Source organism: Myotis daubentonii, chromosome 1 (genome assembly GCF_963259705.1).
Source record: "Myotis daubentonii chromosome 1, mMyoDau2.1, whole genome shotgun sequence".
NCBI classification, from domain to species: Eukaryota; Metazoa; Chordata; class Mammalia; order Chiroptera; family Vespertilionidae; genus Myotis; species Myotis daubentonii.
In genome coordinates this window covers 209,727,032-210,015,389 of record NC_081840.1, presented here as the reverse complement: position 1 = coordinate 210,015,389, position 288,358 = coordinate 209,727,032, and the positions used below count along the sequence as shown (strand labels likewise).

Below are 288,358 nucleotides of genomic sequence, written 5' to 3'. Positions count from 1 at the left end.
GGCAAAAATTTAAATACTTAATATATATTATTTCATTTTATTGACTCAGCCATCCATGCGTTGAATAATTTTTTCAGGTCATTAATTAGAATGTGGCAGAGATGGTTGTTTCAATGTCTATAATTTACTTTTAAATACTTCCATATATACAGTGTAGTATATGTATTAGTTTGGTTAAGAAGCAGCTCAGGCGGTCTATTCAATGAAGAAACCACAGTCTGGTGTATGTATACACACACACCACAGTTTCCAATTAGGTTTTTAGTGCTTCACTCTTAAATATAAGATGGTTGCTAGGGATGACCAAACATCTGAAAATACATTTTAATTTTAAAAACTGAGATCAAAACAATACTTTTTTAAAAGTTTGATAAAAAAAAGAGAAATAACTAAGGAGCAGAATAAAACTTCAAAAAGTTATAATGACTATGCTTTGAGGAAAAAATAGAAAAAATTAGGAACTTATATAAAAGCTCATTGAAAGACCAAAAATTGAGCTCTTGGAAATTAAAACTATGACAGCAGATATGCAAAAATACAATAGAAAGGATGGAAAACAGAAGGAATATCAAAGATGAAAAATAGAAAAAAATTTGGAGACCAGACCAAGAATTATAACACTCAAATAAAATAGGAGCTCTAGAAAAAGAGAATAGAGAATATGAATTCCTCAGAACCAAAGGAGATGGGTTTTTATATTGAGGGGCCTCACTGAGTCCCCTGCATAATGGGTTTTAAAGTCTCACACCAAGACACATCATCATAAAATTTTGTCTTTCCAAGGACAAAGAGAAGATTCTAAACACACCCAGAGGGGAAAAAATAAGCCTTTAAATGATAAAATAGCAGACTCCTCAATAGCTGCCCTGGAATTTAGAAGAACAGTGCCTTCAAATTTTTAAGAGAAAAATATTTTTAACTTAGAATTTTATACCTAGCCCAACTATCAATTATGTATGAAAGTGAAATAATATTTTAGACATTTATGATTTAGAAGCTCCTGAAGGATGTGCTCACTCAAAATGGAAATGTAAAGCAAGAAAGAGGATTTTGCAGGAGGAAAGAAATGATCCAATGTAAAAGAGAGCACTAAGGAATTTTGAGGCGGACAGTCAAAGGAAATCCCAGGGTGACAGCTGTGCAGCAAGCAGAACAGCAGTGCAGAGTGCAGCAGGAGAGTTCCAGCAAGGATATCTTCTGGAAAAAGTTTACACTATTACAACATATCAAGAGGAAATTTACATTTCTGGTGGAGGGTTTGTGTATGATTTAAGTAGTTGGGTACACAGAAAGGTAAGTATGATGTTATGATTTATAATAAGTAATATATGCCCAGCCAGCATGACTCAGTGGTTAAGAATCCACCAATGAACCAGGAGGTCAGGGTTTGATTCCTGGCCAGGGCACATGCCCAGGTTGCAGACTTGATCCCCAATAGGGGGTGTGCAGGAATCAGCCGATCAATGATTCTCTCTCATTATTGATGCTTCTATCTCTCTCTCCCTCTCCCTTCCTCTCTAAAATCAATTACCTCTATATATAAAGGCTAAGCCACCATCCGACCATCCGACCAGCAGTTATGATGTGCACTGATCACTAAAGGGCAGATGCTCAACGCAGGAGCTTCTGAGCTGTGGTGACTTGGCAGTGGCAGTTCTCAGGTGATGCACCCTGGAACCAGAGAGGAGGGAGCCCGATTCCGGGGTGTGTCACCAAGAACCACCCTCTCACAATCCAGAACCCCCTCAGGAGATATCAGAGAGCTAGTTTCAGCCTGATCCTTGCAGGCCAGGCCAAGGGACCCCACCTGCCAGAGGGACCCTGCTCACTCCATAGATGCCCTTTGAGCTGTGGCCAGTCAGGGAGGGACCACAGGAGGTTGGCTCCAGGGTGTGTCCAGCCCATCTCACCCAGTCCTGCCCCACTGGCCACCTTCTAATTAATTTCCTTTCAATGTACACAAATCTGTGCATCAGGGCACTAGTCTATAATAATAAAAGCATAATATGCTAATTAGACCAGACAGCCAAACCATCTTCCAGATGTCATTCTGAACATCCTTTCTGATGAAGCTGTGGTGGTGGGGGGCCAAGGCAGAGGCAGTTAGGGGCGATCAGGCAGGCAGGCGAGCAGTTAGGGGTGATCAGGAAGGCAGGCAAGCAGTTAGGGGCTATCAGGCAGGCAGGCGAGCAGTTAGGGGCGATCAGGCAGGCAGGCAAGCAGTTAGGGGTGATCAGGAAGGCAGGCAGGCAGGTGAGCAGTTAGGAGCCAGCGGTCCCAGATTGCAAGTTGAACATTTCCTGAGGGGTCCCGGATTGCGAGAGGGTGCATGTGGGCTGAGGGACCCCATCTCCACCCCCTATCCCCAGGGCACAAATTTTGTGCACTGGGCCTCTAGTATATATATAAAGAAATATATTAGATTTGGTCTTTATCCCCATTCCTTGGAATTTCCTAAGTAATGAGAGTGATAAGCGTGTCTTTTGTTATGTTAATGAGGTAACTTCTGAGAAGCCTCTAATTCACCTAAGGATGGGGGCTGGTTGCCAGGAACCAAAACTTTCAGTCCCATCCCCACCCTCTCCCCTCTATAGCCCCACACCCCCAATTTCTAGGAAGGGGAGAAGGCTAGAGGTTGAATGAATTGTCAATAGTGATTTAATCAGTTGTAACTATATAATGAAGCTTCCATAAAAAATAAAAAAAAAGACAGGGTCTAGCAAACTTCCAGATTGATGGACATGTGGAGTTTGGGGGAGAATGGCCACTCAATAGAGCATGGAAACTACATCCCCACACCTTGCCCCATGCTCTCTTCCATCTGGCTATTCCTGAGTTTTATCCTTTTATAATAAACTGGTAACCTAGTAAGTACAATGTTTCTGAGTTCTGTGAACTGGTCTAGCAAGTTAATTCAACCCAAGGAAGGGATGGTGGGAACCTGATTTATAGTCAGTCATTCAGAAGAACAGGTGACAGGGCTTGCGATGGTATCCAAAGAGGGGTGGGTAGGGGGAAGTCCTGTGGGACTGAGCCCTGTGGAATCTGATGATGCCTCCCGATAGATAGTGTCATAATTGAGTTGAGTTATAGGACACCCAGCTGGTGCCAAAGAATTGCTTAAGATTTAGATGGCACTGCTGGAAATGCTAGTGAAGATGAAAATTTCCAGATAATTGCTTGGTGGTATGAGAGAAAACACTCACAGTGGAATTGGTGTCAAAATCCAACAACAAGGGAGACAAACAAGGGAGAAAATGAGATAATGATGAACTCCAATGAGGAAGAAAATATAATAATAATATTTCATATGGCTCATCCATAGGTTTTCAAGGTTACAATAATGTAAACACTAAATTTTGATCTTAAAAATTTATGATAGAAAAATATTGGCCAGGTGGCAGGAGAGGAAAGTGTGTGTGTGTGTGTGTGTGTGTGTGTGTGTGTGTGTGTGTTAAAGGGGTACTGTAACATAATGTTTTTATAGTAGGAAGACTAGGTCAGCCGTGGGCAAACTATGGCCCGCGGGCCGGATCCGGCCCGTTTGAAATGAATAAAACTAAAAAAAAAGAAAAAGACCGTACCCTTTTATGTAATGATGTTTACTTTGAATTTATATTAGTTCACACAAACACTCCATCCATGCTTTTGATCTGGCCCTCCGGTCCAGTTTAAGAACCCATTGTGGCCCTCGAGTCAGAAAGTTTGCCCACCCCTGCATCTAGATAATAACTAAAGACTACAGATAATAACTAAAACTAAAATATAACAACAACAGTGCTAGACACTGTTAAAAGTACTTTTTTTCTGAAATAATTCCCTTTAATGCTCAGACCAAACTTTGAGGTTTTTAAACTCAGTTTACAGATAAGAATATTTAAAATAGCAATGTAACATATAATTTAGAAATATGGAGATAAACTCTATAAGAAACAGCTTTAAGAAAGAGGAGTAATTGCCCCTCTGGAGAGGAACTCGGGACTGGAAAAGGGGAGTGAGGCTGGTGGTTTTCAATAGAAGCCTTACAAAACCATTTGGCTTGCTAACCTTTGTACCTGCTGAACGTGGGTTGAAACTAAAAAACCAATGAACCAATGCATATCCATCACACATTACCTTCAGTTCATAAAGAGAATCTGCCTGTTACAATCGTTTCCATGTGAAAAGCTCACAGAAAGCAGCTGTCGGGCTTTCCTTTTGCCCGCTAGGCTTTGGGCGACACACTTCCCCGGCCCGCAGATCCCCCGCCCAACAAGCTGCCCTCACATCCCCTTTCATGGGGGCTGGGAGGGTCTGTGGCATAGACTGACGACCACTGTTCTTCCAAGATGTTTAGCAAGTGTGTGTGCACAAACCCACATGCATAGATCTCAGATTAAAGACCGCTTAAACCACAAACATCAGTAATCATCATCACACTTGTTCTCAAAACGACGAAAGCCCTGTGCAATCACTTTCCATCCAAATAATCACTCTGGGAGCTATGTGGTCTCCTGCTGTATTTTCTGAGGAGAAATCTGTTAAACAAATAGACATAACAATAAACCCAATGACAACATCTAGTTTTAATTAAAACACAACATTAAACATCACATTTATCTTGGCCAGCTCTAAGGATGATGATCCTACTGATATTTTTTGTGGAAAACAGTTGCTAATTAATAAATGTTAGAGCAGCGGTTCTCAACCTGTGGGTTGAGACCCCTTTGGGGGTAGAACGACCCTTTCACAGGGGTCGCCTAAGACCATCGGAAAACACATATATTATTACATATTGTTTTTGTGATTAATCACTATGCTTTAATTATGTTCAATTTGTAACAATGAAAATACATCCTGCATATCAGATATTTACATTATGATTCATAACTGTAGCAAAATTACAGTTATGAAGTAGCAACGAAAATAATTTTATGGTTGGGGGGTCACCACAACATGAGGAACTGTATTAAAGGGTCGCGGCATTAGGAAGGCTGAGAACCACTGTGCTAGAGAGAGAAACAAAGAATAATGAATGCTTAATTCATTATTCAAACTGCCCTGGAGTCCTTGTTTTAATCTAGGCCTAAGCCATTCTTTCAGTTTTGGCTGAAGTTTTTTTCACTGTCAATCAAGGCAAAAACAGAAGACTCCTTAAACTGTGTTAGAAACAGATCAGCTCCCAGATAACATGCTTCCACCAAAGGAAGGAAGGAAGGAAGGGAGGAAGGAAGGAAGGAAGGAAGGAAGGAAGGAAGGAAGGAAGGAAGGAAGGAAGGAAGGAAGGAAGGAAGGGAGGAAAGAATTTGTCCTGAGGTAAATTCACCCCTGATGAACATGGTCGAACTTTACCCTCCAGCCCCAGTGCAGAGAAGCAACGACTGAAAATCGCACCCATGACTGCACAGTCAACTAGACAGGAGGCTGGGGAGAGGGAAGGAGGGATCCCTAGGCTCCTAAACCATGAAGACCATATTTAAATGAACCTTTGTTATAGCCTTAAGTTTTTAGAGCAGGTTTAGGTTCAGAGCAAAGTTGAGTTGAAAGAAAAAAATAACAGAATAGAAAGTACAGCGATTTCCCATATACCCCGTGCCCACGCAAGCACAGCGCCCCCCCACCCATTTTTCCCACAGTGGCACATAGGTTACAGCCCATGAACTAAGCCTACGATGTCCATTATCCTTCACTCTCAGCGCTGTACATTCTAGGGCTGTGATGGCGAACCTTTTGAGCTCGGCGTGTCAGCATTTTGAAAAACCCTAACTTAACTCTGGTGCCGTGTCACATATAGAAATTTTTTGATATTTGCAACCATAGTAAAACAAAGATTTGTATTTTTGATATTTATTTTATATATGTAAATGCCATTTAACAAAGAAGAATCAACCAAAAAAATGAGTTCGCGTGTCACCTCTGACACGCGTGTCATAGGTTCGCCATCACTGTTCTATGTATTTGGACAAATGTATGATTCCATGTATCCACCATTATAGCATCATACTGAATAGCCTGTGTCCTAAAAATCCCCATTGCTCTGCCTATTCATCCCCTCTCCCCAGAGCCCTGGCAACATAGGGTATATTTTACTTTTTCTACAGTTTCACCTTTTCCAGAATGTCATCATTAGTCATAATCACACAATCTGTAAGCTTTTCAGATTGGCTCCTTTCATTTAGTAACACACATTTAAGTTTCTTTCATGTCTTGATAGAAACTTGCGTTAAAAAAGAATCAGTATATCGCCCTATCCGGTTTGGCTCAGTGGAAAGAGCATCAGCCTGCGGACTGGAGGGTCCCAAGTTTCGATTTTGGTCAAGGGCACATGCCCGGGTTTCAGGCTCGAACCCCAATAGGGGGCATGCAGGAGGCAGCCGATCAATGATTCTCTCTCATCATTGATGTATCTCCCTCTCCCTTCCTCTCTGAAATCAATAAAAATAAAAATATATTTTTAAAAAAGACTCTGTATATTTACTATAAAAAAGTAGATATTTATACTTTAAAACATTAGTAAGCTCAGTGGGAGTGGCTCAGTGATTGAGCGAGGACCTATGAGCCAGGAGGTCACTGTTCCATTCCTGGTTAGGGCACATGCCCGATTTCCAGTGCCATCTCCAGTGGGGGGCATGCAGGAGGCAGAGAATCAATGATTCTCTCTCATCATTGATGTTTCTCTGTCTCTCCCCCTCTCCCTTCCTCTCTGAAATTATATATATATATATATATATATATATATATATATATATATATATATATATATATATATATATATATATAAACTTTAGAGAAATCAGACCCATTCCCTAGAATAGCTTTTCTCTTTCCCATATTTTAAGGGTCAGGGGCCAACCATTCACTAGTGGGTTTAGTGCCTATGACTGACCAATGTTCCAACTAGGATGTCTGCACAACAAAGAACCCCAATACTTAGTGGTGCAGTGCGAACACTTATTTATCACTCTCAGATTCTGTGGGTAAACATTTTGGGGTACCTTGTCTCTGCCTCCAATGCCCAAGGCCTCAGCTGTTGAGGTGAAGGCTGGAGGAAGGAATTGTCTGCCGGCTCCTTCACTCACCTGGTGGGTGAAGCTGGCTGTCAGCTGGGGGCACCTGGGGGCTGATATGAAGGGTGAATATCCTGTGAAAATCAATAAACGGAGACCTCATTCAAAGTGGGCTCAGGAGGCGAGAAGACAACTCTCACACAGGGCACTCAACACACATGACTGACCCCAACAGGAAGAAAGGTACCTTGCATTCCCACAGGACTCCTACCTTACAAGGAGGAAAAAAGGACTCCTCCTTGCCCAACAACAGCCCAGCCAATGGGAGGCTGCCCGTAGCTCAGCCAATGAAAAGTCATTGCACTGCTTGGAACTTTCAGTTTCCTCCAATGCACTCTTGATTTTCAATAGCCCCTCCCATGCCCATAAAAGACCATTCCCTTCCATGGTTTTTCTGGACAGGCACCATTAAACTGCGTGTCCTGAATTAAAATTCTTGGTTGTTTCTGAATAAACCCATTTTGCTGGGAAAATGTCTGGCTGTCTGTTTGTTTAATGTCAGCAATCCCAGGAGAGAGCATCAGGCAGAAGCCTTGTGACTTTCTAGAGTCTGGCCTTGGAGTGCAGCAGTCTGCGGCATTGGGTTTATTGCGGCAGTCACCAAGTCTGCCCTCCCCCACCCAGGATCTCAGGGGAGGGGAAACAGATTCTGCCTCCTGGTGGGGAGTGGAAAGTTTGTAGAACACTTGAAACTGGAAATACTGCTGTCGCTATTTTTGGAAAACACAATCACCTTCGTGTGGCAGGGACTTTGGTTGGTCCTGGGGATTCCTAGGGACAAGCCTGGTTTCTGACCTCAAAACCAGAGAAAGGGCACATGAAGACTGGGTGATCAGGCAATAGCACCATCATTTTAAGTTCTAGGGTAGTGAACAACAAGGGTGCTTTGGAAAATATAGAGATGGCATCATAACCCAACTTTGGTGCTCAAGAAAGGTTTTCTCAGGGAAATTGTTGCAGAATTGCATGCAAAATCTCATCTGCATATGTGAAAATTAAGATGTAGATCTGAGGGGTCCCACTGCAACACAGGCTGCAGGGCTACCTCCTGAAGTCATTAGCACAGAACCGGTGGGAACTCACCTCCCACATGGGTCGTCACAAGCCTTCCTCAGTCTCCTTGAGAAAGACATGATGGAGCCAGAACCTTTCACATTCTGACAAGATGACAATATGGACCAAACCAGTGCAGAGGCAGTGGCTCTGACCTCTGCAGTCAACTGGAATCGTTGACAGAGTTAGCAAGTTCCAGAAACAGGCTCCTCGGAATTAACTGCTCAACCAGGTTGTGCTGAAAATGGTCTGAGGTCAAAGACAACAGAAGTGGATATGAGCCAAATTGCTCGAGAAATATATCCATTTATTTTTCTTCTCCCTGTTCCAGGCTTCAGAGAGGATTCAGGAGAGCACTATTAGGGAAAAAAATGATCTAGTTTGAAAAAAAAAATGATCATTTTACAGAAAGGAAACAAAAAGCCAGAGAGATTTAAGTGACTCACGCAAGATGACCCAAACCCAAGGTTGGTTTTGTTGTTGCTGTTGTTTTTTTTTGTTTGTTTTGTTTTTATACTATGTAAAGCACTAGAAAATTTTCCTTTGAAATGTATCAACAGATGTCCAATTTGTAGTGAGGTTTTGGAAGATTATCCCTAAATAAATCAGTTCCCTAATTCATTAACATTTGGGATGCCACAGAGAGAAACAGGTGGGTACCCTTACTTCTGAATCATTACCACCTCACAGCTGGGAGACACAGCCTGCCCCCTATCTCCCCACTGCTCTGAGGTATACTCAGCTCTCTCAGGCCTGAGAGAGGAGACTGAGGCTGAATGAATGATATAGCCTTTTAATTTGCTTTTAATTATTGTGGCCTGGTAACCCTTCCAAAGACCCTTCGCCGAAAGCAGTTTTATTTTCCCCTTATTAACATCCTTCACTAGACTGGAAAAAGAATTCCCATCCCTCAAGACCTCTCGCTTTCATTCTTCTAATTCCTTTTTTTCCCAGCACCAGGAAAGTAATGTGTGTAAAATCAGAGCCAAGCATATTGTGGTTTCAAACACAAGCCTGTTTGGAGCAGAAGCGGTGGGATTGTGGCATTTCGGCCTCAGGGGATGGCCCCAGTGGCCTCAGTCTGTGAAAGGGAGGGGCCTGAATGGCCCTTTGATTCAGCCAAGTCTGGGGGTGGAGGGTGGAGAAGGGGCTGGCCTGTCATTTGACACTCTCTGTTGGGCTTGGGCCTGGGCCTCTTTCCCTATTCAGGCCTCCCTGGAGCCTGTGGGCCTCTCTGAGGGCGCCCTGACTTGGCTAGTGCAGCAATGCCCGAAATTCCTTGCTCCTGGGGAAGTATACCAGCAGTCCCAAGGGTTTGTGAATTCCATTTGCTTAGAGAGAGCTGCTCTTCATAAAGTTTCCAACCCACACACACACTTTGCCCTGCTTTAATAGGGCCTTAACTATGTGTTTGCTACTTGGTTTTTAAAGTATTTATTGTTTTTGTTGTTTGCATGGGAAACCTAAGAGCAGAGTCTGGCAAATGAATAGAATTAATGCAAGAGGTTAATAAGGGTTAAGAGCCAAATATAGTGTGGCGGGTATAGCCCTGGGTATTAGACCATGAGTTAGGGTCCTGGCTCCACCACTTACGATCTTGGACAATTTACTTAACCTCTCTGAACTTCTCTGGACTCCAGTTCCCTCATCTATAAATAGTTATAATAACAATACCTCCTTCCTAGAGTCATTGTGAGATTGCATGCATTCCATTGATATAAAAGGCTGGCACATGGTGATGATTACATAAATGTTAGCTATTTATAATACATACAGGCTTCTGGATTGGAGATCAATATGCAAAAATTGACTATATTTTATATACGGCCCAAAATAGTTAAAAGATGTAATATTTTTTTCACTTCTTTACTGGTTTTTAAAATTTATTGTTGAAAGTATTATAGATGTCCCCTCGCCCCACCCCCATTAACCTTCTCCACCCCATCCCTGCCCAAATCCAGGCCCTCACCATACTATTGTCTGTATCCGTGGGTTATGCATATATGCATGTAAGTTCTCTGGTTAATCTCTCCCCACCCACCCACTGCTGTCTTCCCTCTGAGATTCATCAGTCTGTTCCATGCTTCTGTGTTTCTGGATCTATTTTGTTCATCAACTGATCTTGTTCATTAGATCCCACATATGAGTGAGATCATATGATACTTGTCTTTCTCTGACTGGCTTATTTTGCTTAGCATAATACTCTCCAGGTCCCTCCTTGCTGTCTCAAAGGGTAAAAGATCCTTCTTTTTTTATAGCTGCATAGTATTCCATGATGTAAATGTACCAGTCATTTGGCACTCTCTGTTGGGCTTGGGCCTGGGCCTCTTTCCCTATTCAGGCCTTCCTGGAGCCTGTGGGCCTCTCTGAGCTTTTTTTGTCCACTAATCTACTGATGGGTACTTGGGTTGTTGCCATATAAAAGATGTAAATTTTTAAAAGATCACATTTATCCTATATCATAAAAGGCTAATATGCAAATCAACTGAACAGCAGAACAACTGGTAGCTATGACACGCACTGACCACCAGGGAGCAGACACCCAATGCAGGAGCTGCCCCCTGGTGGTCGGTGCGCTCCCACAGCGGGAGCACTGCTCAGCCAGAAGCCCAGAAGCCGGGCTCATGGCTGGTGATCGTAGTGGCGGTGGCGCGAGCCTCTTCCGCCTCCACAGCAGCACTAAGGATATTCGGACATCCCCTGAGGGCTCCCAGACTGTGGGAGGGCACAGGCCAGGCTGAGCCCCCCACCCCCACCCCCCAGTGTACGAATTTCATGCACCAGGCCTCTAGTATAATATATAAAATATCTAGGAATAAATCTAACAGATGATGTGTATAACCTTTAAGAAGAAAATCATAATATTTTTATTGAATGTAAGTAAAGATGACCTAAATAAATGGAGAGATACTCCATGTTCATGGATAGGAAGATTCATTATCTTGCATACCTTTTTCCCCCCATACTAATTTTTAATCTAAAGAAATTCCAAACAAAATATTGATTGATATTTTTAGCGTGTATATGTGGAACTTGACAAGTTGATTCCAAATGAAGATTAAAGAACACATAATTGAGAAGGACAGTACCAGCATGAAGGTTGATGAGCGGAATAATGAAACAGACTAGAGACTCCAGAAGAGTACTTCTGCATTTATGGAAACTTGATATCTGATGAAGGTGGCATTACAGATCAGTGGGAATAGGATGAATTATGAGGAAAAAACAAAAAACAAAAACAAAAACAATGCTGGGGTAATTGGTCAGCCACTAGCAAAACCTCAAAATTGGATCCCTGACTCTCACAGCAATGCCTTTCTATGGTGACTTTAAATGGCTACCGGATCTCCGCACATTTGAGTTTGAGCTTGACCCAGGGACTTGCTTTGTCCCACAGAATGTAGAGGAACATACATGATTCTCCACCAGAGATTTTAAATGTGCTTTTGTGGCTTACTTTGCCCTCTACCATCTATAAGGAGAAGAACATGCTTTGAGCAGTTGCGGCTGTCTTCCAATGAGAGGTACCTGGAGCCGACCTACCCACACCTGAAGTCTGAAACAGAGCCACGCCAGCTGGGCAAGGGTTGTTTGTATACAACATATTCTAGCAATAGCTGGCGAGCATATTAACATAATCAAAAGATATTTTTTAAGGATGTTGGGGGCTCACAGAAATCAATAAGAGAACTTTAAGCAATAAAACAATTAAAAAAATTTAAAAAAAGAAATCACTCTTGCCTCACAAGAAAATGACATACTTTTAGAAAGAGGAGATTGGTAGTGGGCAGGCAGAAACAAAAAATGGCCAAGACTCATTTTGACCGAGCAAGCTTCTGATTCTGTTACTTCTTCCAACGAGGGCTGTGGAAGTTACTGGCCATCAGCATGTGCACTTATTTGGCCAACTCAGTAACTATATTTTTCACAGTAAGCTTGTGTTTGGTCTTGAGAAAAGGCCATTAACTGTTGCTTGCCAGAACTGTTTTCCTGTGTCTGTGTAGGTAGGACCTAACTCTGCATTCCAGGTGATTTAATCAATGGAATGCTTCCCAGAGAGGATCACCTTAGGCACTTACTGGCTTTCTAGATGTCTCCTCGGAGACCATCATTCTCCACTGGCAACACAGGGACGAGAGGAATAGACTAGACAGAGCACAGGGGACATGAAGGGAGTGACAACAAGCAGGTTGGTCAGTGTTGGATTTTGCTTTGAAAACCTAGGTAGTCAGAATAGGCTTTATCTCACATAACCAGCTGGACATAGTTGGAGGTAATTTTGAGCTGGGGAATAACCCAGACAGGACTGTGTTTTAGGAAAATCATTCTTCCTACGGTGTATAGGTTGATTGGCCATGGAATCTGTTTATTTTTATAGCGTAGCTTTTCAAGCTGGAAGTATAACCATGGGCGACTTTTTGGACGTCATTTTCCTACTCCCCAAAGTCTCCTCCCATCCAAGACCAAGACAGGCCTGATCCTGCTAAACATCAGAGACCAGATGAAATCAGGTGTGTTCAGAATTGTACGGTATGGAATCAATAAAGCATTTGGGGTGTGCTTCTACATTGGGGGTTCCCAGACTGTGGGCTATGAATTCTTTGGAGAGTCTAGGAGCGGTTGTAAGAAGCTCCAACTCTGTATATACCCAATCCATAGTCTAAGGCTGAGTAGATAACATTTTATATGTCTGCACTACTCTTCCCTAAGTATATATAGAACTGGTTGGGTTTCATCCAATGCAAATTTATTTTCAAGAGTTACTAGATTCATAATAATAGTTTCTTGTTACTATAAATTGTTCTCAACCAACAAATACTACTGATGAAATTACTCTCAGGTGGGGATCTACAAAACAGAGACAATATAACAACCTATATCATTGAATTGTTGTGAGGTTTTAGTGACTCAATGCACACAGGTGCTTCAAACAAAGTAAATGTTCAAGAAATATTAACCATTATTATAAGACAACCCCCATCCTTGAAAGGTGTGCATCGCTCATCGAGATGATCTCCAAAATCATCTTGGTGCCTCTGAGTTTTAATGATCTTATGAATTTTGTGAAAATCTTGTAAAGGGGAAAGAAATTCTTTGAGATCTCATGATCCTGTTTTTTCTAATGCAGACAACGGCTCAGCCTATTAACTGCCCTAAGCTCAGGTAGAAGGCATCCTTGGAAGAGGACCCATATCTCCTCAATTGACAGCGTGATGGAGAGAAGCTGAATTCCAAGGCCTCGGGGCACTGGTATAAGGCTCATGTGTTTTCTTCAGCAATTAATGAACTAACGGCTGTCAGACTCAGCTTGACCACTGGAAAGCTCAACAGCAACTTCTAAAATAGCCACAAGGTGTCGCTGCGACCCAAAATTTCACACAAGGGCCCGCCCCTGGGGGCTAGACTTGCGTTCATTTTTTTTTTTTTTTTTTTTTTTGGACCTCAGTTCATTTTTATTTATTTTATTTTTGTATTGAATTTATTGAGGTGACATTGGTTAATAAAATTATATGTTTCAAGTGACGTATTCTATAATACGTCATGTGTATATTGTATTATGTATTGTACATGCCACCCCAAATCAAATCTCCTTCTGTCACCATTTATTCCCCCTGTACCCTCTTCTACTTCCCCCGCCCCACTACCCTCTGGTAATCACCACACTGTTGTGTGTGTCTATGAAGGTCTTTTTTTTTTTTTTTTTTTTGCTTTCACCTTTTTCATCCTGCCCTGCAACCACCCTGACAGCTGTCAGTCTGTTCTCTGTATCTATGAGTCTGTTTCTATTTTGTTTGCTAGTTTATTTTGTTCACTGGATTCTATATATAAGTGAAATCATATGGTATTTGCCTTTCTCTGACTGGCTTATTTCACTTAGCATAATGCTCTCCAGGTCTATCACAAAGGAAAAGAGTTCCTTCTTTTTCACTGTTGAGTAGTATTCCATTGCATAAATGTGCCATCGCTTTTTTTATCCTCAGTTTATTTTTAACAGGTTCTTTCCCAGCGCTTCTCAAACCTTCCTGTGCAAACAAATCAGCTGAGGGTCTTGTTAAAATGCAGGTTCTAATTGGGTAGGTCTGGGATGGAGCCTAAATTCTGCATTCCTAACAAACTCTCAGGTGCTACCTATGCTGCAGCAATGTTCTAGCTTTCAGCAATTTCCCCATCATTTCCAAGTGTATTTTCCAAATGTTTCTGATTTAGGGCAGGAGTAAGAATTAAGTAAACCCAAAAGCAGCCTCATTGTATGCCGTTTGGAGTAAATGAAGAGGAAAAAGAAAGGAAGAACAGCTTTAACACTCCATTCCCAGGCGTCGCTGGCAGTTCCGCCCTCTGAAGAATGACTGTGCTGTAGTGCGTGTCCCCGGTCAAGGTGAACTGCGAAGTAGGTCAGACGGTTCTTCCCTGTACATTCTTTCTCTGATATGAGGAGTCATTAAGGAACTTATTGCAGAATTTACAAAACACCAAGTGGCCAAATGCTTCAGCAAACACTCCATAGCTTCCTCCAAAAACCAAGTCAGGGTTTCTGAGAGAGTCCACATACATGGGTGGCAGGGAGCCACTCTGAGAATTGAAGAAGTGGGCTAGCAGGAAGAGACGCTTTGCTGGTGGTGTTAGTCTTGCATGCACAACGGCATCTATTTTAATATTGGGACTTCTGCTTTTCACAGCTAGAAGGGCCGGTGGGGAGCAACCAATGCAGCGAAACTGCTTCCAACCCCTTTGCTGGGCGTTTGGCTTGCTTTAAGGCGGGATGCCTTATGCCGAGTGAGAAGTTTCCTTGCATGTGACTCCGCTGTGCTTCTTTTCTCTTGGTCCTTTATTTTCTGTTTGGTTTGTTGTTTTCCTTTTTAATGGTCTTCATATGTCTTGGGCCTGAAGCTGAGTTTAGGACAGAGAGATTTTAGAGTTAAAAACAAAATTATAACTGCTTAGTTTTTGTCTATTATATCAGTTCATTTTAAGGGTTATCCAGCCTCCTGCTTGTAAAGGCTAAGGAAGATGTTGACCCTAAGTTCTCTAAGATCTGACAGTGGAGTCCACTTCCCACCCCCATCCTCTCCTAGGCCTCCTTAGGGGCAAACCTCTCCATCCAATTTGCATAAAATGCAGAGCTGGGTACCCTAGCTGAACCCAAACCTGGACTGTTTGGATGATGTTCACTCCCCTCCATTTATCTGCATAAGTTGCTATGCATAGGCAGGAGGGGAGGAAAGTATTTTCAGGGTTGCAAAGGAGAGGTGGGAAGGAATAAGGACAAGGAAAGGGAGGGGGAGCTGTTTCCTATCCTCGCCCCCTGGAGCCCCCATGCGGTGGCAATGATTTTGTGACTCAGTGACACTCTGGTTCCCAACATTGCAGCTTTGGAATGCTGAGGTGTGGACACCCAGTTTCTAGGTGAGGGATTGATTTTTTGTTTGTTTGTTTGTTTTAAAGCTTACTTAATATATAGTTCAACTATTTATTTTGATTATATATAAACCATATACTTGGCTTGGGGGAGCTGATTTTCTGAATTTTTTAAAGAATACAATGTTTTTAAATGTATTACATACATTGTAAAGGCTAAAATATATGACATGACTTTATGGTTTTTGCATAATTATGAATCCTGGAATGACAATGTGCAAAATCTGGAAAGGGAAACAGCAAAACACCAAAATTTATTTTTGCCCAGTTGGCTAAATACTCACATTTCATCCTCATACATTGATTATTAAGCATCAAAAGATCTAGTGATTTTCTTCACTTTTACTTTTTGATGCACAACTGAGGTTATTTCCATATCTTGGCTACTACAAATAATGCTGCAATGACATGTGGGTGTGAATATCCTTTCAAATTAGTGTTTTTGTCTTCTTTGGGTAAATACCCAGAAGTGAAATTGCTGGACCATATGGTAGTTCTAGTTTTAATTTTGTTGAGGAATCTCCCTACTGTTTTTCTTAGTGGCTACACCAACTTCCGTTCCACCAACAGTGCACTTGTTGTCTCTCGTTTTTTGCTACTGGCCATTTTAACAGGTGTGAACTGGTGTATCATTTTGGTTTTGATTTGCATTTCCCTGATGATTAGCATGCTGAATCAGTGAGACTTTCAATCCTAGCACTGCCGCTTTGGGATGCTGAGATGTTGACACCCAGTTTTGAGAAGGGAGGTATTGATCCTACCACTTCGTGGAACTTAGCATGACTCCTCATCTCAAGGATAAATGGATTTGGGATTATTGGGAGAAAGCACCTTTAGCATGGACATTAGCATTGTCTAGAAGGCACCTTCATTCCACAATGTCAATAGTGTAAGGCTCCTTCAAGGCCCCAGGTCTAGCCACCTGAGATAACTAACGTGAAACAGACTATGGTGGCACCAAATGGTGAGTGTAGCTGACTGCCGCATGTGAGCCAAGCGAGGCTCCTTTGGATCTTACAGAAATACTCATGGGGACCTTTTTAGGAGGGCCAGAAGTTCTACTTAAGCAAAGATAAGAACTTGGGGTCATTGATGTTGATGTGTCTACTTTGTAGCCACAGGCTGATGAGGACTGGCAGCATTTGGGTTACACGCTGATGAGGATGGCTCTTAACAAGGTACCTTCATCCAAGAGTAGGATTTAGCAGGAACAAGTATTTCCAGGATGACTGTAAATATGAAAGAAGCCAATAGTTAGTTACGAAGCTCTTGGGAGGCAGCATAGCAAAGCAGGTATGCAAGCAGGCTCTATAACCAGACTGCCTTGGATTTCTGTCATTACTAGCCATGAAACCTTAACTTTTTGGTACCTTGGGTATCTTCTCTGTTACCTGAGAAGAAGAATAAAATTTAAGTCACAGCCTGTGAGAATTAACAAGTATAACTCATGACAGCCTTAGAACAAACAGTGACTAGCACTTAGAGACTTCAAGAAGGGTTAGCAATTTGTATTGTAACACACAAGGCTAGGATACTAAAAACAACATTGTGGAGACTAATTCAATTTTTCCCCAGAAGTAAAAGCACCAGGTGGAGGTTGAGGGGCAATGGGTCTCTGGCCTCAGAGCTAGTGAGTCTAGGAATGAAAAGAAGTCGTTCATATATATATATTTTATAAATATATTTTATTGATTTTTTATAGAGAGAAAGGGAGAGGGATAGAGAGCTAGAAACATCAATGAGAGAGAAACATCGATCAGCTGCCTCCCACACACTCCCCACTGGGGATGTGCCCGCAACCAAGGTATATGCCCTGACCGGAATCAAACCCGGGACCCTTGAGTCCGCAGGCTGATGCTCTATCCACTGAGCCAAACCAGTCAGGGCAAGAAGTTGTTCTTAATGGACTAGTAGAGCTAACCTGGTACAGCTTCTTCCAGCATTTTTCTCTGGTCTATTTGTTCCCAGGGCTAAAGGTGCAGCAGCCAGGAAGTCAAACACTTCAGGTCATTAGGTTTAGAAACTTCCTAGGCACAATTAAGAATCTAACTTCCTCCATGTGGAGAACAGAACTTAATAATGTGGTGCTTTAACCCATTGCGTGACATAAAATGAGAAATGCCTTTTCATCTTCCCATTTTATATAAAAACTGTATGAGAAACTTCCAATAACCTTATAATATCATGGTACAAGAATTTGCCTGTTCCAATCTGTCAGACCCATCAATCTTTTTTTTTTAATTTTTCAGCTTTTTGTTTGTTTTTAATATATTTTTATTGATTTCAGAGAGGAAGGAAGAGGGATAGAGAGAGAGAAACATCAATGATGAGAAAGAATCATTGATCGGCTGCCTCCTGTATGCTCCCTGCTAGGGATCGAGCCTGCAACCTGGGCATGTGTCCTGACCAGGAATCGAACCATGACCCCCTGGTTCATAGGTCGATGCTCAACCACTGAGCAGCAATGGCCAAGTTTGAGTACAATTTTTCAAATGACGACTGGCCTAAGGAATTTATAAGGAAATAAAGTAGATGTAGAACCCAATTTTACCCTGCTTTGGAAATTAGTTATATTAGATTGAATGAGATAAAACATGTTTTTGTAGGTCAAAAACAACTAAATATTGACAATTTTACATGATTCAAGCTATACTCAGGAATCCTTCAATTCTGGGTTCTCGGTCTTCTCACCTGGCTTTAGCTTATTGTTGAACTTCCTGTCCAGCTTCTCAGAATTTACCTTCAAATTCCACTATGTGTCCTGAAGCCAGTTGAGTCCTCGCTGAGTTCCTCCAGTTAACCCAACATCCATTTCATACACATTCATTGAATGCCTTCCCTGAACCAGAGATTGAGCAAACTCCTGCTGATAGAAGGGCAGAGGGAAGTCTGTTCTAGCCTTTGAGTCTAGTGAGAAATGAAACTTTAAAAGCATATATTATCAGTTTGGTGACAGAAATACATCCAAAGTGTTATAATCTAGTGTTAGTCAAGGAGCATCAAGCTTGGGAAAAGAAGTAAGAAAGGTTTTAAAAAACAGTTGACATTTGGACTATACCTTGAAGGATATGTAAGATTTGCTGAATGAACCAAGGTGGAAAGGTATTACAGGTGATCACAATACCAAACGCTAGAGCCTGGGGGCCTGAATGAAGACTCTGGGAAAGGACCACTAACTTGATAGGGCTCAATGACAGGATGCAAGGAGTTGAGAGGAGATTGGTGTTAGATCTTAAAGAAGCATGGCATTTTCTTCCTTTATCATGTGGGTGAGCCACAGAAATTTTTCTAATCAGGGAAATAACGTTTTAAAATATAATTTTGCAAAATTTAGGAACGTTTGTTTTCTTTTTTTTTTTATCTTTAATTTCTTTATTGGTTAGGGTATTACAAATGTGTCTTCATCCGCCCATTAACCCCCAACCTCCCCCCACCCCCACTCATGCTCTCATCCCCCTGTTGTCCGTGTCCATTGGTTTGGCTTATATGCATGTGTACAAGTCCTTTAGTTGATCTCTTCCCCTTACCCCCACCCTCCCCTACTTTCCCTCTGGGGATTGATAGTCTGATCGCTGTTTCTCTGTCTTTGGATCTGTCCCTGTTCATCAGTCTATGTTGTTCTCTATATTCCACAAATGAGTGAGATCATGTGGTATTTATCTTTCTCTGACTGGCTTATTTCCCTTAGCATAATGCTCTCCAGTTCCATCCATGACGTTGCAAATGGCAAGAGTTCCTTCTTTTTTACCGCAGCATAGTATTCCATTGTGTAGATGTACCACAGTTTTCTAATCCACTCATCTGCTGATGGGCACTTAGGCTGTTTCCAAATCTTAGCTATGGTGAATTGAGCTGCTATGAACATAGGGGTGCATATATCCTTTCTGACCGGTGTTTCTGGCTTCTTGGGATATATTCCTAGAGGTGGGATCACTGGGTCAAATGGGAGTTCCATTTTTAGTTTTTTGAGGAAACTCCATACTGTTCTCCACAGTGGCTGCACCAGTCTGCATTCCCACCAGCAGTGCAGAAGGGTTCAGAAAGTTTGTTTTCCTTCAATGATCTGTGAGACTAGAAGAGAAGAATCAAGCAAAATTAGTAGGATAGGTAAGCTTTAAAATGATCTTTATTGTTTTTTTTTCTACTGATAAAAGAAATACAGAGTCAGGCTTCAAGTTGTTTGATTAGACACAGAACAGAAGTGGTTGGAGAAGCAGGATTTTCACAGTATTCATTATTCAAGATATTTATTAGGTACCTACTCTGCCAGAAGTTTCCAGGCACTGGGAACATTGCAGTGAATAGAACAGATAGAATTCTATCTGTTCTATTCACTGCTTACATTCTAGAAAGGGGTAAGAAAAGAGAAACTATAAACAAAATAATACACAGCTTACATTCTAGAAAGGGGTAAGAAAAGAGAAACTATAAACAAAATAATAAATTGAAATGGGAGGTGGCGATAACTAGAAAGAAAAATAACTTTAAGATAAGGGGGATAGAGAGTGACTGGGGAGTGGTATTTTGTGTGGGGCAGTCAAAAAAAGTCCCTCTGATATGGTGGCCTTCATGTGGAGACCAAAAAGGAGTGAGGGAGCAGGACACTTGGTGTCTGGGGAAGAGTATCCTGGAGAGAGAGAACAGCAAGTACAAGTCCAAAGACCTGGTGTACAAGCATGCTTAGAAAATGTGAGGAGTGGCTAGTCTGGAGCTGGGGAAGTGGATTGAAGGAGATCTTGTAAGGGCTCTGGATTTTCCTCTGATTGAAGTAAGAAATCAATGGAGGATTTAGGGTAGAGTCCTGCGCCTGTCGGGTGGAAATGACTAAAAGAGTGCAAGTCTGGCAGGAAAGATCCCCTGAGACACTACCGGGTAATTCATGCAAGAAAGAAGGCAGTGGGGGAGGTGGTGAGAAATGGTTAGATTTTAATATTAAATTAGTAAACTCTTCACTTTTATGACCTCCCACACCAGGACTCTGTATCACCAAGGGAAGGTAATTAGGGGTGGAGTGAGTTTTCCTGCTTCAACTTACATCAAATGTCCAATACACCTTAACCCTCCATCCAGCCTCAGACTAGTCACTCCCAGAGACAAGCAGGAAGAACACGGCATAGTGAGACTTCTCTGTACTGTTCGTGCGGAACATTGTTCTGAGAAGCTGTGTGTGTGTGTGTGTGTGTGTGTGTGTGTGTGTGTGTGTGTGAGAGAGAGAGAGAGAGAGACAGAGAGAGAGAGAGAGAGAGAGAGAGAGAGACAGAGAGAGAGAGAGAGAGAGAGACAGAATGTGCGTGTGCTTGCATGCACCCATGCAGATGTAATAAGGGAACAAAACTGGCATAACTAAGACAACAGGACACCTTACTCTCACCTGGATTTTCCTTTCTCTAGAACAGGGGTCCTCAAACTACGGCCCGCGGGCCACATGCAGCCCGCTGAAAACATTTATCCGGCCCGCCGGGTGATTTTGCCGCCGTTGTGTGCATAGGAATTTGTTCATAGTTTTTTTTAAACTATAGTCCGGCCTTCCAACAGTCTGAGGGACAGTGAACTGGCCCCCTGTTTAAAAAGTTTGAGGACCGCTGCTAGAACCTACTCAACTATGGGGGTTTTATAAGTTTGTTGGTTGTTGTTCAAGAAATTCTAGAAAACATATGGATATTTCCCTAAGTAACTGAAAATAGTTTATTAAACTGTTTCATAGAAAATAGGAAACTGGACACAGAAAGGGTTGGCATCTTGTGACATGACTGTAAAGAGAAAATGTTGACGTTGATATTCCTTGTCCACTGTGTGCTCAGTGGAAAGGGGGCATGAAAGGCTCCAGGGATGGGATTAAAGCAATGGTTGCCAGGAACTGGCCTAGGGTTTTCGCCTTTCCACTGAGACATTGCCTCTATTGTTATTTCTTCCAGCCCATCCCAGGTAGTCCTTGGTCATCTCCTTTCATGTAATATTTAATATAGCATCCAATGGTTAATATAAGAACTAGAGGCCCAGTGCACGAAATCTGTGCATGGGTAAGGTCTCTAGGCCTGGCCGGCGATCAGAACCAATCGGGGCCTTCCAGCTGCCAGCCAGGGCCTTCCTTCATTCCGCGCCACCCCCCAGTGGTCAGCACACGTCATAGAGAGCAATCGAACTCCCAGTCTCCCGGTTGAACTCCCGAGGGGACACTTTGCATATTAGCCTTTTATAGATAGATAGATAGATAGATAGATAGATAGATAGATAGATAGATAGATAGATAGATTATGAAATATAAAGAGAGCTTCTATGATACAAATTTATGACTGGTAATTTTCCAGATTTCAGGAATCCAGCAAAATACATTGCTTACCAGTACCATAATTTTAATCCATTATCCACATTTAAGATGACCTGAGTAACTTGTTAGTCTGTTACAAAGTTCAAGGGAGTTTGCCTACATGTATTTAAAAAAAGCTATAAATTCACAAGAATTAAAATAAAACTTAGAAAGTACAAAGAACTCTAATTCATGGCTTAATATAGGTCAGTGATGGCGAACCTATGACACGCGTGTCAGAGGTGACACGCGTGTCAGAGGTGACACGCAAACTCATATTTTTGGTTGATTTTTCTTTGTTAAATGGCATTTAAATATATAAAATAAATATCAAAAATGTAAGTCTTTGTTTTACTATGGTTGCAAATATCAAAAAATTTCTGTATGTGACACGGCACCAGAGTTAAGTTAGGGTTTTTCAAAATGCTGACACGCCGAGCTCAAAAGGTTCGCCATCACTGTTATAGGTGGTCTGTGAGGGAGCTCTTCTGGGAATCAATGCCCAGATGCTACTAATCATTCTCCACAGCAGCCACGTGGCCATCTTTGGTCACCTTGCACATTTGCACAACCTCAGCAAGACCTTCATTGTACAAAATCCATCAGATGTGCCCCTACTTTTAGACATACAATGCAAATGCAAAACTTTCAACTGTAAAGGAGCAACAAATATGCTCTAAATAGCCAAAGAGCAGATGTCATTAACATGCACTACAGGAAAGTTAAAGCTGGAGAAAACTCACCACAGTGCCTGGGACCATCCACTCTAAGTAGAAGGGCCGACCAGGTTTAATCAGCAACCACTGGAAGGAAACTCAAACCCCCAAGCATATTCAAGACAATTCCTCAGGTCAATAGCCCCAACGTCAGTCGTTAACCATTAATCTTCAGATTAACATAGGCAAAATAATAAATACTAAAAATCTGAATAAGGCTGCTTTTCTCCCATGTACATGAGTTCAAATGACCTCTTCTTTAGGAAAGACCCACCTTTTCATGAATGCTACAACAAACAAAGCCAAGAGTGCTTACCTCCAGGCTACAGGTGTGGATGAATCATCGACCGGCCAGAATTGGCTCAAGGGGTGACTGAATCAAGCTTTTCTGTGAAGCTTAAGTTCCTCTACTGCATGCTCCTGGCATTACATGTTGCAGAAATTTGTTAATCTTAGAACACTTTTTTAAAAATGTGCAGTAAAATACAGATATAAAATTTACTATTTTAACCATTTTTAAATATAGTGCCATCAAGTACATTCACATTGTTGTGTAACCATCGCCACCATCCATTTCCAGGTCTTTTTTATCATCCCAAACTGAAACTCTATACCCATTAAACAATAACTCCCCATTTCCCCCACTCTCAGCCCCTGGTAAGCAATATTCTACTTTCTGTCTCTATAAATTTGACATCTCTAGTTACCTCATATAAACATAATCATATAATATTTGTCCTTTTGTCACTGGCTTATTTCATTTAGGATAATATTTTTAAGATTCCTCTATGTCAGCGGTTCTCAACCTGTGGTTCGCCACCCCTTTGTGGGTCGAGTGACCCTTTCACAGGGGTCACCTAAGACCATCAGAAAACACATATATAATTACATATTGTTTTTGTGATTAATCACTATGCTTTAATTATGTTCAATTTGTAACAATGAAATTGGGGGTCATCACAACATGAACTGTAGGAAGGTTGAGAACAACTGCTCTATGTTGAAGCATGAATAAAATCAGATTTTTCATCCTTTTTAAGGCTAAAAAAAATATGCCATTGTCTGTATACACTTCATGTTGTTTATACATTTGCCATCAATGGACATTGGATGGTTTTTACCTTTTGGCTGTTGTGAATAATGCTGCTATGAACATAGCGTATAAATATCTGTTCAAGTCCCTGCTTTCAGTTTTTTGGGTTTATACTTAGAGTGGAATTGCTGGGTCACATAGCAATTCTATGTTCAATTGTTTGCAGACTGTCATATGTTTCCCACAGCATCTTGGAGCACGTTGATGGTGCCTTACTTTAAGGTTCAGATCAGTTATCCCACCCATCAAATGGAGTGGGATGACCAGCTGGTGCTGAGAAAGAATAGGGATGGTGGCTCATAATTTTAGAAGTGTGACTGGAAGGGGTTAGGTAGAGTCCTTATCTCAAAATCAAGTGGTAAAATAAGCATGGAATTATTTATATAGATTGTGAAGTACTGGTCAATTTTTTCAAATCAACATTTCTTGAGGTTTTATTTATACGTGACTTGAGATTTCGGTGACACTGCTGGAAATGCTAGTGAAGATGAAAATTCCCAAATGGATTTGTCCATGGGAGTGATTAATTTTTAAATGAATGATAAAATTTGGTTCATATAAATGTGAAATTGGGGAAGTGGTGCATTGTTAAAGCAAGAATTTTTTACAATAATATTTTTGAGTAAAAATGTAATACGTGTATTTCTACACATATTTTAGGGTGAAAGCATGCCATAAATAACTGTATAAAAATAAGAACAAAAAAACAGTCTACTGCCAACCTAAATATATACAAACATCTCTATGTACACATGAAAACAGACGCCAGATGTACACCCATCGGGAAGGTTGGAGAGGGGAATCCTAGCTTGTTGGATGAACTAAGCTCTAAAATCTCTCTCATCTCAGAAATCCTCAAACGATTATGATCACTCACAGTCAGTATTACCCTTTGGAGGAAAAATAACCACTTGGGGGTTTTGGTATCCAAAACATAATCTTCCTTTTCCCAGAGCCCAGCGTGTTTCAACACTTTACTCTGTCAGTGAACGGAAATGTTTTCTTTGCCTCTTTTAACATTTATTCATCAAAACCAAGTTGAGCCAACTTGGAAAGTAGTGTTCTGTGTTATCACCCTCACACCATAGCTTGCATTCACTTGCTAAGTATGGGGAGTCTTACAAACAAGATATTGGCTACTCCTCACCACAGACTACACAGAAGTTATATTTGATTCCACCTGACAGTTCCGAGAGAACAAGAAACTTGTCTCAGGCCATCATCCAGCAAGAGACGGAGTTAGGATTCGGAACCGAGTCTGTCTTTCTCCAAAGCCCACAATGATTCCACTACTCCAGGTGCCTGAGAGCGTGTTTCTATTCCCTCTGCCTTTAGTTGCAATTTCTAAAATTTTTAAATCCTTGTTTGCAATTAGCAATAAGCATAGCAAGCTCAAAACTGTATGTGTTGATAATTTTGAGATAGACTGTTTTTATTCCCTTCAAAAATCTTTCCTTTCCCCCCTTTTTCTGTTCTTGTTTTTACTTTCTCTCTTCTTACTCTGAGCTTTAGAGATATCTGCCATAATAATCCCCCCCCCCCCGCTCTCTCTTACACACACACACACACACACACACACACACACACACACACACAGACATCCCGCCCCCCGCCTCCCCCTGCCATATCCTGCAATTTCAGAATTCTGCCAGCCACATGTCTTCCTTCATATATAAATTGCAATAAACACAGAGCCTTTGTACTTCCAGTGGGTGAAGACTTATTTGAAAGGTTCTCCGGGAAGTAAGGAAGCAGCACAGCTGCACACTGCCAGTCCTCACAGAGCCCTGGATCAATGTGCACCGCAGTGGCCCTCTGGTATCCCCCAAATGGGCAAAGGCTAGTCTCTGTTCTGGTTATGACTCAACTTCTCTTTGACTCTTCCTCTTTCTCAGCCTGCTTCTCTTCCTACTCTCAGGTTCTCTTTATTGTTGCCTTTGCTTCTACAGCCTTTCCTCAACGTCCAGGCTAATGGGCAGGGCAGAGGCTCACCCTGGGGTATTTTTCCCAAGATAAGAAATCTGATTGGATCCTTGTTCTTGCCATCCAAAATGAAGCCTCTCTATTGGGCACAGGACCCATGGACCGCCTGACAGTGCCGGCCTATTTTATGTCCTACCATGGATAGGGCCAAGTCCCTGATCCCGTCAGGTAGGAGAGCCAGAAGGAAGGGACTGAGGCTGCTTTCTCCCAAAACCGCTGCAGGCTAGTTACGGGTTAATTGAAGCACGTGTTAATTGAGTAACGCTCCTCTAGGTTAATTATAAATATCAGCAAGAGAAAACAGTGGCACAGGTCATTTTTTTCTGAATTATATTTCTGAAAAATAAATAAAAGGTAACAAAACTCTCACATGGTTAGAAAATTCAAATAGTTTATCATTCATTTACTGCACTTGAGTATAAGAAGGAGAAAAAAATTTAGTTTGGGCAAATAAATGAAATCATCCTAAATATGTAGTGAGAACCTAGTGAAAGACTGCAGAGATTTGGTGAATACATCATTGTCAAGGACTAGAGCAGCACTGTCCAATAGGAAACAGAAATAATGCAAACCACGTAGTAACTTTCAGTGATCTAGTATATATTAAAACATACAAAACAAAAACAACAGGCGAAATCAATTTTAATAACGTGCTGTTTTCTTTAATCTGCATAAAATCTTTATTTTACTTATGTGATCTGTATAAACTACATTAAATATTTACATGCATTCAATATACAAAACTATTAAGGTATTTTAAATTCTTCTTTCATACGATGTCTTAGAAATCCTGTATGTGTTACAACACAGTTCAGACTAGCCACAGTTCAAGCACTCAGTAGCCACATAGGGTTAATGGCTCTCATATTGGACAGATAGGGCTAGAGCCTTAAGTGAATAAATGACCATCCTACAATTAGCCAACAACCTGGAACTCTAACTCACTCACAAAACTTCCCACAGTGATGCCAAATATTAATATTTCTAATTTCTTACTTCTCCTGATTCCAGCTCCTGCTCCCTTTGCCAACTGACCCTGCTCCCTTTGTGAATGATCCTATTGTAGAGACATCTATCAGGACCCGTGTCCTCAGAAATTATCCCAAAGGCTTTAGAGACAAGAAATAAAAACAATGTATATATTAGAAATGGATTTTGGGGGAGAGAAGAGGGAGGATAAGCAATTAATAATAAAAAAAAAAGATTAAAGAGGAAGAGAGAAAATGGAATGTTTTGAAAAACAGAAAGGATAGCAGATCAAAAAGAGAAGCCAAAAAATAGGAGAAGAATGAGGAACAAGAAGATGGAGAAAATTAGGATGGAAGGCAAAAGAAAGGAATGAAGACAAAAAGAAGGAAGAAAATAAAATTTATAAACTAAAAGGGGAGTTGCAAAGGGAAAAGAGTAGAGGAGGAAAGGGGAAAGTCTGAATTTCTCATCCAGGTGCCAATATCACTATTATAATTTTATTAATGAAACTTTATTAATGAATTGTTTGGTATTTCTCTTAGACCAAGTTATAGAGAGACTCAAACCTGTAAGACACATTAGCATGAGGAATCTCCCTGGATTTCCTTTTTTTGCCTCCAAACCACATGCTGTTATTTTGACTCAATATGAGGATAATGAAATTAACTAATTTAATTCTAGTGGTTCTTTATATAAAAAAGGAAAAGAGAATTTTATCTGTGATATTTGCTACCAGCTACTTCCCAATTTATTATTTCCCCATTTGCCATTTTGCTATGCAAATCTTTGCTTGTTTTAACATAGAACTGTTTCCAGTTTTTATGTAGTAAAATTTTGTCTTTTCTGATTTTATTTAAACTGAGAAAGCCCAGACTAGACTAAACTAGACTAAACATAATTAGCAGCTTAGCTCCAGTTCCACATTTGGTGGCATAAGATAATGAAGGTAATAATAATAACAGCAGTAATAATAATGACATGATCATCATCATAGCTAGCATTTGTTTTTGCTTTGTGCCAGGCACTGTTCTATGCACATTACATACTAACTCATTTCATTCTCCCAACAACAGTATGAGACTGGGTGTGGGGAGGGTGTGTGTTCTCTCCTCAATCTTAGGAAGAGGGGCTTCAACAGAACCGCTTGGAAAGCTTGCCATGTGAACTCTGCAGTTTGGGGGACATATTATGACTAGGCTTTAATTTATACATGGAAATCTAAAGATCTTGGCTAGCTACTCCAAGGGTGCATTTTGCAAATAATGAAACTTAGGCTTAGAAAGGTTAAGTGACTTATCCAAAGTCACTCACAAAGAAGGGAGCCAGAATTGGAACCCAGATTCAGAATCAGAGACTATTTACCCATTCTGCCATATTTCCTCTAGTTTACCTGTGAAAACATTATTTTCATTACAAAAAATTTGTTCATACTTTGACCTGAATTCTTCATCTCCCAACATGGCAGAAGACTCCACCAATACAATTTCAACTTCCTCCCAGCCTTCTTAAAACCACTTCAGAGATCATATATAATCTAATTTCTCTTCTTAAAATCTTGAATTTGATAGGGAAACTTTAATTGAGTTTATGCCTCCAGTTAAGGATATTTTTCAGATTTGCAAGATGTAATGAGTTGAACTCTGTCCCCAAAATTCATTCGCTGAAGTCCTGAACCCAGAACCTCAGAATGTGACCTTATTTGGAAATAGAATCATTGTGGGTATTATTAGTTAAGATTAGGTAATTAGGGTGGGCCCTAATCCAATGACTAGTGTCTTTATAAAGAAGGGAAATTTGGAGAGAGGCAGGCATAGAGGGAAGATGATGTAGAGATACAGGAAAAGCCCAGGCCAGGTGGCTCAGTTGGTTAGAGCATCATCCTATACACCAAAAGGTTGCAGTTTCAATTTCCAGTCAGGGCACATACCTAGGCTGCGGGTTTGAGCCCCAGTCAGGGTGAGTACAGGAGAAAATCAACCAATGTTCCTTTCTTTCTTTCTTTCTTTCTTTCTTTCTTTCTTTCTTTCTTTCTTTCTTTCTTTCTTTCTTTCTTTCTTTCTTTCTTTCTTTCTTTCTTTCTTTCTTTTCTTTCTTTCTTTCTTTCTTTCTTTCTTTCTTTCTTTCTTTCTTTCTTTCTTTCTTTCTTTCTTTCTTTCTTTCTTTCTTCCTTCCTTCCTTCCTTCCTTCCTTCCTTCCTTCCTTTCTTTCTTTCTTTCTTTCTTTCTTTCTTTCTTTCTTTCTTTCTTTCTTTCTTTCTTTCTTTCTTTCTCTCTCTCTCTCTCTCTCTCTCTCTCTCTCTCTCTCTCTCTCTCTCTCTCCCTCTCTCCCTCACCCTTCCTCTCTCTTTATCTAAAATCAATAAAAATATATCCTCTGGTGAGGATTAAAAAAAGAGTAACACAGGGAAAGATAACTCTCTATAAGTTAAGAAGAAGAGACCTTTAATTGCTCTTCTCTCCCATTCAGAAGCAACCAACCCTGCCATCACCTTGATTCTAGCCTCCAGACTGTCAGCCAACAAATTTCTATTGTTTTGGCCACTTAGGTTGCAGAGCTTCAGCATATCAGCCCTAGCAAACTAAGACACAAGTGGTGCTGAGCAACTGAAACTTGGTTATGCAATACTGAGGTTCAATACAGCACACGCAATCATCCTGGAAAAACAAGAAAATCCAGTTCCGTTTGCAACTTCCATTACACAACAAGAGCTTTTGTGCATTTCTAGCATATATTTCATGGTTTTAATTTGGTTTCCACTATTATTCCTTATAAAAGTTTAAATGATGACTTTCCTTCATCCCTAGGTTCTAACTCCATACCTTGTATTTCAAGAGCCTTGACAAAATGATCTTAATCTAACTTTCCATGCTTACATCTCACTGTCATTTTTCAAAAACTTCATGGTTCAGTCAAATTGACACACCAGTCTCAAAATAGGCCTGGGTATTCCTATCTTTTTTCTTCTTCATCTCTCTACTTAGGATGACCTTTATATTCTTCATCACACATAGAAAAATCCAAAATTAATGTCTTCCATCAAGACCCAGTGAAAAAAACATTATTTCTAAGGTTTTCTTCACTCACTCTAAATGGTCTCTGAACTTCAGTTGTATATTTTTGTTTTGTTGATCTTTATTTTAGTTATCTGGATACATATAACATCCTCTGTTTGACTCTAAGTTTCTTATGACAAGAAGCAACTAGTATATGTATGTGTTATTTAGGTTTCTCTTCCCAGAAGTGGAGACGGAGACAAGAGCTTTGTGTGAAGATAATTTGTTTGACGATTTAATCTCAGGGCTTTAGAGCAAGGGAGCTAAGAAGAATGAAACAAGGAAGAGAAAGCCAATCCAAAAGCGAGTTATTGATCTGGTTAATCCTATGAGTAAGTAAGGCTCAATTCTGTTGGGGACTCTTTGAGAAATGGTGTAGACTATGCCTCATTTATTTTTCTTTTATTATGGTGGACTTTTTAAAATATTGAGGTATAACTGACATATACCATTATATTAGTTTCAGCTGTACAGCGTAATTATTTGATATATGTATATATTGTGAAATGATCACCACAATAAGTCTAGCTAAACTTCCATCACTGGACTATGCCTCATTTTTTTTTACCCAAAAAATAAAAGAGAGGAATATGTAAATGGTTAAGGATCTCCTCAGGGGATATCTATGGCACTGCTAGGTTTGTGCCTATACCAGAATGGTTGAACAAGCTTCTAGAAACATCCTGTACAGTGGTCTTAGTGAAGCCACAGGACAGAAAGCGAGAGGTACAGGGGGCAGTTATGACAAGGGGCTGTCAGGCTACACCTGCCCAGAGTTGGCTGCCAAAGCAAAAGGGTAGGCAGAATATTTGATGAGTAAGACAAATGTCTGGTCAAATAAATCTGGAAGTAAATATCTGATAGAGCCCATTTCTTGCATTGCTCCCATCTTCCCATGCCCTATTTTATTTTATTTTATTTTATTTTATTTTATTTAAATATATTTTATTGATTTTTTACAGAGAGGAAGGGAGAGAGATAGAGAGTTAGAAACATCGATGAGAGAGAAACATCGATCAGCTGCCTCCTGCACATCTCCTACTGGGGATGTGCCCGCAACCCAGGTACATGCCCTTGACCGGAATCGAACCCGGGACCTTTCAGTCCGCAAGCCGACGTTCTATCCACTGAGCCAAACCGGTCTCGGCCCCATGCCCTATTTTAATAGATCCCCAAAGGGAACTAGTATAGAAGCAGAACACACTGACTACATTCCTCCTCTGGCCCAAAGAACAAAGGCTCTCCTACATGCCAGCTCAGACAACCAGAATCCCAACAAGACCTCCCGCCATGGAAAACCAGACTCAGAATTTCCATTTGACCTGAGATGCAACAAACTCTTGGCTTGGGTTCCCCCAGATGCAGACCCTGAGACAAGTATTCAACTACAGGTCGTTTATTTCAGAGCTGATCCCAGGAAACACCCTTGGAGGAATGAGACAAGAATAAAAGGTAACCCAATAAGGAATGCTTTACCAAGTTTTCTCCCATGGAAGATCAGAATTCTATGTCACTGGGGAACTCAGGGAGAGTGTAAAGGACACTCCCAGATTTATCCCCCCAAATGGGCGAGAAAATTGTACTTACCTGCCAATTCTTCCTCTGACATTGATTAAGCATTGATTAAGGGCTGCTTCCAAGGACAACCTCCATCACTTCTGAATTGCCCATTTTGTGGACTAAGTGTGTTCTCATGGCCAGCAAGAAAGCCCATCAGGCAGAGTCTCCAGCATTACTAATATGCAGCTTTCAACACATAGAAGAAAACGCTAAGTGGAAGTGAAAAACGCACCAACAGCTATACCAACCCAGGTACAGGTGTACTGGTAAAAGGCATGGAGTTCTCTAACATTAACCCCAGCACACAGGAACATATATCATTGAAGTTCTTTAAATAGGTGCTTCTTTTAATTACATGATAAATTCAATGAATTCCGTTGTAGAAAAAAAAACAAGTAAATCCCTCATATGTTAGAAATTGACTTTATATCAAAATTATATCATTTCATTCATTTTTATTACCATGAATAAATGGTGAACAGGGGCCTGAAAGTACACATTTTTGTTTATTTTATAAATTCAAAATTATGTTTAGGTTTGTGTTGATGCAAAATAAAGGCATTGTTGGAACTTCCAAAAGCAGCAAGTGAAAGGGGGAACATATTTAGATGTATGTGTGATCTATTTCTTTTGCTTGGTACATCAACTTAATTCGAATGGATGCTCTTAGGTTCGCCCAAAAAAGTCCATGTTTGCTCTTCTCCTTCGGCCATTCCAAGTAAGTTCGCTGTGCCATGAGAGTTTTGAGTTTGTGATAGCTGCTAGGAATAGAATACATTGGAATGGATTCCAGCAAGATCAGGATTAAGTTATTAGATCCTTCATGAAAGAGATTGTGGTGGGCAAAGTAGAGTTCATAATGGCACCACTCGCTCTGAACAAAGTTGGGAGACAAAACAAAGATGGACTTGTAACTTTTCTCAATGCAGTTTATGATATTTTCCACAATGCTCTTGCCAGGAACAAAGTTTCTCTCATGCAGACAAATCCGTATATCTTCTTTTTCTAGGTTTGGTAGTAATTCATTCTTCACCCAGGCAGAATCGTGTCCACTATATGAAATAAAGGCATGGAACTGAAGAGTTCTTTGGAGTTTGTGTAAAGGTGTGTTCCTGGCCCTGTGTCGGGTCTGGGTCCACTGACACACCATCCTGAGATACCAGGGCAGATCGAAATAGACACAGAGGACAGTCACGGCGACAGCCAACACCAGCCCAGTGACCCCAATGGTGGCAATCAGCAGAGCTGTGTTGCAGGATAATGGAGACACATGAAAGTCCTTTAGTAGGGTTCCCTTATAGCTTTCTGGATAGTCACACTTATAAGAGTCAGGCCAACCCTCTACCACTTCACTGGAAACTTGGCCTATACTTCGGATAAATTCTCTGAGCTCACATGTACATTGGAATGGATTGTTTCCTGCATTTATGGACCTAATCTTCTGGCAGCTCTGGAAGAAATGAGCTGATGGGTGGGAAATTGAATTATAGTCAATGATCAGTACAGAGAGGCTGCTGAAGGAATCACATCCAGGAAGGTGGGCTAAAGAATTGGAAGCAACATTGAGTTCTTGTAAAGCTTCCAGATGAATGAGATTTTCAGGGATACTTGTTATTCTATTACTGTGAAGATCAAGAACCCTGAGCCTGGGAGGTAAACATCTGAAAACAGAGTCAGTGAGTATATTTGAAGACATATTTAAACTTAATAAACTTATAGTCCAAGAGCAATATTCTTCATTTTCATCATAGCTTAGAGAATTCTGGCTAATGTCTAATTGTTGTAGAGACTTCATCTCCTTGGTCATATGAACTATATTTGCAAATTTTTTTAATTGATTCATTTGTAAACTAAGTGTCTCCAACCTAGTCAAGGTTCCACAATTGTTAAAAACCATGTCTGTTAAGAGATTATTGGAAAAATCCAAATGCAGAAATGGGCTCATTTGGGATGGGCAAACCATGTGGACCATATGTGTACCAGACACTGTGAAATTCTGGATGTTCATATTTGAAAAGATTTTATAGATGTAACTCTGTGGCAAACTAAACATCTCACTGACAACTTGGTGTATAGACAAGGCCTTCAGTGAGGTGTCAGAATAATCAAAATCTCTGACCTGAAGGCGACCTTGTAGTTTCACATTTGAAATTGAGAAATACTCTATGCTTGTATGCCAAACCAACTGGAACATTGTAATGAAAGAATGCCAGGTTGTTTCAATGTTGTTTAAAGTAAGATTTGATATCCTTGAATTATTTTGAAGTTTTGACAGAACACTTAGGAAATAAGAATGTCCATTATCATCTAGCACACATTTGATATTAGACAGTTCCAGACTTACTGCCGTGCTGACTGACACATCCAAAGCAAAGTGGGATTCCTTTCCTGCGGGGAAAACAATGTGCAGACTCTCTGTGTTAAGGTCTTGAAGGCTCTCGGGGTCTTCTTTTTCCCCATAAAGGTCTCCTAAGACTAGTAAAACCTTATTGATATGCAAATGAGCAATTGGTAGCACACTAGACTTTTGTAGCTGTGTGGCACTCAAACCCAGAAATTCTAGTTGAGACATGTTGCCAAACTCTTTGCAAATGGGCAGGGCATCAAATGCATTAAATGAGAGGTCTAAGTGCTTGAGGTTCACAGTATGGTGGCAAGAAATCTTCTCCAACTCGTTGTGGGACAAATCCAAATACTCCAGTTCCTGGTTAAATTTGAAAACGCTCATGTCAAGATACTGGATTCTATTATGAGAAATTCTCAAGACCCTCAGCTTGGATAGTAATAGGATGTCAGAAGCCTGAAGCTCAGATATATCATTTTGTGATAGATCTAAGATTGTTGTTTTCAAGGATAAGTCTTTAGGAACATGGGTGAGACCTCCCTTTGATCTGTCAACTAAAAATTCACTTTCCTCGGATAACTGGATTTTGATCTCAAGTATTAACATGAAGATGATGACAAAATGGAAGATGGTAGAATTAGTTTTAGTCATTTTGTAGCGCTAGATGTTCCTGAGGATAGTTGCTATTCTTCAGAGCATCTTGATATAGATACAGATCCTAGAAAAAAAAATCCACATTAAATGATTGCATTAAATTGGGCATGGTTGATATTAAACATTTTTTTACTAGAGACTCGTAACATGTAGGCTACCTTTTTTGGAGTCATATAACTTAAAACCAGGGAAATACACATATCAATACATAATTATCCTGCCTCTATGGTGTAATGGCTTGAAAGGTGCCCCCTCCCAATAGATATGTCCACCTCCGAACCATGACATAATCTCCAGAAACTATGAATGTTATCTTATTGGGAGGGGGGGGAGGCGGGGAATGGTCTTTGCAGGGACAATTAAGGATCTTGAGATCATACTAGAATATCCAGAGGGTCCTTAAATCAATGACAAGTGTCCTTATAAGAGAAAGGCAGAGGGGTATTTGACAGGGACAGAAGAGCAAATAACAGAGACACATTGGAGAAGGCCATATGAAGACAGAGGCAGAGATGGAGTGAAACAGCCACAAGTCAATGAATGATGATAGCTATCAGAAGCTGGAAGAGGCCCTAGAGAAAGTACAGTCCTGCTGACACCTTGATTTTGGACTTCTGGTCTCCAGAACCCTGAGAAAATAAATTTTTGTTGTTTGAAGCTACGAAATTTATGGTAATTTGTTACAGCAGCCACAGGAAACTAATACAGATGGTTTTAGATATTCACAAAGTCGTCTGACCCTAACCCTACCAAGATTATTTAGAAGTTGAGCTAGGTGTACACAGCTGGTGTACTTTCTACCTTTGCCATATATTTTCCGATGGATTTCTTAAGCGTTTTCTTCCCATGTGGTTGAATTCAGACCCCTTTTATATTACCTTTTTAAATTTACTCATGGCTTGGTGCCTATCTTTGGTCTTACTCAGAAGGTAATTAGATCATAATAAACAGCCTTTCAGAGAAGCCATTTATTTACTCAATCAGTATTTATTGACAACCTATTGGCCATCTTTTAGGAACTGGAGATAAAGCAGTGAACAAGGAAAAATTCCAATTATCAAGGAGCTTATTATCTAGTGGGGAGACAGAAAATAAACAACTAAATGCTAAATATAATTTCATGTAGTAATAAGTGCTATATAGAAAAATAAAACAGGGTAATTAATCAAGAGTAATGGCAGGCATAAGAAGGAAGAACATTTTACTCTTTGTAGCAGCCATGGATGTCCCTGGAGAACATTATGCAAAGTGAAATACATCAGTTAGAGAAAGACAAGTACTATATGATTTTACTCATATGTGGAATTTAATGAACAAACTTTACTACCAAGCAAAATTCAGACAGACTCAGATAGAGAATAGGCAGACAGCTCTGGTGCATGATGGGGAGGGGTGGAGGAGGGGGGGAGGAGAATGAAGTGAATGAGTAATCTATGGGAAGAGCTGGGTGGAAAGCATTTCTGGAGAAGAAGAAGGCAAGTGGAAGGGTCCTGAGATGGAAGTGAGACTGACTTGTCTGAGGCATGGTGAGGACGTCAATGTTAGCATGGAGTGAGCAGGATGAGAGGACTCAGGGCCAAGGTTGCACAGTGTGTAGATCATTGCCAGGAGTTGGGGTTCTATTATGAGAGTGATGAGGGGGCAGTGAGCGGAGAAAGGTTTTGAGGATGGGAGAAGTTTCCTCCTCTTACATTCATTCATCCAGTGTGTATTTATTCCTATGACGTGTTTTGTTCTAGGTTATGATTATTGCATTAGTTATCAACCCACTATAGCTCAGATTATTTTGTAACCACCATTCCAATGGCACATGAGACAGAGGGAGCTGTGTTGAGATGAACCCGAGAGAGTAATACACCTCTCACCCACATTTTGAGCTGATGCTACATGGCTACACAGATCTTGCAAGGATCTTATTCAAAATCCTTAGACAAGGAAGTCATCAGTATCAACAAAGCACCAAATTCCTCTTTATATATCCTCTCATATCTCCCAGTGGGCACAGTTGACCCCCTGAATCCTTGTATTCTGCATTCATCGATTCAACCAATCACAGACCAAAATTTTCTAAAAAAAAAAAATGTTATATTATTGCTGATATGTACTATGTTCTTGGTCTAAGATGGTTGCATCTCTACTGAACGTGTACAGACTTATTTTCCTGTCATTATTCCCTCAACAATATAACAACTATTTACATAGCATTAACACTGTTTTAGGTATTAAAAGTAATTTAGAGATGATTTAAAGTATATGAAAGGATGTGCTTAGGTTATATGCAAATACTGCACCATCCTATATAATAAAAGGCTAATATGCAAATTGTCCCCTCAACCGAGAGTTTGACCAGGAGTGTGACCATCCACGGCCCCTCTCCCCGGCCAGCTCCACCCCTGATTGGCCCTCCCACCCCGATTGGGGCAGGCCGGCCAGACCCCACCCATGCAGGAATTCATGCACTGGGCCTCTAGTTTTATATAGGAGACTTAAGCATCCAATGGTTTTGGTACCATCCCCCATGAGCACCAAAGTTTGTATCAAGTCCCAGGTATAATCCTGCATTGCAAACGCTCCCCAAGCTAGATGTGCAGATGCATCTGGTTTTGAAACATTGCTTGGACTTACCTTTTTGTAGAGGTGCTCAATGATCCCGTGTTATCCTGATTTCTCCTAATATAGGAGAAGGCATGGTACCATCCCCTCCATCACTACTCACGGAGACTCTGTGCAAGGAAGGGGACACACACATTAAAATGCATGTTAAAAGTAAACATGGAATTTTTATGGTGTTGGTTATATTTGTCTGAAAGTCCCAGAAATTTCCCCATTCTTCCTCCCAGCTTCCTGAAAGAGCTACTCACATGAAAAGAAGTACTTAAATGAGCACCAAAATGATACTTGATATTGCCTGGGCCAGTGCCTGATATTTCAAAACAGAGCCATCTGGTAAAAGTAAGTCGAAGTACAAGTGGTTTGGGTTTAAGGCTCAAGTGGGGTCCTTACTTATTCTCAAGCCTGAATTCAAATCTGGGATCTTTCTACCTTCTGGCCAACTCCACAGCTCAAAGAAGCAGTGATGAATACAGTCGGGCATGATATACAGAAAGTGACCGAGAGATGAGGGTCAGAGGCAGAACCCCATGCATGGACAGGAGGGCTCCGTGCGCAGTGGACCCACCACGAGCAAGACCAGAGGTGTCCTCATTTCATTAACAACAGTCATCACCATAAAGATTTACATTTATATGACTGTCTATCCCCAAGCATTTAATGAGAGCATGGCTTCAGCTTTATATCTAGCAAAATTAATTGACTCCGCTATCTTCTATTTGCCCAACTTCCATTTTGCCTTTCCAATTATAATCACTAATTTGAAGTACTCAGTTGGTGAAACCATCTTTATTCCTGTAATTAAAGAGGCAAAGTATTGTACAGATGAGCAACTGAGTCTTAGGTACTTACAGGATCTTTCTATTTTATATACCAAACTAGCTAAATCAGTGAAAAATCAATATTTTTTAATCAAAGTCCTAATAACCAGCACTGAATCTCCTATATATTAGAACCCCAAAACTAGTTTACTACCAAATAGAATAGTTACTTGCTAAGTTGATTAGTAAAAGGATGCTTCAATTTGAAAGTATAAAAGTAAGATCTATCTATGTCAACTTACGTGATTATGGTAAGTTTAGCCTCCCACTATACGATGATGCAACAGTACATTTGAATTGCCTTTGTTTGGAGACTTTGGGGGCATCAAATCAGGACGTTGACTTGTCTTAACAGATGATACCCCCACCGTTCAGCCCACTGAGTTTAGTTCGCAAATACTGAGTCAGTCTTCTCTGCACCAGGCCAACAAGGCATTAACCACAGGTTAAAAGAGTCAGAGCCAGTTCAAAGGCTCTTCTGCTTTGTTTCCTATGTGGTATTGTGAACTTTGGCTTTTTTCACTTTCACCTCTTTTGATCAAATTGGGTGAAGCCTGGGAAACATTTTTGAAACATACAATTCCACCTGACGAGGAGCACCGCGGAACAGCTTCTGTGGTCGGAGTAACTAGAAAAGAATAGCTTGTGGGAACAGCCCAGAGAACAAACGAAAATACAGTACGGCAGCACTGCCTCCAGGAGCACTTCCTCTCCGTCCCATTTTCCTCAGCATTCTCATTGCAAGAGGTGGGTGGAGAGGGACGGGATAAAGAGCAGGGTCACCTGAAGTCCACAGCTAGCAGCTCCGTAAGAAAATCATGAGAAAATGTGTGTGACCCAAACCCTCATCTTCCAACTCAAATATATCTTTGGCAAGCAAATCATGCTTGAGCTGAGATCTTATTCAAGAAAAAGCAAACATACATACATACATACAAAAACCCTTTCTCTGACTTAGGATAAGGACCTGAATAACAAATGCTCGTTCAAACCACAGTAAGTACATATCAGAAATAACGCACTTAGGTAAACACCCAGGACTTCATCATAGAGCCTGAGATTTTGGTGTTCCATAACTGGTTATGTCATTATTTTATTTTATAGAATTAAAAGAAAATGTATCACTTACCAAAGCAATCTGCCCGTCTATCTTGTTGTCACTCTGAAGGAAATTCAAGTACTTCCTCAAATATTTAGTTCACTGGTCACCGGATTTAATGTTGGAGGCAGAGCTCTGTTGTGCCATCTATTGAATCACATTGAAATTACATTACACAGTAAGTGTAAACGCATTTTCTCCTATTCACACGTGGAATATGGACTGTGGGTTAATTGATAGACCAGTATTAAAATAGAATCACATCTTTGTGGCTCTATTTCACTACAATCAACTCACCATTAAAATGAAGGAGGTGGCGTTAATAATCCACAGATCATTATTGGCTGAATCCAAAATACTTATCTTTGTAGCCAGCAGGTGGGGGTGGGAATGCTAGTCTGGGTGTATTTCGGGTGCTTTGCTTTTCTCCTTGCCTTCTGATTGGTCCACTATTAAAAGAAAGTGGAAAGAGGTAGGAGTCAAGGTCAAAGTTTTGCTTAAACTCATTCATAAAGGGAAAGAACATTCATGGGCTAATATAAAATGAGTGCTAATTGTGTCTTTTTTGACAAATTGGTTTTCAGAGAATCTAGTGATCAAATTCTTTTCCATTGATATGTTCAAACTTTCTTCAAAAGGTGATTTTTAAAAATTTCCATGTGAAAAACATGATATCTAACAATCTCTTTTCTCAAATAATGTTATAAACCCTTGCTTTGGGTTGTTGTCAGCACACTCAAGGATCCAATCTGATAGCTCCATTCTTGTCTTTAAAGTAAAAACAAAATAACAGAGCAAAAATGGTCAACTAAAGCTAAGAAATGTTAGCTGGATTTCTCTGAACTTGCCTTCATCCTAGTATTGCATTATGTCCAGTCACAAACTGGGCACAATTCTTTGCTGTAATCACCTTTTCTACCACAATGAGCAAGGCCAACTTCCCTAAACTAAGAACCTTGGGATTGGTCGATTTCATAGATGAAAGGTGATATCTCCTTATTGTTTAGTTTTCATTTATTATAAACTAGAGGCCCGGTGCACAAAAATTTGTGCACTCGGCGGGGAGGGGGGTCCCTCAGCCCGGCCTGTGCCCTCTAGCAGTCTGGGACCCCTCGGGAGATAACGACCTGCTGGCTTAGGCCTGCTCCCGGGTGGCAGAGGGCAGGCCCAATCCCTAGGTGCAGCCCCTGGTCGGGCTCAGAGCAGGACTGATTGGGGAGTTGGGGCGCCGCCCCCTGTCATGCACAGAGCAGGGCAGATAGGGAGGTTGTGATGCCACCCTCAGTCACGCTCAGGGTAGGGCCGATTGGGGGGTTGGGGGACCGTCCCCTGTCACACTCAAGGCAGGGTCGATGGGGAGGTTGTGGCGCCACCCCCTGTCACGCACAGAGCAGGGCCCATCAGGGGGGTTGGGGCTCTGTACCCTGTCACGCACAGAGCAGGGCCCATCAGGGGGTTGGGGCGCTGCCTTCTATCACCCACAGAGCAGGGCCGATCAGGGGGTTGGGGCGCTGCCACTGTCACACTCAGGGCAGGGCCGATGGGGCGGTTATGGCTCTACCCTGTCACATACAGAGCAGGGCCTGTGACGGGGGGGGGAGGGCGAGGGGTTGGGGGGGGGCGCCGCACCCTGTCACACACACAGCCGCAGGGCGATCAGGGGGTTAAGGAGCTCCCCCCTATCAGGCACAGAGCAGGGCTGATCAGGGGGTTGGGGCGCCTTCCCCTGTCACGAACAGAGCAGGGTGGATAGGGAGGTTGTGGCCCCTCCCCTGTCACACACAGAGCCGCAGGGCCATCAGGGGGTTTGGGCGCTGCCCCCTGTCATGCTGATCCTGGTGCCGGGAGGCCTCGCAGCTCCGCTGATCCCGGTGCTGGGAGGCATATTACCCTTTTACTATATAGGGTAGAGGCCTGGTGCACGGGTGGGTGCCGGCTGGTTTGCCCTGAAGGGTGTCCTGGATCAGGGTGGGGGTCCCCACTGGGGTGCCTGGCCAGCCTGGGTGAGGGGATGATGGCTGTTTGCAGCCGGTCACACACCCTTCACGGTGGGGGTCCCCACTGGGGTGCTGGCCAGTCTGGGTGAGGGGCTGAGGGCTGTTTTCAGGCTGGGGGTCACTGAATCTCCCAACCGCTCCTTTTTTTCTTCTTCTTTTTTTTTTTTATTCTGGGCCAGCTTTAGCTTTGAGGCTTGGCTCCAGCTCTTAGGCCTCCGCTGCTGAAAGTAGGTTTCTGGCCTTTGCTTACAATGTTGCGATCCTGCTGGCTGAAGCCCAGCAGACTAAAGCAGGTTTCTGGGGTTTTGTTTAGCTTCTATATTTGTTACATAGTTGCTTAGAGTTGCGGCTCAGAGGCCTGCAGCAGCAGGCGGGGAACGGTGGAGTCCTCCGTCACTGAAGCAAGCAAGCCTCATGTTAGATTCAAGCTGCCTGGCTGCCGGCCGCCATCTTGGCTGGCAGTTAATTTGCATATCTCGCTGATTAGCCAATGGGAAGGGTAGCGGTAGTATGCCAATTACCATGTTTCTCTTTTATTAGATAGGATTTCTTGGATAGTTTTTCAAGTTTATTGGCAATTTGTATCCTTTAGTGAATTACCTGTTGACATTATTTGCCTATTTCTCTACCAGGGTTATGTTTTTACTGTTCAATCATATGTTCTCTTTTATGTCACTGACATGAACCCTCTGTCAAACTTTGTGCAAATATCTCCCATCATCTTCTTTTTCATTTCATGATCTTTTAAACCAATAAATGCATGCATTTTGATATAAACAAGAAAAAAAAATTGACTTTTTTTTTCTAATACTACTATTTAGTTGTATGCTGGTAAACCAGGTTACAAAAGAGAAAGCCTGATTTGTAGCACATACCGATATCTGCCATGTATATATTTCCACTGAAGCTGATTTCTAGCTACCAACTGGCTTGCTTGCAAAATCCTTGAATATTTGACAACTGACAACTCACAAATCTATACAAACCAGCTCCAGCAGACCACTGCTACATTGCTTTTAAGTTTAGAAAGTTCATAACCATATCAAGGTCAAAGAAACATATGCATGTTTTCTTCCCAGACATACTTTTTAGTTATTTTAATTTTTTATTATCCAAGTAATGTGTTTACTGAGGAAAAATCAGAAAATATAAATAAATTAGAAGTAAAAAGTGTCAAATCAATAATAACCTCACCATATCGAGATATCAATATCATTTTTGTAGCAACCATACAGACTTCTCCATGTAGGCTAGGCTCTTTTCGCTTCCTGCCAAATTGCTGATCAGAGAGTTTGTACCAATTTACACATACACACACACACACACACACACACACACAGCATTATACCATATATACTGTTTTGCAATCTGCTTTTCTTAATCTATAAAACATCATAAATATCCTTTCATGTCAGTAAATATTCATCTACAACTTTTATTACTAGCTGAATAAATATTCCATTTTATCTATAAGGTATTTTTTAAGTATTTTAACAATGAGCAAGGTACAATCTTGTGTTGTTGGGTATTTAGGTTGTTCTCAATTTTTGTTATTATAATCACTGAAAAAAGCAACATGTCCATGTATTTCCTTAGAATGTGTGTGAAAAATTATTTCCTTAGGCTATGTTTCATTAAGTGGACTTTGTGAACCAATAAACATAAATCCATACCATTATTCTCTGCCTTTTCTTCTGTTACTATATATCATATATATAGTTAAATTTTTATTTATTGATTTGAGAAAGAGAAAGAGGAAGAGAGAGAGAGAGAAAAACAGCAATTTATTATTCCACTTATTTATGCATTCATTGGTTGATTCTCATATGTGCCCTGACCAGGAATTGAACCCACAACCTTGGTGTATTGGAGGCTCTAACTAACTAAGCTACCTGACCAGAGCTTATCATATATTTTTAATTTATATTATGTAAATTTAATTCAAATTTAGGATAGATTTTTATGTTGCTCATCAGTCATGTAATTCGATAGCTTACAAACAATTTCCATTTCCCTTTCCATCTGTTGGTTCTGATTACATAATAGGGTATTGACTAGAACTTACCCTATGACTTGGGTCCAAAACCAAGAACCAGGAAGTGTTATATACCTCATATTCTAAGGCAGCTGCCAGCAATTGGGACCAAGCTCTTCCCTTAGGGCATTCTAAAAAGCCATGAAACCAGACAGTGCCATCCCCGCCACCACCCCACCCTCACATTTCCCAGCCACCTAAGAATGCTGGGGAGGGCAGTGGCAGTGTCAGCAGCTTTGGATACCCATGTTTGTGATGTAAGACTGTGCCCTCTTCTGCCAATGGGAGAGGTGGCATCCCTTCCTTCCCAAACCAAGTGATGAGAGAATGCCAATAGAATCACTCACTGCGACTGGACAGGGAGCATAGACATCTCTATCCTTAAATGGATGCTTGTTTTGATGCAGAAATGTGCAGGACACCTACTTCTGCTGAAAGTGGTCCCTCTCTGAGCCATCTTAGAGAACATTACATGTGCCCATGGGAGTTCAGAAGTATAAGTAAGTAGAGAGACTGGTAGAGTAACCCTTGCTCATAAGCATTTAGACAATGTGGTGTCATGTACCTTGGAAAAGTGGTATATCTCCACCTTTGGACCATGTACTCAGAGAAAGTACAAGAGAACTCCATTCATTCTTGCCACTCCATATCAAGGGGAATGGAGATCAGAAGAAAAGACAAGCTATGAGAAACAGAGGCAACTGGTCAACCTGAATCCTTGCATAACTTTGCAGAGTATAGGCAGCTACCTATCTTAGACCTCCTGACTATATTTAACCTATTATTTTAAAAAGAAAGAAATTTATATTTTATTGAAGCCCATGTGCTTTGGGGTTTCCCTGTTCAGCAGCTTATCCTGCACCTTAACCAACAAAATCATCAAAAAGAATATCTGCCTTCCTACCTCTCATTCCTGTTCTCCACATCAGAAAGTTAGATCTGGGAAAGGGAGGAGCAGGGAGTGTGTATCTCAGGTTGACCGCACCCAATCCCACCCATATATACATCAAGATTGAGCTACAAGCCTAGCCTCTGATATGGGGAAAGACAAAGAGCTTTAGGTGGAGTTGGAGATTAAACATACTATACTAGATTGCACGATGAATAACTCAAACCAACTAGAGAGGAATGAAATCTATTCATGATATCATTAAGGTTATGATAAGAACAGGAGAATTTCAGAACCCAGTTGATGGAATGACTGGAGGAAAATAAAAACAACTTCATATTTCAACTTGTCTCTGTTGAGATTCCTCACAGATAACTATAATTAAAAACCCTCAGAAAGTCTTTGTGGCTTTAGAAAGCCCTGCCTGCAATTTATTCTCATTCCTTTCTAATCAAATCGATCTCCAGAAATCTAGACAGAAGTTGACTTCCCCCTTTCTCAGTATTGCTTTTGTCTTCACCTTCTCATTAAAACTCATACTCTCCCCTACTTATATCCCAGTCATCTGGCCACTGCCTCCCATTCTCTCACACCCATCATTCTATTCTCTTTGCCAATTTCTCCCTTTTTTGCTCTTCTGACTCTCCAAGCAACTTTTTTCATATTCTCTCTCCCCAAGTTAGCATTTTTTTCCTGTTGCCACATCCACCTGAGACAGCCATGCCAACCCCAGGGTAGTGGATTGAGTAACACCCGCCTCCCCTAAGTTCATGTCCACTTAGAACTGTAAACTGTGACCTTATTTGAAAACTAGGGGCCCGGTGCATGAAATTCGTGCTCAGGTAGGGTCCCTAGGCCTAGCCAGTGATAGGGCCAATTGGGGCCTTCCAGCTGCTGGCCAGGGCCTTCCTTCGTTCTGCACCACCACCTGGTGGTCAGCGCACATCATAGCGAGCGATTTGGTCTCCCAGTCGAACTCCTGTGGGGACAATTTGCATATTAGGCCTTTATATAGATAGATAGGTTCTTTACAAATATAATGACAACTAGAGGCCCAGTGCATGGCTTGCAAGAGGGTGCAGGCCAGGCCGAGGGACCCCACCAGTGCATGATCGGGGCCGGGGAGGGACTGCAGGAGGGTTCCAGGGTATGTCCAATCTGTCTCACTCAGTCCCGATTGGCCGGACCCCAGCAGCAAGCTAACCTACCAGTCAGAGCATCTGCCTCCTAGTGGTCAGTGCACATCATAGCGACTGGTCAAACAGGTGGACATTTCGTGTATTAGGCTTTTATATATATAGACTAGAGGCATGGTACATGAAATTTGTGCACATGAGGAGGGTGTCCCTCAGCCTGGCCTATGCCCTCTCACAATCCAGGACCCCTCGGGTAGGGTCCCTAGGCCTAGCTGGGGATCAGGGCCTATCAGGGCTTTCTTTCCCCCATCTGCTGGCAGCTGGCCCCATCCCTACTGCTGCCACTGCTTGCCATCTGTGCGGCGCTGCCCCCATCCCCTGCCACCGGTCACCTCCCTCTGTGGGTGACAGGCATGGGGTGCGATCACTAGGCTGGCCTGGGCTTCCCTCTGTGGGGTGATTGCTGGCCGGCCATGCACACCACCACAGCGTTGCTGGCCGGTGGCCTGGGCCTCCCTCTGTGGGGCAATCGCGGAGCTCCCCCCTGCCCCCGATTGATCACCCCGCTGGCCAGTGGCCTGGGCCTCCCTCTGTGGCGTGATTGTGGGGCAATGGTGGGGCCCACCAACCAATCGCATTGCACCCACCTTGGTTGGCCTGGCACCAGTGCATGTCATAGCATGGTCATCTGGAAGGTCATCCAGACAGTTGTTCTGCTGTTCGGTCGTTCGGTTGATTTGCCTATTACGCTTTTATTATTACAGATAAGGATCAAGACAAGATCACACTGGGTTAAAGAGGACCATAAATCCGACGGGAGTGTCCTTAGAAGAGACAGAGGAAAAAGAAGACGCAGGGACCCAGAGGAGAAGGCCACATGAAGACACAGGCAGAGTGGAGTGATGTAGCTACAAGCCAAGCAATGCCAAGGATTGATGGCAACCACCAAAAACTGGGAGAAAGCCTCCATTTCTCGCTCAGAGCCTCCAGAAGGAACCAGGCCTGTGGACCCCTTGATTTGGGGTTTCTGGCCTCCTGTGAGAGAACCAATTGCTGGTGTTTTAAGCCACACAGTTTGTGATAATTTGTTATGGAAGCTGTGAAAAACAAACACAAGCCAGCAAAGCTACTGATTGGATGTTTTCTTTGCTTATAGTGCCCTTTTACTTCCAAGTTTGCACCTGAAAGGTTCGGAGTGGGCCAGGGGATGGTTGGCAAGATCAAAACTGGTGAAGGAGGAGGAGGATTTGAGGTCCTCTGGGGGCTTGGAGTGAAGAGGAAAAATCTGTGAGGGAGAGCTGCTGTTACAGAGAGAAGATTGTGTCCTTGAGTGTAAAAAAGCCTGGATATACGGGGCCTCAGACCACTTGCCCTGCCTGCGGCAGAATTGTCAAGGTCAGTTAGGATTCGGAAACCACAATTGCCATTTTAATTTATACTGAGGCCAGACAGTACTGCAATAAAAATTAAATCACTTAGGACAAGCATGTCCAGCTGGTGTAAGTCCTGCGCGAGGGTGTGGTGCGGGGGAGAGGTGATGGTGAGCTTCCCCGTGGTGACAGGCTAGGGCTTCAGGTCTGTTCCCCATGAAGTTAAGGCTGAGAAAGGCGTCCCTGTCTTCCCCTAATGTTCACAAGAAACGGACGGAGCCCTCCCTCCGTGACAGGCATTCCCGTCAGGAGAGTGGGCGAGGGAACCTGGTTCCCCCAGGAACTTGTCCAGACCGGCGCTGGATTTTCGTGGGGCCGGCTGTACAGTAACAGCCCGGAGCCTGGCTCCAAACCCAAAATTACAGGACAGTCCCGGACATGGGAAAACAGACTAACGCCACTTACCTATGGATCTATGCCTCGTGTTGATAGAGGAGGAGGCAAGGCAAGGAGAGGTCCGCTATCCAGTCACAGGCACAACCCAGACCAGTCTGGAGGAAGGCTAGGGGGGCCCAAGTAAGTGTCACAAGTTCAGCAGAAGCTCAGCTGGGGGCCTTCCCCAGACACAGGGGGAGCTCAGGAGCCGGACAATCACAGCCTCTCTGAATGCCAAGTGTCTGGTTGCTGGAACCCTGCAATGGCTCTTACTGGACCCCTCACTAGACTTCCCTGGGTGAATCAGTGGTTCTCAACCTGTGGGTCGCGACCCCTTTGGGGGTCCAACAACCCTTTCACAGGGATCACCTAAGACCATCGGAAAACACATATATAATTACATATTGTTTTTGTGATTAATCACTATGCTTTAATTATGTTCAATTTGTAACAATGAAATTGGGGGTCACCACAACATGAGGAACTGTATTAAAGGGTCACGGCATTAGGAAGGTTGAGAACCACTGCACTAAATGAAAGATTCAGAGTGGGCCGGGGTCTCACACCTATGACATGAGGCCATAATGTATCAAAAGAGATTTTTATTCCAGGCACCTGGGTGCAGGTGGGCTGAGTCCCACAAAATGGAGTCAGCCAAGACAGAAGGGAGAAACAGGTTTTTATTACCTTTGCTGGCTGCAAGCTGCTCTGTGAACGTAAGGGTCTGGTCTGTTCTTGGTTTCTCCCAGTGTCAGATGGCTAGTGGTTATCTGGGCCATGTGGTGCTCAAGATTGCAAGCGTTCTGCAAGATATCTGCTAAGTGCAGTAAGTTTTCTCTGCCCTGGTTTATTCTCAAGAACCCTTTCAGCACCCACTGTGCCTGCCGTTTGAAGGGCCTTCCCAGCCACAGGCCCAGGACCCTCACGCTGCCCTGGGGTTGTCCAAAGGCCTTTCATCAGGCTTCATCCTAGCAGCCCTCCCTAATCCTCTTTGCCATATCCCATTCCTTCTAAGCTGTCACCTTATTAAGGAACCTATTTTTTATTATCATCGAAGTGTTAATATCTGAAAATGTATTAATGCAAACTTTTTGAACTGTGGCAGGGAATTGGGGGCATGTGAAGGCTCCACACTAACATGAATGATGGGGGGGGGGTGCCCTATTTGTATGGGGCATTTAAAATAAAGATAAAAATGAAAACTTCAAAGGCATTTGATGCTTGTGGCCACTCGGAGCTATTTATTCATCCAACAAGTTTTGTTTTTGTTTTTAATATATTTTATTGATTTTTTTACAGAGAGGAAGGGAGAGAGATAGAGAGTTAGAAACATCGATCAGCTGCCTCCCGCATGCCTCCCACTGGGGATGTGCCTGCAACCAAGGTACATGCCTGCCGGGAGCCGGTCCATCCTTGCTGTTTCAAGGGACCTGGCATATATGGCAGACGGTTCTTAATGTGTTTGCTCACCTTCTTGGCGCTGTGTTTTAACCAAGGTCACCTCTCCGAGAAAGGTTGTTTCCCCAGGTAGGGATTTTTCCCTGAAGTTAGGGAGGGGATGAAACTCCTTAACTAAGTGCCAGGCGGGTAGTTAATCAATTTAACTACAAACAATCATGCTTAAGCTACATAATCTTTACTCCCTGGAATGGAGATAAGAAACGCCCTAACCTTTGTAATAGAGATTGACAGGATTAAAATGAACTGGTATAAATACAGATGTAACAAGACAGCAAGACACAGGGCTTGGAAGACAGGACCAAGAGAGACAGAGCCTAGGCACAGAACCTACACAGAACGTTCTCTAGGGACAGAAGAACTTTGCTGGCGAGAGCATGCCCGAGGATCCTGGACAGGGACTGGCCTCGGAGCCTGGAGGCGGAGCCTGGTGAGAGAGCATGGCAGGGGATCCTGGACTGAACCTGACTGCGGAGATTGGCAGGAGAGCCTGACTAGAACCTGGTGACTGGACCTGCCTGGAGAACCTAGCGAGGGAACATGGCCACAGAACCTGGCTGGAGATCCGTAGCAGAACCTCTCTGGAGATTGAGACCAGAACTTGGCTGGAGATCCTGGCTAGGCTGCTGATCAACTGAATTCTGCCTCCGTGTCCTTCCTTCTTCGCCGACTCCGTCTACGCCTTTGGGAACCCCTGGACCTGCTGGGGTTGGACCCCGGCACATGCCCTTGACCGGAATCGAACCTGGGACCCTTCAGTCGCCAGGTCGATGCTCTATCCACTGAGCCAAACCGGTTAGGGCATCCAACAAGTTTTTACTGAGTATCTACAATACACTGTTGTCAGCACTGGGCATAAGCAGTGGACAAGGTACGGAAGGTTGCTGTTCTCCTGGAGCTTATATTTTAGTGGAGGAAAAACAGAAAACAAGTCAACCAGATAATTTCAGAGAGTGATGTCTGCTGTAAAGAAAACCAAGGGGAGCAACGTGACAGAGAGTGATTGGGAATCACGGGGAGGCCCCTCTGAGGAGGTGACATTTGAGCTGAGACACAAAGGTCAAGAACAAGTTAAGCAAGCCCCCGGGAAAGACTGATCCCAGTGGCAAATACCAGGGGCAGAGAGGCAGAGGTGGGAATCCATGTGGCGCATCCAGGGAACAGCCAAAGGCCATGGTGGCTGACATGTGCTGGGCCAGGGGGAGAGCGCCAGGAGATGCAGAGGGAGGTGCAGAGGGGAAGGAAGGCAGACCCAGACCTTGGCAGCAGGTCATGATGAGGAGCTTGACCTTTGTTCTACCTGCAGGGGGAGATCATTAGCAGGTCGTAAGCAGAGGAATGGCTTAATAGAATTTACACCTTAAAAGCCATCACTCTAATTGCTATTTGGAGAATGTGTGAGGCAGGAGTAAAAGCAAGGAGGCTGGTTGGGAGGTTGTTGCCCTCATACAGGCGAGAGATATTGGTGGCTTTGTCAGGATGGCAGATGCTCTGCTCCAGGTTGCACGTGAAACATGGTCACTTTCCTCTCCTGTACATACTCAGGAAATATTCAAAGGCTGTACCACTGTCTGCGGGTTATAAATGTCTGCACTCATGGGGGTGCTGATGAAGATGCTGTATCGACGGGATCCAAAAGTGGCGTGGTTAAACAAGGTGGAAGTTTACTTTTCTCTCACATGAGAGACGAGCAGTCCAGGACATGTTGAGAGGCTGACTTGAGCCAAACAAAATGGCAGGATGAGAGCATGTTGTCAACATGTGGCTTTCATCTCCAGGTACAAACAGTTCCTCCAATTCTTACCTCTTTTCCAGAGGAAAGACAGGACCTGTCTTTCTTAGAGACATGAGCTCAAGTGGCACTTAGCTTCCGGCTATATCTCATTGCCCAGAATTTAGTCACGTGTCCACGTCAAGCTGCAAGGGAGGCTGGGAAATGTCATCTCTAGCTGGGTTGCCCTGATAAAGCTCACAAATTCTAGTATTAAATAAGGGAGAATACAGCCAAAGTGCCCATCAGTAGATAAATGGATAAAAAAGCTGTGGGACATTTACACCATGGAATACTATGCAGCTGTAAAAAAGAAGGATCTCTTACCCTTTGGCACAGCATGGATGGACCTGGAAAATATTATGCTAAGTGAAATAAGCCAAACTGAGAAAGACAAATATCACATGATCTCACTTATTTGTGGAATCTAATAAACAAAATGAATTGACCAACAAAATAAAACCTGGAGCATGGAGGCATGGAACAGACTGACATACCTCAATGTGGGGTTGGGGAGACGAGAAGAGATTAAACCAAAGAACTTATATACTTACTAGAGGCCTGGTGCATGAAATTCGTGCACAGGGGTGGGGGGGGTCCCTCAGCCCAGCCTGCACCCTCTCCAATCCAGGACCCCTTGGAATAGGGCCTAAATCAGCAGTCAGACATCCCTTTCACAATCTGGGACCGCTGGCTCCTAACCACTTGCCTGCCTGCCTGCCTGCCTGATTTCCCCTAACTACCTCTGCCTGCTGGGCTGATCGCCCCTAACTGCCCTCACCTGCCAGTCTGATCGCCCCTAACCACCTCTGATTTGGCCCCCGCCACTGTGACTTTGTCTGGAAGAATGTCCAGAAGACGTCTGGTCTAATTAGCATATTACCCTTTTATTAGTATAGACTAGGGGCCCGGTGCACGAAATTCGTGCACTGGGTGTGTGTGGGGGAGGGGGGAGTGTCCCTCAGCCCAGCCTGCCCCCTCTCACATACTGGGAGCCCTCAGGCGTTGACCCCCATCACCCTCCAATCGCAGGATTGGCCCCTTGCCCAGACCTGACGCCTCTGGCCTAGGCATCCAGCCCGAGCAGCGGGGACCTGCAGTGGCAGCGGCCCCGCGATCGTGGGCTTCGTTTTAGGCCCAGGAAGGGGCCCCTAGCTCCCGGGACTGCCAGCTTCGACCGTGCCCAGCTCCCATCGCTGGCTCCACCCCTACTTCCTGCTATCACTGGCCAGGGTGGAAAAGGCACCCAAATCTCCGATCATGGCTGGGGGGCAGGGCAAAGGCAGCCCCAGGGCCGCCTTTGCCCTGCCCCCCAGCTCTTAGCTCCCCCCTGGGTTTCCGATCACTGTCAGTGGCAGGGGGCTTCTTCCTGCTTTCCCTTTCGCCTCCCTTCATTGTGCCTACATATGCAAATTAACCGCCATCTTGTTGGCAGTTAACTGCCAATCTTAGTTGGCAGTTAACTGCCAATCTTAGTTGACAGTTAACTGCCAATCTTGGCAGTTAATTTGCATATAGCCCTGATTAGCCAATGAAAAGGGTATCGTTGTATGCCAATTACCATTTTTCTCTTTTATTAGTGTTGATATGCATAGCCCATGGACATGGGCAATAAGGTAGTAAGGGCTGGGAGGAGGGGAGGAAGGGGGGATGGGAGATATCTGTAATACTATCAACAATAAAAATATATTTAATAAATAAAGGGAGAAGGATACTGGTAAAACTAAAAATCACTGTCACCATTTTTCAATTTATCTGCATAGTCATCTGTTATGGACTGAATTGTGTCCTCTCCAAAATTTATATGTTGAAGCCCTAACCCCTTGGTTCCTTAGAATCTATAATAATAAAAGAGTAATATGCTAATTAGACCAAATGTCCTTCCAGGTGTCATTTCAGACATCCTTCTGGATGAAGCCAGGGCCAGAGTGAAGCCCAGGTCCCAGGTGCCAGAGGGAAGCTGGTGCCGGCAGCCGGGGGAAGGAAGGCCTACTTTTGCATGAATTTTTGTGCATCTGGCCTCCAGTATGACTATATTTGGAGATAGAGACTTTAAAGAGGCAATTAAGATTATGTGAGGTCGTAAGGGTAGAGCTGTTTCTGTTTAAAATGTACCTTTTGTAAGCTTTGAAGCATTCTCCAAAATTTTAAAGCACCAAAATGTCCTATGCAATTAACAGTTACAAATAAATTTGGCTCTGAGTTTTTTTGGCAAGCAGGTAAAACCCATGTCTTTAGCCTCAACAGCCTATGACTAAGGCTATAGTTCCCTTTATATACACAAACTACTGCATATCTGTGTAGCTAGGTCAAAAATTTAACAAATGATTATTCAGATGTGATGAAAATGGTGTCTCTATTTTCCATAACCAGCATAATTTTTTTCAAGTTCTAAAGTTGAACAGGAAAACAAAGTTCACCCAGAAGCCAATGAGCATGCACAGGGCACCCCAAGGACCACTGCATACCGCTGTGAGGTTGACTCATTCCATGCTGCCAGGAAGTTCTATAAACTCCTGCTCACACAGAATCCATTTGACAGAGGGAGGAAAGGAAAGATCCTTGAATGACTGAGCATTTACTTAAATGAGACAGTTTTGATTTGTAACACAATGGTAAAACCAGAGGAGACTGAGCTATCTGGCATCATAATCAGCAGGTTTGAGCACCACCTCAGCCCCAGCCTGCTCCCCAACTCAATTGAAACATGGCTGTTGTTAAGTCTTTCTTTTCTTTTTTTAACTATATTTTTATTGATTTCAGAGAGGAAGGGAGAGGGAGAGAGAAACAGCAATGATGAGAGAATCATTGATCAGCTGCCTCCTACATGCCCCCTACTGGGGATCAAGTCTGCAACTCGGGCATGTGCCCTGACTGGGAATCGAACTGTGACCTCCTGGCTCATAGGTCTACGCTCAACCGCTGAGCCATGTCAGCCAGGCGTGAAGTCTTTCTTGAACACATAGAGATGATGCGAGCACCTAATAACTTAATACCAGGGTGTTCATAGGACCCATGTTTATGATGGTTTCCTAAGTTAGGTTTCCTGGCCTTTTTTTTTTTTTTTAAGTTTTCACGTCATTGTTTTCAGTGGTTAGTGTTAATTTCACATTAAAAGCAGCTCTGATGTTAGCCCAAAAAAGTCCATGTTTGCTCTTCTCCTTCGGCCATTCCAAATAAGTTCGTTGTGCCATGAGGGCCTTCAGCTTGTGATACTTGCCGGGAATGCTGTTCTTTGGAATGGGGTCCAGCAAGATCAGGATTAAGTTATTAGATCCTTCATGAAAGAGATTGTGGTGGGCAAAGTAGAGTTCATAATGGCACCACTCGCTCTGAACAAAGTTGGGAGACAAAACGAAGATGGACTTGTAACTTTTCTCAATACAGTTTATGATATTTTCCACAATGCTCTTGCCAGGAACAAAGTTTCTCTCATGCAGACAAATCCGTATATCTTCTTTTTCTAGGTTTGGTAGTAATTCATTCTTCACCCAGGCAGAATCGTGTTCACTGTACGAAATAAAGGCATGGAACTGAAGAGCTCTTTGGAGTTCGTGTAAAGATGTGTTCCTGGCCCTGTGTCGGGTCTGGGTCCACTGACACACCATCCTGAGATACCAGGGCAGATCGAAATAGACACAGAGGACAGTCACGGCGACAGCCAACACCAGCCCAGTGACCCCAATGGTGGCAATCAGCAGAGCTGTGTTGCAGGATAATGGAGACACATGAAAGTCCTTTAGTAGGGTTCCCTTATAGCTTTCTGGATAGTCACACTTATAAGAGTCAGGCCAACCCTCTACCACTTCACTGGAAACTTGGCCTATACTTCGGATAAATTCTCTGAGCTCACATGTACATTGGAATGGATTGTTTCCTGCATTTATGGACCTAATCTTCTGGCAGCTCTGGAAGAAATGAGCTGATGGGTTGGAAACTGAATTATAGTCAATGATCAGTACAGAGAGGCTGCTGAAGGAATCACATCCAGGAAGGTGGGCTAAAGAATTGGAAGCAACATTGAGTTCTTGCAACGCTTCCAGACGGATGACTTTTTCAGGGATACTTGTTATTCTATTACTGTGAAGATCAAGAACCCTGAGCCTGGGAGGTAAACATCTGAAAACAGAGTCAGTGAGTATATTTGAAGATAAATTTAACACCTCTATACTCTCAGCCCAAGTGCAATTTCTGTCACGTCCATCATATTCCAAAGAATTCCAGCTCACATCCAGCATTTCCAAAGATGGCATATCCTTAGTCATGAGACTTACTTTGAAAAGGTCTTTTAATTCATTCTTTTGTAAGATTAGTGTCTCCAATCTAACTAAAGTGGAGCATTCTTGGAAAATACTATCTGTGAAAACATTCTGGGTAAAGTTTAAAAACTTAAATGTGCTTGGTGCTTGAGGACAAAGCATGTGTATAAAAGGTGTGTCTGATATGGTTAACATCATAATGTTCATCTCAGAAAGCACAGTGTATAATACTGTCTGTGAAAAAAGAAAAACTTTGTTTGTAATATGTTCAATTTTCAACGCTTTCAGTGATGTTTCAGAATACGTAAAATCTTCCTTATCAATCTTTTCAACTATTGTTGCATTGTAAATATTGAGATATTCTACAGGTTTGGGCCAAAGGAATTGAAAAACTCTAACCAAACATTTCCAAGTTGTTTCCACATGGTTGAAGGTAATATTTAATAAGTTTGGACCTCTAGTTAGTTCTGATAAAAATGTAATTAAAATGTGACAGTTCTCATCCTTCAGTCTAATATTACTCAGTTGTAAACACCCTACATTACTAACTGATATGTTTGCTTGTACAGAGAAGAAATTATTTGGGTGAAAAATGAAGTGAAGTGTTTTTGTATTCAGAATTTGAAGACTTTCTGTCTCATGTTCTTTCACATAATAATCTTCCAACTCCAGAAGGATGCCACTTAGATGCAAGTGAGCAACTGGTAGCAGATCTGATTGTTGTAAATGTTTAGCACTTAATCCCAAGAAATTCAGATGAGTCAAGTTGCCAAATTCCTCACAGATGGGCAGGGCATCGAAGTCATTGAATGAGAGGTCTAAATGCTTGAGACTGGTGACAGCATGGCAGGATATCTTCTGCAACTGATTGTGCGATAAATCCAAGTATTCCAAATCCTGGTTGAACTTGAAAATACTAATATCAAGGTACTGGAGCCTATTATGGGAAAGCCTCAAAACTCTGAGTCCCGAAAGAAAGCTGATGTCAGAGAGGTGAAGCTCAGATATGTAATTTTGAGACATATCTAAGACTATGGTTTTGGGTGGCAGGCCTTTTGGAACATGAGTAAGGCCTTTGTTTGACTCATTTACTGCAAATTCACTTTCAGCAGAGAACTGGATTATGGTTCCAAATATTAAGGTTATCATGCAAACAAAATGAAAGCTCCTGGCAATGGGTTCTTTGTCCTTGGTCATGATGTTGAAGCGGCTATCCCCCGAAGGGCTGTCACTGTTCTTCAGAGCATCTTGATATGCATCCAAATCCTAGAAATATACTACACATTAAGGTATATAAAGAGTGGGTAATAGCTCTCAAACCTCTACTTACTAAACACAGTCGTAATTATTTCTTTATTCACCATCAGAGTCATAATGCTGCCTGACTCCCACAGGGCATCCTGTGAGCGGCAAGGCAGCTGTGATGGCCAAGGGCAGCCTCCTGTGCTGCACTGGAGTGCCCACAATCATGCCTGCCTGGAACCACCTCCAGGTACAAGTTAGAGGTGCTCTTACCGGCTGGCAAAGGGCATTGAGATAATACATATACTCTGCTCTTTCTGGTCGCAGGAAATGTTTTAGTCACAGGACCTTATTTTTGACACAATTCCCATGAAAATGGATATGTGTTTTCCCAACTCACAGTAGACCAGAAGCAACACATTCAGAGAGGTGGGATTCAGCACTGATAATCTGAAAACATCAAGTACCTACAGTTAACACACTGATAAAACAGGGAAATATAGATAAATATTAATAAGTACTCTGGAGAAGTCAGTGGCATGGCAGGCTGAAGCTACTGTATATATGAGAGAACAATATAGACATTGAAGTTCATGACAATCACCGATGGAGATTACTTGGCAGGTGCACGAGACCACAGACCCCATATTTGTGACCAGAACAAATGGTTGGAATTTTGAGGCTCGCTGGACCTCATTCAGGATCTGATCTGCACACACACACACACACACACACACACACACACACACATCAAGGAGCCCCTAGGGAACAAGAACAGGCAACATTTCTTAAGTAGGGCTTTGTGTAGCTGGAATAATCAGAGCAGATTTTGACTAGTTAGTCGTTCAGTTTCATTAACAAAAAGATCTGCTGTTCATCACCTGAGGATATATTAGAAATAGTAAAATAGTTATGAGATGAGTAGGGTTTCAATTAATCATTTGTTGGAAGAGTAAATACTCTTCTGGGTTGGGGACATATCATTACAAAATGGCTTTTTTTTTCCTTTTAAATTATTTTTATTATAAAATTATTTAAATATGTACAAACATGAAGCAAATGTGTATTGAGTGCTTGGGCACTATTCTAGGCATTGGTGACAGACTATATCCCTGATCTCTGGGAGTCTGTAATGTGGCAGAACTATAATTATAAGTGGGCCAGGCCACTTCATTTCTTTCCTTTTCTATTTTTGGCCAAATTATTTTTTCTTAATCCCTTTACCTTTTTCGCCCAATTCCCCAACCTTCCTCCCCTCTGGCATCCATCAGCCTGTTCTCTGTTTCTATGAGTCTGTTTCAGTTTTGTTTGTTCACTTATTTTGTTCTTTAGATTTCACATGTAAGTAAGATCATATGGTTTTTGTCTTTCTCTGACTGACTTATTTCACTTAGCAAAATACTTTCTAGGTCCATTCATGCTGTTGCAAATGGTTAAGATTTCATTCTTTTTTATGCCCAAGTAGTGTGTGTGTGTGGGGGGGGGGGCAGCTTTTTTATCCACTTGTCTGTTGATGGGCACTTGGCTATTATAAACATAGGAGGGCATATATTCTTTTGAGTTAGTGTTTTGGAGTTCTTTGGACATACACTGGAGGTGGAATTGCTGCATCATAAGGCAGTTCCATTTTTAATTTTTTCAGGAAACTCCATAATGCTTTCCACAGTGACTACACCAGTCTGCATTCCCTCCAACAGTGCACGAGGGTTCCCTTTTCTCCACATCCTCACCAACACTTGTTATTTGTTGATTTATTGATGATAGCCATTCTAACAGGTGTGCTGTGATACCTCATTGTGATTTTAATTTGCATTTTTCTGATGGTTAGTGACATTGAGTATCTTATCATATATCTGTTGGCCCTCTATATGTCCTCTTTGAAGAAATGTCTATTCAGATCCTCTGCCCACAAAATGGCATTTTTTTAAAAAAGCTAATTATACTTTAATTTTTTTTAAATGGTATATGGTTAAAAGTCCCTCACCCCTCCTCCCCTACAGCCTCTCCCAATTGACCACCAAAACACCCATGAAAACACAGAAACACTTGAAAATCCACCTTGCCACCTAAAACTAAGAAAGATGGAAAATTAATGGCAAGATCCAAAAGCGTCTACATTCATGGAAACGTAACTGAGGTGTAGTAAGGAAAATCCAGTGTATTCAAGTTTTGTCTCAGGAAAACGGACTCCACGACAAAAGGTATGAACACATTTTGTCCCTTTGTGTTTGTCTCTCATTCAAATACCAAGAATGAGTAACAACCAGGTAATTACCCAGTGGTGCTGATGTGAGTGCATCACAACACTGAGTTTTCCTTCTGCCAGTCACTATCCTCCACCTCTTCATCACACAATGGCGAACACTCTTAGGTAAAAGCTGGGCAAGAGGTACTCTTACTACTTCTAGTCAACATAATACACTGGAAGTCCTAGCCAAAGTAATTAGGTAATAAAAAGAAACAAAAACATCCAAATTGGGAAGGAAGAAGTCAAATTATCTCTGTTTGCAGATGATATGAACTTATATGTAGAGAATCCTAAAGACTCCACAAAAAAGCAAACTAACTAATGAACAAATTCAGTCAAGTAGCAGGATACAAAACCAACATACAAAATCAACAGTATTTCTATACACTAACAGCAAACCACCTGGAAAAGAAATGAACAAAACAATTCCATTTACAATTTTATCAAAACAACAAAATATCTCAGAATAAATTTCACCAGGAAGGTGAAAGACCTATACACTAAAAAGATAAGACATTGATAAAAGAAATTGAAGACACGAATAAATGAAAAGATATCCTGCATTCATGGTTCAGAAGAAACAATATTGTTAAAATGTCCATTCTACCCAAAGCTATCTATATATTCAATGCAATACTTATCAAAATTTCAATGATATGTTTCACAGAAATCGGGAAAAAATTGAAAAATTCCTATGGGACCACAAAAGATCCTAAATAGCCAAGCAATTCTGAGACAGACAAAACTGAAGGCACCACACTTCCTGGTTTCCAACTATATTACAAAGTTATAGTAATCAACACAGTATAATGTGCACATAAAAACAGACACATAGACCAATGGAACAGAATTGAGGGCCCAGAAAGAAATCCAGGCACAAACTAATATTTGACAAGGGAGTAAAAAATACTCAATGGGGAAATGGCAGTCTCTTCAATAAATGGTGTTGGAAAAACTGTATGTGTACATGCAAAAGAATGAAATTTGACGCCTATCTTATCCCACTCACAAAAATTTACTCCAAATAAATTAAAAACTTAACTTTTAAGAACTAAAACAAAAAAAAAAATTCCTAGAAGAAAACACAATGTCAGGTTCTTCTAGAAGAAAACCTGACTTTGGTCTTGGCAATAATCTTTTGGATCTGGCAACAAAAAGGAAAATTGTTTAAGAAGTGGGGCTCTATAAAATTAAAAGGCTTCTGCACAGCAAAAGAAACAATCAGCAAAATGAAAAGTCAACCTTGTGTAGAAAATGGTTTAATCAATTATGGCACACTCATAACGTGAATAACATGCTGTCTCAAATATTGCACTTTTGGAAAAAACTAATGCCTACAATATAACGTTAGGTGAACATAAGAATACAAAATTGTATCTGTGATAGGACTCTAATTTTGCAAAACAGGAGGAAAACCTGACACATCAGGTATAAGCAAAGCCTAGGGGCAGAAAGAATGGGAAGAAATATATCAAATGCTAACAGTAGTTATACCTGGATTTCCGAATCCTAGATAAAGTTAATTTTCTTCCCTATGCTTTTGTATATTTCCAAAATTTCTGATTTTGAACATCTTTTATAAACCAAAAAAGGTTTGTCTTAAAATACAGCTAACCTAAAAACAGTTTATATTTAAAGAAACATGCTTGTATTATTTGCATAAAGAAAGAACTTCTTCCGCATGATGCTTGATAATTGACAGTTATGAATGAGAACCTACCTAGAGGTCCCTCTCTGGTGTCTGTGGTCAGGGGACTGAAACTTAGCCGCGGTGTGAGCAAGTTGATCAGCTACCCTTAGAGCACCCTGCCCCCCAAAGGTAGTATTCCTCCAGGGGCCTTTATACCCTCAAGCAGTTCCCAGTGTGTACACCTAACAAACCAGCCAGGAGCTCGTATACTTAAGAAAAAATAAAAGAGAGGAAAAGGGGAGATGAGAGTGAGTGACTACAGAGTTCACTACTTTTTTTTCCCCCAGGAAGTAAAAAGAGGTAGGAGGAAAAGTTGTTGTTTTTTTTTTCTTTTTCTTTAATGCGTGGAATGAAAAGAGGGAGGAAAAAGACAGATGGAAGAAGCTCTATTTCAAGAAAAACACCATAGTGGATAGGATCTGTGAAAATTAAGACTAAAAGAAAGGGAGATAAGAAAAACATTGAGGTAAGAGTGATTCCATAATCGAGTCAACAAGTGTGCGAGAGAAATATTGCTTTATTTGTCAAAGTTTAGGTGAGGGACGCAGAGAAAGGCAAGTCCTCGGTCAGTGCCTTCCACTGCCTTCATTTAATAACTGTTTATTCAGAGTGTAGTATGTGCCAGGACTTTGCTAGGCGTTAGGTGCTGGGGAAAGAAATATGAATAGCACTGGCATAATCCCTGCTTTCCAAATGCTTATAAATTAGTGGCAGATACAAACAAGCAATTATAGAATTATATGACAGGGGACATAAAACACTCATGCCTCCTATAAAGATACATAATATGTAAGAGGTGCCGTAGCAGTGGCATAAAGCACTGCAAACGTTACTGAAAACAAGGAACTAGAGAAAGGTGAAAAGAGAAAATGTAGTAGACAATAGCCGAAGAAATAAATCTCATCGGTTAGATTTTCCCTTAACTATGACTACACGTGCTATTTTTGTACTTTTGGGAGACAGTCCGATCTTTACCTTTCTTGTATATTTAAAAGGACATTTGCAACATTTTAAAAAACACACACACACACCTAAAATCATCTTGCAAAAATGTCAAAGAAACATTACCTATTTCCTAGACAATCATTAGCATTTTCTTGCTTGTTTGAAGTAATTGTGCCGTAATTTGAAAAAGCTACAAAAGCCTGCTTACTTACCCAGATTTCTTTCTCAGAAGAAAACAACGTCTAAAGGCGGAAAAATAAGTGCTTGACAAAGTGGAAGTCCTTAGTTTAAGTAAAGCAATACTGTAAGTACAGTATTGTGCCATCTGTAGGACCTTCCTGGAATTACTCCTGCATGTGAATTTCCCTTTCAAGGGTCACTGTGCAAAGCATATGACTCAGCAGGCTTTTATGGGCTACCGACTAAAATAGTCATCAAAATTTAATTCATTTGAGCAAGAAGTTAGGACCCTTTCAGTGTGAAGAAAACTTTTTTAAGGTAATTTTTATCTGTAAACGCTGTAACCTGAATGTGAAATTGTCACCAGAGTGGAAAGTTATTGAACTTGGTCTGTTTTCTATTATCACCATACTTAACTTTTCCAAAGTAATTGCAACTACGGTTATCAAGCAGTTTTGGAGCACTGTCTTTCTGGATAAGATACTTTAAAATAAAATAAGCTTAAGTCCAAGATTTTTTTTTAAATCAATTTTTAAGAAAAGCTTAGTAGTTGATACCTATATAGCCACACCTAGAGGAAATTGCATCCTGTTTCCCACATTCTGACCAACATTTAGTATTATTAGAGGCTTTAATTCTAGATCCTAGAATAATAAATAACACTGAGCCCTAACCGGTTTGGCTCAGTGGATAGACTGCAGGGGTGGGCAAACTTTTTGACTCGAGGGCCACAATGGGTTCTTAAACTGGACCGGAGGGCCGGAACAAAAGCATGGATGGAGTGTTTGTGTGAACTAATATAAATTCAAAGTAAACATCATTACATAAAAGGGTACGGTCTTTTTTTTTTTTTAGTTTTATTCATTTCAAACAGGCCGGATCCGGCCCGCGGGCCGTAGTTTGCCCACGGCTGGATAGAGCATCAGCCTGTGGACTGAAAGTCCCCAGATTCGATTCCGGTCAAGGGCATGTGCCTTGGTTGCGGGCACATCCCCAGTAGGGGGTGTGCAGGAGGCAGCTGGTCGATGTTTCGCTCTCATTGATGTTTCTACTCTCTATCCCTCTCCCTTCCTCTCTGTAAAAAATCAATAAAATATATTTTAAAAAATAAAATAAAATAAATAACACTGAGATCCTGCAGGGCTAATTAAATAATCAATTTTCTAAAGGACATTTAGAATAATACATTTTTTCATGTTTAAATCCTTTTTATTTTTCAATTATAGTTGACATACAATAGTATATTAGTTTCAGGTGTACACTCCAGTGATTAGACATTACCTAACTTACTAAGTGGTCATCCTGATAAATCTCACACCCACCTGACACCATACATAGTTATTATAATATTATCCTATATAATAAAGAGATAATATGCAAATGGTCGTCACGCCCTCACATCGTCACGCAATAATGGCTCAGATACTCAACACTGCCTAATCACCCCTAACCCCTCTGCCTGCCTGCCTGATCGCCCCTAACCATCTCTGCCTGCCTGATTACCCCTAACGGCTCCCCTGCTGGCCTGATTGCCCCTAAGCACCTCTGCCTCGCCCCACACCCGGGACCCAGGATTCCCTCCCTCTGGCCAGCTGCAGGCACCCAGGACCCGGGCCAGCTTCGCCCAAGCTGGCCATAGCTGCAGGGGATCGTGGGCAGGGGAGAGAGGAATCAGGACCAGCCAGGCACAAATGAGCTCACGAGAGAGGAGTGGGGACCAGCCAGGCACAAAAGAGCTCATGAGAGAGGAATGGGGACCAGCCAGGCTGCAGCCCGGGAGAGGGACAAGCCGCTCGCCCCATAGTCCTGGGAGCCAGCCCCTGGAGCTGTGGCTCGGAAGAGAGACAAGCCACCAGCCCCATGTCCTGGTTGCCTGTGGCTATGGCCCAAGCAAAGCCACCTGCCCATGATCCCCTGCAGCTATGGCCAGCCTGGGCGAACCTGGCCCAGGTCCTGGGTGCCTGCAGCTGGCCAGAGGGAGGGAATCCTGGGTCCTGGGTGTGGGGCGAGGCTGAGGTGCTTAGGGGCGATCAGGCCAGCAGGGGAGCCGTTAGGGGTAATCAGGCAGGCAGAGATGGTTAGGGGTGATTAGGCAGGCAGGCAGGCTAGTGGTTAGGAGCCAGCAGTCCCGGATCACGAGAGGCAGTCGGACATCCCTCAAGGGGTCCCAGATTGGAGAGGGTGCAGGCCAGGCTGAGGGCCCCCCCTCCCATGCACGAATTTCATGCACCAGGCCTCTAGTTGATTATATTCCCTATGCTGTGCATTACATCCCCATGGCTATTCTGTAATAACCAATTTGTACTTCTTAATCCCCTCAACTTTTTCACTCACCCATCCAAACCCCTTCCCATCTGGCAACCATTAAAATGTTCTCTATATCTATGAGTCTGTTTCTGTTCAGCTTGCTCATTTAGTTTTTTAGATTCAGTTGTTGATAGATATGTATTTATTCCCATTTTATTGTTCATATTTCTTCTTCTTCTTTTCTTCTTCTTCTTCTTAAAGAATACCCTTAACATTGCATATAATACTGGTTTGGTGGTGATGAACCTTTAGCTTTTTCTTGTCTGGGAAGCTCTTTATCTGTCCTTCAATTCTAAATGATAGCTTTGCTGGGTAGAATAATCTTGGTTGTAGGTCCTTGCTTTTCGTCAGCAGGGGGAGGGAGTTGGTTTGTTCAGTTCGTTTGTTTTTTAATCTTTATTGTTGAGAGTATTACAGATGTCCCTCTTTTATTCCCCCTTTGCTCCCCTCCACCCAGTCCCTGGCCCTCCCCAGGCCTTTGCCACCCTATTGTCTATGTCCATAGGTAATGCATATCCTATACAATAGAAGGATAATATGCAAATCAACCAAACAGCAGAACCACCAGTCACTATGATGCACACTGACCACAACAGGGCAGATGCTCAACACAGGAACTGGCCCCTAGTGGTCAGTGTGCTACCACAGGGGGAACGCTGCTCAGCTACAGGCAGGCTGATGGCTGGCGAGCACACGGCCCTCCTCCGCAGGAGTGCTAAGAATGTCCTACTGCGGCTTAAGCCCACTCTCCATGGAGATCAGACCTAAGCTGTCAGTTGGACATCCCCGAGGGCTCCAACTGAGAGAAGGCACAGGCCAGACTGAGGTACCCCCAACCCCGCCTGAGTGCATGAATGTCATGTGCTGGGCCTCTAGTATGCATATAAGACCTTTGTTTAATCTCCTCCTGCTCCCCCGCCCCCCATTTGTATGCTAAAGTCACTGGAAACAGCTTGGATGGACTCAAAAGTTGGGTGGAGCAGAGTCTCAGGGACTCACCAGGGTGGGCCAAACAGTGTTAGCTAGGTGGATGGAATTTCAGATATGGCACCAGAGTGCAGCTCTGTGAGGGGAGGTTTTATCAAAGAAAAAAAATGGCCTCTGGAAGCACATCTGTATGGGAGAAAACTGACCCCCAGCTCTCATCCTGGTGCTGGAACAATTCAGTTTCCCCCCTATGTCTCTGGTGCTTTTCAAGCTGCTGCTCCAGTGCTGGAGCTCAGAGGGAGTGAGTTCGAGTAAGTTTGTGCATGGGCCCTTTAAGAGGAACTTCCTGGGACTCCAGCAGTCTTCTGTTTCCCTCAGCCTCAACCCCCACTTGTTTTTACAGCCAGAAGTTATGGGGACTTCTCTTCCAGGCACTGGGACCCTGGACTGGGCAGCCTGAAGTAGGACCCCTCACTCCTCAGGGGTGACTTCCGCAGCCAAGATATTTCTCCCAATTTTTGTCCACCACACGTGGGTGTTGGACCAGCCCATTCTACATCTCCACCCCTCCTACCAGTCTCAATGTGGCTTCTTCTTTAATTCCATAGTTGTAGGACTTCCATTCAGCCAGATTTTAGGTGGTTCTGAATGATGGTTCTGTAGTTTAGTTGTAATTTTGATATGGTTGTGGGACAAGGTGAGTGCCTTGTTTACCTCTAGAATAATTTTAGAATGATATTGTTAAGTGAACTAAAAAAGAAGTCTGGGGGCTTTAGCTAGAAATAATTGATAAAATTTATTAAAGGGTCTTAGAATTTAGAAAAACCCAGAAGTGTTCCAAAGAAGAAAGAAAGGTTCAAAGTTCCCAGGCTAGTTAAAACAAGAATAGAATCATTTCCTCATACTTGATTTCAGTAATTTAGCAGCTTGATCATAGTGACTCCATTTTATTCCTTCATTCTATTTTTCAATGTAAATGAGGGTTGATACAAAAAGACAGTGTCTGGTTTATCAGAGACTTCAGGTGGCCAGAATTCTTATTCCTAACACTTTCCACTTACTTGAGGTTCTGTAAAGAACTGAACATATGAGTTAAATAACCATTCTATAATTAATTCTAGTCTTCACTGTTACAAAAAACAAGCACTACTTCATTGTTACAAAAAGCAAGTTAAGACCCTACAGTCTGACCCATGACAAAGTTGAACATCTGGTAAGAACCACTTCTGCTTTCAGGAGGAAGGGAAAGACCAGCTTCTTACCATTCATTCTTACTCATCAAACATAACAGGAAGTTTTCCCAGGCCTGAGGAGGGTCAGTAAGTAGATTTCCAGCAAAAGGAGATAGTGAGAGAGCAGTGGCTGTCTGTGACACGGGGGAGCCAGATTTGGAAACAGTCAGAGGGGAGAGGGACCAACTGTGGCTCTGAGGAAAATTCAAGCAACACTGGACTAATGTCTTTATGAAAATACAAACACATGCACACACACACACACACACACACACACACACACACACACCACTGCAGAGATGGTTACATCTCACAGTGACTAACAAATGCTTATTAGGGTGTTGCATAATAATGCTGGTTTGGGGGAACAAGGAGACTATTTTTGTTGCAGCTGTTGTAATTCTGAGAAATATCTTTAAGAAGATGACAAAAATCAGGTAATGTGGCAGAGAGCATGGCCAACAATCAGACAGTACTGGGCTGACCATGCTCACAATGCCGTGTACTAGCTGTGTGGTCCTGGCTGGGCAAGTTGCTTAACCTCACAGAGAAACCTTTTATTCATCCGCAAAGTGTGAGTACTTGTGATTTGTAGGGGAGATAATGAATATAAAGTGGCTGCAACAGTGACTGATACAGAAGAGAAGTCATTATAGAAATGACTTCTATGCAAGCTTTACCTTTTACACGCTGAGGTGGAAAGACTTCAGGAAATACTATTAAGAAAAACACAGAACAGTATGGAGAGTGTGACAGCATTTATATAAAATCTTGTCTGTAAGACACTTGCATAGGTGATCTTAACTCGACCCTCATAAAGGTGCTATCAGATAAGTACCATCATTATCTCTACTTAAGGTGGAAGTGGGGAAGCAGTTAGTTAACTGTCCAAGGTTGTACCACTGGTCAATGGTGGGTCAGAGGCTTGAACCCAGATGCAATCTATCCCCTGAGTCTGTATGCTTCAGCATTACACCATGGTTCCTGCCGGGAGCCGGTCCATCCTTGCTGTTTCAAGGGACCTGGCATATATAGCATACGGTTCTTAATATGTTTGCTCACCTTCTTGGCGCTGTGTTTTAACCAAGGTCACCTCTCCGAGAAAGGTTGAATCCCCAGGTAGGGATTTTCCCCTGAAGTTAGGGAGGGAATAAAACCCCTCAACTGAGTGCCAGGCGGGTAATTAATCCCTTTAACTACGAACAATCATGCTTAAACTACATAATCTTTTCTCCCTGGAATGGAGATAAGAAACGCCCTAACCTTTGTAATAGAGATTGATAGGATTGAATCAACTGGTATAAATACAGTTGTAACAAGACAGAAACACTCAGAACTTAGAACACAGAACTCATGAGACAGAATTCAGAAGACAGAACCTACATGGAGCCTGGAGACAGAAGAACTTCGCTGGCGAGAGCATGCCGGAGGATCCTGGACCGGGACTGGCCTCGGAGCCTGGAGGTGGAGCCTGGCGAGAGAGCATGGCGGGGGATCCTGGACTGAACCTGACTGCGGAGATTGGCAGGAGAGCCTGACTAGAACCTGGTGACTGAACCTGACTGGAGAACCTGAGCAGAACCTCTCTGGAGATCGAGACCAGAACTTGGCTGGAGATCCTGGCTAGGCTGCTGATCAACTGAACGCTGCCTCTGAGTCTTTCCCTCTTTGCCGACTCCGTCCACACCTTTGGGGACCCCTGGACCTGCTGGGGTTGGACCCCGGCATATGGCGCCCGAACAGGGACCCCTTAGGTAAGCCCCCCCACACTCGGGACGGATAGGACTCCACCATAGGAAAAGGGTGGATAGTCTTCGCCGACTCCGTCCACACCTTTGGGAACCCCTGGAACAGGATTCCCCTAGGTAAGCCCCCTCCATTGAGAACCCCCACACTCGGGACGAATAGGACTCCACCAGGGTGCTACAGACCCCCCTATAGAGGATAAGTAGGGTAAGAATGTGGATAGTACAGAACTTAGATTGAGAAGATGTGCCATACTGAGTCCAAAGAAAGAAGACTCTGTATTGATCTTTAGATTAAGAAGATGTGCCATACTGAGTCTAAAGAAAAAAGACTCTGTATTGATCTTTAGATTAAGAAGATGTGCCATACTGAGTTTAAAGAAAAAAGACTCTGTATTGATCTTTTAACATATATGCTTGCTAACAGAGGAATTAAGGTTACTCCCAGTCAGACAGAACGTTTTATACAAGAAGTATGTCCATGCTTTTCTGAGGAAGGAAAGGTAAATGTAATGGCATGGGAGAAGGTAGGCCCAAGGAGCCTTATCCTTAACCCCACTGCAGCCTTTCTACCCTGGGAAAGTGCAGGATTGGCAAGCTCTCCCTGGGATGATAGATCAGGACTCAGGTAATAGCGGAAAGCGCCAATCCTACTCTTAAAATGGATATAAGAAAGCATTTGAGGTTTTTCTTTTTAATGCTTGCTTTTAAAAAATAAAAAAGGGGGAATTTGCCGGGAGCCGGTCCATCCTTGCTGTTTCAAGGGACCTGGCATATATAGCATACGGTTCTTAATATGTTTGCTCACCTTCTTGGCGCTGTGTTTTAACCAAGGTCACCTCTCCGAGAAAGGTTGAATCCCCAGGTAGGGATTTTCCCCTGAAGTTAGGGAGGGAATAAAACCCCTCAACTAAGTGCCAGGCGGGTAATTAATCCCTTTAACTACGAACAATCATGCTTAAACTACATAATCTTTTCTCCCTGGAATGGAGATAAGAAACGCCCTAACCTTTGTAATAGAGATTGATAGGATTGAATCAACTGGTATAAATACAGTTGTAACAAGACAGAAATACTCAGAACTTAGAACACAGAACTCATGAGACAGAATTCAGAAGACAGAACCTACACGGAGCCTGGAGACAGAAGAACTTCGCTGGAGAGAACATGGCAATAGACCCTGGACTGAACCTGACTATAGAACATGGCAAGAGAACCTGACTAGAACCTGGTGACTGAACTTGGCTGGAGATCTGAAGCAGAACCTCTCTGGAGATCCAGACCAGAACTTGGCTGGAGATCCTGGCTAGAGATCCTGGCTAGGCTGCTGATCAACTGAACACTGTCTCTGTGTCATTCCTTCTTCGCCGACTCCGTCCACACCTTTGGGGAACCCCTGGACCCGCTGGGGCAGGACCCCGGCAGGTTCCTTATAAGACACCACATCTATATATATAAAACCCTAATATGCAAATAGACCAAACAATAGAACAACCGAACTGGTTGCTATGACGTGTGCTGACCACCAGGGGGCATGCACAGAACATGGCAGGCCATGGGCGGGATGGTGGAGCAGGTGAGCAGCACCAGACCAAGGCAGGGCACCAGTTGCTGTCATTGGGGCGAGCTTCTGGTGGTTACTGAAAATTCTTTGCTTTTGCATGCCACAGTCCCGCCAGTTGCTCGCACCCGCTGACAGTGCTGGCCCTGCTTGCACCCGCTGCCAGCACCCGGCATGGGTCCCGATCACTTGGCACCATCAGTGGGTGCAAGGGGCGGCTGCCAGCCCCATTTGCCCCTGAGGGCTTCTCCACCTCCCCCTGCTCCTGAGGGGTGATTAGGGCAGCAGTTGCTGCCGGCAGACAGGGGACCGGAGGCTGCAGCTGGAGGGGCCAGGCAGGGGTTCAGAGGGTGGTCTGAGACCTGCCCCTGTGCCCACTGCAGCCTCATAGTCCACGGTTCCTTTCAAGGTACATGAATCCGTGCACTGGGCCCCTAGTGTTCTTATAAGACTCACTCAGAAGAAAGATACAGAGAGAGAGAGCAGCAGGCCATTCTGAAAACAGATTGGAGTTTTGCAAGCACAAGTAAAGAAATGCCTGGGACCCTCAGAAGCTAGTGGACCTGCCAACACTTTGGTTTGGGACTTCGGGCCTCCAGAACTATAAGACATCAAACAGGACATTGTAGACATCATTCAAAAGACACAAAACAAATTACATGGATCACTTAGATATTAAATGTTGCTATTAAAACCAAAATTTTATGCTGCATTAAAAAAAGACAACTCATGGTTTGAGAAAGATATTTGTAACAGATACAACCACAAAGGATTAATATATAAAATATATAAAGAATTTCTACAAATCAATAAAAAAAATGACTAGCAAGCCAATGGGAGGATTAACAAAGAATATAAACAGATGGGTAACAGAAAAGAAAATGGAAATAGCTCAAACATATGATAAGGAAAACATCCTCATTAGGGTATGGGAAATACAAATTAAGACAACCAGGAAACACCATTGTACATCCCTGAGATGGACAAAATATTAAAACATCTAATAATATTAGATGTTGATCAGAATGTGAGGAAACAGCTGCCAAACATGTCCAGAGATTCCGACTTAAACTGCGTGGGATGGGGCCAGTCATCCGAATTATTTTTAAAGATCTTCAGGTGATTTCATTCCAACACAGTGAGGATCAGGGCACTCTTGAGGCCTAAACTCTGTCCTGAACACACTGCCCTCTAGTGGTCCCTATTTTCTCAACAGCATCCTTCACACCTCATGGCCTGGAGGTGAGACACGTATCCTCAGTTCTCAGCTGCTACTTCCATATAACTGCTCCTTCCTCCAACCTTGAAACCTACCCTTCCTGATTGCAGTCCTCCCCAGAGCCTTATCACTCCCTCAGTCTTATTTTAGCACTGCTCACTGTCTAAGTCCATCACCACCCCAGCCATAATTCTAGTGACTTCAACAGCCATGTAGAAAGTCCTTCATTCCCATGGCTTCATAGTTCTTTGATAGTCTCTTTCCTAATGACTTCCTCCTGCCACATACCTCAGTCATGCTGTCCCCTAACCTAGATGCCATTATTACCAATGGCTGTACCCTCTCTATAATCTCAATTGCATTGCCAGCCCCCCACTTTCCAGCTACCACCTCCAACTCTTTCCCTCTGATGCCAACAAATCCTTAGCCCCACTGCACTGGACTGAAAGATTATGACCCATCCTCTCAACCATCCCTCTGCATTCACTACAGCTACCTTACTCTTCTCTCCTCAACCCAGGTTAAATCCAACTTACCACTGGACTACATTGAGCCTGAGCAGCTAAATGTAGTCAGAGAAAATACACACCCATGATGACTGTCACACTTAAAATTCATGACTTGGTCCCAACCTCAAGAGGGAGCAGCAATATTACTTGTTCTACTCCCCTTCCCTAACCCATTGACTCTCCCAGTCTCCTATTTTACACCTCTTCCTCTCTCTTACACTTTTAACATCTTCTTCCCTTTCTCTTTCTCGGCTGATGATGCTTCAATTTTTACAAATAAAATAGCTGCATCAGAAGGGCATTTCCATATGTGTGTTACATGCCATTCAGTTGGCTCTGACTCCAACTCTATGGCAATACTATGACTGAGTGATGTCCACAGTGTCTTGTCCTCAACAGCCCTGCTCAGCTCCTGGAGACTCAGGCCTATGGCTTCTTTCATGGAGTCATTCCATCTCCTATTTGGCCTTCCTTTTTTCCTGCTGCCTTCTATTTTCCCTACATTATTGTCTGGGAAGTAAGATGTGCCCAAAGTAGGACAGCTTCAGCTTTTTCATTTTTGCCTCCAGTGATGTTTCAGGCTTAATTTTCTGTAGGATCCACTTGTTCATCTCCCTGGCAGTCCAAGGTAGATCTCTCATCTAACACCATATTTCAAACAAACTCGTTTTCTCCCTATCAGCCTTCCTCACTGTCCAACTTTTGCTTCATACATAGTAACTGGGAATGTAAGGGTGTGGGTGATCTTAGCCACATCCTCCCCACAAAACTCTATTAGCCTATCTGAACCTGTTCTACCTGCACTCCTGAATAAAGTCTCTGTGTCAAGAGCCAATTCCTCCCCATTGAGCACGCCTGCTCAGCTACTCAAGCAAATCACCCTTGCTATTAGCCTGTCTACTGCATCACCATCTGTCTCTTCCAATGCATAATTTCAATTAGCCTATAATGCTACAATTTCCCCATATTTAAAAATACATTCCTTCCTTTGAACCTACAACCTCTTCCTCTTTGCTTCTCTTTACACTGGAACTCCTTGAAAGAGTTGTTTTCTCACTGCCTCTAATTCTTTCCCTCCCATTCTCTCAAACACTCTCCAATTAAGTTTCCTTCTCCATCACTCCAAAGAAATGGCTCTTCTCAAGGTCAGTAATGATCTCCACATTGCCAAGTCCAAGAGTCATTTCTCAATTTTTCTCTTAGCTTTACTATCAGCAGCATTTAACACAGTTAAAAGATTATGAAAAGTTTTCTACTTGGCTACTGGTACCCTATACTCTCTTCCCAATTTTCCTGCTAAATCACTGACATTTCTTCCCAGTGTCCTTCTCAGTAAACATCATTACATAAAAGGGTACTGTCTTTTTTTTCAATAGTTTTATTCATTTCAAACGGGCGGATCCGGCCCGAGGGCCGTAGTTTGCCCACGGCTGCCCTAGACTCTATATCCTGCTTTATTCCACCACCAGATAGGGCCTTTCTCCCCTTCAATAGACTGTAAGTTCTTGGAGGGCAGGACTTTGCTTTGCTCCTTATTGTATTCTCAGCACCTAGAGTAGTTCTAGGCACATAATACATGCTCAAAAAAAAGTTTTGCTGGATGACTAGTGGAACCACACTGGAGGACAATTTCACAATATTAGTGAAGGTGACCTGGCTATTCCATGTCCAGTCTGGGATACAAGAAACATAGACAAAGATGGCCGGCCATTACAACACAACATGTAATAGTGAAGCATGAAACACACTAATTGTTCATTGTTTGGGGAATGGATAAATTGCGGCATAGTCATACAATGGAATTCTATAAAGACTTTGAAATAATGGACTAAAGCTACATGTAGGAACATGAACAGTTACCAAAAATATAATAACCTATATAATAAAAGCCTAATATGCTAAGTGTCCAGTCGGCCAGTCAGCTGTTCAACCAATCAAAGCATAATATGCTAATGATATGCTAAGCCTCTCAACCACTCGCTATGACATGCACTAACCACCAGGGGACAGACAGTCGACCAGTTGACCAGTCACTATGACGTGCACTGACCACCAGGGGGAAGACACTCCAACCAGCAGGTGAGCTTGCTGCTGGGGTCTGGCCAATCAGGACTGAGCAAGACAGGCCAGACACTCCCTGGAGCCCTCCCACAGTCCTTCTCTGGCTGGCCAACCTCCTGTGTCCCTCCCTGGCCCTTATTGTGCACCGGTGGGGTCCCTCAGCCTGGTCTGTGACCTCTTGCAATCCAGGACCCCTTGGGCATGAAATTCATGCATGGGTGCGGCCCCTAGGCCTGGCCGGCAATTGAAGCACAAGAATCTGGCATGGAAGGGCACATCCCAGCTGATCTCTGGGCCCTGGGCAGCACCTGGACCCCCAGGCCCCCACGTGCCTCCCTCTGCCTGAGTCATGGTGCCCGAGTCCCCAACGGAGATGCGGTGAGCACAGCTGGATGCGGGCCAGGGTGCAGCATGGGCCTCTGGGCCACCCAGCGGTGCTGCCTGAAAATGTTGGAGAGGCAGTTTCAGCCCAATCCCACAGACCAGGCCAAGGGACCCTACTGGTGCACAAATTTGTGCACTAGGCCTCTAGTCCTATATAATAAAAGCCTAATATGCAAATTGTCCCCACAACCGGGAGTTCGACCAGGAGTTCGACCACTCACTATGACGTGTGCTGACCATCAGTGGGTGGTGTGGAACATGGTGGGTGTTGGCAACGCAGCGCTGGTAGCGGGCGACAGTGGAGGCGCTGCTGGCCTCAATGGGCCCCGACGAGAGCAGGACTACGGCAGGATGATGGAGCAGGTGATCAGGCAGCGCCAGGCTAAGCAGGGTGCAAGCAGGGGCCCAATGGCCCCACTGATGGCCTCGCAGATGGCAACCATTGGCAGCAGCAGGCAGTGGGGCCACCGCCAGGCTCCCAGATGCTAAGGGAGCTGGGCGGGGGCCTGGCTCCAACCAATAGCCCCATAGACAGCAACCAGCAGCCGCTGGCAGGCCCTGATTGCCTGATCCTGGGCTGGGACGGGGAACTGGGGGTAGGTGGAAGAGACCAACTTCCTTCAGCGCCCAGGTGGGGGCTGGGGGGTGAGGGGGGCTGTGACCTCTCCTCACCTACCTGGGGGCTTGGGTGACAGGGACGGTGCGGTGAGAATGCGGAGTGTCTGCGGAGCTTGCTCTCACTCCCCCTGTTACCCTCCCCCAGGACGCTAGGGTTTGCACACTGGGGAAGCCCCTGCACTCAGGTGCCCGCCCCACACCCTTGCAGCTTCTTCTGGGTGAGCCAGGACATAGCCGCCGGGACTGCAGGGGCTGGTCGGGCTCCCTGTCAGTTTGCACAGGAGCTGGTCTGCAAGGCCGGGCGAAAGAGAGTGGCCTGCTCACCCGGCTTTCAGGCAGCACCGCTGGGTGGCCCAGAGGCCCATGCTGCACCCTAACCCGCATCCAGCCGTGCTCACCGCATCTCTGCTGGGGACTCGGGCACCATGACTCAGGCAGAGGGAGGCACGTGGGGGCCTGGGGACCCAGGTGCTGCCCAGGGCCCAGAGGTCAGCTGGGATGTGCCCTTCCATGCCAGATTCTTGCGCTTCAATTGCCGGCCAGGCCTAGGGACCGCACCCATGCATGAATTTCATGCACTGGGCCTCTAGTTAAGTAAATAAATGTATAGAATGTTATGATTTTTTTTAATTAAATCTTTATTGTTCAGATTATTACATTTGTTCCTCTATTTTTCCCCCCCCATAACTCCCCTCCTCCCAGTTCCCGCCCCACCCTCCGCCCTCACTCCCCACCCACTGTCCTCATCCATAGGTGCACGATTTTTGTCCAGTCTCTTCCCACATCTCCCACACCCCTTTCCCCCCCAAGAATAGTCAGTCCATTCCCTTTCTATGTCCCTGATTCTATTATAATCAACAGTTCATTCTGTTCATCAGATTATTTATTCACTTGATTCTTAGATTCACTTGTTGATAGATGCATATTTGTTGTTCATAATTTGTATCTTTACCTTTTTCTTCCTCTTCCTCTTCTTAAAGGGTACCTTTCAGCATTTCATATAATCCTGGTTTGGTGGTGATGAACTCCTTTAGCTTTTCCTTATCTGTGAATCTCTTTATCTGACCTTCAATTCTGAATGATAGCTTTGCTGGATAAAGTAATCTTGGTTGTAGGTTCTTGGTATTCATCACTTTGAATATTTCTTGCCACTCCCTTCTGGCCTGCAAAGTTTCTGTTGAGAAATCAGCTGACAGTCGTATGGGTATTCCCTTGTAGGTAACTGAGTTTCTTTCTCTTGCTGTTTTTAAGATTCTCTCTTTATCTTTTGCTCTTGGCATTTTAATTATGATGTGTCTTGGTGTGGTCCTCTTTGGATTCCTTTTGTTTGGGGTTCTCCGCGCTTCTTGGACCTGTAAGTCCATTTCTTTCACCAGGTGGGGGAAGTTTTCTGTCATTATTTCTTCAAATAGGTTTTCAATATCTTGGTCTCTCTCATCTTCTGGCACCCCTATAATTCTGATGTTGGTACGCTTGAAGCTGTCCCAGAGGCTCCTTACACTATCCTCGCATTTTTGGATTCTTTTTTCATTTTGCTTTTCCGGTTGGATGTTTTTTGCTTCCTCGCATTTCAAATCATTGACTTGATTCTTGCGCTCCTCTGGTCTGCTGTCGGGCGTCTGTATAATATTCGTTATTTCAGTCCGTGTATGCTTAATTTCTAGTTGGTTCCCCAATATAAGATCGAGGGTCTTATTAGTTTTCGTGTAGATCTCATTAAGTTTATCGGCAGCTTCTAAACAGTTCTTGAGAGACCTTAAAAGTGTGGTTCTGAACTCTATATCTTCCATTGACAATTTTGTCCTGTTTCTTTGTCTCCGCATTTTGTTATGCTTCCTTGGTGCACCCCCTAGTGGTCTTTGTTCGCAGTCTTATAGATAAATCTTGATTGTTGTAGCTAATACCAGGGAGGGTTTGACCTCCAGGCCAAGTGGCTATGAGAATCAGCTGTGTCAGCAGTGAGAGAACTTCTGTCCTCTAGGGAGGTGTTAATCTAGCCTTTGCCTGAGGCTATCTGGCAAATGCCTCTGTGCAGGGCTTGGGCAGGGCGGGTCGCACAGGATCAACAGGGTGGGCGGGAGAGAGCAGTTATGGCGGCTCTCAGTCCTGTCCCCAGGGGCTCTGCCTCTCTGAGTCCCAGCACCCGCTGCAAAGCTCGGAGAGAAAGCTGCACTCGCTCTGACCGAAGCCAGACAGTCCCGCTTCTCCCGTTTGAGTCTGGGTCCCTAAAGACTCGCCTGTATCTGGAGCTCAGAGTCTGCGACTCCCTCCCGATTGAAAACGCCAACCGCGCCCTCCGCCGCCAGCCCGCTCTGCGCACTCCGCACCTCAGAACTTGACCTCAGCACCGCGCCTCCTCTGAGTGTCCGTGTGCGTTTCTCTTTCCTCCTAGTTGTAGGACTTCCACTCAGCCAGCGTTCCTGTGGTTCTGGGTGATGTCCCTTCCGTTTTTTGGTTTCACTTTTGAAGTAGTTGTTCAAAGCAGCAAACTCCGGCGTTAACCTATGCCGCCATCTTGGTTCTCTCTAGAATGTTATGATTTTTTAAACATTGAAAAACAATTCTGTCTAGTGTTTATGGGAGAGGACATGTGCAGTAAAATATAGAAATATTGGTGGGAAAGATACCCAACATCCTCAGGACAGTAGTTACCTCCAAAGAAGGTGGAAAATGAAACATATCTGTAACTTTTTTTCTTTTAAAGCAAAAACACTGCTAAATGTAAGCATTATAATATTATAATACTCTCTACTTTTATACACAAATAAGTATTTGTCTCATTATTCTCTACTTTTCTATATGTATTTAAAATACTCCAGAATATTTTAAGTGAATAAAAAATGGTCAAGTTGCAGAAAAATAAAAGTTTTGAAATACAACCTGGTGGGCTTGGAAGCAACGACATTTGCGTAAAAGGGCATAATTTGCAGTCAAAAACTTGTTGCTAGGATTGCTTGGTTAATGTTCTTTTGTTGGAAAGGCGTGGTTTGGGCAAAGGAGAAAAGGAAACCAGCCCTATAAAAGGGAATGTCTGATTGGGCGTTGCCACGGCAGAGAGGGGCAGGTGCGGCAAAGGTGCAGGCTGTCCCACAGGCAAGGGTGTCTGTGTGTATGGGACACCAAAGGACACCTGTCACGCCTGAAACACAATTTGCTAACACTCACAATTGCAGAGCTCAGGAAGAATCACTGTTTTTAAAACTATTATTTCCCTGACATATAAAATATAATACATACATATCAATATACATGCCCTCTTCTGAGCTTCCCCTGCCCTCCACTTAATAGTTGGCTATGGCCTTCTTTTCATGTCAACGAATTGGATGTACAGGCATGATTTTTAATGGCTGCAGTGTTATCCCTGACTGTGTGACATTACTACGGTTTACTTCACCGACCCTTAATTGTGGGGCAGGTTGTTTCCGGTTTCCCGGGGCACCAACCACTACAGTGAACGTAATTGCTGATTTGACTGTTTACTTAGGACACATTCACAGACATGGAACTCCTGGCCCAGAGCTAATTCACTTGAATTTTGATCCGCATTTCCGAATTGACTTTCTAGGAAGTGCTTCTGTTTGTTTAGCCCATTGGTTTTAAATCAGATTACACTCCCACAAACGGGGTAGGAGAAAACTTCAATGCGCCTTGGGCACATGGCAAACTCTTGCTGAAACGGAGCGACCCCTCCCCGGCATAACTACCTGCGGGCTTTTCGGGGCACCTTGGAAAAGACAGGGATCTGGCGCCCCTCCTGCTCTCCCGCGGGGACAGAGCTGGAAAAGCAAAGTTTCCCAAGCCGGTGGGAAGCGCAGAGGGGACCCTCCCAGCCGCGGGAGGGGCGCGCCCGGACGCCCCCTGCGCTCCGGGGCTGGGGCGGGGCCACGGGGCGGGGCCAGCCCTGGGCGGGCCGCGGGGCGGGACGGGGCAGCTCGGCCATGTCCCCCTCCGGTCCGCCCTCCGGTCCGCCCTCCGGCCGCGTCCCCGCCAGCCCTGCCGACGTGGCGGGGCGGGACCGCCGGGCGCTCCCGCGCGCACTCGGCCGCCAGAGCGGTAAGAGCCCCCGGCGCCCTTCCCGGCCCCTTCCCCGGGCGGGCGGGCGGGGACAGCGGGTGGTGGGGAGACCGCGCCGTCGCTCCCGGTCCTGACTCCCGAATCCCGCACGCTGTGTCCCCTTCGGCGGGGACAGGCCACCGGGCGCGGGACCAGGAGGATCCGGGCTGGAGGGTGAAGTCCAGGGAGGCGCGGGTGGCGCGGCCGAGGGCCCTGCGTGGGTGCGGGCGTGTGAGTGTGTGTGTGTGAGTGTGTGTCGCTCGGGTCCACGCTCATGCACACACCCACACGCCCGCACTCCGGCTCTGCACCCTCGGCCGCCGGGGACCTCCGCCGAGCCTGCCGCGAGCTCCGATGCATCCAGTCCCAGCACCAAGCAACTCTGAGAAAGTTTTCCCAGGGTCCCAGGTCAGAGGCCCAGGTGGCCTCCGGGTCTAGGCAGCTGGGGGCGCAGAGGGAGCGGTCCGGGGCAAGGCAGGGGCCTCCTTATTGGGGTTCGCCTGGAACCGAGTGCAGGCCCTGACTTCCACCCGAGCTCATCATTCCTCCCCCTGCAGACCCATGCCCTGCCTTCCACCCCAGCCAACATCCTAAACTGACACCACCTGGACTCACAGCCCTTGGGTTGAGTCCGACTCCCTAGCCCAGCCCCACCCACCCACTCTTACTCCCTTCTCCCTGGAATGTGGTGGGTATTCCTCTCAAATCAGGCACCTGAACTTCATTGCCTTTTCCTAGAGTAGGAAGACATCTCTATAGGCTGTGAGGGCTCTGACTATGCCCTGCTGATCCCATCAGTTACCAACCTAAACATCTTGAGGGATACCAACAGGTGGCTTTTAAAATCCATGTCTCTTGAACTCCAGAACGCCTCAGGCAACCCGCAGACCTGAGGGTGAGAACGGCTTTTCTCCTTGCTGCCCTCTTTTCTTCCAGGGGGCCCCTTTCCCACCTCATTTATATCCATCCTGTACTCTCTCCTTCCTTTCCCCCATCAAATCTGAGCTTAGGAAAGAATGACACACTCTTTACATTGCGAGCTTTAAGCAAAGGCATGAACCTTTCAGGGTGGAATTTGAGGCGCAAGCGAGCCAGTGCAGAAGGAATTTGAGGGTGGGAGGGGGCCTTGCTGAATCTCAGCGATTCAGTCCATATAAGTAGTCATTTATTTATAAGACCAGTTTAAAGCAAGCATTGTTTCTCTTACATCAGTGCCAGACAATATATATAACTTGGGTGAATATTTGAGGGTAATAAACCAAGCTAGGTGCTTGTTGGTCACAGCCCCAGAGGAGACTGTGACATAGAAACAGATACTCCATTAAGTGCAATAGAAGCATCACATAAAAGTATTGCAGAAATATAGAGGAGGCAGCAATTTAATTCTTCAGAAGGAGCAGGGCACATTAAGGAAAATTTCAGAGTGAAAAGTGACATTAGGCATTGAGAAACAAACCGGAGTTGGAGGCAGGGCAGGGGAGCCAGCATAAGCAAAGGCAGCGAGGTGGGACGGTTACGAGCTGTGTGGGCTCCTCTGATGGAAAGTCTGGTGAGGCAGGAGTCAGGGTGTGTTGAGAGCTGCAGGAGGCAGAGAGAGAGAGAGAGAGGGATTGGAGCTGGGTTATGAGGGGCCAGTGATGCTGTGCAAAGGTGCTTCTAAGCAAGAAAACAAATAGCTCCCTTCTATGTTTCAGAAAAATCCCTGGCAGACACATGGGCCCAGGCATGTGTCCTTGTCCATAGGCACTCTTACACACTGATTAGGAACCTCTCTTCTAGAGTTGTTGTTCCTGGTCCTTTACTGGCCTGCACTTTTTTAAAACTGTGTTACCAAATTCTTGTTTTGCCAAATGAAGCCATATGTAAAAAGATATCCATCCACTGCATCGCTGTTTCATCCAAATGAAAGACAGTACAATCCCAAGGAAGGCCAAACTTGGAAAATGAAGGCAGTCCTTTACATTTAATAAATTTAGATTGATGAAAAACTGGCTACCTTGTCCTCATTTTTCCCTGTCATCAGTCTGGTGTTGGAGAACAAAGTCTTCGGATCTTTGTGTCCAGCCCTACTCTACAGAGGAGGAAGTGAGGAAGCCCAACAGGAGTGAGCGAGTGGTGCCCGCCGAGGGGCAGAGGGACAGCATAGCTCGCTCCACCTCAGAATCCCACCCCTCCCACCCTCGCTAGTCCTCCATGTAGCCTCTTAGCCCAGTCACTCCGATGTCCATCCTGATTAGATTCATTTCTGATGCTGGACTTTTGCATGTACTCTTATCCCATCATGCCTAAAACCACATCAAAGACATTTCACAGGTCCTCCCTTGCACGAGGTCAGTCTAGTTCACCTCTCCCTTAATTGAGATGCTGTTTTACATCATCATTTAAGTAGTTCGTGTTAGCTGAATTCATTTCCTGGACCTTCACTGACCAGGAATAAAATATAAATGCATTATTCATTTTCTGAACGATAGTAATCACGTCTTCTCTCTTAAAGTTATTTTTGGAACTATGATGCTGCCCCACTACATAGCATCGTTCTGGGAGCATTTTAGGTAATGATTGCATTTACGCATGAAAAAACTAACTTAGTCCCAGCCCACAAAGGCTTCTTTATATGCCCCTTCCTCTCCTTGGAGTTTACTGAAGAAGCCTCCTTGTTTCTGTGGGTTGAGTCTCCCCGGCATCAAAGCCGCGACGTAGCTGCCGTGATCAATGTTTCTAACCATAAATCAGGAGAGATTCTGAAGCCGGACAGCTTATAGGCACCCGGCAGGGATGAGGCTGTCCCGGGAAACAGTGTGTGCATCGCGGTTGTGGTCCGGGTGGACGCCAACAGTAACTGCTCAGAAACAGCTGTGTATCCAGAATACACAATTTCTGATGATTTCAGACAAAAGGGCAAAGTCTTAAAAAATGATTGCATCTTTCCTGTCATAATGACACCCAGAGTAAAGGTCTACCAAAACAAACAAAAAAGATCTCTCTTGTGTTAGTTTTGGTTTAGGGGGAGATGTAGACCTGTAACAGGTAGAAGTAAAGAGATTAGAGATGTGTACAATTGCAAGTTAAAGTAGGGCTGAATATTATAGTGCCCATTTTTACTATATAAACAGATGTAAAAATATAGTCCTTCTTAAATTGATAAGTTGTCCATAAACATTTTTAATAGTATGAGTTCAAATACTCATCTTCTTGGGTATTTCTGAAGGAATGGTCTTGTGTTGCTGGTTGAATGCAGAGCAGGTGCAGAGAAGAGAGATTTTGTTGCAGCAATTTTTCCAGAATTGAGGTGAGCTGACCTAAGGCAATTTGGCCATTAGAGATGAGTGAGGGCTGTAGGTTTCCTCCTTTGCAAACCTCTCTAAGGAGAGTGAAGTTCTCAGAGTTCTGCTGCCCACTCGCACGGATACTACCCACTGGGTTCAGTTATACAGCTTGTTCCTGGAGCTTGATGTCCTAGCTCTGTCCTTTTGGGCCTCTGGGAGGACTCAGGTAACCTCTTCAGCTTCAGTTGATGTCTTCTCCCAAAATCAGCTAGAAGAACTAGAAAAATTCTACTCCACAGGGCAGTAAGCTGCTGGGCTCAGTGCAATTGTGTGCCCTGGTAATGGAAGGGCAGAAAGAACCTGTACGTTACTTCTTGCCAGTCACCTATCTTAAGCCCATTGCCATTTCATCAGTGAAAATGATTTCTAATATCCCTTATGCTAATTAGCACACCCTGGAGTACCTACCCGAGAGGATAAAAGTTGAACCCTCTGAAGAGGTGAACTCAGTTGCAGATACTGAAATGCTAACTAAAGACCCCTGGCGAGCATATTCCTGAATACGGGGCTTCGGATGTTAACCCACCACTGCCAGGGCGTAAATGACAAATAACCCGCACACATGGCCTCTGGTATGTGCTGAAGTATTTTAACATGATGGATGGTATCATAACACATGTAGGGCAGAGCACACACGACAAAGTGTTCATAATGCTTTTTATTTGCCCACGAATGTTTATCACAGCCAGGTTTATGTTCCTGCTTATAGGAAAGTGAAATAGTTTGGAGCTTCTTAATAATCCAGGTTAATGATAAGGATTCTCAAATTATCTTACAGAGAAAATAGACAGTGTCTGTGACCAGCTATTGATGAACCAAAAGTAGGAATAAAAGTGATGTCTCAACATCATTTACTCATAGACCCATTCTCCTTATGGTCCTGCCCCTAGGACCAGATGAGGATAGGATAAATTAGGACAGAGAACTCTTTAGGCCATGCAGTTAAGCAGTGTCCTAGGCCATAAGTCAGCAAACACTTTCTGTAAAGGGCCAGATAATAAATATTTTAGGCTTTGCGACTTTGTGGGCCATATGGTCTCTGCTGCAGCCATTCAACTCTGAGAAGCCGTAGGCAGTACATAAACATATGAGCATGTCTGTGTCCCAATAAAACTTTATTTACCAAAACAGATGGAGGGTGAGATTTAGCCAGCAGGCTCTAGTTTGCCAACTGCCATCCTAAGCCAATCCTGACAATGTTTTCCCAAAGATCTTATAAGTTTCCAACTGACAGTGGCTTTTCAAGTAGCCTCCCTCAATCTCCTCCCCACCCCCACCCGCCCCCATGAACCGCAGTAACTACCCTTCTCTGTACAGCGGCCTTGTATCATTCTTTACTGTTTCAACTAGACATTGGTCATACTTATTGACAGACCATCTCCAACCTTGATTATCCTGGGTAATTGGGGACATCTGGGTGGCATTAAATGAAACACAAAAGTTAAGAGGAAGATCTAGTGTTAATGATAAGACAACAAGTTTCCTTTTGTCCAGGAAGAGATGTCCAACTGGCCATTAGAGCTACTTATCCAGGGGTAGACTCTCTTTATAACAGCATATTAATATATAACACTATATATTACATATTACTATGACCACCCCATCAGTACTTCATTGACACTTCCAAAAATACTGAATATTGAAAACTTCCTAAGTAAATACTCTCAAGGTTTTATTATTATTATTTGCATAACTAATTCACTTCATTGTACTATGGGGTGGTCATAATAATCTGGCCTGTCATAATAACCTGGCCACTCAGTGTATATTCTTAGTAATTAAGGTGTAATTTGTATATCATAAAATTCACATACTATAAAATTCAATATAGTAAGGCAGAGGGAGATAGAAACATCAATTGATCGGCTGCCTCCTGCACGCCCCCTCCTGGGGATCGAGCCCACAACCCAGGCATGTCCCCTTGACTAAAATTGAACCTGGAACCCTTTAGTCCACAGGCTGATATTCTATCCACTGAGCCAGACTGACTAGGGCACAGAATTCACTCGTTTAAAGTGTATACAGTTCAGTGGTTTTTAGGATATTCACACAATTGTACAGCCATTACCACTATCTAATTTTAAAACATGTTCATCACCCAAGAAAGAAATCTGTACGCATTAGCAGTCACTCCTCATTCCCTTTCCCTTCAGCCTCTGGAAACCACTAATTTACTTTCTGTCTCCATGGACTGGAGGTAGACATTTGAGATTCATGACATGCAAGTGGTGTGATAAACAGAAAGGCATGTGCTTCACCAAGGGGGAGAATGTAGCAGGAAAAGGAATTAGCCAGACTACTGCTCTTTGAGGGGATATGAGGGTTGGGGATATGAGTTCTTTCTAAGTCTACATCACCAGGTGGCCAGTATGTTAACTAGCTTCTCACATCCCATGCTTTTAGCAGCAACCTGAGATTTGACCAATTGGTAAACACCATGGTCAACAAAAATACCCATTGATTTGCCTGAGACTTGGCTTCTTGTGTAATGAGAACACTGTCTTCGTTTTATCCAAAAAAAAAAATTATCATTTAACCTACTTTCTAGATCTGTGCTATCCAATAAGGTAGCCACTAGCCATATAGGCCTATGTAAAATTAAAATTTTAATTATTTAAAATGAAATAAAATTTAAAATGTATTAAATAAAATGAATTAAATAAAATTAACATTTTTAATATGGCAGTACCCAGATTTCACATGCTCAGTAGCCACATGTGGCTATTAGCTACCACACTGGATGGTGCAGATATAAAACAGTTTCATCATCAGAGAAAGTTGTATTGAACAGCGAGGTTCTACATGATATCTACATGAGAATGAGTTTTCTGCTTCTCGGGTTGTTTTGTAATGGCTACATTTCTCTTTGGCTTAATACACCACTTCTTTGCTTCCCATTTTATCCTCATGCATCCCTGTTTAAATTATTATTCAAACAGAGCGCAGGCCTTCATCAGCTGGTACCCAACAAAGCATACTTATGTGCATGTATGTCTCTTTCTCAATGTGAATCTCTGATGACATGGCGGAGCTAAATGTCACGTGTTTTTTAATAAGCTCTTAGGTATTTTCTATGCTAATTCTCATTGCGACAAATATAATTAACCAAGTCTTACTACATAAATAATTTCCCAGATTCAAATAATACTTCTAATTACCATATGCATATCGGTGCAAAGCATGCAAGAGATCCATGAAAGGTTAAAGATAGCACTGTAGGTTTTATTAGTTTCCTATTGCTGCTGCAACACATTACAACAACCTAGTGGCTTATAAGAACGCAAATGTATTCTCTTACAGTTCTGGAGGTCAGAAGTCTAAAATGAGTTTCACTGGGCTAGTGTCAAAGTGTTGGTAGGGCTGGTTTCTTCTAGAGTCTCTGAGAGGAGAAGGGTCTCCTTGACTTTTTCAGCTTCTAGTAGTCACCTGTATTCCTTGGCTTATGGCCCCCTCCTTTGCCTTCAAAGTGCATCACTCCAACCTCTGCTTCTGTCATCACACCACCTTTTCCTCTTGATAGTCAAATCTCCTCTGCCTCTCTTTACTAAGGATTCTTAGGATTTCATTTAGGACCCACCCAGATAATCCAAGATAATCTCCCCATTTTAAGATCCTTAATTTGATCACATCTGCAAAGTCCCTTTTGCCATATAAGATAATATTCACAGATTCCAGGAATTAGGATATCTTTGGGATATGTGTTCAGTCCACCCCAAGATTACATAACGTTTATTATTGATTTACCCCAGCAGACTTAATTTAATCATTTAGGGCTTTGAATTAAAGTTCAACAATTCAGATTAAAACAGAAAGTTTTTGTTTGTAATTATGTTGGCAGATAATAAGATGTCTGATGATGCTGGTGACACTGTAGCCCCTGGAGACAAAGCAGAAATTACCGAGATGCCCAATAGTGATTCTTTACCCAAAGATGCAGAGGTGCACCGTGATTCAGCTATGATTTCAAATGAGCCAATGCTGGCTGACCCCAGAGGAGATGCATGTGAAAATGCAGTGGTTCAGGGTGAGGAGATTGCTGACACTGGGCACACTGACCAGCCCGAAGACACCAGTGCCATGGATCCGCCCCCCAATGGAGAAGTGACTGAGGAGGTGCTTGCCCAATGCATTGATGCCGTCAGCCTTGAGGCAGAACTTGGACCTGAAATACCCCTGAAAGAACAGAATAATCCGGTAGGAGTGGTTCATTTGGTTTAGTTCAACCTAAATTCTTACTGATACCTACCATGGGCACAGATTTGTGCCAAGCTCTGTGGGAGGGGGTTGGGATTCAGAATATACTAACCTCATGAGCATAGCTGGTCATTATAATATTTGCATTTTGATAATTGTGTTAATAATAATAACAGCCACTAATAATTGGATACATCCTGTGTACTGGGCACTCTGCTAGCCACTTTATATGTTGTGTAATTCACTCCATACAAAAGTTGTTTGCGACTCTAAGCTAGATAGTATTAACCTCAATTTGTAGACAAGGCAAACAGGCATAGAGATTTTAAACAACCCAGTACGATACTAAGCTATGCGGTAGTAAAATGGAAAATATTGTAATATTGAACATAATGAGTCCAAATTATTAAGGAGCCTGATTTCACCCTAAACGAGTCAATGTTTCTTTAATAGAACTTAAATTTTAATGCACATTTACAAATCCACTAGGGCGATCTTAGACATTCAGACCACTATTTTATCATCCTACACCTTCCACCTTCCAGGGGACCAGAGGCAGGCATGTTCCCTGCCCCTTTCCTTCAGCACCTGCATCTGTCTCTTTCTGGGGAAAAGATAGACCACTGTCTCCCATTTGCTACCTTGTGACACATCAACACAACCATGGAGCTGGGTTTTGTTGGTATTTCCATCTCCATCCATGTGGGGACTGGTGGGGGTGGGAGGCACCCAGAATGAAAGGCGGAGGTGGGCTGCTCCCCTCCTATCCTCCCTTCCAGAGTGATGGTACAGGATGGGGGGATGGGGGCCTTCCCTCAGCCACGCCCCAGCCCTGCTCATCCTGCACTGTCACTCACATAATCTCCAAGGGACTCTGCTGCACGCCCTGTGGGAGGGGAACTAAACAGGGAGCCAGGGGGCCTGGGCTTTCCTCCTCCAACCTGTCATCAAGTCTGTTAATTTGGGCAAGACACCTAATTTCTCTGTGCCTCACTTTTTTCCTCTATAAAATGAAAAGTTTTCACATGAAGATATCCTTCTGACTAATGTTTTATGATTCTTTTGTTCAAAATCAACTTCTGTTTTGATTTTTTCAATTACAGTTCACATTCAGTAGTATTTTGTATTGCTTTCAGGTGTACAGGGTAGTGGGTTAGACAATCATACACTTTACAAAGTGCTCCTCCCCCCACCCCACCCCCCAATATTATCAGTACCCACCTGGCACCCAACATAGTTATTACAATATTACTGAGTATATTTTCTAGGCTGTACTTTACATCCCATGACTGTTCTGGAGCTACCAATCTGTACTTCTCAACCCCTTCAGCTTTTTCACCCAGTCCTAGAAAATCAGCTTCTTAGTTTCCTTAGAACTGTTCTGAGATGGGCTTTCTCGGAGAGGAGGGTGTTTTCCAAGACGAGATGTTTAAACAAAACCAAACAATTATCTTGTAAGGATGTCAGCTGCGAGTTGGATCAGATATGGTCAACAGAAATGCACACTTTTGTTTCTGAGTTCAGAGAGTTCTCAGACACTCTGAATTCACCCTGGGCCCCATAAGGGCTTAAGAACTCACAGACTAGAGGTTCTGTGACCGTAGCTGAACATTTCAACCAATGGGGGAGCTTTAAAAAAAATACTGATGCCAGGGTCTGGGCTAGTCTGGGTTCTCCAGAGAAACAGAACCAACAGGATACATATTTATATCTCCTCTACCTATAAATACCTATATGCCTGACTCTGGAACCCCTTTACCCCCCACGCTATCTTTCTATTGTGGGGAGCATTGGTTCCTAATTTTTATTATAAGTGCTACTGTTAATAAATACCTTTGTTGATTAAGAAAAATATATCTTAGCCACAACATCCTGAGATGACTTAAAGAAACTACATAAGTTCTACCTAGTCAAAATATATGTTCCTGATGCCTAGGTTATTCATTCAATTTCTGACTTCTAATAATTAATGATTGTTAATAAAGATAGCACAATAAAAAGTCAGTATGCTCCTATACATCTGCCTTCTTAAATTTTTTGAACAAATTGAATGGATCCTGCTTTTGAAAGCACTTTACAAATCTCCTTGATGCTGCAAGAATGAGCCAATAGGCAGCTAGATGCCTCCCTCCCGCGTCTGCACAACTCTGTTAGCTTTCAGGGACTTTGTTAAAGGTGAGCATTTCCTCATAATGAACTATCACACGAGTATTTGGATGGAAGTGCAAATATTGGCCACAGAGTTGGGACCGTGGCTCTGGATGTATACGTGGCATTGCCCTCAGGAGCTCGGGTAGAACCAAGCTGTGGGAGGCACACCTGTGAGTATGTTTGTTCTAAGAAAGGCAGAAAGCTGATAGGGCTGGTTGGAAAGGGTATCCCTTTCACACGGGTCATGTTTAAACTCTTCTAGGTAGTTGCAAATTTAGTCTTTTTTAAGGATCACCAGAAAAGAGGATTCTACTATCTCTTTTGGTAACCTATTCTTTTAAGTTAATATTAGAAGTCAGTTTTGTGCCTCATCTTCAAGCATTGTTCATTTGTTCTATTTTATTTGCTCTTTGTTGGACACTTATAGGAAGTCCTCTCACAGTGATGAAAACAACTGTGGTTTTTTTGTTTTTGTTTTTTTGGTTTTTATTCTTGCTTTATTTTTATTTTTTTGACTTAACTCCCTTCACTTATTTTATTTTTTCTTTATTGATTAAGGTATTACATATGTATCCTTATCGCCCCATTGCCCCACCACCACCACTCATGCCCTCACCCCCTGGTGTCTGTGTCCATTGGTTAGGCCTATATGCATGCATACAAGTCCTTTGGTTGACCTCTCCCCCTTACCCCCACACTCCCCTACCTTCCCTCTGAGGTTTGACAGTCTGATCAATGCTTCTTTTCTCTGGATCTATTTTTGTTCATCAGTTTATTTTGTTCATTATATTCCACAAATGAGTGAGAGAAAGAAAACAAATGTTTTTCTGATCCACAAAAGGGTGAACTCTACAAAAAATCTTGCATCATAACTTCATTTACAAGTTGATTGTTTGTTTGGATCGTGAACACAGGCCCCCAAGGAATGGCAGGTCCTATAGAAAAACAGCCAAATTCAAAAGCCTATTTGATCCCAGGTATAGCTGAGCCTAAAAGCATCTCATCACCCTATTTTAAAATCTTCTATGGAAAAAAAAATGTCTGCTAAAAAAAACAACAACCTGGTAGAATAGCCTATGAGACAGTATTATAAACCAATATCTTCTAGGACACACTGCATTTTGTAATGATGTGCTTAAATGTGTATATCTTTCTCTTAAGTGGCTTGTATCTGCAGTTACTTTGGGTATGAGGTCCCTTAAAATCCTTTGCATCATTAGCTTCACCTTTGCCTGAGTCAGCAGGGTGGCCATAACTCAGCAGGGAGGGTGGTGTGACCAGGAGGGGCCTAGAAAAGAGGAAGAGGCCAGTGGTTCTGCCAGCTGCTCAGCTGGCACCTCTGCTTTGAAGGATCACACCATTCACAGCTTATACTCTCACAGAAGCTATCTCATCTTTGGTGCTCCTTCTCTTTCTCATCCATTCTTATGTACAGACTGGAAGTCATCGAGTTGGCACTTCCTACAGGAATCCACTCTACAGCGTCCATGAGACATGTTGGACTAGATTCTCCAAGGCCTCTATCAGTCCCATGACACCATGTATGATGCCCAGGAATCTGAGTGGTGAAACTATCTTCAGGATGCCTACAGTCTAGGTGGGGAAGGCAGTGTGGTATAAAGCAATTACAGCATGTCCTATAGTGCTAGATAGGACAGGCACGAGGGAAGAATGAGATGGGACACTTAAATGAGTCTTAAGGAGTCAGGAAAGTTTTCAGCCTCAGTTCAGATATGGTTGTCTTTGATGCTGATCAGGAGTGACATTTATTCCCAGAGATCTTGTAGGACCTTATTATATACTAGTCCATCGCCCCCCCCAAAAAATCCTATCTATATCAAATGTCCCTAAATTCTTAACACCAAGAAGTGAAGAATGCCATCCCTACTGCTCAACACCAATGCATAAGGCTAATTATGAAGGTGAAGAATCCAGAAAGTACTCTCCAAGGAAAACATAGACTACCACCAGATAGTTTTTCCCTAGAAAAGGAAAAGCAGAATGTTTAAGTCAGAAAATTGCTGTTGAAGGAGACAAAGAAGAGAGAACATAGGCCAAGACATGCTGATAACAGATTTTTGCCTCTTCAATGAGTAGAGTTTGCTCCAATTCTGTTTGCGTATTCCCCCTTTTAAGCCTGAGCTACACGATGACACTCAGATGCTGGTGCCATTTGGTCATATAGGGCAGTGCTTCCTAAATTTAGTGGTGTATTGGAATCACCTGGGAAATTTGTTTAAAATTCAGATTCCTGGGCTCTACCCTGAGAGATTCTTATTCAACAGATCACAGTGGAAGCCAAGACTCTATTTTTAATAAGTTCCCCCAGATGATACTCTTGCAGTCTGTGGACCAGTATTTGGGACACAGAAAGAGGTAGTTGGGGGGGGTGGGGTGAGATTGAGAAGATGGGGAGTTCAGTATTGAACATGCTATGGGACATCTAAGTGAAGAGATTTTGTAAGCAGTTGATGATAATGGTCTGGAGTCCAGGAGAGAGAGAGAGAGAGAGTCTGGAGGCCATGAGTACTTGGATACTATTTAAGGAATTGGAATGGGGGAGATTGACCAGCTGTTATTAAAAAAAGAAGAACAGAGACCAAGGACTTGGCCCTGGAAGGCTCCTATTTCTAACACAATTTTGTCATTCACAGTTCTTAGATTCTCTTTGATAGGTTGTGATAGACAACAAAGAAGTTGGGGTGTTGAGAATTACCTCTTCTCTCCACAATCTCGCCATCACAGTCAATAAGTGAAATCAAATCTCAAATCACATTGTACCACACTGACATTTTTAAATTAAACATCAATTAACAAGAAAGTTAAAAACAGTTTATAAAAACTGTTTCTTTTGTAGGCTTGAGAACATCCTTTTGTTCTGTCCCTTTAGGGGCTCTGACCACCAGCCTGAGTGAAAGGTTCACTCAAGGCAAATGCCTAGCATTCTAGAGGCAGGTTTTTCCCCCCTTATCGTTGACATCAATAAACCAGAATTCCCCGGAGTTCAGAGCTGGATAGAAAACCATTTAGCATAGGGCAACCTCCTTTCTTATATCCTGTTCATGTAAAGGTAGGAAGAAGCTTTAAAATATATTTAATCATCTACAAACCTCAAATACTTTTAATTTCATCATCTAGAACTCCTTTCAGATATTCAGAATGCTAGTTAACAGTCCACCCTGTTTACCAGTTAAAACCCGTTTCTGCACCTCAGTATGCTAATTAGCAAATCATCAAATGTTAATAGAGATTCAGATAATAGAACACACTGGTGTAAGCCAGTGTGTTTTTGTGCATAAAAAGGACTACACAGACTTTCAATTCGTGTTAAGTAATTAGTGTTCAATTTATTACGGTCACAAATTCGAAATTCCACTTCTCCCTAGGCTTTATATTCATCTCACAAATTTTTATTTAGAAATCTAGCAAAATGAACAATCACTTTCAAGGGGTTTTTGATTAATGCTTGGTCCTTTTTACCAACTTAAACATATTTAAATATTTTTAAACAGCATGCATACATTTAATATGTTCTATTTCCTTTTTAAGTACCTCATTTCCCTACTTAAAGAAAACCTTGCTGAGTGCTTAAGAATTGTTACAAATATATTAAATTAAGTTTATAGAGCGGACCTAAAGACCTCTTAGGTATTATAATAATATGCATAATTTTAGGAAGATTTCAACTTAAAATCAGAAGTCTGATAATTCAATTATTCATTTTAATTGGTTTTCAAAAATTGATGCTCTCATCGGTCAAATTCCTTAAACCTTAGTAGTACAGAAAAGACCAAATATGCACGAAAATACTAATAGCCTGACTTTGATGCTGTCAACCTTTCTATATTAATTTTAAGTCTTCCCAGAGCTAGATGATCCATACTCACCAAAGAAGAAAATTCATGTCATGAGTTACAAAACTTAAAAAGGGCAGCTCTCATCATGCACATCCCTAGACACATGTTATACACAGTACCTGATTCTTGATCTACTCAAGGAAATAGGACAACCAGGTTGATCTATGATCTTAAGACGGGTTCATTTATTTTCTAGTTAAATGTTAAAGACCTTCAAATTCTATAGAATCTAAAATTTATACATTTTTTCTGTCTCATGATACCATTGAACTTTTTAGCCTAAAGTAAATAAATGTATTTTCTATTGGGAGAGCTTTAAATAAGATACCAGAGATATACATGTCTTTTCTATTTAAAGACCTTTGAACTTAATGGAATCTTGAATTCTTTCCTATCCTTAGGACTGCACAATGGTTTTAGACATTTAAATGATCTCCAGTTGAGTTTTGATATTCCTCTTGATCAAGCCCGATCTGAGTTGTAAGAGATGAGGTCATTCTTCTGTAATTGTATGGGGAGGGAGGAGGAAATTCAGAGAGTTTTCATCTAATGGCTTCTGAGTTCTCTGTAAAATAGGATGTAAAGTTGTCTGATAAAGGAGCTGGGGGTTACATGGCAAGAGGGTGAGAAAAAAAAGGTTTAAAATAACTATATTTGATCATGGAAGATCTGAGTAGGTCCAATCTGTCTACTTTATAGTCTCAAAAGTTTGGAACATTAAAGCCATTTAAAGTGGAGACAGTACTCATGGTGAGATAGAATTATAATTCATGCTGAACATTTAGTTTATATGGTTTTTGTATTAAACATGCACAGTTAGTCATTTGAGTATTTGCCACTGATAAATATTCTTCACAGCTGATTAGGTCACATCTCAATGTCAAAGGAGCTTTATTAATAAATCAGTTGAAGTTGTCACTTATTATACTGCAAAAAGTTCCAAATTTATTTCACAGTTATTTCCATTTGCTAGTCAATTACCAGCTGTCAGAACATATTAAGTATTGTAAATTTGAGTCAGAAGCTGTCACCCTTAAGTGTATTAACTCTTCTTAATCACATAGGTAGTGATTTTTTCCATAAAAGAATGATATTATTCACCAGCTTACATCTATCTTCATGATGGTATAAAATTGCCATTGGCTTCCATTGCCAGAGTGAAGTAAATCAATGTAGACTCCAAAAATGAAAGCTCACAGTCATGAATCATGAGTATTTCCATTCATGTTAACAGGCTTTTCATTGTTTCCAACAGAAAAAATGTCAGCCAACTTTCAAAGCTTTTTACTTCTTAGTGTTAAAAATGTAGTTTCTTATTATTGTTATTATTTATTATTATTATTACTAGTTAACATTTATGAAGTATTTCTTAAGTGCCAGGAACTATGCTCACAGTTTTATATGAATTATTTCTTTTAATCTCCACAATAAACCTCTGAGGCCATTGGTTCTTATACAGAAGGTGTTTATGCTACCATACCTTGTGTTCTGTAATGAAGTAAACAATGGCTTAAAGCACTTGAGTAACTTGTGGCCCAAAATGGCACAGCCTAGAGTCAAACCCAAACAATTTAATTCTATAACCTTTTCTCTTGACCAGCAGTGTACACTGGTGGATGGTTTGATATTTACAGGTGAACCAGTTAGGAATGCATTTGGGTGCAAGTAATTAAAATCCAACTTGTAGTTGCTTATAAAATAGCAATTTGGGTGTGTTTTTTCTCACTTGACAGAAAGAATGGAGATAGGCAGCTACTCACATTGGGTTAGTAGCTCAGCAGTGGCAGCACCAGTATCTGGAATTCCCTGGACTTTCCCTTATGGCAGCAAAAATGGCTGCTTCTGTTTGAAGCATTATGTCTACATTCAGGGCAGGATAAAGGGAGAGGGAAAGAGCTGGCACTGGCCATAACTTTATAATTCATTATGAAAACAAAGCGTTCCCAGTTATATCTCATTAATTTAAAACTGTTTCACATGTTTACTCTTTCTTTAAAAAAAATGTTTGGCCCAGCCTGCATAGCTCAGTGGTTGAGCGACAACCCATGAGCCAGGAGGTCACGGTTCAATTTCCAGTCAGGGCACATGCCTGGTGTGCGGGCTTGATCCCCAGTATGGGGCGTGCAGGAGGCAGCCGATCGATGATTCTTTTTCATCATTGATGTTTCTATCTCTCTCCCTCTCCCTTCCTCTCTGAAATAAATAAAAATATTTTAAAAAATGTTTGTACTGATTTTAGAGAGAGAGGGGAAGGGAAAGGGGAGAGAGAGAACATCAATGAGAGATCGGCTGCCTCCTGCATGTTCCCTACTGGGGATTGAGCCCACAACCCAGGCATGTGCCCTGACTGGGAATCAAACCAGAGACATCTAGGTGCCTGGGACAATGCTTAACCAACTGAGTCACACCAGTCAGGGCCACACATCCACTTTTATCTGCAAGAATGGCAGACAGCAGGGGAAAGGGAGTTGGAGATGACTGATGTACCAGGCTTGGGTCAAAAGTTATAGAATTTACAAACTTTGTAGGAATTTTTCACTTCTTTCTTAACTACTTTCTTTCTTTTTGGAGTGAAAGAACTGTGATTCTCCAAGTCCTAATATGTTCTTGCCTCATTTTTTAGAGTGTATCCTATATAATAAAAGGCTAATGTGCAAATTTTCCCCTCAACTGGGAGTTCGACCAGGGAGCAGGGCTGACCAACTGCCCGAGGCCCATCCCCCTGGCCAGTCCCGCTCCTGATCAGCCCCCACCCCCACCCCGTTCAGGGCTGGCTGGATCCCACCCATGCACGAATTCGTGTACCAGGGCTCTAGTTCCTAGATAATAAGAGAAAGCCATGGTTTCACTAATTGGATCAGAATGCATTGGTTGCAAATATTGCACACTTAAGAAAACAGATGAATTTTAGTTATTTATTCAACAAATAAATGTATTGAGCACTCATTATATATCATGCACTCTTCTGGGGATACATGAGTGGAGAGGAGGAGAAAATAGAAACACACACACACACACACACACACACACACACACAATGCAGGAATCTCATGGAACCCAAAGATAGGAATGCAGCAGAACCTCGAAGAGGAAGAGGAACCAGGGCTGAGGCGGTATCAGGAATTTGAACAGATCCTCTGAATATATTTCCTTCACTCTGCTCATGCTGCTTCCTCTGAATTCTTAGCCTGCCAGGTGGATAGAATATGGTCGCCCTACATTCCCCAAGTTTCCATCTTCTATTCAAGCAACCAGTCTCTCTCAGTCCTAATTCAAACACCTAAGCAAGAGGTTTTGAATCCACTGAGCCCACGGACAGGGAGAGATATGGTTGCAGGGGTCATTGTGAGTGGAGTGGACACTTTGAAAGCTGTCTACCTTAAAAGGCTACTTGTTGCTGCTTCGATTTCCAGGCTCACTGATGCTTTTCTAGACACTTTGCCTATCACCTATGGCAAAGCTCCCTCCTACATGCCCCCACAGATTTGAAAATTCACTCCACCATGAGAAGCACAGTTGTTTAGTTCTCTACAAATCGCGTGAGTCAGAGTTGTTTTGAACTTTTTCCAAACACTCTTGTGCCCCTTTCCCCCCACAGCCCTGTCCAGATGATGGGAGATTTGAGTCTTGGTTAACATCAAACTCCCTTCTTCTCACTTCATGCCAAACCCTCAGAAGCCAACACCACAAGTAATTAGTTTGGTTCCAAAGTACATATTGCAGTGTGGCTTGGTATATTCTTTTATGGCCTTTATAAACTGCAAGCCAGTGAGGCACGGTTCTTGGTGATTTAAAAATCAAACAAAAATCTCTTTGCTTCAAACAAATGCATGCTTTTGAATTACTGACCTCATGGCTAATCTGTTTTTCAACAGGCTGTGGATTCCCCTCCACAAGGAGGCGGATGGGCAGGCTGGGGATCCTGGGGCAAATCTCTGCTCTCATCAGCATCTGCCACAGTAGGTAAGCATTAAATCTTGCATTTGAATGGATAAAGTTCAGAAGCCTAAAAGGATATGATAGTTTAGTCATACTATGTGCTGATACAGTTTAACATTAGCCTAAGATCATCATTTTTAGTGTTCTAAGTGCTTCATATATATTAATGCATTTATTCCTCAAAATAGACCTATAAGAGCATACTCTTATTTTCTCCATTTTCTCCAGCTGAATCACAGAGTTTGAGGCAAAGACCTTGTCCAAAGTGAGGAGTGGCTGGGTTGAGATTTGAACTAAGGAGTATGGCTTTTTATATAAAAAACACTATATTATATTGACTCTTAAACTATAAGATTTGGGCTTTTTAAAATATATTGTTAGAGCTTTGTACACATCATTTCACTTAAATATTTTAAAATGTACAATGAACATACCAAAAAGGATCCACAAATGGTACTTTTGAGGTATCTATAAAAGGCACTTCATCAGCAGAGCACTGAAATACAAATAGAAATAATTATGCAGGTAGGAAGGATATATAACATATATTTAATATATCCCAAAGCTAATAGAGTTACTGTAATTGAGCATTGACCTTACTATCAATAGAGTTACTGTAACTGAGTTTTTTGGCTGCCAGTATTTCTCACTGAATGATAAAATAGAACTTAGTTCACGTAGCCCTGGCCAAGTGGCCCAGTTGGTTGGAGTATTGTCCCAGGCACCAAAAGGATTCTAGACGGGTTTATATGGGAGGCAAGTGATTGATCTTTCTTTCTCTCTCTCTCCCTTCCTTTCTCTCTAAAATCAATAAAAATACATGTCCTTGGGTGAGGATTAATAAGAAAAAAACTTATTTTAGCTAGATAAATTTATTATTTTTTATGGTATTAAATTTTTGAAGCAGTTTCTTCTATTGGCCCTTTTTTGTTGTTGTTAATCCTCACCCCAGGATACTTTTTCCATTGATTTGTAGAGAGAGTGAAAGGGCAGGATGGAGGAGGCAAAGAGAGAGAGAAGGAGAGAGAAACATTGATGTGAGAGAGATACATCCATCAGTTGCCTCCTGCACAGGCCCCAACCTGGTAGGGATGGAACCTGCAACCCACGTACATGCCTTTGACTGAGAATGACCAGAATTTAACCTGAGACCCTTTGGTGTGTGGGCCACTGCTCTAACCATTTAGGAACACTGGCCAGAGAACTATTGGCTCTTATGCAAGGAGAAAATATAATGGACAATGTCGTCATCCGTGCAGGTTTGTCAAAATATTCTTCATGTGTCCTTTCCTTACATCCCTTTTCATGAAAACTGAGGGTATAACATCAACATGCCTAAGATAATTTAGCAAAGGCATTTCATCTTGAAGCTAGAGAGTGAGGAGCAGGACAGGAGAAGTCACAAATAACATAGCTTTCACATCATTCAATTCTGGTGTCTCAGGTATAGTTCACGGCCATGAGCATCTTGAGATGGACCATGATTGGCCCAATCTGTTGTTACTTCTTAAACCAGGAGGGTTAGGAAGGTCTGAAGGTGTTTTGCTCTGCTGCAGTGGGCCATGGTCACAAGCAATTTAAGGACCAGATATCTAATTTGATAAGATTTAGACTTACCGGAAGAATGGATAGATTATCTCCCCTCCCCCCCCCCCCCAATTCCATGTCTGTCAAATATCACGAGAGCTCCGGCAGGAAGTAGACGGTGTTTAAATGTTGGCCTCTTTGGCGAGAGCTTGGATAGAGATTTTTCTCTATGCTGCTTGTAGGGGACAGGTGTGCGGTGGGCACTATATGCGGAGATGGAAAAATTAGCCAAATTAGAGCAGAGAAACCTGTGTTGTCTGAACAGGACAGAATCTCTTCGTGAGAGTGAGAACAAGCACCTGCAGGCAGCCTGCTTCGGGGAAAACGTTGGAGCTTTAGTGGCTCACAAATGGATCTTGCCACTGGCAGCACTTAGGACTGACATGCTTCCTGAACCAAAACCTACAAGTGTGGAATCCAAAAGTTTTTGAAATTGGGAGAAGTCATGGAAAAATAAATAATATGGACACGGAATTCTACAGCTGTCCTCACTATTAGCGTCATTAACAGCAAAGTGTTCTGCGTGCTTCCAGTTATGATGGTGTCGAGAGCTGCCCTGGTTTCATAACAAATTCAGTGCTTTAGAAGGGTCTTTTATAGAGAAAGGATGTACTTTCATGTTAAATATAAGCTCCTTCCACGGTAAATGCAGAAATGTGTGCACACTTCCAGGTGCACCTGCCGGTAACTGCTCTGCCCTAGTTGGTCTGACTCTGCTCTTGTTTCTCATTGGTCGACAGCTCCACCTCATCCTTTGACTTTGGGCTTCCCTGGGCCGGTACAAGGTTTTCCATCCACCAACTGACAGTTCGCCTGTTGAATTTACCACCTAGCATCTTAGGTATCCTGTTGTAATCTGACCTTCGCACACGTACGGCCTAGTGCAGCCTTGGCCTCAGTAGACTGTGCTGCAAAGTCTCTGGGTTCTGTTACCTAGTTCAGGTATAGCCAGTAGTAGATGATGTGGTTTTACTGCTTAAAAAGCACAGTGTTATTTCTGTGGCGGGTCTCACCCCATGCTGGTAGCCACTCATCTTTTAACTTGATCGGAAGTCAACGTCTTTTATCTGCAGCCCGTGCTTATGTTTGGTGTCGCTCTTGAAGTTTCCCTGTGTCTAAGTTACCGTGAAGATGATAAATGCTGTATCTTATTGATGTTGCAGACACTTAAAGCTTCTGGTGTTTCTCGGCCGGCTCTGTGCAGTAAAAAGAGCCTAGAGCAGTGGTCGGCAAACTCATTAGGCAACAGAGCCAAATATCAACAGTACAACGATGGAAATTTCTTTTAAGAGCCAAATTTTTTAAACTTAAACTATATAGGTAGGTACTTTGTTATTAACTTAATTAGGGTACTCCTAAGGCTTAGGAAGAGCCACACTCAAGGGGCCAAAAAGCCGCATGTGGCTCACGAGCCACAGTTTGCCAACCACGGGTCTAGAGAGATAAGTGCCCTTCAGCCAGCATGATTGCCGTGTCACCTTCCCTCTTCTGGTTGGTGGATATACTGTTTCTCTGAGATTGTAGGACATTTGCACATTGGCCGATATAATATCCAAATGATGTTCAGTATATCCTCTTGCATTCATTTCTATTGCTGTGGAACAAATTCCCATAAATTTAGCGACCTTAGAACAACATTGATTAGCTCACAGTTTCTGTGGGGCAGGACTTTAGGCGCAGGGATAGCTGGGTCTGCTGCTCAGTGTCTTACCAGGCTGAAATCTAGGTGCCAGCCCACTGCATTCTCACCTGATGCTCAGGGTCATTTTCAGTTGCATAGGGTGTTGACAGAGCTTAGTTTCTTGCAATTGTAGGGCGGATATCCCCATTTTCTTGCTGGTTCTTAATCAGCGGTCATTCTCAGCCCCTTGAGGCAGCCCTCAGGCCCTTCATCAAAGCCAGCAGAATAATCTCCCTCATACTTTAAATCTCTCCCTTTAGGAGTCCTTTTAAAGACTCGCCTGATTAGTTCAGGCCCACTGACAATGATTTCTCTTGTGATTAACTCAAACCCAACTGATTAAGGACTTTAATTACATTTGAAAAATCCCTTCATGTTTTCCCTAAACATAACTAATCATGGGAGTGAAAGCCCATTATATTCACAATCTTGTTCACACTCTAATGTTGAGAGTGGGGGGACAGGATGGGGGGAGGAGGAAGAAGGTGTTTACATCACCAATTTTAGAAACTGAGTATCTTTTGATGGCCCTGGCTACATGATGGAATTTTGAAAAGTGTTTGAATCTTGGCATTTTTCTCTTGTTTGCACCAACAGTAGTCAAAGGGCACATGAGGGAGACCAAAGAAATGTTGAAACATTGATGCTCGTCCTAAGAGTCCCTTTGGACAAATTGGAGCTATCTTGTCCATCACCACTGGTCATCACAACCCTAATGCATGCAAAAGCAATATAACCGAATACCCCCCCGTAAGTTGCTCCTAAGGCATATTTCGGAGATTTCTGGTCTGGATGTGCTATCACTTTACAGAGTAATAGTAGCTAAAATAATACCCGTGTGTACTTCAAAACTGGATACGTATCTTTGTGGGCCTGATAGAGAACTAAAGCAGGTATCGTAAGGGGAGGCTGAAGTGATGGGTTCCAGAGCTGGAAACAGAAAGTGGTGGTGGATGGGAGTTGAACTCCCAAAAGATAATTAAGGGATCACAAATGTCCCACAAACGGAGAGGTGTCATAGCTGAGCTCAAAGCCTGCAAAAGGGTTGGAATAGGGTCCAGCCATCAGTGAACAAAGACTTTAAAAAGTTACGGGTAACGTCCTGGATTGTGTTCTCTATTGATCTGCTACCTTGGAATTGAGAGAGGCAAGCTAGGCATGCCTTCCATTATGTAGAGGTATACTATCCACCCAGGGCTTTGCAGCACTGATAGTTTATTATCATAAGGCAAAGAAACTTATTGGAGAACAGAGCAGTCAGAGCAGTAGACAAGCTCTTGAAAGTTTATAAGTTGCCTGTAGAAAGTAAAGAAAGAAAATAATCATGTATTCCATTGCAATTGATTTCAACTCAGAAACCTCATGTAACCCCCAGGGCAATTCCAATTGCAGACAGGAGTGCGGAACACATAATCTGTAACAAAACACAGAGCTGTCAATTCAGCACGAGAAACAGAAACCAATACTTCTTTTTCTTTTTAATCCTCACCCAAGAACATGCTTTTATTGATTTTAGAGGGGAAAGGAGAGGGAGGGAGAGAGAAACATCGACGTGAGAAGGAAAGATCGATTGGTTACCTCCCGCACATGCCCCAAGAGGGGATCGAACCCGCAATTTGGGTATATGCCCTGACAGGGAATCAAACCTACAACCTTTCAGTGTAAGGGACAATGCTCCAACTAATGAGCCACCCAGCCAGGGCAAAACCAATACTTCTTACATCTGTTGAAAAACTGATGTCACAGTAGATAGAACTGTTTAAAGATGGCAGGAGAGGAATGAGAAAATGGAAACATTTAGAAGGTGGTTGTCTCTTGGAAAGAGCACTGTACTAGGAGTCAGAAGACCTGAGCCAGGCCCTGACTGCTACTTACTTGTGATCACAAAGGACTGTCATTTACTAGCTACACCATGCATGCCAGCTCTCTGAGACTCAGCTTCCTTATTCGGAAAAGTGGGGGCCCGGGAACTTGACAAATTCTAAGATTCCTTTCAACTTCTGGAATATAATGATTCCATAGTTTATAGCTATATTTAGAAGGAGAAAGATGTTTATAAGTACTGTGCTAAGTGGAAAAATACAGAAAATTGATTGACTTTTTGCTACTCTGTATTTTTCTATTTTGTCTGCCTCACTACATTGACCCCAAAGTTAAAGGAAAATGAGAAAAAGCAACCTTCCCAATGTTTATATAAAATCAAGCATTTCTCAGCCAGCAATTATTTTTGGGAAAGGTGGTAACTCTTGCATTAGTTTCACCCACAGCTGCACCGTCATCACATTCTAAGAAGACCCAGGCCTTTGGACAAGGTCATAAAATGCAATAAAAATGGTTACTATTGAAGATCCAGGCAGAAACCAGAAAGGGAAAGGAAAATGTAAAAAAAAAAAAATGATTGTGATGGTAATTTCACAGTGATGTTGTGAGAACCAGATGTGATTTCCCACAAGCCTCTTAGAGACCTGACTGGTTCCTAGAATATACTAAGTTAAGAGCGATAGACCAATAATCAGAATGAAAGTCGACAATGCTGAAACTCATACAAATATGTATACCAAAGTAAAAGCTCCATGGCAGAACAGAACAGTGTATTCCTAGATACTACAAAAGGCCTAAGTGTTTACTAAAATTCTATTTTGACAGTTCTGTGAGTCTACAAGAGAACCTGAGGGAGGGGAGGTGCATCTGATCTGCATATTTACCTTTCAAAACTACCATTGCCCCCCTTCTCCGTCCTCTCCCAACTTACACATTTTTTTCCTTCTGCACATGTTAATGAATCCCTTCTCCCAGCACTGTCAGAAATAATGACAGCCTTTATTACAGAGAATGCCAAACTTGTCAGAATGATGCTAAAATGAGAACCCTTAACTGTGTAAATCACTATTAATATCACATGAATTCATGTGACATTGCTGATGATGTAAGAATTCTCAAGAATCATGATTTTAATCCATGGGCACTTTCTACTGGTCCCATATGTTCAAGGACTCTTGAGTAGGGCACCAGCTAACTTACATTTTTTATTTTATTTTTTCTTTATTGATTAAGGTATTACATATGTGTCCTTATTCCCCTCCATTGCTCGGCCCCCTCCCCCCCCCCCCCACTCATGCCCTCACCCTCTTGGTGTCTGTGTCCATTGGTTATGCTCATATGCATGCATACAAGTCCTTTGGTTGATCTCTCCCCCTTAGCTCCACTCTCCCCTAGCTTCCGTCTGAGGTTTGACGGTCTGATGGATGCTTCTCTGTCTCTGGATCTGTTTTTGTTCATCAGTTTATGTTGTTCATTATATTCCACAAATGAGTGAGATCATGTGATATTTATCTTTCTCTGACTGGCTTATTTCACTTAGCATAATGCTCTCTAGTTCCATCCATGCTGTTGGAAATGGTAAGAATTCCTTCTTTTTTACCACAGCGTAGTATTCCATTGTGTAGATGTACCACAGTTTTCTAATCCATTCATCTGCTGATGGGCACTTAGGCTGTTTCCAAATCTTAGCTATGGTAAACTATGCTGCTATGAACATAGGGGTGCATATATCCTTTCTGATTGGTGTTTTTAGTTTCTTGGGATATATTCCTAGAAGTGGGGTCACTGGGTCAAATGGGAATTCCATTTTTAGTTTTTTGAGGAAACTCCATACTGTTCTCCACAGTGGCTGCACCAGTCTGCATTCCCACCAGCAGTGCACGAGGGTTCTGTTTTCTCCACATCCTCTCCAGCACTTGTCGTTTGTTGATTTGTTGATGATAGCCATTCTGACAGGTGTGAGATGGTACCGCATTGTTGTTTTGATTTGCATCTCTTGGATGATTAGTGATTTTGAGCATGTTTTCATATGTCTCTTGGCTTTCTGAATGTCCTCTTTTGAAAGGTGTCTATTTAGGTCCATTGTCCACTTTTTTTTTTTTTTTTACAGAGAGGAAGGGAGAGAGACAGAGAGCTAGAAACATCGATGAGAGAGAAACGTCGATCAGCTGCCTCCTGCACACCCCCCACTGGGGATGTGCCTGCAACCAAGGTACATGCCCTTGACCGGAATCGAACCTGGGACCCTTCAGTTCGCAGGCTGACGCTCCATCCACCGAGCCAAACCGGCTAGGGCTATTGTCCACTTTTTTGATTGGGTTGTTTATCTTCCTTTTGTAAAGTTGTATGAGTTCTCTGTAAATGTTGGAGATTAAACCCTTATCAGTGATAACATTGGCAAATATGTTCTCCCATGCGGTGGACTTTCTTGTTTTGTTGATAGTTTCTTTCGCTGTACAGAAGCTTTTTATTTTTATGTAGTTCCATTTGTTTATTTTCTCTTTTGTTTCCATTGCCCTAGGCGCTGTATCGGTGAAGATATTGCTTTGGCATATGTCTGAGATTTTGCTGCCTGTGGATTCCTCTAGTATTTTTTATGGTTTCCCATCTTACATTTAAGTCCTTTATCCATTTTGAGTTTATTTTTGTGTATGGTGTAAATTGGTGGTCTAGTTTCATTTTATTGTATGTGTCTGACCAAATTTCCCAGCACCATTTATTGAAGAGACTGTCTTAATTACATTGTATGTTCTTGCCTCCTTTGTCAAATATTAATTGAGCATAGTGGTTTGGGTCAATTTCTGGGCTCTCTATTCCATTCCATTGGTCTATAAGTCTGGTCTTGTGCCAGTACAAGGCAATTTTGAGAACATTGCCTTTTAATACATCTTGTTATCTGGTATTGAGATCCCTCCTACTTTGTTCTACTTTCTCAAAATTACTGCAGCTATTCGGGGTCTTTTTTTTATTCCAGATGAATTTTTGGAGAGTTCGTTCTAGGTCTGTGAAATATGCTGTTGGTATATTAATGGGGAGTGCATTGAATCTAGAGATTGCTTTGGGTATGGACATTTTAATGATGTTGATTCTACCAATCCATGAACATAGTATGTTCTTCCATCTGTTTATGTCTTCCTCTATCTCTCTTTTCAGTGTGCTGTAGTTTTCTGAGTACAGATCTTTTACCTCCTTAGTTAAGTTTATTCCTAGGTATCTTAATTGATTACTTAAATTTTTAATATAACATTTCCTCCCTTTTATTTCATTCATTTATTTATTTTTCTTTTTAAAAATGAATATATAGAAAAGAAACTAAAGAAAGTAAGATTCATGCTTGAAGTTTGTTCACAATCCTTTACAGTCTATGAATATGGCCCAGGGGTTAATGAATTTCTGTCTGATAATTAGGCAAACACTATAAGTTTAGGTTCTTTCCACTTGAGTATAGGCGGTAAATTAAACACCAGTCAATCATTTAACATTTACTTCTAAATTATACAGCACCACAGCATTTATAGACATTCTTATCCTTGCAGTGCTGCAATATGTCAGCGGGTGGAGGATATCCCATCTTCAGAACCATGGAATTTGAGGGTTTTGATTTCTTTAAGGATATGTAGGGTTTGTGATGACATGTGAAGAAACTAATTGAGGAACTATACCCTATAGTATTATTCATATTTGTTGTTTTTCTCTGTTAGTGGTAGAACCGATCAATGTTTGAAAATGAATCCCTCCCAGTCAAAAGGAAACCATGATTCCCTATTTTTACTTCCTTGTTTTGAGCACTAGATGTCACACTAAGTAAAGTTTTAGAAGTTATTCTTCAAAGTGGGGTGTGGTGTACAGTTTAAAGCCTAGTTATGAAAGACCATCGCTTTATGTTTCTAGTAGAATGTAGTAAAGGTGTACTTTCACTAACAAAAGAATTCAGAAAAAAAGAACTATTCATCAGAATATATCATTGGAAGAACCTTAAATATGTGCAGTATAATTACAACTCAATAAAACTGTGTGTGTGTGTGTGTGTGTGTGTGTGTGTGTGTGTGTGTGTGTGTGTAGTTGGAGTAGCAGCCTACTGTCATATCTGTTAAACAGGCACCCCCCATTGAAATGCACATAAAAATGGTATTTCCTTCCAGAAACAAAGCGATGTTTCTAGAGACAGCCTATGCAAACATATCCATGATCATTTGTTTTCTGAGGTGGTGAGAAGCTGTTCTTCTCTAGGAAGAGAATCAGACATGGTCCTAACCTGCAAAGGGTGGAAAAGGTGAAAGAGGAGATAATGACAGTGAGGTTTAGTAACCCCCTACTGGTCTCAGGGAATGCGGTGGAATCACCTTTCTTACACAGCTTACGCAAAGAAGCTGTAACAGATGTGCCCCAGCCTTCTCAAACTCATTCATTCCTTGATTGCAGATCTCAGAAATCTAGGTGAGAAGCATAGATTCCTATCTGGGTGTGCACTACTTCCTTTCTAACAATATGTATTTTTAAAAGATGGCAAGGAGTATGGACTCCGTATGTAAATAGGTTAGATGGCTATGTTCTGTAACTTAAATGTGTTACTGAAACGCCAATAAGTTCCCATTGAAATGCTTGGGATTCATTGGAAGCTGGAGAGAATTAATTCAAGGCTTGGTTTTGGCAGTTACAGTGCATCTTCCCCCCCCCCCCCCCCCGCAACGTAACTCAGTAATGAATTTGAACTGCATTTGATGATCTGCACATGAATATAGACACATATTTCTGCATGTAATTAGTGTTACAAACATTGTAGATAATATTTCAGGGTTTTCTAGATCATGTATAATGATAGGTGATTCCCACTGGGTATAATTAGTCCTCTGTCTGTTTGGTAAGTATCAGTGTCCTAATTATGTTCAGATAGCTCTGATGAAGTTACAACAAACACAGTACTACTATTCGGGTTTGGGATTCAGCCTTGTCCTTCTCTTAGTCAGTAGGTGGATAATGGATCATTGTGATAGTGCCTTCTAAGACCAGGTGGTTCTTTTTGGCTCTAAGTCCTGGCACGAGTTGGGATCTTCCCTCCCCAGCCCCAACCCCCGCCCCCGTATATTACTACTGCTGCTGCCTTGGGTTTTAACAACCTGAGGTTGCCCTGATCCCCAGTGAAATCCATTTCTCCCAGAGTGCTCGGGGGAGGTGAGTGCTGTGAGGATGGCAGCTCATGCTGTTTCTCCTTCAAGAACTAAACAGCCACTTTAGAGCGTCAGGAGATTGTTGTTGTTGTTGGGTTTGGGACTCGGAGAAAAGCTGTAGCTCATCAGGGGGGCCTCTAATGAGAAGCAGATAAAGCCGCAGACTACAATGTAGAAAGGAATACAGGGTGTCCAAAACATGTATACATGTTATAAAGGCAGCGTTTATTAAAATATATTTCACTTTCAACATGTAATAGAATCTACAGCTATCAGCTGTTAAAGTCTGTATACATTTTTTGGGGACACCCTATATTTATCAAACCAAGGGGGGAGAGAGAGAGAGAGAGAGAGAGAGAGAGAGAGAGAGAGAGAGGGAGGAATAGAGTGTGTGTGTGTTTGTGTGTTTGTGTGTGTGTGTATGTGTGTGTTGGGGGTGGGGTGGGGCATGAGAAGGTCAGCTCTGTATTTACCGAATAGTTCCTGAATACCCACTGTGCTGGGTCCAGGAGAGAGAGGTTCTGTCCCTGCTCAGATGGAGTGAAGCCAGTGCCCTTTATCCTGGCTGACTGTTCTTATAGCTCGTGTTTAGACTTACTGTCAAGACAACTGTCAGAGCAGTCGGGTGCCCTTCCTGGTTTTCCCACTGACTTGCCTTTTGATTTTGACACATGGACTCCAACCCTGCTCTCTCCATTCTAAAGGAATGACCAACACGTGGAAAGAGCATTTTAAAGCTCAACTGATTTCCATTCACCAAATAGCAGTGGAGCACCTGCCATGGGCTGGGCCTGCAAGGCATCAAATAATGAATCAAATACTATTCACAGGTCATACCTTTGGTGTGGGATGCCAGGTTGCTAGCTAGACAGTATGCGAAGCCACGTGGAATAATAAAGCATCTGGGAGCGCTTCACATCTGTCTCTCTTATCTGCTCCTCGCAATAACCCAACGAAGAAACTGAGTCACTGAGAGATGAGGAAACTTCTCCAAGGTCACCCCCAGGCAGTGAAGCTGAGCTGGAACTGGGACCCACATCTGCGTGATTGCAAAGCCTATGTTATCCACCACCCCTGCTTACCACCACTCTGGGAGATGTGCTATAGAATTGGAGGATTTCTCTTGTAGCCATGAACCATATCTTCATTTCTTGATAGGTCACGGATTGACCGCGGTCAAGGAAAAAGCAGGGGCCCTACGGATTCACAGTGTAAATTCTGGCTCTTCCGAAGGGGCGCAGCCTGACTCCGAAAATGGCGTCCCTCCAGGTGAGTGAGGTATTAATCTGGGGGCTTCTTGGACTTGGGCTGTATTACACTCGATGCACAAATAAGAAGATTTCAGATCAGGGAAATGAACTGTGCAACAATCTTTTCTCTCTTTAGTCGCAGAGGCGGCCCCAGATCAGAGCCCTGAGGAAGGCCCACCCACTTCTCCATCGTCGGGGTCCCGGGGCATGCTGTCAGCCATCACCAATGTGGTTCAAAACACAGTGAGTCCTCCCTGCTTCCTCTGTTTTCCCTGGAGTCTCCCGGCGCCTTCCTTTGATATCTCTATTTACCAGTGACCTAGATACATCAGAGCAAAGATGGCCTTGCTCACAACTTTGGATGACGGTTTTGTTATGCTTTCTCCTACAGAGTAGGTGTAAACCTTGGAACCAAAATAATAAGGGCAAAACGAAATGCATTTTCTGTTTAAAAGAAAGGAGCTGTTTAAAAGGCACATTTCTCAGCCTGATGTGACGGTCCTCCAGCTGCTGCAAGGACAACGTCTGGCTGCGGGGGGAGAGGGCTCGTTCTCAGAGCTGGGACAGCTGTTTTCCCTCAACGCTCTGTGCCTCTTAAGCTTCCATTTGGAATATCATAAAGCCACTTAAATAAAAACAAATTCTGGTAAAGAGGCAGGAACAACATCCCCAAGATGTTCCTAAAGTGCTTCCAGACAACTAAGACCCACATTCTTCCCCCATTCCCACCTCCCAATTTCCACTCTCCCTCCAAACTCAAAGTCTGTCCCCCCACTCACACCCCTGGCTGAGGGGAGGGGGCCGGGGGCCGCCTACCTCTTAAAGAAACTTGTTATTGGCAACAAAACAGATGACTAATGAAAAAGGCGGGAGGTACCCCAACTGAGGTCACAATATTCAGAAGGCCGTGCAACTTAAAACGTATGAATTGTTTGTCACTGCAATTTTCCCTTTAATATTTTTGAACGCGGGTAACTGAAACCTTGCAAAGTGAAACCACAGGTTGGGAGGTCACCATGTTCTCTTTTCCCAAGCTCCGGACACCCCCACCAGGGCTGCCCTTATTCAAAGTCTCTACGACCTTCCTCCTCTCGTTTTATTCTCTACTTTAGTAACCCCCCATAGACTGTTAGAAGGAAATAAATCAAATATACAGAAGTACGAATGGCCAATATCCCAGTCCTCCCGAAGTATGTGTATTTGAAGATTTGGTTTATAGTGTGATTATTGATTTGCACCCAAATCTGGAAACAAGTCTAAATGTCCAGAATGGAAATGATGGATAAAGCATATTAACTCAGTGAAATAGAATATTGTTATTGAAGTGATAATTTTGAAGTTTGGGAAATGCATGCAGGAAATCTATACTAATAAAAGGGTAATGTGCTAATTAGACCGGGAGACCTTCTGGACGTCTTTCTGGACAAAGCCATGGTGGCGGTTAGGGGCTATCAGGCCAGGAGGGGAGGGCAGTTGGGGGTGATCAGGCTGGCGGGGGGCGCAGTTGGGGGTGAGCAGGCCAGCAGGGTGGGGGCAGTTGGGGGCGATCAGGCTGGCAGTGTGGGCAGTTGGGGGTGACCAGGCTGGCGGGGGGGGGAGAGTTGGGGGTAATCAGGCTGGTAGGGGGGCAATTGGGGGTGAGCAGGCTGGCGGGGGGGGGCAGTTGAGGGCGATGAGGCCGGCAAGGCGGGGGAAGTTGGAGGCGAGAAGGCCAGCAGGCAGAGTGGTTAGGGGCGATCAGGCAGGCAGGCAGGTGAGTGGTTAGGAGCCAGTGGTCCCGGATTGTGAGAGGGATGTCCTCCAAGGCATCCCAGATTGGAGAGGGTGCAGTCTGGGCTGAGGGACACCCTCCCCCCTGCATGAATTTTGTGCACCAGGCCACTAGTAATGTAATAATAAAATAAAATGTATATAAATTTAGGTAAGGTGGGAAAAACACAGGTATATGCATATTGTAATTGCAGTTGTGCAGTCGGAGGGTATGTGCAGAAGTTGCAAAGACGTTAAGCAGTTCTGTTTATATGAACAGTTTATGTGAGAAAGATATTGTTTTCATCTTTTTTTAAGGAAAACAGTGACTGACAAAGGGATTCACAAGAGGATAACTGTATAACAGAACAGTGTCTAAAGCCAGTAGTATATGGAAATCAGCCTATCTTGGTTCATGAATATACTAATCGGAGGCAGTTATTACTCCTTTCTAAAAGTGTGGAGGAGTCATCTGAAACAGCCTAAGGCTTCTACACTCCAGGGCCCTCGATTAAAGAATTCCCTAAACTGCCAAGAGCATTTGACATTTCAATAGATTGCTCTACATAACTCAGTTACTTGGCTTAAAATTTTTTCAAAGTAGCAATCGGGTCACCTATTAATTTTATGTCCTGGATACATATCTATTCATACACTCAGAGCTGGTCAAAGTAATCCCAAATATGTTTTGTTTTTTCGTAACCATCCTTTTATTTTATTTTATTTTATTTTATTTTATTTTATTTTATTTTATTTTATTTTGAATATATTTTTATTGATTTTCTACAGAGAGGAAGGGAGAGGGATAGAAAGTTAGAAACATCGATGAGAGAGAAACACCAATCAGCTGCCTCCTGCACACCCCCCACTGGGGACGTGCCCACAACCAAGGCACATGCCCCCGACCGGAATCGAACCCGGGACCCCCCAGTCCGCAGGCCGACACTCCATCCACCAAGCCAAACCAGTCAGGGCTTCCTAACCGTCCTTTTAAAATAACATTGCATGTCCTACAAATTAAATGACATATGCTCTTCCAAGGGAAAGCAAATCAGATTAAGTGGATAATAAATCTCCTGATGAAAAAAATTATGACGTCATATTGATATCAATATTTGAAGACAGAGTCCTCTGGGAGCTGCTAACTGCCGCGAAGCAGCAAAATGTAAAAATCGAATCTCATGCAACCTCCTTCCCCCCATCTGCAGGGTAAAAGCGTGTTAACAGGTGGGCTTGATGCTCTGGAGTTCATCGGCAAGAAAACCATGAATGTCCTCGCAGAAAGTGACCCAGGCTTTAAGCGGACCAAGACACTCATGGAAAGAACTGTTTCGTTATCTCAGGTGGGATTATGTTTTTTTGCAAGTTTTTCTTTCAGTCAATAAAACAAGAGGTAGTAGAGGCCTGGAACTGGTGCCATGAAGGTGGTCATGAGTGCTGATCCTGGGTGCAGTGCGAAGGCCTATCCAGATTTCCTGAAGGGCTGAACGTGGGGTGTGAGATAGAGGGAGGAGGCAAGGGTGGCTCTGAGGTGTTGGCCTGAGCAGTTGGAAGGATGATGCTGCCATTAGCTGAGGGAAGTCGGCTAGGGTTTCCCTAACCCACAGTCAATGACTGGAAATCGGAAGTGTTCACCCATGCACCACCTGCATGCCTCACGGTTCTCTCCCAGGGGAACTCTCTGGGGAACATTCATCGGACCTCACGCCAGAATCACTCCTTGCTTTTTAAACCCATCGCCTTTCCGGAGGGAAAATAGAACCAGCATCCTGGGTAAAGCCAGGTCTTCTTTAGGCAACTTGAATTCCCACTCTCCATTTTTTGGAGTGAATTCAAATCATTCCAGGATGATGCTTCCCCTTTACCTTCCATCTCAGCGCTTTCTTCTCCACTCCCAAGTACAAAGTCAGAGATGGGAGTTGGTGTAGAGAAGGGAAGCGATTTCAATGTCAACTGGCTATTTTGTTTGACCACCAACAACCCAGTGAGGTCAGTGGGGAGGGCTGTGTGTGTCACCTGCCACCTTGATTGGCTCCGACTCCTGGTGACTGAGTCATGTCCACAGTGTCCTGTCCTGCTCAGCTCCTGTAGACTCAGGCCTGTGGCTTCCTGCATGAAGTCAGTCCTTGTCCTGTTCGGTCTTCCTCTTTCCCTGCTGCCTCTATTTTCCCAGCATGACTGTCTTTTCCAAACCCCCACCTTGTCATGAAGTGCCCACAGGACAGCTTCAGTGTTGACGTTTTTCCCTCCAGGGAGGTTCAGGCTCAGTTTGCTCTGGGACCCGCTTGTTCATCTTCCTGAGGGCCCATCCGCAGAGCTCTCCTCCAACACCATATTTCAAAGGAGTGATTTTTTTTTTTCTATCAACCTTCTTCACTGGGTTTTATTGTGTTAAAAATTGCCAGTGGTTTGATGGGGTTGTTTTGAAAACGTTAAAATTCAGAGCTTGTACTTACTAGTTAGAGACAAACAGGAGGGAGAGTCTGTCTGCAGCCCTGTGGGTTTTCAGCCAATAACATCCAGACCCAAAGGGAGGAAGTAGCTGATTGTTTTATTGACACACAATAAAAACAAAATCTATTCGCCTGTGATCTTCCCTTGGTGACCTTATGGTGGCCAGTGTCTTTATGGTGCTCTTCACAGATAGTAAAGAACCCTATAAACTCAATGCCCCAGTAAACTTGATGAGGAATTGAATAAATGAGGTATAAAATCAAAGAAAGCAAGTGCAGGAAACTGGGAGTGACTGGTGGACTTGTGTTCCTTTCATTGTCCTTTTATTTAAATCAACAGAAAGCATAACTTGAGAAAAATTATCAATGAGGAGAGGAACTCAGTTCACAGTCATACTTCTCATGAACTGCCAAGCAAACATTCTTATTTATATTCAGGATCTAGTAAGGAATATATTATGAATTTATATTTTATTCATTTTGTGTGTTTTAATAACCACACATACACACATTTTTAAATGATGTGACTCAGATAAAACCAGGTCAGTTAGTTTCTGCTTTGAAGTCTGCCTAAGTGCAGCCAGCGCAGTTAATCCTGTCACAATAGATTAAACTTTTCTAGTGCACATACATTTGCTCATTATAAAAAAAAATTTGACTTTGTAGAGAATTTAATCACACACAGAAAACACTTCCGTGGAAACCACTGTTGAGCTTCTGTTATGCTTCTTTCCAGTCCTATACCGGGGCATAGAATTTTTGCTTTGATTTGTTGTGTACATAATGAACATGTAAAATTCAAAGTGGACCACTGTGTGAAAATTGTCAGTAGGATCCATCAAAACCATCATCTTTTTTTTAGAAATTCCAAAGTGACTAAAACCCACTCTTACAAATACAGAGTCAGCTCTCATCGCCCCCTACGTCTTATGCAGGAAACAGGGCTTCCGGGCACACCGTGAGTATACGAATATTGTGGCACGCAGTGAGTATACGAATATTGCGTATTTCTGCAGGTGTTAAGGGAGGCCAAGGAGAAGGAGAAGCGGAGACTGGCGCAGCAGGTCACGGCCGAGAGGACTGCACACTACGGGATGCTGTTTGATGAGTACCAAGGTTTGTCACACCTGGAAGCTCTGGAAATTCTCTCCAATGAAAGCGAAAGCAAGGTATGTCTGCAGAGACCGTTTTCAATGACGTATCCATCAACGCGTTTTCTTAAATAGGAAAGACACTGGAAAATCCGCCACTAAAACACCTCCTCATTATTGTGCCGAGCTCACAAATGCTGTGCAGCCTCGGACCGCCCCTGCTCCATGTTATTCCCGCTCCGTCCTCGGCCAAGCTATTACTCCTCCGCATCCCAGGAGGCCAGCACAGTGAGAGTCCGCTAGCCAGACCTAATGGTGCAAACGGCTGCTCAGAGGCTTGGCTGTCAGGCTCCCGGCCCTGCACCTCTCTTTGCTGACACAGTACCCAGATCAAAGATGCCCGACGAAGCCCCGTCTTCATTCCCACCCAGTGAAAACAAAGCAGCTGATGTTGGTTCCAGGCTGTGGAGTTTTCATATAGTTAGTTTTATGGCTTAGATGTTTAATCGCCCATTTGTTAGATTGCCGGGGCTACAACGGGCAGGATTATCTTATGGGTGGTCACAGTTGTATTTGGAGGTGCTCCTGAGAAGCCACCCAGCAGCCCTGCATGTTCACATCCCCCCGCTGTGACCCCAAGGCTGTGATCCCAAGAAATAAAGCATCGCCCTAGCCAGTTTGGCTCAGTGGATAGAGTGCTGGTCAAGGGCATGTACCTTGGTTGCAGGTTTGACCCCCGGCCCTGGTTGAGGTGCGTGCAAGAGGCGACCAATCGATGTGTTTCTCTCACATCCATGTTTTCTCAGTCTCTCCCACCCGCTTCCACTGTTTCTAAAAGTCAATGGAAAAATAGCCTAGGGTGAGGATTAACAAAATCAAAACAAAAACATGAAGAGCAAAAATCAGCAGGGTGTGGTAATTTCTTTTCTAAAGGATCTACATGGTGTGTATATGTGTGTCTTTAGTTAGCAAACACTTATACTAGCACTTATACAGTCACCATTCTAAGCACTTCATTTTATTTATTTTTTATTAAATTTATTGGGGTGACATTGGTTAATAGGATCATATAGGTTTTAAGTGTATATTTCTATGATATGAGGTCTGTATATTGTACTATGTGCCCATCAACCAAAATCAAATCATCTTCTGTCAAAACTGTTAACTCATTTAACTGTATGTATGGCTCTGTTTGTGAATGTCAGGGTGACCGTATTCACGGGTACTTTTCCAGTGGAGGCCATAGGGCAGTGCCCTTTGGGCCTCCCATGAGGGGTTATGGGCTATGAGGAGCCGTGGGCCATTCACTGGGAGAGGCAGGTGCTCGGACAGGAAGCTGAACTTGGAGGTGAGCCTCCGAATGGAGAAGAGGCCTTATCATTTCATGTTTGGCCTTTGAGGAGATTGAGACATTCTTCCTACCTAGTCAGGGGAAGATGACATCTGCCACATAGCAGGCAACCAAGGACCAAACAAGATGGAAACACACACATCCCCACTCCTCACCCACAAGATTATTGAGTTACAAGTTACTATCTGTGTTTATTTCCTTTTCAGTTACCCAGGAGCCATCAGTGACAGTCTTCTGGTTAAGCTGTTAACAGATAATTTTTGTAAAAAAGCAAAATCATGAGATATAAAATGAACATGAATTAAATCATTTCTTTATCTTATTAATTAAATGAAGAAACCAAACAACTATTATAATTCAGTCAAAAGGAAAAGCCAAAGAAGCACAAAAGTATACGGAGTGAAACAGTTTTGAAATGAATGTGCAAATGGACACAAACCTGGTTTTTGCAGAGGAGGTTGTCCCTCCTCTGGGCAAAATTCACTCACATATCTGTAGTCAAGAATTATTTTTGTGCTTCAAACAGCTCTCTACAATTTAGAGAGTTATAAAATGACTCCCATAGAGCAGAATCCGATGATCTGGGAAGGGGTGCGTTAGAGAATGAAGCACAAAGTTTCCCCTACAAAGCTGTTTGGGGTCAGATATTACGTGATCAGATATGACTCAGTAGCTGTATGGTTGGGACCTGTCTTATCTCAGTCTCCTTATCTATGAAATGGGAATGGGAATGAAAACCTACTTCATAGGGTTATTAAAATAATTGAGCTAATCCATGTGAAGTTAGCCACAGCATGCCTTATACATAATAAGCACTCAGTAAATGTCAGCTGCCATTTTATTGTATACACATATGTGTATAGGTATATATAGTGTTGGTGACATTTTCTTTTTATATGAATTCTTATGTTACGTATTTGTGGTTAATACTAAAAACATTACCGGGGAGCATGACCCCTTGGAGCTGTCATGGTGGTAGCTGGAGAGATTTCACTCTGGCTGGTTCCATCGCAGGTCTCAGCCGTGAAACAGCCGCAGGTCCCAGGTCCCTAGAAAAGCGCCCCGAAGGAGGGCTGTTGCTAGGAGGGAGGTGAGGTCCCTCCCTGGAGGGAGGCATTGCTCTCTGTTTGCACACGGCTCCCTCAAACTCAGCTTTCCTTCCCCAACCTGGAGACTTTTGTAGTTTTCATAGTAAGAAATGTGGACCTTTTTTTTTCTTGGCTTAGTGATGTTACCTACTGGGTGCTGTAATAAACAGTCCTAAAATGTTATGGGTCGAACCCATTAGGCATTACCCGCCCTCCTGTAATAGTCCCAGGTGGGGGTGCCTGATCAGCGGGCAGCTTTCCTGCATGTTAGGGATCCAGGAGCCAGGCTCTGACCATCTTGTGCCTCCACCAGACCCATCCTAATGCTCACAGGCCTCTGTGAACACAGAGGAGAACCTACGCTGGGGCTGTCAACTTGAACAAATAAAAATACAGGATGACTAGTTACATTTTAACTTTAGAAAAGCAATGAATACTTTTTTTTTTTAAGCATAAATATGTCTGGTGCAATATTTGGGACATAACCTTTGTACTACAAAAATATTCATTGTTTATCCAGAATTCAAATTTAACTAACTCACCCATGTTTTATCTGGCAACCCTACGCATACCAAATATTTAAGAGCAAAAGCACTTTTGGCAACAGACTGCTGAAGAAAATATATTCTGCCATCCTACCTTTGACAAATATACTTTCTAATGACCTGGAAGGCCAGCTTCCCATTTAGACTTCTCAGGCTCTTCCAGTTTCCACGCCACCCTCCTGCCTGCTCTCCTCCCTTTATCTCCAGTTGTCTCCCACCTCAGAGAGCCTCACATGCACATGTAATGATGACTTAGTTCCAGTTCCACCACACCCTGCGAACAACCACCTCCTTGTCATCCCGTGGGCCCAGAAGTGCACTCTCCGGTAGCCGGTCCCGCTGTAAGGAGCACCGCCTGGGGAAGAGGTCCCTACAGGCCGTGGAAGGGAACTTGGAGAGTCCCCTCGAGGAGGGCGGTCCAGCAGGGGGAGTACGGGCTCTGGGCAGCCTATCCTTTTGCCCTGCGGACTCCCCTGTGTCCAATCCTAAAGTATTGGCTTTTACCATCATCTAGTGTCTTCTCAATCCCACCAGCATAAGGAAAGAGAGTGTAGAGGGGACACTCCCATTTTTTAAAAGCCTTGACCCAGAACTGATTTCTATCTCCTCTGCTAACATTCCACTGGCTAAACTGAGACAAGGCATTAGGAAATATAAACACTATCTACCAGATTGGTTCTAGGATGGCAGTGGGCATGGCAATGTGGTATAATCTATAAATCTTCAGGAAAAACCAATAACTGTATTGCCATTATACTCAATATTCAACAAAAATAGTAAACAAGAATCTTCAAAATGGTGCCCCACGCCCCCTTTTGGGGAAAAGATTTGTAAGGCAGACTGTCTGCCCTCGTGTTCCGACAGCACTTAAGAACAGTGCCAGGCACGCAGTCAGCATTCCACAGATATTTATTGAGGCGTGCATAATTAATTATTTGTTATTCGGTTGACATAAAGATTCAGTGCCCATTGCCTTGCATAAGGGAGTGAACTAGAAGGAAGCAGAAGAGATGCGGTAGTAGACAGATGCAGACAGATGAGTGCTTTGCTTAAAAGAACCCTTCCCAGCGGTGCCCCACGCAGCAAACCCCACTGCGATCACTGCAGGAGGACGGCTCCCCTCCAGAGGCCACGGGAAAACCAAATGTCCCATATGTGTGCGTGCATTTTCACTAAGGGTTGTACTCTCACACACTTACTCAGTTACCTTTATTTTTACTCGTAGGCAACTGCTGTTTAGAAAATATATCTGAGGCGTCGGAATTTGACGTGGGCACATCCAGGACCCTGAGACCTAAACCTGAGTGTGCGCTGCAGGAAAGAGTCTGAGGCGGTCGGGGTGAAAAGGAGGGGCGGCAGCCGCCTGCAGCCTGCATTTGCTTTCACCTGCTGCACTCTGCTAATGGGTTTTGTGCTGATGACTTCCCGCGGGGCTTCTGCCCAAAGCTTCGGCGCTGGCTGCATTAGCAACGTTTAGGAAATTGGTGCTCTGGCATCCCGATGCCCTCTCTAACCCCCTCACTTACCCTGATGTGTGAATCTACTGCCATCATGAATATTTAAACATATTCTAAAGGGCATGGTGGTTCCTCTGCTGGCTCTCCCTCCAGAGCAAGGGCTGGCCCCGCAGAATGAAAAATTAAAAGCCTTATACTGTGCGGTCGTACTTCAGAGGGCGAGAACCATGCCCTTTGGCCAGCTGGGGAATGGAAATCAATGTTCAGACTCACAGAGGATGCCTGGCCATCTGTGCAAATAATGTTTAAGTGTTTACAAAGGATCCTTTCCAAGAGGGGGGCTGAAGACAATGGGCAGGGAGAACAGCAGTTCAGGGAGGACACCAGACCTCACACACCCTCTCGCCTCCCCCGAGGGATGGGCAGCTCCCTCCCTGGTGCCCCCCTGACACTCCACTGGCACTGTCATGGTGTTATAGGCTATCGTGGGCTCCCTCTCCTAGACTATAAGATCTCTGAGAAGAAAATTGTGTTTTGTGCATTTTTTGCGACTCCAGTATAATAACCCAAGTACATGTGTGTATATATATATCTGTATGTGTGTATATATAATATTTATTTACATGTGTATATGTATATGTATACAAAATGTCTTGATCATCACTGTAAATACTTTCAACTTTCAAGTCAACCTTATAATGTAGATGCTTTTAGTCCCCATTTGAAAGATACCAACCATTTGGAGCTGAGGCATAGAAAGGTTAAATTGCCCAACGTCACATAATTACTAAGTGAGGAGCTGATATTGGAATCTAGGGTTGACACCAAAGTGTGTTTGTAAGTGCTGTCACCCAGGAGCCTCCGCCACCATTCATTCAACACCTGCTGTGGGCACCAGTGCAATGCCCTTCATGTTCATCACCTCATTTACCGCACATCAATCGCAGTAGAAGTATGGATCTCACTTTAAAATTTTAAAAAACTGAAGCCAAGGGAGCTTAAGTAATGGGCCCAAAGTTGCACAGTTAATAGGCAGTTCATTCAACCCCACATTACCTCCCACGCCAGAACTCACCCGGTCCCGGGAGAACTGGGGACACGTGTACGTAAATGTTATTAAGGAGAAGAAAGGATGACAGTTATGCTGACCTATTTCTTTTTTCAGGTTCAGTCATTTTTAGCATCATTTGATGGAGAGAAGCTGGAACTCTTAAAAAATGACCTAATTTCCATTAAAGACATCTTTGCAGCCAAGGAGTTAGAGAATGAAGAGAATCAGGAAGAACAAGGTAACGGAAAATAACGAGTTAATAGCAGGATGGGCTGTTGGTATGATCCTTATGACACTGCTATTAATAAGCACATCCCTTTGAGCAGGGTAGAATTATTTAATCCAGGGCTCCTCCGTCCCACTTCCAAAACACTCCAAGGAGCTGGTCCCATCGATCTATAGTCCTCTCTTTTTTGCTGGGCGGGAACTCCTGACTGGGGCATCTTTATTTCTCCAGCACAGTCCCTGGCACATCACAGGCACACAATGAATGGGTGTGGTCAAGTGAACTAGGAGGGCAAAGCACTGAACAGGGCCCTGAGGGCGAGAGTGTATGCTCCGGTGGCTAATGTTTTATCTGCAGGTGGAAGCTGTTGAATGTGACTGATATTGATGATGGGCAGGTATTTCAATGGATTTCTTTCCATAGTTTGCCTCTCCCTTTTAATGTATCTGTGTAGACGTTACGATGTATTTGTAAGTGGCCTACAGTCCAGCGAAAGGTACAGTTTATACAAAGGCCCACACTGGAGTGTTGTGTGTCAGGTTGTCAATCGCTGAACTGAGCCAGGTGCGCTCTTCGGACACTGATATGACCCCAGGGACAGGAGGGCCTATTTTGTGAGAAGCAAGGCTTCCTTGAGAGGGTAGAAAACGCTCTCAAAGGTAGACACGCTTAACGATTAAGTTGTCCATTTGGGAGCAGAATATAGTAAAACATTTGCTGTGTACATGGACGGGATTTCTTACCGATGTCATCACCAAGCACTACAACCACAGCGTTCGTGTAGGTCAGTGGTTCTCAACCTGGGCTGCACATTAGAATCACCTGGGAATCTTTTTAAAATCCTGATTTCTGGGCCTCATCCTCCGGAAATTCTGTTTCTTTGTTATGGGGTGGGGCCACAACATTAGTAACAAAGAAACAGAATTTCCGGAGGATGAGGCCCAGAAATCAGGATTTTAAAAAGATTCCCAGGTGATTCTAATGTGCAGCCAAGGTTGAGAACCACTGATGTAGGTTATGCTGAAAAGGTCGAGCAGCCATGGACAAGACAGGGCCGGCTTCTAGGACCCTCTGAAGGGTCCCATTGGACATATGTTCACCATTTACATGCTATACGGCCTCGAACAAGCTATGTAACCTTCCTGAAACTCAGTGTCTCACCTGCAAAGTGGCGACAATGACACATATTTCCAAGGGCTATTGTGAGGATCAAGTTAGATGATATATGTAAAAACATATATGACAGTGCCTGGCACACAGAACCGCTCAAAAATGCTAGCTGTGAGTATGATTTAAAGTGCTAACACAATGCCAGGAAAATAATAAAGGTGCAATAGGTGTAACTCTTATTTACAGTTGCCCCCGGTGTCACCCACACGCGGAGTATGGTAACGTGCATTCATTCCGCCAAGTCTCGGAAGTGCTTTGTGCCCAGGTGTGTCACGGACCTTTAATCAGAGCTTGAGCACCAGCGCCCCAACGCTTCAGCCTCGGGGCTCAGGGCGAAATTATTCTAAGCTTTTGCAAACTGTCATTTAAACACCATCTCCTGCCTTGGCCCCACGTAGTGACCTGACCTGCCTCCAGTTTAATGAGCTTCACGCTCATTGCATCAAAATAGAAGAACCAATTATAATAAAGCCTAGAGAGAGGCCTATTGCAAAGAGACTGTTGGAGAGTTATGTGTTTGAGCATTTGTGTGTTCCTCCAAAGTCACAGAGGGTGACGGCCTTGTCTTGGGGTTAATAATGAAGAAGCGAAGACTACAGTTAGTATTCTGGACTCAGGATGAGCTAGTGTAACAGTCACCATAAAGAGCCAGGCTATTCTCTTCCATTTCTTTTTTTTTTAATATTTTAAAATATTTGTATTGGTTTCAGAGAGGAAGGGAGAGGTATAGAAACATCAATGATGAGAGAGAATCATCAGTTGGCTGCCTCCTGCATGCCTCCTACTGGGGATCAAGCCCCCAACCCAGGCATGTGCCCGGGAGTTGAACATGAACTCTTGATTCATAGGTCGATGCTCAACCACTGAGCCACTCTGGCCAGACTCTCTTCAGTTTCTTGATGCCTGAGGTAGACTTTGTTCCTATTAGGGGTTCATTCAGAAAAGATAAAAAAGAGATCCCAAATTCCCTGTAACATCGGAGAAATATTGTTGCCAGTGCAAGATAAGGCAGTTATTGCTTTCTCAACTAGTGCTATTTCTTGGAGAAGAAATTTGATTCAATATTGTTAAATAGAAAACGGCGTGTCTCAATCCCGTGTAGAGCTTCAGTAAATTGAGGTTTTTTTTAATATGACAAAAAAATATTAAAGTCCTAAATAGCATGCTTAAAAAATGTCTCTCCTTAAGTCACAGAACCCTGTAATCTCCTGTTTAGTATGTCCATTTTCCCAAAGGGCATCTCCAGGTTATCAAACCACACTTAATTTTAATTAATTTAATATAGAAATGTCATTCGAACACTTGAAAAAGAACCGGGAGGGAAGAATAGCAGGATTGTCATTAAATCAATCTTATTATGATGGAGTGTTACAACTTATAGGGGGCGGGGGCAGCCGGAGAGCACACAATCCAAGAGCAAAACTCAAGAAGAAATGAGAACATTTTCATCAAATCCTTTCTTAGAACCACTTCCTAACACTTAAATAATTTATTTGATAGTCTCCGGATACGCTGTCATTGTTAGATAAATTTAATATCAGGCTCCCTTGCATTGACTAATGTTAGCTTATGATCTGCATGTTTGTTTTTCCAGCAGAATATAATTTTATCACACTGCCATAGATCTCTAATTGAGTTTACCACTGTTGTGAAGAGATTTTAAAAGCCTATTTTCTATTTTCATTGCCTTGGTGAGGGTCTTTTCACCATATACACAGAACAAGAGTTGCAGTAATAAGTATCCTTTGTTGCAACGCTTTTTTATCATCTGTTTTTGTCCACTTCCATTTTCCCCTGTGATCTTTTTCCCTAACATATTTGGCAGCAGCATTGGTGGATGTTCCTGTTTTACAGAATGAATGCACATTTAAAAGCAGGGCTGCACCAAGTACTTGTCTTCTACATTAGTGTTGATCACTCCCAAATATTTTTAATCTCCTTATGTTATATCTTTGTAGCACATAACAATATCCTATATAATAAAAGGGTAATATGCAAATTGACCCTAACAGCAGAACCACAGGGAATGACTGGCCACTATGACACACACTGACCACCAGGGGGCAGATGCTCAATGCAGGAGCTGCCCCCTGGTGGTCAGTGCACTCCCACAGGGGGAGCTCTGCTCAGCCACAAGCCGGGCTGACGGTTGCCAGCACAGCGGTGGTGGTGGGAGCCTCTCCCGCCTCCTCAGCAGTGCTAAGGATATCTGACTGCAGCTTAGGTCTGCTCCCCACTGGCAAGTGGACATCCCCCGAGGGCTCCCGGGCTGCCAGAGGGATGTCCGACTGCCAGCTTAGGCCCAGTCCCCCCCAGGGAGTGGGCCTAAGCCAGCAGGTGGACATCCCCCAAGGGGTCCCAGACTGCGAGAGGGCACAGGCCAGGCTGAGGGACCCCCCGAATGCACAATTTTTTATGCACCAGGGCCTCTAGTAGCTACATAAAACTTCAGAGTTTATAAAACGCTTTTGCATCTGTTATAGTATCTGGTCCTTGCAACACTATGAAAGAGAAGATGTGTGGTTTTATTTTCCTAAGTTTGCAGAGGAGGGTTTGGAAGCTAAGAAGCCCTTTGACAGGCCACACGTCACAGACCCACCAGGTGCTGGGGCCGGGGTAGAACCCATACCTTCCAGTCTCAGTGCAGGGCTCCTTCTGCCCTGTCACACTGCCTCCTGTGGAGCGAGACGAACGGGCAGTTTGGGGATGAGACCTGGTTGGTGCTCAGCTGTGCCCCTGTCCCTCTTAGTCTGCCTACCTAGAGAGGATGACCCAGACCTCTGCCCAGTGGAGAGGGAATCTCAGCTTTTAATGAAATATCTCTCTCTCCCTCCATGTTTCTTTGTCCCTCTCCTTTCCCCCCTTTCCCCCACCCCCAAACTCTCCTTTGTGCATGTGTAATCCCTTCTCATTCTTTTTTCTTTTTTAATCCTCACCAGAGGATATTTTTCTATTGCTTTTTGTGGATAGAATGGAAGTGGGGGAGGGGAGGGGAGAGAGAGAGAAAAACATTGATGTGAGAGAGATACATCAATTGGTTGCCTCCTGCATGCACCCTGACCGGGGAATGAACCTGCAACCCAGGTACATGTCCTTGACAGGGAATCAAACCCGAGACCCTCTAACCACTGAGCACCCCAGCCAGGGCTGCCTTCTCACTCTTGAAGACTCAGATCAGACATCAGCTCCTCCATTGAGACTACTTTGATGTGCTCAGCACCGTGGCTCTGTGGACATGAAAAGGCTCTGTGTGTCATCAGACTTGCAATGCTAGGCATAATAGTATTCTAAGTCATAAGTCACTCAGGCCTGAGAAAGGTCATTCATTTGTTCATAGTCATTCTTTCAGCAAATAGCTACTGACCACCCATAGCTGCAAATGAGATGGTTAAGTCCCTCCCCGCCCTCCCCTTACAGCCTGGGGGCACCCCAGCGAGTGCTGTGAGACTCTGGCAGCCCCCACCCAGCAGCAGCCTGCTGCCTCACTGCCATGTCATAAGTGGGCGACACTCATCTTTGCTGGCAGCTGGAGGGCAGGTTGTGGAGGGCAGGGGAGGAGGGGGGGGCAGAGCTGCCACATTCAAAAAGATGAAAAATAAGTCACGCTTCTTACTTGTGTCATTTTCTAGTTCTAGGCTCGGAGGAAAAGGGAGAAGAATTTGCGAGGATGCTTACAGAGCTTCTCTTTGAATTACATGTTGCGGCCACGCCTGACAAACTCAATAAGGTCAGCACCATCTGTCTGAGTTTTTGTCTTTTAGAAGAAGGTCCCAGTTATCAAATTCCAGAGCTCCACCTGAAATGGAAAAAACCCACACCCCATATGACACATGGGTGGAGGGAGGTCTGAGGTCGGAAATTAAGACTCAGGGCAGCTACATAATGAAATGCAATGGTAGAGCACATGCAGGACCTGCGTTTTAGATGCAGCATCAGTAGTAATTACCTTATGACCTTGAACAAGTCACTTCTCAAAATAGAATTGTATGTCGGAGCAGAGGTTACTTTCAGCATAGGGCAGAGACGAGGGTTCCAGAATCACCAAGGGGCTGTTTCAAACGCCATCTCCCCTCCCCCACTAGAGTGGCAGGCCAGAATTAGGCAGAGAGAAGCACATCGGCCAGGGGGCCCCGTGCCCTTTCCCGCCTGGAATGCTGGTGCCACGTCCTGTCTAAGGATGTTCAAGCTGCTACAGTCAGGGTTCCCCTCATAGTGCAAGGTCTTGCTGCAGAGTTTCTTAACGAGGGCACCAATCATTAATTACTTAAAACTGTGTCATCTTCCCTACCGTCTCCCTTTTTGTTTTCCTGTTCTTCTCTTTAGCCCCCAGTAGTTGCCACAGGCTCTCCTTTATCCAGGAGGGTGAGGAAAGAGCAGCATGAGGCAGTGAGGGGGAGAGATGAGTAATTTCTTTATCTCTGAGAGAGTTCACTGATTCTGGCAGGTCAGTGACTTGAGCACAATGGGAAATTGCCTCATTCATCTCAGAGCAGCTCCTGCCACTGGCCGGAGAGTGTGCGGTCTCCAGGGCCTCCCGGTCTCTGTAGTTACATAGTCAGGTAAACCTGGGTCCCTGAAAGAGGACACACCAAGGATAGTGTTATTGGGTTTTGTCTCCCCAAATCTTCTTACCATTAACTCGCCATTCAACACTCTGACATATTAAACTTTGACATGGACACTTTAGGATGAGAAGTAGTTTAGCCTAAGCTCAGATACAACTTGCACTTAAGCAAACGGCTTAAACTTTAATGGTAAAAGCTCCCTTTCTAAATGCAAGAACTAAGAGAGGGAAGGTGGTTGATGCTTGTTCAATTTAACCATCATTTCTTAGGCACTCCTGTGAAATTCAGCTAGTCACAGCGCGACGCCAGGTCTTTCCAACAGTCCTCCCTCCTCCCCCCGAGGTCAGGAGACCTCGCACAGCTAGAGCAGAGCCATCTTTCATCTCCCCAGCGCGATGCATTATCAGGTTCATGAGACATAGCGGATGAGGACATTTGCTTTAGCAATGACCCTGGCTAAATGTCTAACCTATATATTTAAAAAGTCCTGTGATTCTTTTATCGTTGGTCACGAAAAGTGAAAAATATACTATCACTGAGTACCATTTTAGAGGGCTTTTTAAAACATCCTTCACCCTCAGTGGATATCAGTCATTGAAGTTGGTACAATAGCCATAAATTAAGTAAGTCATCCAGAAATCCAGATAGGAAATTCCCATTTTTATAAAATGTAAGTTCCCAGAATAACTAATTTTAGGGGAAAAAAATGAAATTTTCCTCTATATTCGAACAGAAATATAGCTCATTGTGCAGCAGTCATAGTGCAGGCTGCATGGAGCCCTGTGAAAACAGAACATCGATGAAGAACATACTTGTCACAGTGGCAGGTACACAGAACCCGTGACAGTTACCCTTCTGAGTAGAAAATGATACTGCACTAAGGTACCAAAAATGAGATCAAAAGTTATATGTCGAATCCTTTGGTAGGCCAATTTTTGTTTGTCTGTTTGTTTTCAGCCTACGTTGGAAATTTGCCCTCAAATATGACAATAAATCTCTCTCTATTGCTAAATAAATAAATATATAAATAAATAAAACATCTTTCACCCTGTACAGGGCTCTCCATGCTTTCTTTCTATTCTGTCCCCTTTTCCTGTGTTATAGTCACCCAAAAGCAACAACAAGGTGTTTGTAAGGAGCGTAAGGAATTGCCCCATCATTGTTTAAATGTACAGAGAAGCAGCCTTGAAGGTTTAGGGCAAATTGATCATAGTCTGGAGAATGGAATCTCTTAGTCTCCTATTTGCACAATAAATGTCTCGCTTTGGCTGGGGCCTTCGCAGGCTATGAAGAAAGCTCATGACTGGGTGGAAGATGACCAAACTGTGGTGCCGGTAGACGTGGCAGAAGAAACAGAGGAGAACACTAAGAAGGAAGAAAAGGAAGAGAAACCTGAAAGCCCTGAAGAGGGTGAAAAGCAAGAAAGGAGAACTAAGACAGTTGAGGTAAATTTATTTTAGATTGTCTGCCTAAAGAGCAGTAATATTATGCTAATTTTATTACCGGCCTAATTTTAAGTGAGAAAAAGCCATTTCACTTTTGAGATGGAAATATGAGTATTAGTATAATAAACACCGAAATTTCTCAACTCCAAGATAATTCCTGACTTAGCATAGGCATTGTACTTTTCTCCATAGCTCTACAATTATAATTTACAGGAGGTGCGGGGGGGAGGGAATGATCTTTAAGGGCATAGTTGATTTAGCTTGAGAGTGAAATTCCATCTTGTATGCAAATCTGTAACTATAAAATGCCTCTATGCCCCATAACTAATGAGGTAATTGAAGCTTTTTCCAAAAAAATTTTTATTGGCACAGTTTTTATTCTGTAGTTTAATAAATATAGATGTGTATAATTTATATCCTGCCTATGTATAAAATGAGTTCATGATCACTTCATCTTACATTGGATTTGAATTTTAGAAAAAGTAATTTTTAAAATTAGATCACGCGGAGAAAAATGTCCGTTGAGGTCTATTCATTTAACTGCCCTTTTACAAGCCTTCTTGAGTGCCTGCCTGTAGAGTACCCGACATTGGAGGGACAGAGCTGTGACTAAGACTTGCCATGTCCATGGGAACTGGACAGCACTTCCATTTTAGGGCAGATTTCCACTCAGAAAAGTCTTAGACATGCCCATTAATCTTTGGGTAAACTGTTTCCATTCATATTTGGGTTCTTTTTAAAAAAATTACATGTGCATATATATTTTTTAATATTGCAGTGTGTATTTTTTTTTAAAGCATCTGCTCAGTTGTTAATTTTCTTACTTGCATTCACTTATTTCAGGAAGTATACATGCTGTCCATTGAAAGTCTGGCAGAAGTCACAGCACGCTGTATCGAGCAGCTTCACAAAGTAGCAGAATTAATTCTTCATGGACAAGAAGAGGAGAAATCAGCTCAGGACCAAGCAAAAGTGCTGATAAAGTAAATGTTATTTTAAATGCTTATTTTTCCAATTTTATATACATGTGCCATTCAAACACACACACACACACACATACACACACACACACACACACACACACACCCTAGGTACTAAAGATTCCTATTTCAAGTCAGCTAATTCCAGTTTTTATGGTCATCTTAAGGAATAAGGACTCTCTTAAGAAGTGAACCATGTCAGCCAGGATATAATAGTTAACTAGATATTTCAGGAATTATTTATGAAGATATTTAAGAGAAGACACCTTAAATAATTCAGAGCTAAGTAAGTACTAGTATTTATTTTAATAGATCCAAGTCTTAGAAGTACGAACCTTTAAGGGTAATTACACAACATACCACACAGATATTGAGAGGACACCTTAATGTGACTTCTGAGCAAGCCTCATAAAAATATGCACACACACACACCCACTGTTCCTAGGGACTTATGCCAGCTCTTCGTATTCTGAATTCTGGCAATGACAGTTGCTAATATAAGCCAGTTCACTGGACTGCATGCATGCGTATATGTGCTGTTATATGTTATGTTCTTCAAAAAATAGAAGTTACTATCAGTTAATCTAGTGAAATAAAAATGTATATATGTAACTCTGTATACAATAAAATAATTGGTATGGAGTGTTCATTAATATAGTTGGTATGGAGTGGAAAAATAAGATATTAACTTTTATGCACATGACTCTGTGTTGTGTGCTAGAAAATTAGCACAAGTCCAAAGACAACTTCATTATTATACAGACACAGAAGACAAAATAAGAGCCTCCAAAAAATATATAGGTGCACATACACACATATCTCACCTCACTCATTCACCTCGCTAGCTGACTAGTCTTTGCTTATTACTGCATTTGGCATTGTAGGTCGGGGAACAAATTTTCCAACAAGTCAATATTAGTGGCATTTTTCCTCATTTGTGAAGTTTTGTCATCTAGTCTAGATTTTCATATTTACACACATGAAAATCAAAGCTATTATAAGAACTGTATAATCCTGCCCTTCATATGCCTAGAAAAGAACATGACTCCAATGTGTGGAAGGAAGAGGAAATGGCAAAATAGGAGAAGTTAACATTGATGAAAACACCCAAGGACGATTGCATATTTGCTGCACTGACTTGGAAGAGGAGGGCTGACTCTGAGCTGTCCCTGAGTATGCGTAGCAGGACCTTACTCTTAGCTTCTTTCTGATCCCAGTCCTGCTGGTCCCATCCTTACCAAGCTCCCAGCAAGGGATAATCAGACCTCACATTTGTGTGTATAATAAGTGCCTCTCCACCCACCTACCAAGAGCACAGACAGGACGGCTCTGGGCCATCTCCTAGCTTTACTCCTGACCCTTTCGGAGGAGCAGTTTTGGGTAGAGGGATGGATGAATGTTGCTCAATAACCTGAATACATAGCTTAGACAAGGACCCCTACTTCTCAACACAAAGCTTACTTCCTTCTACTCAGTGCACTAGATCTTTTCTGAGCTTTGAGTTACTGTTTTTCTAATAGGATTTTAATCACGATTCATAAAGGTCACATATGTTATTTCTAAAAAATCAGACAATACCGACATTGTTAGGTAATTAGACTGTTTTCCGTTTTTGTCATCATCTGTAACGTTCTGACACATTCCTTTAGTTAAATATTTGTGCCCATCTCGTGTTTCTTTCTTGGGGTAAAGTCTTAGAAGTGGAATGGCTGGAATAAACTTCGAGTTTTGATGTAAGTCTTAAAAACATCTTCTACAGAATCATCTGAGACCCCTGAGTTTGAATCCCAGCTCTGTCATTTACTACTGCTTGTCCTGAGCAAGTTACTTAAACTTCTTAAACATCAGTTTTTTCATCTATAAAATGGGAATAATAATGTAACCAATCAGGTCACCATGAGGGTTAAATGAGTTTATTTATACAAAAGTACTTAACTTAGTACCTCAATGAATGTTCATTATTATTTTTAAATGACCAAAAAGCTGGAGAAACTTGGTAAGAGTGTTAAATGCCTCTACATGTGGGGCCTGAGACTGGTGTTCTTCTGCATGTGGCTTTGATTCATGTGACCTGAATGGATTAGATGATTATTCTTAATTAGCATGCAAAGAAACCCAGGATTAGATTCAATAGTGCTTGTGAATCATGGAAGATTATTGAGAAAAACATTTCTACAGAGCATCTTCAAACTTGTGTGCCATTCTTTTAAGTGGAATATGGTATTAAGACCAGTAATTGTCTTGATGGTTAAATTATTTTACTTTTTTAAAAAAAATCCTCAAACCACTTTTTTTAAAATTTCAGATTAACTACTGCAATGTGCAATGAAGTGGCCTCCTTATCAAAGAAGTTTACAAATTCCTTGACCACAGTTGGGGTAAGATTGTAATGCTGATTCTTTTTTCCCCTCTTTAAGGGAGAGGGTTCTATGAGGAAGAGTGGAAGATTCAGGGCCTCCTGTGATGGCTCCACACACAGAAGCTCTGCCGGGACGTTTACCAAAACTAGGCCAAGAGCACCTTCTCCAACAGGCAGCTCAGGGCCCTCATCGGACTGAGGGTTAGCCCTGATGCTGCCTCCTCAGATTTTGAGACGTTGGGTGGGTTTCCAAACCGCTCTGAGCCTCATTTTCTTTTTTCTTTTTTTAAAATATATTTTTATTGATTTCAGAGAGTAAGGGAGAGGGAAAGAGAGATAGAAACATCAATGATGAGAGAGAATCACTGATCGGCTGCCTCCTGCACGCCCCCCTCCTGGAGATCGAGCCCAAAACCCGGGCATGTGCCCTTGACTGGAATTGAACCTGGGACCCTTCAGTTCACAGGCCAACGCTCTATCCACTGAGCCAAACCAGCGAGGGCTGGGCCTCATTTTCTTTATCTGTTTTTTTAAAAGATGTCAAGCAAACCTTCCTTCCGTTACTTAATATCTGAAGTATATAATTCAAGAATAATTAACTGAATATTTTCATTCACTGTTGCCTTCAGAGCCTATTGATAAGCACCCAAAATGAAAAGTTTCCTTGCTTATTATTATACTTCAACTTTAACCAAAAGAAAAACATTTACCAATTTGGCATGTGTTTCTCTTCTGAAGGTAACAACTTGGAAAGGCTTGCATTCGTTTGAAGGTATAGCTTTTGGTTATTTTCTTTTTTCAAAATAGTTTTATTGATTTCAGAGAGGAAGGGAGAGAGATAGAAACATCAATGATGAGAGAGAATCATCAATTGGCTGCCTCCTGCACAGCCCCCACTGAGGATCGAGCCTGCAACCCCGGCATGTACCCTGACCGGGAATCGAACCATGACCACCTGGTTCATAGGGCAATGCTCATCCTCTGAGCCATGCCAGCCAGGCTGGTTCTTCTCTTTAGAAATTAGTCACAGTATGTAACCCCACCTTAGTGGGACCAGAGAAGACGAGTGGAAAATTCTTATTTTCAGCCTTTGTACTTCCTCTTTTAGAGCCCTGGATGCAAAGGTGGATGATTCTTTCCATGAGAAACAGCAGATTTTACTTCCTAGGGCTGTAACAGGTACCACAAACTGGGTGGCTTAACAACAGAAGTGGATTGTCTCACGGTGCTGGAGGCCAGAAGTCCGAGATCAAGGCCATGCTTGCTCGGGACATCTTGCCTCCTCCAGCTTCTGGGAGCCACAGGCATTCTTTGGCTTGTGGCAGCATAGCTCTACCTGTTTCTCTGTCTTCACATTGTCCTCCCTCGGTGAATAGCTATGTCCAAACCTCCCTCTTCTTATAAGGACACTAGTCATATTGGATGAAGGAAGGACCTCATCGTAACTGATGACATCTGCAGTGACCTGATCTCCAAGCAAGGTCATGTTCTGATGGACTGGAGCAGTCGTTCTCAACCTTTAAATACAGTTCCTCATGTTGTGACCCAACCATAAAATTATTTTCGTTGCTACTTCATAACTGTAATGTTGCTACTGTTATGAATCATAATGTAAATATCTGATATGCAGGATGGTCTTAGGCGACCCCCGTGAAAGGTCATTCGACCGCCAAAGGGGTCGCGACCCACAGGTTGAGAACTGCTGGACTGGAGGTTAGGACTGTAACATCTTAGGAAGGGACACAATTCGATTCTTAACGGAGTAACAGAAACAAGCTCTAGATAATTTAGACAGAAAGGGACTTTATTAGAGGCAGTGGAGAAATGTGAACAGCTTTGGGGGCCCAGTGCCAGAGCTCACATACCCTCTCTCTCAAGTGTTGCCACAATGGGACTCAACTACCGCAGTTCCCAGTTCTCTCCCTTTAAATTCTGGGTTCCCGGGGGAGAAGGTTTGAAAGGCTCAACAGACTGAGGCAGATACCCATCTTGGAATCACCAGTAGTGACTGGGGACAGTCATAGCCTGCGTGTAGACCTACCTGGCTGCTAGGGTACACCACCCTCCCCCCAACCCCAGGCCAATGGCAGTTCTCAACACGGTGGAAATGACTGTGGACCTGTCAGGAGACGTGTGTCACCCACGCTTCTGTAAGTGATTCAGTTAATAACGCTATCCACCACTTATTGGTCCAGCTGTCAAGGAATCTGGTTTGCTTCTCCTAGTTTGTAAGACATCAGCTTTTATATTTGTCTCATTTTAAGCCATCAGCAATAGAGCTTCACTGTATACAGGCAGAGTGAAGGGGGAGGTGGAAGTTCATTGATGTGATAGGCTCGATAAAATGCATGTATGTGTTCAGTGTTTCTAAGTTAACTGACACCCATGGACTTCGGTGTAACTGCTAGGTTTACAGAGAGATGGAAGGTCTTAAACTGGATGGGTTGGCCTCAGTGACTCAGCTTCCCAGAGCTCTACTGTACCCTCTTCTCACTCCGCACAGTTTACTAGGTGAGACACTGAGCCCCAGAGAAGTGCACTGACTCACCCAAGCCTTGCAATCGGTCCCTCAACTTCCAGTTGTCTGCTCCTCAGACACATCAGACAGACAGACAGATAGCTGATTCTCTGTGGTTATCTAGTGATGAGGATATATGTATATATGCCTGCATGGTGTGTGTTGTATGTTTTATACAGTTCATGGTAAACATTAATTGATTTGCTTTAGTGGGTACTATTCACAGTAGTTTCCGGTTCCTTTTAACACAGTATATTCCAGCCCAGTGCTTCCCAAACCTGAATGTGCAAGCAGCTCACCTGGCGATCTTGTTAGAATGCAGATTCCGATTCAGTGGGTCTGGCATGAAGGCCGAGGCTCTGCATTTCTAACAGCTCCCAGGTGATGACAAGGTTCCTGACCCACCGTAAAGCTCAGCAGACAGGTGTACTTGAACTTACATCTGTATGTAAAGTTGACCCTTGAAAACATAGGTTTGAACTGCGTAGGTCTACTTATGCGGGTTGTTTTCTCAATAAATATTGTAAATGTATTTTTTTATGATTTTCTTAATGATACTTTCTCTTCTTTGTATATAATACATATGCAAATATGTGTTAATTGACTGTTTTGTTATCAGTAAGGCTTCTTGTCAACAGTAGGCTATTACTAGTTAAGTTTTGGGGGCATCAAAAGTTATCCACAGATTTTCAACCATGCAGGGTCTTGGTGTCCCTAACCCCAAGTTGTTCAAAGGTCAACTGTACATACAGAAATGTGTACAAATGTGTGCACAGAATCAGAAACACACAGTTATTATATGGGAGAAAGAAAAAGCTAAGTCTAAATAGAGCTCTCTGAAATGCCATCTCGCCACAAAATCCGTCTCATCCGATACTGTGATGAATCATCCACATCAAGCATTGTTTCTGTTCTCCAAAACAGCCATTATTCATAACTTGAAGTTAATGAGAGTATATTGCTCTCTAGACTCTATTAAAATTGCTTGCACATCTCATTGATTCTGAAAATCAATGTCATTTTGATTATATTTTAGAGATTTATTGATAATCAAGTAAACATGAAAGCAAATACCATAATGGATTTTCTGGTTACTTACTAAAATGACTGGGCTTCTAAAGGTGTTTTTTTTTCCACCAAGACTTCATTATGGTTTCCCAGTAGAGTAATGTCAATGAAAGTAGGCTGCTCTGGGACGATGTATTTCATTTATATTCTCCTGTTTACCATAAAGTCTTCTGGGTACAGTAAGGAAAAGCAGTCTATTAAAATTGCCCCCTCTCTTTCCAGTCCCTTTAATTGTTTGTTGCCTAAGAGTAGACTGAACATGTTAGACAGAGAAGACTGTTGATGGATAGACCAACAGTGGAGATCATGATGACGATGCTGACACTAGCTCTCATTTTTTGAATACCTGCTTTATATCAGGCTCTGTATTCTGCGCCTTACAGAATAGTCATGGTTTGTAAACCGGGATCTGCAAACCTATTTGCAAGTTATAGTTAAGATTGTTTTAATTTTGCTGCTAATCTGAAAGACACACTCTATAATCAAATACCCAAGTTTTGCACTGAAAGAAAGGAACAGAGAGAGAATGAGAGAGAGAGAGAGAGAGAGAGAGAGAGATTGAAAAATTTTAATTAAAAAGAACTGATCTCATGGGAAGAAAATTAGTATAATAAAAAATTTAATATGAAAAAAAAAGAAAGGAAGGGAAGGGAAGAAAAGAAAAGAGAAAAGAGACTAATTACCAGGGTTGGGACTAAGATAGGCAAGTAAGATTCTTAACTCACTTGAAAATTTTCAGGGGACTCCCTCCAAAAAAGACACAGAAACAACTTCAATCATCTAGACAAATATTTTAATGCAACATTTTTTTAAAAAAATCAAAATGAATACAAAACAATTTTAAGTAAAGACAGGCTCCAGCCCTGCACCGCTACACCCAGCCTCACTCCCCTCACTAATCCCAGACCTGCTACAAGTCTTCAACAGTTAACACAGGTCTGCGTTTCGGTTTCTAGCTGTGTGACCTCACACAAGTTACTCAACCTTCCTGATTGCCATTTCATCTCAAATGAGGATTGTCATGGCACCTACCTAGGGTTTCTGTCAGAACTCAGTGCGGTCATCCAGGGGAAGCAGCAAAGAAGAAGCCTGGTCTAGAGTAAGCTTTCCGCCGCTCCTCTCCTTCCTCCCTGAGAGATCCCTCAACGAAGCCAGTGTCTGACATTGTGTGGCACGCCTGGCAGTATGAGCACCTAATCTGTCCGTTTCCTTCTTTTCATTCCATAGAGCGACAAGAAGGCCGAGGTCCTTAACCCCATGATCAATAGTGTATTGTTAGAGGTAAGTGGCCCCGGAGAGAAAGTGCTTCTGAATCAAAGCAAATGTTAGCGCTACATTTTTTTTCCCCGGGCAGCAAGTGTTACTGCAATTCCAAATCTTATCATCAACAGTCTTCTTTTGAGTACAGTTGTGGAGCTCAGCCAGCTGTAAACCCGAGGGTGAAGCAGCAATACATGATTCTCAAGAATTCCTGATTATGAAGAGAAATGCATAGCTTGCACGTTCTTCCTGCTGCCTGTCCTCCGGCTGAAGCAGCTTTCTGTGGCCCGGTTTGACTCCAGATCTGACTCTGTGGTTATTGGCTGCAGGGAGGGATGCTTGCTCAATGGCGATTTTCGTAAAAATGGGCACTTCCCTTCATTCATAATAATCTTTGGTTTATTGGGTCTGAGCTCCAGACGGGCAAAATGGCACGTAGACGATTTAGCCTCTGCCTGGTCAGTGACCCAGAGGCACCTTCCTCTGCAGCCACTCGCTCCGTGGCCCGTCCACGCACCAGGACGCTGTCGCAGAGACAGGAAGCTGCCCTGGCACCTCTGTGTCTTTGCCAGACACAGTGACATACGAGAGGCTCGGGAACATTCTTGCGTCATAAGGCGCTGTGTTCTTGTTCTACCTGTGGTTGTGGGGGAGAACCTTCCCTTAGGGGCTACACACTAGGAAACAGACATATCTGTAGCCACAGGCACCGCGCTGAAGCCATAAGGTGCTACCAAGTTACTTTTAAATATGGGCAATGTATATACCGTCGTTTTTTGCAGGTGTCAATTGCAAATTTTGGAAATTACAGAACTTCAAAGAAGGGAGGGCTATCTATATATGTATAGCAATATTTTTAGGAGTCATGCCTTACTATTCAGGAAAACAACCAAAGTGCCAAAAAAAAGTACCAATGTGGTGGCACTGAGTATTGTTGTATAAGACACAACCACACATGGGATGGAGTCAAGGGACAAGGAGTGTAGCGGTAGGTTCTGGGGGGTGGGGGGGGGGGCGGGGGTGGAGGGAGGGACAAACACAGTTAAGAAGAAACCCAAGCTATCAGAGGCAGAATGTGGAACAGGGAAATCTCTCCCTGGCCACCCAGAGGGCATTAGCAGAGTAATTGACCATGTCACTCATGGAGATGATGAGGTCAAATATTTATTCATTCTCCCAGTGGAAGTTTTCTCGTGTTTTAGTCATTTGACACTTGAAATGGCCTCTCCCTCTGATGCTGTATGTATGGCAGAGAACGTGGCAGCAACATCAAACACCAAACCAGGTAGAAGGTACCAGCGTGCATGGGAGGATGCTAGCATTCAAAGTTTGCCACGAATAATAGCACACTATTTCCAGTTAGCTTTATGCATCTGCAGGTCAGGACAAACTGGATTCCCCTGCCTGCTGTGATTTTATGTTATTTCAGGACAGTGGGGTTGATCTGGGAAGAAGTTAGTTAAGACTGGACATGGGTCATGAATATATGCACATTGATGTGCCCTCAAAATCTATGGGAATGGCTTTTCTCATTTTGAGTGAATTCTTCTCTCTGTTAGTATAGATCAGTGGTCAGCAAACCGCGGCTCGCGAGCCACATGCGGCTTTTTGGCCCCTTGAGTGTGGCTCTTCCACAAAATGCCACGTGCGGGCGCGCACGTACAGTGCGATTGAAACTTCGTGGCCCACACGCAGAAGTCAGTTTTTGGCCTGGGCAAGTCTATTTTGAAGAAGTGGCATTAGAAGAAGTAGGGGTACGTTCGCTGAGGTCGACCCCTCAGATTGAGGATGTTTTTAGCAAAGGCCAGCTTAGGAGTACCCTAATTATGTTAATAACAATGTACCTACCTATATAGTTTAAGTTTAAAAAATTTGGCTCTCAAAAGAAATTTCAATCGTTGTACTGTTGATATTTGGCTCTGTTGAATAATGAGTTTGCCGACCACTGGTATAGATCATTAAGAGACGGACGCACTCCATCTCAAGGAATGTGTTTACGTTTGATTTAAGCACCAATGTCACAAGAAAAATATGATATAATATGACGGAGTTTGATGAGAGGGAACATTATCAAGTTGGAAGGATTGTCAGGATTGACCTAAGAAAACAACCCTTCCTCCACACGTTTCTCCTCTCTCAGGGCTGCAACAGCACGACATACATCCAGGATGCCTTCCAGCTGCTGCTGCCCGTTCTGCAGGTTTCCCACATCCAGGCCAGCCCTTCAGAAGCACAGCCATGACCGGACCAGACTCCATCTGCTTAAAGGAAGCAGCAGGCCCCGTGGCTCTGATATATTTATCATTGGCGGTGATGTTTTCTATGCATCTGCCCATAGACACCGATTTGAGGACACTACAAGCAAGTTTGCACAGACAGTGTTGAGAATGCAAGTTTAAAGAGTATCCTGTCTCTTAATGTATATGGTTGTTCTTACAAATAAGAGTGTTTTCTTGATGTTAATTTAAACTTACTCAGCTTTGTATTGGTCATGTCCTTCCATCTGAAATTCATTCACAAATACTCATTGCCATTTTCCTGGTCAAGCATCCCATATTTAGAAATTCATGGGCAGACCCTACATGTGTTTTTTTTGACTCTTTAAATTTCCACCTTTAAATTTTCCATTCTTATAGTATAAGTTTAAATCAGTTCTTATACTGAACTTAATTTTATTATATAAATGTCATAGACAAAGATAACACTACTTATATATTTACCTGTAATATTTAAAGGGAAACGTAAGTATCTCTTTAGAGCCACTCATTCTCGAAACAAGCATTTATTGAGCTCCTACTGTATGCTCACAGTACGGGAACATGATCTCACCCCAATAGAGATAGAGATAGATTGAAAGAGGGTTTATAATCATTCTTAAACTGCTTTAAAACAATAAATTTTCTAAACCTTAAAATATTTGACAGAACAAGGTAAATTCATAGTTTTTAAAATGTTCTACCCTTCCACTTATTCTATTTTTCCACTCTTTCTGCACTTTTTTATCCCCAAACTTTGTACATGGGTGAACATATACATGAAAAGGGGTACTATAGAGTATTTGGTTTAAAACTGACTTCTTATGACTATAAATACATGATAGCATAATTACAAAGCTTGGAAGTATTCAATTAGAAAACTAAAGGGATTCCAGCACAGTAGACCCCTAGGACTGCATTTTTAAATCTACTACAGTGGCGTCAGGCTGTTTTATGAATACACAGATCATGTTCACCAGCAGCAAATACTAGCACTGCTTCTAAGGGGCAGGAAACCCTGATGTGTGGGTTGACTAACTGGTATATTGATCCACGAGAGACTGCACAGAAGGCCCTTTAGCTGGGAGAGGCATCACCAATGGGCATTTCTTTTCCTAAACTCCATATGCTCATTCCATGTGGGGGTGCTAGTAGAATGCTTCTGTTTTGGACATCCTCACAGGCACTGTCACAAGATGCCTTGCCCAGTGGTTCTCTCCAGGGCAGATAGAGCCTATATTTTTGCAAGCGTGAAAAATCCTTCCTTTGCATTTGCTTGTATTCCCCTGATAGAGTAGACTGCCTTTGTTCCATGCAGGCACTGCATTTGTCTATGTTGTGTATTTCATTTGTGTATCTGCTGAAACGGCCAAATAGAAAACATAAAAACAATTTATTTACAATCTGGAAAAGAAATTATTCAAGGCATCCATTAAAGATGGTGTTTCTTTTTTTTTTTTTCTACTGGCTTTTTGATTGGTTGAAACGTTTCTGTGATTAAATCTAGAAAACAATTAACTGATGAAAATGTTACATCGACCTCTTCAGAAATTTATATTTTTTATCTAGAGGGCAGAGGAAAGGACTTAGATTTACAATTTCTTCACATCAGGTTTTTTTTAGCATCAGATAAATTTTATAGACACTAACTGGAACTATAAAAGAAATCATTTCAAAGAAGCTAGTCTTTAAGCCTAACTACACCCATTTGGTGTACAACAAAATTTTAATCATGAACTAAAATAGAAATCTGTAAAAGAATGAGAGATAATTATTCGTTTTATAATTTTTTTATTGACTTGAGAGAGAGAGACATGGATTTCATTCCACTTATTAATGCATTCCTTGGGAAATTCTTGTATGTACCCTCATCAGGGATTGAACCCACAACCTTAGTGTATCAAATGACACTCTAACACACTTAGCTACCCGGCCAGGGCTGAGAGATAATTATTCTTTTAAAAAGTGGGTGACATGCCCTGGCCAGTGTGGCTCAATGGATTGGAGCATTCTCCCATGCGCTAAAGGGTTGTAGGTTCTATTCCTGGTCAGGGCACATACCTAGGTTGTGGGGCCAATCCCTCATCAGATACATGTGGATCAATGTTTATCTCTCTCTATCTCTCTGTTTCCCCTCTCTCTAAAATCAATAAATGTATCCTAGGGTAAGGACCTTAAAAAAAAAAAAAACTGGGTGACATAATTTGCATTGCATTTTCATGTATTTTAATGATAGAATATCAAATGTTGCCAGGTAAAGACATAAGCTGAGAGATGATTCCCGGAGCCTAGCTCCATGGTCTGTGAATTACATTATTTAAGAGAGAATACTCACTTAATATATATCCACCTTCCAGAATTGCTCTCTTTCAATACGGTTTTTCACCATCACTTTTAAATAATTGCTTCTTTGCTTTGCTTTAAAAGCTGGCAAAGCACAGGATCCAGATCTAGGCGAAATGTCAATCGGTGCCTGAATGAATGATTTAGCAGGCTTACTCTGGAAGTTTTCTATTCCTTCAATAATCCTTTACATAAACTGGGTTCATTTCACTCTGTGCAATTACCCTGAAGAAGCATGCCAGATTTTTCTTACATCAAGTGCAAAATAAGTTCTAGTCTAAATAATGGATGTAGTTCGTGCCTGTGCCTTATCAAATGAAAAGCATCAAAAGCCAATTTCAAATTCAAAGCAAAATGCATCCAAGGAAAATCCCTTTGTGGTATCTATATAATAAAAACCCAGTGGTCGTAATGCTGTAACGACCAAAGATTGGTCACCAGGAGGCTGCGTGCACGGCAAGGCCCGCACGGGTGGTCGGGGACTTGACTCTGGGTCCCGCAGTACACCAGGACTCGGGGGAGTGCCACAGCACTGGTGGGCTCAGGGGTCCCGGGTCTCACGCAATTTCCCATGGGTCTGAGTCTCATGCGATTTCACATGCTGGGTCACTAGTTGATATATATACCACTAAAGGACAAAACTGTGTCCCAAATCTTAAAGCAGAGGCCCAATCTTAAATATTCTGTCCCTCTGAGCACAGACATCTCTCTCTTCTCTGGCCTCACACTGGGCTGCACATCAAGCTCATGGTTAAATGAGTGGAGTTACTGGCTTGAGGCAGTGGCAGGACTGGGCTGAGTTCCTTACACCAACAAAGAACCATGGACCTCAGTGGCAGAGCTCACAGGGCGTGAAAGAAGCACCAGCTTTGGGCAGCCTCAAGGAAAGTGATAAGTGTAGGGTGTGGGAAGCCGCTTATTGTCTTCTCTAGCAGAGAGGTGTGGACAAAGAGTCCGGAATGCTGGTGACCCTTGAGCCCTGACAAAGTTCAGAGCTATGCACCGACTGTTTAGTCAAGACAATGGTAGCTGAAGCAACTTCCCCACCAGATAGTCATGTAAATCCTTACTGGTAAGATAGTCTGCCTGTTACTGGAACTTGCCTGCCTAAGGGCTATGGGTGTATCCCAAACTGAATAAAAAGATGGTGAGGCCTGAGCACAAGCGGAGTCCATCCTCTTGGGATGGGCTCTCACCTGGCCCCCCAATTTCTGAATTTTTATCTCTTGTCTCTTTCATTTGTGTGCGGCCCCTCTTCCAGATCCTGAACCCTGAACCATGCAGGACCAGGGGAAACTTACACAGTAGGGTATGTGTCTGAATCCAGAAATGAGAGCATTTCTGTCTTTGTAGAAGTCAGATGCCCCAGGTGCTCGCATGTCTGGGAACTCACCTTCCACGCAGGCCAACCATGCTAGCTTAAGTTAGGAACAAAAGCAGACAGATTCCGCCCTAACCTGTTTGGCTCAGTGAATAGCGCATCCGCCTGCGGACTCCAGGGTCCCAGGTTCGATTCCGGTCAAGGGCATGTACCTTGGTTGTAGACATCCCCAGTAGGGAGTGTGCAGAAGACAACTGATCGATATTTCCTCTCATGGATGTTTCTAACTCTCTACCCCTCTCCCTTCCTCTCTGTAAAAAAATCAATAAAATATATTTAGTAAAAAAAAAAAAAAAAAAAAAAAAGCAGACAGATTCCAATCATAGTTATCCCAGAAATCAGAACATAATGTGTCTTAGGGAAGTAATTCAGCACAAATGTGAAACAAACATATTTCTCTTCTTTTCTAAAAATATATATGTACACATATATACTATATGTGTATATATATATATCTGTTTGCTAAACAGACGGGATGGATCATAGCACATGACTTCAATCTGTATTTAATTTTATAAAAGCAATGATTCTTCAGGGTCAAGCTCATTTTTGTCATGTAAAGATTGCCCTTTGATCTTCCTCTCAAGTGTGCCCTACATTTTTATATTCAGATCCAGCTTCCACTTGGTTTTTTAAATTCTCGTGTTGGTAAAGGCACATCAGAAGAGATCACGTTGAAAATTCATCTTAGAACTGCAAATTCATCTTTGCCCTGGTTTTGTAGTTGATTAGAATTCAACAAGCCGTAGGAGTGGATTCAAATAAAGGGGGGAGGGGGGAGAATCCTGTGTTAACCATTTGTTTCATTTTTCTAGATATCTCATTACTTATTCAGGTTTATGTTCATTTTCTGTGTGTTCATCTATAATAGATGCTCCATTCAGTATCTGCTATTAAACAAATATGAGGAAAGACCATTCTGTTCTCCCCACCCCCTCTCCTTAGGTCCTAAAAATAATCTGTTATTCTACCCTTTGAGCATTTTGCCTTCTACGGTGATTAAATTGTTACAGCCCAACAGTGAGAAATGCACTGATTGTGTTTCTTATATCTCTGGTGTCTAGGGTCATCATAGACTGGGAATAGAGGCTGATTATGGAAGGTCAGGATTTCGTGTTGGGATTTAAGCTACATTTACCTTTGTCTGGATCAAAGAGTGTTTTTCTCTGCATGAGCTGTCAGCCAAAAAGAAATAGGATTATGTCTGCCATGGTCACTGCTGGCTCACTTCACAGGCCTGTCTCTTATGAGTCTCAAAAGAATTCTATACTGCAAAAGAATAACATGTACATTTCTCATATGCCTTCACTGAATATATAAGTTTAGGGCAATTCGGAGATGGAGTATCTCCCTGACCCGAGTTGCGAGTTGCAACACCAGGCTTCTAGAGCTGCCATTTGGAGGGAAAAACCAGCGTAGAAACCAAGGCCAGATGGATGAAACCTTGGCAGAAAGCAAAGCTAAGCCTCTGTCTTTGAGTTCCTGCCATGTTTATCCTTTTTCTCTCGAGATTTTTTTTTTTCCTGACAGTCATTAAGCGCCTCTTTTCCAGGATCAGCTTTTAAAGTCCTGCCTCTCTTTTCCATATCTCTTTCCTTTCTCTTTTTCTGTAACTTATATTATCCTTTCTCCGTTTATCTCACCAGAAAACAATCCATCCAAAAGACTTGAACAATAATAATTACTGTGTATTGACCACATGCTGGGCACTGTGCTGGATGTTTTATATGCGTTATCTCATTTAATTTCCATAATTACCCAACCGGGTAGGTATTATTATATTTGCAACTGCATGAATGAGAACATTGAGACCCAGACAAATTATATAACTCATCTGATACTACACAACTAGTAAGACAGAGCCAGGGATTCAAACCAAGGTCAGTGTGACCTGACTAGCATTTTAAACTCTTATACAGAGCCTCCTAATGAAAGAGAACGTAACGTGTTAATTTTAGAGACATCCGAATGCTTATAGGTTTCGCTCTCTTTGTGCCGTGAGGTGGATTTATAGCTGAAAGATTTGGTCCATCAGCTTTGGTTGTTTCCATGAAACTAAGAACAAGCTGGGACTAAAGAGACACAGAATGAAGCCAGGCGAGGTTATTGGGCCCCTGGGCTGTTCTCACCGCAGGCCTCTCCACCACTTCACAGACATTTACATCCAGCAGCTCCCTGGTCATCATGAACACAGCATCCTGTCTCACAGGTGCCTCTGCTATTCCTAAACTGGCTTCATTTCCCCCGCCCACCCCCCTTCTCACTGCCCAGGAAGCTCATTTGTAAATCACCGCCCACCCTGAAAATCCTTAACCCTCTACTCCCTGTCTGGAGCATGGGCGTTTTGAATGCTTTCCTTGCCTTAAAGATTACCAACTTGTCTCACAGTCTTTCCGCTGAATCTTCAGCACCAGGTACTGTGACACACTGATAAATAATTTAAAGATGTACTGAATAATGCCTTCTTGTCCCTTAACTTCGTGCTATTCCCTGTTAAGCCCAAGAAATGATGATGGTGGTAATGATGATGATGATGATGATGGTGGTGGTGGTGGTGATGGGGATGGTGGTATAGGTGGTGGACTTATTTATTGAGTACTTATTGTTAAACAAGAACCTTAACTTCCATGACTGAAAGCCTTTGTAAAAGGAAGGGGTTATTGGGCCATAATGGACCAGGTCCTGGGGCATGAAGTCTAACCCAGCAGCAGCAGCAGCAGCAGTAAGTGGAAAAGGCAACATGTCCTCCATCCTGGAGTCAATGGGCTTTTTTGTGCATCAAGTAGGAGGACAAAAGATAGGAGTTGTTTTGAGGGTATTTACATTGACTACAGATAAGGGGTAGGATAAGGTAAAGCAGGAGTGGTTCTGGGATAGTTTGTAAACAGGAAAATTTTTCATTTCCATCTCATTGGAAGAGACACCAACTGAATAGTCTCTCTAATCTTCCTACTAAACCTGAACAGCTCTGGGGTACGTAATGACTGCAGAAGCAATTTCAGAAACTTCTGGAGGGAAGCACCATGCAAATGAACAAGTTATTAGCTTGGTGCATATCATGTTTGCAAGAGGCCACTTACAATCTGCTCTTCTTGACAAATATGGCACCAGGGGGGTTTAATACCTGCATTTGCCATTTCTGTCTCTCCCTCTGCAAATTGATGGCAAAATTGTAGACGCGAAAAATGTGTCAGGGTTGAATGACCTGAAGTCTCTGCTCTACTCCTACAGCTTCATTTCGCTCAAAGGAGAGTAACGAATGGAAAATAAAAGTCTCAACAGATAATGAATCTGAGTCCTAATGACCTTCCTGAACTACAAAATGGATTTGTAACTTACTTGGCATTGCCCAAATCATGTGGTGCCTGTATTGAGGTGTGGAAACATCTTGGCCATTTTGGGCCACAACTGTGCATTTTAAGCATTTCCTCAATGACTTGTGAAGGGCCAGAAATACCTTTCCCTGGAAAGGTAAAATGCATCCATCAATGGTAATGGAAAAATCGTTTCCAATCTGCCCTGTTTACTGTCTTGATGGTGGTGTGATTGATTAGTAAAGAGGCTTGGTATATTCTGCAGCCCCTAGTACCATAGTTTCACCATCTATACAAGATATGGGTGTTACGTGACAATGCCTGGCATTCTACATCTCTTTCTTTTAAAACCATTTGGTCTCTGACAAGGAATGTAAAGACTCATATTTACTCAAGAGAAGTCATGTGTGAAATAACATGTTTGCTTGCTGCACCGTACCCAGCCCATACTCAGCTGGTCTTCTCCATCTGGATTTCCTGCAAAGGCATCATTACCTTATGGGAATAATATACAGCAAACGGTCTGAAATCAGTTGGCTTTCTATAAAAATGAAAGGCTCATTGATTTTTTAAGGCATTCAAATGTTGCCTTTCGGCTTCTTGAAGGTAGTATATGGTTTTTCTTTCCAGAGCTAAAACTGAAACAAATCCTATCTAATAAAAGACAAAAAGGGTAATTGACCGTACCTTTGCTACGCTTCCCATTGGCTAAGCAGGGCGATATGCAAATTAACTGTCAAGAAAGATGGTGGTTAGCCGCCAACAAAGATGGCGGTTAATTTGCATACATAGGCGAAGCTGGCTGGCCCCGGCAGGAGCAGCCAGCGAAGGCTGGCATGGCAAGCAAAGAGCAAAGACAGAAGCCTGCCACACCGGCCTGGGCCACGCCCCCGGGGCCCAGGCCCCTCCCGGCAAAGAGCGAAGGCCTGGGTTCCGGGCACCAGAGGAAAACTGGTGCCAGCAGCCAGGGGAAGGGGCCCCCGAGGGGCCCCAGACTGCGAGAGGGCACAGGTCGGGCTGAGGGACCCATCCTAGTGCACCAAGCCTCTGGTCATGAGATAAAGTAAAAGAAGAGAATATGTATAGATTTTCATGAACCTATACTCTTCATTCTCTTGATCATCCATCTATCCATATATCCATCAAGTGGGTCCACAAACATTTATTGTAACTGTTGTGCATTCTCCTGAATAAAATAGGGCTCAGTTTGAAGTTCACTTTGCATGTCTCTCATCCAAAATTGTATAAATCGGTTTGAGCCAAGAAATATACTGTGTGTCCATGGTTTCTGCAGCCACCCACTTGTATGCTGGTGACACCCAAATTTCTACCTGGAGTCCTGACATCTCTCCTGAATTCCAGCCATAGAGTCAACTTTCTACTCGACACCTGTAGAAAGGGTTATTAGCTTGGTGCAGATCATGTTTGCAAGAGGCTGTTTGCAATCTGCTCATCTTGACAAATGTGGCACAAGTGGGTTTTTAAACCTTCATTTGAAATTTCTGTCTCTCCCTCTCCAAATTTATGGCAAAATTGTGGATGTGGAAAATGTGTCAGGGTTGATGTACATCAGTATTTGGGTGTCCCACTAATCTTAATCTGAACATCTCCAAATTGAATTCATCATCTTTCCCCCTCCTCCTACATTCTCTGTCTTAGGTGGATGCACAGTGTTACTTCTGCCAGAGCCTACCGGTCACCGTAGGCCCATGGTCGGCAAACTGCGGCTCGTGAGCCACATGCGGCTCTTTGGCCCCTTGAGTGTGGCTCTTCCACAAAATACCACGTGCAGGCGCGCACATACAGTGCGATTGAAACTTCATGGCCCATGCGCAGAAGTCGGTATTTTGTGGAAGAGGCACACTCAAGGGGCCAAAGAGCCGCATGTGGCGCGCGAGCCGCAGTTTGCCGAGCTGCAGTTTGCCGACCACTGCCCTAGGCTGTTACTTTTCTTCACCGCCAACACCCACTCAGTTTCCAAGTGGTAGCAATGACCTCTTCTTTGTATATCTTCCTCCATCCTATTGCCTCATTCTTGTTTTATTTTCTTCTCTTCCTTCCTATGAACTAGTTTAATAGACACTGAAAGGTAGCTGAATATACCCCAGTATTATATGACTGTAGGAGTTTAGGACATGCTCCACCCCCAAAATGTGCTGCTTTGGTATATTAATTATTTTGACCTGTGGGCACTTTAAAAGCAGCAAAATACAGAGAGAGGCTTTCTCTGAACTCCCCTTATCTGTCTAAAGACAGATCCCCTGAAAGGAACTCCGTTGTCATTGATCTCCGGCCCAGGAGTTTTATCAACCAAGGAAGATGGACTCTGATCACAGGAAAAGGAGAGTAGGAATTGATGTCACACCCAGACCAACTTTGTCACAAGTTATCACACCTCCCATCTGTTCTTCTAAGGGCCCATTTATTTTTCCTAAAAATCATTTACATTCCCCTCAGACACCTGTATCCCCATTCCTTTTTCTCTGTGGAGATGGTATTTATGCCTGAATTTTAAGCCACCTCTTTGAGTTACTCATTTTTCCCTGGTTATCTCCCAAAGGCTACATGTTAGTAAACTTATATAGTTTTTCTCTTGTTAATATTTTATTACAGGGGTCTCCACTAAGAACTCAGAAGGTAGATAATTATTTTCCCTCCCCTACAATAACAACTTGGTATTGGCACAATTTCAGGCCCCTTTTAATTACCCATAATGATAGCATCAGCACAGACTCTCTAAGAGTTCAAATCTGGTTATTCCTCTGATTAAAACCGTTATTGGCTGGCCCCAGCATTTAGGAAAATACCCAAACAAGGTGCTTTACAGTCTGGTCCCAGCCTACCTTTTCAGGCACCTTTATCAACTTCTCCATCAATTCAGGCACCTTCATCAACTCTTCATCAACTCAAGGGTAAAACCGACAGAGATCCGTGTGGGTTGTCCCTTGCATCGTGCTCCCTCTCACCTCTGTGTAGTGGGAATTTAACTTATGTAGCTGCCAACATGCACTTATTGGAGCCCACGAAGGACCAGTATGAATAGAAGGACTCACCAGTACTGATGATGCCGTAGACCAAAGCATTCCTAAAACCAGTACAGTAGGTCCTCAAATAACATCTTGTTTTGACATTTTGTTGTAACATTGATGAGATGCCATAGAACTGAACTCTTGTTCATATTAATTAGCCTATGGCAAAATTGGTTTCATTATACCCCATTTGCTTAAAGTCTCAGAACCAAATGACGATGTTAGGTGAGGACTTCCTGTATAGCATCAGTAGCACAAATGAAAGTGTGCTTTAGTGGCATTCATCTTTGGGTGTTTTTAAAAATACGGCTATAATATAACCCCAAAAGAGGGGTAAAATTCCATAAATCCTTCAGTGTCTCAATCTTCTCTTACTGCAATGATTCAAAAACTGGTATTTAGAAGATACTTGGGAAGAGAAAAATACAGGATTTTCCTGGGAAGTGTGTTTAGCCATTAATAAACATATATATATATATGTTAGAAGCCCGGTGCACAAAAATTTGTGCACTTGCGGGGGAGGGGGGGTCCCTCAGTCCGGCCTGTGCCCTCTCGCAGTCTGGGACCCCTCGGGAGATAACGACCTGCTGGCTTAGGCCTGCTCCCGGGTGGCAGAGGGCAGGCCCAATCCCTAGGTGCAGCCCCTGGTCGGGCTCAGAGCAGGGCCAATTGGGGAGTTGGGGCACCGCCCCCTGTCATGCACAGAGCAGGGCAGATTGGGAGGTTGTGATGCCACCCTCCGTCACGCTCAGGGTGGGGCCGATTGGGGGGTTGGGGGACCGTCCCCTGTCACACTCAAGGCAGGGTGGATGGGGAGGTTGCGGCGCCACCCCCTGTCACTTACAGAGCAGGGCCCATCAGGGGGTTGGGGCTCCGCCACTCTCATACTCAGGGCAGGGCCGATGGGGCAGTTATGGCTCTACCCCGTCACACACAGAGCAGGGCCCGTGGGGGGGTTGGGGGGGGATTGGGGCGCCGCACCCTGTCACACACAGAGCCGCAGGGTGATCAGCCGGTTGGGGAACTCCCCCCTATCAGGCACAGAGCAGGGCTGATCAGGGGTTTGGGGCGCCTTCCCCTGTCTCGAACAGAGCAGGGTGGATAGGGAGGTTGTGGCCCTGCCCCCTGTCACACACAGAGCCGCAGGGCGATCAAGGGGTTGGGGAGCTCCCCCCTGTCACGCTGATCCTGGTGCCAGGAGGCCTCGCGGCTCCGCTGATATCGGTGCTGGGAGGCATATTACCCTTTTACTATATAGGGTAGAGGCCTGCTCCCAGGTGGCAGAGGGCAGGCCCAATCCCTAAGTGCAGCCCCTGGTCGGGCTCAGAGCAGGGCCAATTGGGGAGTTGGGGCGCCGCCCCCTGTCATGCACAGAGCAGGGTGATTGGGAGGTTGCGATGCCACCCTCAGTCACGCTCAGGGTAGGACCGATTGGGAAGTTGGGGTGCCGCCCCCTTTCACGCTCAAGGCAGGGTGGATGGGGAGGTTGTGGCGCCACCCCCTGTTACGCACAGAGCAGGGCCCATCAGGGGGGTTGGGGCTCCCCCTTGTCACGCACAGAGCAGGGCTGATCAGGGGGTTGAGGAGCTCCCCCCTGTCACGCACAGAGCAGGGCTGATCAGGGGGTTGAGGAGCTCCCCCCTGTCACTCACAGAGTAGGGCCGATAGGGGAGTTGGGGCACCGCCCCCTGTCACAGAGCAGGGCAGATCAGGGGGTTGGGGCGCCGCCACTGTCACACTCAGGGCAGGGCCGATGGGGAGGTTATGGCTCTACCCTGTCACACACAGAGCAGGGCCCGTGGGGGGCGGGGGGGGGTTGGGGCGCCGCACCCTGTCACACACAGAGCAGGGCCGATCAGGGGGTTGGGGCGCCGCACCCTGTCACACACAGAGCCGCAGGGCGGTCAGGGGGTTGGGGCGCTCCCCCCTATCAGGCACAGAGCAGGGCTGATCAGGGGGTTGGGGCGCCTTCCCCTGTCACGAACAGAGCAGGGCGGATAGGGAGGTTGTGGCCCCACCCCCTGTCACACACAGAGCCGCAGGGCCCTCAGGGGGTTTGGGCGCTGCCCCCTGTCATGTTGATCCCAGTGCTGGGAGGCATATTACCCTTTTACTATATAGTGTAGAGGCCTGGTGCATAGGTGGGTGCCAACTGGTTTGCCCTGAAGGGTGTCCTGCATCAGGGTGGGGGTCCCCACTGGGGTGCCTGGCCAGCCTGGGTGAGGGGATGATGGCTGTTTGCAGCTGGTCACACATCCTTCAGGGTGGGGGTCCCCACTGGGGTGCCTGGCCAGCCTGGGTGAGGGGATGATGGCTGTTTGTAGCTGGTCACACATCCTTCAGGGTGGGGGTCCCCACTGGGGTGCCTGGCCAGTCTGGGTGAGGGGCTGAGGGCTGTTTTCAGGCTGGGGGTGACTGAAGCTCCCAACCGCTCCTTTTTTTCTTTTTCTTTTTTATTCTGGGCCAGCTTTAGCTTTGAGGCTTGGCTCTAGCTCTTAGGCCTCTGCTGCTGAAAGTAGGTTTCTGGCCTTTGCTTACAATGTTGCGATTCTGCTGGCTGAAGTCTGGTGGACTAAAGCAGGTTTCTGGGGTTTTGTTTAGCTTCTATATTTGTTACATAGTTGCTTAGAGTTGCAGCTCAGAGGCCTGCAGCGGCAGGCGGGGAATGTTGGAGTCCTCCGTCACTGAAGCAAGCAAGCCTCATGCTAGATTCAAGCTGCCTGGCTGCCGGCTGCCATCTTGGCTGGCAGTTAATTTGCATATTTCCCTGATTAGCCAATGGGAAGGGTAGCAGTCTTACGCCAATTACCATGTTTCTCTTTTATTAGATAGGATATATATATATGAATTTTCCAAACCTTTTAGTTTGCAACTGTGCATTGGAACTCTCCAAAAGGGAGATTTAAGGCACCGCTTTTCTCCAAGTTGAACAAGGAACCCTGGTTCTGAAGCACCAGTGAACAGCTACCTACAGTGGTGTTCCTCTGCATGCAATCTGGCTTTCCTCTATTCCAATAACCTTCTGTGTAATAAATCATTCTTTCAGTTGTGCAGTAGCCTTTAAGGCCTGCCTGCTTACGCTTTAATTGGTTAACAGTTACAAGTTCAAATTATATAGTGTGAAAAATATCACAATAGATCACAGTATGGTCCCTTTTCCCCTGTAGAACTGTGACATTCTCAAGCGTAACAAAGTTCATCTCTCACACATTAATTACTGCAGTGTCCTTGAAATAGAGAAGAGCATAGTTATTACTATTTTCAAAGAGAGCGTACTTCTGTCTCCTGCATGTCAGGAGCCCACATATGTGTGTGTGCGTCTGTGCGTGTGTGTGTGTGTGTGTGTGTGTGTTGGAGGACACATATCTTAAATTAAGGTCCCCTTTTCTGTATGTGTTCCTTCCACCCTGGCCAACTTATCCTTTAAGACTCAGATTGTGTCAAGCTATCTGGAAAAAGTGAAAGCAGATAAAGAAGCTATAACGATATTCCCCCAGATTTTGAATAATCTATATATATAAAAGCCAAGCAACCAAAATGCCAGAATGACCAGAATGACCAGAACAACCAGTCACTATGACCTGCACTGTGGCCGGCCAACTGGCCTGATGCGGGGGGGGCGGGGAGGGCAGCCCCTCCCCCTGGCCGGCCCCAGCTGAATCGGGGGCGGGACTGGCCAGCCAACCTCCTGCAGCCCCTCCCCCACACCAGCCCAGCCTGATCAGCCCCCATGGGGTGAGGGGCCAGCTGGACCCCACCCATGCACAAATTCATGCACTGGCCCTCTAGCAAATTAATAAAGAAAGCAACAGTTCGATTGAGGGGGAAAAAAAGGACTCAGATTGTGTCCCCTTCTCCAGGAACTCTTGCTTCATTCCTGCTTCCTCCTTGATTCAGGTGCCCATTGTCTGGGCTCCCATAGCAACGGTCAATAAGGCCACAAACACTTACTGGATAATTTCTATATAAATCTCCTTGGCTGAGCATTCAAAGATGGATAAAAATGAGTTTCTCAAGAGTAAAGACCCAGCCCAGCCCTTTCCAGACTGCATGATAACTGTTTGTGTAACTTGTCTCTGCCATGGGACTGTGCCTGGCATAAGGTGGGTATCACATTAACAAATAAATAGATAAATAAAAGACCTCCATTTCAACAGTATTGTAATAATCAAAAGGGAGCCCTTCCAAGGCTTTAATATGTAATGAACTCCAATTATATTTTGCTGGGGGGAAAAAAAAAACACCTGCTAATAAACCAAGCCTGTGTACTGAGTTGGTAGGGGAGGTCCTGCACGATCGTGGTGGTGTGAATTAAACAGCAAGGAAAGACAGTCTCAGACACTGGCTTGTCTGGGGCACAGATGGGCCAACCTGGGTCCCCGGGGAGGGCAGGCCTCCATTCCCAGGGCCCATACAACTAGTTCCCAAGAGAGGACAGAATAACCTCCCTACTGCTCCCCGACCACTATGCATCCCACCAAAGCGACAGGTGCCCTAGAGTACAGTCCATGTGATGAAATTTCTGGCACTAAAGCATACCATTGAAAGAAATCTTTTTTGCTCACATTGATCTAATTATTTTGTAAATTAAAAAAAATAGGCAATGATGAATAATGAAGAACTTTCCTTCTGGTATTAGCCTGTTATTTAGGTAGCTGGAATAAAGCAGAGCATTTTTAAAGACCCTTTTTTCTACTAAAATGTTTACTCTGAATAAAGAATAATATATGGAGGGGGGGCGGAGGATCTCACTATGATGTAATCATTAAGCATGGTTAGTTTGTTTTGACATAGTGGAACTTTGTTATGATAAATTGCTTAAAAATAAAGCCTATGTTGTCTGTTTGCCAAATAGAACCAGAATAGAAATGACTACCTGTCTCTCTGTAGCAAATTTCTAGTAGAAAAATGTGTTTTGAACCCAGTAAGCAGAAAGGGGTTTTTTGGGTACTCGGTTCACTGCCTTTTCTCATCAATATTTGGGTGTAGTTAAATTGTAATTAATATCTCTCACCACAGGGGACCCTGACATGAGTTAAAAGAATTAGACTCTTTTAAATAATCAATGGAACAATTACTATTGACCCTAATTTATGAGCACCTAGGGCAAAAAGTTGCATTCTGTGCAATTTTCACAACTCTCAAATAATTGAGTTCTTTAAAGATACTTTATTAAAAGAGAAGCAGCTGTTGTGTAGGAGTATTTGTGGGAGATTGTTGTTTGTAAGTAAACCCCAGAGATTCATAATACAGAACCCCTGCTAGAAGTGTTTGTGAAAAGTCATTTGTCTACATTGGATAATCTTTATTTCCTTAAAAAAATATATCATCATCATCTACTTGTACCTCCATAGAGAGAGATTATGTGATTAAGAAGCAACAGAGCAGAGGGTTAAGAGCATGGTCTTCGAAACCAGACCACCTGGGTTGAAATTTTAACTCTGACACTTAAAAGCTGTGTGACTTCAAGCAAGTTACTTAATCTCTCTCTGCCTTAATTTCCTCATCTATAAATATGGGTGATAATAATAGCACTTACCTATCAGTGTTGAAAGAATAAACTACTTAACATGCTAAGTGCTTAAAATAGTGTCCGGCACATAATTAGTACTAATGATAACATTGTAATTAGCTAGTTATTAATAACTAAAGGCCCAGTGCATGAATTCATGCACAGGTGGGGTCCGGCCGGCCAGGCCCCAATTGGGGCGGATGGAGCCTGGGCCTGTCGGGAGGAAAAGATGGCGATGGGAAGTTGGCCAGCTGGCCCGCCCTGATCAGGGCCAGATCAGGGCCAGGCCGGCTGGGGGGAGGGGCTGCAGGCAATCAACCAGTGGGCCCCACCCCCGATTGGGGTGGAGGGCCCAACTGGGGGCAGGGCCGGCTGTGGGGAAGGTCTGTGGGTGGTGGGCCAGCCGGCTCCACCCCCAAATGGGGTGGGGGGACCGATTGGGGGTCAGCGGCCGGGGGAGGGGCCATGGGAGGTTGGCCAGCCAACCCATCTCCCAATTGGTGTGGAAGGGCCAATCGGAGTGGAGCTGGCTGGGGGGAGGGGCCACCAGACGATCGGGGTGGTGGGGGCTGATCAGGGGTGGGGCCAGCCATGGGGAGGGCCCATGGGTGGTTGGCCGGCCAGCACTGCCCCTGATCAAAGTTGGGGGGCTGATCAGGGGCGGAGCTGGCTGGGGGGAGGGGCCATGGGCCGATCGGGGGCGGGGGCCGATTTGGGGTAGGGGGAGGGGCTGCAGGAGGTTGGCCAGCTGGCCCCGCCCCCTATTGAGGTAGGGGAGATGATTAGGGGGTAGAGGCCACGGGAGGTTGGCCACCGGCCCCACCCCTTGATCAGGCCGCAGTGGGCGTCATAGTGACCAGTCGTTCCGGTTGTTATGGCTTTCCAGTCGCTGGCTTTTTATATATATATAGACTAGAGGCCTGGTGCACAAAATTCATGCATGTGGGCGGATCCCTCAGCCCAGCCTGCACCCTCTTCATTCCCAGACCCCTCAGAGGATGTCCGCCTGCCAGTTTAGTAAACCGGAAGTCAGACATTCCTCTCATAATCTAGGACCACTGGCTCCTAACTGCTCACCTATCTGCCTGCCTGGTTGCCCCTAACTGCCCTCCCCTTCCGGCCTGGTCACCCCCAACTGCCCTCCCCAGCTGGCCTGGTCGCCCCTAACCGCCTCTGCCTCGCCAGTTCCCCCACCCCCCCACCATGGCTTTTTCCAGAAGGCTGTCCAGAAGATGTCTGGTCTAATTAGCATATTACCCTTTTATTAGTATAGATAGAGAAGAAGCAAAGGGAAGGCCAGACATTATGGGCATGCCATTGGGGCAGCTTAACCAGGAAGCAGCAACTTTGCACTCCCCAGGGAGGGAAGGGATTCAACAGAGGGAAGATAGATATATGCCCAGTAAAGTTGGGGCGACATAGGGAAGGTACTTTTCTGTTAATCACACCTGGGGACAGAGATGCTTGGCCAGAATGGGCATGGCCACTGCAAGGGCAAGAAACTTTGGGAATACATAATCCCCTAAAAAAAGGAGTTTGTAATCATGGCTTCTGCTGCTCATGTTGCTTGGGGTGCTCTCTCTTGGTTCTCTCGCATTTTCCCGTGTGGCCTGCAGCCATGTGGACCCCACATGCAATGGGCTGATGGACTGCAGCGGGAAACACAAGCTACACTAGCCTGCTCCTGGACTGGATCCTACTCCAACATGGAAAGAAAACGCTGGACGCTGGCTCTGATTTTAGCTCTACTGGAGCCCCAGCTACACTTCTGCTACGCCTGGACTAAGGGAAATGGGTCTTTGGAAACCCAGGGGTGTGATCTCATAGAAATAAAGCTTTCTATCACATCTCATCCTTCTGTGGGGGCCTCCGGAAATGCTTATTCCAGCAGTGCCCCAGGGACACCACCCCCAACAGCAACTGGGGGAGATGAGCCCCTCTCCTATCCTGTAACACTATAATTATTAATCCCCTCTACCCCAATTCTGGGCTATTTTGACAGTGGCTGTATGAGCTATGACTGCCCTAGAGCAACAGAAAAAATAGAGCGCATATATATCTTTCCATGTGAGTCAAGGAAGGTTCTCCCACATGCACACAACTAGAAGCTAGACCTAGAAGTGGTAAGTAATCACTGTCAGAAGCCTAGCCCTGATGTTTCCCTAGAGCACACCACTTCCTTTCCAAACATTTCAAGATAGCTGGAAGGAATCAAGACTCCATATAAGGATATAAACTCATGCCTGTCATTACCAGATGCCACATCTCTGAAAGAACAATCTGTGATACAAGGTTTTAAACTACACAAAGCAAATTGTCAGTTTGGAATAAAAGTGAAGATTTTTTTAAGTCACTATTCTCTAGTAAGCATGAGGGGGGGGGGAGAGAGAGAGAGGGAGAGAGAGAGAGAGAGAGAGAGAGAGAGAGAGAGAGAGAGAGAGGCTGTGGTTTATAGTAAAAAAGGGATTAAAATTAAAAGCAGACTGGACTACGGTGGGCAAAGGAAACCTGGTCTTATTCAAAGTTCTGCTACTGATGAGCCCTGTGATGTGATCTTGGGTGAAACCCTCATCCCCTGGGGCTTGCGTTTCTTTGGCTGTAAAATGAGGCTGAGCCAGATGATTTATAAGGTTTCTTACAGCTGAGAAATCCTATGACTTTAGGAAATAAAATAGATTTTGTATCCAGCAGGCACCAGAAACCAACTCAGAAAACTTAAGCAGGAAAAACGATCTCTTTACAAAGATATTACTGGTAGGTCAGAATCAAATGGAAGGCTGGAGAAACAGGCTCAGAAACAAGGCGGTTTGGTGGCTGTAGCGGGTATGTTGGGATACCTAAAAGTGGAAACCACTCAACTCTGTGGCTGGAATGAATAAGCTCCAATCATTTTTTCCACCCTCACATCACTGCATCCATAAACCAAAAATAGAGGGTCAAACGGGTCCAGCTCAGGTCACATGCCACTCCTTGGATGGTGGGCAAGAAACTTGATTCACAGTCCCACCAAGAAGACATCATTCAATGGGTGAGACATAATTCCCTAAGAGGCCATTGGTGTAGATGGCAGAGAAGAGAGGAAAGAACTTGGATGATGGATGATGTGAGTTCTTGAGTTAACTAACCCTGGAACCACTCCTCAGAATTTCTGTTAGATAAGATAATAACACTTCTTATCATTTAAGATATTTTGACGAAGGCCTGCTATTATTTGAAGATGAAAGTATATTAACTAATAATCCAAAGAATAATATTCTTCTAGTAAGCAGCAATATTATCTCCATACTAGTAGGCTTGTGCACGAATCTGTGCACCAGTAGCTCGCTGCCACCCTCCTGTCGCTCCCCCCTCAAAGCTTGCTGCCCTGCACACTCCTGTAGCTCAGCTGCTCATTGTTGCTCGCTGCCCCACACTCCTGCTGATCCGGTTGTGACGCGGTCAGTCGTTATGCTTCACCCCATAACGACCATTTGCATATTTCATCTTTATTATACAGGATTTTCTTCTGGTAATAGCTTTAACTTCGGGGAGGGGGTGGAAAATAACTCTTCCAGAAGATTTATGAAGTATCATTTTTTTTTTGCCAAAATGTTCTGTTTTCTCCCTGTTCATGCATGCACACTTCATCTTGTCCTTTAAATCACAGAAGCTTCTTTTTTAAAAAAAATTTTATCTTTATTGTTGAAAGTATTACAGATGTCTCCTTTTTATCCCCCATTGGCCTCTTCCTCCCCACTCCCACCCCTTCCTCAGGCCTTCACCACACTATTGGCTGTGTCCTTGGGTTATGAATATATGCATACAAGTTCTTTGATTAATCTCTCCCCCCTTCCCTCTGAGAATCGTCAATTTGTTGCATGCTTCCATGTCTCTGGATCACTACCCTGCCTTTACTGAATTACAGGATTTCTAGTTCACAGAGATTTTTTTTTTTAATGTGTCTTTTGGTTGTCATACCTCTGAGGTAATGATGACATACCTTATTTAGATTTTTTTTAAATGTAAGAACTTACTTTCACTCGTCCTAAAATCACCACTCATCAGAATCGCATCAATAGCTGGAGATTCTTAAGAAAGATGTAGACAGAAAAGAGAACGGACTCTAACAGATACTAATGGCCTGTGAATTCTCAGCAGGAAGCATGGGGCCTGCAAATTACACACTTACCTTACCGTATTGTGTCTAGTATTATAACCAGTAGTATTATACCTATCTCCTCCACCACCTTGTAAACTCTGTGGGCAGAGAGCAGGCCAACACTGTTTTGAATGCTTCAGAATGCCTGTTAAAGTCTATTATTTGAATAAATAAGTGAAATTAGCTTCCAGAAAGCTGACACAATTTAGCAGAACTTGAATCTTAATTTATGCCTATTGTAAGCCAAGCTCCCATTGATTTCCAAGTCACTTGTCTGAACTTAATAGAGGATGTGCAAGGAAACAATACCTTGGCTTCTCAGAAATTGTATAATATCCATTCCTCATGGAGTGTGACACCCCCTTAACTCCTGCTGAATATTCCAGAACTGAGCCTGACTCACTTGTGAATCAGGGCTACACCGACAAGAAAACGTGAGACTAGCAGAATTCCCAAGTCTGGAATTCTACTCAGCTAAGCAATTTTAACCAAATAATGATGCCAGAAGATTAAATTGCACCTTAACTCTGGGAGGATAGTTTTATAATTTTCAGTGATAAGACCTGCCCTCTTATCTCTATGTGCTTTTCTTATAATTAATCTCTGTAAGTATTTCTGACATGAATGATATCCATAAAACATATGAAAGCCAAAGGAATCAGAGGACACATTTTGGAATTAAATTTAAATATTGAAGTTTCACTTAAATTTTACTTCAATTCATTGTATTTTAGTGTCTTTGAATTTTTTGAAACGTCCTCAGTGCCACAGAGGATGTTTCAAAGGCAAGATTTATAAATCCAAACAAATGTAGAAGCAAACAACTCAGGCCCTTTGAAGTGACTTGCCAAGAGAAACAATCCATCCGCCAGGAAAACCCATCAAATCAGAATCTGCACCCTGAGCCAAGCGGAGAAAAGCCTGACCCTGTTTTTTGATTCCTCAAAATCAAAATCTTGGGGCCATCCTAAGCTGTAATGATGGATATTCAAGAAGACTAAGCATTCCCTTCCTATCTCCATGGGTTTCAGCAGCTTGTTTCCACGACTCATAATGGCTTCCTGAAAAAAACCTCTCATTTCTTTGATCTCATGTGTCCCATGAGTGCTCCCGAGCCAGGATGCTATTTCCTATTGTGCATCCTCAACTGGACTCATAGGTTTACCAGTTAACTCAGTCCCAAAATAAAGTTATGAGTATTCTTCAAAAGGATTTTGTCCAACTTGTTCAGAGGACTTCAGAAGGATGTTCTAAAGATTAAAAATAAAAAGATAAACATTAATCACACAAAAATGTTGTTACCTGGTAGTATTACCTGAAGAGAATTAGTGGAAAACAAGTTTAAAACCATTCATCAAAAGTGTATCTTATAAGAACACTAAAAATCTACAGTCACTGATTAAGGGCTCTTCCAATCCCATGTTATGCAATGGAGCCTCCATTATATCCAAGAAGACAGTGTGGTAAACAAACTTCTCAGCCCAGGACTCAGGAAACCTAGGGTTTTTTCCAGCCTCTGCCACTACAGTATGTTTGGGTTACTCTCCACTTCTGTAAGTGTTCACAGTCCATGATTCTAGCAGAGAGATATAGAAGCTAGATGCCGGAGACCAATTCCAGCATGTCATAATTTCAAGAGTTTCATCAAAAGGTTGATGAGACTTGGGGACTCAACAGGGTTGAGTCACACATGTAGTCACCTGTTGGGAATGGCTGAAGGCATTTCCTCAAACCTGAATAGGAGACATTAAATTGATTGTGGCTGCCAGACAGCTAAAAGGCATCTTAATCTACATGTTACTGCCTCCTACTGGCCAAACACCTGGACAGCTGTAGGCTATTCCCCCATTCTGACAAGGGACCCTGTACCAAACCCTGACCCTTTGAAGTGTATATCTCTGCCTCGCCTCAGGACAAATTGTGTTAATAAAAAGCATGGGGTCCTGGGGATGAGGAAAGAACCTAAGACCTTAGACTTAAGATCTTAGAACTTAGCTCCTTTAGCTAAGCTCCTCTGACCCCCAATGTCTTTCAAAATTATATTTCATCTCCAGACTCTTTATTAGTCTCTGGATTCCTATGTCATCTACGCGCAGCCTTTTCCAGATTCCTGAACCCTTCTTGATGCTGGGACAAGAACCCTGGCAGCTAGGCCTTAATCATTCACTCAAAAAATAACTATTGAGCATCTATTAAATGCTAGGCAACGCATCCTCTGAATGCGAAATCTTTCCATTATGATCCCAAGTTCCCTGTCAACGCCTCTATCATGTTATTTGGCACTCTATTGGAATTAGGGGTTCCCTAATCTGATTCCTCCGCTGACTGCATGTTATTTTTGCCAATGAGTAGAAGAATTCCTGGCACAAGCGTTTGGTGAATGAACAAAGGGGAGCTCTTCCTATGCCAGGTTGAGCATCCCAGAATGAGGACCAGAATGAGAAGTATCAGGCATAAAAATATCCTGTAATATTCCATTAAAACAATTCTATGATTACATTACAGTCTACTTAGAAATTTCTGAGCCAACAGCAGACCCTGATTACACTAAAACCCAACTACTAAGACCAGCCTCTCTCTAGTCCTGAACACAAACATATCCTTGGCACATCGTTTCCAGTTTGATGTATTGAGCGACCTGTGCTGGATCCCTTTGGTTACCTTTTCAGATCTGCCCTCCTCTTTCTCCCAACCTGCTGGCACTCTGGGTGGTCAGTCTATAGGAACTGCCTCCATCTGGTGTCAGCGTCCCCTGGCTCTGGTTCAGTGTGGCCAGTGGGAGGTACACTGAGTAAAGGGAGAACAGCCAAGCTGGGGTATTTATTCTCTCTCTTCAAGGCAACCACGGGCTGTTGTGTCCCCTGACCAAAGGTCACAGCTCCTGTCGGGCAGCCCTCTGCACATACTCCACCTGTGTGTATGTGTGCATGTGTGTCTGCTTCTGTGTGTGTTTCTCCAGGATCCTTTAATCTTAGAGACAGGAGCAGTATCCCCACTTATTAGTCCTATGGTGTCACACTCTCCTTTTTGGTTTTCCTAGTTTAATAAACCCTTTATTAAATGCTTCACAAATTATTTGAGTATATCAATGGTTTCCTCTTAGGACCTTGACTGATAACTACCCAAGGATTGTGAAGAATAAATGATCTAGCCTCTCAGCACCAAGCACAAAAGGATACAACAAATAAATGCTAGTGTCCCTCCTCTTCCCTGTTACAATTATTATACCGCCTACAATGGCTACCAATTTTGCCTTTAACAGAACAGCTACTTAATAAATATTTGTTGAATGAGTGAAAAAATTTTCTAAGACACTTCTGACCACAGTTTTGAATTCAAATAGATGGGAAGCAATGTACATTAATCTAGACGATCAGATGTTAAATTTAGAGAAGTCTTTAGTTTCAGTCATTGAGGATCAGTGGACAGTTCTTTATAAATTCACATTCTCTCTTTTCTCATGCTCCAACTGAAACAATGATTGGCCCACTGAAATTGTGACTCAACCCCAGGAAACAGTGCCAAGGGAGGAGTTGACAGCTCAGAGGCACATGTTGGTTAACAGACTAAGAGATTAGTTTACTGGTTCTTCCTACACATTGGAGAAACAAGTAATTTTATTTCATGTCATTGAATTCATCTGAGCTGATTTTGCAAGTTCATCACTTTCTATCTCCTACTCTCAAATAGAAACATAGTTTGAAGTATGCTTTCCTTCCTTGGATCTCTTCACATTTATAATGAAGTCAAATCGTCAATAAAGCAGAATCATGACTCACCGTGTATACTGCTCGTGCTGACGGGTCGTGGAAGGCACTTCTAGTTCTGGTATTGGAGAAAGCACCACCTTGACCTGAGTCGAGGGCAGCCTCTGGTTGGCCCCTCCTATTTAAGAAGGAGAACAGTTTTCGTCTCTATTTAATCCAGAGCAATGCAAACACAGACACCGTGTTTTCTAATAAAGTAGGAGAACCAAGCCCTCCATCTAGAACAGTGGTTCTCAACCTTGGCTACACATTAGAATCACCTGGGAATCTTTTTAAAATCCTGATTTCTGGGCCTCATCCTCCGGAAATTCTGTTTCTTTGTTATGGGGTGGGGCCACAATATTAGTAACAAAGAAATAAAATTTCCGGAGGATGAGGCCCAGAAATCAGGATTTTAAAAAGATTCCCAGGTGATTCTCATGTGCAGCCAAGGTTGAGAACCACTGTTCTAGAAAGAGTGTTGGCAGTTTCCACCATTCACTAAATTTCCTGCTTACGACTCTGACACCTTTGACCCATTCCTCTCAATTCTGTTTCTTTCCTTTCATTATTCCTCTGCTCCCACTTTCTGGGGACAAGACCTAAAGCATAGTTGAGAAGGAGCAAAGGAGAGAGAAAATGTTTTAAGTACAATGTCAAGTAGCAAGAAAAGAATTTTAGTTTGGAAACTGACTGCAAACATGTCCTTCTATGGTACATTGCTGAAATGTGTCCTTACGAAGAATATTAATGACATCCTTTATTTCAGAGACAATTTTACCAAAAAAGCAAAGTTACAAACTAGGTGAATTCTAATCTGCCTTTCTTTACTATGACCATGTGACTCTATTAAATTCATCTAATATTATCTTTAGCTGCTTTCAAAGCAGAAGATGAAATGTCATGTCCATGGCATAATGGTATCTCTTTTATTCCACTGGGGTCTGAAGTCTTGCTTTTCTAGTTTTTTATATTGAAACTTAGTCCTACATAGTACATGTGGGTTTTGCTTCACAGGTGCCTCTGCTTCTTTTTTTTTTTTTTATATATATATTTTATTGATTTTTTTACAGAGAGAAAGGGAGAGAGATAGAGAGTCAGAAACATCGATGAGAGAGAAACATCGATCAGCCGCTTCCTGCACATCTCCTACTGGGGATGTGCCCGCAACCCAGGTACATGCCCTTGACCGGAATCGAACCCGGGACCTTTCAGTCCGCAGGCCTACGCTCTATCCACTGAGCCAAACCGGTTTCGGCGCCACTGCTTCTTATACAAAGCCCTGGACATGGATGGAAATGAAGTGACCTATAAAGTAAAGAGAGCAGGTAGTTGCTTCTTAAAAAGAGAAGTCAAAAAGGAGGATTTACATGTAATCAAGAATATGCTGTTTCTTGTCCATGAAGATGATTAACACTGGTATAGTTTACCAAAATAGAAATACTATCAACCCTTCTCTGGGAATTTTTATTGTTTTCATTAGAGAAAATTTTCAATAGGAAAAACTTAATTTCTGGATTTAATTTTCTAAATAAATAATACATTCATTAGGGAAAATTTTCAATAAGAAAAACAATTTTTGGATTTAATTTTCTAAATAAATAATACAACATTAGAGAAAATTTTCAATAAGAAAAACTTAATTTTTAGATTTAGCTTTCTAAATAAACAATACATTCACATGATTAGAATTTTTTAGACTATAAAAGGATATTCAGTGAAATTTCTCTCTCTTACCCCATATCCTAGACAATCACTTCCCACTGCATCACATACTTCCCTTCCTCTGCCACTGGCAACCAAGGTTATTTGTTTTTTGTGTATTAATAGATGATAAATAAATGGATAGATAGATTTATACTTTTATATATAAGTACATACTTATATATACATATGTGTGTTATTTTTGTCACTCTTTACACAATTTGGTAGCCTACTATCCACACATGTACTTAAGGATATATATTTTAGAGATTATTTCCACATTAAGACCTTTCTCATTCCTTTTTACAGCCTCCTGGTATTCCACATAATCCATCTATCATCATGTCTTTAAATAGCCTTCTATGTAGATTGTGTCTAATCTTTTGAAATTGTGAACACACTAGCAATAAGCATTGTACATATGTCATTTCTCGCCCATGTAAGTACATCTACAGGACAAATTCCTAGAAATAGAACAACTGGCTCAAAGGGCTTGTACATATTAACTTCAATATCTGTTTACAGACATCCAAGTTGCTTCTGATGCACCTTAAAGCTTCATCATGAACTTACTATGCAAATAATTGTTTACACAATTAGGTTAAAGTATCCAAAGAGCCTATTCATGAAACTAAATAATTATTGAAGAAAATGAACAGAAGCTCTTTCAATTGGAAAGCCAAGCTGCTCACCAGTTGCTTATTCATTTGGTTTGCTAATATTTTATATTATGGTATAACCATATTTTACTAAGTGATGTCTAAAGTAACTCTCTAGTGGAGCATTACCCTCTGTCTCTTCTAGTGACCAGGGTCATGTAACTTATATGCTATAGCAAAGCTTCTGAAAATTTGATGAAAAGGCAAAAAGTAAGACATGTGTGATTTTAATAACTTCAGATTAGCTGTTAAAGCAGGTGGAACTTTTTTTGTTCTACCCTGGGAAATAGAGCTACTTTTGAATAATATTAATTCAGCAGCACCAGTTAAGGCAGTAGAAGCAGTCAGACATATTTTAAAACTTCACAGAAGTCTTTTTATGAATTTGTCAAATCTCTGAACCAAGCATTTCTTTGACTTTTTTCAGGAACCTCAGAAGAGCCTAAAACATTGACAAGAACCCCCGTTGGAGTTTTGACCTGGCTGAATCTAGCGAATAAAATGGATTTCTAGCAGTAGAAACTTTGATGAAAAGTGAAACTCCATGCCTTATGTTCCCGGATAAAGCCTCTATAACCCTGCCCATGACGATGTCCAGGGTGCCCTCTGGTCATTATTTTTCTAGATTTCTATCGCGTTCAGAAAGTTTTTTGACATCTGGTATCCAACTTCCACTCATCCTTCCAAGGTAATTTTTTATGCTGAGTGTCAGAAACTTGCAAGATGTTCTGCCCCTGATGGTTTTCCTGCCAAAGACAAGGCACATCTCCCACAGCGAAGGCACATCTAAAACTTCCTCATCTTGCCAGGCTCTCTGAGCTGCTAAGTGAATTTTCCCCATCAATTTTTTAGACTCTTATCTCAAAAACTACTTGTTCAACAATATTTTACTTGATTATTACACTGGAAAGCCAAAATAGCTAAAAACAAAAAAACACAAACAAGGAGTAGTAAGTAGGGTTAGGTGTCCATGCCATATATAATCCTCTGCGACCTCTGTTTCCCCACTTGTGAATTTATCCAGTTTTGCTGTAATTGCTTACTTGTCTGCCTTCTTGTGTACAAAGATTGTATTTTATGCAAGAAGCCACACCTTAGAGCATGACACGTGATGGGTCTTCAGTAAAGACGTGTTGAATGACTGAGAGAATGTCACTTAACTTTTATGTGCTTCATTTTCCTTAATAAAAGGGTCTGGTTAGACGCAGTACAGCAGTCAACGGGGGTGCCACCTAGGAATCTGGGGATAAGACTGCCCTCTGAGAGTTATTCTATCAAATCAACCCACAATCAGAGCAGAAACACACAAAGTCATCTTCAGAAATGATCCCCAGGCCAAAGCCTGTTAAGTGTTAAAAGTGCTGTGTTATGTGAACCATCAGGCTTCCCCTAAACTGGGGAAGAAGGCCCCCCAACATATGTTGGCAGAGGAATCCACCCCAAGACCTGCCAAACAAGTGTTGACTGTGATTTGACTTCCCAGGTGGTTCTAAGGAGAGAGAACACACGTGTTTACTCAGAAATGTTTCGGGTCGTGTTTCTTTTTCACTGGGATTACTCTTTGTGAATTAATACAGTGGCCCTCTGGTTTTCTAAACCTATTGATGTGAGCGGGATTATACAAGGGATCCTTCTTTGTGTACTACCGTTGCAGGAGGCTGAGCCCACAGGCCTGAAAGGAGGCACAGGATCAGATAAATTCACCTACACCAGGCACCTGTGTGGCTTCGTGGCCCGTGGGCGGCAGCAGCCAAGCAGCCTATCCTGGCAGGGCCCTGCCTCACCCCACAGGTTTCGTATAAAAGGTCGGCAGTGGTTACTGATCCCTGAACTACTGAGATCATTTCCTTGTGACTTCAGCAAAGCGAGTGCGGCTGCCTTGAGGCTTAACGGAGGAAAAGAAAGGTAAGGGTGAAATGAGGTAATAACGGTGTATTCTGAAGTACTTCGAAAAATAGAAAGCTCTAAGGAGTGCAAAACAGAATATTTTTACCAGCATTTTTTTAAGCCCACTCAGGAGGTCTGCTCAGAATTCAGCAGGGCCCGCATATGTGCTCAACAGGAGATGGGTAAGGAGAGCTAGCCTTGGAAATGATGATCTCAGTGTGTCCCTCACCTTCAAACTTTGGGAGATTCAGCCATGAGCCTTCGTGGAGACAGTGGCAACAAATGTCTAAACTGCTACCCACGAAGTACAGTGGGGCCTTGACTTACGAGTGTCCCGACTAACGAGTTTTTTGAGATACCAGCTGTCTCTTGGCCGATTTTTTGCATTGAGTTGACAGAGTAATTTGAGTTAACGAGCTCCTTAACGAGCTCGGTCTCGGAACAAATTAAACTCGTAAGTCAAGGCCCCACTGTACTAGGTTTCCTCATGAGAGCTTCTCAAAAAATGCACGGAACTCAAGTTGATCTTAACAGATGACTGTGATCAAGACAGATGTGGAAATTTTCAGATGGTTAGCAATTCTTATTCAGTTCTCTAATCTGGCTTCAAAAAGCCTTCCAGTCTTAATGATTTATCCTTATTGCTATGCAGAACTTTAATACTGCTATACATCATTCTAACCTTTTTGTCACATAAAAACATTGGCGCTTTTGTGCAAGCCCAAGATAACTAGTAGCCTTTCAGGGCTAATAGAACCAATTATGGTAACTTAAAATAGATTTCCATTATTCCAGGCTCCAACTTCCTACTATGTACAAAGCTTTGTCTGTTATTATTAACAGTGATCTTTAAACTACTCATTTGCTCCAAATCTGGCCAGTGTCAAAATCAAATGAGGATGGAAAAATAAATTACTGCAAAATTATCTAGAATTAACAGCTAAAGAGAAAAAAAATAGCCATTCAACAGACAGCTGCCAATATTCTGAGCCATTGACTCAGTTTCCGGTTCATTCACACTGCAAATATCCTTAATACTCCAAGGAATGAAGCTGATGAAGTGTTTAACCATTTTCCTTTCATTATTTTGAATAGGCGTTATCAAAAGTTATAATTTAGGGGCGGGGAGTATTTAGAAGGTCTTTGTTGTGCAGCCGTTCTTTCAACATAGTCGGCGTAGAGTTGTATTAACTTGATAAATATTTATTGGGCACCTATTATGTGCCCTTATATGCACTATGCTATGAGCTGGGATGTAGTAATGAGTACTATAAGATAGTGACCCCTGACCTCAATGAGTTACCTGGCTCATGGGAGAGACATCAATCTCTCTATATAAAAGCCTAATATGCTAAGTGTCCAACCATTCGACTGTTCAACCAGTCACTATGACACACACTGACCACCAGGGGGCAGATGCTCCAACAGGTAGGTTAAATTGCTGCTGGGGTCTGGCCAATTGGGACTGGGCAAGATGAGCCGGACATACCCTTGAGCCCTCCCACAGTCCCTCCCCAGCCAGCCCCAATGGGCCCTGATCAGCCCCAATCAGCCCTGATGGGGACTGGGTGAGTGGGGCAAGACACGCCCTGGAGCCCTCCTGTGGTCCCTCCCTGGACTCTAAAATATTTCTTCTAATTAATTTCCTTTCAATGCGCTTGAATCTGTGCACTGGGCCTCTAGTCAAATAATAACACAAAAACATCAAATAGCTCTGGCCGAGTGGCTCGGTTGATTGGAAGTCATCCCGTAAACCAAATGGTTTCAGGTTTGATTCCTGATCAGGGCACATACCTAGGCTTTTGATTCAATCCCCTGTCAGAACTCATACTGGAGGCAACTAAACTCTCTCTCTCTCTTTCTCACCCCCCTTCCTCTTTCTCTAAAATCAATAAAAACATATCCTGGGTTAAGGATAAAAATATATTTCAAATAGCAAGAGTAATAATTGCCACAAAGAGAGACTTGTGGTATTATGAGGATGTGTAATAAGGGGACTTGACCTAATTTGGGAGGTCCAATGTGACTTCCCTGAGGAGGTGTCTATTAAACCAGGGTTGGAGTTCACTAGACAAAGGCAGGGTGGGAGGAGGGGAGGTGTGCAGGGAATGGCAAGGGAGGGAGGATGGTTCAGGCAGGGAGCGTCTGTGCAAAGATGGAGCAAATGTTTGTCTGCATATGTTTTATCATCAATTCTTCCATACCTGGCATAAATGACTGTCACATAAAGGCATTAAAATAAATCACCCTATTCTGCCTATAGACTCTTCACACTTATGAAATTCTTCCTGCGCATAGAGTCACCCTCCGCATTTTGATCTATTCTGGAACCAAGCAGATGGCTATAACCTCTACTGTTTTATGAACCCAAATCTGTATTTTAAGAGTCATAAAAATCATAGTTAAGCAAGTAAAAATTGAATTTTCATGTTATCTTGCTTGGTTGCTAGACATCTGGGCCCAGTGATTTATCTTCTCTTCAGCAGGAAATTGAACCTGCTTAATCTTTATTATACTGGCCATAAACATGTTGCAAATGATAATTTTATAGTGCCATTCATTTTGTGTGCGGGTAATACAAATTACTGGGTCACCCACTATTGGCCTGTAGTAATTCTCTCTCTTTTTTCTCTTTTTTTAATTATTCTGTGTCTGCTTTATTTATCTCTCCTTCTATGGTATAAGTGATTATCTTTCACAATAAAGTTCCACTTTCTTTCCTTCATGGTCCCTACATACTCACCCACATTAACTACAAAAAGCATTTCAGCCAGGGCTGAAATGTGACTTTGTGGATGACCCACATAGTCTCGCGCAAGCTTCTATATCAGTGATGGCGAACCTATGACACGCGTGTCAGAAGTGACACGCGAACTCATTTTTTTGGTTGATTTTCCTTTGTTAAATGGCATTTAAATAAATATATAAAATATATAAATAAATAAATATATAAAATAAATATCTATGGTTGCATATATCAAAAAATTTCTATCTGTGACACGGAACCAGAGTTAAGTTAGGGTTTTTCAAAATGCTGACATGCCGAGCTCAAAAGGTTTGCCATCACTGTTCTATATGCTTGTAGAGGAAAGGTCTCACCTCAGTGTCCAGTGTTGAAGAGCATAGAGTTTTTGTCTGTGAGGAACCAGAAGTAAACTCCCCCGTTCGCCATTGCCACCGGGGTGCTAGAAAGTGCATCCATTGGAGTTTGAGCCCTGACTCTGCTAGGACCTGTCTGTGGGTTGGTGACTTAAACTCTCATAGCTTCAATGTCCTCATCAGGAAAAAAGAGTGAGGTTCTTATGAAAGAAAGTAAGTGACGTGTGTGAAAGAACTGTGCATATTGGAAGTATTTACTGAGTTTCTTAAAGTTTCATTGGTTCCCCTTCTCCTAAGGCAGTGGTTCTCAACCTTCCTAATGCCGTGACCCTCTAATACAGTTCCTCATGTTGTGGTGACCCCCAACCATAAAATTATTTTCGTTGCTACTTCATAACTGTAATTTTGCTACTGTTATGAATCGTAATGTAAATATCTGATATGCAGGATGTATTTTCATTGTTACAAACTGAACATACTTAAAGCATAGTTATTAATCACAAAAACAATATGTAATTATATATGTGTTTTCCGATGGTCTTGGGCGACCCCTGTGAAAGGGTCGTTCAACCCCCAAAGGGGTCTCCACCCACAGGTTGAGAACCGCTGTCCTAAGGCAACCAGAATCTCCTTAACTGTGGTGTCGGCTCTGTGAAGGCAGCGACCGTGCTGTAGTACGGCCACTCTGTTGTCAACACTTAACAACGGCCGGTGTGTAGTCGGTGTTCAATGGATTTTAGTTGAACGTTTGTGGGTGAAGAATTTCAGGTTTAAAAACTTCAGCACGTTTTATGGACATAGAAGGGGGAGATGAAATGACCCCCCTAAGGGACCCACACAGCAGGAATAAGTGGAGCTTGAATCCCAGAAACCTGGGGTTGTGGAGATGTATTGGCTGTCCAGCATGTGGATAGCTCACGGGGACTCTCAGGGGTACAGGGAGCCAGAAGGGCAGATATTCCCACTCTCAGTCTTCTGGCCTACCCTCCATCAATCAGCTACTCCACCTCAGGGCTGGCAATCCTGGCAGAGATGCAAAACTGCCAGGTGGTATAAGGCTAGCTTTGGCAGCTCAGAGGCAATGTCCACTGGTGGGGACACCAGCCAAGGTATTCTCACTAAACCATTCCTGTGGTATGAGTTTGGATGCATTTTTAGCTGTCTGGCCTCTCTTAACTCCTCTTTATTTTCCAATCTCAGATTCCCTAACCTCCCGGCTGCTTCTGTGGATTCCATATTGGTTTTCTAATCAATTTCCTTTCTGCCAAGTCAGCCAAGTTGGTGTCTATTGATTGCATCCAGTGATCTGGGTCCTAGTCTATGGCCTCTGCCCCTGGCCTTGGTTTCCCAACAGGATCTACTCATTAAGCATTGTGTCTAGGGATATATTCCAAAGCTGTTTTTGTGTTAATTCTCAAAATATCAAATGGTCAGTGTTTTCACGATTCTTTCATGTCCTTAGCAATTCTATAAAGTGTGTTACACATTCTTTAATGAAGTAGAATTATGCTGCCTCTGATCACTCTTTGTCTCTTTGTTTGTTTCACCTTTCCCAATGCCCAAGCTTCATTTCTTGTTCATCTGCTCTTTTGACTCTAGACACATTCCCCCTTAGCGTTTGTGTGATTTAATAAGTTTTTATTGTCCATGAACGACATGCCAGATATTATGCTAGGGACAAGGATCCAAAGGTGAATAAGATAAGAATCATCTGTGTGAAGATAATAGTCGAAAGAATAAAATGTAAAATAGATTAATGCCAGGAGAGGCAACATATGCCACCGTGCTTCTCAAAGCAAGGACGAAAATACAAGGGACATAGGAAAGCCTGAGACTTGATTCTCTGTGACATCTTTTCTACAGCAAAGCAACTCATTTATCCCATCAGAGTTTGCTGGGCCCCACTGCGCGCCAGGCACTGTGTGGGTCAGGGTCTGGGTAAGCTCTCCTGGTTCTCCTTGTCTTTCTGAGGGTGTGAGCCTATCTATACTCTGTGTGTACATGTATAACAATACTTACTCATGAACAACTGAGAGACACTGCAGGATGTACAGCCGCAGTGGACAGCAAGAGGCTCTGCTGAAGTGACTGCAGTCACTGCTCTCTTTGAACTACATTTTTTTAAAGCTCGTATTACTGCTTCTCCAGAGAACCAGGCCGGCACATTTTTTTTTCCTACTGCTGCCTATAATCCATCATTCCAAAGAGAGGCCTTAAAAACAGCGCTCGAGGGAGACATGATTTCCTTTCCATTTCTCTCTCAGAAAGAGCAGCTTAGAATGGGAGGAGGAAAAATTGCATTTAGGTTAAAGCAATATAAATAACAGGAAAGAATCTGCTTCTTCTCCCTTTTAAGAAGCTAAGCCTCAAAAGGACTCTTCATTTTAAAACAGGCCACCATCCCTTGGCCTGCTCTAAACATTAATATTATATACCCGGTAATAAAGCCAGAGGATTTTTAGTGAGAGCTGTTAAAGGGAAAGGGTGGCTGAAGCAGGTTTCTCTGGTGAATGAAAATCACGGGCTCATAAACACAGCGTGTGGTTAGTTCTGTGGTTAGCCAGAACTTTAAATGTGTGATTCTCCCTATTGTCTGTGTTGAGAGGACAACTATCAACTTTTCTTGGTTGCAGTGCTCAAAATTTCAACTTGAAAAGAGAAAGGATTGGGAGTCCCTAGGCCTAGAGCAAGCAAAAGCCCTATAGAGCCAGGCTAAAACATTCGTAGTGTATGGATGTCAGGTGTGTATGCTGGATTAGAGGGGACACCAGGAGAAATGCCATTTTCTCTCTTTAAAAGTTAATTTTGTTTTTAGAAACAGCCCTGTGACTTTTATTTCATTAACCAAACAAAATTGTCACTGACCATCCAAAATTTCCATCAGCTTCCCCCACTGTTAGCTAGTATCCAGTGACTATTTAGCTAATGCTTATTTTTAGCCATCTATCCTATCTAATAATAGACAAACATCCTATCTAATAAAAGAGAAACATGGTAATTGGCGTACAACCGCTACACTTCCCATTGGCTAATCAGGGCGATATGCAAATTAACTGCCAGCCAAGATGGCGGCCGGCAGCCAGGCAGCTTGAAACTAACATGAGGCTTGCTTGCTTCAGTTACGGAGGACTCCAACGTTCCCCACCTGCCGCTGCAGGCCTCTGACCTGCAAGCAACTATGTAACAAACAAAACCCCAGAAACCTGCCGGGCTTCAGCCAGCAGGATCGCAACATTGTAGGCAAAGGCCAGAAACCTACTTTCAGCAGCGGAGGCCTAAGAGCTGGAGCCAAGCCTCAAAGCTAAAGCTGGCCCAGAATAAAAAAAAGAAAAAGAAAAAAAGGAGCAGTTGGGAGCTTCAGTCACCCCCAGCCTGAAAACAGCCCTCAGCTCCTCACCCAGACTGGCCAGGCACCCCAGTGGGGACCCCCACCCTGAAGGGTGTGTGACCAGCTGCAAAGAGCCATCATCCCCTCACCCAGGCTGGCCAGGCACCCCAGTGGGGACCCCCACCCTGATCCAGGACACCCTTCAGGGCAAACCAGCTGGCACCCACCCGTGCACCAGGACTCTACCCTATATAGTAAAAGGGTAATATGCCTCCCAGCACCAGGATCAGCAGAGCCGCGAGGCCTCCCAGCACCGGGATCAGCGTGACAGGGGGCAGTGCCCAAACCCCCTGATCGCCCTGCGGCTCTGTGTGTGACAGGGTGTGGCACCCCAACCCCCCCCCCCCGCACGGGCCCTGCTCTGTGTGTGATAGGGTAGAGCCAAAACCACCCCATCGGCCCTGCCCTGAGTGTGAGAGTGGCAGCACCCCAACCCTCTGATCGGCCCTGCTCTGTGGGTGACAGGGGTCAGCGCCCCAACCCCCTGATGGGCCCTGCTCTGTGCGTGACAGGGGGCAGCGCCCCAACCCCCTGATGGGCCCTGCTCTGTGCGTGACAGGGGGTGGCGCCGCAACCTCCCCATCAACCTGCCTTGAGTGTGACAGGGGATGGTGCCCCAACCCCCTAATCGGCCCTACCCTGAGCATGACTGAGGGTGGAATCACAACCTCCCGATCGCCCTGCTCTGTGTATGACATGGGGCAGCGCCCCAACTCCCCAATCGGCCCTGCTCTGAGCCCGACCAGGGGCTGCACCTAGGGATTGGGCCTGCCCTCTGCCACCCGGGAGCAGGCCTAAGCCAGCAGGTCGTTATCTCCAGAGGGGTCCCAGACTGCGAGAGGGCACAGGCCGGGCTGAGGGACCCCCCTACCCTCCGAGTGCACAAATTTTTGTGCACCGGGCCTCTAGTGGTAAATAACCATAACTTCGCTACCCTTCCCATTGGGTAATCAGGGTGATATGCAAATTAACTGCCAACTAAGATGGCAGTTACTTTGCATACTCACAATGATGGGAGGCGAAAGGGGAAGGATGGAAGACAGTGATCAGAAACACAGGCGCAGGCAAGAGCCAGGGAGCAGGGCCCTGGAGGCCACCTTTGCCCTGCCACCAGCAGGTGATCGGAGAAGCCAGGGTAGGGAAGCGGAAACAGACAGCAACGGAGACTGCAGAAGCTGGATGCAGGGGGAGGGAAGCGGCCGCCCCCATTGTCCCCGGCCACAGCTTCCCTGCCCCGCACCCGGCTTCTGCAATCAGTGACCGCAGAAGCCGGGTGCAGGGGCAATCGCAGAAGCCGGGTGCAGCGGGGGGGGGCGATCGCAGAAGCCTGGTGCGGGTCAGGGAAGCGTCAGCTGCCAGTGTCCCTGGCCACAGCTTCTCTGCCCCACACCCAGCTTCTGAGATAGGTGACCACAGAAGCCAGGTGCGTGGGCAGGGAAGCAGCCTCCGCCAGTGCCCCAGCCATGGCTTCCCTGCCCCTCACCTGGCTTCTGCAATCGGTGACCCCGGAAGCCGGGTGCAGGGGCGATCACAGAAGCCAGGTGCGTGGGCAGGGAAGCAGCCTCCGCCAGCTTCCCCGGCTGCGGCTTCCCTGCCCCGCACCTGGCTTCTGCAATTGGTGATGCCTATGTTTGCATGACACTTAACTGACTACCCTCCCTGGAAGCACAGAAGAAGAAGAAGCCCCCAGAAGAAGAAGCCGCCCACCTTTGGTCCAGGCACCAGCACCTGGGGCTGGCTGCAGCCCAGGAGATGGACAAGCTACCGGCCAGAGGTCCCACGCTGCAGCCACCCGGAGAAGCTACCAGCCCTGTGGTCAGGGAAACAGGTTCCCTCTTCTCCTACTGTAGTCATTACTTCAATATTCCCCTTCTGAATTTCTCTCCTGTGCTGCAACCCAACTCCACTTTTCATCGGAAGGATACGGAACAGAGAGAGCAGTGTTAAAAGCTGACATTTTTAAGCCGGTAAGGTTGGTACTTAAACATATACATGGAAAACTAGAGTCCTTAAGGTAACAAAGGCTACAAAGGACAGGGACAGCGCATGACCTATTATATCCAGCAATCCATACGGGGACTGAAAACTTTGCAATGATGACAATTACTGAAGATATGAATCAACTAAAATAGTTGACAGGGACAATTCTTCCATCTTTGAAAATATCTACATCAAATCTGTTTAAATAGATTTTCATCTGCATAATATAACACATTCTGACAAGACTACCACCACCAACAATGTGGTCAGTGTTGTGCCGTAAAATGTTTAATAACTGAGGAACCCCCCCCCCTCGAGTGCACAAATTTTGTGCACTGGATGACTAGTATATATATAAAAGGCTAAGCAACCAGCCGACCAGCCAACTGGCCAACCAGCAGGTAGCTATGATGAGCACTGACCACCAGGGGGCAGACGCTCAACACAGGAGCTGCCAAGAGACAGCAACTTGGCAGAGTGCCCTCTTGCACTCTGGGACCCCTCGGGGGATGTCGGACTGCCGGTTTCAGCCCGATCCCCACAGGCCAGGCCGAGGGACCCCACCTGCCAAAGGGACCCCCTCACTCTGCAGATGCACTTCGAGCCCCGGCGCACCACCCCAGGTGCGGCTGGTCAGGGAGGGACCATCGGAGGTTGGCTCCAGGGCGTGTCCAGCCCATCTCACCCAGTCCCACCCCACTAGCCACCTTCTAATTAATTTTCTTTCAATGTGCACGAATCCATGCACTGGGCCTCTAGTAGTTTAATAATTTTACTCCGAAGGCTGAGATTAGAAAATATGTATATATTTTTAGGGTGAGCTCTTTTGGCCCAGTTGACGTGGCTCAGTGGTTGAGCATCAAATTATGAACCAGGAGGTCATGATTTGATTCCCGGTCAGGGCACATGCTCAGGTTGCGAGCTCGATCTCCAGTGTGTGGATGTGCAGGAGGCAGTCGGTCAGTGATTCTCTCTCATCATTGATAATTCTATTTCTCTCTCCCTCTCCCTTCCTCTCTGAAATCAGTAAAGTATTTAATTAATTAATTAAAATGAAAGTGAGCTTTTTAGGTGCACCCAATCCAATTTTTCCTCAAGCTAGAGGGCGGAGTACCTGCTAACATAAATAGCTAAGACAAGCTCAGGAACATAGTCCCCAGTGAAATGCTGTGCAAATCTCCACGTGGCTACAGATGCAGCTGCAGGCCCCCACTTTTTTTCAGGCCCAGGATTTGTTCAATTTCCTTTCAGTTTTGAAAATGGTTTACACACCAGACATGAAGTTTCCTTATGTAACTTCTCACAAAGCACGAAGAGGTCTGCTCACTGGCTGTGCACGAAGAGATATAGTTATATAACTCGTAATTCTGTGGTTTTCAGGAACGCAAGTATATTATTTCTCCCTGACGAAGAAGAGGCCTTTGCCCCTGTCATAGTCTGCCGCTTTCTTTTTAATATGACTTGACAGCTTGAATTCAGAAGGAAGCTTCCCAGTTTGAAGAAGGGGATGGAACTCCAGTGTCTGTGCTAACAGCCCCCTTGCTGCTCTAATGAGGATTCCCTTACTGCATTTCTATTTCTCGGGAGAGGACAGGGTACTTTTTAATTGGGGCTATTAGAAGCTCTCTGCACAATGACACCCTCCACTACATAAAGGCTCCAGCAAGAGCCAGGCCCACTCTGCAATTACTTCTTGCAGTTCTGAGAAATAATGGTATCTTGTCTCATTTAAAAATAAATCTGAGACGTATTCCTGATTGCTTTTTCTCCTCTGCCTACCCACATGAATTTCTTCTTGCCAACTGAGCAAACTTGCCATTATTTAAGGAGGTGGTTCTGATTGTGACTGTCCCCTGATAATAAGACATATTAAACTAGATATCATGTGCCCATGGTTCCTTTCTTCCAGACACAAGGCTAATTTAAACAAGCTCAGATCTCGTGATCTTGAGTTAATATCGAAAGAGTGAAGTTTTGGAATTTGCTGAGCAGTGTTCTGTTTGCATGTCACAGAGCTCACCTGAAATTACCCGCATTTCCAATGTTCGGAGTTTCTCAGAATCACTTCTCAAGAGAACAGATGAAGGTTTGTATTTATGACCTATTCCAAGAAAAGAAATGAAATATTTAGATGGTAACCAAGCACATTCTTAAAATATATTCCCCATGTTGAGTCCAAGGATTACCAAGGAAATGGGCCATTCACAACAGGGCCTGGAATGGCAAGACATAAAGAGCTTTTCCTTAAGTTGTTTTTCATGAACAAATACAAGTTCTTTCTAAAACCAGTGGCTTCTCCACTGCCATAAATGCCATATGCCATCTCTCTGATGAAAAGCCCAGCTCTTGTGTATAGAATGTTATCTTATTTATGTTATTATATATACATAGATATCATGTACAGAATATTTTATTATTTGATGTTTAATATCCTAAATGATGTGACTTTTTATTACTGTATATGCTTGGATTTATAAAGCAAGACTTTGAAAGTTATTAAGCCTGTCATGTGGCTCAATGCTCATAAGAACTCAATGTCAATCCCCACTATTTGTCTCTTTCTAGACCCATTTTCTTTCTGGTTTCTATCTCTCTTTCTTAGTATGTTACTATATGGAAAAAATAGATTTAAAAAACTCAAAACTAAGCACTATTTACAATAATATACATTTATTTAAAATAACATAATTTTCAAAACTAGAAAGACCCGGAGTCTTAATGCTGACATTTTATTAGTTGTATAACTCTGGACAGAATACTTACCTCCCTGAGGCTCAGGGTTGTTGTTGTTGTTGTTGTTTTTAATAAAAATAATAGCACATACCCTGTTTTCATGCTTTGAGAATCTAGTAAAAATCTTGTGAGAATGCTATTCTACAAATATACAATATTATGATCATTAACCAATGCATTAGGGGTCTTATATATAAGGTATCAATGACAAGACTTGATATGAAAGTGCTCTCAGAAACGTCTGCAACAAATACTTAGTCAAAAGAATTAATGGCACTTGCACTCAATCCTAGAAGTATCCATTTGTTTGGCTACTGAAATGACTAACAGCCTTGCCTGGTAAAGAACATAAGAGCCTTGGGAAATAATACAAGCAGCACAATACTACTCTTGTTTATTGAGCATTGCCATGCTAGACATTGTGTTAAATTTCTTATGTAATCTCTTTCATTCAATGCTTACTTCAACCCTGTATGGTAATGGTGACTAGCCTTGTTTTACAGAGGGAAAAAGGAACACTCAGATACAGTAAGCAACTTGCTCAAAGTCACATAACTAGTGAGTGGTAGTACTAGGATTCTAATGTATCCACCTACCTCCAAAGACTAGTCTCACACTGACACATTTTTCTCTTGTCTTTAAGAGACCACTGCTTTCGATCAGGCCTGACATTCAGCCAGTATATTCATGGGCACGCACTCATAGAGCCAGTATATGAATGGATATATGCATGGGTACACACCAGTAGGGCTATGGCAATAATTAACATTCAGTGTCCACCCTGATGGGTGACCATCTTATTAGTTATTAAATATTTTAATATCATCCCTAGTGTCTTGATTTCCAGTTCCACATTTTAGCTCAGCCCAGCCAAAAATCTACTGACACACTCACACTCATTAAAGATTGGCTCCCCCTCCCACTCATCACCTTAACTTAGATCTCCAATGATAACATTCTTTATCACCACTCCCTACTGAATCGCCAGTTACACACAGTAGGTGCTCAGTAACTGGTAAATTGAACTAAAAAGAAAAACAAAACTATAGGTAAGATTAGGAGTTCCTTGAAACTAAATGGATTATCCCAAATGATGGATTTATTTCTCAATACTTACTCTGCCACTTCTGCACTCGCCTATGGACTTCAAGTATTTTGTGGATAATGAGGATGAGCAAAAATATAAAAACTAATATTACTAACACATACCAAGTGATCTTCATGGAACAAGAGAAATCTGCAAAGAAAAAAATACTATAAAAAATACAATAAAAGGACACAATAAGCAAGAGGCTATGTGGGGGTGCATCTGGGTTCTATTATGTATTCTGCCCATCACTAAAAAGCTAAATAGCACATAGCATCACTTTATGGGTCATTTGCTCTCCTGAATTCTTCCCTGATGTATGAGGAAACTTGATCAGGTGGCTTCCAGAGATCCATTTAGTTCCGAAATCCTAGGGTTAATTTCTTACAGGTTACGCTAGTGTTAGTTTCACTATCATTTCTATCACTAGGTTAAGACCAGGACATAGCCAAGCAGCCAAAAATTATATCCTGAAATCAACAAATCAAGCATTGAGTATGAGGAGGATGAGGAAGAAAGGTAACGACAGACAAAGAGAAAGGGCTGGGCTGAGGCATAGGAGGTGAAAGCAGCCAGGGCAGATGAATAATCAGATTCCCCTTTTCACAGGGATCTCAAGGCGATGATCAGCTCAAGTGCGTGCATTAGTTAAACATGCAGTTATCCCAGCCTAAACTGAATGAAGATACAGGTAAACACTTGGTCATTCAAATGACAGTGAAGCCACACGAGGAGGACGGTCACCATCCAGCAATAGTTTAGCACGATCTCCTTTGACGCACTGAGACACACTGGCCAGCCGACACAGGAATCAGTGACTTAAACGGAGGCAACCTCATCATGTCCAAGACACAACTGTCTACTGACTTTCTAAGCCATCCTCTGGACCCTCTTCCTTGCACACAAAACACAGCTAGTACTTATTCAACTTAGCAAGATATATAACTGGCATATACCCTTGGATGCCTGCCCTTGTGGTGCTCATGATCTGGGTATCCCTTTCACAGAACCCCCCTCCATGGGCAGGTGTACATTACATAAGCAGTCAACATGTATTTAGAGAAGAAGCTGGATGAAGAAAAGTCATAGTTGACTGGGATGACATAGCACTCTGCCTCCCCAATATCATTCCATGATAGTGAGCTGCCAAACTTGCATTTCTCACTCGGCAAGGTAAAAGTATGTAGTCAGCCCAGCCGGCCTGGCTCAGTGGTTGAGCGTCGACCTATGAACCAGGAGGTCATGGTTTGATTCCTAGTCAGGACACCTGCCCAGGTTGTGGGCTTGATACCCAGTAGGGGGCATGCAGAAGGCAGCCAATCAATGATTCTCTATCACTGATGTTTCTATATCTCTCTCTCCCTCTCCCTTCCTCTCTTTAAAAAAAAAAGGAATAGCAGATTGTCAGTGCCAGCAAAAGCCAAGATGGGTCCAACCACCAAGGTGTCACTGGATAGTGGTCAAGCCAAAAAAAAACACCATGCATTCACCAGAGTTATATTGCAAGAGCAGAATATGCACAGTTGAGGCCAAGCCAGCCAGCCCACCCACCAGTATGAACATAGCATCAGTGTGAATACAGAGGAATGTGTTTCCCCACATCCTATGCCGCACACCTTCCCTGCATCCCTGCAGCCACCTGGGAGAGAGCCAAGGGGAAACGAACAAGAATCTGAAAAAAATCTAAAGAGACGGTTTAAATTATTGTTTCAGAGTAAATTTACCAAATTGGACTAAATTTCGTTTCATTCCCTGGTGGATAGGGCTTTTAAAGAAGATCACATTAGTCTTTGCACAGCAGAGTAAAATACGAATAATTTTTTAATCTTCTACACATGGCAAAATGGATATAGTTTTTCCAGAATATAAAACTACCTATGTATGCACCCCTATAATCTTTCTGAATTGTGGACCCCCCCAAAAATTAACTATCATTTCACTCTGACTAGATTTGTGGATTTTTCCGTTAACACAAAAATAAATCCTCTTAAAATCATAATAGAAATGCTTATTTTTCCTTTATGTTTTAAAACATCAAGTAATTAAATGGATATATAAATGTACATTGAAATAAAAGTTTTAAAATCTATAATCCAAACCTCTTTATCTTTCAGATTTTATCATAGTCACCTTTCCTATGCAGCCTTTCCAAAACTTACCTTCCAACCTCACACCTGAACCAGAAGAACGGACTTTCTCATGCCCTCTCCCATGCCACCCCCACCCCACCACACACACACACACACACACACACACCTGGAAATACGCACTAACTGCAGAAGCTGTAGGGTCCTGGGCAAACTCACTCACAGGAGAAAGTTCTCTGAAGTCATGTATTTTATTTTCAAAATTCATACATAGTATATTTGTGTTTGCTTTAAAACAAATATAAGATTTTTTAAATAGTTGCCTCAAAAATAACTAACGTTTTAGAAAATCATCCTAAAATCACCTGAAAGGCTCCCAGGCATCTGGAACATCCAAAAGCACAGAAGATTGCTCTAGCAGAGCACCTGTCACACTGAATGACCTCCTTGATTGCTTTGCATTCATCTCTCTTTGTGTCCCCAATGCCTGGAACACTGCTTGGCATACAGCAGGCACTCATTAAATGGTTAGATCATAAAATGCCCTTCAAGAGTAGGTTTTGTGGCTAAGTGAGGGCACAATGCTTAGTAAAAGGATCAATTGTGGTCAATCAGAAGAGGATGGGTAGGAAGTTAATCAGCAATAAGCAGATCTAAGATATACGTAAGTTTTGTCTTTGGGCCCCTACATTCCCCCAACTCCTCCAGGGAACCAAAGTGCTTAATCTTTATCCTGCCTATCTTCTTGGCTTCACATCAAAAATCCTATTTAGCTATGGTAAGGGGGAGAGATCAACCAAAGGACTGGTATGCATGCATAGAAGCCTAACCAATGGACACAGACACCAGGGGGTGAGGGCATGGGGGGGGGGGTAAGGACACACATGTAATACCTTAATCAATAAAGAGAAAGAATCCCATTTAATGCAGACCTGGTTCACAGCTCTAAGAGGAAATGTTAAATCAATTCAAAGTAAGATGTTAATAGATATCACAATATACATGGATATTTACATTTTAAAATAAACCTCACCCTTTCATACCCAAGTGAGGTAGTATTACTTCAAGCACAGCTAATAGGCATGTATAACATCTTTTCTAGGGCAGAGGGTCTTTCTAGTGACCCTCAGTCACCACCCACAGATGCTCCTTCTGCCTCCAGGTAGGGTTGGGCCCCATAAAGAGCACATTTTCAAAAAAGAAAAAGAAAAAAAACAGATAAAAGGGCTAACACTTTTCTCGCCATATTATTTCATCAATAAAATCCTTCTTCAATGATTTTACTTTCAGTGAAGTTAATGTGATAGCCCTTATATCATTTCTCTTTTCCCTCTAATTTCCTTTAAGACTTACTTTTTACATCCATTTCTAGGTGCAAAGAAATGTGCACACAATTATTCGAGTGATTCATAATTCCACAAGGATGGTCTATAGACTTTTCCTCGGTTGGCTCTTCCCCCATCATTGCTGAGCTTCTGGTGCCTGTTTGTAGATGACAGGTAAAGTTATATTCCTCCGAGCGGTCAACTGCAGGAGCTACAGTGAAGTTAAAATGCCGACACGGTGAAAGATCATTTGCCTTCACTTCCATGGACCCTCTCATGATAAGAACTAGAAAGAGATTAGAAAAATGGTATTCACAAAATAGTAATACCTAGTAAGAAAACAATTTAAAACTAAATCTATCTCTCTCTAGATAGATAGATAGATAGATAGATAGATAGATAGATAGATAGATATAGATATAGATATAGATGATATAGATATAGATAGATATAGATATAGATATAGATATAGATATAGATATAGATATAGATATAGATATAGATATAGGTGATATAGATATAGATATAGATATAGATATAGATATAGATATAGATATAGATATAGATATAGATATAGATATAGGTGATATAGATATAGATATAGATATAGATATAGATATAGATATAGATATAGATATAGATATAGATATAGATATAGATATAGATATAGATATAGATATAGATGATATAGATATAGATATAGATATAGATATAGATATAGATATAGATATAGATATAGATATAGATATAGATATAGATATAGATGATATAGATATAGATATAGATATAGATATAGATATAGATATAGATATAGATATAGATATAGATATAGATATAGATATAGATATAGATATAGATATAGATGATATAGATATAGATATAGATATAGATATAGATATAGATATAGATATAGATATAGATATAGATATAGATATATAGAGATATATATAAAAGTAGAAACAAGAAGTTACCTGCACTAAATTTTTTAAGATTGTGAAACCCAAGGGACAAGTAAGATTGAAACAGAATCGGAGCACCTCAAAGAAAACACAGATATTTCTCTGACAACTTGTGGAACAGATTTTATTTTTCAAAATTGTCACGACAATATTTCTCATTCCACATTACACTAGTTTGCTAGGGCTGCATCACAAAGCACCATAAACTGGGTGACTTAAGCAACAGAAATTTATTGTCTCACAGTTTTAGAGGCTAGGCTTTCAAGATTAAGGTGTTGGCCAAATTGCTTCTTTCTGAGGGCTATCTGGGTAAGATCTGCGCCAGGCCCCTCTCCAGGCTTCTGGGGTTGCTGGCAATCTTGGCATTGCGTGGCTTGTGGAAGCATCACCCCAACCTCTGCCTTTATTTTCACATGGCGCTCCATCTGTGTGCTTGTCTGTGTCCACATTTCCCCGTTTTGTAAGGACACCAGTCATATTGGACCCTAACCCATCCTGTTGACCTCATCTTAACGAATTACATCTGCAACAACCCTATTTTCAGATATCACATTCTGAGATACTGAGGGATAAGACTTCAACATAATTCAACCCGTAACATACATGTTAACTTAAAATTTTGCCACTGCATCATAAATAGGTAGAGTCTAATACCTTTCACCTTGAATTTGGGTGGGAGGGTTTGTGATAAGTGTAATCTACCAAATTCAGAAAAAGAGACCCTTCATGGTGGAGCCAGAAAAGGGGAAGCAATATCTACCTTGCTCCCTGGAACATAATACTGGGGCCTTGAACAACTATGTACCAGTTCAACAACTCAAAGTGATCATGCTGTGAGGAAGCCCAAAGTAGCCCACATGGAAAGACCACACAGAAAATTCTGAGAAAAAAACCCTGGAGAGAAATGCCCACCTGTCTCTAGCTGCTCAGCCCCTCTGCTTTAGCTTGCCACTGTCTTACCCAACAGTATGAAAAGCTCCCAGCCAGAAATGCCCAGTTATGCCCATTCTGAATCCCTGGCCCACCAAGAAGAAGAAGAGGAAGAAGAAGAAGAAGAAAAAGAAGAAGGAGGAGGAGGAGGAGGAGGAGGAGGAGGAGGAGGAGGAAGAGGAGAAAGAAAAGGAGGGAAGGAAGGAAGGAAGGAAGGAAGGAAGGAAGGAAGGAAGGAAGGAAGGAAATGATTGCTGTTTTTTCAAGCCACTGAGTTTTGGGGTGATTTATTACACAGCTATAGCAACTAAGAGAACTTATCAATGCACTGTTTTCACTTTCTTTTTTTTTATTTTTATATCCTTCCAAGCCAGAGGGCCTCACTTTCTTTTAATAAATTGATTTGAACATAACTATTTTAGAATAGTTTTAGACTTACAGAAAAGTTGTGGAGACAATGCATGGAGTTCATATATACTCCATACCAACTTTCCCCTATTATTAACATTTTACATTCACAGGAACATTTGTCACAATTATTGAGCCAATATTGATACATTATTATTGACTAAAGTCCATACTTTATTCAGGGTTCCTTGTTTTTGACCCGATGTCCGTATTTTTCACTCCAGGATTCCATTCAGGGTACCTATTCACATTTCCTCATTACATCTCCTTAGGCTCCTCTTGATTGACAGTTTCTTAAACTTTTCTTATTTTTGATGACCTCAACAGTTTTGAGGAGTCCTGAGCCAGGTACTTATAAAATGGCCCTCAATTGGGGTCTTTTTCTTTCTTTCTTTTTTGATATCTCAAGAAAAATGATTTTAAATATAATGATGTTACATGCAATAAACACCTATTATTTAAGAAAACACTGTTTTCACTTTTCAAAGAGACAGAGAAGTAGCACCTGTGAAATGCCAGCCCTTGAAACACTTTCTAGTTCTTTGCTATCATAAAGGCATTTCCCCCTTTTGCTTTCTGGTGATTTGACCCAAAGCCCTGCAATAGTTACAGCACTACTTGAATAAGAACTCAGAAGAAGACATGGCTATTGTACTTCATCAGAAGTCAATGACAAGAAATCTTGTTCCCAATTTTCTGTTGTTGGCATTATTACAGATGTCCTCTCATCCTCCCCTCCTTGTTCCCATTTCTAAAGAATGGGGAAAATGCCAATATAAAACAAATAAAAAGCAATCTTGCTTATGCCTTTTTCTCAGTGCATTTCAGCTTATCAGTGACAAAAATAAATCGGCATAAGCAATCATTTGTATGCTTAGGCTTGAAGCAACCAATATATTTTGTGATTATAAGTGAATTACTTAATTTCTCAATGATTCAAATTAATACAATTTAACTAAATAATATATATTGATCACATAATAAATGTAAGATTCAGTTATACACTGTAGGTAATATGTAGTTATTTTTTATTTGTTCATTCATTCATTAAACAAATACTTATTGAGTGCCAAATGTCAGACATTATGCTAAGATATAGAAATACACTAGTGAACAAAGACAAAGACCTTGCCATCAACAGGCTCACTGGATAGTTAGACAAGTGAAAAGACAGCTCATATATAGTGGATAAATGTTAAGCAGGAATAGTTATAAATGTATCAAGAATTCAATGACTCCTTGGAGAATCAAAGTGTGATTTTTTTACTGTGAAACCTACAAGTTTATTTAGAATTTTTAATTCACATTTTAAAGTCCATTTATTTAAATTCAGTATCTTTGAAAAAAGCATGTTAAATAATTCTTTAACCATCAAATCTTTGTGAATTACAGTGGCATTGATATTTTGAATAGATATTTTGTTTTTGACCAATCAAAGTAAACCAAGAACAATTCATATCTCAAAGCCCTTCAAGTCAGTCATCAAGAGCCACTCCAGGGACTTAAAATTTGAATATATTATTAATACCTTTTTTAACAGAATATGGTCATCTATCCTTGATACATTTCATTCTCACTTTCCCTTTGAATTTACCTTTTGGTGTTTGTTCCTGAGAAATAAAATCCATGTTTCCTTTGGACTCACAAACCAAACACGAGGAGCACATTTGAAATTCACTTGTGATGTCAGGGCATATCCTGGTGAAGTTTTGAAAGTTGGAGTGATTTAGAAAAATTCCCATCATAGTTTCAGTTTCCCTTACTGGTTGCAGAAAAGTCACACCAGAAAAATTTAAGGAAGAGAATGAATAGGTAAGATCAGGTTGTAAGCACACTTCCAGACATGATAGCTCCAACATGTTTCCTATAAAGGAAAACAAAAACTTTCTTTACTGTGAAAGTTTGAATTTTTCAAATACATACACAATAATAGCTCCCAGTTTTTCTCAGTACATTTCAGTGACAAGATTTTGTTTTACATGAATTAACGATAGCTACTCCATTTAAATATTTCTTTTTAAACTTTATCAACATTCCCTATTAATTTTCAGCAAACAGTCCTTGTAACAAAGTGCTTGGAAACCCTAGCATTTTAACCATTCTCTCTTCTGGGAAAGTTCTAATGGACAAGCCTCAGGTTCCTCTGAATTCATCTGTTCTACACTGGAGGTTCAAGTCAACTGCATGGAGTTGAACAGGGAATGGAAGACATGAACAGTATAGTATCTCCATTAGTTTCCAAGGGCTGTGTAACAAGTTACCACAACCTGAGTGCCTTAAAATAAGAAATTCATTCTCTTACAGTTCTAAAGGCCAGCAGTTCAACACCGGTTATACTGGTCTGAAATCTAGGTATCTACAAGGCCACACTCCCCTGAAGGTCCTAGGTGTCGAATCTGTCCCTTGTCCCTCTTCCAGCTTTTGGTGGCTGCTGGCATTCCTTGTCTTGTGGCTATATCACTTCAAACTCAGCCTGTGTGGTCACATTGCCTTCTCTGTGTCTGTCTTCTACTCTTCTGTCTGGGTCAAATCTCCCTGTGCCTCTCTCTTGTAAGGACAGATGGTTGGATTAAGGTTCACTTGGATAATGCAGGATAATCTCCCCATCTCAAGATCCTTAACTTAGTCTCATCTGTAAAGACCCTTTTTCCTTATAAGGTAGCATTCACAGGTTCTAGGTTTTAACACCTAATCACCAATGTTTGGGTGGCCATTAGTCAACCTGCCCGAACTTCCAAAGATGAAACTTAACAGGATGACATAATTCGTATTTTTGTCTGAAGACAAACATTTGATATGGAAATGGTGGTATAAATAGAAAAAAAAGTCAACTTCAAAAGAAAAGACAGAAAGACTTAGTGTTGTATCTGTCATTAGCCAAGATACTCGAACAGTTTAATCCCCATGAGTCTCATTTTCTCATCCGCAAAATAGAGATAATAACTCTAGATTCTGCTAACCTCATGGGGTTATAGTAGTATCAAGTGGTATAGTACATATGAAAACACTTCTAAAATTTGTACAAATGTATATTATTTAAAATTCAGACCCATGTTGCAAAGCAAAAATTAAAAATGCATCCTTCATTTAGGATAGAATTGTCTATGATTTAATTCATACAAGTAATTAAAGATCACTATATATAAATCAGAAATCCCTACTTAGCTTAGCAGTAGTGCTCAACTAAGGAATAGGTAACCCCTCTTTCAGATATTCCCATCTGACTCTCATTTGCCAGTATAAGAAAATAAATAACATGCTCAATTCCACCATTATATGTCTTTACCTATATTTCATATAATCATATAGGGCAAAATACTATATTTTTTAAATTTTCTAAATACTGTGGAGTACAATAGAAGAATTACTCCATTTTTTTAGAATGATTACTTCTAGTCATACATCTTGGTTCTAACTTAAAAGAAAATGAAGCTATTGATTAATATTAAACATTTCTTTTGCTTCTGGAATTTGTACTTGAATATTAACTCATAAGTGTTTCATTACTGATGATATTTTTATTATGTAATAAGTTAAAGGCTCATTCCCTTCTGCATTTGAAATTGCTTCTGTGATAATTCACATTTGATTTCCAGCTTCAAACACATTTCATACTTGAGTTGCTATAAAGTTTTTTGGGGGAGGGATAATTTACTCAAATACATAATTTTATAATTTATTTATAAACAAAGATGTAATCAAATAGTAACTATTTTTTTAAAACATTGTCTTCAATAACAGTGTCCCAGGAGGGAGATAGAAATGCACCAGCTGATAGAACTCTAGCTTTTTTTATGTTAGCAAAATACACGAAAAACTTATTTCTTGCCATCTTTCCATTTTCCTCACTGGAATTTTTCAACTCGTGAAATTTTCAACTTTTTGAATTTATAGTTTTATGCTATGACCTAGAAGGGAGATAGAGAAATTTTACTGTCAATAGTGCAGTCTTATTCAATAAGTGACCAACTGGGCTTCTTAGAATTTACATTTGGGTATGAGGTCATTTTATGATGTTTTTTAAACCTCGGGTTTAAATAATTCAGTTGGAAAATAAGTAGAGGACATATCCTTCCCTGATATAATTTTAAGAAATAAATGAATTCTACTCAATCATTTTGTTATCAGATGGGCTATAATTTCATCACCATAAACAAGGATTTATGATTTTAACTACTGCCATTAATATTGCTGGGAACCAGGAATCTAAATTCTCACTCCCAGAGATAGAACTGCATGCCAGAATTACTCCACTACTGGACTGCCATCTCTCAGAGGAAGTATACAGAATGCTAAATAGTATTAGGAAAACACATTACAGTATAGGACAAATGCCCAGATCAGTTATTTTTTCTTTTTAAAGAAACATGGGCGATCTTTATTTTCTTTTTTGGCACATCCTGGTGAAATTATGAAAGTTATGTTCTTTTTTAACTTTTATTATAATAAATCATATATAAGCATATATAAAATCTATTGTGCCAGTTAAATAATAATAAAAATAAACACCATGTATCAATCACACAGATTAAGAAACAGGATATTACCAACATCTTTTAGGCACCCTAACCTTCCCATCCCTACACACAACTTCTTTCCCAGAGGTTGACCACTCTCATTAATTTTGTGTGTACCACCCCTTTGCTTTACCTTCTTTCAAAAATTTATATATTCCAAATAACATTGCTTTTTAGCATATTTTATAAATATATACATATATATAGAATATGCTCTATGTTTTCATCTCTATTACTTGCTTTTCCTGCTCAATATGTCTTAGTCATGTTGCTGTAGTTAATTATTTGTGGTATTCATTTGAAGGATGTATCACAATTTATTCATTCTCTGACTGTGAACATTTGGGTGTTCTATTTTTTGCTGTTCTGAATAATGCTGCTATGAACTATAATGCTCATACATGATGGGACTGTACAATAGCCCAACCACTTTGGAAAACAGGTTTTCATTTCCTTTGAGTTAAATATACACTTAGCATATCACCCAACAATTCTACTCCTAGGAATTTACACAAGAGAAATAAAAATATATGTTCACACAAATATCTGTAAATGAATTTTCATGGCAGCTTTTTTATTTATAATAACCCCAAACTGGAAAGAATCCTTTCAGTCACCTTTTAGTGTCCCTGTCCCCCACGTATGGCCCCATGACACTGGGACTCTAGGCCAGCAGGAATTGGTAGATGCCCCTGAAGTGACCAATTGTTCACTGTTGCTTACCCATCTGGATTTATAATTTTTAGTTATTTTTCCCTTTGAGAAGTTTTCTTATCAGTTCAACTATGTTTTTTTTTTAATTTTTAAATGTTTTAACTCACATTTTATTTTTTTGTGCTAGGAATGTTTTTCAAGGTAGGGGTATAAGAAGGGAAGTCTCAACTCTCTGTTGACCTTCAAAAATATGTGAGAATTTATAATAAAACCTTCACTGCTTGACAGACGATAAGAGTTCCAAAAACTACTCTGTGTCAAGTCATATTTCCCCAATTCCTGAGCTATTCCTCTGTTAACTAGTTGTCAGGGAACTTTGGAAGAAGTATGGATTATTTCAGACAATACATATTCTGAGTTGTTGCTCCAGAATATTAAATGTAAACTAGGAAAAATGAGAAATTTTTTCCACTAGAAACATAGCTAAGTGCAACCATTTTTGAGAAGCATTTGGTGACTTCTTATAAAATTAAATATACTCAGGTATTCCACTACTAGTTGCCTCATATAAATGAAAACATATGTTCCTACAAAGATTTGTACAAGAATGTTCATAATAGCATATTTATAATAGCCACAAACTGGAAACAAGCCAATGGACAAATAGACAAATTTAGTGCATTTATACAATGGACTACTTAGCAAAGGAACTATGGTATACTTAATAACATGGATGAATCTCAATACATTATGCTAAGCTAAAGAATCCAGACCAAAAATGGATATTGTATGATGATTCCATTTATATGAAGCATAAGAAGGCACAAAACTATACTATGATGACACAGGTCAGGAAGTTGCCTTGGGGGTGGGAGGAGATTTGACAGGAAAAAGCAGAAGGAATCTCTCCGGGAGTGTTGAAAATCCATAATTTATATGGGGATGACAGTTACATAGGTGCATACCATTGTCAAAATTCATGAAACTGGGCATTTAAGATCTTTTCCATTTTATTGTATGTAAGTTATGTCTTTCAAAAGCAGAGCAAAACAAAGCATAGCCAATTGCTTCTGAAGATCTTGCATCATTATTGGGTATTCAGCAATTTAAAAATATTAGCTGCCAGGAGAGGAGAGAGTGTATGGTTTTGCTGCCTAATTTACAGACATTGGTTAACATGTCGTTTCCTTTGGTCACAGGTCTGCCTCTGTAACAATTGGCATAGATTCATTTCAGCAGCAAAAACTCAATTATATTTCCATTTTGAATCCAATGCTGATACTTCTTTAGTAAATACTGAGTGGGAAAGGGTGAAAAAAGGCCATGATGTGTTAACCATCTACCATGTTAACCAGGTCAGGGACAGAGAAGTCTAGATAGGATATGGATTTATTCACAAACATTTGAGGGAGACAATTTGAAATATTTTCTGGGGGTAAGGGGAAAAGTTTGGGGTTACTTTTAGCTAATGGTACCAGTGTGTGAAAGGCAGGTTTGGGACAGAAGAGACTGCTGATTTTACCTGTCAAAACAAGGGACATAAACACATTGTGAAATTCTCCGTGGGAGGAAAAAATGGTAGAAAAATGACTCAGGGTAAAGGGACACATATCATTTTTAATTAAATTTATTGGGATGACATTGGTCAATAAAATTATATATGTTTCAAGTGTACAATTCTATGATACATCACCTGTATATTGCACTGTGTGTTTACCACCCAAAGTCAGTCTCCTTCCATCACCATATATTTGACCCTCTTTACCCTTTGCAACCCTCCACTCCCATTTCCCTCTGGTAACCACCATACTGCTGTGTCTCTGTCAGTTTTGTTTATTCATTTGTTGCTTTGACACATTATTTTTAAGTAAGAAAAATTCCGTGAAATAAATGTCACAATCTAAAAGTTCTAGATTTGTGATGACATGTAAGTGTTTCAAACATGTAAGAGGGTAGTAATGCCTGGCCTGCCTAAATCAAAAGATGGTTGTGAGAATCAGATGAGAAATGCTTCCTTCAAGAATGTTCGCTTTTTAGCTGCTTTACAATATGACTCAGAAAACTCACTCAATCAATAAATACTGTCCTAAGTGGTTGAAATATGAACAAAACAGGCAGAAACCTCATTTTCATGGAGTTTACATTCTATTTAGAGAAATCAGACAACAAAAAATATATATAATAAATAAGTAAATTGTATAGGTGATAGGTCTATGAAGAAAAGAAACAGAGCAGTGCAAGGGGGAGATGTATTACCATATACGTGTTTTAGAGAAAGTCATATTTTTCTATTTAAAAAAAAAGAAAGAAAGAAATACACAGAGAGAGCATTTATCCCTCAATTCAATGAGACAAGCAGTTAGAAACCATCCCAAGCAAGGGTTGTTGGTATTGTAACCTAATAGATGAGACAACAAGGCCACTTCTCCCAAACCAGTGAAAAAGCATTATATTCGGCAGTATTTTTTTTTTTGCCAGTACTTATTGTCTAAAATATATATGGAAAAATATTGTGTCCGTTAGTAGCCATTTAAAAATGATAAGGATTCATAAAATTCAGGAAGCAGTAAAATCTCACAACAAAGTAAAATTACCCATCAAGTTCTATTCCTTCTTTCTGAACATTTTTCAGAATAGTCTCTTGAGAAAGATGCTTCATTGTGAATGAGCTTAAGTATTGAATGACTGGAATTGAGACATTTTTATGTAAAAGTACTTGGTATACTACCTGGCACATGTATAACTATTTGTTAATTTTTTAAAATTTAAATAGTCACAAAACTATATCCCAAACCTTATTGGCAATTACAATTAAATTTTCCATAAGCCAGACAAGAAGAAGAAATTAAAGAGCCCATTTTTGAGAAGTGGGATAACACTTTCAGGCAAATTCATGGTGGATAGCCTCAATTAACACTTTTTTTATACCCCAGACATAAGTAATATGTAGTACATATGCTCAGATGCTTCAGGGGTTAACCTTGAGTTCATTAAGTATTTGAAGTTCCTTTATCTTTTGTTTTCTTCAACTCCACTGCTCATTAAACCACCATTTCCATCAGAAAGTGTGAAAAGGAAGAGGAAATTAAAACTAGCAAACATAGTTTATGTCAGTTTGGCTCTTAAAAGTTAGTGAGGAAGTCAAAACAGCTAGATAAAATTAGGTTTGAGGTGTTTTCGTCTGCACTATTCCTGTCCCACACTGCCACAAATCATCAGGGAGATACTTGCGTAACTCATTACTACCTCTGGTTTCAAGAATTTCTGAGATATTTATATGAGTACATTTTATTTGAAAATCAATAATAATTGCTTCTCTTAGAAAGTGCTTCTGCAAGCAGGTAAGGAGAAATATTGGGTGATCATTTGAAATCTGGGAGTTATTTCCCATGGCAACAAAAATGAAAGAAACATCTTCCCCCAGACAGGCCCGGAGGCCACTTTTCCTGCTACGTACACGTTCAGCCGTTTTACGTTGCTATCCAGTAATTGCAGATCGTATTTAATTATTTACCAGTCAGTCCTCCCGACTGAAAACTCCTTGAAGGAAGACCTGCCTTTCATTTTCGTAGCCCTGGGTTCCTAGTACAGGTAGATAGTATTCATAAGTGAAAGAACGAAAAAATAAAAGATTACTGAGGTTTATATGAGTTAACCAGGTCTCGCTCTCTTGTAAACATTGTCCAACAAAAGTAGGTTAAGTCTATTGTTTAGGGAAAGCTAGCTCCCTTAATTTCAAGAAGCCCTGAATCAAAATATATCCATTCCTTTTTATATCTCTATTATCTCCATGCAATATAAGCCTATCAAAACATTATATTAGCTACCAAATCTTAGCATAAGCTGCTTTTCAAGTAAGCTGCAATTATTAGAATAAGCTTTCCTGCCAATGCAAACTCATTAAAACCCTCAGACACCGTTAAAGTTCCTCTCCTTTGGTGAAGTTAGAATAAATAGCTTCTACTGTATAACTATGATAATTGAATATTCCGAGTAATGATTACTCAGAGACAGATACATTCTTGATGAAAAATAATCAAATACAGTTCTCTATTTTTAACACAGGCCTTTGGATGGTTTGTTATTTTCAAATCAAATCTATTAAGCCTCGTGAATACATTATTCCTCATTAAGATTCTTTTTTAATTCATTTGATGTGAATAATTTATAAGTAAAAATCATTCATAATATTTGTCTTAGAAATTAAAGTGAATAGGACATAAGAAAAAGTGGGGGAAAAAGACACAAGTAACTGATAGGGAGGGTGAGACTATACAGGAAGAGCTCAAGGTTAATTTTAGCACTAATGGAACCCTCTAAGCTTATTATCTAGATTTTACCAGAGAGTTTGTTTTATGAACTATACTGGCTAGCAAGTCAACTCATTTCATAAAACATTGAGTATTATTGTGATTTAAAAATTACTAAAATATAAAGTTTTTTAAAAGCAAAAACAATCATGTGCCCTTATGGATAACATGAGGTGATAGGAACTATTCCTGGTTTTCCATAAACCAGTATAAGATATAAAACATTAGCCCTAACTGGTTTGGCTCAGTGGATAGAGCGTCAGTCTGCAGACTGAAAGGTCCCAGGTTCAATTCCAGTCAAGGGCATGTACCTTGGTTGCAGGCACATCCCTAGTAGGAGGTGTGCAGGAGGCAGCTGATTGATGTTTCTCTCTCCTTGATGTTTCTAACTCTCTATCCCTCTCCCTTCCTCTCTAAAAAAATCAATAAAATATATATATATTTTTAAAAGCAGTCCCTTTAACAAAAAAAGATATAAAACATTATTATTACACTATTTTTAATACACAATTCTTATACTACTGTATATGTAAAACATTTTGCCTAGTAATAAAATTTTTGTTTATGGTGGCTCTGTGCAAAATTCCTTCTACCAGAAAATGACATCAGGATAAGATGGTGCTTTTCAAACATTTTGTTTATTGGCCCTAAGGAAGGTTCCTTTGAAACAAAATTCTCAAATAAGTTCATCACCCCAAAGAGTCCAGGGAAATATCTATGCTATTTTTGAAGCAGGAAAAGAGAAATGGCTCTTTAGAGTATGTGAAGGCAGTAAAGGTAGTATTGGGAGCTGATATAATTGGTTAGAAAACTAGGAGAACAAAAATTATATCAATATCGGTAGTTACCAGTTCACATAAACATTAACCAATAATTAGCAAATAGTTTATTAAATCTTTTTTAGGCTGATTACCTAGATTTCATTAGATACAACCTGATTTCTTGGAGGTGCTAGATATGCCTATATGACCTACCTTAGATAATTATTAAATGAGCTTACTCTCAGCCCACAATTGCTTAAACATTTAAATAGTTATCTCTAGTCCAGTTCTAACTATTCTTTTTATATTTGCATTCAATGAAATCAAGAATTAAAAATACGTGCTATTTAATAACTATGTACCCACCTAGTATAGTGGGTACTGGAAATATCGGGGGGAACACTTTGTAAAGTATATGATTGTCTAACCACTATGCTGTACACCTGAAACTAATACAAAAAAATGGAAAATAAATATATATGTACGCTGTGGTTGCCTAACCTAAGCAACATAATGCCTGAAAAACAAGAGAAATTTGAACAATTCAATTGTTCACAAAACTGCACAACAGTGGTATTTATTTACCAAAAAAAAAATATTTTTATCTGTCTATTCAGCATTATGTATATGCAACAATAATTACTGCAGCAAGTCAAATTATAAGATTTTTCCTAATTTTAATCAAATTTATATAACTTTTAATGATATTATATTTTCTTTTTATTTTTTCTTATTATTAAATGCTAGGGAACACAGTTATCATCCAAATAGTCACATTAGGAGAACCAAGATGGCGGCATAGGTTAACGCCGGAGTTTGCTGCTTTGAACAACTACTTCAAAAGTGAAACCAAAAAACGGAAGGGACATCACCCAGAACCACAGGAACGCTGGCTGAGTGGAAGTCCTACAACTAGGAGGAAAGAGAAACGCATACGGACACTCAGAGGAGGCGCAGTGCTGAAGTCAAATTCTGAGGTGCGGAGTGCGCAGAGCCGGCTGGCGGCGGAGGGCGCGGTTGTTGTTTTCAATCGGGAGGGAGTCGCTGACTCTGAGCTCCAAATCCGGGCGAGTCTTTAGGGACCCAGACTCAAACGGGAGAAGCGGGACTGTCTGGCTTTGGTCAGAGCGAGTGCAGCTTTCTCTCCGAGCTTTGCAGCGGGTGCTGGGACTCAGAGAGGCAGAGCCCCTGGGGACAGGACTGAGAGCCGCCATAACTGCTCTCTCCGGCCCACCCTGTTGATCCTGTGCGACCCACCCGCCCCACCCAAGCCCTGCACAGAGGCATTTGCCGGATAGCCTCAGGCAAAGGCTAGATTAGCACCTCCCTAGAGGACAGAAGTTCTCTCACTGCTGACACAGCTGATTCTCATAGCCACTTGGCCTGGAGGTCAAACCCTCCCTGGAATTAGCTACAACAATCAAGATTTATCTATAAGACTGCGAACAAAGACCACTAGGGGGTGCACCAAGGAAGCATAACAAAATGCGGAGACAAAGAAACAGGACAAAATTGTCAATGGAAGAAATAGAGTTCAGAACCACACTTTTAAGGTCTCTCAAGAACTGTTTAGAAGCTGCCGATAAACTTAATGAGATCTACACGAAAACTAATAAGACCCTCGATCTTATATTGGGGAACCAACTAGAAATTAAGCACACACGGACTGAAATAACGAATATTATACAGACGCCCGACAGCAGACCAGAGGAGCGCAAGAATCAAGTCAATGATTTGAAATGCGAGGAAGCAAAAAACATCCAACCGGAAAAGCAAATTGAAAAAAGAATCCAAAAATGCGAGGATAGTGTAAGGAGCCTCTGGGACAGCTTCAAGCGTACCAACATCAGAATTATAGGGGTGCCAGAAGATGAGAGAGAGCAAGATATTGAAAACCTATTTGAAGAAATAATGACAGAAAACTTCCCCCACCTGGTGAAAGAAATGGACTTACAGGTCCAAGAAGCGCGGAGAACCCCAAACAAAAGGAATCCAAAGAGGACCACACCAAGACACATCATAATTAAAATGCCAAGAGCAAAAGATAAAGAGAGAATCTTAAAAACAGCAAGAGAAAGAAACTCAGTTACCTACAAGGGAATACCCATACGACTGTCAGCTGATTTCTCAACAGAAACTTTGCAGGCCAGAAGGGAGTGGCAAGAAATATTCAAAGTGATGAATACCAAGAACCTACAACCAAGATTACTTTATCCAGCAAAGCTATCATTCAGAATTGAAGGTCAGATAAAGAGCTTCACAGATAAGGAAAAGCTAAAGGAGTTCATCACCACCAAACCAGGATTATATGAAATGCTGAAAGGTATCCTTTAAGAAGAGGAAGAGGAAGAAAAAGGTAAAGATACACATTATGAACAACAAATATGCATCTATCAACAAGTGAATCTAAGAATCAAGTGAATAAATAATCTGATGAACAGAATGAACTGTTGATTATAATAGAATCAGGGACATAGAAAGGGAATGGACTGACTATTCTTGGGGGGGAAAGGGGTGTGGGAGATGTGGGAAGAGACTGGACAAAAATCGTGCACCTATGGATGAGGACAGTGGGTGGGGAGTGAGGGCGGAGGGTGGGGTGGGAACTGGGAGGAGGGGAGTTATGGGGGGAAAAAAAAGGAACAAATGTAATAATCTGAACAATAAAGATTTAATTAAAAAAAAACAAATAGTCACATTAACATATTTTCAAATCTTTTACTGACATATAAAAATAGTTTAAATTTACACCTAATTATTTTCTATCCTCAGTTTTAGCAAGCATTACAATTCTTTGAAATATCCACAGAGTTCATTTTGTTCCATTTTTCTCTTGTTACAAACATTCACATCCATATACCTGCTTAAATTTGCACCCATCTTACTCTAATTATATTTTGAAATAGCTAATTCGTTTTTCAAAAAGCAATAGTAAGTTATTGTGTGAAATAGCTGTTGGAAGGAAGTCAAGCCATTTTAACATAATAAATGTTCTTTTCTATCGATAATAATTTCAGAATGTAAAAGCATACTTAAAACTGGTTTTGAAGGAAAATGTTTTAAAAAGCAAAATCATGTGATGAGATTACTGTAAACTGAATGTTTGAAATCTTGGCCACAAACTTTAAATTTTCTTTTCATTTTTTTATTTCATTATTGTATGCTCCAATGACTAGGTGCTATGACTAAGGTTACTGTGCTATGGAACAGTAAACTGAAGTTGCAATCTCCCTGTATTAGCTTTTCAAATAGAGAGCTTCCGCCCATGCAGCATGTCTCTGAAATGAAGACATTTCCTGTAACCATTGGCTATCATCACTTTTAAAATTAAGAAAAAGAAAAGATAAATTATAATTATATACTCACCTTTTGGTGTCTTGAAATATTCCGGCAAAATTAAAATGAATGTGATCACTATTGCTAAAAGTAATTTAAGGAGGGCTGTTTTTGTCATGTCTGTTCACATGACACACGTGTTCCCATCCAGTGATTGATGGCAAGTTTCTTCCTGCTTTAAGTTTCATCTCTGTGGTACTTTAAGTTTATACAATTGACCTCATACTTCCTTTTGGGTAAGACTTTAAAAAAAAAAAAAAAAAAAAAAGAGGCCTTGAACTGAGACTTTTTCATTTTGAGTCACTTGACATTGAGAAAACTACTTTCAAATAAGCACTTTCAAACTATCTTCTAAACAAGATAAAAATAAAGAAAGGAACCCCCTGGCAATGGGCAAGGAGACACCTGATTGGTGGTGGTGCTCTTATTGCAATCAGGGGCAAAGCAGATGTACAGTCCTTAGTTCATCCTACTTGATGCCTGTGCTGGCGGCCAGAGCTGTTTCATGCCTGCAGCACATAAAATGAAAAAAATTAAAAAAAAAAATGATCTTGGGAAGCAAAGGGGTCTTGTCCTCACCTAAATTTGAAGCTATTGTCTCTTGTTTACCAATCTGTGATAAATATAAACTCACAATATACTCACCAAAAATAAAATGATGAAGGTCAGTCATGTCCAGGTTATATGGACAGCATTCATTCATTTAGTTATTAAATGATTGTTGATTTTATATATATTTTTTAAAAAGCACATATTAACTCCTGGGCTCAGCAATTCCATATTTGGAATATATCCCAAGATAATAATTAAAGATGTGCACAAAGATTAAACTACAAGAATTTCATGGCAATATACTTGTGTTCATAATAAATTGCAGGACAAACTGAATCAGGGATTTGAAGACATTATGCTACAGTCACTCATATAATGTCATATTAAGCACTTTTGAGAAGAATATTAACATGGAAAGATGTTCACACAATACTAAACAAAAGAGATTTTTTAAAAAATGATTGTTGGCCACTTTTAAGTGTGAGGCAGGCACTGTGCTGGATTCTGGTGTTCAGAAAACAGTATGTCTAGAGGACAATAAACTGACAAAAGGTAAGGATAAACTACAGATACCTGCACAACTTTAGTTCTACTTTACCTACAAAGTACAAAAGCAGTAGAATGGGACTCATTATCATTATGCCTGTAACTGTTTATTGTTACAGAATCCACATTTTCCATTCCCATTTTTTAAAAGATTTTTCATTATGGTAATCTTAGTAAAACAAAGTACGTTGTTTAGAATATATAAAGTAGGAAAAATTCATGATGAATAAAGAATATGTGTAAACAAATATTTTTTCCCATTTTTCTTGTTTTCTAGTGTTGGGTTTTTTTAAATGGCTATCAGTTTCCTCCCTGCTCACTCTCTTTTGTATTCTCACCACCCATCCGTTTCTATTTATCCTATTTCTTGTTCTTATCCACCCAGCCCTGGGTTTTATCGAACAATGGGTGAGTGGGGAGTTGAAGGCCCAGAACAAAGGTCATGCTGTGAATATATTATGAGCATGAATGAACATCTTCTGATTAGGGCTGGGGATTTGATAGACAGATGGAAATCATAGGTTAAGAGACCTTAGGATCTGAGCCTAAAAATAGTCAAATGGGAGTAAGGGCTTCAAACGTTAGACTTTTAAAAATTATTATTCTTGATTTCAGAGAGGAAGGGAAAGGGAGAGAGAGAGAGATGAGAGAGAATAATTGATCGGCTGCCTCCTGCATGCCCCACATTGGGGATCAAGCCCGCAACCCAGGCATGTGCCCTGACCGGGGATCAAACCATGATCTCCTGGTTCATAGGGTGACACTCATCCACTGAGCCACATCAGCAGGGCAACATTAGATTTATTTTATGAACAGCATCAAGAATCATTCAAAGGATTAGAAGAATTGATGAGAGTCATTGCCCACACAGCCTACTGAAAGGAGACGTATAGGAATACAGGTCCAGCAAAAGGTCCAGTCAAGATGCTGGTAGGGAGGGGTGAGAGACCCTGTCCCTTAATTCTTCCCCATCTTACAGGTGTCACTGAGTGATCAGTGGACCTTCTACTCCCCATTTGGACCCTGTTTTGATTCACTCAGACACTTTCTCATTTATGAATATAAACATTCCAATCATAATTTTACCAATGGAGATAAAATTGATCAGAAAGTATTTATTTATTTAACACCATTAAGTCTATTTAATTCCTTGATCAATTTTCTTCAAAAGGCTGCTAAGCCACTTCAATAGAGGGTGGCAAAAAAAAAATAGGTTTACAGTTGTTTGTATGAAAAATAATACAATAATTAATAAATAATATAAGAATGAACTCTGTGTTTCATGTACTCACAACTATAAACCTACTTTTGCCCATCCTGTGTTTTCTTTTCTTTTTTAAATAAAAATATGTTTTTATTGATTTGAGAGAAATCAAGAGAGAGGGAGGAAGATCTAGGTGAGAAAAGCATCAGTCAGCTGCCTCCTGAGCGCCTCCTACTGGGGACTGAGCCTGAAACCCAGGCAAGTGCCCTGACCCAGAATCAAGCCCACGACCTCTCAGTGGGTGTGTGTTTTTGTTTGTTTTTTAAATTTATCTTTATTGTTGAAAGTATTACAGATGTCTGCTGTGAATATATTATGAGCATGAGTGAACATCTTCTGATTAGGGTTGGGGATTTGATAGACAGATGGAAATCAAAGGTTAAGAGACCTTAGGATCTGAGCCTGTGTGTGTGTGTGTGTGTGTGTGTGTGTGTGTGTGTGTGTGTGTGTTTCCCCATTGACCCCCTCCTCCCTGCACCTGCCCCTCCAGAGCCTTTGCCACACTATCGTCTGTGTCCTGGGGCTCTGCAGATATGCATATAAATTCCTCAGTTAATCTCTCCCCCTCCACCCCTACCCCCATCTTCCTTCTGAAATTCATCAGTCTATTCATGGTTCCATGTCTCTGGACAGGCTGGTTTTATTTACCTTTTCATTTTATTTTGAAGATAGAACTGGAGCAACAGAAGGTTAGAAACAAACAAACCTGGAGTAGACATGCATCTAGTGGTGTGTGAGAAATTTTCTTCAACAGCCAATTTCTTGATTTATATATTAAGAAGGACAGAGATGTGCCAAGCCCTAAACCTTCCAGTGTGTGACTCTGTTGGAACTTACCGTGCATATTTGCCCTGAGGGCTCCCAGAGCTGGAGATGTGCACAGAGGCTCTCCCTGCTGTTGTCACTCTTCCTTTGGTGTCCCTCCTTGCATCTGTGCTCCCCTTTCTTTCATATATCTGAACCATCACCTCTCCATCAATCAAACATGACAACCTGCAGATTAAGTTATTTCTAAAGACTTCGTTTGATTTTTTTAATGGTCCATAGATACAACATAGTTCATTTAACCGAACTCCAATTATGTCATTTTCAGTTTTTTATATAGCACCACATGTGAATATTCACATACAAACATCTTTGAGTCTGATTGTAGAGTAGAATTACTGAGACAAACAGTATGAAGATATTTGAAGTAGTTGATTCACATAGACAACTGTTTCCCAGAAAACCTGTCAGCATACTGTGTATGAGAGTGTCCATTTATCACCAAGCTTCAAAACTCACCATTTTATTCTTTTAACCTTTGTCAATTTGAAGGGAAAAAATAATTTGTGTTTTAATTTGCATTTTTTTATCGCTAGTAAGTCTGAATACTTTTCATATTTACTGGAAATTTGAATTTCTACTCTTGTGAATTGCCTGCTCATGTCTTTTATTAGAGCACTCACATCCTTGTTGCTGCTTTTGGGAATAAGTATCATTTGCCATATATGTTGCAAACATTTTCCCTAAGTTGTCATGTTTTTGTGTTGTTGTTTTTAATCCTCACCAGAGGATATGTTTTTATTGATTTTTAGAGAGAGAAGACAGGAAAGAAAGAAAGAAAGAAAGAAAGAAAGAAAGAAAGAAAGAAAGAAAGAAAGAAAGAAAGAAAGAAAGGAAGGAAGGAAGGAAGGAAGGAAGGAAGGAAGGAAGGAAGGAAGGAAGGAAGAAAGAAAGAAAGAAAGAAAGAAAGAAAGAAAGAAAGAAAGAAAGAAAGAAAGAAAGAAAGAAAGAAAGAAAGAAAGAAAGAAAGAAAGAGCCGGCAGCCGGTCCATGCTTGCTGTTTCAAGGGACCTGGCATATATAGCATACTGTTCTTAATATGTTTGCTCCCCTTAGCGCTGTGTGTTTTAACCAAGGTCACCTCTCCGAGAAAGGTTGTTTCCCCAGGTAGGGATTTTTCCCTGAAGTTAGGGAGGGAATAAAACCCCACAACTAAGTGCCAGGTGGGTAATTAATCACTTTAACTAGGAACAATCATGCTTAAGCTACATAATCTTTACTCCCTGGAATGGAGATAAGAAACGCCCTAACCTTTGGAATAGAGATTGATAGGATTGGAATCAACTGGTATAAATACAGATGTAACAAGACAGAACTTAGAACACAGAACTTAGGACACAGAACTTAGAAGAGAGAACCTACAGACAGAACCTACATACAGAAGAACTTCGCTGGAGAGAACATGGCAAAAGATCCTGGACAGAAACTGGCCACAGAACCTGGAGACAGAACCTAGCGAGAGAACCTGGCTAAAGATCTTGGACTGAACCTGACTACAGAAATTGGGAAGAGAACCTGACTAGAACCTGGTGACTGAACCTGGCTGGAGAACCTGGAGAACCTGGCTGGAGAACCTAGCAAGAGAACGTGGACACAGAACCTCACTGGAGATCCTAGCCAGAACTTCGCTGGAGATCCAGACCAGAACTTGGCTGGAGATCCTGGCTAGAGATCCTGGCTAGGCTGCTGATCAACTGAACGCTGTCTCCGTGTCATTCCTTCTTCGCCGACTCCGTCCATACCTTTGGGGACCCCTGGACCTGCTGGGGTTGGACCCCAGCAAGAAAGACAGAAAGAAAGAAAGAAAGAAAGAAAGAAAGAAAGAAAGAAAGAAAGAAAAGGAAGGAAGGAAGGAAGGAAGGAAGGAAGGAAGGAAGGAAGGAAGGAAGGAAGGAAGGAAGGAAGGAAGGAAGGAAGGAAGGAAGGAAGAAAGAAAGAGAGAGAGAAAAACATTGATGTGAGAGAGGCCCATCGATTGCTTGTCTCCTGAATGCGCCCCAGCCAGGGATCAAAGCAGAAACCTAGGTATATGCCCTAACCAGGAATTGAACCCTCAACCTTTTGGTGTACAGACAATGCTCCAACCAACTGAGCCACCCAGCCAGGGCCTAAAAATAATAGTAGCAAACCCAAATGTAGTTTTACTGTGTACCAGACACTGCTCTAACTCACAGGTGGCACTACTGACATTTGGGGCTAGAATCTAGTTCTCTGTGTGTAGGGGACTGTCCTGTGCACTGTAGAGTGTTTAGCAGCAGATGCCAGTAACAACCCTGCCCTGGTTTTGACAACCACCACAACAAAATGTCTCCGGACACCACCTGATGCCCCTGCGGAGGCAAAATACTCCCATTGAGAAGCACGGTGCTGAACACTTCACCTGCAGTAAATTAAGTCATTTAATCCTCAAAACAACCTTAGGAAACAGTCACTACCATTGTTTCCATTTTACTCGCATCAGACCAGCTCCATTCTAGGTGATCTAATGTCCCAGGGAGTGCCTTTAAAAGACAATTTATAATCTCCATCAGCCTAATTACTTCTAATGGTGTTACTTGCAGCTGAACCATCTACTTTGGCACCACAGCGAAGCTTGGATTGACACATTTGCGGGGAGGGTGGGGCGAGGATCATCTCTTATTCATGAGGTCCGTCTGAATGTGGAGAGGGTTTGGGGAAGTTCCAACGTCCTCATTCATTTGGTGGCTCGTTCAGCAAATACTTCCTGAACACCTGCGCGATGGCGGGCAGCAGTCTGCACCCCAGAGATGAAGCAGCAAACGAGGCGAAGCGCCTGCACTCACATTCTAGCGGGAGCGTGCATTCCACTGACAGACAATCATCAAAAATGACAACAGCTTATGTTCAGATAACGTTAAGTATTCTGAAAAAAAAAAAAAAAGGCAAAGACTGATGTGCTAAGAGAGAGTCAGGCAGGGCGCATGTTGTAGTTGAAACAAGGATGTTAGCGAAGGCCTGCCTCGTATGATTCCATGTACAGTGGGGCCTTGACTTACGAGTTTAATTCGTTCCGAGACGGAGCTCGTTAAGGAGCTCGTTAACTCAAATTACTCTATGAACTCAATACAAAAAATCAGCCGAGAGACAGCTGGTATCTCAAAAAACTCGTTAGTCTGGACACTCGTAAGTCAAGGCCCCACTGTATAAGGCTCGAGAGAAAAGGCAAAACTACAGGGGCGGAAACACGGCGGTGATTTCCAGAGGCTGGAGATAGAGGGAGGGGTTGACTCCCAAGGGGCACGAGGGAATTTATAGGGTGATGAAAATTTATATTTTGATGATGGTAATGTTTATGCAACTGTTAGCATTAGTCAAAACTCTAGAATGGATTTTACTATAGGTAAATTATGACTCAATATACACAATTCTCTCTCTTTCTCGCTCCCTCTCTCTCTCTGTCATCTCCACACAGGCTATTTTGCTGTTTTAGAAGCAGAGATTATGGAGAAAGGGGCTGGGATGTTATTTCTGAGGCTGGGAGTGGACCAGAGCTTGAACTTAACTGAAGAGAATTCCAGAGGGAGCCTCAGGCCAGGTCAGCAGGAGACCACAGCGTTGCCCCTGCTTCCTGCAGTGGCCCAGGTGAGGTTGTTGCAAAGAACCCAGGGCTCAAAGGCACACACGGGAAGTCACATCTTTAGCAGCCAGGTCAGTGACCCAGAAAAGGTGGTCAGCATTGCTCAGACCACAGGCTTCGGTTCACTGAGCCGCCTTCTCTTTGTTCATGACCCTCTGGGGAGCATCTGGTTTGATCTGCCACCACTGTGTTCAGAATGCTCCTTGGGCAGAGTTCGTTCACTTGAGGCCTTTGCACATGGGCCCTCTCCCGCACAGCCCATACCTAGGTGCTCTGCCTGCACTGTCCCCACCCCAATCACCTGGGGCCAGAAGCGCAGAATCTGTTTTCACCAACAAAAGCCACCACACTGAGATTGCAGCCTGCACAGGAGAGAACCCACTGGGGCCACTCTCCTTAGCAGGAATATGAGGCAGGCTTGTCTGCCCAGCCAGTTCACTCAGAGACTGGGGGGAAGGGGTGGGAGTGTGTGGCAGAAAGGTAAACCACCCTGGAATGGATTCCTAGGACCACTGTAGTATTTCAGCCTCTGGGAACAAAGTTCCTGGCAATTAATTTGGCCTGGAAATGAGTTATCATGTTACTTCCATGTATAAAGATGCAGAAAAACACAATCAAAACATTCTTCATGGCCTAGCTGGTTTGGCTCAGTGGATAGAGCATTGGCCTGCAGACTGAAGGGTCCCAGGTTCGATTCCGGTCAAGGGCACATGCCCAGGTTGCAGGAGGCAACCCATCAATGATTCTCTCTCATCATTGATGTTTCTATCTCTCTCTTCCTCTCCCTTCCTCTCTAACATCAATAAAAATATATATTTTTTAAAAAAACATTTGCCCTAACCTGTTTGGCTCAGTGGATAGAGCGTCAGCCTGCAGACTCAAGGATCCCAGGTTCGATTCTGGTCAAGGGCATGTACCTTGGTTGCAGGCACATTCCCAGTGGGGAGTGTGCGGGAGGCAGCTGATTGATGTTTCTCTCTCATCGATGTTTCTAACTCTCTATCCCTCTCCCTTCCTCTCTGTAAAAAATCAATAAAATATATATATTTAAAAAAATATTCTTATGATACTAAAATATAACATCCTGACTCTAAGAAATCCAGTAAAACCAACTCCTAGGAGTCTGAAAGCATTCAGTGCAGTAGGTCCAGTCCCAGATAAAAAGAACTGGAGGCAACCAAAGGGCATTTCAATGTCAAATTATGAATACATTCCATTCTCCTCCCCTCCATCCCCAAGGAAATCAAGAACTAGTGTTACTTAGATTCAGAAGAGCCCTCTTGCTGTAGCCTGTCCTTTTTATCTGACACTGGACCAATTGGACCTAATACTTTCAGACTCTAGCCATTGATTTTACTCAATTTCCTGAAGAGTCAAAGGTTGTTACATGCTAGCAGCATAAGACTGTTTCAAATGGGCGTTTTAGGGGTCTCTGTAGCATGTAATCTGTAAATAATCGTGTTTCTTGACTTCCTTGTGGTTGGAAAGGAAGAGAATAAAATGCTTGGGGTTTTCTTTTTCCTCTTTGTATTAGAGCATTGGCTCTGTGACTGTCTTCAACTGTGTATAGTGCATGCCACCTCCAATTCACCCACTGCTTTTCTATCCTAGGTCAGCTGCTTGCTACTCAGCCCGAATCTTTCCTCCACAATCCTGTGCTAAGTATAGTCACTGAATATAGAAAGCAAGTGTGAACACAGAGGGATGTGTGCTTTTAAAAAGGTGAACAAAATGAAGGAGGAAGAGGAAGCATAATGATCGATAAGAACTTTTCAGTTTACTTAGCTGATTCATCTTTGTTCATTCTCTTCCCCCGGAACAAGTAGCACCCTGTCTTCTGTGCCGTGGGCTTCTTCATAATACTTGGTCAATGTTGCTGAATGAATATTCTATAAGCAATCCACCAGCACAGTGACAAACCTGAATGCTTAACCTTGTAGAATGGTAATAAACATTCTCTGAGAACATTAAAATGAAAGCCGGATTGAGTGGTTCCTGTCCGTTAGACAGGAAGTAATATGTCAAATATGAAGATACACCCTGGAACATTTTTTAACTCGTAAGAAATCAGCATCAATAAGTAGTCTCACAATTTTTGTCTTCAAAAAGCAAAACAAGTATGTTGAGATACTGGAAGATTTTTTTTTAATACGTGGAAATAAATACAGATACTTTGTGTTCATCCCTTGCCTTGTAAGTTTATGGAATCCTAAATTAAGGATCTTCTAAAGTTTCATAAAACTGGGAGTATAACATTATAAATTAGAAGAAAGGTCCTGTTTACAATGCTTATGGGGGAAGAATGGCCACATTGCAATAGTTACTTCCCAAGTCTTCATAAGTGAGGAGTGTTATTTCATGCATTCATTCAACAAATGTATATGAGTGCCTGGCATCATAGGCCTCTCAGCCAGTCAGGGACATAGATAAGTTAGCCAATCAGGTACCTGCTACAATACAGGGTGCATGGGTTACTATGGAACCCAGAGGAAGAACACGCTCAGCCTGGAGAGTTCAGGATAGAGATTGCCCGAGGAAGTGACCCTTAAGCTGAGCCTTGAGGGATTCATACAAGCAGAGATTGGAAAGGCAGGACACTCCAAATGGAGGAAACTTATTTAAAGGTATAATTATGAGAGAAATTATACATTCTAGACACTGCAAATCGTCCAGAATGGGCACAGGCCTAGAGAGAGAGCCGGGGGATTTGACGATAACAAAGCTTACAACCTACAAAGCCCGTGTTAAGATATTTGGACTTTACCTGGAAGGCAACAGAGAGTCACTAAAGTGTTTTAAGCAGGGTCCTGGGGGACAAACAGAATTAGGCTTGTATTTTAGAATGGTTAGGGAGACAGGCAAGAAGTGTTGGAATCCGTTTTACAAAAACCCTTTTTTCCGGTCAGAGAGTGTGGCCTGCTTACAGGAGGCCTACTTGTGAATGGATGGATGGAAACGCGTGCAGGAGAGAATGTGCGTTACATCCCCACGTCTCAGCACCAGTGCAGAGCAGTTCTTTGTAAAAAGTTGTCTTGGTCACTTACCTTATCTCAGTTACACAATTTTGGCATCCACCGCGCCAGTCCCCTAAAAGCTGGGATCAGCCCCCACACACTGGTGATCGTTAACCACAGAACGAGAGCCCAAGCAGCCCAGGGCCCCACTGAATGGTTACAGGTTGAAGGCAGTGTCACGGGCTCCGCCCAGGAGGCTCAGGGCTCTCCAACCCACAGCCGGGAGTTTGGGAACTGCTACGTGCCTTCCAAAGGCCACACTGTTCCCATTTGTGAGACCACGCAGACCATGTGTGAGGTTGGCCACCTTCAGTCTGTCTGTTTCCTGGTTAGCACTGCTAGCAAGGTCTCCCAAGAGCACCTCCCGACTCAGACAGGTGCCAAGTTTGCCTCTACCGAATCGCGACCATGGCTCTGTGCTTCGGAGGCACCGTGTGCCTGCTGCGGGTGGGCCATCGCGCTCCACAGAGATGCACTCGCCTGGCCCCGGGCCTCCCTTCTTAGAACTGGGGCGTCCTCCAGCAAGGTCCCCTAGGCTGGCAGTGCCTGGCTCTGCTGTGCCTGCTCCCAAGCCCTGCCAGGCCCCTGGCCCCTGCCAGGGGCTTCCCTACAGGCCTTAGAAAAGGCTCCAATTCCTAAGATCTAGGTCGCCTGTTATTGTGAACAGAATTTATGTTACACATCATTGTGAGTCTTTTCAGGATGTAAGGTAGTTCTTATGGAGATGCTCTGGGGACCAAGAGGAGTGACCTGGCAGTGGCCTTGGAACCACCTTTCCTCCATGTGTAAAGAGAGTCGCACCTGAACGAGGGGCATTGTGTCCGTCCCTGCGACTGGACTGGGACTATGCCCGCTCCCTCTGACCAGAACTAAGACATGAACAGGAGTACAAATGCGGCTTTTAGCCTTGGTTGTGATTGGGAAAGCTTGATGGCTCCCACGTGGAAGACAGAAAAGTGACCCTACCATGTGGAGCCAGAGGGGCAGCCAAGAAGGAAGGAATCTAGGCAGATTGCCTGCAATTTACACCTGCCCTTTGGGGATGGAAGTTTTTCCTGGAGGAATGAAAACTGTAGAAGCATAGCTGGACAAAGAAATGGAGTTATGGCTCTCCCTTACATTTTCCATAATAATTCCATTTTTAATCTCCTTTAGATTTTAGTAACATTCATTTTGAAAATTCTAGATTGGCTTTTGGCTGTGGTAAAGGAAGCCAAGGAAACTTTTTTTTTTTAAACTAAGTTAAAAGGGGAAACAAGTTACCCTGGGAACCAAAAGAAATCAGAGTGAGAATCTGAGGTGAACTTCAAGGGGACAAATTTTGGGTTGGATTTACTTGGCCACCTGTCTCATCCATCTGGAAATGTTCCTTCCAGGGGTATGATCTGCTCACACCTTTTAAAGTATTTTAATAGGAGGCTGTTTTGTGTAAAAACATGGATAGCGGCCCTAGCTAGTTTGGCTCAGTGGATAGAATGTCGGCCTGCAGATTGAAGGGTTCCAGGTGCGATTCCAGTCAAGGGCACATGCCCAGGTTGAGGGCTCCATCCCCAGTAGGGGGCATGCAGGAGGCATTCGGTCAATGATTCTCTCTCATCATTGATGTTTCTATCTCTCCCTCCTCTTCCTCTCTGAAATAAATAAAAAATTTATATATATATTTTAAATGGATAGTGGCAGTACTGTTAAAAGTAATCCTAAATCCTCAAATCCTGGGATCCAGATTTTGACCATAGATACTGTACATAATTATATTTGAGCCTTTAATCCTCCCCACCTACACAACTCGTAATCGGAGCAGAAAATGAAAAGCCAAACCATTTCTTTATTAAGGGCATCTACACATAAGGATCAAGTTCTGTTTGCTACCTGTCAGTACTACACTTCAACCAGATGAAAACATTGTTAAGCTCACCATCGTGATTATTATCAACTCAAATCATCTGAGAACTCACAAAGGCCATAGTATTAGCACCACCTGTAAGGTTACCAGTAATCAAATTTTAGGTTCATTTATTCCACTTCTGATTACTGCTGTATTGTTTCTTCTCAGGGAAAAAAATATTAGGACTTGGACAGCACTTATTGATCCATTATTACTCTATGATTCTATGGATCCATTTATGGGCCAACTTATAAAATCTCAGCATAAATTCTTAGCTATGAATGTTTCTTCAATGTGTTGCCAGAATGAACCATTAAAAACAGCCATTTCAAATTCTAATTTTAAAAATGGGCTGTATTTTAAACCTCATTCACATGTCTATATCATATGATTTAGTTATAAGATAACTGTATTCAAGCCCTTTGGCCAATACAAAAAGACATACAAGCTATCTTTCCTAGGTGAAGTCATTCATTCATTCAAAAAATATTTGTTGAGTATCTACAAATAGCAGACATGGTAAGTAATAGACACTGGAGATATAACCGCAAACTAAACCGATACGTTTCTGCTCTCAGGGAGCTTATGTTCCACTGGGACTACAGAGATAAACAGATACAGGTCAGGTGGTGCTAAGTGCTGAGAAATGGGGAGGGGGGTGTTGCAGGTTTACATAGGATCGGCAGGAAAGGTAAGATGAAGGAAAAGGGAAACAGTCGTGTGAATAGCTAAGAGCCTTCCAGACAGAGGGACATGCAAAAGCGTGACTGGCAAGTGCTCGGTGTGTTTGGCAGAGAGGAAGGAGTCCAGTGGGTAAGAGCTGAGGCCAGCAGCACGGGACCAGATTACGAGGGATGTTGTATTTGATTTGCTTTTATTGGGGAGGTGGAGCAAATAAACTTAAAATATCCATTAGTAAATCAAAGAGAATAGATTTTAGGACAGTACAAACAACACATTTAATGTGGAAAAAAAAAGGTAAGGGTATATGGGAAATCCTATTTCTTAAATTAGGACTCATTTTTTACTGCAATTGGAATCTGATTTGTTTGCAATGCTTTTCTAGTCTTACTCACTATAAAACCAAAAGAAAACAACAATTAAAATTCCAAAACAGAACAACAATTAGGGGGGAAGGGCTGTCATAAGAAGAATGTCTTTTGCTGTTAATGTAATATTAACAATGAAAAGTCAAATGAGGGCTGAAAAGTAGTATCAAATTCCAAAAATTTAGGCTATGGATTTAGAGAACTGTCTTTTGTACTTAAAGACAATACTACTGAAATAATTTTTATCTATTTGTGCAAGTGATGGCAAAGGAGGGGGTTGGAGTCTCTTCCATGTGGCTCTAATTTTTAAAAAATTGCCCTAACTAGTTTGGCTCAGTGGATAGAGTGTTGGCCCACAAACTGAAGGGTCCCAGATTCAATTCCTGTCAAGGGCACGTACTTTGGTTACAAGTTTGATCCGTGGTCAGGGCACATGCAGAAGGCAACCAATTGATGTGTCTCCCTTACATCGATGTTTCTCTATCTCTGTCCCTTCTCCTCCCTTCCGCTCTCTCTAAAAAAAATCAATGGAAAATATCCTCGGGGAGGGTTAACAACAACAAACGTACCCTGTGCTTCTGTGGAGCTCTCCGTGGTAGATTTTCTGATGTGTCACTTTCCTGATTGTGACAGTTTTAAATCCACCCTTCCGCTTTCCTTTGAACTAGCAGTTCTGATTCAATGCTTCATTGTTTTACATTATGCTGCTTTTTTCTAACCACTTCCCCAAGCGGGAGTGTACAAAATAGATCCCTAACATAAATCTTCCAGCCACCCCTAGGTTGCTGCCACCATTTGGCTTTTATTCTGATAGTGACTTGATCCATCAGGCTTCTGAATCACCACTTGCTTGCGTCGGATTTTCATATCGGAAGACATACTGGAAATGTCCTGAGCAAGTGTCATTTGGGCTGGCAGTGGGGAAAGACCACATTCAACCCTTGGCGACAGCATACAGCTAGCTCAGAGTAGCAAACAATTAACCTGCAAATAATGAACATATGCATTACTTGGAGAATCAAAAGGAGGTGGACATTTCATTTACACATCAGTCTGAAACAAGCTAAGGAAACCCCAGTCCTCCCTTATCCACCATAAGCTCCATGAGGGAAAGTACCTTGGCTGTTTTGCGCAAGTCTGATTATGAGTTTACATAAAGTGCTTTAGATTTGTGCTTAGCATATAGGCGCTGAGTACATTAGTTATTGCTGTTCTCAGCATCAGTATACTAGATTCTAGTATACTGTATAGGAGTTTAATATATGTTGGCTAAAAAGACTTAAATAAGGAAGCTACTTTTGTGGCATTCCTATTAACCCGCCATTGGAAAACGATGATTATGGACAGTGCTGAGAATCATAATCCCTGTGGCACACTCCATCTCTGGGGCACAGTAATGATCAGATTGTTGCAAGAAGGACTGCAGAGGCTGGAAAAGAGAGGACTCTTGGTGAGTTTCCCCAAAGCTCCGGGACAATACAGTCCTGTTCTCGAAGGAAGCAAACCCCAGGCCCGCTGTCTGGTCGCCTTCCAGCCCTGCAGAGGGACCTCTTCCTAAACTTCCACACCCAGGAATGCCCCGTTCCCAGTTTCAAGGGGCGGGGAACAACCGGAATCTTTGTCAGGGCTGCCGCCCCCTGCCCCAGAGCCCCGCCCAGACAGACGTCCTCCTCCCCCATGAGCTTCCAAACCTCAGCTCGCGCCCTCCCCGCCGTTTCTCCCCTTCTCCCCTCTTCCCCTCCATTCCCCAGGCCCGGGCCGTCGGCGGGCGCCGCGCGGGGGGAATAGAAACCGCCAACCCGGAGGCGGCGGCAGTCTCCCGGGGCCCAATGCCGGCGAGGAGGGGGCGGGGCCTGTGGGGGCGGGGCCTAGCGAGAGGGGGCGGGGCGGGGCGGGAGCCGCTCGCTCGGCGCCTGGACTGACGGGCGGGCGATCGGTCCCGACTCCCACCCCCTCGCCCCCCGCCCGCCCCCTCCGATTCGCCCGAAGAGTTGGTCCCCCCAAGACCTGGTGCAGATTGACGGAGGGGGAGTGGCCCGCCCCGGCCCGGCGGGCGCCGGGGCTGAGGCTGCCGGGGAGGGGTTGGGGGCGCCTGAGGGGCCGAGCATCCCTCTCCCCCACCCGCCGGCCCCCGCCCCCCGCCGGCCCGCCGCCCCGCCCCGCCGTGACCCCCGGCCGCCTCGGGAGCCCGACGAGGTAAGTGCGACTTCCTCCTGGCAGCCCGTCCCCACGCGACCCTCCCCCCGGTCTGGGCGGCCCGCGGCCCGCTGGGCCCTCGGTCCGCCCCAGGAGGCAGCCAGGCGGGGGCCTCCCCACACCGCGTCCGGGCTCGAACCCGGGCCGGGTCCCCGCGCCGCGCAGCCGGACCCCGGAGCGCCTGGGCCGCCCTGAGTTGTGCAAAGTTGTGGCCGCGGCGCTGGCGGCGGGCCTGGGAGGCGGGGACCGCTGTCCAGGATCATGGCTCCTCCCGGGACTGTTCCGCCAGGAGCCGGGAACCATTTCAGGTCCCCGCGCTGTTCCCGCAGACGCTCGTGCTCTGAGTTTTGGGTTAAGTCATTGCCTCGCCCCAGAGTGTGGAGAACCGGGAAGGGACTTTATGTCTATGAGCCCTGGCGTGCCGGGGTGAAACTTTATTCCTTTTAAGCATTGCAGGGCATCCTTCGGCGTCAAAAGCTAAGGGAGAAAGTTTGCTGTATCAAAGAGGAAAGCCCCACTGCCATCTTTATTATTGATCCGTTTGATTTTGGAAAATGTGTTTCAATGGTTGATGCACTCACAGAATTCAAAAGGGATAATGTATACACATTCCCTCTCCCCGCCCACCCAGCCAGCCAATCTGACCACTGTCTTGTGCATTCGTGTGCATATGCAAATGCCCTTTAAAAAATGCCTTCAGTCACAAGTGCCTAATAAATGTTCCTTCTCCTTCCTTTTAGAAAACAGATTAACAAGTCTTATTGGTTATTATACCACTGGGGGCGGGGAGGGGGGGGGACAATAATGACTTATTTCTGGTTTTAAGCATTTGTGAATTTAACTAGATCGTGAATGTGTATATACTATTGACTTGCCATAACTATGTGAATACCTTTACACAAAGGTGAATATACTATTTGTGGGTAATGGGGCAGGTAGGTAGAAATCCTTGTGAAATAGTAAGAAGATAGGTCTTAATATATACAATAGATAGTTTCAGACATTATTTGAAGCATATAGTACCATAGGAAGAAACAAAACTAAGTGAGAAAATTGAGGCAGAGCAGGAAAAAAAACAATACAAAGTAACAGGGAAAGTGCATACTATAAAACTGTATGATGCATTTGGCGACATTTTAAAAATATCCTGCAGAAAATAATGAATTTTGGACAACAGTATTCTTCAATAAAGGGCAGTAATAAAACTCTAAAGGTAAGTTCTCTGAAAGCTTAATTTTTTGATCCATTCATAACATTTAAAATTACCTAGGCCCAGCTGCTGTGACTTGATGGTTGAGCATTGACCTATGAACCAGGAGGTCACGGTTCAATTCCCAGCCAGGGCATATGCCAGAGTTTCTGGCTCCATCCCCAGTGGGAGGCATGTAGGCGGTAGCTGATCAATGATTCTCTCTCATCATTGATGTTTCTCTCCCTTTCTCTCCCTCTCCCTTCCTCTCTGGAACCAATAAAAATATATTTTTAAAAAAGAAAATAAAATTACCTAGGACAGTATTTCCCAAACTGTGTCCTAAGAAATGAGAAATCAATAGTTTATTACTTAAAGTAAGATTTTAGTTCAAATAAATTTGAGATAGCTGAATTAGACCAATTTTAGTAGTTATTTACTCTTTCTTGGCTAATGTTCAAATTTACTCTTTTAAAGCGGGTTACATTTTATTACCTTTTCCAAATTTATTTGACTATGGAACACAAATGGAAAACCACTGAACCTGTCGAAATGGCTGGACTGCCTTTTCTTCAAATGGTTCTTCATGAGAATTTCCTACAACTGAGGTTTGATAGGAACTGGAAAGCAAAGAGTTTGAGGTTTTCCAGTTTATTTCCAAAGTGAAGATAATTAAAAAGTCAGAATTTTAATATTATATATATTAAAGGTAAAGGCTACTTTTCTCCTGAATTCTTTCATAGTTCTTCATTATTCTGCAGGTTGCCTGTTGGGCCAAATGACCGTTAGGACTTTTTCCTATTCAGCACTTCAAGGCTACTCCTGGTCTTGAGTTAGACTAGGTTTACACAAATAGAATTCCTTAAAGAATAACTTCAGTTATTCTCAGATGTAAACATGTGATTAACATGTCCTTTCCATCACAAACATTATTGATGCTATTATTTTACTATAAATCCTAGAATTCTGTAGTGGTAAGAGACCTTAGAAAGCATGGTACATACTGGAAAGGACTTTGAAGCCAGGAAATCTGGGATACTACCACTAATGTGCAGCGTTGTTTCTAGCAAATTTATGAACCACTCTGAATCTGTTTTCTTATTTATAAGACTAGAATGATGCCAGCACTCAATTCGTTCAATAGATGTTGAGAGTGGAATAGGTATTGGGTAGTAGAAAAACAGCTTTAAGGGCCAGGATCCAAGATGGCGGAGGAGTAGGTGGATGTTCCACTCACCTCCTCCCAGGACCAAACTGGAATTACAACTAAAATATAGAACAATCCACCTGTAGACTGGCTGAAAAGAAATCTTATAACCAAGGATTTATAGAAGAAGCCACATCGAGACTGGTAGGAAGGGGGTAGACATGAAAAGAGCTGGCCTGTTCCCAAGGGCTGCATCTGAGATTCCAGAGGGATATCTCAGCTGCAAAGGTTCCCGTTGCGGAGCATGGAGTTTCAACCCCCACCCTAGGCTCCCCAGCAACCACTTAACATCTGGCTGTGAAAATCAGTGGGGATTCTGTCTGCCAAGGAGAGACCAGAGTCTACAAGATACACAGGCACCCTCTTAAAGGGCCATTGCATAAAATCTCTTTCCCAGCCACTCACCCTGGGCTCCTTTGGAGGGAGGGCGGAGCAGACTAGTTGAGTAAGGAGAGACTGGGGTTTGTGGCTCTAGGGAGAGAGCTGAGGGGATAGCTACCCCTGTGCTGAGTCACTCTCTTGCACTGCAGACACCATCTTTTTGGGGTGGAGCATGTCCCTCCATATAGCATCAGCCTCCGGGAAAGCCCCTCCCTCTGGACTCCCTATCACCCACCCTGTGGAGCTTGCATCCTACTGAGGAGTTAGCTGCCTGGTCCAGGGTGTAGAGGGTTGGGCAAACTCAGGGGGTGTCAGGAAAGAGTGGTGTGGCTTTGGTGTGGGGGCCCTTACCCCACTTTCCCTTGAATCTAACTGGCACCATCCCCTCAGGAGAGATCTGCTAGCCCTACTCACCAGGCTCCTAGCAGCCCCATCCTCCCAACTCCTGGTGCCTCCACCTACTGAGGTTTAGGCAGAATTCAGGAGACACTGTATTGTGTAACTATGGGGTGGGGGCCCCTCTCCCTACCTACCCCCAAACCTGACCAGCACCTCTCCCTTTCCCTACTCCTGGCTGCCCCAAACAACTGAGATCAGGCTCCTCGTAGAATCTGGGACAGACTACGTTCTGTGGCTCTAGGGTGGAGGAAATTTTTCCCTGGCACACCCAAACAGTGCAGAGCCCTCCCTTCATGTGGCCAAATCTTGGTTGGTTAGGGCCTGATAAAGTCTGCTGGCCTCACCCTGATGACTCTCTGAGACCTGGCCCCTCACAAAGGTCTGCAGACCCCCAGCAGGTATATACCCTGGAATATTTGCTGAGTGGCCTCAGACAAGACACAAGCACCAAGTTTGAACCTGCATAGACCTGGGGAACACCACTTGCCCTTACCTGATGATTCATTGAAAATGTACCTATTACAACTCGAGTATCGCCAGAGGCTTTTAGTGACTGAGCCTAACTGGTAGTTGGCAGGCAGGTGGAGGAGGATCTTGGGGTTCCTTAGGACTTTTGCTGACCTGCCCCAGGGATCCGGTGTGGTAAAAGCTTGATCCTTCCCACATAGAGCCAGGCCCAACAAAGGCAGCCACAAACTATGGATTGCTTTGCAGCTCCAAACAGGTTGCGAGGGCCAGTCTCAAGCAACATCTGATGTTGGCCTGCACCAGAGTCCTTCTTAAGAGGCCTCAGAACCAACACACTCAGTGGCCAGCTCCAGACAACATCAGAGCAGGATCCAATTAGCTTCACAAGCAGAATATCCAAAGGGAGGTCTTGGCAGGCACCACACACTGCTGAGGCGAATTCCCCTTCATGTGGTCAGAAGCTGCACGGCAGCTTGTACACTGGTTGGGATCGATCCTCACAATCAGCCAGCCTGAGGGTTGACCCCACACACAAATGGGCCAGTAGCAATCAAGACTTCATTACAGCCTTGGCAGGTGTGACTTTGTGGCCATAGTGTATTGGCCCATGCACTGATAGGTCACAGGTTTGATTCCCATTAAGGGCACATGCCTGGGTTGCAGGTTTGATCCCCAGCCCCAGTTGTGGCGTGTGCAGGAGGCAACCAATCTCTCTCTCTCTCTCTCTCTCTCTCTCTCTCTCTCTCTCTCTCTCCTCCCCTCCACCCTCTATAAAAAATCAATAGGAAAAAAAATGCATGTCTTTAAAAAAATAACTTCATTACAACAGGAGGGCCCACATAACCCAAGCAAGGGACATTCCTGGAGCACTGAGATCAGCTGATCAAGGATACTGTGCCACTGCGTCTCACAGGACACCTACCTCATAACACCGCCCTACCAAGGTAGTCACAGCCGATCTACCTAATACATAAAACCAAACACAAAGAGGCAGCCAAAATGGGAAGACAAACATGCCCGAAAAGAAAGAACATATATAGGAGAAATCTCCAGAAAAAGCTAAATGAAATGGAGGCAAGCAATTTACCAGATATAGAGTTAAAAAAAAAAAATGGGACTAAGAATGCTCAAAGAACTTAGTGAGAACTTTAACAAAGAGATAGCATAAAAAAGGACGTAGACGCCATAAAAAAGAACCAGAAATGAAGAATACAATACCTAAAATGAAGAATAGAATACCTAAAATGTAGAATACACTAGACGGAATAGACAGTAGGTTGGATGAAGCAGAGGATCAAATCAGCAATTTGGAAGAGAAGGTAACAGAAAACAATCAGAGCAGCAAAATGAAAAAAGGATTTTTAAAAATGAGGATAGCCTGGCCAGTGTGGCTCAGTGTTTGTGCATCAGCCCCTGAACTAAGAGTTCACAGTTCTATTCCTGGTCAGGGTACATGTCCAGGTTGCAGGCTCAATCCCCAGTATGGGTTGTGCAGGAGGCAGCCGCTTGATGTTTCTCTCTCATTGATATTTCTATCTATCCCTCTCCCTTCTTCTCTCTAAAAATGAAGAAAAAAAATTTTTTTAAATGAGGATAGCGTAAAGGATGTTTGAGACAACATGAAGTGTAACACCTGCATCATAGGGGTACCAGAGGAGAAGAGAGAGAGCAAGGGATTGAGAACATATTTGAAGAATGAATGACTGAAAATTTCCTTCATCTTGTGAAGGAAAATGACACACAAGTCCAGGAAGCACAGAGAGTCCCAAACATGAAGAACCCAAAGAGGCCCACACCAAGACACATCATAATTAAAATGCAAAAGTTTAAATACAAAGAAAGAATCTAAAATGCAGGAAAAGAAAAGCAGTTAGTTAGCTACAAGGGAGCTCTCATAAGACTGTCAGCTCATTTCTCAACAGAAAGATTTCAGGCCAGAAGAAGTTAGCATGAAATATTCAAAGTGATGAAAAGGAAGGACCTGCAACCAAGACTAATTTACCCAGATAGGCTTTCATTCAAAATTGAAGGAGAAATAAAGATCTTCCAGATAAGAAACAGCTAAAGAAATTCATTACCACATACCAAGTATTACAAGAAATGTTAAAGAATCTTCTTTAAGAAGATGAAGAAGAGAAAAAACCAACAGGAATATAGTTAAAAGAATAAAATGGCAATAAAAACTTAACTATCGGTAATCACTTTAAATGGAAATGGCTTAAATGCTCTAATCAAAAGATATAGGGTAGTTGAATGGATAAGGAAATAAGAACTGTCTGTAAGAAATCCACCTCAGAACAAAATGTACACACAGACTAAAAGTAAAAGGATGGAAAAACATATTTCATGCAAATGGAAATTTAAAAAAAGCTGGAGTAGCATTACTTGTATCTGACAAAATAAACTTCAAAACAAATGTTAGAGGAAGAGACAAAGAATGGCACTACATAATGATAAAGGAAGCAATCCAACAAGAGGATATAACCTTTGTAAACATTTATGCATATAACATAGGAACACCTACATATATACTAGTAAAGCAAATATTGATGGGCATAAAGGGAGAGATTGACAATAATACAGTCATAGGAGGGGACTTTAACACCCCATTGACACCAGTGGATAGATCTTCCAAACAAACAAACAACAAGGACAGTGGCCTTCAAGGACACATTAGAACACATGGCTTTAATTGATATCTTAAGAGAATTTTACCCAAAGCTGTAGAATATACATTCATTTCAAGTGCACATGGAACATGTTTCTAGGATAGACTACATGTGAGGACACAAATCAAGTCTCAATAAATTTAAAAAGATGGAAATCATGTCAGGCATCTTCTCTGACCATAATGGTATGAAACTAGAAGTCAATCATAAGAAAAAAAAACGAAAAAACACAGAAAATCATGGAAATTAAATAACATGTTACTAAACAATGAATGGGTTAATAATGAGGTCAAGGAAGAAGTCAAAAGATACCTGAAACAAAAGAAAATGAGAACACAACAACCCAAAATCTATGAGATATAGCAAAAGCAGTCCTAAGAGGATAATTCATAGCATTGCAGATCTACCTCAAGAAACAAGAAACATCTCAAATAACAATCTAACTTTACCCTTAAAGGAAGTAGAAAAAGAACAACAAGCAAAGCCCAAATTGGGTAGAGCAGTGGTCGGCAAACTGCGGCTCGTGAGCCACATGCAGCTCTTTGGCCCCTTGAGTGTGGCTCTTCCACAAAATACCGACTTCTGCACATGGGCCACGAAGTTTCAATCGCACTGTACATGCGCGCCCGCACGTGGTATTTTGTGGAAGAGCCACACTCAAGGGGCCAAAGAGCCGCATGTGGCTTGTGAGCCACAGTTTGCCGACCACTGGGGTAGAGGAAAGGAAAGAATAAAAATCAGAGCAGAAATAAATGAAATAGAATCTAAACCAAAAAAAAATTTAAAAGATCAGTGAAACCAAGAGCTGGTTCTTTGAAGAGATAAACAGATCGACAAACCTTTAACCAGACTCTTTAAGAAAAAAAAAGAGGGGACCCAAATAAATAAAACCAGAAATGAAAAAGGATAAGTAACAACTGATTCCACAGAAATAACAAGGAATTATAAGAAAATAGTACAAACAACTGTGTGCCAACAAATTGGACAATCTGGACAAAATGGATAAATTCCTAGAAACAGAATCTTCCAAAGCTGAATCAGGAAGAATCAGAAAATCTGAATAGACCAATTACAACTAATGAAATTGAAGCAGTAATTGAAAAAACCTTCAACAAACAAAAGTCCTGGACCAGATGGCTTCACAGGATAATTTTACCAAACATTCACAGAAGAACTAACACCTATCCTCAAACTATTCCAAAAAATTCAAGAAAAGGGAAGGCTCCCAAATTTGTTTTGCGAGGTCAGCACTATCCTAATTTCAAAACCTGATAAAAACCCTACAAAGAAAGAAAATTATAGGCTAATCTCTGATGAACATAGATGCTAAAATCCTCAATAAATTATTAGCAAACTGGCTGCAGCAATACATTAAAAAGATCATGCTCCATGATCAAGTGAGATTTATTTCCAGGATGTAAGGTTAATACAATATCTGCAAATCAATAAATGTGATACATCACATAAACAAAATGAAAGAATTGACTTCGGCTGGAGAACACACAATATAATATACAGATATATATTATAGAATTGTATATCTGAAACCTGTATAATTTTATTAATCAACAGAAGCCTGGTGCATGAAATTTGTGCATGGGAGTGTGTGTCCCTCAGCCCGGCCTGTGCCTTCTCGCAATCTGGCATCCCTCAGGTAGAGTCCCTAGTCCTGGCCGGTGATCAGGGCCTACCTGGGCTTTCCTTCCCCCAGCTGCCCAATAAATTTATTTTAAAGGTAAAAATAAATAAAATTTTATAAAGAATAACAGCTTTAAGGGTGATAATAGTGTATTAACAATCTTTTTCTGTCTAAATTTTTTTTCCGAGTACAGATGGCAAGAGTATGGAGGAAAGTGGTTCTTGAGTTTCAGCTAGCACATAGTGAGAATTGAGAGAATGAGGGATTAGTTCAAAAATTTATATAAATCCATTCAGTTCCTGATTGGATTTTGAGAGTTTGGGTAATAAGGGACACTCCTATAAGAAACTATTCTATAAATGATGTGGTGATATACAAAATGTTACCATTCTGAAGATAAATGAGGGTCAGAGCTATTCAGTGTCTACACTCCATTTATGAGAACGGGATTTATTGAGTATATCAGGTGAGGTAAAGTATGCTCTGGTAACAAAGGACTCTCACATATTAGTGGTTTAAAACAACTAAGGTTTATTTCTCAGTCACAATACATGTCCAGTTAGGGTCAGCGGGACAGCTCTGTTGTCAGAGTCCCAGTTGTCAGAGGCTCCACCTCAACACTGCTTCCACAATTGTCAAGGCAGGGGAAAGATGTGATGAATTGCACGTTGGCTCTTAAAGGCTTCACCTGGAAACGACACATGTAATTTCCACTGCCATTTCATTGGTCAAACAAGTCAAAACACTACACTCGACTTCAAGGAGGTGGGCAAATGCAACTCTATGAAGTGCCCAGAAGGAGAACTGGGACAGTCTGAGGACACTCTTAATGACCACTACTACACTAAGCAGGCTTCATAGTCCCAGGAGTTAAAATAAAATCTGAATAAATAACATCCAAATTATGTTTTTCAAGATTCTATTTAGAAAACAGAAAGTAGCATTTCTTTGTGTATACATGTGTGTTTAATCACAGAATTATGCTAATGAAAATTATAAAGAACATCTTTTATTAATTGGAAATGAAATATTTTGAAAGCGTCACAATTAGATGTACTATTTTAGACAAGTGAATTTTGTTCTTTTTTAATTATATGTTCATTCAATACACATTTGGTTCAATGTAATGTGTAGAAGGCACTGTTTTAGATTCTATGAGATTAAAAAGATGAATAGAAGTTTATAACCCCAATAGACAATAGCTATAATTAAGTCCTCTCTCTTCCTTCTCTTTAAAATAATATTAACAGAATCTTTCAATATGATAAAAATGTGTATATATACATTGTGGCATATTTTGGTCTTAGGAATTATTTGGTGGCAAGTTACAGAATATTACGTAAACTAGCTTAAGCAAAAAAAAAAAAAAAGTATTTTTTTAGAAGAGGGATATAGTTTTATGTCACAGAGTCCAAGGGCTGGAAGTGCAGCTGAATTCAGAGGCAATTGTCATCAATAACAGAAAGTTAGGAGCTGGGTCTGTGTTTCCTCTCCAGGTCTATATAATTTCTTGCCAGTGCTTCTCTCTGTGCATATACTTCATTCCTCTTTTAATGTGTTGACTGGCTTTTGCTGTTAAATGGGTGTTTTAACCCAAGAGTTCACAGAATTAAAGGAAACTAACTACAGTCTCTAGCAATTTTAGAAGAATTATATTTTTTCTAAGTGCCATATCTTGGTTAGTTCTTAAATTAATCACTATCAGAGTTTGGAAATAATGTATCACAAGTTAGGATAATTGGCAACTTCATATGTAATAGAGCAAGAGGCAGTTCTATAGTTTGGGATTGAAGAAACCTACCATGCCAGTTGAAAGTTCTACTACACAGTTAACATCTGCTTGCATATTCTAGATAAGGGGTTCTCAACCTGTGGGTCTCGACCCCTTTGGGGGTCAAACGACCCTTTCACAGGGGTCTCCTAAGACCATCGGAAAACACATATATAATTACATTGTTTTTGTGATTAATCACTATGCTTTAATTATGTTCAATTTGTAACAATGAAATTGGGGGTCACCACAACATGAAGAACTGTATTAAAGGGTCGCGGCATTAGGAAGGTTGAGAACCACTGTTCTAGAGGGACAGGCTAATTAAGGTAATCAAGATAAGAAGATGGAACTGGAGCTGACTTGTAGCAACAATATCCCCTCCCTGAATCCTGGCAGGCTCCACCTCCATTCTAATCCTTTCATCCATTCCTTCTCCCTCTCCCTGGGTATATAGAGTCCTAAGTTGTCTAAATCTTACAAGTCCTCTGCTTTAGATGCTGATACAAGGCTCCCTGGCTTCTCCCCATGGCGAATAATGCAGGAAGAAGGGAGCACTTAATAAACTGCCTTGCTCTGCTCTTTTCTACCATCCAAATTGGTCTCTAGACCAGCGGTCGCCAACCTATGGTCCGTGGACCACTGGTGGTCCGTGAGGTACAAAAGGTTGGCGACCGCTCGTCTAGACCCGGGGTCCTCAAACTTTTTAAACAGGGGCCCAGTTCATTGTCCCTCAGACCATTGGAGGGCTGGACTATAGTTTAAAAAAAAAACTATGAACAAATTCCTATGCACACTGCACATATCTTATTTTGAAGTAAAAAAACAAAACGGGAACAAATACAATATTTGTATTTGCATGTGGCCTGCGGGCCATAGTTTGAGGACCCCTGGTCTAGACACACTATCTGGACATTTTTCACTTTAGTCATATTTCCCCACCAACTTGTTATTTTTCTCTCAATAAATTCCCATTCTTTGTCTGGAAGCTGTGTGTACTTAGCTTATCTAGCAGAGTTTCCTTGCATTCCTTACCTATGCTATATCTCCTTTCTTCCTCATTGAAAAATATCCATAGCTTCACCTCAGCAGATGGCTGAGGAGATGGACTACAGGGAATTAGTTGATGTTACCTAGAAAAGGGAATCCCCAGAAAAAAAAACAGGGGAAAAAAATGACAACAGAGAGAGGTGAGTAAAAGCTGTGTATGAAGTTAGGTGGATTTGTCAGGGATATCGATTAGACTAAAAGAGCAAACAAGGAAGGGAAGGAGTTTGATTTCAAACTTTAGAATATCTGGACTGTCATTCTAAGACATTCTTATATTCTTGTTGCTGTGCAGATGAACGAGTCTTCTTAAGTTCAACTAAACATTCAGATTCCTAAAGCTACCATAGCCTTGTTTGCTCAGAAGGATATCAGACATGAACCACAGCTTGCCAGCAGGGCAGCAGCCCATGTCCCTCATCAGTGGTTGTGCTCCTTACAATGATCCCTATAAACAGTTCCTGTAGCTCTCTAGGAGACATCCTTTCAAGTGCAAGGAGACAAAGCTCACATCGGGTAGGTGCGGGAGCCACGTTGGCTTTAAAAACCTCATGTCCCACAGAAGACAATACCTCCTCCACAACTCCATAGACTTAGCTCCCAGGGTCCCTGAAAGCAATATGCCAGTTACAAGAGCCATCACACTCAAGGAAGTCAATGCTATGGCTTCCTAGCAGGTATTTATGGTTTTATTTATAGATCTCTGAGTCAAGATGCAAATTTTACTAATCATTTTTACTATAAGCAATGTTGCCTAGTTGCATAGGTGGCATACCTACTTCCATCAGACCTGAGTTAACTAATTGAAGGTTAAATGCAGAAAAAGAAAAGATTTTAACTTTACTCATATTTGTATTTTCCATAGTACCTTGTATAGTCCTTTTCATTTGGGAATTATTCAATAATATACATTTTGTTTCCTTTGATGTAGTGTGTTAACTATAGCAGAAAACGTGTGAAACAGGAAGAGGGGTTGAGAGGAAGGTATGGCTAGAAAGGTAGACAAAGACTACTAAATTGTTAAAAACACTAAATTCCATATTAAAGATCTTGACATTTCTTTATCTTGGAGGTGATTGAGAACAACAATAAAATACAAGTTTTAAGAGTGATGTGGTCAAGAATTGCACTTTGGAAGGTTGTTTTGACTTTAGTGGAGAGTAGATGAGAGGGGATTTAGACTTGAGGCTAGTTGGCTCATTTCTCCGTAATATTTGCTTTTGCGGGGGAGATATTTCTTCTATAAGCAGAAAGAAGGACTACTCAATTCTGTGCTCTGTAGGAGTTTAGAATTGCTGGACAGATTCAGCATGATTCTTTGGAGGGGCCTGGTTCAGCTCATCCTTCTAAATGTATTGCTCCCCCCACCATTGGAGATTGAGAGTTTGGGAGGACTACTCTTAATTGCCTCCTAAGAAATTAACACTAAGAAATTCTGGCCTCCACCGATTTCATTTGACTCAACAGCAGCCCTTATTTTGCTTTTTGCTGGAGTTAATGGATAGAACAGTCTTTCAGTGGATACCGTATTTTTCTGTGTATAAGACTCTATTTTTTTCTAAAATCGTTAGACTGAAAATCAAGGGGCATCTTATACATGGAAGTCAGCCGATGAGGGACTCCTGGGTGCGTAGCTGCCCATACCCTGTCAAACAGGCTTCCTCCCATCACGAGCCTTATTGTTACTGACGACAGCTGATGCCATTGGAGGTGGAGGTGGAGATGGAGAGTGCACAGATGCAACAGGGACCAGAGTGTTCTGAGCTCATAAAGATGTCAAAAAATAAAAGGATAAATACTGGTAAGCGATTGTCTTACTCTGCAAAATTCAAACTGAGTGTAATCAGCTATGCAAAAGAGCATGGACATAGAGCCACAGAGAAACAATTTGGACCTCCTCCCACTGAGTGTGTGATCAGACAGTGGAGAAAACAGGAAGAACAACTCTTTAAGATACCAAAAAAGAAGAAGGCCTTAAGACAAAAACCAGTAAAATGTTTAAAATATTAATTTCTTAATTTGGGGTTGGAAAAGGGGGGGGTGCGTCTTGTACATGGGGGCATCTTATACACGGAAAAATATGGTATATTTGGTTTGTTTTTAGGTCTAATTTTAGGGCTAGCCGGGGAGCTTCTTTAATGGTTAACTGGTTTAATTAACATTTGTAGTGATTAACTATTTCTAATTACAAGCAGCTGAGAAACAGAGTGCTTCACATTTTTCTTCTATTGCTTACATTGCCCTTTATACTCTTTCCTTACCCGGCTTACATGGTTCTGTCCAATATACATATACAATTTATAAAAAATGATTGGTCCTGCAGCAGAATTAAGTTGATCTGTGATTGGCTTATTATGGGTGCAGAGAACCCAGGCAATGAGGGAGGCAATGCTTGATTATATTTGTGTCTAGAGAGTACTGATTGATTACTTCTCGTCCCTCATTTCCATAAAGCTGCACAGAAGACAAACACTTGCTGGATTTGGTTCAGGTCAGTAAAAGACAAGATTACGCTTATCCACACTATTACTTCTTATTACACATAAGACAGTTGGGTGTCTCCACACATGCCAAACAGGAAATTTAGCTGTGATTCGCTGTCATTACGGCATAACAGTTCTCATCCTTGTGCTACAGCAAACGTGTACTTAAATTCACAAAATCTAAGGCAGGGGGGCAAGGAAGTCTTTTTTACCGTTCATCAAGTCAAAGGGCTGTTTTAAAAAAGTAAACATTTTGTTATAATCATGTTGTGGCCTTCATAGTATCAGCTGTGATAACTTTTATAGATGAGTTTGGGGCTAAGAAGGCCATAGAATATTAATTTAGCTGATTTTTTTCAATGTTGCTTGCTCTATAACTGGATATTAGAACCAATAGACATTTGAGGGATGAAAAGTTTCTTTTAATGTTAATGTGCCTCAGCACTTGGCCCAAAGAAATAGTGACAAACTGGGAGGGAGCCAAGTGGGTGAAAATCTATAAGGCACTTGTACTTGGTGAATAAATGCCATTTTGACATTTAATTATGATGAACTTAACAGTATTTGTTATATTCGGAGTGATGTGTCCTTTAGTTACTCTGTGTGTTTTCCTTTTTTCAGTGCTTTATTTGCTTTAACTTTGGTCAGATCTTATTGGTAAAGAACTTAAGTCTGCTCTACTACCCTGTCCTAGATGTCTAACCTTGTAGTCGTCAACTAGCCTCTGAATGTGCTTCCTCGCTACCCTGCCTCCTTACAAGGTGGTTGTGAGTTGCAAATGAGAATACTTTGAAAGCAAGAAGCAGTGTGTGTACTTGAAAGTGTTTGGTCTTTAGATTCAGTTCTGGTTCATAATGAACCCTGCTATTCACTAGATATGTAACCTCACTTCACTTCAGTGTCCTTATCTGTGAGGGAAAGAGGAAATCACCCCATTTGCCAGAGTTTTGTGACAACTAAATGCCTCAATGTAAAGTATTCCACATATTATCTTGCTCATTTAGGCGCTTAGGAAATAGTAGCTGCTGTTACAAATCCAGATCTTTACTAAGTACTTGCTCATGCTACTTACTTAACCCCATTTTACTGAACAGTAAACCAAAGATCAAGAAAACATGATTTGCCCAATTATGCAGTGAGCTAGTAGGTGATTTAGCTATTGGGCTCTTTCCACTGTATCACTTAGGTTACCATTAATAAGTGATAATGTGGGGAAATAATAGCAGAAGATCTCTTCACCAACTACTTCTGAAGATTCATACGGTAGCTCTAACCTAACTAATGCTTCTCTTTCCTCTGTTAAATGTACTGACTTATCCCAAGGGCCAGCTGAATGCTCATGGCTAAGTAGGCTGCTCTGTAGTAGACCTGCAGGTACTTGCCAGAAGTTAGTTGTGTTTATTCAGAAACCTGTTTGTAACCGTTATGCTTGTTATAATAATTATAAAACATGAGTAAACATGTAAATTAATGAGCATAAAGAAAGGAGAAGTCTTTCTTTGAAAATTAAGCTGAATGCTTAATTAATACAACTGAGTTATTAACAAATTTACTATCAAATTGGATAACTGTAAGAGATGGGGGCAGGGAATCATCGAAGTCTAAAGCAGTGCCTGTCAAAGTGTCCATGGACCAGCTAGCTAAGTGGTGTTTAGAGTATTAGTGGTTCTCAAGGAAATAAGGAGCTCACACCGGAATGTAAATTAACTACATCACTAAGCACACTGTTTAGTTCTGCTGACTTTTTTTTTCCATGCATGGTTAAAACCTTACTTCTCCTGAAGTAAGCAGTACATTAATTTACATGTGGCCCAAGGTTTTTATCTCATGGTGGACAGACTACTGGTCTAAAGGATTCTGTATTCATATTCTTTCAGAAGTGCTTTTCAGTTCTTTCTCCATTTACAGAAACCATAAGTGAAAATAGATGATGGATCATTGTGGGCGTGGCTTATATAATAAAGAGTACCCAAACTCATTAGGATGCCCATATCAAACAAAGCATGAACCCTATATGAAAAATTAGTGAATAAATGTGTACTTATGTGTTTAAATTAAAATAAAATCTTTAATGATATGTAAAGGTAATTTTTACAATTACAGGTTTTCCCTGCTATCCAAAAGTAGAGCATATCCTATGAAACTTTCTAAGCTGAAATGGCAGCCAGTTGCCACAAGAATTTTTAAAACATGCAATACTTGACTATTTCGTCAGGGTCCCTGACCTCTTTCCCCTTAGATTATCAAATAAAAAAATGATAACAGCAGCCCTCACCAGTGTTGCTCAGTGGCTAGAGTGTCAGCCTGCACACTGAAGAGTCACAGGTTTGATTTCTGGGTTACAAGTTCAATTCCTGGCCCCAGCCAGGGCATGTGCGGGAAGCAACAAATCAATGTATCTCTCTCACATCAATCTCTCTCTCTCTCTGTCTCTCTCTCTCTCTCTCTCTCTCTCTCTCTTCTTCCTCCCTCCCTCCCTTCCATTCTCTAAATCAATGAAAAAAATATCCTTGGGTGAGGATTAACAACAACTACAACAATAAACACAACACAAAAAATGATAACAATAACCATCCAGCGTAAATGAATCAAAATTATACCTATTTTTGTCATATCAGCAAAAAATATATTTTTTGGTGTGCTGCAAAATTTTAGTAATTAGTTTATGTGTGCCATGAGCTGAAAAAGGATGAAAATCGCTGGTGTAAGGCAAAGAAGCAATTACCATTCATTTGTATGGGGAAAATTGTTGGTGTTCACAGATCCAAAAAATAACTCACCAAATCATGCCAAATAACACATAAAAACCTAAAATAACACTAACATATAGGGAAAGCAGGGATGCACAAAACAACCCGAAATAAGGTACAGATGCTCACAGACACAGTTCACAGCCCCAGCGGCTTGATGCTGGGAAGCTAAGTGTAGTTGCCTGGGAAAGAGCGTGGTAGTGCCACTCTCACTGCTGGAGGTGCCACTGCCTTATAACAGCTTGCAGCCAAACAACGCTGAATGCTGCTTCTCACCTTTCTTTGTAAAAGTGAAAATCCTCTTCAGATCTCTTTCAGTTAGCTAAATTAGGTTCTACTGTAGATCTTTCATAAAAGGGAAACTTGCAAAAACTGGGGGATGCCTGTACTGACTTTTTCATTTATTGAACCAACTATAGGTTTCATCTGGCAAGGGGGCTTTTATAATACTCAGAGTTCCAACTTGACTAGAAATAGACTTTTTGACCTCTGTACCTATCTTAGCATCCTTAGTTTGTTACAGATGAATTTAAATTATTTGCAAAATAAGACAGAGTTAATATTTGTAATATAGAAAGAGCATCTAGATAGTGATAAGGAAAAAACATAGCATAAATACATAGTTCAGAAAACGATAAGTCGCCCTATCCAGTTTGACTCAATGGATAGAGCATCGGCCTGTGGACTGAAGGGTCCCAGGTACCATTCCATGCAGGAGGCAGCCAATCAATGATTCTCATCATTGATGTTTCAATCTCTCTCTCCATCTCCCTTCCTCTCTCTGAAATCAATAAAAATATTTTTTTTTAAAAGAAGAAAACTAGAAGTCAAATCAGCCAATAGCCTATGAAAATATTCTCAAGCCTGGTAGTCATCTGGAGTTAAAATAACTATAATACTCATTGCTGACTATTGGGCCTAATAAAATAGATTAGAGGGATAAACTCACTTTAGTTTTGGAAATGTGAGTTTTAGGAAAGTAAACTATGTATTTAAATATAAAATACACATACCTTCAACCCAGCAATTCTATTCTTTGGGATAAATTCCATAAACATAAAAGCCTCACACATTTTTATTTCAACATTGTTTTAATAACATAAAACAAACACCTGAAATCAACTCAAATGCCCATTAGCAAGGAGATAATTTAATAAATTGTATTTTAAATTTATGAAATACTAGAGGCCCGGTGCATGAAATTCGTGCATGAGGTGGGGTGTACCTCAACCAGCCTGCACCCTCTCCAATCTGGGACATCCCTTTCACAATCTGGGATCGCTGGTTCCTAACCACTTGCCTGCCTACCTGTCTGATTGCCCCTAACTGTTTCTGCCTGCCAGTCTGATCTCCCTCTAACCATTCCCCTGCTGGACTGATTGACACCTACTGCTCCCCTGCCAGCCTGATCACCCCCAACTTCCCTCCCCTGCTGACCCGATCGCCCACAACTGCCCTCCCCTGCTGGCCCAATTGCCCACAACTGCCCTCCCCTGCTGGCCTGATTACTTCCAACTGCTCTCTCCTGCCGGCCTGATCACTTCTAACTGCCCTCTCCTGCCAGCCTGGTCACCCACAACTGCCCTCCCCTGCCGTGACCCGCCTCCTCCACCAGGACCTGCCTCCTCCGCACAAGGCAGCAGACACCGGGACCAGCCTCCTCCATGCTGCGCGGAGCTATGGGACCCCCAGGCCTCACCACACGGAGCAGCCGCTGGGCCCCGCCTCCGCTATGCGTGTGGCCATCTTCTGGCAGCCATCTTTGTGGTGGCCATCTTGTGACGACGTCGCACACAAGGGCACAAGGGCCACCTAGGCTTTTATTAGTATAGATTATGCAACTGTTAAAAAGATTATTAGTTCATATATATGTATATACTAATATATCCTATATAATAAAAGGGTAATATGCAAATCAAACAGCAGAATGACCAGTCACTATGACACCACTGACCACCAAGGGGCAGATGCTCAATGCGGGAGCTGCCTCCTAGTGATCAGTGCACTACAACAGGGGGAGCGCCGCTCAGCCAGAAGCCAGCTCAAGGCTGGCGAGCGCAATGGTGGTGGCGGTAACCTCTCCTGCCTCTGCAGCAGTGCTAAGGATGTCCGACTGACGGCTTAGGCCCATTCCAGGATTTGCAACCATAGTAAAACAAAGACTTATATTTTTGATATTTATTTTATATATTTAAATGCCATTTAACAAAGAAAAATCAACCAAAAAAATGAGTGCGCGTGTCATAGGTTCGCCATCACTGGTCTATACCATGCTTTGCAAGGTATTTACCATCTCTGGCCCCTGCCCACTCAATGCCTATAGCACTCTCCGGTCATTCCAACAACTAAAATTCCAGCCCCAACTTCCAGCACCCCTTTTGGGATGCAGGGGGTGTTGGTGTTGGTGCTATTCTTGTTGAGAACCACAATGTTGGAGTAATTGAAATATTTCTAAGAATTGTAATGTCTGTGCTGAGCCTTAAAGGATGAGTAGGATTCCATAGAAATTGGGCCCAACCATTGGGGCTCAGTGGTTGAGTGCACCTATGAACCAAGAGGTCACAATTCGATCCCCAGTGGCGGGCTATGCAGGAAGCAGCCAGTCAGTGATTCTCTCTCATCATTGATGTTTGTATCTCTCTCCATCTCCCTTCCTCTCTGAAATGAATAAAAATGTATTTTAAAAAACACTACAGAAATTGAGACACAAACAGCATATAAAAGAGGGAGCAACATAATTAGACTCTACCTTGACAGATGAAGTGGTATGTCTATGTTGGAAATAAAGTTGGATAGGTAGAGTGGAGTTAGAAGTCTGACAGAGGCATGAGGAAAGGGAAGTGTCATTTCACTCTAATGCATCTTGCATACAACTGCCAAACTTATTTCATAAAACACTGCTCTATTCAGTAGTCCACTTAGTATTGCCTGTTAGTCTTACACCTTTGCTTTGTGCTCAAGGCATTTTATCTCATCATATTTATCCAACTGTACTACTCCTTAAAATTAATTAGTATGTGTGGCTGACTGATTAAAATAATATTTCCCCCTTTCTTTGTCAATGTGCTCACTTCATGCTTTTTTTTTAAATGTCTTTCTTCCTTTATAAAATCTATCATAATTCTGCCTATTCAACTTCTTCCTACTCTTAGATGCCTTCTCTCTAATATAACTGGCCCATACCATCCCACACCATCCTGATATCTCCTTTCTCTTTTTTATAGTATTTATGGTTTGTCCTACAATACTTAGCACAAAATTGTATATGGCTTTTCATGCCATCACTCTGATTCTCTTAAAGAGCTGTGTGAGGTTAAGATAAATAGACATATGCCTTGAAATACATTTTAAGCCTCCAAAGCAGCTTTTTTTTTTCTTGGTCAGTTGATAAAAGGCATTGCCGTTTGAGTGAAATACTTGCTATAGTATTAGGTATTGAGCACCCCAAAAAATGTTTTTGGTATTTAAATCATCAAATATTTTGTTTCTATAACTGGTTATAATTATTTTTGAGTATAGGAACCAAGATGCATATATGTATGCCCCCCTCCCCCAATGCCCTAGTAGAGTGTCTTGCCCACAGTAACCACTCAATATTTTATAATTTGATTGCATTTGATTGATTTTTATTTGCTTTATCAATTTGCCTTAATTGTAACCATGTTTAGGCCATTGTTTTGTTTTGCTAACAATAGAGGGTACCATTAGGATGCCTGTTCACCCCCAAAATAGTCCTATCCCAGTCCTTGGTAGCTTTCTTGAGCCACACTTTCCTTTTTCTAAGTAGTGTCATAGGAATTTGGATATTATCATAGTCCAATCCTATTTTTAGAGCAATATTGGCTTCATGTTATTTAGTTGAAGAATAAGTACTGCCGTATTTTGATCTTTATAGTTTCAAACTTTTTCTCCTTATTCTTTGCTCAAATGAAATCTTACCCAGGATCTTACTCTATTAATGAAATGCACTCCTTTCCTAAAGGGAGAAGATAGAGGTGGAAAGCAACAAACTGGAACCTCACCTTTTGTTCCGTTCCTCCCTCCTCGTCCCCAATCCAAAGAGCACAGCTTGAAAAACCACTAGAACTTGTCTAATTAAAAAAATGCTTATTTAAAAACTATTCTTTTGTGCCATCTCATGTAGGAACTTTGTGTAAAAATAGAGGCACTTTAGTTTTACAGTGATTTTTAAGTACAAAGGAAAATGCTCTGGAATAAATTTCTTGTTTCAGCAATAAAAGAGTTAATACACTAAGCAGCAGAGACTGATACTGTGAGGGATAGTGCTTTCTGTCATTTGTGGTTTAAGGAAAGGGGGTAGTGTTCTGCATTTGAAAGGGCTTTAATGAATGCTGTCAGTGTTTGTGAGAGCTAATGGTCAGTATGGGAAAGGAGAGCAGAGGAAAGTGGGCTAGCTGCTTCAGGATAGGTGGATGAGTTTGCTCTGATTGAACGGAATGTTCCACCGTGTTTCATCTTTATTCATTATCCTTTGTTCTTTATAATCTGACATCGTGGTGTAAAAGTAAATGTAGATATATATGTGAATGTGATTTATTTTCTTTTCAATCTGTTTATTGTGTACAGCAGGGCATATACTTCTCTTGTCTTGGTTGGATGCACAGATCTGTGTGCAGTGCTTTTTGCCCGTTGCCTAGACGATCACTTGGTTTCTCTGAGGATGTCTGGTTCTCGTAAAGAGTTTGATGTGAAGCAGATTTTGAAAATCAGATGGAGGTGGTTTGGCCATCAAGCATCATCTCCTAATCCTGCAGTTGACAGCCAGCAGGGAGAATTTTGGAATCGAGGACAGACTGGAGCAAACGGTGGGAGAAAGTTTTTAGATCCATGTAGCCTACAATTGCCTCTGGCTTCAATTGGTTACCGAAGGTCCAGCCAACTGGATTTTCAGAGTTCACCTTCTTGGCCAATGGCATCCACCTCTGAAGTCCCTGCATTTGAGTTTACAGCAGAAGATTGTGGCGGTGCACACTGGCTGGATAGACCAGAAGTGGATGATGGCACTAGTGAAGAGGAAAATGAATCTGATTCCAGTTCGTGCAGGTCGATGATTTTCTTACTGTTAGAAATGGGGGGTGGGGTATATTCTCTATAATGTTTTAAGATAACTTAGTATTATTTAAAATTTATGAATATATATGTATGTACCTTGTACATACACATATAGAATATCTTGGTATGCAAATGTGGGACTTTTGCTAGGTTTTAAGAATATTCTAATATTAATTCTGTAAAATTATAAAGACAACAAATAGCATTCTTTTAAAAATAATCTTGTGTTCCATATATAGATCTGGCTCTGCCTTGAAAAGAATATTAATAACAGTTTTATACATCATTGCCTTGCAGTTTGTTTCATTCTTTTACCTTTCTTAATCATAGCAAAACTATTGGAGACATTTCTAGTGTATACATTTTTTATGACATTTTAGTTTGCAACAGATTATAGAGAGTCATTTTAAAATCTTAATGAAAATGAAAGGTTTTATAAGGAGATAACACGGTAGTTGTCAGTAATTTTTTTACACCATGTAGTTGTCAATAGTCTTTTTTTATGGTTATTTCTCTTTGTCTTGTCTATGTTGCAGCTCTCCAGACTAATACAGAGAATACAGTAACATGTCTCTTTCTAAGATGACAGCTACTAATTCCTGTTACCTTTACTTCACTGAAAATTGTGCTATTTAGGGAAATGAGGGACATTCCTTCAGGAGAGTTTAAAGGAATGTAGAGGGCTAGTTGTGGTCAGCTGGTGAAAGGGGGCAAGAAGGAGGGGAAATGAGTTTGAGGGGAGAAAATAAAACATCGGTAATTTCACAATGACTTTATCCATATTCATCCTTGGAACCTGATTTTATCTTTGAAATGGATTTTCTTATTAACTAGTATAAACTACTGTACAATATTATGTAACATGAAAGTTAGAACATGAAAGTCACCTTTCTTTTCATCTACACTCAAATATTTCAAAATATTTAAAGGCATACATAGCTTATCATTTGTTTAGTTTGATTATGGATTCGTTTTCTTTTAAAATCCTTTGCAGGTTTTAATAACACTTGTAATTTGTATGTTGATTATTAATGTAGGAGATGGAGACAAAATGAGTTCTTATATTCAAATATCTCTTACTTAGGGAAAAAAAACACCAAATAAATCTTACTTAGGGATATTGACTGCCTTCCCTTCTAACCTTCAGAATATTGAATTATAAACTGTGGTGTCGGAATAGTGATAAATATAGACTAATCATCTGTTATCATTTGTGTAATGGAGAGAAAGGAATATCTTTACATAGATAACTAGTATATTTAATTTTTTAATTTTTCTTTTTTTAATTTTTCTTTTTTTAATTTTTAAATTTTTTAATTAGTTTGTGACTTGGCATTATCTTGAGATTAGAGGAAACTAATAATTTTAATACGGAGATCAATTGAGTTAATGTGGTTTCATTGTTTTGGGTTTTTTTGTTTGTTCAATTGGGGGGATTTGGGTGATATTTGGGGGGGAGGGAGGTTGGTGGTTGTTTTGAGACTTGTTGCCATAGCAGAATAATATATATAGTAAAAGGTTCAGGGCTTATCATTTTTGTGGGAAACCAAAGAGTAATCATCTTTCCATTTAAAAGTCAATGCGATGTATCAACATTTTAACAAAATTAGACAAACCATTCATTTACCGGCATAAATTATAAAAATCTTAACATGTATCTACTACTTGGAGAGATTTTACATATGTATGAATGAAATTTATATACATGTATAGTCTTGGAAAGGTTATGCACACATTGGTTACTGTAATTTACTTCCTTACAACAAAGGTAGTTTGCATAACTAATGATTACTGAAATTAAATTAATCTATTTTTTAGTATCCATATTGAAATAACATCTTGTTGGGATATTCATTGTAAAAGAAAAAGATTGCCTTTTACTGAGATTGCTATATGCATACTTCAAGACTATAAAATTGATATTTCTATTTATAGGAGATGTAAATATAAGAAAATGACATTTTTTTAAAAATCTAAAATAAATGTCATTGTTTAAAAAAATTTAGTCAAGAAGATTGATAAAGTAAATAATAAAGTGGGAGTAAACAGTTCACATCTGCTTTAACCAAACTATTTCTAAAATACCTTTTTCAAAAATAAAATGTACTTAAAATATCTCTGATTTTTAGATATAAAGGGGGAATATGTCAAAGCAATTTAACATTCTCGGTGCTTTAAAATTTCTATCTTAACACCTTATTGCAAAAAAAGGATAAAACAAACATCTAGATGTTAGAAATGTCATTTGTGTGTATACTTTTACTTCTTCATTTATTTTTAGATTAAATATATCTAATTCTCACATCTTATAGTCTTCTAGCTCTGAGTCTTTGATTTTTGTTATAAGGGTAGATACATTTATTTGGCCCTAGCTTTTTGATTAAGTGAATATCTCTCTAGGTGGTTGATCTTCTGTAAACAAATCAAAAACTATCACTGTTAATGTCAAAAGAAGCTACACTGATATCAAATTTTTTATGTAACTTGAAAATGTTTCTTTTTCTTATACAATATTTGTAAATAATAGAAAATATGTAGTAAACATTTTATTTAAGTATACCATAGATATCTTAAAATATTAAAGACACAATGGGGAAATACATATGATACATGGAGAATTTATTTAGGCAGTAATATTTTTTATTTAGACCCCAAAACTTAGACTGAAATTTTCAGTTATTAGAAAAAGGGAAGACCGCTGAGTGGTTTTACATATACAGAATCATAAGGACTTAGGAGGCAGCCTACATTATTAATATGTTTGATCAGTTGTATAATGGCTAGGAGAAGTATCTGCCTGAGCCTTTGGCTTCTGGTAGTTTCTGCTGCCACAGATCTAAATGATTTAAAAGTTCCTCTTCTTTTAACTTTGATCTTGGGTCCATAACCTAGCCACCTTTTCTCCATGGAAGTCATCTAAATCATTACTTTGGTATTAAAATACAAACTTTAGTTTTTGTTACACCATGAGAATTTATACCCTATGTAATAGAGTTGTCACCTTTCATGTGAACTATAGGTTCCTAAGACCTTAGCTCATGAATTCTTAACAGGGTCAGCAAGGTTTACACGTAGCCCACCATGTGACCATAATACAAACACAGTTTACACCTCCCTTGATTTGGCAGCTTTGAAATTCTGTAATTTTTGACATTTTTAATTGGGGGAAATCATTTCAAATTTTGTTTGTAAAGTTAGACTTTAATGTCAGACAATTTTTTAGTCAATATGCATAAAATGTTACTGTACTTTACAAATATTGAAAAATCCTATTACAATAAAAGGCTAATATGCAAATTGACTGAACAGCAGAACGACCAGTTGCTATGATGTGCACTGACCACCAAGGGGCAGACGCTCAATGCAGGAACTGCCCCCTGGTGGTCAGTGCACTCCCACAGGGGGAGCGCCCCTCAGCCAGAAGCCCTGAGCCTGGCTCACAGCTGGTGAGCACAGCGGCGGTGGTGGGAGCCTCTCCTGCCTCTGCAACAGCACTAAGGATGTCTGACTGCTGGCTTAGGCCCACTCCCGAGCAGGACTAAGCCATCAGTTGGACATCCCCCAAGGGCTCCTGGACTGCAGAGGGCGCAGGCCAGGCTGAGGGAAACCTGCCCCCCCCCCAGTGCACAAATTTCGTGCACCAGGCCTCTAATAATAAAGTAATACAGTTAATACTGACTGGTGCTTACTATCCGTGAATCAGTTTTCTAAGCATTTTAGTATATTAACTCATTTAGTCTTCACAACAGATTTCTGAGACTGTCCCTGTTATACAGGAAGGAGCAAAAGTAAGTTTACAGTTTTTCATATAGAAAATAATACAATAACTAATAAATAATATTACAAGAATAAACAGTTTTCCATACCCACAACTGTAAACCTCCTTTTCCCCATCCTGTATTCTAACTTTACAGATGAGGCCAATGAGGCACAGAAAGCCTAAGTAACTTGATCAAGGTCATAAGTAAAATAAAACTACTCTTAAGAAAAACAAATTTTATATTTTTATTACAGTTTTAGGTGTATAGAAAAATTGTTAAGATAGTATATGGTGAGTTCACATATACCCCACACCCAATTTCCCCTGCTATTATTACCTTACTAGTATGGTGCATCTGTTATTATTAATGAATTAATATTGATATTTTATTGCTAACTGAAGTCTATACTTTACTCAGATTTCCTTAATTTCTATCTAATATCCTTTCTCTGTTACAGGATTCTATCCAGAATAACATGTTACTTTTTTTTTTAAATTGATTTCAGAAGAAGGGAGAGGGAGAGAGAGAAACATCAATGATGAGAGAATATCATTGATTGACTGCCTCCTACATGCCCCTTACTGGGGATTGAGCCTGCAACCCTGGCATGTGCCCTGACCAGGAATCAAACCGTGACCTCCTGGTTCATAGGTCGATGCTCAACCATTGGGCCACGCCGGGCGGCCAGGCAACATTGTTACATTTAGTCCATCATGTTCCCTTAGTCTCTTCTGGGCTGTGACAGTTTCTCAGACTTACCTTATTGTGTGTTTTTGTTTTGTTTTTTATTGATTTCAGAGAGAGGAAGGAAGAGAGAAAGAGAGGTAGAAACATCAATAATGAGAAAGAATAATCGTCTGCTGCCTCCTGCATGCCCCCTACTGGGGATTGAACCAGTAACCCTGGCATGTATCCTGAATTGAACTGTGACTTCCTGGTTCATGGGTCAGTGCTCAACCACTGAGTCACACCAGCCCAGTAACTTTCCTGGTTTTTTATTATTTCAGCATTTTAGGAGTACTGGTCAGATGTTTTGTAGAATGTCTTACTCAATTGGGATGTGCCTGATGTTTTTCTCATAATTAGACTGGGGTTATGAGCTTGGAAGATCACAGGGACAAAGTACGGTTTTCATCACATCATATCAAAGATGCATACTACTGTCAATGTAAGAAACATTCAAGCCTGTGAAGAATTTTTCTGAGTTTATTTGAGCCAAAATGTTGACGAATGCTGGGAAGCAAAATCACAATGGATTGAGATAATGCTCTGGAGAATGGCAGTTTTACACCTTATTTTATACATTACAATCAAAAGAGAAGATGTAAGTGGATTACATGAAATCCATTGGTGATGGATTAGAGAGGCAGGAGAAAGCAAAGCAGAAGAGGAGGAGAAATTCTGGGATTGGATAAAAAGTAAAATGGTAGACACATCTTTTTTCTTAGGTGGGTGGAGGATAGTTAACAGTCAACGATTAACTCAATAACAGTGAGGGGATTTGTGGACTCCACAAAACAGTGCCTGTGCTTTGAGGGATCCAGTAAAAGGAAAATTACTTCGGCATTCCAACAATACGTTATTGTAGATGCAAAAAGACAACAGCCTCAGTTAAGGTAAAGATTGACCTTTGTCAGGAAAGATACCAGCCTAGGACATGACTACCCACCATAAACTTATTTTAATTTAAAAAGTCTTCATTTCAGACCATCCTATGTGGTTAGCTTAGGTCTCTGGGTTTATAAGGTCGCCACACAGGCGGTCCCTGAGCTAGCCAGGATAGCATGTGGCCCCTTTTAGTCCACACTACCAACTTGACTTACCACTAGTATTGACCTTGATCACTTGGAAATAGCTGCATTTTGAGCCCAAACAATTAATATGTAGATTTCATGCTTCCATACCAGCAGGCAGTTCTCTGTGACTATTTAATCACCTTTTCAACTTGCATTAACATAATAGTTAATGATTTATTCTAACCAGTGTCACCTTCTCTCCCCAGTTAATTTTCTTAGCCTGGTTCTTGAAAATGGCAAACCAGGCTGGCTTACAGGTATATTCTCTTGACACGGCCACAACCCTTTATCCAGTCAGCAGACCTTTTTGGTTACTTGCTACTCTGTGTTTCAATTACAGATATCCTTGAAGTCTATTTCTTGATAAGATGATTTGCTATTCTTTGACTCAGCCTGAAGGCATTTAGGTCCTCCTTCTCTCCCAGCAAGGGGTTATCTTCATAATATTCAGCTTTTCTCCAGAGCTATCTCCATTGTCTTGACTCTCTTGTTGTCTCTACATCTCTTTGTTTAAACCAGTCTATTAATTCTGGTTCAGTTTGAAATTTAAAAATGTCTACACTTCCACATGTAAAGTATTTTGTTTCCAGAGATGGCAAAGAAGTTGAACTATAATATACTTGTATCTAGGACAGATATATGGCATGGTCTTCCCTCATACATATATACCCAAGTCATAATAGAGATTCCCTTGACATAAGCTATGGAACCTCGTCCCAGAAAACACTGTGTGTGTGTGTGTGTGTGTGTGTGTGTGTGTGTGTGTGTGTGTGTGTGTGTGTGAAATATTTTGTATATAGTTCAAGGAGTTCATGAACCCCCTAATACCTATCTGTATGCTATATCAATCACCATTCTTAGTTTTAAGCAACTGACATTGACTGACTGACTTAAATAGAATAAGAATTTATTGGAATCATATTCTTCCTAGAACTGCTGAGAAAGCTGAAGCAACAGCTTAGGGAAAAGGATAGGCACCACAGTTGCACAGCTGGCCTTTGTAATTCTCAAATGTTAAGGCAGAAGAACCTATCTTTATGTCACTTATTATATTTTACTTTTATACATTTTTAGAATTATATGTATTAGGCATGAAAGCAATCACACATGACATATACACTTGTATGCACATTGCCCTATAATTTGGTCATTTAACTTTAGGGAGTATATTATTAGAGATTAGGTTAAAATGCTATAACAAAAAGTTTCAGAAATACGGCAGCTCAAACGAGATAGAAGTTTATTTCTCTGCCACCTAACAGATGGCAAGTGGCCCAGGGAAGCTAGGTAGCTCTGCTTCACAGGTTCAACTCAGAGACTGGGATTCCTTCCATATTGTGTCTTCCTTTCTTTATGGTCAAAGCTTACTCAGTTCCCCTCTGCATTCTAGCCTGTGGGAAAGGCCAAAGACTGAAAAGAAGGACATTAATCAAATATCACAAGTTAGATATATCAGTTCTGCTCACATTTCATTGTTGAAAACCCAGTCCCCTGACCACAGCTAGTTGTAAGAAGCTCAGAAATGTATTCTCTACCTGAGTGTGTAGCTGTGTCCAGCTAAAACTCACTACTGTTGTACAAGTGAAGAATTGTTTGGGGGTTAAAATCAGCAGTCCAAGAGGTGAAGACAGCTGAATAGAACTCTTCCGAGTTCTTTGGATTTAATTTTTCAATTAGTTTTTTTTTTTTTTACCATATTGCATCATATTTTTATCATAGAGACATTGGAAAATAGAGTAGGCAAAAATGAAAAAATGCAAACAACTGATTTCCCTGCCACCCCAAAATAATCATTAACAATTTGGGGAAGTGTACTTCCAGTATATTTTCTAAACATACACAATAACAACTGTGTTTTTAGAATAAAAATCTGAATCTTATTGCTACATACTTTTTTTGCAACCTGCTTTTTTGCCCTAATATAAATATTAATTAGGACTCTGTTTGAAAAAGACCAAAGTCCAGAGGTACATTTTACCTCTTCCTTCATCTGAGTTCTCAGTCCTGTCCATTCAACTCAGGAAGAGAGAGAGAAAGAGAGAGAGAGAGAGAGAGAGAGAGAGAGAGAGAGAGAGAGAGAGAGAGAGAAAAGAAGGGAAGGAGGGAGGGAGGGAGGGAGGGAGGGAGGAAGGAAGGAAGGAAGGAAGGAAGGAAGGAAGGAAGGAAGGAAGGAAGGAAGGAAGGAAAAGGCATACCTGCTCTTAGAAACTTTTGCTTCATGTAAGTACATTGAGAGTCCATGAACAGAGCCTAGCTTCAGACATCTGGCCAGATCCAGATACTCAAATAAGTCCAGAAATCTATTTTTCTCCCTCTCTAGATTCTGTTTTCCTTTGTGATGGCATTTTCTCATGTGGCAGCAAAAAAGCCACTAGCAGCTTCAAGTTTTCTTTTTATCAGCTTAGCAAACTCAGTGGGAAGAGAGTGACTTTTTAAAGAACATCAACAAACATCTTGAGATTAATTCTGATTGGCCTTGTTTGGATCATGTGTCCACCCAAACCAATCATCAACAAATTCATTTTCTAGTTATTTCTGAGAATGTAATATAAAGTATAAGAAATGTAATACAAAATATAGAAACCCTAGGAAAGAACTTGATTTATTTACTTCACTTTATCTTGTCCTAGAAAGGATTTGTAGCTTATTAAAATTAGTTTTTCTAATTTTCTCTCAACCTTAGATTATTAATATTCATAATCATTTGTCAGTATATTGACAGAATAAAACAAATTGTGTGCTATTAAAAATGTTTTAAATCTTCAAATTATTATTCATCAAAGCTACCATTATTTGTTTTTGTTTATGTTTTCTGTTAGATTCTAATTCTCACTTAGTTGTGTAAGCAACATATAGATATACATTTCTCAATACATTTTTATGTTAATGATCTTAAATGTAAAGTTGAGTATGTAATACTGGATTTTCCAGGTCATCACACCAATAATATTCATAGTATACAGTACATCCTTTCTTGAAAATATATATTTTGCCTTCATTATTATTATTGACAGTTATCTCCAAGAACATTTTTTTAGGGCCCATATTTGTTTGGCACTGAAAATGCCCTGGGCTGGGAGGATTTAGTAGAAATATGTATTAGTCAGGCACTGCTAGCTTATATCTCAATCCAATGTCAGAGTTCCATGAGTACAGTCTATGGGAGTGTTCTTATTTGAGTACATTTTACCTCTTCCTTCATCTGAGTTCTCAGTCCTGTCCATTCAACTCAGGAAGAGAGAGAGAGAGAGAGAGAGAAAAGAAGGGAAGGAGGGAGGGAGGGAGGGAGGGAGGGAGGGAGGGAGGGAGGAAGGAAGGAAGGAAGGAAGGAAGGAAGGAAGGAAGGAAGGAAGGAAGGAAAAGGCATACCTGCTCTTAGCCACGTTAGCCTGGGGTTGACACAGTTAATTCCATCATAAGTCCATACCTATCTGCAAGAAAGGCTGGGAAATGTAGTCTAGCTATAGTATTACCAGGAGGAAAAGAAAAAGCTGTTTTGTTGAACACATAGCAATCTGTATGACAGCCCTGTTTCTGCCACCAACAAATTCTGTGACTTCTGACAAGGTACTTAATCTCCTTGGCTTCAGTTCCCTTTACTTTAAAACATCCAGTGATTTTTTAAATAAGGTTATTAGATATTTATATTAAGAAATTCTCTTAAGATATAGTGAGACTTGATTCAACAAAGCATTTGTCAGAATCATAAAATCCTTAAAAATGAAGCTGATGAGAAATGAGAACTTAGTTATGGCACAGTTGATAGTTTTATAGTTAATTGCATAGCCAACATATGTTAATTGCTTAATTCAAGTGATTGTGGAAAAGAGATATTGGAGGACAGGGGGAAGGTAATGAATTTATTATTTCACTAGTGGCCCACTACACGTATTCGTGCACATTGAAAGGAAATTAATTAGAAGAAATATTTTAATATCGCTATTTGCCCTTTCTCTATAATAGCAGTGTCAACCAAATTCATGACCGGTAATGACAGATCAAAACACACACGTACAATTGGCACCAGCAAGAGCTTTATATGCATCACCCATGCGCGAGTCAATGTTTATTTTTAAATTGCCAGTGTGCGTCATATGTACTGGCCGGTCGGTCAGTCGGATGGATGGACAGTCGGTCACTTAGCCTTTTACATATATATATATAGATTCTTAATCCTAATCATTTTAATTTTTGCCATCAAGAAATCATATGAAAACAGAACTCATACTCTTCAAATTATAATTTGGAAATTTCAAATAATTTTTTAGTTAGGCCGTCAAAGACCTTTAACCTGCAATATAAGTTATAATTTATCTGAACTTTTGAAGACTGAGCAGAGACTCAAATAACTTATTTATAGCATGGTTTTTTATGATAATTTCATATTTTACACATCTTATAAATTAGCTATTGAACATAACCCATTTTTTAAGTAAAGAATGACTTGAATTTATATTTGCCTTCCTTACTTCAAAAAATGATCTCTTACACCTACATATAATGTTAGGAGGAATGTCTATTAATATGAAAACACTTGCGTTTTTTTTTCAACAGATGTTGTGTTAACCAGAGAAGAGACCTCAAAAACAGAAACTACAAAGAATATGTGTAGCTGTTAACTAACAGATGTCACACTCACTCACAATGCTTATAAGACACACATATGATTTTAAAAGACAAAAATGAATGATTATACATTAATATTGACTGGTAGGATCAATTACTTCTATTACATTTGAAGGTTTTAAAGGGACTCGCTAGAAAACATCTTTTTAATGTAATAGTGATATTTCAAAATGTGTGTTCTCTTTCTTTTCAGGACTTCCAATAGTAGTCAGACATTATCATCCTGCCATACTATGGAGCCATGTTCATCAGATGAATTTTTCCAAGCCCTTAATCATGCTGAGCAAACATTTAAAAAGATGGAAAACTATTTGAGACATAAACAGTTATGTGATGTAATTCTAGTTGCTGGTGATCGCAGAATTCCAGCTCATAGGTAACTGTTTTTTAAATTTCTGTGTGTGTGAAAATTTTCTTGATGATTTAGTTATGTATGTTTGTTGCAGGAGAAATCAGTGGGTTCAGTTTCCCTGACACTAGTGGGGTTCTTGGGGTACCACTGGAATAAGCATTTCCAGAGGCCCCCACAGGAGAATGAATGGTTTTTATTGGCATGGAATTATATTTCTCGGGTTGCAAAGTCCCCTGCCCCTTAACCCTGTCCTGAAAAAGGTGCAGCTGGGGCTCCAGCAGAGCCAAAAGCAGGGCCAGTGTCCAGAGTGTCCATTCCATGGTGGAGCTGGGTCAGGTAACATCAGGCAAGTTAAAGTCTATTAATCCATTATAGATTTACGGAGCCCACGTGGCTGTGGGCCATGTTGTCGAATGCAGAGGACCCGGGCGCCCTGCAACAGGAATCAGCCCAGAGCAGCAAGAGAGAGAGGCAAGAGGGAGCAGGAGAGAGAGGCAAGAGGGAGCAGGAGAGAGAGGCAAGAGGGAGGTTCCTTTGTCCAGGAGTTTAAATATTCAGGTTTCACACCCTTGCAGTGGCCACACCTATTCTGGCCACTGACTTGTTCCCAGGTGTGACTGACAGGTAAACATCTCCCACAGCACCCAGACCTTACTGGGCAAGCATCTATTGTCCAGTCCCTTCCCCCAGCCATCTGTGGGGAACAGACTTGGAGAATGTTAATTGCAGCTTCCTAGCAAGGTTGTATGAATGGCGTGCCTTTATTATTTAGTCTTCCTTTAATTCCTTTCCTGTTATTTAATAACCAAGTTATTATAACAGTATCATGCTGTGGTAACTAATTCCAATTGACTGTTAGGATAGAATGTTTTGGGGAAGGGGTATATTTCACGGAATTTCTGCAAAGAAAACGGTGCACATGAAATTATTATACATCAAATGACCCCAAAGGGTCACTTTCCCTCTGTAGAAGCACAAAAAAAAAAAACACAGTAGCCTCAGATCAGTCAGTATTGTTTGGCATAGATTTCAGTTATTATAAGCAGCTTTCACCCTACCTAATTCTATGTATTAAATAACTTTAAGTAAATTCAATGGGAATTAGAGCTGTGGGTATTCAGAAGCAAAAAAGTTGATCAAATAGAATGGCAAAAACTGTTAAGAATTTTTAAATAACTGCAGTTATCCCAGCTTTTGTTTGCTGATCTCCAAGAAATATGAAAATCATTGGTGCTAGGGAACAAAAAGTTTTAACAGAAATGAAGTATTATTTCTTGACATAAGAAAAAGAAAAAAGAGCTATTTAATAAAAAAACAAGTCATTTTTCTTCTGATAATTCCATATCTCATTATTCAGTGTTAATCACTATTATGATCCCAAAGGCTTTTTTATGCCTTTCAAAATTAATTAACACTCTGTCCCAAAAGTTTTGTTAAACTCTTCAAAGTGGAAGTAAAACCAGGAAGAATGGCCTTGGTTTTATAGTTTTCAGTGACTTAATTGGCATGAGATGCTACTACATACGGTGACAAAAAGTCCACATTATAGGCATCAGTTTATTAGCATGTTTTAACTTGAATTTTATAAAGGCATCTAAAATTCTATATTTCCTAAGCAGAACTCATTACCTTACCTGTCATGCATATTATGTAAGCCATCACCATGTCACTAGGTTACCAAGGCAGGAAACTCCTAACCAGTCTCCTTCCTTTGATTCCTTTCCCCTACATTCTGTTTTCTACACAGCTACTCGAGTGATCCTTTAAAAATAGAACTCAGATTCCGTCATTCCTCTTATCAAACTTTTCAGTGGCTCCTCATGTCGCTGAGTGTGCTCACAGCGGCTGTGTGATCCAGCCTGGCATTACCTCTGTGATGTTCTGTCCTAGTGCTCTCCTTGCTCACTCCGAGCCACACGGACCCCCTTATTGCTCCTTGTATGTGCCATGCATGCTGCTCTGGCTTTTGGGTTTTTGCATTGGCTGCTCTTCTGCCCGAATGCTATTCCCAGAACCCTGAATGACTAATTCCTGCATCTCCTTCAATTATTTGCCCAATTGTCTCTTTCCAATGAGACCATCTATTTTAACCCACCTCCCACTCCCCATATTCCTTTACCTGACTTTTTCCCCCAGGGCACTTAGCACTTTTAAATGTACTATAGAGTTTATTTCTGCTGTATATCAGTTTGTCTCCTTTCTCTCTAGAATGTAAGACTTTTGCACTGGTAATATTTCAAGTATCTAGATAGTGCCCATTACTTACTAGGCATGCATAAGCATTTGTTTGGGGGATAAATGAATGAATAGGCAGTTCTCAAAAGAAGAAAACCGAATGGCCAATAAACAGTTGAAAAGATCTTCAACCTCACTAGCAATCAGGTGAATTAAACAACAATGAGATACCATTTAATACCTTACAGATAGCCAAAATTTTTAAATATTTAACAGTATTCTTGGACCTTATTAAATTATTATACAATTCTGGTAGGGGTCTACATTGGCACAGCACTTTCTAGAGCAATTTGGCAAACATTAAGACTCAGCAACCCACTCTTGGGAAGGGAGGAGAATGGAATTAGAAACACTAAGGCAGTTTCAACTATTATTGTCTCATAATCTCTGTGTTTTTTTAAAAAAAATAAATAAAGTAAATCTGTATAAATGTACTGATATGGAAATATCTTCAAAACATATTATCAAATGAAAATGCATGTTTAAAATCCTATATAATCTATATATATAAAAGGCTAATATGAAAAGTGTCCCCTCGGGAATTTGATCACTTGCTATGACATACGCTGACCACCAGGGGGCGGCACGGAACAAAGGAAGGCCCCAGCTGGCCAGGCCTAGGGACCCTTCTGTGCACGAATTCATGCACCAGGCCTCTAGTAAAAGCATAATATGCTAAGTGTCTGATTGCTTGACCAGAATTGTATAATAATTTAATAAGGTCCAAGAATACTGTCAGATATTATGCGCACTGACCACCAGGGGGCAGACGCTCCAACCAGTGGGTTAGCTTGCTGCTGGGATCCGGCCCATCAGGACAGGGTAAGAGGGCCAGATGCCCTGGAGCCCTCCCGCAGCCCCTCCCCGGCCAGCCCCCATCGGCCCCGATTGGGATTGGGCGAGACGGCCCCCATCACCACCCAGGCCGAGGGACCCCACCTGTGCACAAATTCCTGCACCAGGCCTCTAGTGTGTGTGTGTGTGTGTGTGTGTGTGTGTGTGTGTATAAAACCTATTTTGCTTATATGTGACTCGAAAAGTCTGGACAGAGGCATAGCTAATATAGAATAATTATTATTATGACAAAATATTATAGTTTGTAGTGTTGAAACAAAAATATAACTTTATAACAATATCATAATAATTTAAAATATCATGAAAGTTAAAAATAACTTGCTAAAACCATTCTCAAATGTCTTCCATATATTCACTACTTGTATGATTAAATAAAAAAACAGGTGATAAACAGAAGTCAACCTTTATATTTCGTCTCCTTTTTTATATATAGTCAATTTAATGCTGTGGCCTTGTAGCTTTTTTTTTTTTCTAGATGTTATAAGTCAATATTTAAGGAGTGAAAGAGTAAATCATTACCTCAGCAGAAATAATAAATCTAATTTATTATTCAAAGGAAGGAACTAGGGAACTACAGCATAAAGCAAATAAAATGCATTTCCCAGTACCATGCAATTTCTATGGGTAACAAAGTGAGAGAGAGAGAGAGAGAGAGAGAGAGAGAGAGAGAGAAGTAGTATTTATTTATTTATTTATTTATTTATTTATTTATTTTCATCCCACTTAGAGTTTATTTCATGCAGTGTACTTTCTTGGGGAAAAAATTTTTGTCTCAGTTCACAACATAAATTATTTTATAAATATAGAACTGTGTAGAAGTAGCACTTATTAATGAGCATCAACTTTAATATGGTCATTGATTTTTTTTTTCTTCTAATATGTCCTCAGATTGGTGCTATCCTCTGTCTCAGATTATTTTGCTGCCATGTTTACTAATGATGTCAGGGAAGCAAGACAAGAAGAAATAAAAATGGAAGGTGTAGAACCGAATTCACTATGGTCCCTGATTCAGTATGCATATACAGGTAATATAAATTTAAAACCTCTTAGATTTATGTTATCTTATTAGACTTCAGATTTCTGCTTTTAGCCACAGCTAACAGTTAATTCTGCTATTATAATTAACTAGAGGCCCAGTGCACAAAAATTTGTGCACTCGAGGGGGAGGGAGGGGTCCCTCAGCCCGGCCTGTGCCCTCTCGCAGTCTGGGACCCCTCTGGAGATAACGACCTGCTAGCTTAGGCCTGCTCCCCAGTGGCAGAGGGCAGGCCCAATCCCTAGGTGTAGCCCCTGGTCGGGCTCAGAGCAGGGCCGATTGGGGAGTTGGGGCGCCTTCCCCTGTCATGCACAGAGCAGGGCAGATTGGGAGGTTTCGATGCCACCCTCAGTCACGCTCAGGGTAGGGCCGATTGAGGGTTGGGGCACCGCCCCCATCACACTCAAGGCAGGGTCGATGGGGAGGTTGCGACGCCACACCCTGTCACACACAGAGCAGGGCCCATGGGGGGGGGGGGGGGGACTCCGTACCCTGTCATGCACAGAGCAGGGCCAATCGGGGTTGGGGCACTGCCCCCTGTCACGCACATAGCAGGGCCCATCAGGGGGGTTGGGGCTCCGTACCCTGTCATGCACAGAGCAGGGCCCATCAGGGGGGTTAGGGCTCCATACCCTGTCACACACAGAGCAGGGTCAATCAGGGGGTTGAGGAGCTCCCCCCTGTCACTCACAGAGTAGTGCCGATAGGGGCGTTGGGGCACCGCCCCCTGTCACACTCAGGGCAGGGCGGATCAGGGGGTTGGGGCTCCTCCCTCTATCACCCACAGAGCAGGGCCGATCAGGGGGTTGGGGCGCCGCCACTCTCACACTCAGGGCAGGGCCGATGGGGAGGTTATGGCTCTACCCTGTCACACACAGAGCAGGGCCCATGGGAGGGGGGGGGGGTTGGGGCGCCGCACCCTGTCACACGCAGAGCAGGGCTGATAAGGGGGTTGAGGCGCCGCACCCTGTCACACACAGAGCCGCAGGGCGATCAGGGGGTTGGGGAGCTCCCCCCTATCAGGCACAGAGCAGGGCTGATCAGGGGGTTGGGGCGCCTTCCCCTGTCACGAACAGAGCAGGGCGGATAGGGAGGTTGTGGCCCTGCCCCCTGTCACACACAGAGCCGCAGGGCGATCAGGGGGTTTGGGCGCTGCCCCGTCACGCTGATCCCGGTGCCGGGAGGCCTCTCCGCTCCACTGATCCCGGTACTGGGAGGCCTCGCAGCTCTGCTGATCCCGGTGCTGGGAGGCATATTACCCTTTTACTATATAGGATAGAGGCATGGGTGGGGCTGGCTGGTTTGCCCTGAAGGGTGTCCTGGATCAGGGTGGGGGTCCCCACTGGGGTGCCTGGCCAGCCTGGGTGAGGGGATGAGGGCTGTTTGCAGCTGGTCACACACCCTTCAGGGTGGGGGTCCCCACTGGGGTGCCTGGCCAGCCTGGGTGAGGGGATGAGGGCTGTTTTCAGGCTGGCGGGTGATGGAAGCTCCCAACTGCTCCTTTTTTCCTTTTTTCTTTTTTTATTCTGGGCCAGGTTTAGCTCTGGCTCCAGCTCTGAGGCCTCTGCTGCTAAAAGCAGGTATCTGGTTTGTTTGGGTTCTATAATCGAAACAATGTATAACTCCAGCTCTGAGATCCTGGCTCGCTGAAAGCAGGTTTCTGGGGTTTTGTTTAGCTTCTATATTTGTTACAATGTTTCTTAAACTGCAAGCTCAGAGGCCGGCAAGGCAGGCGGGGAACGTTAGAGTCCTCCGTCACTGAAGCAAGCAAGCCTCATGTTAGTTTCAAGCTGCCTGGCTGCCGGCCGCCATCTTGGCTGGCAGTTAATTTGCATATCGCCCTGATTAGCCAATGGGAAGGGTAGCGGTCGTATGCTAATGACCATGTTTCTCTTTTATTAGATAGGATTCTGCTATTATAATCACCCTTGATGATATCTGTTTAAGTTAAAACCTGTATGTTAGAACCTTTAAAGTGGTTATCATAATTAAGCTTTTGAATGATATTTTTAGGTGTTAATATAATAATTAGATCAATTCTGTGTGTTTAGAATATTGCATTTAAAATTTGAGTTATATATAATAGATATGTTACTAATTAAATCATCCTTTTAAGTCTTAAAAATGAGTTACTATTTGTTTATTTTAGCAGAAGTCACAAAGGGCAAAAATTATTTTATAGCTAGCACTCTTTTTTTCTTTCTGAATGTCTTAAATCATCTAGGTCTGAAATGCATGTAATGAGTTCTTATTTAGAATTATTATTCTTAACACCAATTAGTTTATAAACTGAAGTTATTATAATTCCATAGTTAATGGAATTTCTCTTTATCATTAAGGTCGCCTTGAATTAAAAGAAGATAATATTGAGTGCCTGTTATCTACAGCTTGCCTTCTTCAGCTTTCACAGGTTGTGGAAGCATGCTGTAAGTTTTTAATGAAACAGCTTCACCCATCCAACTGTCTTGGAATCCGTTCTTTTGCTGATGCCCAAGGTTGTACAGATTTGCATAAAGTGGCTCACAATTATACTATGGTATGTGTTTTTTTGAAAAGCAGGAAAGCATATGCTCTTTGTCTTATTCTTTATTGTTGCAGGCTTAGCTACATGTTGCTGTTTTCCCATGGCTCTGCCACATGTTTTCAGGCTCAGGTTCACTGTCTAATCTGTTATATTTTCATTGGGTTATAAGGAAAAACACCAAGGAATATTTCTCCTGGATACATGAGTCAAGCCTTAAGTTTTCACAGTCACTAAAAAGCAGAACAGTGGCCTAGGACTGTTCCAATCAAGATTTTCACATCTGTTGTTTTTAAAGCAAGATTTCCAGCAAACATTTTACTTGCATGAATTTCACAATTGTCTACATATTCACTGATGGAATTTGGTGATAGTGATGATAGTGCAGTCCTAGTACAGAATATAGGAGACTGAAGGGGAGGTTTTTTTTTTTTTATCATGGATAAACCTCATTATAAGTAAGAAGTGTTCTTATTTATATAGAAATACGTTGTTATTAATTGTATCAAATTATATGCTCAAAATAAATCACAAAGGGTGCTCTGATTCAGAAGCCTAGAGGATAATGAGTACAGCTTGATTTAGGACAGCAAGAAAATAAGGGCATGTTGAGGGCATATTGTTAGGAACAACAACTCCCTGGTCTTCATTGTAGAGGGATTTAGGGAAGGGAGGGTTGTGGATTTTTAAGGAATGGCCGTCTGTCTACACTTGGGTCTTTACTCTTGTGCAATGATTGAAGACTCTGGTTTTAAATGCTTCATTTAAGGCAATACAGCTTCTAAGGGAAGAGGAAATGTGAGCATTTACATAACAAATACAGTTATCCATATTACTAATTTTGTCAACCTTTAGATGTTTTTCTCTACACTGTCCCCCACCCCCCATCCTTCTGTTGAGTTGCTTTGTCAGGGGATTGACAAGTACTTTAGGAATCATTCACTAGAAAAATAGAGATCTGGAAAAATTATAAGACCGAATATTTACAACTATTGGGAAGATTAATTCTACCTACTTCATAAGCTTAATGTGAGCATTAAATGAGTTACTAGAAGTTTAGCATTTAAAACGGTGATTGACACAGAGTATACTCAGTCAATAAATGACATCATCATAATTGTCGCCACATTATATAGATTTACTCCCTTCAACACGGAAGGGATTTATGTGAGTGGACAAAAAGCACTCAGACAAAAAGCACTCATACAAAAGCACAACATTTGTGATTCGTTTTTCTCCCTGTGGTATAATTACTTTTCAGAATTATTCTTGTTTATAATGGTCAAAGTGCTTCAAGTGAAAAAATAAGAGATTGTGCAACAGGGCAATACTATACAGACCTAGCATGGTGTTAGGTTAACATCTTAAAATAAGTCCTTTCAGAAGATTTAACCCCCTCTCCCCCCCCTTCTTTATTCTTCCTTGTAGAGTTCTCATTTTAACCTTGCATAGTTCTCATTTCAAGGTCAAATACGTTTTGGAATAACATGAATATAAATAAAATAAAGCTGGATTTTTAAACCTTTATAATCAATTCATAATTTAAGTAAGATGTCTTTCCTAGAAAGGAGTTTTATTCAGATGAAATATTTAGGTCACTCCTGTTGTTTACAGTAGAGGCACAATTGCTGCTTTTTTAAGACTTAGACATAAATTAAATTCAAATTAGCTCAATGTTCTTAAAGCTCTTCTCATAGCCAAGAAGTTGGGGTAGGGATTTTTTTTTCCTTTCAAGCCATTATTTGACATTATTCAGTTGCAACAGAGACATGAAATTGAATTCTAATAACAATAAGTAATTTAGAGGCAGATTGTGTGATTTGAATTGTTGCTATGGGAACTGAATGAAAGTGTATAACAAAATTCAATCTTTAATTTAAATAAATCCCTCAGTAATTTCATTTACTTAAAAACTATCCCAAAGGGGAAAGGAGCATAATGCTAGCAAATGTTAGGGTAGCATGATAGCTGTTTGTATCATAAAATGGATTCAAAATATGAAGGAAGTGTAATGCCACATTGTGAATTCAGTTGGCACAGTCAGTAAGTGGTGCATGTACTTTGGATGTTCCCTGATCCTGAATGAATACAAGTAGGGAAGGATGAGGAGTTCCTTCCTGTAACCCTAAAATCTGGAAACTTTTGTTCTTGTTCTGACTGCCACTGCACTTGACCTGGAACAAGTCAGTAAACCTCTACAAAAAAAGTATAAGACTGGTTATGTCATTACAAAATTTTAATGTCATTATGGATTTATAAAATAAATATAAGCATTTCATTTTAAAACTTAAAATTTTATTTTGTGATCTAGAAAACCTATAAAACCATGGAATTCTGCTAAAATACCTGCTTCAAAACCAAATACTTTTGAAAAGTACTTTGTTTAGTAGTATTTCTATAAGTTTTTAAAAATTAAATTTTCGCTAAGTACAAGTTATACTAAAATGGAATGAGTATGTTCTGAAATATATCAACAAATAATCAAAAGACTATTTAGCCCTAACTGGTTTGGCTCAGTGGGTAGAGCATTGGCCGGTGGACTGAAAGGTCCTGGGTTCGATTCCAGTCAAGGGCACATGCCTGGGTTGCAGGCTCGATCCCCAGTATGGGGTGTGTAGGAGGCAGCCACAATCGATGATGTTTCTCTCTCATCGATGTTTCTATCTCACTCTCCCTCTCCCTTCCTCTCTGAAATCAATAAAAACATTTTTTTTTAAAGAAAAGAATATTTAGCCCAGCTGGTGTGCCTCTGTGGTTGAGCATCAACTTATGAACCAGGAGGTCATGGTTCAATTCCTGGTCAAGGCACATGCCTGGGTTGTGAGCTCGATCCCCAGTGTGGGGCATGCAGGAGGCAGCTGATCAATGATTCTCTCTCATCATTGATGTTTCTATCTCTCTCTCCCTCCCCCTTCCTCTTTGAAACCAATAAATAAAAAATATATCTAAAGATTTTTTTAAAAAAGAATACTTATATAATAGGTTTTTCTCATTGATAAAATGCAATTAACCAGTTAACTGCCACAATATTTTGAATTTAATTAAAAAAGGTAAGCCACTTGCATCTATAAATGCTTATGGTGTACAAATGGTTAATACCATGTGAAAGTATGGCAGTAGTTACATCAGTGTTGTATAAATGTTGACTATACCATACACTATACCTTTGAGCAATTAGAAATGTATTTGATTTCTTCAGAATCTCATCTAATATTTTAGAATAAACAACTTTTTATATATCTATATGATCTTTGTCCTTGAAATTTTTAATGCCTACTTAATAGTCCATTGAGTTATAACCCCTATAGCTGGACATCTAAACTATTTGCTAAGTTTTACTTTTATAAATAACTAGAGGCCCTGTGCACAAAATTCGTGCACTCGGGAGGGTCCCTCAGCCCGGCCTGTACCCTCTCGCAGTCTGGGAGCCCTTGGGGGATGTCCAATTGATGGCTTAGGGAGTGGGCCTAAGCCAGTAGTTGGACATCCCTCTCGTAGTCCGGGACCCCTCGCTCCTTACCACTTGCTGCTCCTTACCACTTCGCTCGCTGCTCCTTAGTACTGCCGTGGAGGTGGGCTCACCAGCCATGAGCCTGGCTTCTGACTGAGCAGCACTCCCCCTGTGGGAGCGCACTGACCACCAGGGGGCAGCTCCTGCATTGAGCATCTGTCCCCTGGTGGTGAATGCACATCATATCGACCGGTCATTCTGCTGTTCAGTCAATTTGCATGTTAGCCTTTTATTATATAGGATAATAAAAAGTCTGAGCAACCATTATGGTAGAACGACCAGTCACTATGATGCGCACTGACCACCAGGGGCAGATGCTCAATGCAGGAGCTGCCCTCAGTGGTCAGTGCGCTCCCACAGGGGGAGCGACCACTCAGCCAGAAGCCAGGCTCATGGCTGGCAAGCGCAGTGGTGGTGGCAAGAGCCCCTCCCACCTCCGCAGCAGCCCTAAGGAGCAGTGAGCCTAGTGGTAAGGAGTGAGCAGGCCAGTGGTAAGGAGAGAGGGATCCCAGATTATGAAAGGGGCATCCCCTGAGGGTCCCAGACTGCAAGAGGGTGCAGGCCAGGCTGAGGGATCACCCCCATCCTACCCCCAGTGCACAAATTTCGTGCACCGGGCCTCTAGTATAGGATAATACAGATATGCATCATTAGAGAAGCATCAATTTCCTTCCCTCCTGAATTATTTAGTAAGGATTAAACTACTAGTGACATAATTGGGTTGAGAACTTCAACATTTTTATAGTTCTTGCTGTATGTTACCAAATCATTTTATAATGTCAGTATACAATGGCACAGAACAGTTTGCTTGAAGCCATTCCAGAACTGAGGTTTTATTAAAATATATTTCTGAAAATGATAACCAGTCATTTAAAATAGATTCACTGTGGCATCTTTAACAAATCATGATGAATTGAAGCAATTGAATTTAGTTAACTATTCATGTATGGTTTTCCTCTGAAAAATTTTTATAGAAAAGAATGTTAACCCTAGATATATTTTAGATCAGTACCTAACTAGGGTTATTGCATGCAATATGGAAAATATAATTCTCATTTTAATTTAGGAGATAATTATTGGTCTTTATCTGTAGCTCTAATTTAAACAGCCTTAGCTATTTTACTAAAATTCTGTGTGCTGAGACAGTCATAGCATGTTAAGAAGTGTAAGAAAAACATAAAGAGACAATATGTCTAGCATTTGCATTTAAATTACAACTATATAATCAATCCACTAAGACTTGTAACCTTGTATACCAGAGAGTACAATTCCCTTCTCTTCAGATTGCTTAGTACAATCGCCTAATAAAAGTCATTCTTTCACATCTAAGGGCATTCCTATTGCCCATTTCAAATTAAAAAGAGCCTGATTCGAGTATGTGGCCAGGGCTGAGTCATCTTTAGTATAAGGTCCTGGAGTCCCAGTACATTCTTGTACTTTGGCTTTTTCTTATAGACCAATAGAACTTTGTACATAAGTCAGATTAGAGGAGATTAAAGTTTTCAAACTAGACTTAAAGTCCTGGGTGGTCTTATAAATAACATTAAAACATTCTTAAAGGCCAGTGTGGTTTTAGGATAGTCCTAAGGACACATACTCTTCCCCAGGCAGTCTGAGAAGACTTCTGTGGTCCAGGGAAATCTAGCCAGCCTGGAAACCATTTCTGGGTGAGAGAAATAGCTTCACAGCTCACCCAGTATTTGGCTCCATTGTTGGCCAAATTCTATGGCAACCACAAATCTAAACTAAATTTTAATGTTAGCCTATCTTACATCTCATCTCTAAATTCTTTTATCTTCCTTTGAAAGACATGCCAAAATTATTCCCTAACTTGAGCAAAGCAATACCTGAAGGTCCCACGTCCATTTTTAAAATGTTATAAATGATACAACATTTTAATTCTACTTAATATAGAAATTAAAAGTTTAACAATATGACTGTAGTTTAAATTGTGTGTGTTTTTTTCTACTGTGTTTCTTTCCTAGCAAGCAGTAATAAATTGTAAGGAAGGTCTAACTTATAAACTATTTTGGCATCAAATAAAACCAGTATTGGACAGGAAAAAGAAAAAAAAAAAAGTTTTGTTTATACGATACTTACTTTCTCTCTAGGAACATTTCATGGAAGTAATTCGAAACCAAGAATTTGTATTATTACCAGCCAATGAAATTGCAAAGCTCTTGGCCAGTGACGACATGAACATTCCTAATGAGGAGACGATATTGAATGCACTTCTTACTTGGGTCCGTCATGACTTGGAACAGAGACGGAAAGATCTTAGTAAACTTCTGGCTTATATTAGGCTACCTCTTCTTGCACCACAGGTAAACAATTTTTGATTATTTAAAAACAATGTCATAATGTCAACAAAATGAGTATTCACTTTATGCTAATTACATTAATATATAGTTGTGTCTAGTTTTTTTTCTTTTTTTTTTTTTTAATAAATATATTTTATTGATTTATTACAGAGAGGAAGGGAGAGGGATAGAGAGTTAGAAACATCGATGAGAGAGAAACATCGATCAGCTGCCTCCTGCACAACCCCTACTGGGGATGTGCCCGCAACCAAGGTACATGCCCTTGACCGGAATCGAACCTGGGACCCTTCAGTCCGCAGACCGACGTTCTATCCACTGGGCCACACCGGCTAGGGCTAGTTTTTTTTCTTACTAGTCTATCCCATAGGGTTATTTTACGTATATTCCTATTAAGTGTGAGCTTTTTTAAAATATATTTTTATTGATTTCAGAGAGGAAGGGAGAGGGAGAGAGAGAAACATCAATGAGAGAGAATCATCCATCGGCTGCCTCCTGCACGCCCACACTGGGGATCAAGCCCGCAACCCGTGCATATGCCCTGACCTCAGAGAATCAAACCATGACCTCCTAGTTCCTGGGTCGATGCTCAACCACTGACCCAGGGAGGCCAAGTGTTTAAGTGAAAAAATAGTGAGGTAAAAAAATTTCGTGTATGTTTCAACCCAGCAAATCTGGCTCTGTCAATTAAATAACCTAATTGCATCAATTAAGTAACATTGTTGCTTTGAGGTTAGTAATTTTATTTGACTCAGCTACAAACCTATGCTAGAAATTGAAGAATTAGTAAAGCTGCTAATAAAAGGAACACTAGATCCTAAGAACCAGAAAATTTAGATTATTTCACTTGCCACAGTTAACTATTCACTAAATACTGGATTTTAATGATACATAAATTAATGAGATATGATAATAGTTTCAGCTCTGAGATTTTAAAACCCTGTGACCTAACACATTCACACACCTCAGTTTCTTCATCTGTCAAGTGGAGATAATATCCTCTCTGACCATCTCACAGGATTATTCTGAGGATCAGAAAAGTGCTCTGTGAAATAAACTGTGCTATAAATAATGGTGGTACGGAGAGATCCAAGATGGCAGCGGACTAGGTGGCTGTTACACTCACCTCCTCCCAGGACAAACTGGAATTACAACTAAAATACAGAACAATCAGCCTGAATAACCAACTGAATACTAGCTGGATAGAAGTTTAATAACCAAGGATTTACAAAAGAAGTCACATCAAGATGTTAATGGCAAATGGTACTAGATATTAGGTAGACATAATTGGTCAATGGAGCAGAATAGAGGGCCCAGAAATAAACCCATGCCTTACATTTGACAGAAGCAAGAACATACAATGGGATAAAGACAGTCTTTTCAATAATGGTGCTGGGAAAATTGGACAGATACATCCAAAAAATGAAATTATACCACCTTCTTACACCATACACAAGACTAAACTCAAAATGGATTAAAAACTTAAATATGAGACTCAAAACTATACAAATCGTTGAAGAAAACATAGGTTGTAAAACTTGGACATTTCTCATAGCAGTATTTTTTCTGATATATCTCTTCAGGCAAGGAAAACAAAATAAAAAATAAATGGGATTACATCAGGCTAAAATGTTTTTGTACAGCAAAGAAAACTATCAAAAAAAAAAATGAAAGGTCATCCCACTGATTAGGAGAACATATTTCCAATGAAACATCTTATAAGGATTTAATATCCAAAATTTATAAAGAACTTACACAGCTCAACACCAAAAAACAAACAATCCAATTAAAAATGGCAAAGGACCTGAATGTAAACTTTTCCAAAGAGGACATACAGATGACCAATGTACATATGAAAAGATGTTAAACATCACTAATCATTAAAGAAATGCAAATTAAAACCACAATGAAATATCACCTCACACTTGTCAGAATTGCTATCCTATATAATAAAAGCCTAATATGCTAAGTGTTTGGTCGTCCGTTCAACCAATCAAAGCATAATATGCTAATGATATGCTAAGGCCACTCAACCGCTCACTATGACATGCACTGACCACCAGGGGGCAGACGCTCCAACCTGTAGGTTAGCTTGCTGCTGGGGTCCAGCTATCGGGACTGAACGAGATGGAATGAACACACCCTGGAGCCCTCCCGCGGTCCTTCCACGCTGGCCAACCTCCTGCATCCCTTTCCGGCCCCAGTTTACACCGGTGAAGTCCCTTGGCCTGGCCTGCACCCTCTTGCAATCCAGGACCCCTCAGAGGATGTTGGAGAGCTGGTTTTGACCCAATTCTGCTCAACGTAGGAGCTGCCCCCTGATGGGCAGTGTGCTCCCATAGGGGGAGTGCCGCTCAGCCAGAAGTCAGGCTCACGGCTGGCGAGCGTAGTAGTGGTGGTGGGAGCCTCCCCGCCTCCGTGGCAGCACTCAGGATGTCTGAGGGGAGGGGGCCTAAGCCCGCAGTTGGACATCCCCCAAGGGCTCCTAGACTGTGAGAGGGCGCAGACTGGGCTGAGGGACTCCCCAAGTGCCTGAACGTTCTGCATCGAGCCTCTAGTCATCAATAAAGCAACAAACAATGCTGGCAAGGATGGGAAGAAAAGGGAACCCTCATGCACTGTTGGTTGAAATGCAGACAGGTGCAGCCATTGTGGAAAATAATACAGAGATTCCTCCGAAAGTTAAAAATGGAACTGCCTTATGACCCAGCAATTCCACTTCTAGGAATATATCTGAAGAAACTGGAAGCATATCTATTTCAAAAGAATATATGCACCCCTATGTTCATTTCAGCATTAATTACAGTAGCCAAGATCCAGAAACAGCCCAAGTGCCCATTAATAGATGAGTGGATAAAAAAAGCTGTGGTACATTTACACAATAGAATACTACTTGACTGTAGAAAAGGAGGAAATCTTCCCTTTTGCAACAGCATGGAGGGGCCTGGAAAGTATTATGCTAAGTGCAATAAGCCAGTCTGATAAAGACAAATACCGTATGATCTCACTATGTATAATCTAATGAACAAAACAAACAAACAAAATAGAAACAGACTCATAGATACAGAAAACAGGCTGACAGCTGTCAGAGGGGAGGGTGGTTGGGGGGCTAGGTGAAAAAGGTGAAGGGATTAAACAAAAAAACAAACAAAAACTCAGACACAGATAGTACTGTGCTTACCAGAGGGGAAAGTAAGGTGGGGGGGATGTTAAAGAGGGTAAAAGGGGAATAAATGGATAAATGGTGATAGAAGGAGACTCAACTTGGAGTGGTGAACACATAACACAATATACAGATGATGTATTATAGAACTGTACACCTGAAATCTATATAATTTCATTAACCAGTGTCACCCCAATAAATTCAATAAAGTTAAACTAATAACAATGGTATGATTATTATCACTACTTTACAATTGAGAGATTGTACAGTTGGTGTATTCAAGGCAATTAGCCATAACATATTTACATGCAAAGTTTTCCCTTTTCTACAATTTTGACTGGGATATACAGAAATGTCCTCTGCATACTTTGCTGCGCATTTTGAGGCCTTGAATAGAGAAAAGGGCCTTGAAAGTAGAGCAAGAATGAGCTGTTACTGCTCAACTTTTTATTGTTGTTTAAAGTGCCATAAATTTTGTCCTGTTTGTATTTATCTTGAGGATTCTGTATTATTTCTAGCTGATGTGAGCAAAAGTTGCTGTTTGCTTTCTACCTCACAGAGGCAAAAACCAATGTGGATGCTTGATAAGAAAGACCTTCCTCTTCAGAGAGAACGTTGTATGGGTTCATAGGAATGAAGTGCATGTATTTGTGACAATTAAGGAAGAATAACATCATAAAATTCTTCTCTCAAAATCAGATTTAAAGAAGAGAGTTATATTTTACTGGTACCTAGCAGAATTTTTTTCTTATCCTTTTTAGATGAGAGAATATATAACCTAAAAAATTAGACTTTAAATATAATCTGGACAATTAAGTAGCCTGACAATTTACTTCAGTCCTGCTGTTTCAAGTACAGTGGGGCCTTGACTTACGAGCTTAATTTGTTCCGTGACGGAGCTCATAACTCAAATTACTCGTATGTCAAATCTTAAAGTGAACGAGTGAGACACGTGATGCTGGGCTGATGTTGTGACGTTCACTGTGATGTTCACTGTGCCAACTAGCGGTGGGGTATCTGAAGCTGGCTCGTAACCTGAATTTTAGCTCGCAACTCAAAGCAAAAAATCGGCCGAGAGACGGCTCGTATTTCGAAAAACTCGTTAGTCAGGACACTCATAAGTCAAGGCCCCACTGTATTTATGGTACTACTAGGGGCCCGGTGCACGAAATTCGTGCACTGGGTGTGTGTGGGGGGGAGTGTCCCTCAGCCCAGCCTGCCCCCTCTCACATACTGGAAGCTCTCAGGCGTTGACCCCCATCACCCTCCAATCGCAGGATCGGCCCCTTGCCCAGGCCTGACACCTCTGGCTGAGGCGTCCACCCGGGCAGCGGGGACCCGCAGCTGCAGCGGCCCCATGATCGTGGGCTTCGCTTTAGGCCCAGGCAAGGGACCCCTAGCTCCTGGGACTGCCAGCTTCGACCGTGCCCAGCTCCCATCGCTGGCTCCACCCCTACTTCCTGCTATCACTGGCCAGGGCGGAAAAGGCACCTGATTCTCTGATCATGGCTGGGGGGCAGGCCCAGCTCTTAGCTCCCCGCTGGGTTTCCGATCACTGTCAGTGGCAGGGGGCTTCTTCCTGCTTTCCCTTTCGCCTCCCTGCATTGTGCCTACATATGCAAATTAACCGCCATCTTGTTGGCAGTTAACTGCCAATCTTAGTTGGCAGTTAATTTGCATATAGCCCTGATTAGCCAATGAAAAGGGTAGCTCGTACGCCAATTACCATTTTTCTCTTTTATTAGTGTTGATTTTGCATGACCCTAAGAGAACTTCAGATTTTCTGTTATCCAGGATACTGCTGATAATCATAGTTTTAAGATCTTAGATTTGAAAGGCACTTTGAGATCATTTAGTCTAACACCTAAATGAAGTAACAAACCAACAAAGTAAAACCATGTGATCAAAATCGCAAAGTGATTGCAGAATCACTTCTGCATTGTAGTTTTATTTGGTTTTCTACTTGACTAATATTATAGCGCTAATAAGACACTGAGATAGGACTCAAACTCAAGTAAAGTCTGCGCCTTTTCCATTGAACCATTCTGCCTCTTGTATATACTATGTGTAAAATTTCTGGGTGGGAGGAAGAAATTGATTAAAAAATAAATCTGTGATAGATATACCGGGGTAGGCAAAAGTAGGTTTACAGTTGTGAATACTCAAAACAGTTTATTTTTGTATTATTTATTATTGTATTATTATTATGAACCTACTTTTGCCCACCCCTGCATAAACATGGCATTATGAAAATAATCAGAGTAGCCCACCCAGACTGATGGTGGGGAAGCTAGGAGGACTTCCTGAAGTGTTACTCAATCTGCATCCTGAGTAAGCTACCCAGAAGGGGCATGGCAGCCTAGGAGAGAGAGGCGATTGTACCTAGTTATCAAGTCCTGAGCAAATATGTCATGTGCTGGAGTTTGAAGGTAGCTTGCCTGGCTAGAATGCAGAAATAAAAGGGCAGTGTTGAGAGATGAGGCTGGAGAGGGAAATGGACCAGATCAAGAAGATCCTCGAGTCATGGATTTCATTCTAAAAGCAATGAGGGAGCACTAAAGGGTTTTTAATAGGAAATAGCATAATTATCATTCCATTTCAGAAAGATCCTATAACTGCATTGTAGAGAATGGATTCAAGAGGTCAAAGTAGACACTCATTAGGAAGGTCATTGGATTCACACAGTAAGCATTCTGTGGCAGAGGAGATAGAGAAATTATCAGGCTCAACAGCTATTTAGGAGGTAAAACCAATAGAGCTTAATGTCCAGTTGAATGGTGGGGGGTAAAAAAATAACAGCAGTCCAGAATGATCCTGATTTGTGTAACTAAGCTAATGAAGGTGCTGTCAAATAAGAAAAAGGGTACAGGGTGAAGAGCTGCTTTTGAAGGTGGGAAAGGAAGTGGAAGAATCATGTTCCCAGAGCTTCTCGACACTTTCATATTCTTAGAGTCTAAGAATTTTTTAAAACTTCCTAAAGAGATTCAAGTTCAAGAAGGAGGAAATTTTGCCCTGACCAGTGTGATTTAGTTGGTTGAGTATCATCCCATGCCCCAAGAGGACACCAGTTCAATTCCCAGTCAGGGCACATGCCTGGGTTGTGAGCTTGATCTCCAGTCAGGGCATATACAAGAATCAACCAGTGAATGCATAAATAAGTGGAACAACAAATCCACTTTTCTCTCTCTTTCCCTTCCCTTCTCTTTCTAAAATCAGTAAATAAAAAATAATAATAAAAGATAGGGGAAAGGGGCTGGGGGATGATGAAATAGGTAATTGTAGTCAAATGGTATAAACTTCCAGTTATAAAATAACTAATTCCTGGGGATGTAATATACATAGTTAATAATACTGTAATGTATATTTGATCATTGTGAAGAGCTCTAAGAACTTCTTCTTGCAGTGGACATAAACAACAGTGTGGTGAGGCCAGAGGAAAGGGGGAGGGCTGGGTGGAGAGGTCTAAGGTGGGGAGGGGAATGGGGACATCTGTAATAGTGTCAACAATAAAAATAAATAAACAAAAAGTTCTCCTTGAAAGAAAACAATGTGTCACTGTAGTGATCATTTTGTAACATATACATACTAGAGGCCCGGTGCACAAAAATTTGTGCACTCGCTGGGGGAAGGGCATCTCTCAGCCCGGCCTGTGCCCTCTCGCAGTCTGGGACCCCTTGGGGGATGACCACTTGCTGGCTTAGGCCTGCTCCCTGGGGAATTGGGCCTAAGCTGGCAATCAGACATCCCTCTGGCAGCCCGGCAGCCCTCGGGGGATGTCCACTTGCCAGCGGGGAGCAGACCTAAGCTGCAGTCGGACATCCTTAGCGCTGCTGAGGAGGCAGGAGAGGCTCCCACCACCACCGCTGTACTGGCAGCCATCAGCCTGGCTTGTGCCTGAGCAGAGCGTCCCCATGTGGGTGCGCACTGACCACCAAAGGGCAGCTCCTGCATTGAGCGTCTGCCCCCTGGTGGTCAGTGTGTGTCATAGTGACCAGTCATTCCCAGTCTTTCTGCTGTTAGGGTCAGTTTTCATATTACCCTTTTACTATATAGGATAGAGGCCTGGTGCGTGGGTGGGGGCCAGCTGGTTTGCCCTGAAGGGTGTCCCGGATCAGGGTGGGGGTCCCGCTTGGGTGCCTGGCCAGCCTGGGTGAGGGGCTGATGGCTGTTTTCAGGCTGGCCACACCCCCTTTAGGGTGGGGGTCCCCACTGGGGTGCCTGGCCATTCTGGGTGAGGGGCTGAGGGCCATTTTCAGGCTGGCTGGCGACTGAAGCTCCCAGCCTCTCCTTTTTTTTCTTTTTTTTTATTCTGGGATTTATTTACCTTCTATAATTGAAACTTTGTTGCTGTCACTGGAGCTGAGAGCTGGCTCTTGCTCCAGCTCTGAGGCCACGGCCTATTGAAAGCAGGTATATGGGGTTTGTTTAGCTTCTATAATTGAAACTTTGTTGCTTTCCGAGCTCAGGCGGGGAACCTTGGCTTCCTCCATCACTGGAGCAAGCAAGCCTCCTGCTTGCTTCAGCTGCATGGCTGCCAGCAGCCATCTTTGTTGGCGGTTAATTTGCATATCTCCCTGATTAGCCGATGGGAAGCGTAGCGAAGGTACGGTCAATTACCCTTTTTGTCTTTTATTAGATAGGATATGAAATCATTATATTCTAAAGCTAATGTGTTAATGTCAATTATATCTCAATAAAAAATTTAAAGGATACAAAAGCATGACAATTATTTAAACTGTCCAATACCTATCAAATAATAAATGACTAATGTTCTTAAAAATTGCCATTAGGTCCAGTTACCTTAGAATTTACTTTTGTGAATAGTTTCTTTCTCAATGAGGTTTTACCTTACTAGGTTAATATGAAACGCTCTACTTAGCCTAGCTAGATCCTTAAAATCATATAGGAAATAACATATATGATTGTAATCCTCTGCCAAATAATCATTTTAGTGTGCCCTTTTCAAAAACTCTTAATAATCCAGAAGACAAGTGCTTGTGGTCATTTTATTTTACCTTTGAAAGCATTCCAAATTTTTCTATTTGATCAAATTTTAAAGCATGTAAATACAAATACTAGGGCCTATATACATTATTTAAAAGATATTGACACCTAAATTCTTAATGTTCCCATGTATAGCCTGTACTACAAATATCTTGGCCTTCACAAGTCGGTTCTTAATTCTCACTGTTGTTTTTTACTAAAAGTCAAAAATATAAAATGAGTTCGTATTTATCTTTAGCATTCTTTTAATTTGCAACTTTTTTAATACCAAAACAATTTTTAAAGCCTGTAGAGTTCATAAATCATTCACATTCTATTTTGGAGGGAGGATAGTTTTAGAGAAATAATCATATGTATGCTGAACAAGTATATGAGTAAAGATAAAAGTTCACAAATTGAAAATATTTCTTCTATTTTATAAATGCTTTTATTTTAATAATTTGCCATCCTTTTACAGCAGAGAAGGCACATAGTATTCACCTAAAATGCAGAGTATACCTGAGTCTGTATTTTGTAGTTCTCTCTCAGTGCCTTCTGAAAGATTTTTTCTGCCTCCACAGCAGTGCTAAGGATGTCCCACTGACGGCTCATCCAGCCGTCGGACATCCCCCGAGGGCTCCTGGACAGTGAGAGGGCACAGGCCAGGCTGAGGGACACCCCCCCCCCCCGAGTGCACAAATTTCATGCACCGGGCCTCTAGTTTATTCATAATTTATAGGCTGTCAGTATGCTAAGAAATATGTTATACTTCAAATTGCAGTAACTATTAAGTCTCTCAAGATTACCTTCTATAATTTTTTACATTTTTATTTAGAAAGGACTAAAGAATTATTTATAGCAGAAGTAATATAAACATTAAGATTAATATAAATGAGCCAACTCAGTACATATTCATTAATGGCTTCTGGAGCAAGTATAACTATTTTGTGTGCATAGAAGAAATATGGAATAATTAATACCAAAATGCATACTCTAACATAGGTCCTGAGACATATGTCTTACTTTGGCTTTTTGGCCATCAGTGTGCTGTTCTCTGTTTCCAAATGTCACAAACTTTCTTACAGTGACTTTTGTTGGAAGCTTCCTTTTCTTCCATTATCAAAATATGAACATATTCTCAACATCGTTCGTCATTAAGGAAATACAAAGTAAAAACATATTTCCCACTCACTCAAATGTCTAAAATGAAAGGAGATGGTCACATTTGTTGGTGAGAATGTGAAGAAACAGGAACTCTTATATTATTGCTGATGGGAATATAAAATGATGCAGCTACCTTGGAAAACAGTTTGGCAGTTTCTTAAAACATTAACATAAATTTACCATATGACCCTGCAATTCTACTCCTAGATATCTACTCAAGAGAAATGAAGACATAAATACTTCCATGAAGACTTGCACACAAATGTTCTTAACAGCTTTATTCATAATGGCCAAAAACTGGAAACAACCTAAGTGTCCATTAGCTGGTGAACAGAAAAACAAAATGTGGCATGTTCATACAATGGAATATTATCTATACTAATAAAAGAGTAATATGCTAATTAGACTGGGTCAACTTCCTTCCGGACAAAGCCACGGTGGCGGGGGCTGAGGCAGAGGCGGTTAGTGGCAATCAGGCCAGCAGGGGATCAAGCAGTTAGGGAGCAGCTAGGCCAGCAGGGGGGCAGTTAGGGGGAGACCAGGCCAGCAGGGGGGCAGTTAGGGGGCAATCAGGCCAGCAGGGGGGCAGTTAGGGGGAGACCAAGTCGGCAGGGGGGCAGTTAGGGGGCAGCCAGGCCAGCAGGGGGGCAGTTAGGGGGAGACCAGGTCGGCAGGGGGGCAGTTAGGGGGCAATCAGACTGGCAAGCAGAGGCGTTTAGGGGCAATGAGGCAGGCAGACAGGTGAGCGATTAGGATCCAGCAGTCCTGGATTGCAAGAGGGATGTCCCAGATTGGAGAGGGTGCAGGCTGGGCTGAGGGACACCTCCTCTTCCCTCCACCCGCCGCCCGCCCGTGCATGAATTTTATGCACTGGGCCTCTAGTTCAACAATAAAAAGAAATGAAGTACTGGTATATGCTATATATGGATGGACCTAAAAAATAAGCTAAATGTTTTAAAAAGCAAGGCATAAGAGATCACATATTGTATGATTCTGTTTACATAAAACATCTAAAAAGGCAAATCTATTAAGACAGTTTGGTGCCTGGGACAGGAGATGGGAACAGAGATTAAGAGTAAATAGGCATGATCTAATTGAGGTGATGAAAATGTTCCTTCCAAAACTGTTTTAATGGTTGCATAACTTTGTAAATTTGCTAAAAACCACTAAATTATATACTTGAAATGGTGCATTATGTGATGTGTAAAATACACCTTATCTTATCAAATGCAATACTGTAGGGTATCAAAAGGAAGACCAGGAAGGTCTTTTTCGGGGAATACAAGAATTGTTGAGGTTCAGGAAGTCTGTTGCAGTAATTATTAATTGCATTAATAACATAAAGGAGAAAAAGCCATATGATCATATCAATAGATGTGTAAAGGGTATTTGAGGAAAATTTTAGCAATCATTCTTAATATTAAAACTTTAAAGTAGAAAGGTAGAGAAGAAAACAACCTAGATATAATAAAGGTGAGTTACTAAATGCTATAGCAACTATTATCCTAAGTAGTGAGATACTAAAGCAATATGAGTTCAAACCAGAAACAAAAATACTCTATATTGCTCAATGTCATTATTCATCAGAGAAATGCAAATTAAAACCACAGTGCGCTATCACCTTACACCTGTCAGAATGGCTATCATCAATAATTCAGCAAACAAGTGTTGGCCAGGATGTGGTGAAAGGGAACCCTCCTGCACTGTTGGTGGGAATGCAGATTGGTACAGCCACTGTGGAAAGCATATGGAGTTACCTCAAAACGTTAAAAATGAAACAGACTTCTGGGAATTTATATGAAGAAACCCAAAACACTGATTTGAAAGAATATATATGCCCCTGTGTTCACTGCAGCATTATTTACAATAGCCAAGATTTGGAAGCAGCTCAAGTGTCTATCAGTAGATGAGTGGATAAAAAAGCTATGTACATTTACACAATTAAACAGTACTTGGCTGTAAAAGAAAAAAAAAAACGAAGGAATTGCCTGGCTGGTAGTTCAGTTGGTTGAGTGTCATTCTGTACACCAAAAGGTGGTGGGTTCAATTCCCAATCAGGGCACAAACTCAGGTTGCAGTTCAATCCCTGGTATGTATCGGAGGCAACCATTCGATATTTCTCTCTTCCTTCATCTCTCTAAAAATCAATAAAAACATATCCTAGAGTGAGGATTAAAAGAAAAGGAGGAAATCTTACCCTTTGCAGCAGCCTTATGCTAAGTGAAATAAGCCAGTCAGAGAAAGACGAGTACCATATGATTTCACTCATATGTGGAATCTAATGAACAAAATGAACTAAGCAAAATAGAGATGACTCAAAAATAAAAAGCAGGCTGACAGCTGTGGAGGAGAGAGGGCTGGTGGGGGATGGAGGGATTGAGCAAAAGAAAAAAATTCATGGACACAGACAACAGTGTGGTGATTGCCAGGGGAAGGGAAATGGGAGGAAATTAATAAATAAACTTAATGCAGTTCCTATTAGAATTCCAACAGGGTCAGGATGGTGGAGGGGGACTAGATAAATTCCTCTCAAGTTTATATGGAAAGTAAAGACTCAAAAATAGCCAAGAAAACTGTGAAATGAACAGTGAGGGTCGATTTATATCGGGTAATCAGACATGCTATAAAAACACTAAAAATATACGGTATTAGAATGGAAATAGATAAATCAGATCAATGGAACAGAATAAAGAATCAAAAAATAAATCATATATCCTGAGACTATTTATGAGAATGTAACATACAACCAAGGTTCAATTCAGTTGGAAATGACAGAGGTTATTTAATAAATGGTGTTCATACAGAACTGGCTAGCCACCTGGAAGAAAATAAAAGTATTTTTCAACTCATACTCTGTTTAGAAATTCACTTTTTAAAAGGAAGGGTGTATGCATTTACATAAAACTACATAAGTAAAAAAGTAGAATTCAGTGACTCACAAAAGATTTTAATTATTTTAGAACCAGTTAGAGTTCTTTTTCCCTTAAGAAATTGGTAAGTTTGTTTTTGCTGTTGTTTGAAGATTATTTTGAGAGGACAGATAAATGCAGTTTAATTGGTTAACTTATAATTATTCCTCTTCAGTTAAAATCATTTATAATTAAGGAAGTAAAATTACTTATTTTAGAAAACCTGGAAAATACAGAAAAGTCGTGAAAAAAAATACTATTAAAAAAGCACCAGTTTACCTACTACCCAGAGATAAACACTATTAAGATTTGAGAGCAAACCAAGTATCCCTCACAGTTTTTTATTTTCAAGGAAATTTAAAATGTGAATCTTATAAATGTTGCATTTTTTACTTAAAAATAGGTGTCCAGACTTGGATTTTTTAAAAGTGAGATCCTTTCCATTTGTGAACTATATAGTTTATTCTTTTACCCTTCCTATTTTCTTGGTCATTCAATTTACATATAACTTTTTTTTCTAGTTCCTGGCAGACATGGAAAATAATGCACTTTTTCGAGATGATATAGAATGTCAGAAACTAATTATGGAAGCAATGAAGTATCATTTATTACCAGAGAGACGACCCATGTTACAAAGTCCTCGGACAAAACCTAGGAAGTCAACTGTTGGTACATTATTTGCTGTTGGAGGAATGGATTCAACAAAAGGTATTAAACAATCTTTTATTTGTGGAAAAATGAATTTTAATTAGTACTAAATATGGCCAAGGAGCTCTTTGGAAAAATGGCTTGCTCTAACATTGGGGTAGAAAAAGTACAAGATAAACCTAGAACATCTTGTAGAACCAGAAAGTAAGAAGTGCCCAAAGAATGATGGAGACAGATCAAGGAGCAGTTTGTAGGGGCTACCACTGTCCAATCTAGGATAACTTCAGCATCAAAAATATATAATGTAGTTAAAAGATTACAACCTATTAAATCAATAAGTGTTCATGACCACACTGATTCAAATAAAGAAGGGTGAAGGGAAGGTCCTCCTTGTAAGAGAATACCAACTAATAAATGTGGAAGCAAAGATGGGATTCAAAAAATCGCCACATGGCAACCACCATAATAACTAATTCAGTCAAAAGTCATCAGTGGATGGTGAGACTAGTAGGTGAAAGTTTGAGAACAGGATATTTAGTCTCAAAGGATCTCCCAACCACTTTCTTATTAGTTACAAAGGGTAAAATCATATCTTTACAGTGGAGAGACCTGGCACACCACCTTAACCAAGTAACCAAAGGTCTTATTGCCAGTATATATATTGTGTACCTGTTACTGGTACTTAGCTTTGTAATCGTTCCTAGCACCGCTTGTTCCCCTCTATCTTTCTCTCTCTTTTTCAGACCTTTACCTATTATCTCAATATTAATTATGCTCTCTAACTTTATTTTATTCTTATAATTCTAGTTTGTATAAAATGTACTGTTTTATGTTCAACTTTCACCTCAAACTTTGTGTGTTCAAATCTTCTCTGACCATGTCTCCCAGACTTGAAAACTTGGATTCGTAGTTCAGTGTTCCTCAGTGGACTCAGTAGATACCAACTCTGGTGTCTACTCATTTAAGGAGGTAGACATTTATTGGGAGGCTACTGAGAAATAGGCAGGAGCTATATCCACTGTCCCTTCTTTATAAATCCTGCTTTCACTTTTAAATCCCCAGTGCAAGCATCCATATGACTACATTTAGCTCAGTCTTTAGTCCTAAACTTCCAAGGGCAAACACAATGTATATCTGTTTTTTCAGCTTTCTGGGACATGGGTTCCTGCCCCTCATCAAGGCTCATACAAACAGTGTAAAATTCCCCAAGCGTGAGAATGGGACTCAGGTTCTAAGTACCCAGAGTAAACAAAATATATCTACTGTCGCCCCCTCCGCCCCCAGTCACCAAGTGACTTCTTTCAAATGGGTCTTATGCTTCCACATTTCCATTGCTCTCTTTCTAATTCCAGTTAGCCTCCTGTCAGCCCACATATATTGACCATGTTAATTTATGTTGTTCGTGTGTGCCAGGCATTTATTCTAAGCACTTGACCTATATCATTTTATCTTCATAGTAACTTTCAGAGCTGAATGTTATTACACTCTTCTGTAGATGAGAATATGGAGAGAGAACTTAAGTAACTTTCCAGGAGCACAAAACTAATTAGTGATGGAGTGAGGATTCAAACAGTACTCTCTGCTTCATTAACTCTTCTGTTAACATGCCATTATCCTGCTCAAAAGCTCCAGCAATTTTCATTTCTTACCACATAAGCTATAAATTTCTCCTTCTAGATTTCAAGGCTTTCTGTAATCTGGCCCTTGTGGCTTGACCAACATTATTTCTGTGTTTTTCTTAATAATACTCTGACCTTCCATCCTATTCAAGCTATCTTCCTGCTCCTTACCTTATTCTTTATAAAGAAAAGCTGTTCACATTAGTTGAATAGTAGTCTGCTCATGGGGTTCTTGATCCATCATGTATCTGTTTAGTATAGAGCCAACACATAAACTGGGAATGGTTCTAAATAGCCACTAAGAAAATGTTATATTTGTGCCTACTATTTTTAAAAGTTAATTATTCGGTATAAATTAGCGAAGTTCTAAACCTTTATGTAGAATTTTGCAGTTGTTAGGATCTTCTTATGCTTTGAGATATATAAGATATATGTTTCAGATAGTGTTTTAAGACTTTATGTAAGATTATGTTTGACATTAGCAAAAGAATTTTCGTTAGCAATTTATAAGACTACTAGAGGCCCAGTGCACAAAAATTTGTGCACTCAGGGGGGTCCCTCAGCCCAGCTTGTGCCCGCTCGCAGTCTGGGACCTCTCAGGGGATGTCCACCTACTGGATTAGGCCTGCTCCCCGGGAGGATTGGGCCTAAGCTGGCAGTCAGACATCCCTCTGGCAGCCCAGGAGCCCTCGGGGGATGTCCACTTGCCAGTGGGGAGCAGGCCTAAGCTGCAGTTGGACATCCTTAGCGCTGCTGAGGAGGCAGGAGAGGCTCCTACCACCGCCGCTGTACTGGCAGCCATCAGCCTGGCTTGTGGCTGAGCAGAGCTCCCCCTGTGGGAGCGCACTGACCACCAGGGGGCAGCTCCTGCATTGAGCGTCTGCCCCCTGGTGGTCAGTGTGTGTTAGAGTGACTAGTCATTCCCAGTCTTTCTGCTGTTAGGGTCAATTTGCATATTACCCTTTGATTATATAGGATAGAGGCCTGGTGCATGGGCGGTTTGCCCTGAAGGGTGTCCTGGATCAGGGTTGGGGTCCCGCTTGGGTGCCTGGTCAGCCTGGTTGAGGGGCTGAGGGCTGTTTTCAGACTGGCCACGCCCCCTTCAGAGTGGGGTCCCCGCTGGGGTGCCTGGCCAGCCTGTGTGAGGGGCTGAGGGCTATTTGCAGGCTGGCCATGGCCCCCAGCCACCCAAGCTCCCAGTGGAGGCTGGCTGGAAGCAGGTATCTGGGATTTATTTATCTTCTATAATTTAAACTTTGTTGCTTTGCACGGAGCCCAGGGCAGGCGGGAAGCTTGACTTCCTCCATCGCCAGGGCAACCAAGCCTCCTGCTTTCTCCAGCTCCGTGGCTGCAGGCCGCCATCTTGGTTGGGTTAATTTGCATATAGTTGCTCTGATTGGCTTATGGGCGTGGCTTGGGCATAGCAGAGGTGTGGTCAATTTGCATGTTTCTCTTTTATTAGATAAATTGATACTGATTCATGAACTAAATATAAAAATAAATTAAAATCAAAATGAAATAAATATTTCTTAAATCCATTAGCCAGGGAAATACATTAACGAAGGAATAGTTTTAAGATAAAATTTAAAGTGATGAGTCAAGTATACCGTTAATAAAATAATCTGAGTGTATGAGTAAAATCTTCTTATAGCTAAAAATTACATAGAAAGACTCTTCAGCCCTAGTCAGTTTGGCTCAGTGAATAGAGCATTGGCCTGTGGACTGAAGGGTCCTGGGTTTGATTCCGGTCAAGGGCATGTACCTCAGTTGCAGGCTTTCCCTGGCCCAGGCTCTGGTTCGGGGCATATGCAGGAGGCAATCAATCGATGTGTTTCTCTCACATTGATATTTCCCTCTTTCTTTCCCTCTCTCTAAAAATATCCTCAAGTTGAGAATTAAAAAAAAAGACTATTCAAATTCAAAAGTATTTTTGAGCAGCTACTATGTACAAGGGAATCTACTTTATGGTCCTGTGAAAATATAGAGATGGAAAGAGACTTGGTATTTATTTAAAATAACCTAAAATTTTTTAGAGTGAATAAAAAATAATGAAAACTACAATAATGAGAAAATGTGATAACATATATAATAAAACTATTTCTAAATTTTAGGAGATTATCAATAATATTGGTGCTCTGATGACCTAGTTGCAGTAAATTCTTTAGGATAAATGTTTGCCCTGACTGAATAGCACTGATTGCATGTTATATTAGAAGCTTAGAAGAGGAGAGTAAAGTGGATACTAACTAAACTTTGTAACTGAGGGGTTGGGGTTTTTTCCCCCTTAACTCCACTGGTCTCACTTCATAAATAAAACATGAGTTCTTTGACTCCTCCAATTCTTACAAAAATGTAGACGCCATCAGATAATTATTTTCTAAACTTCCCACACTCAGTTCCCAAAGCACATGATCCATACGCTCTTGTCCTCCTGGTTGCAGTGGAATGTGTGTCCTCTCCCTCCCCCTGTGAAACCAGCCCCTTACCCATGCTCTGATATTACCCTTTCCTGCCTTTCGGGATCCCATCATCTCCGGTATCTTCAGCTTCTCTCCTTATAACTAGATCCTTCCCATTACCTTTTCAGCAAACTCAGGTTTTTCCAATTTTAAAAGCAAAGCAAGGCAAAACCTCCTTCAACCCATCTCGTAATTTCTATCTTTCTCTCCTCCCCTTTATAGCCAAACTTTGAAGAATTATCTGTGCTCACTGTCTCCATTTCCTCGCCTCCCAATCCTCTTAACCACTCAATCAAAGGACTCTCCTTAAAGTCACCAATGACCTCCACGTAGCCAATCCAGTAATACTTTTTAGTTTTCATCTTACTTGGCCCTCTCAGTAGCATTCGATACTGTTCATAGTCCTCCCTGCTATAAACTTTTTTTCCTTTGGCTTTCATGACACTAAACTACCCTGCTTTTCCTCCCACTTCTAGCTAATGCTTCTCGGCCTTTTTTGACAAGTAATTTTCTTTTACTTGATCTTTTAATACCAGAGCGTAATATATGCCCGGGAGAATAAATAGTAGGAGATGAATGTCCTGGTGTGTGCCCTGGAGAATATTAGCAGACAGGGTCAGAGATAATAGCAGGGGCCAGATCATGCAGGGGCTTACTGGAATATAATAAAAGTATTATTGTCAATGCTAATAAAATTATACTTTTATCTGTATAATGTCATAAAATACTCATCATGGTGAAATTTTAATTTACATAATTTTATGTATTACCATTAAGGAGCAACAAGCATTGAAAAGTATGATCTCCGTACCAATATGTGGACTCCGGTAGCAAATATGAATGGGAGGAGACTGCAGTTCGGTGTTGCCGTGTTAGATGACAAACTGTATGTGGTTGGAGGAAGAGATGGACTGAAGACGTTGAATACTGTAGAATGCTACAACCCCAAAACAAAGACCTGGAGTGTGATGCCTCCTATGTCCACACACAGGCATGGCCTTGGTGAGTATCACTGCAGATTTGTTCCTAAGTTAGGATTAGGCCTCCACGGCATGTTTACATTCTGTACCAGGCAGAGGAAGACCAGTGTGGCAGCTGCTGAGTCAGAAGAGGCACCAGGCATTTCGTCACGTGCTCTCCCTTACCTGAGGAGTAGGAGCAGAGAATACAAGCAAGTACATAAATGTCCATGTGCAACTAACACCAGTAAAACATGAATATTTTAGTGTAGCATGATGGACTGATGTATTTTGTGTTGACAGTATTATCTAACCTAATTGAAATGATTATTTAAACATCTTTAGCATTATTGTGTTTTATTTATTAAGCACAAATGAGTAAAACCCAGAAAAATTTAAAGTGGCACAGAGAAGGCAATGATAGAGACTTTTTATTTTTGCATTCAATAATTCACTGTTGGTCCTCAAAATACTGCCTCTAAAACTTTTTTTAATATATTTTAAGACATTTATTTATTTATTTATTTATTTATTTATTTATTTATTTATTTATTTTAATCTTCATCCGAGGATATTTTTCCATTGAGTTTTAGGCAGAGTGGAAGAGAGAGGGAAAGACAGAGAGAAAAACATCAATTGGTTGCCTCCTGCCTGCACCCTGACCAGGGCCCGGGCCAGGGCAGAGCCTGCAACCAAAGTACGTGCCTTTAACCGGAATCAAACCCAGGACCCTTTGGTCCTCAGGCTGACGCTCTATCCCCTGAGCCAGGGGCACTCTAAAACTTTTAAGACCAGAGCTATAGTGCTGTCCACCCCCCCCCCCCCCACTCACCCACCTGTCTACCAAGAAGAGCTGTGAGTAAACCAGATGTCTACATCATAAATTTTTGCTTAGTTAAATTTGCATGTTTAAGATTCATTGTACTTATATTTCAATTAAAACGTAATTTTTAAGTCATTCTTGTCTTGTAGGTGTGGCTGTATTGGAAGGTCCCATGTATGCAGTTGGAGGGCATGATGGCTGGAGCTATCTGAACACAGTGGAAAGATGGGACCCTCAGGCACGCCAGTGGAATTTTGTTGCCACTATGTCCACTCCCAGGAGCACAGTAGGTGTGGCAGTACTAAGTGGCAAGTAAGAAAATATTTAAAGTTCTCTTTAAAACAATAAACTAAATTTATTAAGCTAGTAGAGGCTCAGTGCATGGAATTCAGGCACTGGCCGGCGGGGGGGAGTCCCTCAGCCTGGCCTGCACCCTCTGGCAATCCGGGAGCCCTTGGGGGATGTCCAGCCTGCAGGCAGCACCCCACCCTGGCCACAGCTCAAGGGAGAGAAAAACATGCAGTGGAGGCCAGGAGCCTGAGAGAGCAACACAGAGGGGCGCCTGCTCCAAGCCTCCACGGTGTGGCTGGGGGCAGGCCCATAGCAGACACACACACTCACACACACACACACACACAGCGCCTGCTCTGAGCCTCCAATGCGGCTGGGGGCAGGCCCCCAGCGGACATACACACACACACACACACACACACACACACACGGGACGCCTGCTCCGAGCCTCTGCTGCCAGACTGTGGCCATCAGTAGGACATCCACTGAGGGCTCCCGGACTGTGAGAGTGGCAGGCTAGGCTGAGGGAACCCCACCCCACCCCCAGTGCACGAATTTTGTGCACCAGGCTTCTAGTAGTTTAATATTAAGAACAGTGACACACAAAAAGTAGTACTTAACAGATAAAAAATTTTAACAGATTAAAGTTTCAAATAAATTGAAATTTCCATATTATAATATAGCTTAAGCTTACAACTTGTTGTAACAATTACTACAACCTTATGTTGCTATTTAAAATATCATCTTATTTAAAAACTAGATTGAGTGGCATAGTGTACTTTATATTATGAATTAAAATTATAACATCTGTCTTTAAAATATGTGTATTATCCAAATGTAAATACTTAGAATTTTGCCCTGACCAGTTTGGCTCAGCGAAGAGAGCGTCGGCCTGCAGACTGAAGGATCCCGGGTTCGATCCCGGTCAAGGGCATGTACCTTGGTTGCGGGCACATCCCCAGTGGAGGGTGTGCAGAAGGCAGCTGATCGATGTTTCTCTCTCATGGATGCTTCTAACTCTCTATCTTTTCCCTTCCTCTCTGTAAAAAATTCAATAAAATATATTTTTTAAAAAATACTTAGAATTTTAATTGGCAGAAACTTGGTATAGTTCAAATATTATTTCTTTAAAATAAAAAGATAGTTAAATGTTAACTAAGGCCTCTATAACTTAAAAATACTTGACCTTTAATAGTAGCAATGAACTGAATTTATTACTCTTGTTTTTAATCCTCACCCAAGGATATGTTTTTATTGATTTGAGAGAGAAAGAAAGGTGGGGGAGAGAGACAGAGGAACATAGATGTGAGAGAGAAACATGGGTTGATTGCCAATACATGTCCTGACTAGTGATCAAACCTGCAACCTTTTGGTGCATGGGATGATGCTCCAACCAACTGAGCCACCTGGTCAGGGCATGAATTTATTACTCTTTCTTTAAAAAACTAATAGAAGAAATATTTATAAAGCACTACAAGTAAATAATAAGTACAAGAAGAGTTTGTGCCTAATAAAAATATTAAAATGTTCAAATATTTAAACCATTTGATAAATATTTAGAGTAAAAGACTTTCAAATTAGTACTGTATCTTAATTGAAAATGAATTAAAATTGACCAAGGAAGCATTTATATACCATATTTTCTATATTCTAAGACACATTTTAACGTCTCTAAAAATGCAGTGCATCTTACAGCCAAGGGTGTGTCAAACAGATGGCAGCTGTGAAACAGTTGTCATTGCTTTCATGTGAGTTTGGTGTTCTTTTATATGTATACTTAGTGATATCTGATATATCCAGATATATACATATGTCATTTGATTGGTAACATATATTTTTCTAATGGAACCTAAATTGACAGTGTGTCTTATATTCAATGGCACCTTAAGTTAACAGAAATACCGTAAGAATAACCTCTTTGACTAAAGTGTAGCACTGTTTCTTACTTATCATTCTGTTTGTTCTTTTTACAGACTTTATGCAGTTGGTGGTCGGGATGGAAGTTCTTGTCTCAAGTCAGTAGAATGTTTTGATCCTCATACGAATAAGTGGACACTCTGTGCACAAATGTCTAAAAGGAGAGGGGGAGTAGGCGTAACCACCTGGAATGGGTTGCTGTATGCTATCGGAGGGCACGATGCTCCTGCGTCCAACTTGACCTCCAGACTCTCAGACTGTGTGGAGAGGTAATTTCTTATGCAGGAAAACTAGGGAAAAAAGAACGCTTTATGCCTCAGACACTTTCAGAAAAATTAATAATTCTTTATTGAGCATCCACCACATGCAATTTTCCTTAGGAGCTTTGTAAATACTGGGTGGCCTGCTCTGCCATCTCTCAGTCTGTATCCTGACAGCCTCCTCAGATTCTTCTCTTGTCTTATAACTGCCTGCTTCAACTTTCCCTTAGAATTGATTATATAATTTATTAACTGAATCATAGGAAAAATGTTTGTTGTATACCATTTTGTATTAGACACTGTAACTAATAAAAAAGAAAGGGAGCGCAGTGATTTTCAGAGATAATTAGTTAGGGGCTAGAGCAGTAGTTCCCAACATGGGGCACATGCCCCACAGGGGAGCAATTTGATTTTTAAGGGAGTGAATTTAAGGATAAGTTATTAACAGTGAATTTTTTACATTTCTTATGGTTCTAGAGGCCTAATATACAGTATATAGATATATATTATATATTTATGCATTTCAGTTTTCTGTTATATGTTTTGAAACTTTATTTGCTATTTTCCATATCACTTCATATTATTATTTTTAATATATTTTATTGATTTTTTTACAGAGAGGAAGGGAGAGGGATAGAGAGTTAGAAACATCAATGAGAGAGAAACATCAATCAGCTGCCTCCTACACACCCCCTATTGGGGATGTGCCTGCAACCAAGGTACATGCCCTTGACCGGAATCAAACCTGGGACCCTTCAGTCCCCAGGCCGATACTCTGTCCACTGAGCCAAACCGGTTAGGGCAGTGATGGCGAACCTATGACACGCTTGTCAGAGGTGACACGCGAACTCATTTTTTTGGTTGATTTTTCTTTGTTAAATGGCATTTAAATATATAAAATAAATATCAAAAATATAAGTCTTTGTTTTACTATGGTTGCAAATATCAAAAAGTTTCTATATGTGACACGGCACCAGAGTTAAGTTAGGGTTTTTCAAAATGCTGACACGCCGAGCTCAAAAGGTTCACTGGGTTAGGGCCATATTATTATTTTTTAACAATTTCTTAATGATTTCTTCCTCTGTACTTCAACTGTCCTTTCGTTCTTTTATTTTTCTCTTACATGGATGCCATGTTCTTTGGAAGCTTGTTTAGACCAAGTTAATGGCCTTTGAGGCTTCCCCCATGTGAATAGGAGTTCACTTTTTGAATAATAAGAATTATATGTCACGGCGGGGGAAGGAGGAGGGCATCAGGATTTTAGAGATGCTTAGGTGGGGCATGGCCAAAAAAGGTTGGGAACCACTGGGCTAGAGGCTAATTAAGAAGTGAAAAGGAATGGGGTATTTCTAACATATTTTGATATAAAATAAAATACTGTAAAATAATAAATGACTCATGAGGCTTAGAAGCTTTAACAAGTCATCCACACTGGCCTCATGAAACTCAAGTGTGGAACCAGGTAAAGAGCCTACCATCAGCCCTAATCAGTTTGGCTCAGTGGATAGAGCGTCGACCTCTGGACTGAAAGGTCCCAGATTCGAATCCAGTCAAGGGCATGTACCTTGGTTGTGGGCACATCCCCAGTAGGAGGTGTGCAGGAGGCAAATAAGAAAGCAGGAATGTTACGCCTGCATTTCACCTGTATTGGGGAGAGACTAATTCAGACTACCCATATTGCATGTTATAATCCAGGAGAGGAATGTGGAAGTTTTTATATACTTTGCCCCATAAATTACCGCAGGCTCAATGTTGTACTGCACCCAGTGAAAAGTTGTTCATTGAGATAAAGGGTATTAGGGCAATATAAGTATTCTTAGCATGTATCTGCTCTTAGATAGACAGCTTTAGGCAATTCTAGTAAACATACTTCATGAAAGGAAGAAGAAAGCCCAAAAATGAACAGCTACAATGATTGAGGCTGTGAGTCATCACATATAGATCTTCACATACTGATTTCCTCAGTAGGCAATCTAAAAACCTTAAAGCAGTTTTCAGTATTGAACTTAGCTCTTTGGAAAAGTTTAAGTGGAATGCATCTGCTAAATGAATCTGTAATATTGTAAGTTAAAAGTTTTTAGGAAAATATTGATATTCTATTGACATTCTCTAAACTATGTACAAATGCATTTTATATAGCAGATAATAAGACATAAGATAGGCTTAAAGAACAAAACTATTTTTACATGAAATATTGTGAGAACAATGGCAGCTCCAGTTCTAAAATTTTCTTTCAGATATGATCCCAAAACAGATGTGTGGACTGCGGTGGCATCTATGAGCATCAGCAGAGATGCAGTGGGGGTCTGTTTACTTGGAGATAAATTATATGCTGTTGGAGGGTATGATGGACAAACTTATCTTAATACAGTGGAGGCTTATGATCCCCAAACAAATGAGTGGACTCAGGTATGTCATTTCATTTTTCATTATTCCACTTACTCTGTTGTTTTTTAATTTTTTTATTTAATTATAGTTGGTATAGAGTCTTATATGGGTTCTATTAGTTTCAGGTGTTCAGCATAGTGACTTGACCTTACAGTGTGGTCACCCCACTAATTCTAGTAATCATCTGTCACACCATATAAATTTATCACAATATTATTGACTGTATTCCCTTTTCTTTTTCATCCATCTCCTCACCCCATCCCTTCTGGTAACCTGCCATTCTTTTGCTCTCTGTTTATATGAGTCTGTTTTTGTTTTGTTTGTTTGTTTGTTTTGTTTTTAGATTCCACATATACGTGAAATCATACAGTATCTGGCTTTCTCTGCCTGATTTATTTCACTCAGTATAATATCCTCTAGATCAGTGGTCGCCAACCTTTCGGACCTCACGGACCACCAGTGATCCGCGGACCACCGGTTGGCGACTGCTGCTCTAAATCCACCTATATTGTCACAAATGGCAAGATTTCATTCTTTTTTATTGCTGTGTAATATTCCAAAGTGTACATATATCCCACATCTTCCTTATCCATTCATCTAGCAATAGACACTTAGGTTGCCTTCATATCTTGGTTGTTGTAAATAATGCTGTGACGAACATAGGGCTACATCTAACTTTTCAAATTAGTGTTCTCGGTTTTTCTTTACAATTACCCAAAAGTGGAATTGCTGGGTCATATGATATATCTATTTTTAGTTTTTTGAGGAATCTTCATACTGTTTCCATATGGCCTACATCAGTTTGCAGTCTCACCAACAGTACACAATAATGTATTTGATAAAGAGTTGATATCCAAAATATATAAGAAACTCATACAACTCAATAACAAAAAAATAAACAATCCATTGAAAAATGGACTGAGGACATGAAAAGACACTTCGCCAAAGAAGATATACAGATGGCCAACAGACATGAAAAAATGCTCAACATCACTAATCATCAGGGAAATGCAAATCAAAATCACAGTGAGAACCACCTTACGCTAGTCAGAATGGCTATTATCAGAAAGTCAGCAAATAACATGTTGGTGAGGATGTGGAGAAAAGGAAACCCTTGTGCACCTACTCTGTTTTTGTTAAAACAATTCTTTTAGTAAAACAGACCCTCTCAGTTTTTTGGAGGCTTATGATCCCCAGACAAAAGAGTATCAAAATATATAGCCTGAACATGATAAAGTCATCACTTAATTAAATATAAAAAAGAGAGACTCATTAATTTTATAACATAATTAAAATCCACAATTACCTTTAACTTTAAAGTATAAGTTAGTACTACTCAGACAAATTATTGTTAGTTGGTATGCCACCATTTGCCTGCTGGGAATTGGTGAGATGTTCTAGCATTGCCAGAGCTGACAGTACCACAATCAGGCTATGAGAAAGAGAAAGGGAGGGGAGATTGTGGAGAACAAAGAGGATAGTCAGAAAAATCTGAGCCGCTTACCCATACATGACCAATAATTTTTAAATACTCAAGCCACTGACATTTGGGAGCAGATCAAATGGCTGGTCATAACCTAATTAGTTAAGATGGTAATCCTAAATTACATTAACAAGTAAGACACTTGACCTGGCACATTATAGCAAGAGTTCCAAATGTGTCTGTTTCTGGGAGAGCCTCACACTTCCAGGAATGGTCTTTTGAGATCTTTCTTTTCCGTCACCAAGAACAGAATCAGGAATTTTGTGCCCCAATTCAGTATCTGGTACATAAAAGACATTCATATGTTTAATTGAGCCAAAGCTTTTTTACAAGAAGCAATGATAAGTACTGTGAAGAAAACAAAACTTAGGAGAATCGGACTGTCATAGACCTTAACTACTTAGGTAGGTAAGGTCTGCATGTGTAAGGAGCGCCCACCATGAGAGTGGTGATATGAAGAGTCCCGTGGCATAGGCAGTGAGTAGTTATAGAAAACCAGAGAACAAAGAAAATGGTTGTTGAGAGGGCGTCAGTGAGAAAGAAGTTGGATTTAAGCTAAACCTTAATGGATCCAACTCAGAAAGTAGAAAGGGGAAATTGTGTGAGAAAACATGAAAGAAATGTCACCAAACAGAAACATGTAGGCTCTATTCGGGAAGTGTGGCTGGTTGAGAAGAATAGGAGTTCTTATTGGAGAGGAAGGTTGGGGTCAGGATGGAAATCCATGGAGGTCAAGCTAAAGAGTTTGGGCATGAGAAGTTGGTGGAGACTTTTAACCAAGAGAGTGATACAGTAACAAAAAGTTCACCTGGCAGCAGATGGGGACAAGATAAGGTGGGTTAAGGCAGAAGTGAAGGCTTGAGTTAGAGCTACAGGATTTCGCTGGAAATTATGTGATTACTTCCCCTCAACCTTCCACCTTGCAGAAGAAGTGTGAATGATAACCACGAAACCCAAAATGGGATAGAAGAATCTCGTTCTCTGAAACATATTTGATTTAAACCCTTGGGCCAGTTATAAGGAAATCTATTGGCCAGTATTTGAGGCTTGTTATTGCAGATAATTATGCTTTATGCTGAATCATTCTGTATCAAAATTAATAATCTATGACCACATAGCTATTTTATATGCATGCCACCTCTATCACTATTTCACAGCACCTAAGTGTGAGCTTATAAACCATAGTATCTGAAAAATAAATGTTTCATTCAGTGTTCCAACAAATGGACAAGAGGACATTTGTACAGGGAATGAAATGAGGTTACAAAATCTTAAGCCATCACCCACCCTACTACCAGCCTTGACCCAAAGCAGGAGGTGCCTGCATTGTATTTAATAAATTCTCTAAGCTAAACTTGCTAGCCGGTTGTCATAACAACATGTACTATTCACAGTGTAGAGATTTGGTGTCTTGGTTGTTTTGAGAAAAACTGCTAATTACAAACAGATGCTTTGATTTTAATGACTTAGAAGTCACTCCTAGAATACTGTAAGTAGATATGGTTTTAAAATAGATTATTTGTTCAAGGAGATAGAACAGTGATCAAAACAACTGATTCAGATGGAGAATAACTGAGAATTTTCTTGCAATTGAAGTCTGTTGTGTTCTTAAAATCCACTAATTGATACAAACACTTTATATTAGTTCTTTATATTAGTCACTCTTTACCAAATGCTAACATTTTATTTTTCTTAGGTCAAATGCAAGGATTCTTACTATTTTCAAAGTAGTTCTTTGAAAACTGTTCTTTCCACATTTTTGTTTCCACTAGTAATTTTCTAGTGTTTAGGACACATTAAAAAAAGACAGCCCTGGCCGGTTTGGCTCAATGGATAAAGCGTCGGCCTTCGGACTCAAGGGTCCCGGGTTCAATTCCGGTCGGGGGCATGTGCCTTGGTTGCGGGCACATACCCAGTGGGGAGTGTGCGGGAGGCAGCTGATCGATGTTTCTCTCTCATCGATGTTTCTAACTCTCTATCCCTCTCCCTTCCTCTCTGTAAAGAATCAGTAAAATATATTTTAAAAAAAAAGAGAGAGAGAGAGAGAGACAGCCTGGCTGGTGTGGTTTGTTGATTGAGCATCAATCCATGCACCAAGAGGTTGCCAGTTCGATTCCTGGTCAGGGTACATGCCCAAGTTGTGGGCTTGATCTCCTGTGATAGGTATGCCGGAGGCAGCCAATCAATGTTTCTCTCTCATTGATGTTTCTATCTGTCCCTTTTCCTTCCTCTCTTTCTCAAATCATTAAAAACAAAAAATAAATTAAAAATTAAAACATTTTTTTAAAAGGACAATAAGTGAAAAATTTAAGAGCTGTTCCTTATCTATAAACAGTTTATATTCCTAGCACTCACACTTCTATCTCACTGTCATAGAGTTCATTCATCAGGTTTGTTTCCAGTACTAGGGAGTTGAAAAGATATTTATTATTTTATTTATTTACTCTGCTAAAAATCAGTGGCACGGGTTTAGCCTTTTTCAGCCATGCAGAGAGAAAGCAATCATTATTTGGGAAGTTACTGTTTATTTCCGGAGTAAGCAGAGCCCAGGCATGCAGTGTATTTTGTGTATTCTCTGAGATAATCCTCCCACAGGGCCCCTCTAGATAATACTTGATATTTTCTCCATATTGGTCATAAAGTTGCTTTTAAGTATTCAGCATTTTCTCACAATATCAGCATTTCCTCACACCCATATTGTACACCATTTTACCCAAAACATCGTACTTCATGTAGAACAGTTTCTCAGTTATAAAAACACCTTTTCACTATATGTGTGTGTGTGTATTGAATCATTATGTTGTACACCTGCAACTAATATAATGTTATATGTCAATTATATCTCAATTAATAAAAGAAAAATCACCTTTAAAGAGAGGTGAATAATACATAATCATGTGATGTACCCAAGTGATGTGGGATGTCTGCAAAAGTTTCACATTAGGAGGAGGTTTTGGGGGGAGGAACCCGGCCGGCGGTAGGCCTGGGGCAGCAGCCTGTTGCCAAGGAGTATGGACTATTTCAGTGTTTCACCAACTAATCTAGTATTATCAACATTTTTACCTACAAACCCAAAACATATGTCTTTTTGTTTCTTTTCAGGTTGCTCCATTGTGCCTAGGAAGAGCTGGGGCTTGCGTTGTGACTGTAAAATTATAATTTAGTGTTTTGGTTTCTAAATGAAAATATCCTCTTTTATGAATTTGGAACATTTACCCTACTATCAATGGATACATTTTTAGGAAATTTGCAATGCCACATTCCTGGGCACAAAGTGCCTGAACTCAAAGTGAAGATATTTTTAAAAAGGGAGGATGAACCAGAATCATATACTTTCATTTCTTAGTAAATCAAAAGTATAGCTGGTAGGTTATGAACATATATTCCAACATATATTCCTCATATAAAATACAAGAACAAACACACTGCTCCTAAGCACAGCCCAGTGTTAATTGGAAATTTCATTTCTTAATAATGAAACACATTATCCGGATTTCTTTTATTACAGTGCAAATAGACCAGATAAAACTTGTAACTTTTTTCTTTGTAACTTTATCATACATGAGTTGCTGTATTTTTTATTCATTTCCTTGTTTAACCATAACCACTCTTTTAATGATATACTAAAGAGTATGCTATTTAGTTTAGTGGGGTTGTTTTGTTTTTTTTTTCCAGAAATAGCTGTAATATATGTGCTTTGGTTGTGGATTTTTTTCTAAAATAAAGAAAAACATTAAAAAGTTAAAGTAATAATGACCAAATAAAAACTTGATACGATCGTTGGAATATATTTAAATATTCATCCTATTATATTTAGATTCACCAAGAAGTACATGTTATGATATTCTCAGATTGGAATTGAAACATGGTGTTCTGCATTAAACTTAAGATATGCAAATTTATGTAGAGAACAGAAATGTTATATACCCTATAATGTTCTTTCACCTAACAAGTATTTAATTATATGAATTTGTTTTCTTTTATAAAAGATGTTTTTATCCCTTTGTGCTTCTTTGTAATCAGTCTAGGGGAAATGGGATATTGAATGTTTGAAAAATAAGTTTAAAATGTTTATTACCCAAAGTTTTATACATTTGTAAACTCTAATTACATATGTGGATGTTAATACTCCCAGTGAATTGCTTATTGTTTGCAAAAATGCACTGCGCAGTAACGTTTTATGATAAATCCTTTAAGGTATAAGTCATTAATTTACATCCTAATATAAATGAGTATAATCTAAATACCCATATTTTAAAATACAGTGTTGTGGTTAATGTGTTTTTGCATTGTATATCAGGGTAACCTTTATTTTAGTTGCTTTCTTTAAAAATTAAAACAAACTTTTTTTAGCTAATTTAAATGCTCATGTAATGTTTCCACATTGTTTCTAGAAATCAAGGAACTGAGTACTTCTGTTTCCCCAAACAAAACCTGTAGTTATTTCACTTTGTGACTGCTTAGAAAATAATAGTGATGGTGACAAGTACATTAACATTTCATAAATTTATTATATTATGAATATGAATTCAATTATTTTCCTGACAAGGAGAATCAGCTGTGGAGTATATTTATATATTTAGAGGAGGGGAGGGAAGAGGAAAAGGTATAAGAAACAAAACTTTCAAAAGCAGAAACATATCAGTACATTATCCTTTCTTGTGGAGGCTTAGACCTGTGATTTGAAAGGAAGCACGTGTACATGTACTTGTGATCATCCCTTTGAACACTGTCATCCACTCTCTGGTTCCCTGTGCCCAAAGTGGAGCCAGACTCCCTAAAGTAAAGGAACTGATTTCCCTCTCTGAGGACCTTCCTTTCTTTTACGGATTCATTAGGACAGTTCCTTTGATTTTCTGTCCCACTAGAGGGCCTCTCTGATGCAGTTTTATAGTCAATAGGACCTGCTCTCCTGGATACTAACAAAGAGAACCATTTCTTTTCTAATGACAGAACATTTGCCAAACACTCCTTCTTCCAGTCTAGGGTCTTATAAATCTAGAGGAAAATATGGCTCTTCCTTGTATCCATCATCCAACATTGCTGCCTTGACTTTACTCTTAGTCTCTCCATTGGGATGTCTAGTTGTTCTTTATTTTAACCCCAGTTAATGACCACCATATGAAAAACAATGTTTGCTAATAATTATTGATGCTCATTATGGACTGGGGACCTGGTTTTTGCATGCTTGAATGCACTGAATCCTCACAGCAACCTTGTGAAGTACCTTCTATTATTCCTTTTACGGAGGAGGAAACAGACTTGGAGAGGTTAACCCCCAGATTATATATAGCAAGTAAGTGGCAGAGCAGGGTTTCAGTGCAGGCAGTCTGGCTCAGGGTCCACACTCTTATCATTCCTGCTTCCAGGTAGAAAAAGACAGGTTTCATTTTATGTGGGGAAGCATTCATGTTAGTCAAAAGAATGAAGCTTATGCTTTTCAGAAATAAAGTTTATACCAGTAACACTCTTATCAGAAAATGTTGGTTCCTCAGTATTGGGGAGAGATTTTGCTTAAATATCTTATGGAATTTTGTATACATTTTGCTTTAGAAAAGTAAATCCCAGAAAGCATGACATTTCAAGTTTTATAAATATTAGATAAATTGCATTGTATTTTAGATAACTGAACCATAAATAAATTTATTCATAAAAAATAAGCTTTATTGCCAACAAATTAGATACTCTATATGAAATAGGCAAATTCCTAGAAATGAACAAATTACCAAAACTGAGTCAAGACATAAAAAAAATCTAAGCAGACCTATAACAATGAAAGAGTTTGGATCAATAATCAAAAATCTCCCAACAAAGAAAGTACAGAGCCAGATGGGTTCACTGGTGAATTCTATCAAACATCTAAAGAATTGACACCAATTCTTCTTAAATTCTTCCAAAAAAAAGAAGAGGAGTTAGCACTTCCTAATTCATTCTATAAAACCAGCATTACCTTGTTTCCAAACCAGACAAAGACAGGTTATACACCATGACAAACTAAAATTTATTTCAGGAATACAGGGATGGTTCAACATACAAAAATCAATCAGTGTGATATACCACATTAATAGAATGAAGGGAGCAACAAGGACAGTAATATGAAAATAAAGCTCTTTGTTATTTAAAAAAAACAGGTTTGTTTTTTTATTTAAAACAGTTTTTTAATAACAAAGCTTTATTTTCATATTACTGTCCTAGTTTTTTTAGCTGTTGCTTCCTTCATTCTATTAATTTGTGGAATATAATGAACAACATAAACTGATGAACAAAAACAGATTCAGAGACAGAGAACCATCAATCAGACCATCAAACCTCAGAGGGAAGGTAGTGGAAGGTGTGGGGGTAAGAGGGAGAGATCAACCAAAGGACTTGTATGCATGCACATAAGCCTAACAAAATGGGCACAGACACCAGGGGGGTGAGGGCATGAGTGGGGGGGGGGGGCAATGGGAGGATAAGGACACATATGTAATACCTTAAACAGTAAAGAAAAAAATAAAATAAATAAAAATTAAAAATAAAGAGGAAAATGGCATCATCTCACTAGATAAGAAAATGCATTTGACAAAATTTAACACACTTTCATGGTAAAAACTCAGCAAACTAGAAAGAGAATGAATTTGCTCAACCTGTTAAAAGGCATTAATGAGTCCTGGCCGGTGTGGCTCAGTTGGTTGGAGCATGGTCCTGTACATACTCTGTACACCAGAAGTCACAGGTTCCATTCCCTGGTCAGGTTATATACCCAAGTTGCAGGTTCAATCCCTGGTCTGGGTGTGTACATGAGCTAACCAACCAATTGACATTTCTCTCTCACATCAGTGTTTCTCCCTCTTCCTCTCTCTCTCTCAAATCAATTTTTTAAAAAGGCATTCATGAAAAACCAACACCCAGCAATATACTAAATGGTAAAAGATTGAAAGCTTCTCCTCTACAATCAGAAAAATGCTCACTTTCACCAGTTGGTCAACATTGTACCAGAAGTTCTAGCCATGCCGAAACCGGTTTGGCTCAGTGGATAGAGCGTCGGCCTGCGGACTGAAAGGTCCCAGGTTCGATTCCGGTCAAGGGCATGTACCTGGGTTGCGGGCATATCCCCAGTAGGGGATGTGCAGGAGGCAGCTGATCGATGTTTCTCTCTCATCGATGTTTCTAACTCTCTGTCTCTCTCCCTTCCTCTCTGTAAAAAATCAATAAAATATATTTTAAAAAAAAAAAGAAGAAGAAGTTCTAGCCAGAGCAATTAGGAAAGAAAAATCAAGGAAACCCCAATTAGAAAGAAAGAAGTAAAACTATCTCCATTGGCAGTTATGATCCTGTATATTAAAAATCATCAAGAATCCACACACAAAAACTATGAGAACTAATACAGTAATGCTTTGCAAGATACAAAATCAACACACAAATGTCAGTTGATTTTTATACACTGGCAAAAAAGTAATTCTGAGAAGAAAATTTTATTTACAATAGCATCAAAAAGAACAAAATACTTGGGAATAAATTCAACCAAGGAGGTGCAAGGCTTATACACTGAAAAGTATAAAACATTGCTGAAAAAAATTAAAGAAGACCTAAATAAATGAATGGAAAGACATCTCATGTTTGTGATGTTAAGATGGCAATACTCCCCAAATTAATCTACAGCAGTGCAATCCCTATCAAAAAACCTAATGGCCACTTTTTTAAAGAAATTGGAAAAGCTGATCCTAAAATTCATATGGAATTCAAGGGACTCAAAAGAGCCAAAACAATCTTGAAAAAGAACGAAATTGGAAGAGTCACATTTCCTGATTTCAAAATTTGTTACAAAGCTACAGTAATCAAAACAGTATGGTGCTGACATAAGGATAAGCACGTAGGCCAATAGCATAAAATAGAAACTCCAGAAATACACTATAGTCAGTTGATTCTAACAAGGGTACCAAGACCACTCAATGGACAAAGAACAGTCTCTTCAACAAGTGGTGCTGAACAACTAGGAGGAAGAGGTAAAGCGGAATGACCACTGAGTAAGGAGTTCCCTTTTGGGGCGATGAAAATATTCTGGAACTAATTAGTGGTGATGGTTATACAACATGGAGAATATGTTGTATAACGTCACTTATGTTAAACGTCACTTATGGTAAATTTTATGGATATTTTACAATTGTATTAGGTACATTACAAATTGTTATTTAAATGTCATAACAGTAAGCATATTATATATATATATATATATATATATATATATATATATCTACACTAATAAAAGAGAAAAATGGTAATTGGCGTACAACGCTACCCTTTTCATTGGCTAATCAGGGCTATATGCAAATTAACTGCCAACTAAGATTGGCAGTTAACTGCCAACAAGATGGCGGTTAATTTGCATATGTAGGCACAATGCAGGGAGGCAAAAGGGAAAGCAGGAAGAAGCCCCCTGCCACTGACAGTGATCGGAAACCCAGGGGGGAGCTAAGAGCTGGGGGGCAGGGCAAAGGCGGCCCTCGGATCACCAATCACCAGATCGGCCCCTTGACCAGGCCTGAAGCCTGGGTCAGAGGCGTCAGGCTTGGGCGGGGGGTGGAGCAAGCGATCAGAGGGAGATGGGGGTCCCCTGCCCAGGCATGATTCCTGGGCCAGAGGCCTCAGGCTTGGGCAGGGGCCAGAGCCAGTGATCGGGGGGAGATGGGGGTCCCCTGTTCAAGCCTGACACCTCTGGCGGAGGCGTCAGGCCTGGGCAAGGGGCCAATCAGGCGATCGGAGGGTGATGGGGGTCAATGCCTGAGGGCTCCCAGTATGTGAGAGGGGGCAGGCTGGGCTGAGGGACACTCCCCCCCCACACACACACCCAGTGCACGAATTTTGTGCACCGGGCCCCTAGTATATATATATATATATAATTAAAACTGCATTTATAGCCTTTCCAAAGACAATTTTTAAAAATGGGATTTGCAATTAAATAAATTGAAAAGCCTGACAGAAGGTCTCTTTAGATCTTAAATCTAGTCTAAAAAGAGAGTGATAAACACAATGGAAACCATAAGGGCCAAGTTTGATTTGGAGCTCTTCCCCAAGACCTGGTACACAACACTCCATAAATGTTTGCTGAAAGTCACGATATATTTTTTTTTATAAACTCTAAACTATTTGGAATTGTTGCCAATATTTCAACTCTTACTCAGGAACAAATATTCAGTAAAATGATGGGCAATTTTACTGTGACTAGATTATTAATTCATATGGAATGTTTTTATTCCATTTCATTTTTTAATTAGAGTAAAAAAAATTAAATGCCATGAAAAGTCTAAGCCTGTTTTGCCATTTCATCCTTCTGGCTCTCAATACCTTTATCTTTATAAGAGTGCACCAATATCCCATCAGAGACCCTTATTTGTAAGGCCTAATAAAGTATATCTATTTTTTATCTACTGGGCCTGAACAACACTGACATTTTGTGAATCTCTTAAAGAAATGCAGTATTGCCCTAACCAGTTTGGCTCAGTGGATAGAGCATCGGCCTGCGGACTGAAGGGTCCCAGGTTCGATTCCGGTCAAGGGCATGTACCTTGGTTGCAGGCACATCCCCAGTGGGGAGAGTGCAGGAGGCAGCCAATCGATGTTTCTCTCTCATCGGTGTTTCTAGCTCTTTATCCCTCTCCCCTCCTCTCTCTGTAAAAAATCAATAAAATATATTTAAAAAAAAAAAAAGAAGAAGAAATGCAGTATTGATTGATAGGGATATTAGTATCATGACTAGCCTTGACTGACACCCTATGTTACCCAGCCCTGAGTAGTTATTTCCTTTGAGCTAATGAGGTGCATCTAGAACGTGAAGTCAGGGAAGCTTAGGAACCATGTTCAGGGCCCTCTATACCCAGGCTGAAGTTGGGTCCATTTAATGACAATTCTTTGTGGGTAACAAAACAATTATATTTAATTGAAGTATTTTAAGATAGCTTTATATTAGAGAGTGAATATTATTTATGTGATGTTTGTGCCTTAAAAGAACTGTAAGTTGGGAAGGCACACATGGCTCAATGACTATTGGGTTATGCTGTAAGTCAGCGGTTCTCAACCTGTGGGTCGCGACCCCTTTGGGGGTCGAACGACCCTTTCACAGGGGTCACCTAAGACCATCGGAAAACACATATATAATTGCATATTGTTTTTGTGATTGATCACTATGCTTTAATTATGTTCAATTTGTAACAATGAAATTGGGGGTCACCACAACATGAGGAACTGTATTAAAGGGTCGCAGCATTAGGCAGGTTGAGAACCACTGCTGTAATTGATGGCGTGACAACACTGAGGTTAGAGAAGCTGTCATTTAAAGAGCTGTCTCTGTTAGTGACAAGAATAGCTGTGCTGTGTGAGAGCTTCAGAAAAAGAAAATGCTACGTAGTAAGT

General features: G+C 41.7%; 5 protein-coding genes, 1 long non-coding RNA gene and 1 pseudogene across 11 annotated transcripts; 4 read left to right on the top strand and 3 right to left on the bottom strand.

The window, feature by feature from the left end:
- Positions 1-31,603: 31,603 nt before the first annotated feature.
- TLR1 (toll like receptor 1) lies at positions 31,604-38,811 on the bottom strand. Of its 2 annotated transcripts, none has more exons than XM_059673352.1 (3): positions 38,755-38,811; positions 36,805-36,917; positions 31,604-34,239 (listed from the first exon to the last, which is right to left on the bottom strand). In XM_059673352.1, the coding sequence occupies exon 3, from the start codon at positions 34,189-34,191 to the stop codon at positions 31,801-31,803; it is 2,391 nt and encodes a 796-aa protein (XP_059529335.1). In that variant the 5' UTR covers positions 34,192-34,239; positions 36,805-36,917; positions 38,755-38,811; the 3' UTR covers positions 31,604-31,800. The 2 variants fall into 2 exon arrangements, with proteins under 2 accessions (XP_059529335.1, XP_059529344.1); XM_059673361.1 differs by having other exon boundaries at positions 31,604-34,258; positions 36,820-36,917.
- Positions 38,812-51,376: 12,565 nt separating this feature from the next.
- On the bottom strand, positions 51,377-78,005 carry TLR6 (toll like receptor 6). Of its 4 annotated transcripts, none has more exons than XM_059673322.1 (2): positions 77,802-78,005; positions 51,377-55,340 (listed from the first exon to the last, which is right to left on the bottom strand). In XM_059673322.1, exon 2 carries the CDS (start codon positions 55,269-55,271, stop codon positions 52,881-52,883), a length of 2,391 nt encoding a protein of 796 aa, XP_059529305.1. In that variant the 5' UTR covers positions 55,272-55,340; positions 77,802-78,005; the 3' UTR covers positions 51,377-52,880. The 4 variants fall into 4 exon arrangements, with proteins under 4 accessions (XP_059529305.1, XP_059529295.1, XP_059529286.1 ...); XM_059673312.1 differs by lacking the exon at positions 77,802-78,005 and adding an exon at positions 60,412-60,523; XM_059673303.1 differs by lacking the exon at positions 77,802-78,005 and adding an exon at positions 55,717-55,766.
- Positions 76,843-136,056, top strand: FAM114A1 (family with sequence similarity 114 member A1). Its single transcript, XM_059673336.1, has 14 exons — positions 76,843-76,995; positions 84,160-84,515; positions 94,399-94,486; positions 105,878-105,988; positions 106,106-106,212; positions 108,927-109,061; positions 111,188-111,340; positions 116,869-116,992; positions 121,780-121,877; positions 123,999-124,160; positions 125,004-125,143; positions 127,446-127,518; positions 132,313-132,366; positions 134,486-136,056. The coding sequence occupies exons 1-14, from the start codon at positions 76,881-76,883 to the stop codon at positions 134,585-134,587; spliced, it is 1,818 nt and encodes a 605-aa protein (XP_059529319.1). The 5' UTR covers positions 76,843-76,880; the 3' UTR covers positions 134,588-136,056.
- On the top strand, positions 127,527-131,975 carry LOC132220350 (uncharacterized). Its single transcript, XR_009449770.1, has 2 exons — positions 127,527-128,980; positions 129,191-131,975. It is a non-coding gene; the product is annotated as an uncharacterized LOC132220350 (long non-coding RNA).
- Positions 136,057-154,020: 17,964 nt separating the features above from the next.
- On the bottom strand, positions 154,021-194,034 carry TMEM156 (transmembrane protein 156). Its single transcript, XM_059673284.1, has 7 exons — positions 193,918-194,034; positions 181,904-182,173; positions 178,041-178,298; positions 174,631-174,750; positions 172,801-172,881; positions 158,097-158,202; positions 154,021-155,567 (listed from the first exon to the last, which is right to left on the bottom strand). Exons 1-7 carry the CDS (start codon positions 194,003-194,005, stop codon positions 155,555-155,557), a joined length of 936 nt encoding a protein of 311 aa, XP_059529267.1. The 5' UTR covers positions 194,006-194,034; the 3' UTR covers positions 154,021-155,554.
- Positions 194,035-194,265: 231 nt separating this feature from the next.
- LOC132225104 (small nucleolar RNA SNORA48) lies at positions 194,266-194,409 on the top strand (annotated as a pseudogene).
- Positions 194,410-208,687: 14,278 nt separating this feature from the next.
- On the top strand, positions 208,688-282,326 carry KLHL5 (kelch like family member 5). 2 transcript variants are annotated; one of them, XM_059673280.1, is made up of 11 exons: positions 208,688-208,816; positions 240,269-240,451; positions 244,406-244,542; positions 246,893-247,089; positions 252,697-252,909; positions 265,644-265,830; positions 270,626-270,850; positions 271,780-271,942; positions 273,895-274,107; positions 276,336-276,507; positions 281,072-282,326. In XM_059673280.1, the coding sequence occupies exons 2-11, from the start codon at positions 240,309-240,311 to the stop codon at positions 281,126-281,128; spliced, it is 1,707 nt and encodes a 568-aa protein (XP_059529263.1). In that variant the 5' UTR covers positions 208,688-208,816; positions 240,269-240,308; the 3' UTR covers positions 281,129-282,326. The 2 variants fall into 2 exon arrangements, with proteins under 2 accessions (XP_059529263.1, XP_059529254.1); XM_059673271.1 differs by lacking the exon at positions 208,688-208,816 and adding an exon at positions 229,431-229,883.
- The last annotated feature ends 6,032 nt before the right edge of the window (positions 282,327-288,358 follow it).

Coding starts and splice junctions, on each gene's coding strand:
- TLR1 (XM_059673352.1), bottom strand. CDS start 34,191: ATGACTAAAACTAATTCTACCATCTTCCATTTTGTCATCATCTTCATG.
- TLR6 (XM_059673295.1), bottom strand. CDS start 55,619: ATGTATTATCTCAATGCCCTTTGCCAGCCG. Junction 55,341..55,589: donor TCAATGCCCTTTGCCAGCCG/GTAAGAGCACCT, acceptor GTATATTTCTAG/GATTTGGATGCATATCAAGA.
- FAM114A1 (XM_059673336.1), top strand. CDS start 76,881: ATGTCCCCCTCCGGTCCGCCCTCCGGTCCGCCCTCCGGCCGCGTCCCC. Junction 105,989..106,105: donor CGAAAATGGCGTCCCTCCAG/GTGAGTGAGGTA, acceptor TTCTCTCTTTAG/TCGCAGAGGCGGCCCCAGAT. Junction 106,213..108,926: donor CCAATGTGGTTCAAAACACA/GTGAGTCCTCCC, acceptor CCCCATCTGCAG/GGTAAAAGCGTGTTAACAGG.
- TMEM156 (XM_059673284.1), bottom strand. CDS start 194,005: ATGACAAAAACAGCCCTCCTTAAATTACTTTTAGCAATAGTGATCACA. Junction 182,174..193,917: donor ATATTTCAAGACACCAAAAG/GTGAGTATATAA, acceptor TTTCCTTTATAG/GAAACATGTTGGAGCTATCA. Junction 158,203..172,800: donor GGAAATGCGGGTAATTTCAG/GTGAGCTCTGTG, acceptor CTTCTTAAATAG/GAGGGGCCAACCAGAGGCTG.
- KLHL5 (XM_059673271.1), top strand. CDS start 229,501: ATGTCTGGTTCTCGTAAAGAGTTTGATGTGAAGCAGATTTTGAAAATC. Junction 265,831..270,625: donor AGGAATGGATTCAACAAAAG/GTATTAAACAAT, acceptor ATTACCATTAAG/GAGCAACAAGCATTGAAAAG. Junction 271,943..273,894: donor GTGGCAGTACTAAGTGGCAA/GTAAGAAAATAT, acceptor TTCTTTTTACAG/ACTTTATGCAGTTGGTGGTC.